This window comes from Erpetoichthys calabaricus, chromosome 5 (assembly GCF_900747795.2).
Source record: "Erpetoichthys calabaricus chromosome 5, fErpCal1.3, whole genome shotgun sequence".
Taxonomy (NCBI): Eukaryota; Metazoa; Chordata; class Cladistia; order Polypteriformes; family Polypteridae; genus Erpetoichthys; species Erpetoichthys calabaricus.
In genome coordinates this window covers 163,046,016-163,334,373 of record NC_041398.2, presented here as the reverse complement: position 1 = coordinate 163,334,373, position 288,358 = coordinate 163,046,016, and the positions used below count along the sequence as shown (strand labels likewise).

The following is a 288,358-nucleotide window of genomic DNA, read 5'->3' as shown; positions in this document are numbered from 1 at the left end:
ACTGGAGCACAAGTGAACATCCATCCATCCATTGTCCAACCCGCTGAATCCGAACACAGGGTCACGGGGGTCCGCTGGAGCCAATCCCAGCCAACACAGGGCACAAGGCAGGGAACCAATCCTGGGCAGGGTGCCAACCCACCGCAGGACACACACAAACACACCCAGCACACACTAGGGCCAATGTAGAATCGCCAGTCCACCTAACCTGCATGTCTTTGGACTGTGGGAGGAAACCGGAGCGCCCGGAGGAAACCCACACAGACACGGGGAGAACATGCAAACTCCACGCAGGGAGGACCCGGGAAGTGAACCCAGGTCCCCAGATCTCCCAACTGCGAGGCAGCCGCGCGCGCCACCGTGCCGCCACAAGTGAACATTATGCCGAAAAGGAATATAGAAAACTGCAGCCCAGACCATGTCTGCAAGAAACAGAAATAAAAATGACAGGATATTCAGGAGTGCAAATACCTGTTAAAGGGCAATGTGCAGCTTGTGTTATGTACAAAAACAAAAAATACTCACTGTCATTTGTGGTTGTGCCAAAAGACAATTTTAGGATTGTCTGCAAGTGAGAAAATGAACTTGATTGAAAGAGTGCTTACTATTAACATGGAGGGCAATACTGAATATGAAGCACTGCTCCAGGAATATACTGATCTATTTATAGGATTAGGTTGTCTTCCTGGGGAACACAAGATAATCACAGACAAAAGCATAACTCCTGTCATACACCCCTGCAGAAAGGTCTCATTTGCCCTGAAGGAGAAACTAGAAAAGGAACTAGACAGAATGGAGAGCTTGCAAGTAATCAAGAAAATTAACGAACCTACTGAATGGGTGAGCTCTCTGGTTATTGTAGAAAAGAAAGATGGAAAATTAAGAATATGTTTAGATCCTAGAGACCTGAATAGAGCTATCAAGAGGGAACATTTCAAACTTCCAACAAGAGAAGAAATTATGGCACAGTTTGCAAATGCAAAATATTTCAGTAAACTAGATGCGTCTTCAGGATTTTGGCAACTAAAATTGGACGAGTCTAGTTCTACATTATGCACATTTAATACTCCATTTGTCAGATATCAATTTCTAAGATTGCCTTTTGGCATAGCATCCATGCCAGAGGTCTATCACAAAACAATTTATATGGTTTTTGAACATTTAGAAGGAGTTGACACCTCTATGGATGACATAATTGTATGGGGATCTTCAAAGGAAGAGCATGATGAAAGGCTGAAGAAAGTGTTGGATGTTACAAGAACAGCAAATTTAAAGTTAAACCAAGGAAAATGTATGATAGGAGTTCAGGAACTAACATTTATAGGAGATATTCTTAGCAGTGAAGGAGTAAAACCTGATAAATCAAAAGTATCTGCTATTGAAAATATGCCAAGACCTCAGTGCAAGAAAGACATACAGAGATTTATGGGTACGGTGAATTATCTTGCAAAATTTATAACAAATTTCTGTCAAATATATTGGCACCTCTTAGACAACTGACAGAAAAACATGTGGAATGGACTTGGAACTATGAACAAGAGACTGCCTGGAATGAAGTCAAGAAGCTATTAATAAAAGTTCTGGTTTTAAAGTTCTATGATCCACATTGACCAATCAAAATTTCATCTGATGCCTCACAATCTGGATTAGGAGCTGTACTACTACAAAAGCATGATGAATCATGGCAGCCAGTAGCATATGCATCTAGATCTCTTACTGGAGCCGAGACTAGATATGCACAAATAGAGAAGGAACTATAGAGTATCACTTTCGCATGTGAACGCTTTCATCAGTTTGAAACTGGACAAGCTGTAATGGTAGAAACAGACCACAAACCATTGATTGCTTTATTTAAAAAAAACTCTTAATGACTGTCCACTTCGTATACAACGAATGATGATTAAGCTACAGAGATATACTCTGCAGGTAACATTCACTGCTAGCAGATGGATGTTCACAGCTGACACCCTGTCAAGAGCAGTAGATGAAAAGTATAGACATGAAGAAAAGATCTCAGAGGCAATAGAGGCATAGTGGATTTGGTGGTAACAGCAATGCCAGTGTCAGACAGCAAAACACAGCTTATTAGAACAGAGACAGCAAAAGATGAAGCAATGCAGACGCTGAAAGAAGTAATTATTCAAGGATGGCCAGAAAACAAGCATAACTGCAACCCACAAGTAAGTGATTACTGGAACTGTCGGGCAGAACTTACGGTTGTTGATGGGATTATCTATAAAGGTTGTAAAATTGTGATTCCAATATCATTAAAAAAGCAGATGCTACAAAAAAATCATGAAGGGCATCTAGGCATTGAAAAATACAAGAAAAGGGCATGAGAGGTAATGTATTGGCCCAAGATTAATCAATATGTAAGTAATGAAGAAAAGAATGATGTTCAGTATGTTTAAAATATAGACCTAGTAATCCTTCAGAGCCATTAACACCTCATCCTGCACCAGAAAGGCCATATGAAAAAGTTGATGTTGATTTGTTTATCTGTCTTGGCAGACCGGGGTGGTGGTCCCCATCTTTAAGAAGGGGACCGGAGGGTGTGTTCCAAATACAGAGGGATCACACTCCTCAGCCTCCCTAGAAAAGTCTATTCGGGGGGTTCTGGAGAGGAGGGTCCGTCGGATAGTCGAACCTTGGATTCAGGAGGAAACAGTGTGGTTTTTGTCCTGGTCGCGGAACAGTGGACCAGCTCTACACCCTTAGCAGAGTCCTGGAGGGTGCATGGGAGTTTGCCCCAACCAGTCTACATGTGTTTTGTGGACTTGGAAAAGGTGTTCAACTGTGCCCCTCAGGGAATCCTGTGGGGGGTGCTCTGGGAGTATGGGGTACCGGACCCCGTGATAAAGGCTGTTCCGGTCCCTGTACAACTGGTGTCAGAGCTTGGTCCGCATTGCCGGCAGTAAGTCAAACCCGTTTCCAGTGAGAGTTGGACTCCACCAGGGCTGCTCTTTGTCACCGATTCTGTTCATAACTTTTATGGACAGAATTTCTAGGCGCAGCCAGGGTGTTGAGGGGGTCCGGTTTGGTGGACACAGGATTGGGTCACTGCTTTTTGCAGATGATGTTGTCTTGTTTGCTTCATCAGGCCATGATCTTCAGCTCTCTCTGGATCAGTTTGCAGCTGAGTGTGAAGCGGCTGGGATGGGAATCAGCACCTCCAAATCCAAGACCATGGTCCTCAGCCAGAAAAGGGTGGAGTGCCGTCTCTGGGTTGGGAGCGAGATCCTGCCCCAAGTGGAGGAGTTCAAGTATCTCGGGGTCTTGTTCACGAGTGAGGGAAGAATGGAGCGTGAGATCGACAGGCGGATCGGTGCGGCGTTCGCAGTGATGCGGGCTCTGCATCGGTCTGTCGTGGTGAATAAGGAGCTGAGCCATAAGGCAAAGCTCTCAATTTACCAGTCAATCTACGTTCCTACCCTCACCTATGTTCATGAGCTATGGGTAGTGATCGAAAGAACGAGATCGCGAATACAAGCTGTTGAAATGAGTTTCCTCTGCAGTGTGTCTGGGCTCTCCCTTAAAGATAGGGTGAGAAGCTCAGTCATCCGGGAGGGGCTCAGAGTAGAGCCGCTGCTCCTCCGCATCGAGAGGAGTCAGATGAGGTGGCTCGGGCATCTGATCAGGATGCCTCCTGGACGCCTCCCTGGTGAGGTGTTCCGGGCACGTCCAACCGGGAGTAGGCCCCGGGGAAGACCCAGGACATGCTGGAGGGACTATGTCTCCCAGCTGGCCTGGGAACGCCTCGGGATTCTCCCGGAAGAGCTAGAAGAAGTGGCTGGGTAGAGGGAAGTCTGGGCATCTCTGCTCAAGCTGCTGCCCCCCACGACCTGACCTTGGATAAGCGGAAGAAGATGGATGGATGGTTGGATGGATAGATGTTTATCTGTCATGGGAGTTTCTGATGGTAACTGATTACTTTTCTGCATATCCTGAAGTGTGTGTATTGAATACTACAAACAGTGAAGCAGTAATAAAATGTCTAAAAGCATTTTTTCCAGATATGGATTGCCAAATGAAGTCTTTAGCGACAATGGACCACAATTTACAAGTGTTCAATTCAAGAACTTTGCAAAGGAATGGGACTTTGTACACAAAACATCAAGTACAAACTTTCCCCAATCTAATGGACTTGTAGAAAGGTCAATTCAAACTATCAAACATCTAATGAAGAAATCTAAAGAGAATGGAAGCGATTTTTACAAAAGCCTTCTAATATATCGGAGTACTCCCCTTGAACATGGAGCTTCCCCAGCACAGCTGCTCATGGGATGACGACTACAATCAAACCTTCCAATGAAGCAGAACCTGCTAAAATCTGGAATAGAAGATGAAGTACGAAAAGTGAAGGAAAACCAAAAAAAGAAAACAAAAAAATATGCTATGACAGAGGAACCAGAACTCTCCCAAAACTGGAAATACGAGAGGAGGTCAGAATAAAGGAGAATTCAGAAAAAACGTGGAATACAGTCCCATTTGTAGCATCAGATGTAGTATCGGATCCTGAAGGGAGATATGTGATGGTCATGGGCTACTTATTTAACTGTAAAATGAAATTGATACATGTTTATGCACCCAACGTCGATGATTAGGAATTCATGCAAAATCTATTTGCATCCATTCCCAATGTGAACACTCATAAAATTATAATGGCTGGGGACTTTAATTGTGTTTTAAATCCAATCTTAGATAGGACTCCTGCCACAGGGGGGGACGACATCTAACACTGCAAAGACAATTACACAGTTTGTAACCGACCACAACTTATCAGACCCCTGGAGGTTTCTAAACCCAAACTCAAGAACATATTCATTCTACTCACCAATGCATCATAGCTACTCAAGAATCGATTATTTCTTTATAGATAATAATTTCTTGCCTATGATTAAATCTTGTAAATACGACACAATTGTTATCTCCGGTCATGCACCTCTAGTTTTGGAGCTAAAATCATTATGCCCCCCACACTCACCTCGCAGATGGTGCCTTAACTCACTTCTATTAGCAGACGAGAACTGTACAGAATTTATATCCAAACAAATTAGCTTCTTCCTAGAGACAAACACACCCTCAGAGGTCTCTGCAGGAACACTCTGGGAAACTCTAAAGGCCTTCTTAAGAGGACAGATTATTTCATATCTTTCCCACAGAAATAAATTAGAAACCAAGAAAGTGTCACAGCTAAGAAGTGAAATTACTAGAATAGATGAAGAACAAACGAGGCGTCCAAGTGAGGCTCTTCATAGGAAAAGGCAGGCTCTGCATACAGAACTCAACATCTTGACAACTAAAGAAACTGAACAACTTATTTATAAATCAAGACATCATTACTACGAACATGGAGAGAAAGCTAATAAGCTTTTAGCTCAACAAATCCACAAGCAAGAAGTTCGCAATGCAATCCCAATAATCACCAACACTAATGGAGATGAAATCATTGACCATAAAAATATAATGCACACATTATAGACTACTATAAAACCTTATATTCTACTGAGTTTAAGGAAGACAACACACAATCTAATACATTTCTGGATACATTACAGATACCACAAATAGATACCTTTAGTGCTGAGGAACTGGATAAACCTCTGACCCTATTAGAATTACAAGATGCTATAAAGTCACTTCAAGGTGGGAAATCAGCAGGCCCTGATGGATACCCTATAGAATTTTATAAGAAATTCTCCACTCAGCTAGCTCCCCTCTTATTGGCAACATTTACAGAAGCTAGAGACAATCAAATTCTATCTCAAACTTTTCGTCAAGCATTAATCACCGTCTTTCCTAAACAAAATGAGGACTTGTTACAATGTGCATCATACAGACCAATTTCACTTCTGAATAATGATGTTAAGATGCTCTCAAAAATCATAGCTAGAAGGATGGAGAAAGTGCTGCCTTTGGTAATATCACAGGATCCAACTGGATTTATTAAAGGCCGACACTTATCTTCCAATCTTCGACGCCTGTTTAATGTAATATATTCACGAGCAAAGTCAAACACTCCAGAGATATTTTTATCATTGGATGCAGAAAAAGCATTTGATATGATTGAATGGAACTACCTTTTCACTGCATTGGAGAAATTTGGGTTTGGCCCGAATATTTGTGCAATTGGATCAAACTACTGTATACCAGTCCAGAAGCCTCAGTCTGTATTAACAACATTTGTTCAGACTACTTTAAACTAGAATGTGGCACCAGACAAGGATGCCCTTTGTCACCACTGCTGTTTGCAATCGCCATTGAACCACTGGTGGTCCACTGTCGAAATTCTTATCAGATAAAGGGGATTATCCGAGAAGGACTGGAACAGAAAATTTCTCTATATGCAGATGATATGGTTTTATATATATCAGACCCAGAAAATACTGTGCCTGCAGTTTTAACAGCACTTTCAGATTTTCAAAAGATTTCTGGTCTCAGAATTAATTTAAATAAAAGTATACTCTTTCCAGTGAATTCACAAGCATATAATATTAGATTGGACACCCTACCTTTTACCATAGCAGATCAGTTTAAATACGTAGGGGTAAATATCACAAGTGAACATAAAGCTCTTTATCAACAAAATTTCACCGTCTGTATGGAAAAAATTAAGCAAGACTTGCATAGATGGTAATCTCTTCATCTCACTCTAGCCGGAAGAATTAATGTTGTTAAGATGAATATCCTTCCTAAGCTTCTTTTTTTATTTCAAAACATCCCAATATATATCAATAAATCATTTATTAAGCAATTAGATTCAACCATAACCTCATTTATTTGGAACTCAAAACATTCACGTAATCGAAGAGCGACCCTACAAAGACCTCAGGCAGAAGGTGGTATGGCTCTACCTAATTTTCAGTTTTATTACTGGGCAGCAAACATACAAGCCATAAAAACCTGAACACAAATAAATGAACATACACAGGCCTGGTCTACAATAGAAGTAAAATTCTGCAGCACTTCTTTATATTCCCTGCTCTGCACTCCAATAAATACAAGTTATCGCAAATATACTAATAACCCAATTGTGCTTCACTCACTCAGAACATGGAACCAAATTAGAAAGCAATTTAAGATGGAAAATCTTCTATCTGTGGCACCCCTGCAAGAGAACCACCTCTTTCAACCCTCACAAACATATCCAGTTTTTAATACCTGGAAAAGATTTGGGATTAAATTGCTCAGAGATCTTTATATAGACAATATCTTTGCATCCTTTGAACAATTACATTCCAAATTTAACCTTCCAGCTACACATTTCTTTCATTATCTTCAAATTAGAAACTTTGTCAAACAGAACCTGCCGGATTTTCCTCATCTTGTACCCTCCACCATGCTGGAAAAAATACTGCTCAACTTCGAGGACTTAGACACATTTCTGCAATATATAAAATTTTATTAGAGTCCCTTCCTTTTAAAGATCCAAGAGGACAATGGGAAAAAGATCTCTTAATTAATAATATCAGAAAAGGAGTGGAAGTTAGCAATGCAGAGAATTCACGCGAGCTCCATATGCGCAAAGCATAGAATTATTCAACTCAAAATTATATACCGAGCTCATCTGTCTCGCTTAAAACTGTCCAAAATGTTTCCAGGGCAAGATCCAACCTGCAAACGCTACAACCAAGCTCCTGCCTCACTGGGTCACATGTTTTGGGCATGCACCAAATTAACATAATTTTGGACCAACATTTTTAAGTGCCTTTCAGACAGCCTTGGTGTCACAATCCCTCCTAACCCACTAATAGCTGTGTTTGGTGTTCTTCCAGATGGATTTGAAATGGATAAGGACAAGCAAACTGTGATTGCATTCACTACACTTTTGGCACGCAGACTGCTTTTGTTAAATTGGAAGAATCCTAACTCTCCTCTAATAAGTCAGTGGGAAACTGATGTTTTATATTATTTGAAATTGGAAAAAATCTGTACAGATTTTTTTCAAAACCTGGCAGGATTTAATCAATAATATTTTAGAATAAGAAGAAATAATTATTTCCGCATTTCTTTTCCTTCTCTATTTGTCTTTTTTTTTGCCCTATTAAACTCAATAATTTAGGCATGTTTACAAGCCTTAAGTATTACTCCTTTGGCCATGCTCTCCTTCTCAGGGGTGGGGTTTGATTTACTTTCAATCCTATTTTTTGTAAAATTGATCTATATGTACGGAATGATTACAATAAAATAAAAAAAAAAAAAGTGGTATCTGCAAGGAACAGTTAAGAAACAAATAGACCCCAGATCATATATTATTGAAATAAGCAATGGTACGGTGCTTAGAAGAAATCGACAAGATATTGTTACGGATAAAACATCACAAGAACATTCAAAAGAAAGCACTGAAACAGAAGTTTCGGGGGGGCCATTCGTCCCAATCACGCCCTTCTAGGTCTAACTGTCATTGCCCACGTGAGCATTGAAGTCTCCCAGCAGTACGAGGGAATCCCCAGAAGGTATGCCCTCTAGCACCCCCTCCAGGGACTCCAAAAAGGTAGGGTACTCCAGAATGATGTTCGGTGCATACGCACAAACAACAGTTAGGACCCGTCCCCCCACCTGAAGGCGGAGGGAGGCTACCCTCTCGTCCACTGGGGTAAACCCCAATGAACAGGCTCCAGGTTGGGGGGCAATAAGTATGCCCACACCTGCTTGGCGCCTCTCACCGGGGGCAACTCCAGAATGGTAGAGAGTCCAGCCCCTCTCAAGGAGATTGGTTCCAGAGTCCAAGCTGTGCGTCAAGGTGAGCCCAACTATATCTAGCCGGAACCTCTCAACCTCACGCACTAGCTCAGGCTCCTTCCCCTTCAGAGGTGACATTCCACGTCCCAAGAGCCAGCTTCTGTAGCCGAGGATCGGACCGCCAAGATCCCCGCCTTCGGCCATCACCCAACTCACACTGCACCCGACCTCCTTGGCCCCTCCCATAGGTGGTGAGCCCATGGGAAGATATTGTATTCTTATTATTTAAAAATATTGTATTCTTATTATTTAAAAATATTGTAATTCTTATTATTAAAAAAAAAGGGAAGATGTCAAGATAAGTAATTTTAAAACACTCCCTTATATTACAGTTTATGTTTACTTATGGTAAATTGGCGATACGCCCTAGAACTTTAAGGAAAGGGACTAGATATGTGGCTGACCTGTAAGTGAAGCACTTGATAATATAATTAGTAAAGTTTCCTTTAAATAAATCTTTCTGTGTTAAATTCAACTTTGTTGGAATCATATATCACAGAACACAAAGAATATGACACTGGCATTTCTAAAGTTCAGTTCTAGGTTCAAAAATGGCCAAAATGAAACAGCTTTCTGAAGATGTCAGTTTATTGTATTAATTGCAGAATGACAGGGTGCTAAGGTTTATATTTGTAATTTTCATTTAGCATACATTTCTGTGCTTATTATACCAATTTATCTATGTCTTTTTGTTGCTTTGTTGACCAGTTTCATGAGAGCAGACCTCTCGGTTTGTCTTGCTAATTCACTTGCTACTCACAGCTGTGCTCAATCCGCTGCTTCATACATTAAGACAGGGGTGTCAAACTCAATCACAAAAGAGGCCGAAATCTAAAACCCAGCCCTAAGTCGCTGGCCAAATTGTTTACTGAACAGTCATAAACTGACAATGTTAACCAGAAATATGAATTTCAAATGAGTGCAACAATCTTTTTCCTTAACAGGGCTGTCAAACCAACTCACATGATATTAAGCAAAACAGTAATATTGCCATGTACATAAAATGCTCACTGTTTTGTTTTCTGGCTAGATGTCTGACACCGTTTTCCCCGGGTCAATGAGTCAATGTCTGGTTTTATCTCTTGTGCTGTAGCAACCCGCAAAACAGCGTGGAGGTGGTCATCGGTGATGTGTGACCTGTGCTTGTTTTTGTTCAGATTGATTATTGAAAACATCTGTTCACAAAGATAGGTGCTCCCGAACATGGACAGAACACGGGCAGCATAAAGCCGGAGCTGTGACATTGAGTCAGGGGGCAGTAGAGGGTAGAAGTCCTCAATTGCAACATCCTGAAACTTTGATTTCAGGCCACTGTCAGTCTGTAGCTCAATTATCTCCATCTGAAGGTGATGGGGCACATTGTTGACATCAACTGTAAAAGGATTGGCAAAGATGTCAAAGCCTGAGTGTTGTGTTCTGAAGTAAGAGAAGCGCCGCTCAAATTCAGTTATTAACCGGCTAACTTTGGTAGCCAGCCGACTACAAGGAAAAGCACCAGAAACAGTGGCTGAGATACTCTGACAAACAGGAAAGTGGGCAAGATTGTCCTGTTCCAGTTGGGACTTCCATAGTTGAACTTTACGCTGGAATGCTGTGATCATGTCAGACATCTTCGTGATGACTTGTTTGCGTCCCTGCAGCTTCTGATTCAGTTGGGCAAGATGCTCACATATGTCACACATCATAGCAAAATCACATAGCCAGGCGGGATCTGATAGTTCAGGCAAGGGCTTTCCTTTACTTTCCATGAAAAGAGCGATTTGTTCTCTGAGCTCAAAAAATCTTTTGAGGACTGCGCTCCTGCTCAGCCATCTTACTTCTGTGTGGTATGGCATGTCTCCATGCTCTGCACCCACCTCCTGTAAAAACTGCTGGAACTGGCGATGATTCAGGCCACGTGCCCATATAAAGTTACTGTTTTAATGACTGTGATCATTATGTCATTCATTTCCAGAACTTTCCACACATAGCCTCTTGGTGGATAATGCAATGATAAGTAATCAGAGCTGTGTGGCAGTGACTTTTTTGCATTCTTTCCTTCATTAGTCCAACCAAGCCTTTCTTTTCTCCACACATTGCAGGTACGCCATCAGTAGTTAGCCCCACCAACTTTTCCCAGGGTAATTTATAATTATTTATGGATTACTCCACAGCCTCAAATATATCTCTACCAGTCGTCGTCCCATGCATGGCAGCTACATCCAAAAGTTCCTCAGTGACAGAGAGGTCGAACTTCGTGGCACGTATAAAGATGGCCAGCTGCGCTGTATCAGTGTTGTCGGTGCTTTCATCAACAGCAAGTGAAAAAGCGAGATAACTGCATGCCTGTTTGGCCAGCTGTGTTGATAGATTTCCTGAGAGTTCCCGAACTCTGTCTGCAATGGTGTTTCTTGACAAACTGACATATTGAAAACTCTGTATCTGGTCTGGGCATACCTGCTCACACACTTTTAGAATGCAGTGCTTCAAACAGGCACCCTCTGAAAAACACCTTGAAGTACGGGCAATTTCTTCAGCCACTATAAAGCTTGCTTTCACTGCAGCATCATTTTTCGCTGTAGCCTTTGTAAACATTTGCTGCTGCAATTGCAGTTTGCCTTTTAGTTCTTGCACAATTTTATGCTTTTCTTCCAGGGTATATTTGCCATACTTAACACCATGTTTGGTGTCAAAATGATGACGTACATTGTACTCTTTCATCACCGACACTGCCTCATAACACAATGTACACACTGGTTTGCCATCTCTAAGCACAAACATGTATTCAGTTCCCATTTGTCATTAAATTGTCTGCCTTCATTGTCAACTTTTCTTTTTTTGAACATTTTGGGATCAATATCGCCACTAATAAGATGTAGTTTATTGGCAATCTGCGGTAGAATGGAAAAGTAGAAAACTGCACTGGGATAGCTTGATTTGGCAGATGGAGTGAAGAAGGCGGAGTAATAAATGTTCACACAATGCCTGTTAATGCCAAGCGGGGTAATACAGATGGCAGATTCTGCTGTTAACGCCTGGCAGAGTAAAAAAAGATTCACACAATGCCCGTGAATGCCTGGCAGGGTACAGATGGCAGATTCTGCTACTAATAATCAATGCCTACAGTGTAGGTCCAGCAACTGGCAGCTTCTGCTGCTAATCTTATGCCTGCAGTGTATGCTGATTTAATGCCTGCAGTATGATCGGCAATGGAGATCAACAGACAATGGCAGCTTTTGCTCACAGATCGGCGCTACAAATGCACAAACAACTGGCAACTTCTGCTGTTAATTTAATGCCTGCAGTGTGTGTGTGTGCTGTGAGACAAATGGCAGCTTCTGCTCAGACCTGGAGTAGCTTGCGCTCGCATTACGGCCCACCTCCTACCACGGTCACAGGCCAGTCTCCTACCACGCTTACAAGCCCGCCTCCTACCTGACTTAAGCTGCGGGAGACGCTGGCGTGCATACGTGCCGACGTCTCCATGGAAACAATACATCCATCCATCCATCCATCCATTGTCTCCCGCTTATCCGAGGTCGGGTCGCGGGGGCAGCAGCTTGAGCAGAGATGCCCAGACTTCCCTCTCCCCGGCCACTTCTTCTAGCTCTTCCGGGAGAATCCCAAGGCGTTCCCAGGCCAGTAGAGAGACATAGTCCCTCCAGCGTGTCCTGGGTCTTCCCCGGGGCCTCCTCCCGGTTGGACGTGCCTGGAACACCTCACCAGGGAGGCGTCCAGGAGGCATCCTGATCAGATGCCCGAGCCACCTCATCTGACTCCTCTCGATGCGGAGGAGCAGCGGCTCTACTCTGAGCCCCTCCCGGATGACTGAGCTTCTCACCCTATCTTTAAGGGAAAGCCCAGACACCCTGCGGAGGAAACTCATTTCAGCCGCTTGTATTCGCGATCTCGTTCTTTCGGTCACTACCCATAGCTCATGACCATAGGTGAGGGTAGGAACATAGATCGACTGGTAAATTGAGAGCTTCGCCTTGCGGCTCAGCTCCTTTTCCACCACGACAGACCGATGCAACGCCCGCATTACTGCGGATGCCGCACCGATCCGCCTGTCGATCTCACGCTCCATTCTTCCCTCACTCGTGAACAAGACCCCGAGATACTTGAACTCCTCCACTTGGGGCAGGATCTCGCTACCAACCCTGAGAGGGCACTCCACCCTTTTCCGGTTGAGGACCATGGTCTCGGATTTGGAGGTGCTGATTCTCATCCCAGCCGCTTCACACTCGGCTGCGAACCGATCCAGAGAGAGCTGAAGATCATGGCCTGATGAAGCAAACAGGACAACATCATCTGCAAAAAGCAGTGACCCAATCCTGAACCCACCAAACCGGACCCCCTCAACACCCTGGCTGCGCCTAGAAATTCTGTCCATAAAAGTTATGAACAGAATCGGTGACAAAGGGCAGCCCTGGCGGAGTCCAACTCTCACTGGAAACGGGTTCGACTTACTGCCGGCAATGCGGACCAAGCTCTGGCACTGATCGTACAGGGACTGAACAGCCCTTATCAGGGGGGCCGGTACCCCATACTCTCGGAGTACCCCCCACAGGATTCCCTGAGGGACACGGTCGAATGCCTTTTCTAAGTCCACAAAACACATGTAGACTGGTTGGGCAAACTCCCATGCACCCTCCAGGACCCTGCTAAGGGTATAGAGCTGGTCCACTGTTCCGCGACCAGGACGAAAACCACACTGTTCCTCCTGAATCCGAGGCTCGACTATCCGACGGACCCTCCTCTCCAGGACCCCTGAATAGACTTTTCCAGGGAGGCTGAGGAGTGTGATCCCTCTGTAGTTGGAACACACCCTCCGATCCCCCTTCTTAAAGAGGGGGACCACCACCCCGGTCTGCCAATCCAGAGGCACTGTCCCTGATGTCCATGCGATGTTGCAGAGGCGTGTCAGCCAAGACAGTCCTACAACATCCAGAGCCTTGAGGAACTCCGGGCGTATCTCATCCACCCCCGGGGCCCTGCCACCAAGGAGTTTTTTGACCACCTCGGTGACCTCAGTCCCAGAGATGGGGGAGCCCACCTCTGAGTCCCCAGGCTCTGCTTCCTCATTGGAAGGCATGTTAATGGGATTGAGGAGGTCTTCGAAGTATTCCCCCCACCGACCCACAACGTCCCGAGTCGAGGTCAGCAGCGCACCATCCCCACCATATACAGTGTTGACACTGCACTGCTTCCCCTTCCTGAGACGCCGGATGGTGGACCAGAATCTCCTCGAAGCCGTCCGAAAGTCATTCTCCATGGCCTCCCCAAACTCCTCCCACGCCCGAGTTTTTGCCTCAGCAACCACCAAAGCCGCATTCCGCTTGGCCTGCCGGTACCTATCAGCTGCCTCCGGGGTCCCACAGGACAAAAGGGTCCTGTAGGACTCCTTCTTCAGCTTGACGGCATCCTTCACCGCCGGTGTCCACCAGCGGGTTCGGGGATTGCCGCCACGACAGGCACCGACCACCTTACGGCCACAGCTCCGGTCAGCTGCCTCAACAATAGAGGCACGGAACATGGCCCATTCGGACTCAATGTCCCCCACCTCCCTCGGGATGTGGTCGAAGTTCTGCCGGAGGTGGGAGTTGAAGCTACTTCTGACAGGGGGCTCTGCCAGACGTTCCCAGCAGACCTTCACAACACGTTTGGGCCTACCACGCCTGACCGGCATCCTCCCCCACCATCGAAGCCAACTCACCACCAGGTGGTGATCAGTTGACAGCTCCGCCCCTCTCTTCACCCGAGTGTCCAAGACATGTGGCCGCAAGTCCGACGACATGACCACAAAGTCGATCATCGAACTGAGGCCTAGGGTGTCCTGGTGCCAAGTGCACATATGAACACCCCTATGCTTGAACATGGTGTTCGTTATGGACAATCCGTGACGAGCACAGAAGTCCAATAACAAAACACCGCTCGGGTTCAGATCAGGGGGGCCATTCCTCCCAATCACGCCCTTCCAGGTCTCACTGTCATTGCCCACGTGAGCATTGAAGTCTCCCAGCAGAACGAGGGAGTCCCCAGAAGGTATGCCCTCTAGCACCCCCTCCAGGGACTCCAAAAAGGGTGGGTACTCCGAACTGCTGTTCGGTGCATACGCACAAACAACAGTTAGGACCCGTCCCCCCACCCGAAGGCGAAGGGAGGCTACCCTCTCGTCCACCGGGGTAAACCCCAATGTACAGGCTCCAAGTTGGGGGGCAATAAGTATACCCACACCTGCTCGGCGCCTCTCACCGGGGGCAACTCCAGAGTGGTAGAGAGTCCAGCCCCTCTCAAGGAGATTGGTTCCAGAGTCCAAGCTGTGCGTCGAGGTGAGCCCGACTATATCTAGCCGGAACCTCTCAACTTCGCGCACTAGCTCAGACTCCTTCCCCTTCAGAGAGGTGACATTCCACGTCCCAAGAGCCAGTTTCTGTAGCCGAGGATCGGACTGCCAAGGTTCCCGCCTTCGGCCACCACCCAACTCACACTGCACCCGACCTCCTTGGCCCCTCCCATAGGTGGTGAGCCCATGCGAAGGGGGACCCACGTTGCCTCTTCGGGCTGTGCCCGGCCGAGCCCCATGGGTGCAGGCCCGGCCACCAGGCGCTCGCCATCGAGCCCCACCTCCAGGCCTGGCTCCAGAGTGGGGCCCCGGTGACCCGCGTCCGGGCAAGGGAAAACAATACAGCGCTGCGCTTCTGCCCTACAGCGTTTGCCGGAGTAGCGATGCGCCCTCTGGTGGCGAAAATAGAAACAGCATGATTTTTTTTTGGCCACATTACAGCATGAATCCTGCGGACCACATTGCAAGGTCAGGCGGGCCGGATTTGGCCCGCGGGCCTTGTGTTTGACACATGTGAAGTAAATGGATACATACCACTGTGATAAATTGGCTTCCTGTGCCAAGTTTAACCATTCTAATAACCATGGTTGGTGGTGCCCATCTATGCCCAGTGAAAATATCAGTAAATTAAAACACTTATATAAACACAACTGAGGTAAATAATCTTATTAGTAAAACCACTTTTATTTTAACATATCTTAAAATTGAAATATTGGTGTTTATTGAGCTGATTTTATGTTGATCTTGTCAGTAATAACACATAACCACTACAATAACCTCTGTGGCATTTACATACAGGACAAAACAACAGCTGTGGATCAGAATGTGAAAAAAACCCATAAACAACAGCTATTAAAATCTACTGTAAGGGAAACGTGATATACACAAAAAAAAAAAAACCTCACGTGCAAACAAGGTTAATGGACGCGTAGACTCAACATCATTCACTATAATCTACAATGTAGAAAAATAAATTAACTTGTTTTCTTTAGGATTGATTTTAACCTGAGATAATGGGAAAAACAGAGCATGCGTCTGTTGGAACCTATGTTTCCAGCGCTCCCACAAATGCTCTTAAGTTTGTATGGACGAACATGGAAAACGTGTAGTCGGAAATGACATAATGGGGAACCCATCGTTATATGATCCCGTTTAAAAATTAGAATGTAAAAAATAGTTTGACTTCTTAATCAAACATTTTGAAAATGTAAATATGTATCAATTATAAAGTGAAACAGCAATTAAAACAAACGTGAATGTATGCAAAAAACTCTGTATAATAAAACAAACCACGGTACAAACACAATCTTGCAATATAAACTTACAAAAATACTGTGCACTTGCATATCTTAATCATTTTCATTTTAAAGCAAACCTACTTGCATAAAAGAAGAAAATTTGAGGGGAAGAAATGTGGGGTGGAACCACGAAACAGGTTGTACCACTAACCGCAAAAACATACCCTTCTTGTCAAGACTAACATGGACAGTATATTTAGCACGTTTTAGAAGTTCTTAGCGATTAAACAATGGTTACGGATAACATACATTATTAAACATTTACAGTACTATGTTACCATAAGTTTTGGGAAATGCACGTTAATTAACGATCGAGCTGAAGATTGCATTTACTTTTGCTGATGATGACGTATCAACATAGCATCGAGCTTTTGAAGCGCTGTCACATGATCCTGAGGCATGCACAATGCTAGTGCCCTGATGTCACCGGCATATCTGCAGTCAGAAGTCCTATTGGTCAGGCAATCTGCAGGTCTTCTTTGGCTCAACAGGTGATCCGACATGTGTTGCATTAGTGTGAATCTTGCGGTTCCCGTAGGTGGGACTCGGGCATGGAGCACAGTCAACGCAAAAAGAAAGACTTTTAAAAATAAATATGTAATACTTATATATAGGTTAAATACTTTTATGAGATATTATGAACGATTCACGTGGGATACCACGTTTCTTTGTATGGCGTCTTGTGTGGTAAATTGATGAGATTAAAAGTCAGCATACGTACTGTAAGAGTCCAAATTCTACCCGATGTCAATCATGTCTGAGTCTGACAGACGTTTCACGTTAGAGTTTACAAAGCCGACGTGGTCATCACAACAGTATATGAACAAGACCACTCATTAAACGTTTTTAGTATTCAGTGATTTTCAGATCTGTAGCTGATATGTATTGTTGATTTCCAAAATGCAAAAACGAGTAAATGTGTCTGCTGCATAACTGATTTCTACAGTCTTCAAAACAGAATCGGTGCCATCAACAGCGTCTTCTGCAATTTGTGGGAGCCTCGGGACTTTGCGTTAATCAGACAAAAATAAAAAGGCAAAGAAGTGACATGAAGATCACTCCACTACTGGCAGGAAAGAGCAGCTGGATAAGCACATCTGGACCCCTTCGTTTTCAACAGTTTCATTCAAGGCTTTACCGTCCTTCCTGCCATAAACAGAAATGAAGACACACATTTTCTCTACATACATGTTCAATATTAATAGTAATTGGCAATACAGTAATGAGAAAAAGCAAAAGATGGGAATATTCCTGGACATCAGGGTGAGGAGGTGTCATGTCTACCATTACTTGAGCTCCTCTGCCGCCTCGCAGTCTTCCAACCACACTGGCATGCATTACAGTAGGACCAAATGCAATGGAGATTGCCTACAATGTACACCTTCAGAAGTGGAATAAATTGACTGTATACTGAAGCATTCCATTGCCAAACATAAAAAAACAAAAAATAACATTTCAGATAAACAATCAGTTTTGTTAATTATAAAAAAAACTTACTACTATACTACTACTACTTAGCTACTATATGTGCTGTTACTTTTTTGTTTAGTCTCACCTAACGTTACATATCTACATGGGCAAAGAATATGGGTAATATGTTTAAAATAACTCAGATTAAGTTAAAATAAAACACTATCAAGATATATTAATAAATAATCTAAGAAGCATTGGCCTTTAGGTAATATCAAAAAATCTTGTGAGCTGTCATTTTGGACAGAACACATTGTTAATGGCACACAGTCTCTACCGAGATGATGTCAAGAAAAAAAAAAAGAAAAGCACAGTCCACACAAACTAATAGCTTCCTTGATATTAGATCTTATGATTAATTTAAATTAAGCCATTTTAAGAAGATGACAAGTATGCTACAGTCAGTTAAATAAATGCTCCCTTTAAAATGTTTGCATATTCGGCATATAAGACATGTCATCTCAGTGCTTTGAACTGTGTTCCACACTTCATTTCCATTTCCACTGCACATGTCAATTTGTGGCTTTGAACCACGCTGGGTGGAGGGGGTGGCATTGCCACTGTCCCTATCAGCTTACTGCTTCAAACTGTGCTTCACTTTCACAGCACATGTCAGCTTACTGCTTCAAACCATGCTGGGTGGAGGGAGCCCATTCCAATCGTGCATGTCAGCATTACTGCTTCAAACCGCGGTGGGTGGAGGTGGTGGTGTTTCCACTGTGCATATCAGCTTATGTATTCAAACCATGCTAGGAGGACATTTCCAATGCACATGTCAGCTCGGTGTTTCAAATCCTTATTCATTGAGTTTCGTTTGAAGTACATATGGCATAACTAGATTTCAAAAACTTGTGAGAATTGTCACTCACTCACTCACTCACTCACTCACTCACTCACTCACTCACTCACTCACTCACTCACTCACTCACTCACTCACTCACTCACTCACTCACTCACTCACCTTTTAATCTCCTTTCTTCCTTCTTTTCACTCTTTCCAATCGGCCTTTTCCTTTTGATTCAGCCCCCATTCTTATAAGGTTCTGTGGGAGCAGCGTCTCAATTGTGCACCGCAGGAAGCCGATGAAGTAATTGAAACAGACTGCACCTTCACGTGCAGATGCGTCTAGCCCCAATTACTTCACCAACTCCCCACAGCTACGTGAGCGCACACACCAACAGAAAATGAGCCGGCCAATTAATTATTTATTCATTAAAACTGGCCACTTTTTCTGAGCCGCTGATTGGCTATACCACATGTACATTCCGCCTGTCAGCGTGAGAGTTATATTTTTTAGACATCAGACACTGGAGGCTACTGACAAACCCTTCTCTTTGTTGTCACTCTGTAGTGGCAAAACATAAAAGAAATAAAAGTTTAAGAGACATATTGAACTTGATTATCAGTTTGTGTAACGTTAATACACATCGCCAGGAGAAGTCACTAGAGAGGTGAGTGTTAAGTGCATCAAATTTTCGACACGATTTCCAACACAATTGCTTCAAATGTTTTGGTGTTTCATGAGTATTCACTCCGGTCATTACTAACTTTTGCTGAAAAGCAAGGATTGACATCACATCCGAGTTGACTGCTCGAATTCCAGTAAAACATGTGGTTAACCAATATGGATGCGTCCAGGAAAGCCTTTGTTGTATTTGCTCTATCAGAAAATGAAGCAGTTGATAACAATGCATTACACAGTATTTTGTGTATGCAAACACCATAGCAGCATGTCCATACAGTACTGTGTGAGCAACTGATTTAATGAGACACAAATAGACAGAAGTGCTAATAAATAGTATAATACTACAGGTTTCACTTAAGTTCATGGTGTATGTTGCTATTTTAGATTAACATCATTAACTGAGGTTGGACAAACTTGGACTTGACTGACCGAAAGGCAGTACAAGACGGTGGCTTTGATTGATTAACTCTGAGTTCTGAAAAGAAAACTGGGTTTGCAAATTATATGTAGTTTTTGTACCAATGTGTACATTAACCATAAATAAATTTACATAGTATAACTTATTACTTGATTACAGAAGCAAAACAATTATTTTGTTAAGAAAAGAAGTTTGTCATCAGATTTCTAAGGTGTGTATTGACCCTGCTATTCTGACTGCTCATTAAAAAAATTTTATTAATTAATTTTAACGGGAGTCCTGAAAGAAAATGTCACAGACGATATTGGAAATTTAATACAGAACTTCTTAAAGGACACAAAATTTAAAGAAATGATTATCCAAAGTTATAACAAGTTATTGACTAAAACTTTTGTGAAATATTGGAAACTTAAGAAACTCAAAATTAGAAAACTAGCTATTAAAAGAAGTAAAGAATTATCTCTATATAAAAAGATAAAAGAAGGTAAGATTATTAAGGAAATGGCAGAAATTACCCACTCCCAATATATTAATAATAAAGAGAAGGAGAAAATGGTGCTGTTACAAATAGAATTGGACAAACTTTATGAAGATAAAGCTAAAGCAGCATTTATTAGATCAAGGGGAAAATGGATGGTACAAGGAGAAAAAATGCAAAATACCTTTATAAATTAGAAAAAAGGAACTTAGATATGAATTCATCGAATAGATTGCATATTAAAAGAAATATTACACTTAATGCTAAAGAAATTACTTCACATGTAACTCAGTTTTATCAAAAATTATACAGCACTTCACAATCTGAAACTAACAATGATGAATTGTATCTGTATCAAAGAAAGTGCAAGAAGCATAGATGTTGATAACAGATTTTGTGTGATAAAGAAATAACTACAGATGAGATCAAAATCAGTATCAATAAACTTAAAGATAATAAGTCCCCTGGTCCGAATAGAAAATTTTATAAATGTCTTCATGATGAGTTAGCAGAGTTTCTTCTGCTTGTATTGAATGAAGCCATTGAAGCAAATGAATTGCATCCTTCAATGAAGCAAGGATTAATATCACTTTGCAAAGTTGTAAAGTTATTTGCTATAATATTCACTAGGAGAATGAAAAATATCTTGATGAGATCGTTGATGAATCACAATCGGGTTTTATGAAGGGGAGACATATTTGTAATAATATTCATTTAATTTTGAATTTAATAGATAATAATGATTTTGTTAAGGATGAAACTTTTATTATTTTTAGATTTTTATAAAGCTTTTTATACAATTGAACACAAGTTCATTTTTAAAGTATTACTTTTTTTGGTTTTGGCTCATTCTTTCATTGAGCTGTTAAGACTTTATATAGTGGTTGCAATACTTTGATTAAACTCTGTAATGGAACATCACCAACATTTGATATTAAAAGAGGTATTAAGCAAGGTTGTCCACTTTCCCCACATTTGTTTATTTACTACTAATGCAAACAATGGCCTTTCATAATTAAAACTGATCATTTTCAAGGTATCAATCTATTTGAAAGAGAAATTTTTTAAAGAAATTAACAGGAGGTTGTAAAGGCAATTTAGAGAATATCATTTTATCTATGTCACGACTGACCCTTAATACTGGAAAAAATGAAATGTTGCAATTAAAAGACTGTAATATTGAATTTATATGTGGCATCCCAGTAAAACAAAAAGTAAAATATTTAGGAATTGGTATATGTAATGATCAATTAGAAAGAAGTAAGTTAAATTTTACCCCCATTATGGAAAAAACTTAAAAAAAAAACATATATGGTTGATGAAAGTCCTGTCCGTAACAGATTGTGTGCTTAATGTTTTAGATTTTAAAATGTTAAACACTGTTTTTAAAATTAATTGGATAAAAAACTTTCTAAAAAATACAGACAATATGTGGAATATCATCCCTAAATTTGTTTTTGAGATGGTGGGTGGACTTGAGTTTTTATTAAAATGTAATTTTGATGCTAATAGATTACTGGATAAATGATCAAATTTCCATAAATATGAACTTATATCTGCGGTGGGTTGGCACCCTGCCCGGGATTGGTTCCTGCCTTGTGCCCTGTGTTGGCTGGGATTGGCTCCAGCAGACCCCCGTGACCCTGTGTTCGGATTCAGCGGGTTGGAAAATGGATGGATGGATGGATGGATGAACTTATATCTTGGATACTTGCTTATAAGAATCATTTTCCCCAAATGTATATATTATTTGGAATAATAAAGTTATACGATTTAAAAATAATCTTTTTTCAAAGATGATCTGATAATAATATTATACTGGTGAGAAAATTACTAAAATGAGAATGATATTTTATTATCTGATGCAGAACTTTTCAAAACATTTCCGATTCCAGTGTGTTTGATGCAATCCCCAGAGGAGTTCTGACTTTGCTGAAGGGCACTTATGGAATAGATAAGTAGTTGACCAGTTAATTGACATCTAATATATTTTTGGGAAGTGTTAATATTTAATATAAGAAATGTAACAGAAATTATACAAAAAACACATGTCCAGTAATATATATTCAACCTGCAAAAACCTAATGGAACTCTAAATGTGTAAATATTAATTGGCAAAAAAGTTTGGATGATGTCAAGTGTGTCTTGTTTGACCAATAAAATTAAGAAAGTGTCAGGCACAATTATTCATAACATTTTCCCTGTTAAGCACATTTTATCCAGATTCATATTCAGCCTAGATGAGAATTGTATATTTTGTAATATGGATTCAGAAACTCTAGTGCATTTGTTAATCAATGTATTCAATCCAGAATGTTTTGGAAGGACCTTGAATATTTTACACAAATTTCTTTGAATTTTCAAATATCTTTCAAGGATTTTGATGTGTTCATTTTATTTTACATGACCAGATGTGGACAAGAGAATTATATTTATAATAAATGTATTATTGGTGATGGGGAATTACCACATTCATAAAATGAAACGGATGAAATCCACAACAAATATTAATGTTTAAAATATAATGGAATTTTATGTAAAAACGACTCAAACCATTAGAAAGCTAAAAGATCTGTTGATATGTTAAATTATGTTAGTGTTAATACCCGATTTTACAGATTTCGCATGGTCTTACATGTTATAAGTTATACTATATTTGTTATTGTTAATAACTTTATTGCATTTGTAATGAACATAAATAAAGCACTATTTAAAAAGACTTGATTGACCAGTCCCGAGTTTCCAAGTATGAAATAGAGACTTAAAGGGTCGTTCCTGTTGATTGCGCCGACTAGGAATCGGAAATGCTGACTTCCCACTTATGGAACGCAGCATCAAGTTAACGATGGTTTGGGGAAACACCCCACAACTTTTACGTCCCTCTCAGCCACAAAGCGACACAATTTTTATTAAACAGGTTAAGGGGTGTCATCCACATTTTGGCTAAGTTAATGGAGTACTTTAGTATACACTTGTACCTTGATATTGTGACGTGTCTTGCCATTGCATGGACTATAGGGAAGGGAAGCAGTGTTGGGGTGGAGTCTTGAGGGAACCCTGTTTGTAAGGGCTTGGGGCACCTCCCTAGAGAGAGATGAGTGACAGGGATATGGGTTAATTAATGGGGCGTGATAAAAAGGTGTGTGTGGCCGGAAGTTGGAGTTGGAGGGGAAAAACAGTATAAGGTGTAAGGAAGGGAAGTAACTGTTTGGAGAGTAAGAGAGGTAGATAGGACGAAAGTGATTAGTCTTTGTTATTTTGGAGGTGTCCCCGTGACCCAGACAACGGGCGGCTGTAGGGTACCGTTTATATCGCGGCTGATTGAATAAAAAGCCAGTCGGCATTTTGGAAGGCTTCCCCGGACAAGCGGCTCCTGAGTGTGTTATTCGACGGGACGTCACAATATTTTCCACGCAGCATCGCGACAACAGTGCTTAAGTTAACAGTGCTCGTGGGAAGTTCACGATAGCTCAGATCAAATTGGACGAGTCGGGCAGAAATGTTTAGCGTCTTCTTCGAGACAGCAAGCGTGGGTATGCCATTTTTCAAGTACCAAGTTCATTATATTAGTAATGACTATTTTTTTATGAGAAGAGGATGTAACCATAGTCATTAATTCGTGGTACTAATATCGACGCAACGTTGGTTCAAGAGCAGCAGGCTTAGTAATTCTTCATAGTTAACATGCAGCTGGTTTATCTATTTGTGATTTTAAATATATAGCGTAAAACAGAACCTTTTTTACCGTTACATTTAAACACGTAACAAGCACAAACTGTATATGTTTTCACAGCGTCCGCTGAAATGTACAAGAGCCCACGATTCGGGGCGGTAGCTTGAATGGGTTTTAGCGGCCTCTCTGGTCATGGCGCCCTTGGGCCAGTGTCTTCACGGCCTATGCCGAAAACCCGCCCTACCTTTACAATATATTTGATCGTCTTTCGGTTTGTTCAGTTGTTTTCCTCATCCAGGTAACCAATGTGTTTATCTCGACTATAAACTGGCCTCGTGTGGTGTATGTGCACAAGTTTACCTTCTGTCTCAGCCTCAGTTGGTTGTTGTCCTAGTGGCAAATGGTAATGGGATGACGCCGTTAAACTATCTGGTATTTATAATGGGTTTATACAACTGATGTATGATCTACTTATTTTTGATGTGTATTTTGTTAACACGTTTGAACACAGTATCAATTGGACTCTTCTATGTTTTACTTTACTTTGAGATAGTACTGCACTATGAAAGTATTATCACCATGCCATGCGAATTGAATTTGCCAGTACAGCAAGGCCCCAACATATGAACGAGTTCAGTTCCGACAGTGTGTTCTCAAGTCCCCCAAATTTAGCCTAGGCACCCAATCCTCAACTCATAAAAACACATGTACAGTTATTTGTACATGTTAAGAATTGTATTTTTTGTTATAGATTTCTGGTGCATTTTAACAACAAACTCAAGATTTTTGTTTTATTCCCATTGCTTTCCATCAGCTGATCTCGGTACAGTAGACTCGCTTACCGCTAACGAATGAGCCTACGTATGCAGACCTAGCATACCGCACTCTCCTCAACCCCTACTGAAAACATGTTATTTGAACTGTACGTACTGTACAAATACCTTTTTAAAAGTTGATATTTTTATTGTGAGATTTTTGAGACCCCGACAACCCCCAACCGCGCTGTGTACCGAAAACATGTTGACGCAGGCAGGTATTGCTCGTCCACCGCCGGTCCAACTGCAAGTTCTGAGAATCGCCGCGTAAGGCGTTTGTCGCCCGTTGGTTGATGCGGGGAACATTTAAAACCGGCCGCTGACTTAGCCGTGTGTTCACTTGCTATTTTTTCACTAGTGCATGAAGTCTGCCAACTCGTTTAATCTGAGAAGGGAGCGACTGCAGTATGACGACAGCTCCAGTTTGGGTAAATTTGAGATGACAATAAAACAATATTTTTTAATCTTTACTCAGCTTCATCTCTCATAGATATCTGACCGGGAAAAAAACTTACCCTCATCAATAATTTCCCAAAGCGTTTCAGGAAATTCCCTGGTTGCTACCGTAACTGCACTCGCCACTTACTTTTACGTTGTGAAAGTTCGTTCGAGCCCTGAACCAAAGAAATCGGGCATAGCTGGCCTTAAAAGATAAGCCCTTTTGATTATTAGTCGTGTTTCTTTTTCAAGTATTCATAGACTTTTAGTGAACTCTTGAATCAGCATTAAGCTGAGCAGCATTCAACACTGATTCTTATCCTACATTTACACAGAGCAGTTTCTCCATTCCCTCCATCATTTTTTCCACGCTTCTTTGATAGTATTGTCTACATAATCGGCACAGAAGACTTACTTCCATGACCATGATCTTGTTCTTTTTTCTTTAGAATCGTGCCGATGATTGAACGGTTTATGTTATACGAATGAGCGACGCCGGCCACCTCTGCGCCTCGCTCAGCTGTTATTTTCACTTTGTTTCCATCGTTATCGCCTGGCGCTTCTTAGCAATACCAGCTACATCACCGCCGCTTATACGCTTTATTCCGGACATATTGGGCTTGAAATAAAATGTATTAACTTAGCGATACAGCCAAAAGCATACCCACTTTTGGAGGATGCACGCACGTGACTGACAATGTAAGCAATAATATATTGGGGTTTGCGCACCACTTAGCGTCAGACATGCGAACTACCTTGCGTGCTGAAGCGAAACTTCGATTTAAGGTATAATTTGTTATTTCTCACTTAATTTTAATTTATTGGACATGCACGTTCCCATCTTTGAAAGTTCGTAACTTGAAGGTTCGGATGTAGGGGACTTACTGTACTGTATAAAGACATTAACAGACAAAAACAGGATATAAGAAAAATAAAATGCCCATAATAACAACGTAAATTCAATGCATATATAAATTTTATTTAATGAAATTATCCTTAACAGTTTTTTTCAGCTCTTTTGCTTTTAAAGAGTCTTAACTAACTTTTTCTTTATGAATTGCAGGTCAGTATTGTCAAACTGCTGAAACTGTAGTGCAAAGGTTATGTGGGATCGCTTGCAATGCAATGAAATGATGCAGTGCTGGCTATTAGGACAGCAGGTGGATTTCAAAAAAATATAAGGTGAGAAAAATACACATATTCTTTCTTTTCAGAAACCCTGCTGGAGTAAGTGCCAACCAAGTGAGAAACTCACACTGGTATAAAAAATAATACCTGTCACCCCCAAAATCACTTTAAGGCAGTGGTGAGAAGGGTATCCGTCAATAAGGGCGCGCACATAAAGGCGACCTTGAAAAGGGCGACCTCAATTGGGCACGGCGAATAAAAGCGCACATAAATAAAAGCGATCTTCAAAAGGGCGACCTCAATTGAGCGCCGAATAAAGGCGCGCACAAATAAAGGCGAGCTTCAAAAGGGTGACGTCAATTGGGCGCAGTGAATAAAGGCAAACGCAACAAAATTACAGAAAATTTATTAGATAAAGGCAATGATTGAACGTATAAAAAGATGAAAGCAAGAATATTAAAACATCCAATTAATTAATGCATGAATTTCTAACGAACTACTTCTAACGAACTATTTCTAAAGCTCTCTATATTTCGTTGTTTTCAAAATTACAGAAAATTCGATTAAGGCAATGACTGAACATATTTCGTTTTTTTCAGAATTACAGAAAATTAGATTAAGGCAATGACTGAATGTATAAAAAGGTGAAAGCAAGTTACACTTGAAGCTGTAGATTATGTGCAATGCCACGTAGATATTCGAGATGCGGTCTATTAGCATAATCAAGGACAATTAATTTAATTCGCTCCGAAGGTCATCCTTTTGAAGCGCTCCTTTATTTGCGCGCGCATTTATTCGGCGCTCAATTGAGGTCGTCCTTTTGAAGCTCGCCTTTATTCGGCGCTCAATTAAGATCGCCCTTTTGAAGATCGCTTTTATTTATGTGCGCTTTTATTCTCCACGCCCAATTGAGGTCGCCCTTTTGAAGGTCGCCTTTTTGTGCGCGCCCTTATTGAATAGAACCGGTGAGAAGTATTAGGCCTGAATGTCTGCAGGTTTTTGTTTCAACGTATTAATGCTAGTTTTGTTGCTGATTAAAATTTTTATGTTATCTGATAGATTGCTGTAGGTTCTTGCATTGTTTCAGAAATGAATAAAAATGTATGTTGTAGTTTAATCTGAGTACAATTTTCTAATTTAAATTTAATTTACTTGCTTGTTACAGTATTTTGAGTTCTTTTCTGTTTGTTTTTAATTCATCAGAAGACAATTAAGAAACTTAAAAACTTTCAAGTAGCACACATTAATATACACATTTCTTTATTAGGCAACGCTGTCAAGTACAAGGTATACTTACAAGTGATCCATAAACATCAATTGTTGGGTAGTATATCTTGATAATTTATGAGATCCATCCATCCTCTTCCACATATCCGAGGTTGGGTCGCGGGGGCAGCAGCTTTAGCAGAGATGCCCAGACTTCACTCTCCCCTTTATTTGTCAGATCGTTTTTCCAAATATGTCATTCATTCAATGCTGCCTAATATGTGGTTGCACCTAAGGTCAGTTTTGACACAATGTATGAATAAATCAATGTGGCACATGCTGTATTTCAATTGTGTAAAATGTCTTTATCAAGACGTACTGCCAGAAATACAGTATATACAATATCCATATTACTAACCGAGAATGCTAAACCGGATGATGGACGCAGGCACATCCGGCAATGGGCCGTAGCTGCAAAAAGACGTACTGTGCAGGCGCAAAAAGAGTCCGCGAGGGTCGGCTGAGGAGCCGAGAAAGGCGGATAGAAGAGGGCGAGAGAGGCGGATGAGGGGCCGCGAGAGGCGGACAAGACCACAGAAAAAAGGAGTGAGCACAGGAAAAATTGAGAAATGAGGCGCAAAGAGCACCGAAAAAAGGAAACGGCACATAAAAAAGTATTCAAACGCAAGCAAAGCACGAAACACATTGCACACGAAACTAGACCCAAAAAAAAAAAAAAAAAAAAAAGAGGCTCGCGCACAACAGCAAGGCACCCCCCCCTACAGGCACCGGACGGGACACACACCAAGAGGGGGATTCAACAAGCCCATGGAACACAAAAAAAAGAACACAAAACCACCCCACAGACCCTACAAGCAAGGGACGGGACACACACAAAGAGGGGGATTCAACAAGACACAGGAACACAAAAAGAAAGAAGACGCTCGCGCGACAACAATCCTCACCCCCCCTCCCCCCCCCCACACACACACATCCATAAGAAGTGACACCCAAAGCCACATATTCTAAAGTGAACATCAACACCTTCACACTAGACAGCATAGGTGTCAGCATTGGTGGATCTCCTTACAGTAAAGCACTATTAACCGTTCAACTGCAGAAAAAGAAACATTAATAGTGACTGCGATCCTTCTTATTACTTATCCATATTTCGCATGCTGAGAAAGAAACAAGTCATGAATACACGGTCACGGGTACAAAACGAAAAGGAAAGGATAACAGGAACAAACACACGAAAACGAAAGAAACAACAAAATAGACGGCTATGCAGCATGGGTGGATCTCATTACAATAAGACACTATTAACCGTTCAACCGCAGAAAAGGCTCCATATTAACAGTGAGTGCAATTCTCCTTATTACTTATCCATATTTCTAAAAGAAAAAATGTCTCGACTCCAAAAACGCAAAGCTCAACTAAAGCTTCTAACTAACGATGTACCTAAAAGTAAAAACTTTATGAAATGCATTAGATCCTACAATGGTTCATTTGCTTTTGCATATACCGGACTAAATATCAGGCCACCAAAAGGCAATGGCCCATACTACTTTCGCATATGTGCACAAATACTGCATCGCATTGGAACAGTGCACCCTAAAACAAATCAACAACGCAAATATGCACAAATCTACATCCTAGATCCACATGACGCAAACTATCAATCAAAGTGCTGCATCGCAACAGGCACGGATTCAAAACGAAACACCTCCCGTCTCAGACATACGTTAATGGCAGCAAAGGCTACAACGGGCTTCTCACACAGCACAGGCAAATCGATTACAGCTCCAAAACAACACGTCCCAAATACTACACATGCAACAACGCGCCTCTCAAACGGCACAAGAAAAACATACACCAGTAAAATTCATTCGGATTAATGAATGTCATTTGCAATCATTGTCATTCAGTTCACTTCCCTGAAGAAACAACTGGAAATACAAGTTATACATTTACATGTTGTTGTCAAAAGGGTCAAATTAGACTGCCTTCTTTACATTCATATACTGAATATCTACAGAGGCTTATAACTGACGATGTACCTGAAAGTGAAATCTTTATCAACTACATTAGATCCTACAAATCGGTATCCACTATGAACATTAACGGTGGCACTGCACGTGACATCCGTCTTGAAAAAATGTTGTTTATTGATGAATGTTCAATGGCATGAAGTCACTTACTCAACACCATTCATAAACTTCTACAAACGTTTATGAATAATAATATTCGATTTGAAGGAAAGGTACTTTTATGAGGAGGAGATTTTAGACAGTGATTAGCTATTCTTCCAGATGCCATGCACTCAGCTATTGTTCAGTGCACCTTAAAATACGCAGACAATTGGCATTACTTTCAAAACATACAGTTAGTAAAAAAGATACGATGTCCAGAACCAGATCATAACAATTGCTTATTACAACTGAGAGATGGTACACTCACCAATACAGATGGACTTCAGGCACATATTATTACAATTCCTCAAGCCTTTATCTGCGACAACTTAGTTACAGAGACATTTCGAACAGCAATCTCATTAGACCAAATGCCCCTTTTAACACAACGCACTATATTATGTCCAAAAAATATTAATATGGAAAACATTAATACCCAGGTCATTCCATTACTTCCTGGAGAGACACAACTCTTTCTAAGCTCTGACAAACTTGACTCTGATCACAACAATAACCATCTTAAATGACCTTACAAGTTCTGAGCTGGAATTACCTTTTACACTTAAACGGCGTGTACAAAGAAATTTTCAAATAAACCTTTACACTGTGCCACACACTTTATTGTTTGCTTTCTATTTGCATCATCTACACCGTCACACTATTCTATATCTCATTCATACATCACGCTCTTTGTCATTCCCAACACCAGGGGTTGGCGAGCGAAGCGAGCAGGGGGCGGAGCCCCCTAGTACAATATATAATACAGAGCCTGCCCGTAGCATTCACTGCCATTTCTACTTGTGCTGAATTTTAACTAGCAGAATATGAATGCAATTAATAGTATAAACAAAAATTTAGCTTTGTTGTTTGACTTCCTTTTCTTTGTTTTTCTGGATGTCCTCAGCTGTGCTTTCTAGCTTGTTTGAGGTAGGAGCATTGATTCTATACCTCCTGAGTACAGTAGTGATCCACTTTTAGAGAGCGTACCCCAACCATTATACCTGGGGCACGACTGCCAGCAATAGTGAGTGCTTAGGACATTAATTCAGCCATGTGCTACTGCTGGCTTTCTTTTGATAATACTGTATGTCTGAAATTGTAGATGAGCCTTAGTGATAACAACGTACACTACTTTTCAAAAGTTTGGGATCACTTGAAAATGTCTGTTTTTGATAGAAATTAATACCTTTTTTTATCTAGATTACATTAACTCTTTTAGGGCTTTTTTTTTTTGTTTGTTTCTTTTCTCCCAGGGCTGAATATTTTTCCAAAAACTAACTTTTTTAAAAAAAGAACAAAAAGCAATGGTTTAACATATTGAATCAACAAAAAATATTTACTTTTGACAAATGTTACTGTCTTGCATGTTGTATGAGCCTGCATATTATATGATTTCACATACTATGATTTCACATACATATCACATACATGTTACACAGCAAAGACCTGCAAAGTATGATATTGCTCAAAGCAGCCAATTGCATGCATTGCCACATTGCACTGCATACAATATGTGTTGCACTGGTGCTTCCTTTCCAATTGTCTGTTGCTGCACTTTCTCACATATATTAGTGTAAACTGTAGAGAGACAAGTCACCCGTTTGACATTGTGCCATGCCACTGCCACCAAGTTTTCCGCCTGCATGAAAAACGTATTGTCACCTCTTTTCATCTTCAGCCTGTCTGGCTTCAACTGTGAAACCATGTGTCTCCTGTTCACCCTCACTGTGCCACAAGCTCCAGTTCCCCTGCTCTGTAGCTCCATGAACAATTCTGGGCATGTGTAAAAATCGTCCATGTACACAACATGACCCAAATGTTCATAGCCCTGAAGCAGCTCTAGCACAACCTGACTTGTAATGGGACAGTTCTGTCTTTGAAAGAAATACTTTCATGTATATGTAATTACTTTTAGGCAGAAACCAGTCTTTGCTTCTGCCAGTACAAAATCCTTTATGCCATACTTTGTGGGCTTGTCTGGCATATATTGGCAGAAAAAAAGACGTCCCTTGTATTTTATTATAGATTCATGCACAGACAAATCACGGCCAGGCTCATAAAATTGTTTATATGTTGGTTCCACAATGTCAAGCAGGGGCTGAACTTTATACATGGGATTATAGCCTGGCTGACCCCTTGGGATTTTCTTCTGATTATCACAGAAGTGAATAAAACTTTGCAGCATCACGTACCTATCACATGGCACAAAGCCACCAGGGGACAAAGCACATTTGGACCAATGCTCTCTGAAGTTATATCACCAGTCTAGTCTCATCTCTATTTGTAATGCCACAAAGCCCTTTATCTCGTCTTTTGTTGTGGGTTTCCACTTTGAAAAATGAGAATGAGGTGCAAGCGCAGCCCGTGATTCAAAAAATTGCTCTGCATACCCGTTTGTCTCTTCTGATAGTAGCTGAAAAGCAGTATCAGGAGAAAGCAGCTTGAAGTAGTCCAGCGGAAGTGAAGTCCGTTAGCCTGTTTGGCTCCCATGGATCAAAGTCTGGGTATTCCTCCAACAGGAACCTTGCCGTAGGTGCATTGACTGTGTGAATGCGCTCAGCTAGTGTCCGATCAGCTGATGCCAGCTCCTCACTCTCTTGCTCAATCTCCTGATCACTGTGAACAAAATCAGAGTCCAACTCAGCGGTAATGCGCAAAACATTGTCTGCTGAGTATTTTCTTTTCAGCACTCACTTTGCTCCCTTGTGAGATGTTGATACCGTCTTGCCTTTGTTTACATTTGTTTATATTTCGTAACTCTCACACACGCAAGGATTAGATGCAAAGTCAATGAGTTTTAACATTCCTCCAAGCAGAGAGGAAATGCCTGTGATGTAACATTGAATTTTGTCGCCATTAACAGCTGGTGTTGCCCTCTACACCTGGATGTCGACTTTAGTCAACATGCGCCCTCAACCCCTCCTGTCGACAGAAGTCGACAACCGCCATAAAAGAGTTAAAATGGTTTAAAAATAATAGTCAAGTTGCATTTAGTATTTGTGACTAACATAACAGTTGCTATGTGAGGAAGAAAGGATGGCTCATCTAAGAGTCATTTTAGAGTAGCCTGTGGTGGTTGCTAAAAACTCTGTATCAAATTAAGGGCACTTTTGGAAGGAGGCCCACAGTGAATAATTTTGCTTAGTGCTAAAGGGTATCAAGGGCGGCATACTTGGTGTATTTGTTGTATATGATTATGTTATTGACGTATATGTCACCACTCACCATAGAATATACCAAAAGCCATGCTTAACACATGTAATTTCCTTATAGCCATCTCAGATTTCCCCATTTTGCAATTATCCGGCAACACTAATTACTCACCTGGGCTCGCTTCCTGGGTCCTCCCTGCGTGGAGTTTACATGTTCTCCCCGTGTCTGCATTGGTTTCCTCTGTGTGCTCCGGTTTCCTCCCACGGTCCAAAGACATGCAGGTTAGGTGCATTGGCTATCCTAAATTGTCCCTAGTGTGTGTGCTTGGTGTGTGGGTGTGTGTGTTTGGGTGTGTGTCTCCTGCGGTGGGCTAGCGCCCTGCCCGGAATTTGTTCCTGCTTTTCTTCCTGTGCTGGCTGGGATTAGCTTCAGCAGAGCCAATGTTAGGATATAGCGGGTTGAATAATAGATGGATGGATGGTAATGACTGACTGGCTGACTAATTACTCAGCAATTAGCTGGAGCCAATAAACTTAAATAGTAAAGCAATACACAGGTTCCTGAACATTTTAAGTTTTGACCACTCTCATCAGTTTCTTTCTACTTAGTATTACATTTTCTGTACTATTCCTATATTTGTCCACTGTTAAATATGTTCTATACTTGAACAACTATTGGCTCTTTTTTTTAAACTTGAGTTCTGTTTACCTGGTTCTATTTGCCATCCATTTGTTTCTCCATTTTGCTTCTGCATGTGTAATTATTGTATGTCCCTGCATCATTTTATAATAATTCTCATGTTCATAATTGCAGTTTTTATATCAAACAAATCCATCTTCAGCTTTGACTCACTGCTGCATTTTTTCATTATTGTACTCTCTCATGAACCACTTATTTGGTATTCTCAAATGTGTACAGAGAAATTTATCACTCAAGCCTTGTGTGTATATTCTGAGGCTCCTGCAGTATAAAGAGAAATTAAATATTTTGGTGCAGCTTTTGTGAGTATTCATATGTTAATGACAGGGCTTTTTATAAACACTGGAACAATGCAAAAGGTGATTTGAAAGGCAATATCAACATGATGTTTATTGATCCTACAAAAATAAAAATGCACTAATTTTCAAAGGTATTAATGATTTTCCGTCCATGTTAAATAGTGGATATGCTTTATAATATATTATCCATTTGAAGTTGAAAAATAAAGTTTTATCACTGAAAATGAGTATTAGATTGCACATATGATATTACTTTTGTGTCAATAGAAAGGCACACAAAGTTATTTATTCTTCAAACCTGTTTCTAATGCAGCATCAGTGGTAACAAACTTTGTCCTATTGTGCAGAAATTAACAATCCTTGGGCAGAGTACTAGTCTTCACATGCAACTCTCTCACACAGACAGTAGGTCAGCTGAGACATGCTAGTCAGTGTAAACTGCATGTCTTGAAGCTGCAGGAGTAAGAAATGTCACCTGTTGAAAACAACTTTAAATAAACATTGGGAAATGGATAATCTCCATACAGAGTATTCATGGCTGGAATTTGAACCTAAAGGCCTCTCGCTGTGTGACACCAGTGCTAGCCTTCTAGCACTGTGTACTTCGGCTATAATCAATCAGTCATGTTTATATTCTGATTCTTCTTTAGTTTGATCAGTAACCTCTTACGTGAAAGAAGCATTCTGAAGAAATCTGTTTGCCAACAAAAGACTCCCTGAGAAAAGTAGGAAGAAATTAAATGTCAGAGACCTTAACAATCCCACAAAGAATGTCAAATTTCAGAAATTTCTTTTAGTTTAACTTAAATAACTAATGTTTGCTAGTACAAGAGTTGAGCAGCAGTGTTGAGCACTGTCAGCCGCTGTTCGTTAGATTATGCACTGAGACCACTGACCTCACCTCACAGTAGCACTGAGACTGGTTTTATGAAAGTGAAACAGAAATTTGAGACTTCATTGACTTCAAGAGGAAAGCATTATTCATTTGTCAGTATGACACCACTTCACAACAGAAGTATGAAAAACACCAGTACCTTGAAACTAAGACAAAGAGGAGATCTACAAAACAAATAACAAATGGGTTGTGGAAAGCTTGGTGGATACAGAGTTTTACTGGCTGCCATGCCATTCAGAGGTTTTTTTTCAGATTACACAAACTGTTCTGAAGTGGCACCATTCTTCTTATTCTTCAAAATAAAACCCTTAAGAATAATGATCATGCCATCTTGCAACACAAAGACTCACTAAAGACTTTCCAGGCTAATGCCAGCTGACCTGCATGTTTCAAAAGATCAGGATCTGGAAAAATAAAAAATAGCACTAGTTTTTAAAAATGCCAACATTGTCCCATATTAAAAATGGTGACAATTTGTAGTATGGAAACTACTATTGCATTATCCTGATCTCTGTCGTTGGAAAATCCTTACTTATTTACTCCTCTAGTATGCCCGCTACCACTTGTAGAGGAAATCCATGTGTGGTTTCAGACCACTCTGAAGTACAACAGACATAATATTTGTAGGTGATTCCAGATAAAGTTTGGGAGAGCAGCATATAGCAAAAGCTATATGTGGTTTCCATTGCTTTGTCCTTTGATTTTATCACTTGGGAAGCCCCCTAGGAGACCTTTCCTAGACTCTGATGTCCCTTCATAATTGTCACTATCATGAGGTTGCTGCATGGCCAGATGACTGCAATTGTCCACTGCAAAGTAAAAGGACTACATTTTGCCATCCATTCAAACAGGGTTTAAGCAAGATTGTGTTATCACATAGACCCATTTCACCATTTACCTTCATGATATTTTGGTCTCTCTCTCTCGGTCTCTCTCTCTCTCTCGGTCTCTCTCTCTCTCTCGGTCTCTCTCTCTCTCGGTCTCTCTCTCTCTCTCTCGGTCTCTCTCTGTGTGGCATTGATGTTTCTTGGCAAGAATCCTAAGGCCAAGAAAAACATGACTAAGATGATAACAATGTATACTGCTTTTGGTCATATTTTGTAACTATAGACTATTCTAATCTGAAATCTAAAATAACCTGAAACTGTTCTCCAGCAATAAGAATAGTGGGGATTCTGTACTAAGATTTTTTTTGTCTAGGTAACTGTGGTAATAACAATTTCTAGAGAAGCAGTGAGAGATGCTTCCATATATCAGCAGAGGCCTGAAAGCAACCATTGAGGAGAAAGTTCAAAATTACATCACCTAGTCTTTCAGACATTGATCTTTAATATCTGTGACCTAAAGTTAACATGGTTGTTTATGTCAGTACTTCTTGTATGGTAATGAGATTGGAGTTACCTATCAGTTGCCTGAAAACTCTCAAAAAGATTCAAATACATTTATCTTTGGATGTTTCTTCATACGAACCAGGATGATTGCTGCAATAATTCCAGCATCTTTAATGTGTTAAATATGACCTACAAGTCCAACCAGTGCTCCTTTGTTGGGACTAATGCTTTCTACATTTTGAAATTAGACTAATTATTCACCTGGGGTTGTGTTTGTAACAACATACTTTTAAAGGATAATGTTGGTATTTTTCAAGTCAAAGTTATTTCTTCCCAATCATGGTATGGAATATGTTAGATTGCCACAAGAAATTGCATTCTAAAGTGAAGTATATTCATAAAGTTTAAAAAAAAAAAACTATTCAGCTGAGGCATTTTATAATGGAGCTTACAGTATGAGTACCTGTGTCTTATTATAAAGAAAAGCCTTAATACTTACTAAACACATCATTTTTTAATGCCAGAAATGTTATCAAGTATTTACCCACCTCTTCAAATTACATACATGGTACAAAACAGCATACCAATGTTTTAAGTAGTTTAAATAGCAAACATTTTTGTAAGATTAAGCCATTTTAAACAGAGTCCAGCTGTGCACTTCACTTAACCAAATACCCCAATCATGTCCGCAGCACCATTTCAGCCCCAGAGCATGAATTCACCTTGGAAACTCATCGCCAAGAGCCGTTATTGACATTATTGAATGTTGATGTCTAGATGTTAATTGCTGTCTCTGTTTTGTAGAGAACTAGACAATAACAACTGAAAAGGGCAAACATACGATTACTTATATTCTTTCACTGTAATTTTACTTTTTTCACAGTTGTAAAGATGTGCTTAGCAAGTTGCATCCTTCAGGACATGCAGTACTCCCTATTCTGTCGACTTCTTCTTACTCTTGCAATTCAGTATAAAATACATACAAATCCAATGGGATAGGGTGATGTTGTCTCCCTTGGATTATGGTATGTACTTATATACATACACCTTGAAGGACTGAGTGGAGTGGGGAGACAATGGCGCCGCACATAGTTGCAGCAGCTTGGTGCTCTCCCCTTCAGAGTTTTGTTTTGTGTGTGTTGATTTTAGTTTGTTCTACATCCTGTTGGGTGAACATATACTACAACCGAGATGATCTTCTTAAGATTGGAGTCTGCTGTGAGGGGAGTGTAATGGCGGAATTCATTCACTCACACAGCGTTCCGGTGGATATAGCCAGGACACCCGGCTCCCCGTGGATTACCATCCCCAGAGGCCGACGACGAAGGCGGCACAGAGAGAGGAAGTAGAAGTGAGGATGCAGGGCTGGCATGCTAGCTAGACTACAGAGACAGCCTCACAAACCTCTGCTTCCAAGCCTTTTCCTCGCTAACGCCAGATCTATTGTCAATATGATGGATGAACTGAGGCTTCAGGTTGCATCAGACCGCATGATCAAGGACAGTAGCTTGTTTGTGTTCACAGAAACCTGGCTCCATTCATGCATACCGGACTCGGCTATTGAGCTAACAGGCTATACATTGCAGTGCTACAACAGGACTAGAGACTTCGGTAAGAGCAGAGGAGGGTGTGTGTGTACATCAATAATAACTGGTGCACGGACGCAGTGATAGTGGATAGCCGTTGCTCCCCTGACTTGGAGTATATGACTGTGAAATGTAGACCTATCTATTTACCGTGGGAGTTCAATGTGGTAATGATCACCGCTGTTTACATACCACTAGCTGCTAATGCTAACTTGGCTATGAGACATTTATGCAGTAGCATTAGCAGCCAACAGAGCCGTTACCCTGATGCAGTGTTCATTATCGCAGGGGACTTTAATCACGTGGATTTAAAAGCATTGCTCCCCAAACTCCACCAGCGCGTAGAGTGTGTTACTAGAGAAGCCAACACACTGGACAAGGTCTACTCAAACATCAAGCTGGGCTACAGAGCTAAACAGCTTCCACACCTGGCCCAGTCTGACCACATGTCACTGCTGATGATTCCTGCATACACCCCTCTCCACAAATCTGCTCTTACCACCAAAAGATCCATCACAACCTGGCCTGATGACGCCTTTCTGTAGCTGCAGGACTGCTTCAACAGGACTAACTGGGACATTTTTGAAAGTCCAGACCTGGAACTCTACACCGATAGTGTATTGTGCTACATCAAAACCTGTATTGACACTGTCACAGTGGAGAAACATATCCGTGTCTATCCAAACCAGAAGCCCTGGATGGCAAGAGAGGTTCAGCGGCTGCTAAAGGAAAGGAACACTGCCTTTAGGTGTGGTGGCAAGGCTTTATACAGCATGACACAGTCCAACCTGAAGAGAGGCATCAGAAAGGCTAATAAGGACTACAGGAGAAGGGTTGAGGAGCACCTGGACAGTAATAACAGCAGGCAGGTTTGGCAGGGAGTCCAGCACTTCACCAACTACAGGACCAGTAATGGAGCTGCTGAAGGTGACGCCTCAATGGCAAAGGAGTTGAACCACTTCTTTGCTCGATTTGAGATGGAACTACCAGAGGCAGCTGTTACACATGCAGCAGTAACTCACAACAACATCACCCCCTCCCTTAGGGTGGAGGAATGTGAGGTGAGACGCTTGTTCCAGGCTGTCAATCCTAGGAAGGCAGCAGGTCCCGACGGCGTTCCTGGACATGTGTTGAGGAGTGGTGCAGAGCAGCTGGCTGGGGTCTTTACAAAGATCTTTAACCTGTCACTGTCCCAGGCCTCAGTTCCTCCCTGTCTGAAATCCTCCATCTTACTCCCTTTACCAAAAAAATCACCCATAACCTCCCTGAATGACTATCGGCCAGTAGCGCTCACCCCAGTGTTGATGAAGTGTTTTGTGAGACTGGTCCAGAGTCATATCATGTCCTTCATCCCTCCCACCTTTGATGCACACCAGTTTGCTTACAGGGCTAATAGGTTTACTGAGGATGCTGTTGCTGCTGCTCTCCATGCTACCCTGTCCCATCTGGAGCACCAGGGGAGCTACACACGTCTCCTCTTTATTGATTTTAGCTCTGCTTTTACCACCATCCTCCCTCACAGATTGGTGAGTAAGCTGCTAGCCCTGGGACTCCCGTATTCCACCTGTCTATGGATTAAAGACTTCCTGACAGACCGCACACAAAGTGCTCTATCGAGAGTATCTCGTGCTGCTGCCTCTGCATGTAGTTTTTCAGCTGCTCAAGATCGTAAAGACTGCCCAGCAGATCATCGGCTGTTCTTTACCCTCTCTGGATGAACTGCACAGCTCTTGCTGCCTCAGGAAAGCAGAAAACATCTTAAAAGACTCCTCACATGTTCCAGCTGTTGCCATCAGGCAAAAGATATAGAAGCATCAAAAAAAAAGACTAATAGACTGAATAACAGTTTCTATCCTGTTGCTATTAATTTCATTGTATTTGTTACAATAACAATAAAGATATTCTGATTCTGGAGGGAGTGTTCCTCTCTTGGTAGTGGAATTCTTGCAGTATTGCAGTGATCAGGGTTGTCCTCTTAGAGGTTAGACAAGAATGTGCTACTATATTCCGGTTTGCATGGCAGAAACAGGGAAGTGTCTGTACAGGGTACCACCTCACTTCAAGGTCTGGGTACAACACAAGCCAGGAGCAGCGCCATGCCTTAGTTTATATGCTTGCACAGCTCAGTAAAGAGAACACAGAGGAGATGGACATTGCAGTGCTTTTTAGTGGGCCGCTACTGGCACCTCTTTTAATTACTACTGTAAGTACAAGTGATGTTTCTTAGAATACTAGTACGTACAGTACATCAGCCACTTTTATAGGGGTTTCTTAGAATACTAGTACGTACATCGGCCACTTTTATAGGGGCATTCAACAAATATGTAATGTAAAAGTAATAATGGAAGTTGAGGAGGATCAAGATATGAACCAGTCTACCACTAGTAGTTTAGTTCCAATGGGACATTGACAATATTATCTCTTTTCGCCTGTTTTTTTTTTTTCAGTACAGTACTGAAAACATTCAGCTTATTGCACGGCCAATGTAAACGTGCAGCCTGTAAAAGTCAATGTTGTGTATAGTAAGTTAAAGTAAACCACCCTTAAGTGTATACTGCTTTTGATCTAAACCCTCCAAAACTTTGTGACAGTAAAAGATTACAGATCAAAGCGATACATTCAATTTTGACTGAAGCTACCTTTTTTAACAGGATGTGGTAAAGGGTGTAGGAGTAATGGGAATTTGGGATATAAATCTAATTACAAATTATTTGTTTGAATTCAGTAGTCCTAGGGTGTTTTACCATGTTAGCCATTATGAATGTAGTGAGAAGTCAAGCAAAATGACACCTTTTATTGGCTAACTAAAAAGATTACAATATGCAAGCTTTTGAGACAACTCAGGTCCCTTCTTCAGGCAAGATGTAAGATTTAACAATCTCTAACCAATGTCCATTGTCATAGGAAATTTCCCAGCTGAAGACCGGAAATACAGTTAGTACTAATAAAATTTCGTAATTTTGATAATGATGAACATTCTTTTGTATTATTTTAAGGAAATGACATCTCAGTCCACTTCAGAGTTACCCTCTACAGAGGAAAATGGAACTATATCAAGAGATTCATCTGCATCAAATGGTACTGCACATTTTTTGGTTAAGATGATTTTATGCATGCTACATTACTTACAAATGCATACTAAATTTTCATTTTTCCTTAATTTTAGAAAATGTGCGAGTACCTTTGGAAGACTATGTTCCCTTACCTATATATTCTGTTGAACCTGACCCATGGGCACTTCCAGAACTGCAGAATGCAGACGTTAAGTGGAAGGGTAAAGTAGTAATTTGATTCCATTTCACAATTAATCTGAAAGCATTTCTAATAATTTTTATTTGATTTTTTTTAGATATGGATACTAAAGGGAAGATTGTCTCTCTTCTATTTTCTTGGGGAAAAATACTTTTCTTACTTGGACTCCTGTACATTTTTATCTGTTCACTGGATGTCCTCAGTTCTGCTTTTCAGCTTGTAGGAGGTAAAACTATTTAATCTACCTATCACTGTTTGTATACATGTTGTGATTACATACACTTAAGTGTACTTAAAATTAATTATTTACTTTGAAAAAAAGTAGTTTAGTCTGTAAGCTTTTCTGTAGTGCACATAAAAACCAGTGCAGTGTATCAGCACAAACCACCACCAGATGACAGTGCATTGGACTATCCATAATAAGGTGACCACTAGAAAATTTAGAGATTGATGAAATCCAGAATACCAAGAGTACCTCGTATATCTGTTATCTGTATAAGAGATTTGTATGTTTGATTAGGACTGAATAGTTGCTTTTAGCCATATGTTGTAGTCTGCCAAAGACATTATGTAACTTGCCAGCTACACAACTGTGACAGCAGAGTGGTCTTTTCTGAATTTCTATTGTTATCCATGGGAAAGCCCAAAGAAACAAGACAATTGGAGAACTGGAAAATGATGTGACAGGCAATCACATTACTTAAAACATGTTATCATTGAAGAAACCATCAATTATTTTCTGTATCCGAGGATGCATAGCTAAGCAGTTTTGTAAGAAAATGATCCAAAATGCATAAGCAAATTTAGAGTGCACCCTATGTTTACTGGGATAGGTCGCAGTTCAACTCCTCCTGCTCACATATTTATAGGAGGTGGAATCAAAAATAAATCTAAACCCCATTCAGCTGTACTTGCAGGACCTGGAATAAGCAGCTTGAAAGCAGAAATGCTGAAGTAGTTCTGTGAAGAGTTGTTTGCAAAAAGTATGCCACAGTTCAGTGACTGGTATTACTAGCTAGCAAGTCCAATGAGAAAATTAATTTTTCTGCATGGGGCATTGGGTATTGCTTAACTTTCTACAGTAAATAAAGAAGTATCAAAACTTTTATAATTTATCAAGTCAGTGTACCTTTTTATGTAATATTAGGTGTGATGTCATTCAGAATGAAAATACACTGTCAAATGAATAGACAGGAGCCATAAAAATGTTTGGGGCAGCCTTCCCTATACTTGAAGCCCAGCTGCAAATTTGTGAATTTGAAAAGTACAGTAATACAGGTTCAAGTCCACAATTGAACTGCCTGGATGAGGCAAAGATGGCAGCTTTAAGGGATGGCAGAGGAAGTGACAGCAAGCAGAACTGGAAGTTGTCATCAGGATTGGAAATGATGCATTCAGAACCGGAAGTGGCGTCCTCGGGGTCATTACTGGAACTAACATCATCAAGGCCAGGTGGGATTTCCCGTAACTGGTGTGCAGTGAAAAGCGAGAAAGGATTAGTGCACCTCGCCACTCCCGGTCTGGTGTGGAATTACTCTCAATCGAGCCCTTTAGCTGCCTGCCATGCACACGTGTGTGACAAGGACTCCCTCAGCCCAGACCCATCGGGTCAGGTGTTCCTGACCGAGAGGTCATGTACCCGAGAAAGAGCATCAGCATTGGTGTGTAGGGATCCTTGACGATGAACAAGCGAAAACTTGTAAGGCTGCAGGTCAAGAAACCACCTGGGGCCTTATGCATAAGCGGTGCGTTCGCCCGTTTCCACGCTCAAATTGCGTTGTATAAAACCTAAACCTCGCACATTTTCATGCTAGCTCAAACCCTGGCGTACACAAGTTTTCTGCTCGGTTTTGCAAACTGGTGACACCCAGCATCAAAGCAGTGCTTTTGTTCCAGTGTGGTTTCCCTTTCTTTTTTAGATACACATCCCTGACGTGGCTTTATCAAATACACTGAAATTAACCGCATATTGTTTATTAGTTTAAGGCATCTGATTGTAATTAACCTGTAACAATATAATGGTCCACAGAATGGCCAAACTATTCCAAATGCCATAGCTGCTTTAGCGTTGTTCCTCTCAATGCACCACTCAGAGTATTTATATCACTGTATCTGAGTGTGGAATCACAGCCCTACAGCAGCTGATTGGAAAGAGAATTATTGGTATACAGCATCAAGCACACGCTACCTCAACTATGCACTCTATTGAACTGCTCTCATACGACAAACGCTTCAGAGCCTTTCTTGTATGGGCATCGCGGTTCAGAAACAGTTTCATCCCAAGAACTATAAACGCACTCAATCAGTCCAAGTGCTTCTTGTAGAACTCTTTGTACTTATTAGTACAATTACCTCACTGTAAACTTGCGATAGTTATAATATTGCACAACCTGAGCCACTTCATAAAGCACGCATTTACATATGATGACGATATCATTTTTAAGATGAAATGCAGCAAAATATGTTTATTATACAGATAAAATGTTAACATCATTTAAATAATCTATATTGTTAATAATTAAACATGTGAGGACACGGTGTCGTAGCGCTAGCTAGTTCAGTGATTGTTCCTGCCTCGCGCTGTATTTTTGCTGGAGCTGGCACGACATTGGAAGATAGATGGATAGAATAATTAACACTAGAATTACCAGAGTCTACGAAAAAACTCATAGATCTGGCCCACCTTAAAACCGTTCTCACCTCTCTTTTGTCTTCTAAATGTGCCAATTAAGACGAGCAGCAAGCAGCCGGCAATTCCATCCCCCACCATCGCAAAATGTTCACTAAGTTTTCCCAGCTCATGCCTTGTTTGATTATCTGGGAGTGACTGAACTGGAGTTTTAGAGTGGAAATAATAGATCGTTATTTGGAACACACGCATTTCATGTGTGTTCCGTTTCTACAGTAATCTGTGTAAACACATTGTTAAAACAGAAACTTTTTCATATTTTAGTAATTAATGTTACAAAATGTAGGCATAAACTATAGAATGTGTGAAGCCTGAACATCAAATAAACGCATCGTAGAGACCCGAGTTCAATTCCCCGCTGGGGATGAAGTGTTTTTTTTTTCTTTGTAGCCTCAAACGGACATAAAATTTATAAATTGGTATGTACTGTAAATAGTTAAGTTTAAAATGTCGACCGCGGTTATTTCTGTTGATTAATTCATGCTTTTTTACTTAGTCAGAACAGGAGCTTATTCAGCTTATTCAACTTCTGATCTGACCCTAAGTAACAGCGCCAGTATAAATCACACCCAATCTGACGCTGTTCGTTTTCAAATAATACTGCATTACTTAGACGATGTTTTCCGATTGGTACTATTCGCGTCATAAAACCGATTGGTACTATTCGCGTCATAAAATGATTTCTTCAAAACGTCACATATATTTGTTTTGAGATAATGAATAGAGCTGCAAATTACAGGTGCTTGTTCAGTGTAATAGGAACCATAGCACAGAGAGGTGTGTACACTGCAACAAGTACACATGTCATAAATGTAGGAAGGGTGCTCCTTGGGTGAGCTATAGCGCATCTTTATGTGAAAACAGCAGTGTCAGATGGGGAGTGTCTGATGATGCATATAGCGCTGAAGTTACTGCTCTTTACTATGCTTTCCTCTGCATGTCCTGGAATACAAAAGAAACAGCATACAGCAACATGTGGGGACTGGCAAGATTGGGGGGAAAAAAACACGCGGTCGTATGTATCGTGATACACTGTAGAGCTATAGCGTGTCTTTATGTGAAAACAGCAGTGTCAGATGGGGTAGGGAAGGATCCTGAAAACGACTGAGAGAATGAAAAGTGAATATAAAAAAAACAAAAACAAAGCTAACCTTTACAAATATCATAAATTACACCGGCTGTTACAGACTGAAATCAAATGTATCTTTATTCTAAAATAGTAAAAATAAGAGCAGTTCACTTCTCAAAAGGGAATCATTCAGGATCGAACTCGTGACCTTTTGATTCCCACTGAGCAACTGATACTGTTTTGCCACAGCGGCAGTCATAGTAAATGAGTGTCAATGTTGCACACTAAGGCGGCTTTTTTTTTTTGCAGTTATATTTTTGAATAAAAGCGCACTTGTTCTGTTATATTTGTACCTTTCGTGAAAGTATTTCTTTGATATTTGGACTTCAGGCTTCATACATTATATAGTTTATGCCTACATTTTGTCATTTACTGCTAGAATATGAAAAACGTTTCTGTTTTAAAAATGTGTTTACACAGATTACTGTAGAAATGGAACACACATGAAATGTGTGTGTTCCAAATAACGATCTATTATTTCCACTCTAAAACTTCACTTCACTCCCAGATAATCAATCAAGGCATGAGCTGGGAAAAGTTTGTGCACATTCTAAGTCGGTGGGGGGATGGAATAGTCGGCTGTTTGCAGCTTGTCTTTATCTTCACATTTAGAAGACAAAAGACGATGGCAGAGATGTGCGAACGGATTTAAGAAGCGATTTAAGGTGGGACGAATCTACGAGTTTTTTCGTAGGCTCTGGTAATTCTAGTGTTAAACATGTACTACGAAGGTATTTCAATGTTCCTTAAAAGTTTTGAAGAATTGGCATTATAAGCTTACAGATGGCTTAACATCTATTACAGAGCTGATTGTGTGGCGATTGGTTACTTGGAGAAAGAAAAGGAAGGACAGGAATTGGGGGTTGGTACGTTTGAAAGAGACAGTACTGCTGCAATAAATTGTTTAATTGAAAGTCACGCACGGCGCAGCAAGCATCTGGCAGGGAGGCAGGAACGATCTCTGGACAGGGCGCCAGCTCGTCACTATCACTGCGCCACTGTGCTTCCATGTTTAATAACATGCTTTAACTCCTATCATCATGAAAATGATATCAAGTATACATCTCGGTATTTTAATTATTCAGAGAGCTGTAATATCACGAATGTAATGGATTCTGTGTCCTGTCGGATGAAGAGAAAGCCTGTTTAAGAAGCACGTAGTGATTCACACACACAGAGCACATAGAAGAACATATACAAAACAAAGCATTTAACGTGCTATTTAGTTAAGATGGTTTTTGAGAAAATAGTAAATTAAACGATTTAAAGATGAAGTTTATGATGTTCTAGTTTAATGACAAAATAAACTACATGATTAAAGTGGAAATTTCGAGATTAAAGTTGACATGTCAAGCTTTTTTCTCACTGTGTCCCTATTTTTTTTCTTTTATCTGTACCCTAATAAGCTTTCATATGTCACTCAGACGGTGGGCTATGACTCGCCTTTTCACGGCGACTTTGATATCTGACAACTTCTTTTTTATTTCGGGCACTGTGCGACTTTGTGAACTTGAGCTTTCGAGTTTCTCCGACACTCTATGTCACTCGATCAACTTCCTTTTGTTGTTTATATCACTGTTTAAACCAAGAAATAGTGTGTTTTTCCTTGCCTCCACTTGGTATTCGCTGAAATTCTTCTATTTCCTCTGTGCTTTTGCTGAGCTTAAGAGCTATTTATATTGATTTGCATATTCAAAGAGACGTAATTCTGGGAGGAGTTTGGGGAGTGACAGCAGGCACGTGCACATGCATTACTTTTCACATTGACTGGGATTTATGGTGCGGAAGAACGTGGAAGTTGGCGAACGCACAGATTTATGCATCTGGATTTTTTTGTGCGTACAAATATTCCTACCTTTGTCCGTACGCCATGTTTTAGTGTGAATTCTACACATGGCGTTATGCATGAGGCCCCTGGTGATCCGCGGATTCAACTCCTTGTGCAGGGCCATCCACTGTAAAGGTGCGGGATCCATAACAAGGGTGAATTCATGGCCTGAGTAGTATTACCTCAGCTGTGTAATCGCCCATTTGATTGCCAAGGCCTCCCTCTCCACAACCGTATACCTTGTTTCCCGTTCCAGCAGTGTCCGGCTCAGGAACATGATGGGGTGTTCAACACCGTGGACGCTTTGGCCGAGCACAGCACCCAGGCCAGTGTCCAATGCATCCGTCTGGAGAATGAAAGGTAGAAAAAAGTTAGGAGCTTTGAAGACTGGTGCTTATGTAAGGGCCTGCTTTTAGTCATCAAATGCAGTGTCTGCCTTATCAGCTCATAAGACATTGTTCGGAGCCCTCTTCTTTGTCAAATCAGTCATGGGTGCCACTCTTTCAGAAAATTGGTGTACAAACTGGCAGTAGTATAGCTACTAGAAGTAACTAAAGCTTCACAGTACCCTGACCCACCATGTAGCCTAAATATTTGGCTTCGTTCAATCCAAAGTCTGGCCTCACCAAGTGTTCCTAATACTGCTTGGACCTGCTGTAGGTTTTCCTCCTATGTGCCGGAATAAAAGTAAATGACAATGCCATATAGGTATGCAGCACTGTTTGAGTTATGAGGTCAGAGCACTTTATCCACAAGGCGCTTGAAAGTCGCAGGAGCCCCATGTAACACAAGTGGGAGGACACAATACTGCCATTGACCGCTAGGGTTGGTAAATGCAATCTTAACCTTTGCAGAGTCTGTTAAAGGAACCTGCCAGTAACCCTTTGTCATGTCAAGCAAGGTCAAATATTTACACTGTCCTAGCCTCTTGAGGAGGTCATCCACTCGTGGCGTTGGATAGGCATCAAATTGGAAGTCATTGCAAAACCTCCAACTTCCGTCCGGCTTAGTGACCAAGACGATGGGACTGGCCCAGGGACTATGACTTTCCTCTATTACTCCTAGTTCCAGCATACGCTTGATCTCAAGCCCTATTTCATCTCTTTTTGCCTCAGGAAAGCGATATGGGCATTCTCAAACTATGACCCCGGATTCTGACACAATATTGTGTGCAATCAGGGAGATCCTTATAGGTGTTTCACTCACTCCCTCTGGGACTCATGTTCGTACCGAAGTTAAGGTCATTTTTGTGAGTAAAGAGTGAGCTGGGCTGACTGAAGGAGGGATCGGGATCCCTATCCTTGCACAGTTTCAAGTTTACATGATATACACACTCGGTCGACGATTGGGTTGTTTCACCAAGTAATCGAGAAGCCCTTTCCTCTCCTTAACTTCATAAGGGCCTTGCCAGTGGGCTAGCAATTTAGAATGTGAGGTAAGAATCAGGACCATGACTTGATCCCCTGGGCGGAACTCTGGGAGAGACGTGCCTCAATCGTAATATTGGGCATGTGCTGCTTGCGACTCTTCCATGCAACTTTTGAACAGGGCAGAATCTTTCCAAATCTATCTCATAATTGTGCAACATATTCTAATATATTTGTGGAGGGAAGAGCCTCTTCCTCCCATCCTTCCGTTAAAATATCCATTATGCCCTGGTTTTATCGTCCATACGGTAATTCAAAAGGTGATGTAGAACCCTCGTCATCATCTGAGTTCACCTGTGCTATAGCGCGTCTTTATGTGAAAACAGCAGTGTCACATCGAGGGGAACGTGAACGTGACTAGGAGAATAATACAGAATAAAAAAAAAAAACAAAGCTAACATTTAGAAGTAACATGAATTTACTCTGGCTGTTACAGACACAAATCAAATGTATGTTTTTATTCTAAAATAGTAAGAATAAGAGCAGGTCACTTCTCAAAACGTAGTTGTCCGGGCTCGAACTTGTGACCTTTTGATTACCTGTCAGCAGTCCTTAACACTGTGCCCCCAAAGCAGTCGTATTAAAGACGTGTCAATGTCACATCCTAACGTGGGTTCTTTTTATGCAGTTATATTCTTGAATTAAAGTGTACTTCTTTTGTTATATTTGTACCTTTTGTGAAAGTGATATTTGGACTTCAGGCTTCACACATTATACGCTTCATGTCTACATTTTGTCAATTATTACTGAAACATGAAAAATGTTTCTGTTTTAACGATGTTTCTACATAGATTGTTGTAGACATGGAACACACATGAAATGCATGTGTTCCAAACGACAATATAGTATTTACTGTATACAACTCTAAGCAACTGACACGCAGGTAAAACAGACTTGAGCTGAGAAAACTTTGTGTGGCGGTGGGGGATGTGATAGCAGGCTGCTTGCTGCTTGGGCTTATTGACACATTTACAAGACAAAAGATGCTGACAGAGAGGTGCAAAGGGATTTAAGGTGGGATGGATTTACTTCTTTTTTCATAGGCTTTGGTAATTCTAGTGTTAAACCCACTTTTACATTTAGAGCAGTCCCGCCCCAGAATCACCTGGAACGGAGGATTCAGAAGGACTGCTACAGTGATATTCTTCAGTGATCCTTTGTAACTGATGAAACTGGCAGCGGACCTGTACCAGCGGGTTTCTCCATGGATGCAGGTTAGATTGGTCTTAACTCTTAGCCACTGTTTCGGTAACACATATTGGCAAGCGACAATGGAAATGTTGCGGCTGGAGTTAAATAAGACTGTGGCTTTATATCCATTAACAGTTACCACTCCTGTATGTGGAATCGCCAGAGGGTTCGTAACAGCACAACATTCCTCCTTCCCCACCATCTGCATTCCCTGTTGTCACCAAACAGAAATCGCACCCACGAATCCGGGTACTTCGGTATTTGCTCTAAACAGTGATGGGGGTGGGGGGGGGGGGGGGGTCTGTTTTTTTAGGACATGCTCCGTCTGGGTTTGACTAAGGGACGGTTTTTCCCCTCCCAGCTGGCAAGGCCACTCTAATAGTCTCAACGAGCTTCATAAGCTCGACCATGTTGTAAACTCTTTGTCCCCAAACTGTGGTATAGCGGGTCCACAGCTCTCAGCAAAGGCCAGTTTTAAATAAATAATCTCCGCGCTCGCGGCTTAGCGAGGGAGCGTGGTTGTGTGTGGCCGACGAGGTTCCTGAGGAGTTCGTGGTGTGGGCGTTTCTCACCTAAGTGCACAGGTGAGAAACGGTCCACATCCATAATTGTTCCCAGAAGCTGCTGATTGCCTCGACTATCACGTTCCCCTTCATATATAGAAGCGCGAGCTGGCTAGAGGGAAAGGGACGGAAAGAGAAAGAGACGGAGGTTGCTGGAAGGAAGTAAGGAGAAAGCCGGTGTAACAGAGAGAGCACGAAGAAGATCGTGCGAACGAGTGAGAGCAGGCTCGAGTGCAGCTGGACTGTGGGCCCTAGCGAGGTGTTTAACACCTAGGGCAGTTGATTGTAGTCGCTCCCGCTGAGCATTTGGAGAAGAGCGGGAGTGACTAGCGAGGAAGGTGACTTGCCGTGGAAGACAGAGGGAGACGGGAGACTTGAGCAGGTAATCTGCAGCGTGGGAGTCCTGGCTATTGGAGAGAAGCTAAGTCCCGGTCTTGGGATGAAAGCGCGACCGAAGCTAGGATCGGGAGGCCTCCAGACCTGTTTGGAAGTGAAAGAAGGTCAGCTGCAGAGAGAGCGTCTCGCCTGCTGCAGGGCCCAAACTGGAGAAGCAGGTGAGATGCTAGTGTAAAAGAAGCACCGGGGTTGTAATTGTTTTAAAGGACTGCTTCCAGCGTTGTTTTAACCTCGTTTTTAAAGGATTGTGTTTTTTCTATTTTAACCTCCATGTGACACTTTCGTTTTATGGATTTATTTATTTATTGATGTTTTGGGAAGCACTGCACTTATTTGTGGACACTTTGTTTTCATTTTGTTGGATTTTAAGTAAAAGCACTTTTGCACTTTTGTACCATCCCCTTGCTATGTTGTTGCGTCACTGTCTAGCTCATCGGTAACATTACCGACGGTGTCGGGTTAAGGGCTCCTGGACAGAAGATGGAAGCATGGAGCCGAACCCGCATCGTCACACTGACTTGCTGGGCAAGATGTTGCAGAAGGCTATTTGTAAATAAGTAGCAGGCGACCTGCTCCACTGTCTGGAGGGAGTTATTCTCATCTGGCCTTAGCCAGTGTCCCACCTTAGCCCATATTGTGAAAGCTTGTGTGTGGGTTGGCCTCTTTTGGTCAGACTTCCACTGTCTTACTTTATTCACCTGCTGGTCTGGGGCACCCCCACTTTTATCCAAGGGCTCTGCCTTGATGGGGAGGCTGGCACTCTCCTTTGAGAGAGCACAGCAAGCCCCTTTTGCTTCACCCATCTGGACCAGCCCAATCCTGTTGACCCACTCCTCACTCTCCCCATACTATTTCCTTTGCCCGGTTAATTGTACTGGGTATGGAACTTTTACCTGCTCTTTCCGAATCTGGATGCCTTTCCTGCCTGAAAACTCATGTATGGTACTTTACCACCTGGATGTTAGAGGATGTTGGATTCTTCAGGTCCTGCTCCTGGTACTCCTTGGACCCATCCATCCTGCCAACTATGCCAGTGTCAAATGAATAGACAGGAGCCAAAATAAGGGTGCAAATTTCCACAATAGAACTGCCTGGATGAGGCAAAGATGGCGGCTTTAAGGGATGGCAGAGGAAATTACATCATCGGGGCCAGAAGTTGCATCATTGGGACCATGACTGGAAAGTGACGTCTTTGGGACCGGAAATGGCGTCCTCCGGATCAGAAGTTACATCCTCTGGGGTTGTTACAGGAAGTGATGTCATCAAGGCCATTCAGGATTTCCCGTAACTGGTCTGCAGTGAAAAGAGACAAAGGATTAGTGCACCTCGCCACCCCCTGGTCAAGCCCTTTAGCTGCCTCCCATGCACACTTGTGTGACAACATATTAAAACAGTTATGCAAATATTGTAATTCTAGGCTTTGCTGATTAATACTGAAGTGGGATTAGTTATCTATTGCTAGCTATTGCTGCAGATGGTATTTAACATAATGTAACACTTGGAGTTTAAGAAAAAGGTGGATATAGATAACAAAACTGATTAGATTTCTAACTGAACCAGACAGACAAACTGCCAATGCCTTCTATGCACTGAAAGTTCTAAGGAAAAAATCATTAATGAATTTTATGACATTCTGTATTACTGCACAATTTTATATTCATCCACTAGGTTTTTAATAATCTAATGTTATAGGTGTCATTATATTTTAGGTTTTGTGATTTGTTTCTAAAAGGTGAGGTTTAGTTGAAAGTGTACAGTGAAATTAAGTAAACAGTTTGATGTTTTCATTTGTTGGCAAAATAATCTAGTTAATTCTGACTTCTTCTATTAGGCCTTCTTTGTCTAGACTGAACATGTCAGAAATACATTAGTGCACAATGTATAGGTGATACATGGCTTAAGGACTTATGTATTGATTTCTAATTAGCAGGTCTTTTCTTTATATTCTAACCACTTCAAATAAGAAAGGATAATTACTGAATTCTTGTATACTATTGTATAAAAATGATGGCTGTGACAGCAAGTGGTATTGTATGATGATCACCATTGTCAGGCCCTACTTGTCAATTTTGTCTGTGTCACTCATACTCGCATGCTAATAGATTGAGGCATATAAACTACTATACTTTGAGGTGGGCACATGCTTCTTGAAAATAAGATTTTATTTCATGGTTTATTACTAAACAATATACAGCAACACTCCTGAAAAGAGTCCGTAAATGAAAAAAGGCTGAACATCAGACAAAAATTGCACTTAGCTAAACTTTTCATTCTGGTTTGATAGTAAACTGATTAGAAATCACAATATCAACATTGTCAAGCAAGAGTGCGTGGAACAACACAAGCAATTATTTTTTGTCTTTAGCTCTGGCTTTGAGTTTCTAGCTGTGTCCTGGTAGCTTGGTTTGGAGAAAAGATTCAAAGGCTTTATCTTGATATAGTCAATCATCAAAATTATACTTCCTTGTCATTAAATAACGCTAGGCAGGTATGGGACATCAGTTTTTATTCAGATGTGAGATTGAAGATGAAAATACTAATTGCATAACTGCACATTTCAGTAGTGTCATGCATTTCTTAGAAATTCCAATATGTTTATTTGTGGTATGATATTCATAAACTGCATGAGATGGAAAGGAAACAGACACACTTTAAATCCTTTATTTCTGTTTGTAACTCAAACAAAGATGGATTAACAAACTGAAAACAACCTTGACAAGGAAACATTGTACAGAAAAGTCTATGTAAATAATTACAATTTTAAATTGTGTGCTTCTATCTAGTGGTAGGCTGTTTCTGAACTTTGTCCTGTATTTGGTTTCCTGGCTGCAAATTGAGAGTAATGATAGTACTTGTTGTGCACAAAACCAAGTCCAAAACAGAAATGAGGGAAAAGGTGGAGGCTATTAAAGGGAAAGACAGGAAGTGAGATCAAAGGGGTTGGGCTCAGGAAGGTCTTCAGCCATAGGCTCAAGCCTGGACGTGACATCACAGGGGTAGGAGCTGGCATGGTCTTCTTCCATAGGCTCGGTCCCAGAAGTGACGTCAAGAGGGCCAGGAGGAATCTCCCATGAATGGTCTGCAGGAAAGGGAGAAAAAGAGTTAGTGCACTCTGCCACATCCCGGTATGATTCGGAACTGCCCTTACTCAAGCCCATTAGCTGCCTCCCATGCGCACGTGTGTGACAGTGTCTTTCAGTGTCTCTATGGTCTTTTTGTTCTTCAGCTCTGTCCTGTCTTTATGCGTACTTAATTTTTGACTTTGTCTTTTGACTGACCCTTGTGCTCTTTTATAACCACGTTTTTTTTCCTAGCCTGGAAATTTATTTCTGGTGTCTAGTTTTATGTGTTTTTATTTGCAGAACTGAAAGCATAAGTGTTAAATGTAAAGAACCCAGTAACTAGCTATCAGTACTGTAGCTACATAATCCTCGCAGGGTTTGCTGTGGATTTCCTTGACCATGGGTAGGAGCATGTTAGGAAAAAAATTGTAGATGTTACATGGACATAATTCAATTTTAAAAAATGCATTTGGAATAACTGGCAAATCTCACACATGGTATCCGAAGTATGTGCTCTAACATACCAATACATCAACTAGTTTTAGTATGTTGCACCATGTTTCCAGCCAGTCGTACAGGACAACACTACTTAGAGAACTAAAAAGTGTTATTTTTAAAAAATAGTGCAAATTAGACATGCAAACCATGAAAACTGACACTTTCACATCAGTTTCTAGAAGAAATCAGTGAACAGTCTTAATAGTTGTTTTTGTTATACTGGTATTTTTCCTTGAACATTTTTTAAAAAAACATGAGGTGAAAAATGTGAAATCATGTACAAATTTTAAAAAGTAAAAGTAAACTCAAGGGTATTCAGTGTGAAAGTAGTAATGAATGCAAATGTTTACAGTATGCATTTACTCCAACATGGGTCTGAAAATATTAAAAGTATGGGTTGGCCCATGAATGTTAAACTAATGTTTAGGTATATGCAGTATCTTTATTGTATTACATTTTTAATAGGTAAAACAGCTGGTGACATAATCAAGGATGACTCTGTCTTGAGGAATCCATTGGCTGGACTGATGATTGGAATTCTAGTAACAATAATGGTCCAAAGTTCAAGTACCTCGACTTCTATTGTAGTAAGCATGGTAGCCTCAGGACGTAAGTAGCAGTAACTTTTCAAAATAGAACAATAAATTTGTCAATCATTGTACAATATTGATCATTAACCCCTTACACCTTCTGAACCTCAGGTTTGAGAGTGGTCTATAGCACCTTCTTCATGTGTTTACAGTATGTTTTTTCAGTCACAATTATTAAACAGTATTTTTTTTATTTCATTTTGTTTTTACAATAAATATGCTTAATGAAAAAATGTTATGCTCATAAAATAAAGATGCAGTTTTAAAGAATGGCCAAATGCTTCATTTATACAAATATAATTATCTATTTTAAGAATTATTTGTTTTCATTAGTTACTGAAGGTGCTCGCTCATACCACTTAGAACAAAAAAAGTATGTGAATTCAGCATTCCTTTTCAAATATCACATGGTTACTCTTAAAATCTGAACATATTAACAGGGTGTAATGTGTTTAAGTTCATCAATCATATACAGTATTTTCTTGTGAGTTATGGAGACCCAAACATGGTATTCTATCTCTCTATCTCTCTCTCTCTCTCTCTCTCTCTATCTCTCTCTCTCTCTCTATATATATATATCATAGGAAAGAAACACTTTGATAGTGTAACCTTCATCATGTGTGTCTTTTCTTTTTGTTAGAGTCAGTGCTTTTTTCCTTTATGGTTGGATGAGGCATGTAGTGAGCCAATAAAAAATAAATATTGTTCTTTATGAAATCTAGAAAGTCTTAACAGATGCTGCTCATTTAGGTAATTTTCCTATTCTACCAATTAGACATAATGTTTCCAAAGTCAATCTAATTAGAAGCCATATTGTATGTTCAGTGTTTCAGCAGAATTTCCAGTTAAAATATGTTTAGATAGAGGTTTAACGTTTCTTGACAATTAAGGTATGTGTAATTACTGTATATTTTAAGATTGATATTAAATGTTTGCTTGGTGATATGTGGATCGGAAAATGTCGTCAAGTGCTAGATAAGCTCCCAAAAACTGTGGAACCCCCACCACCATTATCTTGGGGTATATCAGTCATACCACAATCTTTGAGTCATCTATTCAATACATAGAGTTGCGTGAAAAAGTAAGTGGACACCATAAAATGTTTTTTCTTTAACATATATGGACATATAAGGATATGATCTTCATTTAAACAGCGGGAAACTGAAAACACACAGCCCGATGTAAAGGCCAGAGGGCAGTCCCTCAGATGCAACAACAGTACATAAGATACATCAATATTTTAAATGGAAAATGATGCAATATATAATAATTGGTTCAAGTCAGTTTTTTCTTCTTAATTTGTCCAGTAGTTAGTCCCGTTTCTCTTTAGCTGTTCCTCTTTCAAAGTCCATTAAATGTCTTGGTATCGAGAGTGGCAGACTGCTGGAGCTCTTACCCTCCCGGGTTGCCTCGATCATGGAAGGACCAGGGGAGAGAGCTTATTCCGGACACCATCTCTCCCGGAACACTAGAGGGCAGCCCCCCTGGCTTGCAGCGGGGCCACGGGTTTGCAGTATGTAAGCTCAACCCTGCTGGGGCCCGTGGCCACCGCCAGGGAGTGCCTGGATGTTTCCTGAGCCCTATTTAGCAGCACTTCCGCCACACCCGGAAATGATGCCAAAAGAAGCTCATTGGACACCAACTGCCACTACTTGAGGAGTCAGGGTTAGGATGAAGCTTGCCAGGGGAGGAGTGGAGGTGGAGTGGAGGTGGAGAAAAGAAAGAAAGAGAAGTAAAAGGAATGTGCTTCTGTCTCGTGGACAGTGTGCTCTTGTGGGGAGTGTATTAGCACTTCCCAATCTATAAATAAAGGTGCTGCCTGCCTACATGATATTTCTGTTTCCTTCCATCATACTGTCTCATTAAATTAGAAGTGCATCTTCAATAATGTCAATGACTTCCTTTATTGCTTTGCCTGTATCTTTTTGGTTCAAATTGTCTATTAATTAAATGAACATTCCTCCTTGGTATAATTCTTTAAACAGCATGCTCCCTCTTCCTCGTCTGATTAAATTCTAGTTTGATGTCAGATTATTTTTGTCCAGACAAGGGGGCTCTGCCCCCTGCTCTCTGCGCTCACCAACCCCCGGGTTTGGTTAACCAGATATACAATTTAAAGAGATTGTTATTTTCATGGGAATTGTTACATATTCACCATTTTCACTTTTACTTTAAGACTTCAATTAAAATAATGTTTGGAATTAACTTTTCTTCAAGATCGCATTGAATTTTGATTCCGTGTTTGGATTTACATTGTGACAACGCAATGTATAACTGCCCTTGAGTGAATGTTGTTCCTTTCTCTCTAATAAATAAACTGACTTTTTCGAATGTTTGTCCCTGTGATTTGTTAATTGTCATAGCAAAAGCTATTCGGATAGAAAGTATTCACAGCGCATCACTTTTTCCACATTTTGTTATGTTACAACCTCATTCTAAAATGGATTAAATTCATTTTTTTCCTCAGAATCCTACACACAACACCCCATAATGACAACATGAAAAAAGTTTACTTGAGCTTTTTGCAAATTTATTAAAAAATAAAAAAACTGAGAAATCCCATGTACATAAGTATTCACAGCCTTTGCTCAATACTTTTGTCGATGCACCTTTGGCAGCAATTACAGCCTCAAGTCTTTTTGAATATGATGCCACAAGCTTGGCACACCTATCCTTGGCCAGTTTCGCCAATTCCTCTTTGCAGCACCTCTCAAGCTCCATCAGATTGGATGGGAAGCATCGGTGCACAGCCATTTTAAGATCTCTCCAGAGATGTTCAATCAGATTCAAGTCTGGGCTGTGGCTGTGCCACTCAAGGACATTCACAGAGTTGTCCTGAAGCCACTTCTTTGAAATCTTGGCTGTGTGCTTAGGGTCGTTGTCCTGCTGAAAGATGAACCGTCGCCCCAGTCTGAGGTCAAAAGCGCTCTGGAGCAGGTTTTCATCCAGGATGTCTCTGTACATTGCTGCAGTCATCTTTCCCTTTATCCTGACTAGTCTCCCAGTCCCTGCCACTGAAAAACATCCCCACAGCAGGATGCTGCCACCACCATGCTTCACTGTAGGGATGGTATTGGCCTGGTGATGAGCGGTGCCTGGTTTCCTCCAAACGTGACGCCTGGTATTCACACCAAAGAGTTCAATCTTTGTCTCATCAGCCCAGAGAATTTTCTTTCTCATGGTCTGAGAGTCCTTCAGGTGCCTTTTGGCAAACTCCAGGTGGGCTGCCATGTGCCTTTTACTTAGGAGTGGCTTCCGTCTGGCCACTCTACCATACAGGCCTGATTGGTGGATTGCTGCAGAGATGGTTGTCCTTCTGGAAGGTTCTTCTCTCTCCACAGAGGACCTCTGGAGCTCTGACAGAGTGACCATCGGGTTCTTGGTCACCTTCCTGACTAAGGCCCTTCTCCCCCGATCGCTCAGTTTAGATGGCCGGCCAGCTCTAGGAAGAGTCCTGGTGGTTTCGAACTTCCTCCACTTACGGATGATGGAGGCCACTGTGCTCATTGGGACCTTCAAAGCAGCAGAAATTTTTCTGTAACCTTCCCCAGATTTGTGCCTCGAGACAATCCTGTCTCGGAGGTCACAGACAATTCCTTTGACTTCATGTTTGGTTTGTGCTCTGACATGAACTGTCAACTGTGGGACCTTACAGTGGGGCAAAAAAGTATTTAGTCAGCAACCAATTGTGCAAGTTCTCCCACTTAAAAAAATGAGAGAGGCCTGTAATTTTCATCATTGGTATATCTCATCTATGAGAGACAAAATGAGAAAAAAAATCCAGAAAATCATATTGTCTGATTTTTGAAGAATTTATTTGCAAATTATGGTGGAAAAAAAGTATTTGGTCAATAACAAAAGTTCATCTCAATACTTTGTTATATACCCTTTGTTGGCAATGACAGAGGTCAAACGTTTTCTGTAAGTCTTCACAAGGTTTTCACACACTGTTGCTAGTATTTTGGCCCACTCCTCCATGCAGATCTCCTCTAGAGCAGTGATGTTTTGGGGCTGTCGCTGGGCAACACAGACTTTCAACTCCCTCCAAAGATTTTTATGGGGTTGAGATCTGGAGACTGGCTAGGCCACTCTAGGACCTTGAAATGCTTCTTACGAAGCCACTCTTTCGTTACCCGGGCGGTGTGTTTGGGATCATTGTCATGCTGAAAGACCCAGCCATGTTTCATCTTCAATGCCCTTGCTGATGGAAGGAGGTTTCCACTCAAAATCTGACGATACATGGCCCCATTCGTTCTTTCCTTTACACGGATCAGTCGTTCTGGTACCTTTGCAGATAAACAGCCCCAAAGCATGATGTTTCCACCCCCATGCTTTACAGTAGGTAAGATGTTCTTTGGATGCAACCAAACACGATGAGTAGAGTTTTTTTCATCTGACCATATGACATTCTCCCAATCCTCTTCTGGATCATCCAAATGCTCTCTAGCAAACTTCAGACGGGCCTGCACATGTACTGGCTTAAGCAGGGGGACACGTCTGGCACTGCAGGATTTGAGTCCCTGGCGGCGTAGTGTGTTACTGATGGTAGCCTTTGTTACTTTGGTCCCAGCTCTCTGCAGGTCATTCACTAGGTCCCCCTGTGTGGTTCTGGGATTTTTGCTCACCGTTCTTGTGATCATTTTGACCCCACGGGGTGAGATCTTGTGTGGAGCCCCAGATCGAGGGAGATTATCAGTGGTCTTATATGTCTTCCATTTTCTAATAATTGCTCCCACAGTTGATTTCTTCACACCAAGCTGCTTACCTGTTGTAGATTCAGTCTTCCCAGCCTGGTGCAGGTCTACAATATTTTTAGAATTATACCAAGGAGGAATGTTCATTTTTTTTAACACAAAGTACTTCATTTAAATTCCTATAATTTCTGTCTCCACCTGCTTCCCTTTTCTGTAGCCAGTCACTGCTGTGTAGAACTGTCTGCATAGTCTTGTGCAAGAGAAACTTTCTTTTTGTAGATTTAATATTTACTTAGTGATGCATGTTTTAAGTTGTAATATGTGAGCTGGTCTGATGAGGGAAGAAGATAACATAAGAATAACGAGGCAAATCTGCCTGATTTAAGAACTTTAGTAGTGGAACTCTACAAAAATGTGCTAGAGCATGGGAAATCAGAAACTGATGTCCAAAGATGCTTCTTGGTATTCTGAGGTTGGCTCACTTTTGTTATTCATAAATTCTGTTTTAAGATTTAATTAGTTGTAGTAACTTATAGTATATACATATTAATTTAATATTGTTTTAGAGCTGCTAGGTCTAAATTTTTAAAATGTTTTATACTAAATGTTCTGCCTTTCTGAAAGTTATTTTTGTGCAGTAAATTCGTGTACATTTCTTCTGTTAAAATTGCTAGTCTCACCTTTTTTTCTTTTTCACATTATTTGTTGCTCTGCAGTGATTAATGTCAGAGGAGCCATTCCAATAATAATGGGTTCAAATGTCGGAACCTCTGTCACCAGTACCATAGTTGCATTAGTACAGGCTGGTAACAGAAATGATCTCAGAAGGTAAGCTAAACAGCAGTGTCTTCTGCTCTGTCCATATCACTAATTAAATATGGTAATGCATGCATTCATTTAAATTGATTCTTTTTCCTTCATTTATGGGTGAGGTAAGCCCAGGATGAGCTATCTTGAGAAAACTCTTTTTAAAACATTATCAGAATGTGTGTTTGTTTTAATTTTTGTTTACTTTTTGCTTTAATGTTTACAAATTTTTTTTTTATATTCATAAAATTTTAGGGCTTTTGCTGGTGCAACTGTGCATGACATGTTCAACTGGCTTTCAGTTATTGTGCTTTTACCAGTTGAGCTTGCCACTGACTACATATATTACATTACAAAAATAATAGTGGACTCCCTTCATATTGAAAGTGGAAAAGATGCTCCTGATTTACTGAAAGTCATTACCAAACCTTTAACACAGGCTATTATCCAGGTAAGAAGGGACTTCCCTTTATTTTATCTATCCATCCATTTTCCAACCCGCTGAATCCAAACAGGGTCACGGGGGTCTGCTGGAGCCAATCCCAGCCAACACAGGGCACAAGGCAGGGAACCAATCCCAGGCAGGGTGCCAACCCACCACAGGACACACACAAACACACCCACACACCAAGTACACACTAGGGCCAATTTAGAATCGCCAATCCACTTAACCTGCATGTCTTTGGATTGTGGGAGGAAACCGGAGCGCCCGGAGGAAACCCACGCAGACACAGGGAGAACATGCAAACTCCACACAGGGAGGACCCGGGAAGCGAACCCAGGTCCCCAGGTCTCCCAACTGCGAGGCAGCAGCGCTACCCACTGCGCCACCGTGCCGCCCTTATTTTATCTAGAATTCTAGAATTCTTATTTTGTAAGTCTTAATTATTGTTGTTTATTTTAAAAATCAGATTAAGTTTGTGTGCTATTGATAAACCGTTGTTAGGGATTATGTAGTGAATTGCTTTTAATTTTTCAAATTTCTAGTGCTGTAGTTCCAAAAATTAATTTGTGAAAAACTTATTTTCATTGATCGTTACAGGTAGATATACACTACTGGTACCAGTAGTGTATTTGAAAAACAACGCTCTGTTTTTCTCTTTTGCTTTAATCAAAACACAGTACTTTTGAGCAAGTTTTCTTTTTCAATTTATTATTTAATTTAGTACCAGAATGAAATTAGAGGTCGGTAAATTTTTATTGTATTATACATTGTGATAGAACCAGGGGCATCAGTGAGCCCCAAACCCCAAAACATGAACATACAAAGAGTTCCAAGTTCAAGTAAAGGATAATTTATTCACCAATTCCTCCACAAAGTAACACAAGCACAAAGACATATTGTCTCTCTCCACAAAACATACCAAGTTCAAGTAAAGGATAATTTATTCACCAATTCCTCCACAAAGTAACACAAGCACAAAGACATATATTGTCTCTCTCCACAAAACATAATACATCTTCCCAACTCCTCTCACCACCACACTGCCGTTCACCAGTTGAGTGTTGCTCCATTTCTTCCCAGCTCCAACTCGCCTGGATAAGAGTCTGCAGTCCCTTTTATTAAGATTTATTAAGATTTTTGTCCAAAATGTTACTAATTTGGTGCACGCCCAGAACATGTGACTCATTAAGGCTGGAGGTAAATTGCAACATTCACAGGTTGAATCGTGCCCTGGAAACATTTTGCACAATTTTAGACAAAAAACATGCGTTCGGTAAAATAATTTAAGTTAAATGATTGAATGCTTTGTACATATGGATCTACAGTTTATTCTGTGCATGGCTGCCTTCCACTCCTTTTCTGAAATATTAAATGACAGATCCTTTTCCTCAATGTACTCTGGAGACTTTGAAAGAAAGGGACTGTAAATTATTTTTATACATTGTAGATATGCTATCTGAGTCTTCAGGACTGTTCAGTATTTCTTCTGGAATAGAACAAGGTGAGGAAAATCGGGCAGGTTCTGTTTAGCAAAGTTTCTAGCTTGGAAGTAGTGGAAGAATTGTGTTGATGAGAAGTTGAAATTTAAGCACAATTGTTTGTAGGATACAAAGACATTATCTATGTACATGTCTCATAAGTGTTTTAATTTTGGACATTTTTCAGACATTCTCTGTCTTAAAGGGATTTCTAAGGGCAATTTGATTATTAGTGTATTGACATTAATTTGTATTAACTGGGGCACAAAGCAGGGAACATAAATCCAAATTTGTGTAATGTGATGAATAGGTAGTCCCATTGAACCATATCAAATGCTTTTTCTGCATCTAAAGGTAATGAGGTCTTTGGAGTGTTAAAGTTAGAATATATTATATTAAATGAACGTCGAAGGTCAGAAGTTAAATCAATCTGGTTTGATCTTGTGATATTACAGAAGGAAGTGCTTTCTCAATCCTTCTGGCCAGAACTTTGGAGACTATATTAACATTGTTATTCAGGAGAGAGATTGGTCTGTATGATGCACATTGTAGTAAGTCCTTATTTATCTTAGGAAAGATGGTAATTGATGCTTGGGGAAAAGTTTGAGGTAGAATTTTGTTGTCTGTAGCATCTATAAATGTTGCTAATAATAGTGGAGCTAACTTATTTGAACATTTTTTATAAAATTCCACTGGTTACCCATCAGGACCAGCTGCTTTCCCACTCTGAAATGAGTTTACAACATCTAATAATTCTGAAAGTGTCAGAGGTTTGTCTCGTTCCACAGCGCTAAGAGTGTCTAGCTGTGGTACCTGTAATGAATGAAGAAACTCATTAGATTGTGTCTTATCTTCTGTAAACTGAGTAGAATATAAGGATTTATAGTACTCTCTAAATGTTTGAGTTGTATTTTTATGGTCAATAATTTTATATGTCTATATTGTTAATTGCTGTTATTTCATTACGGACTTCGTGCTTGTGGATTTGTTGGGCTAAGATCTTATTGGCCTTCACTGTGTGTTCATAATAATGATGTTGTGATTTATGGATAATCTGTTCTATTTCTTTATTTGTGAAGAGGTTAAATTGTGATTGCAAAATCTGTCTTTGCCTATAAAGTGCCTTATTTAGAGATCTGGGGGGTATTTTCCGTACGTCGCTTAAATCATCTGAGATCAGATGCATCATCTTGGATGAGTTAATGCCAGTGAAACTCATCCGAGATAAGTCGGTTTTTCAAGTGCAGCCGTGTAGTAGATTAGTCTAGCTGGATCTAATCATCCGAGATTAATGCGCGCACTGATTGAAAAGCCCATATATATTGAGTCTAGAAAACATGATCAGCAAGTCTTTGATAGGCTGCAACAAAATGACGAAAGAAAGGGCACATTTTTTTTCCCCACACAAGCGGAGCAAGACCTTTTATTCGAAGGACATGAAGAATTTCAAGATTTAATATGCACAAGGGGTAACACTGCAAAAGGAGCCCAAACCAGAAAAGAAGGCTGGCAAAAAGTGGCCAACAAATTAAACGCGTGTGCATTGTACTTACTGAAAGCAGCGTTTCATTTCCTATGTGTCAGATTAATTATTATTTAATATGTCATAATTCCAGATCAAACGTGAGCACAAGGAGAACACGAGAACAGGTTAAAGTGAAGTACAAGAATATACTTCAAACTGGTAAATATTGGTATATAACTATTTAAAGAATTGTTGACAGAAAGAATCATATATAATATAAAGAACATTAATTTTAAAGCTAATAAGAAGGCAGACAAGCAAAAAACAGGTGGAGGTCCACGCGGTCCAGACCTAACCCCTGCAGAAGAGTTGGCTCTCCAGCATAATGCCCATCGCTCTGTTTCTGAGGATATTCCAGGGGGAAGCTCCTCCTCAGAACCAACTGGTGGTCACTTCATTTCAGGTAAAGGATGGTCATTGCATATATTTGTCCTCAATGTGTGCCATAGGTAGGTTCCATATAGCCCTCTTTTTTTTTTTGGGCCAGTTGCAGGGAATGTCATATCCCTAGAACTTGTGTCTGACCAACGAGATATTGACGAAGGTCAAATATTTGATGAAGACACTGTGTCTGATTATTCATCAGGAGGAGAGGTACATTTTCCAAATAATGTTTGATCAAACTCCATTGTGATCAGTCACATTTGGAAACCCTGGGTAATAAGAATGTTAGGCTGATTGTGAGATTCTTTATGGAACTGTGGGTGTTTTACCTGTGTATTACCTACCTGCAATGGCATGAAACACCTCTTTTGTCTGCACATGCAGGTGTCCAGGAAACACTATGAAAACCTGAAGGAAACAGACTTTATGCATTGCCTGGCAAACTGCACTTTTAGATAGATTTTCCGCATCGCCTACAGTATATAAAACAGTGCCGCTTGCAAAAAACCTCAAAGCAATGCATACTGTCTGTGTGGTTGCGAGAGCCCGACTTCGCCGAGTTTCACTTCGAATATAAGGTCCTAATAAATTTTTGAGGTACAATATTCCCCCTCAGCTAAAGCGGAATCTTTCGAAAAGAATTTCCTCCGGGAGCAGTAAAGGATCTTGCCGATCGCGCAAGCCCCTCTATATGAAATTCTCTTCTTATAATTTGCATACCGATATCAATTGGTCACTCATTCATGAACAGTGAAGCCATGACTGAATGAATTCCACGCACGGACACTGATTAAATGTGTGAGCTAATCCTTGTTTACATCGAACAAATCTGCTCCTAGCAGGTTTGAGGATTAGGATGTATTGCTATGACAACACTTCCAGCAAGAGTTTCGAAAAACCGACAGATCCAGGATCACGCTAAATCGTCAACAGTTACATCTGGCTAAATGAGTAATCCACGTACAAAAAATACCCCCCTGCTCTATTCTAGAACTATTCTGGTAATTTCTCTGATTAACTCAAATGCCTTTCTGGTTTCCAATTTATTTGTGTGAGAAAGATATGAATGAATCTGACCTCTTAAAAATTCCTTCAGAGTTTTCCAGAGTGTACCTGCTGGGACCTCAGAAGATCCGTTTGTCTCAAGAAAATAATCCATTTGCTTGGATTTGAATTTGGTACAGAACCATCATCTAATGACGGTGTTAAGACGCTAGCTATGAGATGAGTGTGTAGGGAGCAGTAATTTAAGCTCCATTATCAGAGTGGCATGGTCAGAGATAACAATAGCATTGTACTTACAAGATTTGATAGTGGGCAAAAAATTATTGTCTATGAGGAATTAATTAGTTCTTGAATAATGAATATGTGCTGGTGAAAAGAAGGAGTATGCTCTTAGGTTTGGATTTAAAAATCTACATGGGTCTGATAAATTATGATCTATTGTAAATTTCTTTGTAGTATAAAGATTTTATTGCTGTTGTAGCTGAGGATCTATCCAGATCTGAATTTAAAACACAACTAGAAAAGCCATTATAATTTTGTGAGTGTTCATGTTAGGGATAGATGCAAATACATTTTGGAAGAAATCTGTATCATCCATGTGAGGTGCATAGATATTAATCAAAATCATTTTAGTTTTAGATAAATTGCTTGTCACCATGATATAGCACCCTTCAGAATCAGATATTGCATCTGACACTACAAATGGAATAGTTCTGTTTATTAAGATTTCCACACCCCTGTTTTTTTTTTGTATAAATGGAGTGAAAAATTTGGCCAGACTACTCTCTTTGCAACCGAAACTGGTCCCTGCTTAATAACTGAGCACCCTGTAAAAGTACTATCTTGGCATTTAGACTTGTTAAGTGTGAGAGTTCTTTCTTTCTCTTTAATTCATGATCGAGACCCTTCTCTTTAATTCATGATTGAGACATTCCAGCTCACAAAGTTCACTATTTGTCACGATTGACATTTTGTAGTCTTAAGTTAAGGTAGTACATTGTTTCATATGATAGCTTTGACATAGATTTCATATTATTGCCAATTGATACAGCTATGAGGCATATTGTTATGTTGGCACTAACAGTTAGTGGGGTTTAAGGGATACAAAGAAATAGCATTACTCTCTTTCTCTCCAACCCCACCCTCCCCCCACCATTGTGCCTCTGCAACTGGGGCAATCCACAGTTCATGAAGTCCTGACATGCCCGGAGATAGAGCATGTCTAGAGCCAAACAAACCCCTCCAGCAGTGGTATAGAGAAGGTAAAAAATTGAGATATCTTTTGAAAATACAGTCCAAATATAATAAACTAAGGATATGATCTTAAACAGTCAAAATATAATAAACACAAGGGTATGAGGTTTAATAAAAACAAAAAACACCGTAACATTGTAAGAACACTGTAAAAAGCTGGTTACTTAACTAAAATTTAGCAAAGAGTCAATAGCTGCTTTCCTTTTGGTAGCCAAAGCATGCATATAATTAATGGAAGAAATTTCAATATGATGAATGAAGCAGTTTACTTTTTGGTAACCAATTAGCCGATATGTAGCCATAAGCCAAGAGTAGTCAAAATGTGCACATAAGTAATGAAAGAAATATCAATATAATAATGCCAAGTTTTTCAGTTTTAATCAATTTGTATTATTCTGCCAGACATTTAGATTTACTGTACTTATAATTCTTTTTCATCTAAGATTGTGTATAGTGTAAAAAGGTGCTATATAGGCGCCCAACACAGATGGACACGGGAGGCATCATATAAAAATAAAGCAAACTTTTATTTTCTTCAGCTGGAGGGTACGTCTTCCCCGTAATCTCCCCAGCACAAACTGTAAAGACAAACACAACACACTCCTCTCTTCTGGCACCACCACTCCTCCCAGGCAACCATGTCCTCCTCCACCTGACTCTGACCACTGAGTGGTGGTTGCTGGCCCCTTTTATTGGGTACCCGGAAGTGCTCCAGGTGTTTGATTACCGACATCCAGCTGCACTTCCGGGTGTGGCGAAACTTATGCCTAGAATAGTCCAGCAGCTCCTGCTGTAGCACCCCCTTGCGACGCCTGCGGAACCCAACAAGGCTGCACAGAACTCCAACCCCCATGAAGTCCTGGGGGAGTCCGAGGCACTGCTGGGAGGCTGCCATCTAGCGTCCAGGGGGAGATACTGGGTTTCCCATCCTTGCTCCCCTGAAAGATATGCCACAGGGGCGTCCCGGCCGGACATGGGCCCTGGCCACCTGCCACATTAGGTAATGCAATTTAAGGGTGAGGATCCTGGGCTAAAAACATGTTGGCAAGGCAAAGTCACCACTAGGATAGCACAGGGCAGGGCAGACTCTTACAGACACACTCTGGGAGAGGGAAGCAGAAACATACTGGCAGCAGGAGAATTCCTGCAAATTCTAATGTGGAAACAGCTAGACCAAAAAGGGGGTGGTATGAAAAAAGTGCAAGAGAGAAAATGAGGCAGTAAAGCATGTTATAACATAGTTTGTTTTGGGTTGTATATTTCTGTTGGTCCAATGTTCTTATTCATTAATATCTTTTTATTTTTTAGCTGGATAAATCAGTTATCAGCGGAGTCGCCACTGGAGATCCTGTTACATTAAATAAAAGTTTCATTAAAATCTTTTGTAAAACAGTTACTAAAATGGTAAGGATTATATATCAATCTATGTAATGTGAGCAAAACTGGATCATACCAATCTTTCATATCAGTGATTTAAGGAGGCCTTGGACTTAAATTTGTATCACAGTGTAGAAGTATAAAATGAGTAATTTTAGTTTTAATATATTGTGACATGTCTTATGTATGTCATGTATGTAAGAAAATGAGTTCAGGCAACATTCTTGTTGACCTCAGTTGTGTCATGTAATGACAAAAAGTACAGCAGAAATCCTATAAAATTTGGGCTTCACTGGATGTGGTGCTGCTTTCACTTACAATATACTGTCTGTCTCTGTCTAAATAATGACACTAGTTCCAGTATATGTTTTGTCAATGTTCTACTCTATCTTGCATCAGCAAGATGTACAGATTATACAATGCCTATTTTTTTCTAAGCTATTTGCGGATAAGAAATTGTAAAAGCTATGTTTCTTTTTCAGATAGTCGTGGAAAGTGATTTTATAAAAAATGCTTGTAGAATAACAGCACAAAACAAAAATGAAGATTTGGGGATTGGCCCCATATATTGTTAGGCAGTGTACTCACAAAGGACTGAAACCGGTCTTGAGTGCAGTAAACAACGACAAAGACAAATAGTAAATGAAAAAACAGAGCATTTATATTAAGGCGTCAGGAAATGAGGTGAGGTCATCAGGTTGAGACGAAAGTGAGGTCATCAAGGCGGGACGGAAGTGAGGTCATCTGGAGGAAGGAAAGTTACTTAGTCTGTGGGAAGAAAGAGAGAAGACATTAGTACCCTTTACTAACCCTTTTCTCGGTGTTTTCACACCCTGAATTGGACCCTTTGGCTGTCCCCTAATCACACACGTGTGAGACACCCTTAACAAATTTGAAATATGTCATTTTAAATAACTTGCTTTATGTAAAATATTACAATAAAATAAAAATGAAGAACATAAATATAGAAAAGCTATATGCACATGGCTTCATTCAGTGTTAATTTATGCTGCCTGAAAGTTTTTTTTTTACATTTGAATCATTTTTTTATTTCTGGATTTTTTAAGTATTTTGACATTGTTGTTATTTTGTATAGCTTTTTTCCCACTTTTATTTTGAAGCTTGGCCATGTTGTTTATTGTATTATCCAGTTAATTTTTAGCCATGTGCCTTATGTTACAGTGCGTAACATTACTTTAAAAGATTTGGGCACAGTGTAACAGGTATCCTAGTTTCTGAATAACAACTTAAACATCTTAAATCTTTGTTTGGTGATTAGATAATTAGTGAAAGGACTTTAACTTGCTTTGAAATTCAACTTTGTTCCTTACAGTGCTGTTTGGTATTTATGTATGGTATCTCATTTATTGTTTCTACCCTTGCTCTGCCCCTCAAGTAACCTATGAATCCTTCTTATACATTTTTGCATTTCTTGGTCAGATGCTTACATTTTATTGTGTTACGTTTACAACTTAATTTCAACAAAATATCGGAAATGAAAAATGAGTGATCATGAAATGAAACCTGCTTTTTCTGAGGTAAAGCAGCTTCTGAAAGACCAGACGGTGATTAAGAAACAAGTTATTGATTTAACTGTGTCTTGCAAGAAACAAGTTATTGATTTAACTGTGTCTTGCGCATACTGGCTAAAGTTAACAGTTAGCCAAAAACTAGATCCTTCCCACTGTTAGTGTCACAAAACACTGTGAAATAATAATGAAGATTTAGTACTATTTATGTGGCATTTCTGGCTTCTTGGTGGAAGGAAAATTTTTAAATATCTGGACAGATAGATTGGGATGAATAAAAAGGTGCCAGGTACATGGAGAGCAACTACAAAAATAAAGCCAAGTTCTATGCTGCTCCTGCTTGACACAGTTGGTCAGTGCTCCGAAGATTGGAATTCTGAGTGCAATGATATTTTTTTATTATTTATTGCTAGTTTTGCTATTTGTTGTGTTTTGTTTATGGTTATTGCACCTCCTGCATCTTTTGTTGTTTGAGGTACAGTGGCTCAACTATTAGCACTGCTGCCTCACAGCTCAGGTCATATTTTTGGCCATGATAATCGCTCCAGCATAGCTGGAAGATGCTTTCCTAGTCCTCAACAACATTAAAATATCAATCCTGCTTCCCCATTGATTTTAATGCATTTTAATGAAGTTTGATGAAGTCCCCAAACATTTCTACAAGTTTGTTGAACTTACTTTGAAGCAAACTTCACTGAGTTTTCTCATGCTTTGTCATTATATATACCAATAAAAGACGGCAGCACGATATCTTCTTCTTTTGGCTGCTCCCATTAGGGGTTGCCACAGCAGGGGCATCATGTATAAACGGTGCGTACGCACAAAAATGTTGCGTATGTCCGTTTCAATGCTCACATTGCGATGTATAAAAACGAAACTTGGCGTAAAGCCACACACATTTTCATGCTAGCTCAGTCCCTAGCATATGCAAGTTCTCTGCTCGGTTTTGCAAACTGGCAGCACCCAGAGTCAAAGCAATGCTTATGTTCCAGTGTGGTTTCCCTTTGTTTTTTAGATCCACGTCCCTGACACGGCTTTATCAAATACACTGAAATTAACCGCATATTGTTTATTAGTTTAAGGCATCTGATTGTAATTATCCTGTAACAATTTAATGGTCCACGGAATGGCCAAACTATTCCAAATACCATAGCTGCTTTAACGTTGTTACTCTCGCTGCACCTTCTTCTTCTTCTTTCAGCTACTTCCGTTAGGGGTTGCCACAGCGGATCATCTTTTTCCATATTACTCGCACTGCACCGCTTGAAGTATTTATCCCACTGTATCTGAGTGTGGAATCACAGCTCTACAGCAGCTGATCGGAAAGAGAATTATCGGTATACAGCATCTAGCACACGCTGCCTCAGCCATCCTGCCTATTTGAACTGCTCTCATGCGACAAACACTTCAGAGCCTTTCATGCAAACACCTCGCGGTTCAGAAACAGTTTCATCCCAAGAATTATAAACGCAGTCAATCAGTCCATCAAGTGCTCCTTGTAGAATTGTTTGTACTTCTAAATATAATTACCTCACTGTAAACTTGTGATAGTTATAATATTGCACAACCTGAGCCACTTTAGCGCATATTTACATATGATGACGATATCATTTTAAGATGAAATGCAGCAAAATATGTTTCTTACATTATACACATAAAATGCTAACATCATTTAAATAATCTATATTGTTAATAATTACACATGTGAGGACGGTGTTGCAGCGCTAGCAAGGAGCTGACACCCCGTTCAGGGATCGTTCCTGCCTCACGCTGTATTCTTGCCACTGACACTGGAAGGATAGATGGATAGAATAATTAAACATGTACTACGAAGATATTTCAACATTCCTTAAAAGTTTTGAAGAATCTGCATTCTAATCTTATAGATGGCTTAACATCTATTACAGAGCTGATTGTGTGGCGATTGGTTACTTGGAGAAAGAAAAGGAAGGACAGGAACTGGGGGTTGTACGTTTGAAAGAGACAGTACTGCTGCAATAAATTATTTCATCAAAGGTCGTGCACGGCGCAGCAAGCATCTTGCAGGGGGGAAGGAACAATCTCTGGACAGGGTGCCAGCTCGTCACTATCACCGTGCCACCATGCTCCCATGTTTAATAACATGCTTTTACTCCTATCATCATGAAAATAATATCAAGTATACATCTCGGTATTTAAATTATTCAGAGAGCTGTAATATCACGAATGTAATGGATTCTGTGTCCTGTCAGAGGAAGAGAAAGCTCGTTTAAGAAGTGCTTAGTGATTGACACACACAGAGCACATAGAAGAACATAAACAAAACAAAGCATTTAACGTGCTACTTTAGTTACGATGGTGTCTGAGAAACTAGTAAATTAAACAATTTTAAGATGAAGTTTATGATGTTCTACATTAATGAAAAAATAAACGTGATTAAAGTGGAAATTTCAAGATTAAAGTGGAAATTTCGAGCTTTTTTCCCCTCTGTGTCCCTATTTTTTTTTCTTTTCTCTGGACCCTAACAAGCTTTTATATGACACTCAGATGGTGGGCTACGACTCGCCTTTTCACGGCGACTTTGATATCTGACAACTTCTTTTTTATTTCGGGCACTGTGCAACTTTGTGAACTTGAGCTTTCGAGTTTCTCCGACATTCTGTCACTCGATCAACTTCCTTTTGTTGTATATATCACTGTTTAAACCAAGAAATAGTATGTCTTTCTTTGCCTCCACTTGGTATTCACTGAAATTCTTCTATTTTCCCCCATGCTTTTTCCATTGTCTTTTTACAGAACGCTGAGCTTAAGGACTATTTATATTGATTTGCATATTCAAAGAGGTGTAATTCTGGAAGGAGTTGGGGAGTGGCAGCAGGCGTGTGCACGTGCGTTACTTTTCATGCTGACTGGGATTTATGGAGTTGAAGAAGGTGGAAGTTGGCGTACATACAGATTTATGCATCTGGATTTTTTTGTGCATACGCACATTTCCGCTTTTGTCCGTACGCCATGTCTTGCAGCACAATATAACAGGTGTTTAATTTTGTGGTTAAAATGTAAAAATCTCAGATCTTTGCTTGGTGATTAGATAATTTGAGAAAAATCTTTATCATAGTTAGGGCTTGCTTTGAATTTTTGACATCGTCTTTGCTGACGATTTTGACACTTAGTATCTCATTTTCAAGTTTTGACCTTTGCTCTGTCCCTTTACAATTCTACAGCTATTTTTTACTATACATGTTCCCACTTTCTGCTTAAAGTGTTAAGGACTATTTATATTGATTTGCATATTCAAAGAGGCGTAATTCTGGAAGGAGTTGGGGAGTGGCAGCAGGCGTGTGCACGTGCATTACTTTTCATGCTGACTGGGATTTATTTAGTTGAAGAAGGTGGAAGTTGGCGTACATACAGATTTATGCATCTGGATTTTTTTGTGCATACGCACATTTCCGCTTTTGTCCGTACGCCATGTCTTGCAGCACAATATAACAGGTGTTTAATTTTGTGGTTAAAATGTAAAAATCTCAGATCTTTGCTTGGTGATTAGATAATTTGAGAAAAATCTTTATCATAGTTAGGGCTTGCTTTGAATTTTTGACATCGTCTTTGCTGACGATTTTGACACTTAGTATCTCATTTTCAAGTTTTGACCTTTGCTCTGTCCCTTTACAATTCTACAGCTATTTTTTACTATACATGTTCCCACTTTCTGCTTAGTGTTTTTTATTTGTTTTTTCTTGGTAATATTAAACCTATCATAAAGGCATGAAATGAAAGGTAAGGTTTCTTTATGCATGTAATATCTTCCAAAGAGTTGATATTAATATAGTGTTTATTTTTTATTTAAATTACAGACTGTGTTGAATGTAACAGTTCCTGGCCCTGAAAACTGTACTAAAGGATTCTGCTGGACTGATGCCTATTTAACTTGGACATTGAAAAACCAATCACAAAAAATAGGTGTTGAAAAATGTGGGTAATTTTTCCATTCTTAAATGTGAGAGAAAATGAGTGGAAAATGTTTTAACCTTTTTACTTTCTTTGTGATCAAAGCTGCTCAAGCACATTTTGGCTTGTTATCTCCTTTCTCTTTTATTTAGTTTGTCCTAATAAAACTGTGTCATGCATTATCTTTTACTTTTAAGCCAATGTCAATTATATAATAAACACTTAAAAAAAGAAAATAAAACATTTAATAACAGAATACAACATAAATTACAAGATACACTTCTACAATGTATAGTACTGGTCAAATATGGCACATACTGTATATTCCATATACATGTATATTATCATTGTACTTAAAATATTTAATCATTATATTCCTAAAAAAGAGAAAATTCAGTATTGTAGTATTATTTAAATTATGGCTTTATTTATTTGAGATATACTATATCCTGAAAGTATAGAACACCATGCCAAGAGCACAAAGGGAACAATAAACACTTTTTTCCAAGAAATGGAAAAATTGATGTGTCATGTTCCTGTCATAAATTCATGGCGAGGAGACAAATAATAGGCCCTAATCAGGCAGGCCCCTAGACTGTAGAAAGCTCAAAGTCTGCAACTGGTGGACCTCGTACCCTGGCTCTCAGCAAGTCTGGAGGAGAGGCCGGAAGTGTGAGCTTGTTATATTCATGACTCAAAGCATAACCAATGGGTCCATTGTTAGTTCTGTCTGTGTATCATCCTAGTATCAACACCAATTGGCTGCTAAAGCCATTTGAGCAGAGTGTAGAATATCATATTGGGGAGGCTGAACATTGCACTGGGGATGCATGTGCAGGCAATGAAAAATACTACTACAGAAAGACTTGAATGATTTAAATCAGGAGATGAGAGATCAGGAGGTATATTCAGGTACTGTAAATGCCTTGAACTAAATCTGAGAGGAAACTTAGGAAAGACAGAAGATACAATAATATTAAGAGTGAAATACATAACAAAAATTGCAACATCGAGAATAAAATTGTCAGTATAATAAAAGTATTTGGAACTAAACTTGAGAATGTGAAGCATATGCTCACAACTTGAATTGAACAATTCAAACAAATGTTGATGGTTGCTGATAAACAATTGCTGTACAAACCAGACACAGAATAATTTTTAATAAATTTGTCACAGGCCAAGAAGGAAATATCATGTTTATTGCACTACTGAAAGCACTAGGGTCTGATAAACCAATGAAGTGTACAGCACAATTGTTTTCTAATATCCTGGATGATGCTTTATGGCTATATTCAACATACTGTTTACTGTCTTGTGCAAGTCTGTACTCTGTTAAAATGTAATAATAGCGATGAAAATGTCTTACTCATGTTTAATGCTTTTTATAATCCTGGAGAGCTAAAGCCTTTCTCCACAGGACTGCGTGCAAGGCAGTGATGTACAATATATTAATTCGTTAGAAGAGTAAATTAATACACCTTTGATTTATAGAAGTTGTTGTCAGGTGCCATTTTGCTTCAGGTGCTTCTAGATGTTGCAGGGATCCTGCTGACTTAACATGAGAACAAGTGTGGTAATTTAATTAATTTATTTTTATTCTATAGTTTCACTATTCTGAGGTCACACAAATTAAAAAGAACAGGTTTACTGGATTAGGTTGACTGACAACTCTACAACACCCAAATATGCATGGGTGTGTGTTTTAGCATGCCCTGCTGCAGCAATGTGCATCCCCCCAGGAGTGGTTCCTATATTGTACATAGTGCTGCTAAGATAGCCACTGGCACCTTGCAACCACAAAGTGTATAAAATAGATAAGAAAATAAATGCATTATTGAATTAATAAATAAATTAGCTGCTTAATGCGTTAGAGATCTGTGACCAAAGTTTAAAAGTACCTTTGTAGTGGCAAGCAGTAGATTAATCTAATTAATATTCAAAGAAAACTGTACCATATATACCCACGTGAAAATAAAACAATACGAGTGCAGGCTGAAATATTTCAGAGCCTCCAGTCTCATAATCGGTGTCTAAAGAGCACAACAAATTAAACAAAAGACAAAATTAATTGTGTAAAATATATACTGCAGGAGATATATGCTCCTTTGGTCTCCTAGAGTGCTCAGCCACTAAATGATTGTCACTTTTTTATGTCACCCTTCTTCAAGTGTGTACAATTGAGGTAAAGGTCCTACTCTGACTTATCAAACTTAGGCAAATCATAATCATAACCACTTTAAAGAAATGTAATGTGCAACATTTGTGTCATCAGTTGATTAAGTACATTATAAGTGAAGTGGACCTTTTCAGTAAATTAATCTTCCAAAGTTTTTTTTCTAAATTTGTGCTATTTTTTTATTTTTATTTTTGTTTTTAAAGTCTATTTTGTGTTCATAATAACACTTTGAAATCACTTTTAAGTTTTTTTTGTTTGTTATTTTTTTCCAGACTTACTGGTACGAGAAAACCCCCACTTATGATATATTGTTTGACTCATCTTGATGTTTAGTTATGCAAGATGTCCAGCTTTTTTTGGCCCTCTAGACCAGACAAAACCCTCATTTTGGACCATTTTTGTGTAGGAAATTTTGCTCTTGTGATAAAAAGTAAACCAATAGGTGCTTGCAGCAAAAATGATCAGAAGGACTTGAAGTTGTGCGTGTCACATCAACTGACTCCAGGGGTTCACATCTTAGTGGGATAGGAAGGGTCAAAGTTACTACTTCTTACAAAATATCAAAAAGGGAGATCATTAATATAGGCATGTGGGGTGTCACCGTATGCTATTTTTAGGTTGCAGATCACAAGTTTGATAATATTGGTTACTGGTGGGTATTAGCCTTCTATGAGCCCCTCCCTGAAGGTTAAAATGATGAATTTTAAACATAAACATGTGGTCTATTGTTTTAGATGATTATGAAAACGATAAATTTCTGGATTTTGATCCTTTACATATGTACTTCTACCACATAAATTAAATCATTAAATTTCTTATGAACACCCTGAATTTGGGTGGCTTGTACTGATTCAGGGTTTTTTTTATTGTTTTTGCAGGTAATCACATTTTCGTAAATACTGCATTGTCAGACATTTCTGTTGGAATTATCTTGCTTATCTTTTCAATTCTTCTGCTCTGCACCTGTCTAATTGTCATTGTCAAGGTCCTTCACTCCTTGGTGAAAGGGAAAGTTGCTGCTATCATCAAAAAGACCACTAATACTGGTAAGAAGCATGCTGTTTGTAACACCACTTGGCCTTTTAGCAGTGTAGAGGAAAGATTCTTAAACCATTTTATTAATCTTGGGTAAGACCTTTTTTCCTGGAAGGTTTTCATTATTATTGTCACCTTCATTGGGTGAGAAGTGGTTCATACTTTACAGTCATATCTCATATAAATATATATTTTCTATACTAGATGTCAATTCATAATATACATAACAGCTTTTATAGTGGAAACTACGGCTGTCTTGTAATCTTACATTTACTAATTTGGCTGACACTTTTATCCAGGGTGACTTGCAATATCTGAGAAATAATTGGTTACATTTCATTTGTTTTCGAGGTTGGAGTACAGGCAGGTGAGTGATTTGCTCATTGTTACACAGTGCCAATAGTAGGTTTTGAAGCCTACAACTGTACTTTGCCCTCATAGAGTTTTCAGCATGTAAATTCATATGTAACCTTGTAATTTCACACTAACACATGTAGATCTGCTAGAATCAGGCAGATCTTTTTCTGTTGCAGGCAAAAAACATTAAACAAGGGTTTACTTATACATTGTCATAAGCACATCAAAAGAGCCACAAAAAAAAAGGTTTGGGGCAACCACCCGCATATTATTCCTAGCTGCAAATGGATAATTAAGATACTAATTTATACAGATTGGAGTCACAACTGAACTGACTTGCTGGCACAATGATGGCAGCTTTAAGGGAGAGCATAGGAAATGACGTCATCATTGGGGACAAAACTGGAAGTGGTGTCATTGGGACTGGAAGTGACATCAGTAGGTGTGTAACCGGAAGTGATGTCATCGGGGCCAGGTGGAATTTCCCATAATTGCTCTGCAGAGAAGTGAGAAAAAGAGTTAGTTCACTCTGCCACCCCTTGGTCTGGCATGGAATTACTCTTATTCAGGCCCTTTAGCTGCCTCCCGTGCGCACATGTGTGACAAGCCCCCCATACTTGCCAAAACCCAAACCCCCTCTTCGGCCCAGATCAGTTGGATCGAGCGTTCCTGACCAAGAGGTCGTGAACCCGAGAAAGTGCATCGGTGTTGGCATGGAGAGAGCTTTGTTGATGAACAAGCGAAAAGGTCAGGAAACCACTTGGTGACCCACGGATTCAGCTCCTTGTGTAGGGCCATCCACTCGCAGCCCAAGAGGTAGTACCTCAGCCATTTTATTGCCAAGGCCTCCCTTTCCACCACCACATACCTGGTCTCTCATTCCAGCAGTTTCTGGCTTAGGAACATAACGGGGTGTTCAACACCATCGACGCTCTGGCTCAGCAAGGCACACAGGCCTGTGTTTGAAGCATCCATCTAGAGAATGAAAGGTAAAGAAACGTTAGGACTTTCAAGTCTGGTACTGACATAAGGGCCTGCTTCAACTCACCAAATGCAGCGTCTGTCTTGTCACATCTAGAGAATGAAAGGTAAAGAAACGTTAGGACTTTCAAGTCTGGTACTGACATAAGGGCCTGCTTCAACTCACCAAATGCAGCGTCTGTCTTGTCAGTCCATACCACATTGTTCGGAGCCCTCTTCTTTGTTAAATCAGTCAGGGGTGCTGCTCTCTCAGAAAATCAGGGTACAAACCAGAAGTAGTAACCTGATAAGCTGAGAAAGGCTTGGTCTTGCTGCTTGGTTTTCGGACAGGGCTATTTCAATATCTACTTTGAAGTGCTGTGGGATTATTCCAATGTCTGGCCTCACCAAGTGTCCATGACACTGCTCTGACCTGCTGTAGGTGTTCCTCCCACATGCTGGAATAGATGACCACGTCATCCAGGTAGGCAGCACTATATGAGTTATGAGGCCAGAGCACTTTATCCACCAAGCACTGGAAAGTTGCAGCAGTCCTGTGTAACCCAAATGGAAGGACACAATACTGCCAGTGACCGCTAGGGGTGCTAAATGCAGTCTTAACCTTTGCGGAGTCCGTTAAAGCAGGGGTCCCCAACCCCCGGTCCGCGGCCCACTACCGGGCCGCAGCCGTCTGACAGCCTGGCCGCGAGAGAACTGCCGGCAACGGAGACTCACTCAGACTTTTCAGAACGCTTGGCGGGCGGGGCTTTGCAGCGGCGCAGAGAGAGGAGAGAGACCGAGGTGAGAGTATTACAACAAAGTTATTTTTATGGTCCTGACAGAGTCTATAGAAATCGCGTTACTACGAAGTACATTCAGCAGATGCTTTCATTACAACGAAGTGACCTTGAAATGCTTGAACGAATCATCCACAGAGCAGTCAGATCTGTGGTCACAGCTCAGTTGCGATACCCAAACAGAAACATTGTAAAAAAAAAATCTGTTTCTTCGAACTTTCCTCGTACTGTTTTTTTTTTTTGCTGTTTTTGTTTTCTGTGGCTTTCAGTGATACCTTTTGCTTATTGCTTGTCAACATTTGAAAAACATCCATTGGAATTTAACTCATTGTCACCCTCCTATAGAAACGGCAGACATGAAAAAAAGATAGCCGTGTTAATGTTTGTGATGTGCAATCTGTTGGAATGGCAAATGCAAAGCATATGTCTTTGTTATATGCAAAAAAAGAAGAAAAATCTCGGGTTGAAAACGTATGCAAACTGCTTAATAACTTAATAATAATAAAAATTTTATGTAAATTGTGTATAAAACTGTCACCCCACCACTCCCCAAAACCGGTCCGTGGAAAAATTTGCATCTAATAAAGTGGTCCTTGCTGTCAAAAAGGTTGGGGACCACTGCGTAAAAGGAACCTGCCAGTACCCATTTGTCATGTCAAGAGTGGCCAAATATTTAGCCTGTCCTAGCCTCTCGAGGAGGTCATCCACTCTTGGCATTGGATAGGCATCAAACTGGGAGACTTGATTCAGTTGACGGAAGTCATTGCAAAACCTCCAACTTCCGTTAGGCTTAGTGACCAAGACAATGGGAGTAGAACCAGGGACTTCCCTTTGTTACTCCTAGTTTCAGCATACACTTGATCTCAAGCTCTATTTCATCTCTTTTTGCCTTGGGAAGGCAAACTGACCCAAGATGATGGGACTGGATCAGGGACTAGTTCTCAAACCATAACCCCGGTTTCTGTCACAATAATGTGCGCAATTAGAGTGGTCCTTCCAGTGTTTCACTCACTACCTCCGGGATAGAAAGGATAATTGCCTTCAGCTCCCACCTCTGTTTGGGACTTAAATCTGCACCGAAGTTAAGGTTATTCTTGTGAGCAAAGTGTGAGCGGGGCTGACCGGAGGAGGAGTCAGGATCCCTATCCTTCCACGGTTTCAGCACATTTATATGGTATATCCGCTTGCTCGCACGATGACTGGGTTGTTTCACCAAATAGTTAATGAGTCCTTTCCTCTCCTTAACTTCATATGGACCTTGCCAGTGGACTATTAACTTAGAATGGGAGGTAGGAACAAGGACCATGACCTGAGCTCCCTGGTAGAATTCCCAGAGAGACGTACCTTATAGATAGATAGATACTTTATTAATCCCAAGGGGAAATTCACATACTCCAGCAGCACCTTACTGATACAAAAAAAAAAAAAAAACAATGTTAAATTAAAGATTGATAATAATGCAGGTAAAAACAGACAATAACTTTATATAATGTTAACGTTTACCGCCCTGGGTGGAATTGAAGAATTGCATAGTTTTGGGGAGGAACGATTTTCTCAGTCTGTCAGTGGAGCAGGACAGTGACAGCAGTCTGTCGCTGAAACTGCTCCTCTGTCTAGAGATGACACTGTTTAGTGGATGCAGTGGATTTTCCATAATTGATAGGAGCCTGCTGAGCGCCTGTCGCTCTGCCACAGATGTCAAACTGTCTAGCTCCATGCCAACAATAGAGCCTGCCTTCCTCATCAGTTTGTCCAGACGTGAGGCATCCTTCTTCTTAATGCTGCCTCCCCAGCACACCACCGCATAGAAGAGGGCGCTTGCCACAACCGTCTGATAGAGCATTTGCAGCATCTTATTGCAGATGTTGAAGGACGCCAGCCTTCTAAGGAAGTATAGCCGGCTCTGTCCTTTCTTACACAGAGCATCAGTATTAGCAGTCCAGTCTAATTTATCATCCAGCTGCACTCCCAGGTATTTATAGGGAGTATAGGGTATTTATCTGCACACAGTCACCTCTGATGATCACGGGGTCCATGAGGGGTCTGGGCCTCCTAAAATCCACCACCAGCTCCTTGGTTTTGCTGGTGTTCAGGTGTAGGTGGTTTGAGTCGCACCATTTAACAAAGTCATTGATTAGGTCCCTATACTACTCCTCCTGCCCACTCCTGATGCAGCCCACGATAGCAGTGTCATCAGCGAACTTTTGCATGTGGCAGGACTCCGAGTTGTGTTGGAAGTCCGACGTATATAGGCTGAACAGGATTGGAGAAAGTACAGTCCCTTGTGGCGCTCCTGTGTTGCTGACCACAATGTCAGACGTGCAGTTCCCAAGATGCACATACTGAGGTGTGTCTTTAAGATAGTCCACGATCCATGCCACCAGGTATGAATCTACTCCCATCTCTGTCAGCTTGTCCCTAAGGAGCAGAGGTTGGATTGTGTTGAAGGCGCTAGAGAAGTCTAGAAACATAATTCTTACAGCACCACTGCCTCTGTCCAAGTGAGAGAGGGATCGATGTAGCATATAGATGATGGCATCCTCCGCTCCCACCTTCTCCTGATATGCGAACTGCAGAGGGTCGAGGGCGTGTTGAACCTGTGGCCTCAGGTGGTGAAGCAGCAGCCTCTCCATGGTCTTCATCACATGTGATGTCAGAGCAACAGGCCGAAAGTCATTCAGCTCACTAGGACGTGATACCTTTGGGACTGGGGTGATGCAAGATGTTTTCCAAAGCCTCGGGACTCTCCCCTGTTCCAGGCTCAGGTTGAAGAAGCGCTGTAGAGGACCCCCCAGCTCCGATGCACAGACCTTCAGCAGTCGTGGCGATACTCCATCTGGACCCGCTGCTTTGCTGGCACGAAGTCTCCTCAGCTCTCTGCTCACTTGCGCTGTTGTAATTATGGGTGGGGATGTCTCTTCTATGCTGGTATCAACAGAAGGATGTGTGGAGAGTGCAGTACTCCGAGGTGAGAGTGAGAGTGGGTTAGGGTGGTCAAACCTGTTAAAGAAGTTGTTCATTTGGTTTGCTCTCTTCACGTCTCTCTCGATGGTGGTACCCCGCTTCGAGCTGCAGCCAGTGATGATCTTCATCCCATCCCACACTTCCTTCATGCTGTTATTCTGCAACTTCTGCTCCAGCTTTCTCCTGCACTGCTCCTTCGCCGCCCTGAGCTGGACTCGGAGTTCCTTCTGCACGCGCTTGAGCTCATGCTGATCACCATCTTTAAAAGCCCTTTTCTTCTGGTTCAAAAGGCCCTTGATGTCACTTGTAATCCATGGCTTGTTGTTAGCATAGCAGCGTACAGTTCTTACTGGAACTACAATGTCCATACAGAAGTTGATGTAGTCAGTAGTGCAGTCAACAACTTCCTCAATGTTCTCACTATGTGATCCCTGCAGGATATCCCAGTCTGTAGTTCCAAAACATTCTCTCAGAGCATTCTCAGCCTCCGGGGTCCACTTCCTGAATGATCGTGTGGTTGCAGGTAGGACCCTCACTTTTGGTTTGTAGTGAGGCTGAAGCAGAACCAGGTTATGATCTGCTTTTCCAAGCGCAGGCAGCGGGGTGGCGCTGTATGCGTCTTTAATGTTTGCATACAGTAAATCAATAGTCTTATTTCCCCGGGTGTTACAGTCCACATACTGGGAGAAGGCAGGTAGTTTTGTCCAGCGTCACATGGTTAGTCTCCAGCGATTAGCACAAGCGCCTCAGGGTGCTGCGTTTGTAACTTAGCAACCTTGATCGTAATATTGGACCTGTGCTACTTGCGTCTCTTCCATGTAATTTTTAAGTAGGGGACGAATTTTTCCAAATCTATCGTAAATTATGCGACATATTCTAATATGTCTGTGGAATGGAGAGTCTCTTCTTCCCACTCTTCTTTTAAAATATCCAGGTTGTCATCTGTACAATAGTTCAAAAGGTGAGAACCCTGTAGAGGCTTGTGGGACTTCCTGATATGCAAAAAGGACAAGGGGGAGGAGCTGATCTCAGTTCCTTCCATCCTTGCTGACCACCTTGCAAAGCATTTGTTTGAGAGTCTGATTAAACCTCTCCACTAGACCATCAGTTTGAGGATGATACACCGCGGTCTTCAGGTGTTTTATTTTAAGTGACTTGGTCATTTCCCTGAACGTCTCCAAGTTGAAAGGCATCCCTTGGTCCATCAGGACTTCCTTTGGGATGCCTCTTTGGGATGCCGCTCACGCAAAGACCCCTACAAGTAGCATAATCCACAAGGACTAAAATAAATTTTGTGTCCTCTTGCAGAGGGTTCATGGGGTCCCACTAAGTCGACCCCAATCCTTTCAAATGGGACATCAACCAGGGGAATGTGAACGAGAGGAGCTCGGTCCCTCCTAGGAATTTGTCTCAATTGACACTCTGGGCAAAACATACAAAGCGACGAACCTCCTCATTAATTCCCGGCCAATAAAATCGAAGCTTAATCCACTGTTCCCTTTTAATGAATCCGGTGTCTCTCTAAACTGATATTGTAATATGGAGAGGGGGTCAGGATTGACCTCAAGGGGTGTGGTTTCCTCCCATTCGATTGTGGTGTTGGTTATTGACGTTTCTGCCCATGACAGCACAGGAATTGGCATGTCACTCTGAGTGGCCACATTGTCTCTCTCCACCAGCTGGTTACACTGCGTTGAGGCAACTTGAGACTGATTGTCTCAGTCTATAATTAGGCCCAAATTAGACAGGAATGGAAGGTGCCAAACCGCTTTTAATTTTAGACCAGTCCTGCCCCAATATGACCGGGAATGGTGGATTCAGAAGGACCGATACGGCTAATTTTTTTAGCAATCCTTTGCAATTGATGACACAGGTGGCAGACCCGTACCAGCAGGTTTCTCCGTGGATGCAGGTTAGACTAATCTTAATTTTTAGCCAGTGTTGTAGTAGTACATATCAGCAGGCAACAATGGAAATGTTCCTGCCGGAATTGAATAAGGCCTCGGTTTTAAATCCAATTATAATCACCACGCCTTTATGCGGAATCCCAGGGAATTCTGTTAGTGCACACCACCCTTCTATCCGCTTCCATCTGCCATTCCTCCTCGTCCCTAACTAGGTTGCACATGCATGGATTCAGGGACTTCGGTGCATGTTCCAGTTTGTAGCGGGGAGGCCATATTTTTGGGAGGTAATCCATCTGGGTTTGGCTAAAGGACCATTCTGCCCTCCCAGATTGTGAGGCCATCCTAGTCGTTGTTCGGTCAGCTGATCTCAGCCCATATTTTGAAATTTTTATCCCCAGACCGGCTGGGTGAAGTGTTCAGGAAGGTTAATTAATAGTATGTAGAAGGCAACCAGCTCCACTATTTGCCTACAAAGAGAAGCCTTGCTTGTGGGTTGGCTGCTCTGGGTCAAAACTCCACTGTTTTATTTTTCTCACTTGCTGGTTTGGGGCACCCCCACGTTTAGCCAAGGTCTCTGCCTTGTTGGGGAGGAGGGCACTCTCCTGCAAGAGAGCATAATAATCCCCGTTACCTACCCCCATCTGGACCAACCCAATCCTGATAGTCCCTCGTGCACACTCCCTGCGTTTTTTTAGTTCACCCAGTTATGTGTACTGGGAGCAGAGCCTGCACTGGGTCTTTCCAAACCACTGGACAAAACTCCCCACTCAGAAACTCATCCACAGTACTTTTCCCACCTGGATATATGGGAGTTCACCATCCTGGCGACTACGCCAGTTGTCATAAGCACGACAAAAGAGCCACCAAAAAAAGGTTTGGGGCAGCCACACATATTTTATTCCTGGCTGCAAATGGATAATTAAGGTACTGATTTGTGCAGATTGGAGTCCACAAATGAACTCATTTGCTGGCACAAAGATGGTGGCTTTAAGGGAGAGCGGAGGAAGTGATGGCATCATTGGGCCCAGGGCCAGATGTGACGGCATCATTGGGCCCAGGGCCAGATGTGACGTCATCAGTGGGGCAGGAACAGGAAGTAATGTTATCAGTGGGACAAGGCAGAATTTCACATAACTGGTCTGCAGAGAAGTGACAGAAAGAGTTAGTGCACTCCACCACCCCTTGGTCTAGCATGAATTACTCTCATTCAGGCCCTTTAGCTACCTCCCATGCAGCATTTACCGACATTTTCACACTTGCATTATGGACTGTACGTTAGTATGTTAGAAGTTACTGTAGTGTCATTTTTTTCTTTATGCTTTTCTTTTGCACTGTTTTGTGCTGTACAGAATCTTAGTATGCTGCAGTGAGTTATAGACTAAAGTTTCTAAATAACATTGAACACTATCTGTGAGTGCTTGTACTTATTTTGAAGAACCCATGTTTTATGTTATTCTTCTTTTTTTCTTTTAGTTATCTGCCATCTTATTTTTTTCTTTTAGTTATCTGCCATAAGGCAAGTCTTTTGATCACCAGTTCCTCCATTGTACTCTTTCTTCTGCCCTTCTTTTATTTCTTGGTATGATTTACCATCTTTCAGGTAATATAATATGTTATATATAATATGGCCTTCCTCTTGATTTCTCTCCCTTCAGTTTACCCTCCACTATTTTCAACAATCCATCTCCTATTACTACATGTCCCGTCCAGGTTGTTTGTTCTCACTGTTTCAAGCATGCTCCTTTCTTCACCAATCATTTTCAGCACTTTTTCACTAGTTAATTTATCCATCCAACTTTTTTCCATCCTTCTCCATAGCCACCATTCAGATGCTTCCAATTTATTTATATCCCCTTTCCTTTCTGTTTTTATTATTATTTTCATCAGTGTTCTACGTGTCTATTTGTTAGCAATTTACTTTTTTCACTGAAGGCTGTTTTTTCCCATTGCTTTACGTATTTTTTATTTCTTTTTCACTTCTCAAATATTTATGGCTTTCCACTTCTTCCAAGATGTGTGCTCTAATTTTTATTATTACTGGTTTTGTTGTTCTTTCCTTTGATAACACACAACACATTTGTTTTCTTTAGACAGATCTTAATTCCATTCATCTTACATATATAATCTAATTTGTTCATTAATTTTGTTAGTCCTTCTGCATTGCTTGATGTCATTGCTTTATCAGCTGCAAATCTTACTAATGTAATACATCTTGCACTTTCACGCACAGCTTGTTGTTTGTCTGTGCTTCTTTAATTATTCTCTTAACAGAGGAATCATTTCACCTAATGACTCTCCCAACAACTTAAGGATTCCCCACCCTGTTTATTAATCTGCAACAGCCACTTTGGGTTTAGAGGTATTTTTTTGCATTTTTAAAGGTAAAACCTGAATAAATGTAGCAAATAGGGTAAAAGATCATTCATCAGACCATCTTAAAGTTGCCATTGCTCATTGTGCTGCATCAGATTATGATACTTTGAGTGTTAGCCTTGGACACGAGCAGTTTCCAAAATGTGAGCTCTACCAAAGTTCTGTGATCTGTCCATCTGCCCCTGTTGGTGAACTCCCAACATTTGATCATTGTCTTTGTCAATGAAGTTTCCACATGTTTGGTGTATGCTGTCATTATTTTTGAGGCAGTTCCTCTTGATATATTGAGTGCTCTTTGTAGTTGTGAGCAGTGCACCTTAAATTTTGATACTGAGTTTCTGGCTTCTTTGGAACTTTATGAGACTCCCACATGAGTCTTTGATACCTCACATGTCAAGTGCTAATTTTCAGCCTGATTTTACACACAATGCTAATTGGCAGTCAAATTAGGGCGACTCACCTTTGTAGCTGCATTGTAACTGGGATCTAAGTACTTTAGATTTAAACTCCCTTTTAATGTTTTGATTATGTGGTTGTGTGCTCCTCCATATATTTGATACTGGACTTAAAATAACAAAGTCTGTTACATTGTACAGCTGAATTGACAAATGACCAAAAACTTAAGGCTATATCTTTCTCAAAAAAGAAGGGGACTCTTTAGAAACCAGTAGCAAGTAGTTAAAATAGGCAATTTTTTCCAAATTCCAAATACCTTTCCTAACATCTAAAAAAAACCTGTGAAAACCTGTTCATGAAAATTCCTTCCATATGGCACATGTATTTGAAAAAAAAGTATGTGAAGGTTAATATTGCCTGACAACTTTATATATATTTGTTTACTGGCTTGTCCATTTTATATCCCTTTGTCATACATAATGAAACATTTTATACCCAGGTGTATGCCAGTTGCCAATGGAAGACTTCAAAGTCTTAAAACATTATTATACATAAGGCAGATAATACTAGAAACACTGACCTTACTCTTCAGCTTCCTTTACTTTTCTTGCAACTTACTTTGTTAACAGCCTATTAAACCTACACCACACTTGCAAATTCAAATTAACTATTTAAAAATTAACACTAAAATTATGTCTGTCACATGCTTTGGTTGCAAATTTCATTTTTATCTTTTATCTACTTTTTCAAATGTACTGGGAAAAGCAGGTAGCAAGAAGCACACTTTTCAGAAATATAAATTCTTTATAGTGTTGGTAAAAGTCTGGCAGTAGATTTGACTATTTTTACAATATTAATTGCAAAATGAAAACAGTACTTAAGGTCTTAAACTCTTGGCAGTAACTTCCAAATGATTGTTAGGCTTGGAATTCTTTGGAAATATGGTGATTGCCGAGTTCTACTAAGTTAATCTGTTTTGATAAAATGTAGAGCGTTAAGCCTCAGTTACTCTTAAGACAGCATTCTGCTCCCACTCTACTGATGAAATAACATCGTACTGCAAAAAAATAATATATTTTTCTATGTGTTCTGCCACTGTATGGTAGCTCATCAATAATTATGAGTGGGGTGGAGACTTCAACAAAAAGCACAATGCTATTTAATGAAAAACTTTAAAGCCAGTTTTAGAACAAACTGAAAATTAATCAGTAGAATCAAGTGATTATGATTGACAATGTGAATTGTTCATCAGACATTGACACAGATAGTGAAACTGTTTCCTCAAGGTTCACATTGTGCACAGTAAGTGTGTGGCCAAAAGGCAAAATTTTTGTAATTAAGCAGAAGGACAAAAAAGACGTTGGCCCCCTTAAGCACTGTTTACAGTGCAGCAACTGTCAATGTTCAAGTCAGGGAAATGTGGAAGTCAGTAAGCCTTGCAACTGTAGTCTGTAATAACATTGACTATAGTACTCTCTCATGAGCAAGCGATAGAAAAACAGTATAAGAAAGTGTGTAAAGAAACAAGCTTCTACTGTTGTGATTGCAACATTGGGTTGTGCGTTAGTGATTGTTTCAAAACATGTTACATGAAAGATATGTATTAAATCTACATCAGTACAGCAGTGGACACTAGGCATACCTTTCCTGCTGCAGTTACGTTGACATTTTGGTATTTACATGTTTCTTTTAGGAATAATAACATTTTTTTTGGGATTCAACATAACGCTAAGGAGGTTAATGTAAATATAATAAACAAATCTTTTCCATTGTTTTAAATATTAAGATATTAAATATTCTCAAGCTACAAATTGCTTCCCACTTGTTACATTAACTTTGTTGGCAGCAGGTTTGAGAATTACTGGCAAGATGAAGAATATATATATAATAGGGGGGCCCCCCTGGCGCCTTTGGTGTCCAACCTCTAGTTGCAGCCAGAATATGTACAAAAGAAAAATTATTATTTATTGGAGTCAAAATCACAAAATTCTATAAATATGTAAAAGAAAAATTATTATTTAACTGAGTAAAAATCATGAAATGAGAATAAAATATTTACTGTCTTACCTATTGGAGTATTCCTGTTAAACTGAGGTCCACTATGCTCGATGAGTATTTATAAGAGACTAAATAAACGATCCATTCATTTCAACTGACAAAAACCACATCTTTCTTGATATTTTAGTTTATATTTCAAAAAGGGAATAACATCACATTAAAGTTCGATAAATTCTTAAAAAAATGATACCAAACATATATACAGTATGTGGGTTTTTAAAATAAGCCCAATTTAAAGCGTGACAAAAAACGTGACATAAAATCGTTGCACAAAATCGTGGCTCTTTTAGGCTTAGGATTTTATATATAGAGAGTAGATATATATGTTACGGCCAAAGCGGGAAATGTCCGGCCAAAGCGGGAAATGGCCAATGTCGCTGTAAATTGACCGACCAATGTCTGATGTTTTCCTCGATTTCGGGATTTGGCCAGCCAGTTTGCGAAATGGCATGGGGCGATCGGCCAAAGTCGGAAGGAAAAAGGCATGAGCAGCGATTTGTTGCGCACTTAGTAGTGCAATTGCGTTGAGTGTAGCCTTGGCGGCTCATGTTCAGAAAGCGGACACCACTTGGTTGTTTCACAATAATTAAGATCAGGTATATAAGTAGATTTCACATTTTAGCAATAAAATAGTGACTTAACATCAGGGACCTATTTTATTGACCTTAAGGTTAGTGTTTTGGGCGAGGGGAAGGCCATCTCAAGTGGCGTCCGCTTTGCTGAACAAGACCCGCCTTGAGCAGTTTCTCGTGCAGAATGGAAAACTCACTTCTGAATCTGCATCTGAAAATTTTTAAGCATCTTCGCACCTTGAGCGGACAGTCTTACATCAGCACATCGGATTTTGACCAGGGAGTTCTCGCCACTTTGCGAAATGGCTGGCCAAAGTAGCATATATGCCGGTCATTTCTAGTACTTCGGACTTTGGCCACACCTCGCAGCCAAAATGCGAAATGGCCGGTCAACTCGTGAACTGGCTGAACTTCGGGTTTTGGTCGTGACATATACACAGGTAAAATTCTGTTACAACGAATATCTTTACAATGAAATTTTCATTACCGCGAAGTATTTTTATGGTCCCGACAGTTTCCCCATATGACACAAGTCTATAGAAATCTCATTACATCTGAAAACCTCAACAACCAAAACCTCAAATCTCAACATTTGAAAAACACCCATTGGAATTTAACTCATTGTCACCCTCCTATAAAAGCGGCAAACACGAAAAAACGATAACAGTTCATATCAGAAAAAGAAACTTAAAATTTTTGCAGCTCTCGATTGAGGCAAAAAGAAAAAAAACGTTGCCAATGAATTCGGAATTTCGCCATTGACACTGTCAACTTTCTTGAAAGACCGAGCAAAAAAGAAGAAAAATTTTGGGTGCAACCGTATGCGAACTGCTGCATTTGAAGATGCCAAAAAAGCCGTTTTTATGTGGTTCAGTGATGCTCGTTCAAGAAACATTCCTATTAATGCGGCATTCATTCAAGAAAATGTGAGGTTTCTAAACTCTCTTGGGACCTCCTCCAACTGGACAACACACCGAAGAACTTGCCGAAGTGCGATCACTGCGTCTGTGGAAGACTGTTTATTTGTTGCCGGGGCCAACAGCAGGCTCACAGCGCTGGGGCGGCTCTTCACCTAAGCAAACAGAGAAGGTCTGGGTGATGCAGGGAACAGTATTACTTGGTCACTAACCTGGCCACGACCCTGCCTGACTGCTGTGTCTGAGTATAGGAGAGTGGGAGATCCCGCTACAATAAATAACCATGCTGTTCCTGTTTCAAGCTGAATAAAGCTGTTTTTGCTAAAGTACTGAGACTAAGCCTCGTGTTTTGGGGTGCAAGACATGGACTTATAGCGCGCCCACGATCTTTTAGGATTCTCTTCTGTGGCGCCTCACAGCAGCGTTGCGAGCCTGCTGTTGCCTTGCCATGGGAACGGACAAACAATCTTCCACAGATGCGGGAATTGCGCTTTGGGACACACTTTAGCATGACTTTCCCATTAGATGGGGGGGCGGGGGGATCCCAAAAGAGTTCAGAAACCTCACAATATGAAGAAGAAGAAAAGGATGATTCGGCTTCTGATTGATAACTGTGCTGCCCACAACAGGCTTCCGCATTTAGATAATGTTTGCGTTGAAATCCTCCCACCCAATTGCACAGCAGTGCTTCAGCCATTGGGTTTGGGCATCATTCACACCCTGAAAGTGTATTATCGTAAGGAAATGCGGAGAAAAATTCTTGTCAGCGTAACTTTTAGGCAGGAGAAGATTAAAATTAAATAGAAAGAAGCTATTGAAATGATTGCAAACGGCTGGACGCAAGTTAAAGAAAGCACTGTAGCAACGAATACAGAATCTCACTACAATGAAATTTTCATTACAACGAAATAGTTTTTAGGTCCCTGGCAGTTCGTTGTAACGGAATTTTACCTGTATATCTTGTCACAAAGAATCATACCAGACATCGTAAAGGTTTGGGGCATCCACTCGTATAATATATTCTGGCTGCAAATGTAATAAATTTTCACAGAGTTGTTCACAAGGCTGAGTCCAAAACAGAACTGATTACAAGATCAAAGATGGATGCTTTAAAGGCCCATATAGGAAGTGACGTCATCAAAGGGGTCGGAATCAGAAGTGATGTCGTCTGGACCGGAAGAGACATCATCAATGGGGCCAACACCAGAAGTGATGTCTTCTGGACCTGAAGTGACGTCAGCAAAGTGTCCAGCACCAGAAGTGATGTCTTCTGGACCGGAAGTGACGTCAGCAAAGTGCCCAGCACCAGAAGTGATGTCTTCTGAGGCGCCAGAACCTTGCAGGAATTCCCTGGAATTTTCTGTAGGGAACTGAGAAAGACAGTCAGCGCAGTCTACCGCCCCCTGGTCGGATGTTTTATTACAATTACTCAGGCCCTTTAGCTGCCTCCTACTCGCACGTGTATGATAATATATATATACTAGACATTAAGCCCGTTACAATAACGGGCGCTAGAACAGTAGTCCATAAACATTAGTAGGAACAGTCTATATTAAATGACAAGGGACCTTTTACCTCATTAAATTTTTTCCATAAAATGGCTGTAATCCATATTACTAAACGAGAATGGTAAACCAGATATGGACGCAGGGACCTGCCCGTGGACGCAAAAGACATAGTGCGCAAGTGCCACACAAAGCCCCCACCCCCCCAGAGTGAAACGGGAGAGACTACGCACGTGCGCAGGTGCCACACAAAGCCCCCCCCCCCCCCGCACCAGAGCAAAACGTGAGACACTACGAACCGTCAGAGTAGGAAACAAAGTAAAACGTCATAAAGAGGTTAAAGAACAGGGACAAACACATGGAGAGCAGGTTACAGAACAAAGCCCCCCCCCCCCAGAGTAAAATGAGAGAGACTACGAACCGTCTGACATGCCGCAAGCAGGATAAAGCGAGGTCAGAAATAAAAACACAGAGTAGGAAACAAATGAAAATTATTACTCAAAAAAGGGAAAATATATTCACCACGGACCAGGTGTCATTGAAACAAAAGCAGAATAAAGCGAGATCAGAAATGAAAGACAGAGTAGAAAGCAAAGTAAAACGTCATAAATAGGTTAAACGAGGGGGCCAAACACATGGACAGCATGGTTACAGATAATGAAGACCGGAATTCAAAAGCTTCAAAAACAAAAAACTCGACTGACCGAGATACAAACTGAAACGGGAAACACGGAGCTCCGTATTAACAGTGAGGGGCCCCAGAGTGACACGGGCGAACGCTCCGTATTAAACGTGCGTCATCCTCACACGTGGCTGTCCAGCAGGCACGGGTTCAAAACGCCGGGGGTAGGCGAGCGAGCGAAGCGAGCAGGGGGCGGAGCCCCCCTTGTTTTCTCTGACAGTAATACTGGCTTTGCTGTCCGTTATATGCGTTTAATTTTCTGTCACAACAGTGGGCAATCAGCAGATTCTCCCCAGCAACTAATGTAATGTGCGCGAAAATAAATCCACTTTTAAAAGTCATCATATTGTAATATCATGAAAATTCGTATATTTAGGAAAACCCCTTCAACGACTGACACTTTACCGGGCCAAGCTTCTTAATCGCAAATCTGACATCCTCAGAGTGAACACTTGCACAACAATGGGGAAGCTGGTCTCCGCGCCTCAGTACCCGATTGGATTTTTCATGTTTTATATATTAGGTCTTACCTCATTTACCGAAATCCGATTGGATCAGCCGCGCGATATTTTATAGGTCCCGCCCCTCTCTGTCTTGTGTGACGCGTCAGGCGGCCTTTGAAGCATCTGCTTTGAAAGCATCGCACCGTGCCCCGCGCATGCGCACTTCACCAGAAGACACACACACACGGACACTGGATGCACACAGGGGTTTTACTAGAGAGAATAGAATATAAACAGACCAAATAAGTAAGTTTTATTTAATACTCAAACATGGAAAAACTGTTGAGTTTTATTATAGAATGACATACATTCTTTTAGGTTCAGCATGGTTGGCACCATGGTTAGCCTCAAGTCTGGAGAAATCTAGGTTCAAACAAATGTCAAAGTGGTTGCTTGTATGTTTTCTCAATGTCTGCAACTCTCTTAAATTCCAAGATTTACATATTTGGTTATTTGGTGACTCCAGTTTTGTTTATTATGAGGGAGTGCAGGTGTGTGTGTGAGAGAGAGAAAGAGAGAGAGAGTGCATCATGATAGACTTGTCCACATTGTTGTTGAGATTAATTCTAACTCCCTGTAACTGCAACTCTGATTAAAAAAGATGAAAGAAATGAATGATTGAATGTTTTTAAATGAGTAATCTTTTTCCTTAAACATACAGTTAGGTCCATAAATATTTGGACAGAGACAATTTTTTTCTAATTTTGGTTCTGTACATTACCACAATGAATTTTAAATGAAACAACTCAGATGCAGTTGAAGTGCAGACTTTCAGCTTTAATTCAGTGGGGTGAACAAAACGATTGCATAAAAATGTGACGCAACTAAAGCATTTTTTTAACACAATCCCTTCATTTCAGGGGCTCAAAAGTAATTGGACAAATTAAATAACTGGAAATAAAATGTTCATTTCTAATACTTGGTTGATAACCCTTTGCTGGCAATGACAGCCTGAAGTCACCAGATGCTGGGTTTCCTCCTTTTTAATGCTGTGCCAGGCCTTTACTGCAGCGGCTTTCAGTTGCTGTTTGTTTGTGGGCCTTTCTGTCCGAAGTTTAGTCTTCAACAAGTGAAATGCATGCTCAATTGAGTTAAGATCAGGTGACTGACTTGGCCATTCAAGAATTTTCCACTTCTTTGCTTTAATAAACTCCCTGGGTTGCTTTGGCTGTATGTTTTGGGTCATTGTCCATCTGTATCATGAAATGCCGCCCAATCAATTTGACTGCATTTAGCTGGATTTGAGCTGACAGTATGTCTCTGAACACCTCAGAATTCATTCAGCTGCTTCTGTCCTGTGTCACATCATCAATAAACACTAGTGTCCAGTGCCACTGGCAGCCATGCACGCCCAAGCCATCACACTGCCTCCACTGTGTTTTACAGATGATGTGGTATGCTTTGGATAATGAGCTGTTCCACGCCTTCTCCATACTTTTTTCTTGCCATCATTCTGGTAGAGGTTGATCTTGGTTTCATCTGTCCAAAGAATGTTTTTCCAGAACTGTGCTGGCTTTTTTAGATGTTCTTTAGCAAAGTCCAATCTAGCCTTTCTATTCTTGAGGCTTATGAGTGGCTTGCACCTTGCAGTGCACCCTCTGCATTTACTTTCATGCAGCCTTCTCTTTATGGTAGACTTGGATATCAATATGCCTGCCCCCTGGAGAGTGTTGTTCACTTGGTTGGCTATTGTGAAGGGGGTTTCTCTTCACCATGGAAATGATTCTGCGATCATCCATCACTGTTGTCTTCCATGGACGTCCAGGTCTTTTTTGCGTTGCTGAGTTCACCAGTGCTTGCTTTCTTTCTCAGGATGTACCAAACTGTAGATTTTGCCACTCATAATATTGTAGCAATTTCTTGGATGGGTTTTTTCTGTTTTCGCAGCTTAAGGATGGCTTCTTTCATGTGCATAGAGAGCTCCTTTGACCGCATGTTGTCTGTTCATAGCAAAATCTTCCACATGCAAGCACCACACTTCAAATCAACTCTAGGCCTTTTATCTGCTTAATTGATAATGACATAATGACGGACTTGCCCACACCTGCCCATGAAATAGCCTTTGAGTCAATTGTCCAATTACTTTTCAACCCCTGAAATGAAGGGATTGTGTTAAAAAAATGCTTTAGTTGCCTCACATTTTTATGCAATCGTTTTGTTCACCCCACTGAATTAAAGCTGAAAGTCTGCACTTCAACTGCATCTAAGTTGTTTCATTTACAATTCATTGTGGTAATGTACAGAACCAAAATTAGAAAAAAGTTGTCTCTGTCCAAATATTTATGGACCTAACTGTACATTTCATAATTAATGGAATACATATTCAGGACATGGTGCAGCATCTTAATGTGGAGAAAACATTTTAATAATGTTGTAGAATATATTTGGTGGGTTTTTAAACAATTCACACTACACAAGAATTTCCCAGGTCTGCTCATGTACTACCCTTGTCAATTCAGTCCATACATGTTCTCTCACGATCAAGTCTGGAGAATGGGATTGTCAATGAACAATATTGATGCTGTTTTTAGTCAACCATTTCTATATCAATTCTAAGGGGTATTCAGAGTCATTGTATAACTAGCATAGTTTACAGTGGGTAATCACTTTTCTCACACCAAATATTCTGATTATGTGAGTGGCCAAATAGTACAGCTGCCTCTTTTGTTATTGTTTTCAGTATGGACTTTCTGTAGGCACTCTCCCCAAATAGCAGATTGGCTAGTTGGTGGTTGATTTGAAAGTTTGGTTACTTCTGTTGCTGGGTACAGAAATTACAGTTGTAAGAACTGGAAAAATTTGGCACCACCTGAGTTGTCCCGTGTATTGTTCAAAATGAAACAAAGAAAATCGAATCCTTTTAGGCATGCACATCCTGTTATGCAGGGAAACAAAACGAAACAAGATATTGAGGCTGGTTAGTCCATTAGTCAGGTCATTATGGCAATAGAGCTCTGTCCAGCAGGTTGCACTTGCTAGAAATGATGCCTCCTTCTGGGAGACTGTCCTTTTCTGGATGCTGAACTGGAAGGGGCGGGAGTCAGTTGCCCTCAATTTGGGGGTTTCTTGACACTGTGGGGAGAAAAGGAGATGGTACCATTAGCAATAACACCTCCTCTCATCCTGGCGGATTAATGCATACCTCGATAGAGCCTGTAAGGAGGTCCCCTAACACACATGCGTGACACCCCATATTACTGTCAGACTTTGCAATTCACCACATTTTTTCACTTGAGTCTTCTTTCCAGGAAGGTAATTTTTTAGCAGCAGTGACCTCCTTGATTATTCTTTTAATATGTTAAGTTGTGTGTATGTATATATTTTTATTTTGTTGTTTTTTTAACATGCATTACCTGCTTTGTGGGGATCAACAACTATTTGCTAGTCTTTTCCTCTTGGTTATACATGAAACAGGATATTCCAAAAGCATTCCCTTATACTGATGAGTTGTATTCATGTGTTCATTCATTCATTTCCTATACCTTTTTGTAATTTATATTGGACTTTCTTTAAATAGATAAGTAGTTAACACTGACACCAATGAGTATACTTCTACCATTTGAAAACACTTAAAATAAAAATTTGCACTTTACACACGCAGAAAATAAAATATAGCTCATTATGTCTTTCAGCTTCCCATTTGTGTGGAGTTTGCACTTTTATCGCTTTGTCTGCCTATGCTTTCCTATGACAGTCCCAAATATATACTTGGTAGGTTAATCAGTGATTCCAAGTTAGTGTCTGTGTGTTGGTGCTTTTTGATGGCCTGCAATGGACTGGTACTATTAGATTGCAGGGCTCTCCAAAATGCAAAAATAGGGCTTGGTTCAAAAACTAAGCCTCAGATTCATATGAGATGTAGAATCAAAGTAAGCTGTACACCAAACTCAAGGAGGCATTTTTAGCTTCTAAATCTCAAAAATCAGACAGGGAGAAGAGGGATAGTGTAAAATCTTTTCCCAGAATAACACAAAGGTCTTTAATATAAGTGTTAACAAAGAAAAAACAACAAAACAGAAAAAGGTGCTTTCAAAAAGGCAGGAATACAGAATGCTTCAGAAAGTAAGCAGTTCGAAAAGAACCAAAAGCCATGTCCAGAATCCTGAAAAGGTTTCTTAAATGATAGCAAGAAGTCCATAAACCAGAAAATCCAATAATCATGAAATCAAAAACGAGAACGACATGGACAAGAATAGTACATAGAAGCGAGTTCTGTAGGGCCAGTCTATAGCTTGCCAACCATTAAATAAAGCTGCAATGTCTGGGAGCCCTGCCTCCTTGTGCTCAGCATAAACAAAAAATGTAACAAAAGATACATATACCTAAATGACACAACAATAATAACATAGTATTTTGTACAATAAAATAGAACTGGTAATAAATACAATAATGCAAAGCAGAAGACAAAAATATATTATCAAAATGATATTTAAAAGGCAACAAAAAGACTATAAAAACAGAAAAGGACAGTGTACCCAGTGCTACTGTTTTAAGTTTTGGACGTCCACTACCTGGATTATATTTTTGAGGTTATTTTAATTTTTGTTAGATTTCAGCAAGGGTTCTTTTTTTTATTTGGAGCGTTTTTATATTAAATCTCTTATTATAAAGATCCCAACTTTACCTTTTTTCTGTTGTCATGGACACCAAGCATAGACTGAAATCCCTCTTGGGATGGTTCAAGGCTCCTTACCCAGCTTAACTGTAGGGCAGAGAGATACCATTCACAGGAACTATTTACTCCCTAATACAACAGGTGGCAGTCTCCCAGGACTGCGGTGCCTGCATGAATACCCGCAGGGCAGGCTGGGAACTGTCGTCCCATTAGACAGCCCTGTTAAATTTTATGGGTTCTGCCACCTCGGGGAGTCAGAGTTGGGTGTTATAGGACAAAGCTCATCTGAAGGAGAGGAAAGACAAAGGAAAGAAGATTGTAGTTGTGCTTGTGTGACCTTTGAGAAAAGACTGTGAGAGGTATTTATTAAAAAATAAAATCTTTATTTGAAGGTGGGAACTGTGTGTATGTTGGTGTGTGTTTGGGAGCTTGGTGATGCCCTTTACTGGTCACACTGTCTAACCAAGATTTGAATAAATGTGCATTTTGAGTAATTTTTAAACTTTGTGTGCTTAGGAACTCTCTAGTTCATAACAAGTTTTGGTCAAAGGTTCCAATACTTCTCGAGTCTACTGTACATTATGCATTGCACCTATAGCAAATGGCAGCTTCTGCATCATAAGTAACAACAGTATGTATGCATTGTACAAACGTGTAAAATCTGATCAACACTAATATTAAAACCACTGACAGATGACATAAATAACATTGATTATCTCGTTACAATGGCACCTGTCAAGGGGTGGAATATATTAGGCAGCAAGCAAACAGTCAGTTTATGAAGATAATGTGTTGGAAACAGGAATAATTGGCTAGCATAAGGATCTAAGGGACTTTGACAAGGGACAAATTGTGATGGCTAGACAGCTGGGTCACAGCATCTCTAAAATGGCAGGTCTTGTGGGGAGTACCCACCATTCAATGGTTAGTACCAACCAAAAGTGGTCAGAGGAAGAACATTGGTGAACCAGCAACAGGGTCGTAAGTGCCCTAGGCTCATTTATTCGTATCAGGAGTGAAGGCTAGCCCATCTTTTCCGTTCCCACAGAAGAGCCACTATAGCATACGTTGCTGAAAAAACTTAATGTTGGCCATGAAAGAAAGGTGTCAGAATTTACAGTACAAAACAGCTTACTGTGTATGGGTTTGTTTGGATGCAGACCAGTCAGAGTACCCATGCTGACCCCGTCTGCTGGCAAAAGTGCCTTCAATGGGCATGTGAACCTCAGCACTGGACCATGGATAGCACTGATGAATTACATTTTCTTTCAGATCATGCAGACAACCAGGTGAGTGTGCATCATTTACCTGGTGAAGGAATGGCAGCAGATGCACTATGAGAAAAAGCCAAGCTGACAGAGGCATTGTGATGCTCTAAGCAATGTTCTGCTGGGAAATCTACCTAAAGATTGTTGCAGATCACGTACACCCCTTCATGGCAACAGTATTTCCTGATGGCAGTGGACTATTTCAGAAGGATAATGCGCTCTGTCACACTACAAAAAATATTCAGAAATGGTTTGAGGTATATGACAAAAGTTCATAGTGTTGAGTTATCCTCCAAAATTCCCTGATCTGAATCTGATTGAGCATCTGTGTTGGGAAAACAAGTCCGATCCATGGAGGCCTCACTTCACAACTTACATGACTTAAAGAATCTGCTGCTAACATCTTGGTGCCAGTTGCAACAGGGCACCTTCAGAGGTCTTGGAGTCCATGCCTTGATGGATTGGAGCTGTTTTGGCAGCACAGCGGGCACCTACACAATATTGGGCAGGTGGTTTTCATGTTATGGTGGAGTGGTGGCTCTGAGGCTAGGGATATGTGATGGCAATTGGAAGGTTGCCAGTTCAAATCCTGTAAATGCTAAAAGTAACTACTCTGTTGAGCCCTTGAGCAAGGCCCTTTACCTGCAGTTGCTTCATCCTGGGTGTGATGTTAATCTGCATCCAGCCCTGCAAACAGGTCTTCCAACTTGCAGTGAAAACTTGGGGGTTGGTGGCAGGATTGGCACTCCAGCCATCATAAAAAACCTCACACTGTTCCATTGTGGTGCACAGGTGTCGCCTGCTGCACTCGGGTCGCAATCCAGGTGGTTCATCGTGTGATGGGTGTGGCAATGAACTATCAGTGCATGCTCCCAACCTCCCCTCTTTTTAATATTGTTGTTGATTGGTGTATATACTTTATAAGCACATATTCATTGATTTATACTGATGTTAAGTATTGTAAACAGCTTATATTTAATAACTTCTTTGAAGAACATTTATGATTTACCTCTTTAGAATACTGAATGGAATGTTCAGTTATTTTTGTACTTTTTATTGCAAAACATGTCCTAAATATTTAGGGGTATAACTATATTTAGTGGCATTTATTTAATGCTTTTAATTTATTTTGCAGATTTTCCATTTCCATTTGCATGGGTGACTGGATACATTGCCATTTTTGTTGGTGCAGGTCTGACTTTTATAGTTCAAAGCAGCTCTGTTTTTACATCTGCAATCACCCCACTAATTGGTACGTACTTTTTCTACGTAATACAAAAATAATGTATCAAGCCATTTTTTCATTATACAATAGTCTATAAATATTTGCAGAAAGAGAGAGAGAATTTGTACAGAGTATGTGAAATTATATTTCCTTTTAGGTATTGGTGTGTTAAGTATTGAAAGTGCATACCCACTTACTTTGGGCTCCAACATTGGTACAAACGACAACTGCTATTTCGCAGCACTCGCAAGTCCTGGAGGGACTCTTTCCAGTTCACTGCAGGTCAGCATGTATACAACGGAATTCTACGATCTAAAGCAATGTTAATTTTTTTTTTCATTTATATATATGTCTTCATGTATGTGTGTGGGGGAGATAATTATTTGATCCCCTGCTGAATTTGTAAGTTTGCTCACTTACAAAGAAATGAACAGTCTCTAATTTTTTTGGTAGTTTGATTTTGATGGAGAGAGACAGAATATCAACCAAAAATCCAGAAAAAACACATCTCTCTATTATAAAAAAAATCTTAGGAGGTAGACAAGACGTGATCTTCTTGGAAGACACCTTGACGTCCCGCGAGACAAGGCAATGAGACAAAAGGACAGCTGCTGTACAGGCTTTTAAATGATAGACGCGCAGTGCGACAAGCAGAACACGCAGCTCGCCAGAAGCAGCAAGACAGCAGCTGATCCGACCACATCTCCTTCGCATTTGTTCAGCCCCCCCCCCCACCCCCCCCCCCCCCCCCCCCATTCACAACGTGAGCAGTGTTATATGTGTTATATATTTAACCACACCCAGGGCCGTAAATAAAGGACAAAGAGTAGATGACAAAGTAGAACGTCGTAAAGAATTCAAAAATGTTGGCGCAGTACACATGCACAGTAGGTTACAGATAAATTCCAAAGTCTCATAAAAAGGATAGGAAAGATTGCATTAGCGCAAACGAACGGAAATTATTATTCTTCTTCTTTCGGCTGTTCCCGTTAGGGGTAATGGAACAGCGAAAAGAGATTGAATATATTGTTCGGATTTAAACTTTTAAGTCGGAAGACTTGTAGATAGTCTAATTTGTGTTGCCACCAAGAATTAAAAGATTACAAAAACGTAGTTGCGGCATGAAGTCCCATGAGACAGAGACTTTTAACATGAGATTCTTTCAAGTCACGCCTTACTTGCAACTATTTTCATACAAGACCATGGTCATCTAACTTCAGTCGTGTGAATGCTTTAGTTAGACACACTTCCTGCACACTCAGCTCTTATAAATTCTATCAGGACAATACTTTTATAAGTTCTAGATGACAAGTCAATGACAAAGGCGAAGAAGAAAGAGCATGGACAAATATCGAGAAAGTTGTTTTATTGATTAGAGAGAAACAAACGATATTCACTCAGAGGCAGTTATACATTGTGTTGTCACGATGCAAGTCCAAACACAGAATCAAAATTCAATGCGATCTTGAAAAAAGGTTCATTCCAAATATTGTTTTTACAAAAGTTTTAAAGTTTAAAGTGAAAATAATGCATTATGTAAACAATTCCCATGAAAATAACAATCTCTTTTAAATTGTATATCCGGTAAACCAAACCCGGGGTGGGCAAGTGAAGTGAGCAGGGGGCGGAGCCTCCTAGTTACATAAAAGTTATAAATTGATTTTTATGTCGATTGAGTGAAATAAGTATGTCATCCCCTACAACCCAGCCAGAATTCTTGCTCCCCACAGATTGGCTATGTGCCCATGTGGCACACAGATTACAATCAATCAATCGATTACAAATAATCCTGATCTCAAATCATTATGTGTGTAAAGCACACCTGTCCACAGAATCAATTTCTTCCATTCCAACCTCTCCACCACAAACACATTACATAAGAGTTATAAATTGATTTTCATGTCATTGAGTGAAATCAAGTATTTGATCCCCTACAACCCAGCCAGAATTCTGTCCCCCACAGATTGTAATCAATCAATCAATCAATTACAGATACTCCTGATCTCAACTCAAGACCAAAGAGCTGTCAAAGGACGTCAGGGATAAGATTGTAGACCTGCACAAGGCTGGGGTAGGCTACAAGACAATCAGCAAGTAGCATGGTGAGAAGGTGACAACTGTTGATGCGATTCTTCAGAAATGATGGTCATTTTATATTTCTATCATTTCCGAATAATCGCACCTACAGTTGTCACCTTCTCACCAAGCTTCTTGTTTATGGTCTTGTAGCCAATTCCAGCCTCATGCACATCTACAATCTTGTCCCTGACATCCTTTGACAGCTCTTTGGTCTTGAGTTGAGATCAGGAGTATCTGTAATTGATTGATTGATTTGATTACAATCTGTGGGGGACAGAATTCTGGGTGGGTTGTAGGGGATCAAATACTTGATTTCACTCAATGACATGAAAATCAATTTATAACTCTTATGTAATGAGTTTTTTTTCTGGATTTTTGGTTTATATTCTGTCTCCCTCCATTAAAATCAAACTACTATAAACATTAGTTTGTTCATTTCTTTGTAAGTGAACAAACTTACAAATTCAGCAGGGGATCAAATAATTATTTCCCCACTGTATACAGTGCCCTCTGTAATGTTTAGGACAAAATCACATTTTCCCCTGATTTATCCCTCTGCTCCACAGTTTTAAATTACAAATCAAACAATTCAGATATGATTAAATTGCATGTTTGCAGACTTCAATTTAAGGGTATTTGTATATATTTTGCTCACACCATATAGAAATGATGACACTTTTTATACAAACTCAACCCCCGTTTCTGGGCATCATAAGGTTTGGAACAATAGATGTCACAGGTATTTGTTGTTACTCAGGTGTGTTTCATTGCTTCATTAGTACACACATAAGATACCTGCACTTGCTTCTTCCCTTTTGAGTCTATAGTTGCCATTGTTCAACATGAGGACAAGATCTTTGCCAATGAAAGCCAAAGTAGCCATTATGAAGCTGAAAAACAAGAATAAAACCAATGAAGACATCAGTAAAACCTTAGGATTGCCTAAGTCTACTGTCTGGAATATCATTAAGAAAGAATGCAGTGCTGAGCTCAGTAATTACAAAGGAACTGGTAGGCCAAGGAAGACCTCCATTGCCAAAGACAGAAGAATCCTCACTATGGTAAAGAAAAAGCTCCAAATGCTTGTCCAACAGATCAGAAACAGTCTCCAGGAGGCAGATGTGTATGTGTCAAAGACTACAAACCGCAGAAGACTTAATGAACATAAATACAGAGGCCCCACTGCAAGATGCAAGCTTCTAGTTAGCCAGGAAAAACATCTAGTTAACCACAAGAACTGTTTGGGAGTAATAAAGTTTTATCTGATCTGTTCTAAACTTAAAAGAGCCTGCAGAATTCTCAAAGGTCTTGTGGATGGATGACAAAGATGAACTTGTATCAATGTTATGGCAATAGTAAAGTATGGAGATGTAAAGAAACTGCCCAAGATCCACATCATTCCACCATCTATTAAACATGGTGGCTTAAGCATGTATGGCTGCCACAGGTACTGGTAAGTTTCTCTTCATTGATGATGGAACTGCTGATGGCAGTTGCACAATGAATTCTGAGGTGTATGGAAATGCCTCCAAACTCATTGGACGGCGCATCATCCTACAACAACATAGTGATCCCAAATATACTGCTAAGCCAACAAAGGAATTTTTCAAAGCTCAAAAATGAAAAATTCTGTAATGCTCAAACCATACACCCAATATAAATCCAATTGAGCATGTCTTCCTTATGTTGGGGACAAGCCCTTGAAACAAGCAGGAGATGAAGATGGCAGAGCATCACCAGAGAAGATACTCTGCATCTGATTTGTGTGAATCACATATTTTAAGTGGTCATTGCATGCAAGGGACATACAACAAAGTACTAAATATGGATGCTTTAATATATATGCGATTGCTATGTCCCTAACATTTTAGTGCCTTGTAATGCGGGGACCATGTATAAAAAGTGCTGTGATTTCTACATGGTATAACTGAAATGTATGCAAATACATTTAAAGTATGTAATGTGCACTTTAATCACATATGAATTGTTTAATTTGTAATTTTAAACTGTGGAGCAGAGGAGATGAATCAAGGAAAAATGTCTTTGTCCCAAGCATTATGGAGGGCACTGTGTGAGCGTGTATGTATGTATGTATGTATGTATGTATATATATATATATATGGAAGAGAAGGTCTGTGATACGGTTTGCATATTTGCAGTTGGAGATCCACAAAGGGAGAAAAAACGAATCACATATCATAAAAAAGGTTTTATTCCTGAGCTTTCAACCCCTATCAGGGGTCTTCATCAGAGGATAATTCTTAGGCTTACAAGAATCAAGGGCAATATATAGCAACACATTCAGTATGGGGGGGGATGGGGGGGGGTGGGTGGTGGTGACGAAGACAGTGTGATCAAGGGGGGGGGGGGGGGGTTGTATAGTTTAATTAATGTGTATATGTCCTTCTTAAGTTGGCATATGCTGGGTTTATGTCCAAGTGTCTGTTGATGGCGTTTTCATCTGATAGCCAAGACTCAGCCAACTCTGGCGCTTTTTGTACTGGCCTTAAATTTTACTTTTACGTTGTCCCAGTTGAATGTGTGTCCTGTCGATTTAGTATGTGCATATATCAAAGATAGTGCGTCCTTTCTTCTGACGGCGTTGCGATGTTCCTGTACACGTGTTGAGATTTTTTTTGACGTTTGTCCTATGTATACAGCTGAGCAAGAATTGCATGGAATACTATAAACTGCGTTTCGTGTTTCAGCTGTCGATTTCTTGTTTTTAGCATTAAACAGGACCATGCGCAGATTGTTGGTGGGTTTATGTGCTATTCTGATGCCCCACTTGGTCAGGGTGCGTGCCGTGCCTTCTGACACATTATGGTGATACGGGAGTGAATGCCAGGTATGGTGGGGGTTCTGATTTACGTCGATTGTAAGCTGATTCCTTTGGCATCTGCTGTGTAGACTCCGATTAATGAATGATTTTGAGTATCCGTTCGAGGTGAAAAGTTGAAACAGATAGCGTCTCTCATTAATTTTTGTTTCCTTGGTATTACAATGCATGTGGACTCGTTTAAATAGGGTTTTCACGCAGCTCCGTTTATGAGATACCGGGTGGTTGCTGGCGTAGTGTAGGATCTTGTCTGCGTAGCATTGTTTGCGGTAAACACTTGTGGTCAGGGTGGCGTCACTATTTCTTTTGATGTAAATGTCCAGGAAGTTGATGTGTCGATTGTTTTCTTTTTCCATTGTGAACTGGATTGCAGGGAATATTGTGTTAATATGATTGAAGAACTCATTCAGCTGGTTCTTTCTTAATATGACGAATGTGTCGTCTACATAGCGTATCCAAATTTTGGGTGTAATCTGGGATAAAGCTATGTTTTCAAATCGTTGCATTACCAGTTCAGCTAGGAGTCCAGATAACGGTGATCCCATCGGCATGCCTTCTTTCTGTGTGTAATACTTGCCGTTGAAATGAAAGTGCATTTTTTGGCAAAGTGATATTAGGTGGACATTTACATCAAAAGAAATAGTGACGCCACCCTGACCACAAGTGTTTACCGCAAACAATGCTACGCAGACAAGATCCTACACTACGCCAGCAACCACCCGGTATCTCATAAACGGAGCTGCGTGAAAACCCTATTAAACGAGTCCACACGCATTGTAATACCAAGGAAACAAAAATTAATGAGAGACGCTATCTGTTTCAACTTTTCACCTCGAACGGATACTCAAAATCATTAATTAATCGGAGTCTACACACCAGACGCCAAATGAATCAGCATACAATCGACGTAAATCAGAACCCCCACCCCACCTGGCATTCACTCCCGTACCACCATAATGTGTCAGAAGGCACGGCACGCACCCTGACCAAGTGGGGCATCAAAATAGCACATAAACCCACCAACAATCTGCGCATGGTCCTGTTTAATGCTAAAAACAAGAAATCGACAGCTGAAACACGAAACGCAGTTTATAGTATTCCATGTAATTCTTGCTCAGCTGTATACATAGGACAAACGTCAAAAAAAATCTCAACACGTGTACAGGAACATTGCAACGCCGTCAGAAGAAAGGACACACTATCTTTGATATATGCACATACTAAATCGACAGGACACACATTCAACTGGGACAACGTAAAAGTAAAATTTAAGGCCAGTACAAAAAGCGCCAGAGAGTTGGCTGAGTCTTGGCTATCAGATGAAAACGCCATCAACAGACACTTGGACATAAACCCAGCATATGCCAACTTAAGAAGGACATATACACATTAATTAAACTATACAACCCCCCCTTGATCATACTGTCTTAGTTACCAAAGTCCCCCCCCCCCATACTGAATGTGTTGCTATATATTGCCTTTGATTCTTGTAAGTCTAAGCATTATCCTCTGATGAAGACCCCTGATAGGGGTTGAAAGCTCAGGAATAAAACCTTTTTTTATTATACGTGATTCGTTTTTTCTCCCTTTGTGGATCTCCAACTGTATATATATATATATACACACACACACACACACTACTGGTCAGAAGTTTTAGAACACCAGTTTTTCCAATTTTTCTTCAGATTTAATCAGTTAAAATGCAATGCCAGAGGTTTACATTTAAAGTTTAGCTTAGCAAAAACTTAAAAAAAGGAAATTTCTGAATTTTACAAATGGGTCTTCTTCATGGGAAAACTAATATGTTACAAAAAAACTAATATTTTACAAAGTACAGTTGCTCTGCAGCATTTAAAGTAAATTAAGCTTTGCAAGTTGAAGCAAACAATTTGAACAGGCGTCCCAGCTTGTGTTGATTATTTAAAAACCCTCTGTCTTAAAGCAGAGTGGGAACAGACTGTGTTACTACACCCTCTGAAGTACTACTTTGGACAGTATTCTAGTGATAATGGCAAGAAAATGGAAATTAACAAATGAAATGAGACAGAGCATTATTACCCTTAGAAGTCTAGGCCTTTCATTTAGAAAAACTGTAAAAAAAAAAAAATCAAAGTGTCAGTCAGCACATTGTCCTACACAATTGAAAGACAATAGGAAATTGGAAGAAACTCTAATAGGAAGAAATCTGGCAGACCCAAATTCACAACCCAATCAAAAGACAAGTTTCTGAGGGTCACCAGCTTGCGTGATAGGTGCCTCATGGCACAACAGCTTCAAGCATAGCTTAGCAGTGTTCGAAAAAAGCAAGTCCGAGTTTTTACAGTGACAAGGAGACTTTGCTGCAGATTTGACAGGGTGAGTGGCAGTAAGAAATCCATTCCTTAACTCTTTTTGAGTGCTGAATATTTATTCTAAAAAACAGTTTTCTGAAAAGCACACAAAGCAATAGTTTTACACAGAAATCAACATAAAACATTTGTTGCTGTGTGCTGTGGCCGCCAGTTCACCAGGAATGTGTGGCAGGCTGACTGCCAGGCTGTCTTCGCGTGGCGGGGGAGGCAGCGGCAGTCACAGTACATCACAGTCTGATTTGTACCTTTTGTCATTATAAGTGGTGGCCCTCCTAGGCGAACATTGCAGTAGGCGCATCAGCTGCACAAACCTGTTCACTACCACCAATCAGCTGAAGCTGGTACCTCACAATAATTTTTGATCACTTGTGTCAAAATCGGTGTCCAACAAGTCCAATTCAGAGATAATATGCAAAACATCCACTGAGTATTCTGGTTCATGTATTGCCTTTGATATCTTGCGAGATGTCAATACCATTTTTGCCATTTTGCCACTGTTTGCTCCTTGCTACTCACTTGAATGCATGGAATCTTAGTCAAACCAATGAAGCTACCTTTCCGAACAAAAACATAAGTGCAGGTTTTTCAGTTGATTTATCACTGTCAATCCCTCCTTTTGTCAAAAGTCAACATCTGCCCCGAAAGAGTTAAACAACAAAATAGGGCCTTAAAATACCGGCTCTGGACTACTACAGACTGGAAGAAAGTCTTATGGACAGATGATTCTAAATTTGAAGTCTTCGGTTCATCATGCAGGGTGTTTTTACACATTTGAGTTGGTGAAAGGATAGTTCCACATTGGGTGAAACCAACTGTTAAACATGAAGGAAGAAGTGTAAATAGTCTGGGTTTTTTTTTGCTGGAGGCAGAGTTTGTGACTAGCACATAGTGACTGGCATGCTGAATCAAAAGGGTTTCCACAGTTTGGCTGTTATATCAGCAAAAGGTGGCTACTTTAATGAATCAAAAATGTGATGATTCCTTGATTTATTTTTTATTGGCCATTGTTTATTTGTTGTATGCCTTGATTTCATGAAACATTAACACATTAAATTGTGTGCATCTTCATGAAATTAAATGAAAACACTGAGTTGTTGTAAAACTATTGACCAGTAGTGTACATTATATATATATATATATATATATATATATATATATATATATATATATATATATATATATATGTATTATATATATATATATATATATATATATATATATATATATGCACACACCTGTATATATAATTTTATTTTTTTCCAAATGTCTTATCCTTGTTGTAGTGACCTTGTACAATGTAACTGCAGTGAGTCTAGGCAACTGGAAAGATATTACTTCCTTTTCCATTTATCCTGACAAACTGTAAAGTGTCTGGGCTTTAATGAGGTGGAGTTTCCAATTTGTCTAAAACATACTGTTTATACTCATACTGTACCAAGTATGTTCTATATTATTATAGAAGGGTCACTTGTGGCAGCTGCCCTCATTCAGAATAACCTTCATGGGGGACAGAAGTAAACAAAGTGACACCTGTCTTAACAAAATAAAAACAGGAACGCACACCAGAAGGACACAAATCCTAAGTCAGATTGAACAGAAACAAAACCCACCTCCCCCACTAGGCCTAGTAATTTGCTAGATACCAATTAACACCACATCTCACCTCCTATCACATTTTCTCTCATTCTAGCAATCCTACTATTTCTAAAATAAACTGGAGTTGCTTTAAAGCTCCTGTTGGGGTTAAATCTACTGATGACCAGTTACTAATTGAGGCAAGCGACCATTTCATTTTTGCTAGAGGGACATCAGGCAAGAAATCCATCTAGCAGCTTCAGTTAATATCATTTACCCTTACTGGACTTGGTCTCTCTTGCAGCTGTGTCTCAGAGAGACAGTGCAGTCACAGTCCTTTCACTTAATCATCACACGCTTCCAGTTGACAGACTGTAGTCTGCTAGACTCCACCTTTATGTAAGTCTTCTAACCTGGAACCATGGTATCTCCTCTCAGTGAGGAGATGCATTAACCCCCTGTCCGTGACCTTGCACTCTCTTTAACGAGAGAGATATGTGCCTTGCTGTCTCTTGGGTCATTTATCCTCTAGCATCATGGAGGGAACATTACACATTCACACGTCACTCCTCATTTGTGCAGAGGCCCCTTTGTATTGAATTGCCAGGACATGCAGCACACATGCAGGGACTAACTGTACTTATGCAGCCCCTGCATTCACACAGTGGCAAAATCTCTTGTAACTACATGGAGTTTGTCATTTTATATTCCTTCATGTAGAAATATCTTAAAGTGAACATATTGAAATTTGGGATTATTATGTTAACTCAGTGATTAAAACTCCTTTTTTGTGTTTCCCAGATTGCTCTTTGCCACTTCCTTTTTAACTTGTCTGGAGTCCTCCTCTTCTATCCCATCCCCATCACTCGTCTACCCATACGTATGGCAAAATTCCTGGGTAATCAAACTGCAGCGTATAGATGGTTTGCTGTGGTCTACCTGATTTTATCCTTTGTTATACTGCCTTTAACTGTGTTTGGACTGTCGGTCGCAGGGTGGCAGTACCTGACTGGAATTGGCATCCCATTTATTATGTCTGTTATATCTATAATTGTCATTAACATTATGCAATCTAAATGTCCAAGATTCTTGCCTAACATACTTAAGTCATGGGACAATTTTCCTCTTTGGTTGCATTCCCTGAAACCCTGGGACAAGGCCATAACCTTGATGATGGACTTGTGCAAAAACAGGTTCTGTTGCAAATACTGCCACGATAAATACTGTAAACTAAGTGGCATCTCTGGAGTGAAGAAGAATTCGGTAATCCCCATTAATAGGCAAAATGCTTCCCAAGGAAACCTGAAAGAGGATATTGTGAAATTTAAATAAATTTTTTGAATAAACACAAATGTAGTTTATTGCTAATCATTCAAGACAAAGACTGACCTTTGTAGGATAAAGTAGACATTGCTAATTTTGCTAGGCTTTTAATGGCACACAAAACCTGTTAAGACACCAGATTGAACAGGGAAGCAGAAATCTAGCTGTAACCCCAACTTTGCATTCCTGAGTAAACACTAAAGTAAATGGATGAACAGAAGCTCTACCAAAATTTTGGTTAGCTGTTTAATTCATCTGAAAAAAAAGCTGTAAATCAGATTCTTCAATCAAAAAAGATTCCCAATTGGACATTGATTTTAGGGTTGTAACCACAAACTAAACCCTGGCTAGATTCAATAGGCAAAATAAGGCACCTATAATAAGCAGGCACTGGATCAACAACTGGACGTTACTTTGATTCATAACTGGACGTTACTTTGATTCAATCAACAAAGGGTGCACCTTCCTTCAAAACCTGTTGCATTCATTTCTTCTGTCTCTTTTGGGGAGTAGAAAGATGATGATCTGTTCACTTTGTGAGCTGAAAACTGACAATCCACTCCATTAAGGTTGAGAAGCCACCCATCTTAGATCTCCATAGAGCCTTGGAGCTGGACACCCCGAACAACCTCCGGGATCCACTCTGCCAAGCTCAGCTCTGTGACAGTGACTGAGCCCAGTCTGTGAAGACTAAGTATCCATTTCTTTAAGAAGGTAGTTTAAGCACCTACACTCTTGTGCCAGAAAGAGTAGGGTATTTTCTATGAAGATGCAGAGAACACAGCAAAGAGCCAAACAGCGAGCTTAAGAAGGCAGCATCATACCATATCATGGACAAAGGACTATGTAGCAAAAAATAATGTGCACTCCAACACAAGAAGTGTCCTCCACTTGATCCTGGAGCAACAACTCTACACACCTTAAGACACCATCCTGAAAGATTTGGTATCATAAAATTGTTTATCTGTGCCAAGATAAAGAAGAACTCTAAATAGCCAGTAAACAGCCAGCTTTTTCTGTTATATCTTTGTCTAGTCTGTCTTGAGCTCTATTTGTTAACATATATAGAGCTATCATATTTGTATAAATCTTGTGTTTATCAATAAATTGTATCATTCTGTTTCTTAAAACAAATATACTTAAGTAACCTTTATGTATAATGGCTGGAAACCCTTCCCACAGAGAAAGGTAAGTAAAATAAAAAATTAACTGATCGATTAACATCAGTCAATCTCAATTCTTTTTCTCAAATCCATACACCATTTCCTACATTTGCACCAATCAGCCACAATATTATAAGCTCCTGCCTAATAATGTGTAGGTTCCCCTTGTGCTGCTAAAAACTTGCCTGTCAAGACATGAACTCCATAGGACCTCTGAATGTGTCCTGTGGTATCTGGCATCATAACGTTAGTGGAAGATCTTTTTAGTCCTGTAAGTTGCGGGGGGGGGGGGGGGGGGGGGGAGAGAAACTATTGATCGGACTTAATTTTTCCAGCACACCCCATAGATGCTTGAACAGATTGAGATCTGTGGAATTTGGAGACCACGTTAACACCTTGAATCTTGGTCATGTTCCACAAACCATTCCTGAATAATTTTGCAGCGTGACAAGTCATATTATCCTGCTGAATCGGTCATTACCATCAGGGAATATGAATGCCGTGAAGGGGAGCACATGGATTGGAACAATCTTCATGTAGGTGGTACTTGTCAAATTAACATCTACATGAATGCCAGGACCCAAGGTTTTCTCAGCAGAACTTTGCCCACAGCATAACACTTCCCATAGTGTATCCTGCTACCATCTCTTCCCCAGGTAAACAATGCACATGCACCCAGCCATCCACTAGATTTGACAGAAAATTAGAACAGTCTAGATGAGAATAGGCCATTCAGCCCATCAAAGATCATCAGTCCTATCCATAAATTCATCTAAAAAAACGTCGTCTAGTTTTGAAAGTTCCTAAAGTGTTACTGTCTACAGTTTATTCCAAGTGTCTATGTAAAGAAAAACATACTAATGTTGGTGTGACATTTACCCTTAACAAGTTTCCAACTACTGTATGTTGCCATGTTCTTGAAGAACTCGTTTTAAAATAAGTCTCAATCCACTGTACTAATTCCCTTCATAGTTTTAAACACTTCAATCATGTAAACTCTTAATATTCTTTTGCTTAAACTGAAAAGATTTGGAACTTTTAATATTTCTTCATAATTTATCCCCTTTAGCCCTGGAATCAGCCTAGTTGCTCTTTTCTAAGTCATTTCTAGAGCTGCTATGTCCTTTTTGTAGCCTGGAGACCAAAACTGCACACATTACTCCAGATGAGGCCTCACCAGTACATTATAAAGCTTGAGCATAACCTCCTTGGACTTGCACTCCACACATCGTGCTATATAACCTAACATTCTGTTTGCCTTCTTAATGGCTTCTGAACACTGTCGGGAAGTGGATCTCATAATCCTTATGCTTCCGGTTGAGCGAACGCTGTCGGGACTGGTCGCTGCTCGCCAGTAACTTTTTAACTTTTTTTTTTTTACGGTTAATGATCTAATGGGCTCAGCAACTGTTTACATTTGGCAGACTTATTCTTTGAGTATTATTTTTCAGTTATTTATAGCTCAACTGGTGATTATATTGACACTTCAGTGTGGCTGTGTATCGGCTATTTTCAGCCTAATCCTGTTTTGAGACTTACCTGGCTTCTGTTCTCCAGATGTCCGAGTTGTTTGCGTTCTCGCCTACAATGTGGATTGGTAGGATATTTATTTTTTTCGAATTTCTTTGGTCCTTCCTTTCAGTCGCTATCCAACATGCGACGAGCCTGCTTCAGTACTCAGCTGTGGAGCTCCTCCGACAAGCTTCTACCTGTCTGAGCCTCTGCTGACTGCACTGTATCTCTACCTGGACATCGTATGGCTGACACCTCGAAAATAATAAACTCCATCTGGCCCAACTTGCGACATCCTCCAATTAACATATGCAGGGTTGCTGACCACAGTGTGTTAGTCAGCCTAGCTTGGTCGGCTAACAACGTTGCCAAATGTAATAACACCATTGTCAACTTCGGTTTGTTGAACATCCGCTCACTCACGAGCAAGGGGCATCTCATCCAGAATCTCCTCACTGATCGTGAGTTTGAGTTTCTGTCTAACCAAGACAAGGCAACAACCTCATGACTTTTCCCAACTTAACGAATCCACTCCCCCGTGGTTTGTTTACATCTGTCAACCCCATGGCTGTGGCTGGGGAAGAGGTCTCGCAATAATTGATCACAAGAAGTGGAAAGTCCTGCCATTGTCTCTCTTTTTAATCTATTGTGTGTCAATTGACTGGTCTTATTCCTACTAATATTGCAACTGTTAACCGCCTCCCTAAATCAAATAATGACTTTTCGAATAACTTTGCTGTTTTTCTTACACACCTATATAGTGTTTCATCAAACATAATACTTCTGGGGGATTTTAATATACATATGGATACTACCAATGTCCCTCTTACTAGAGACTTTACATCCTGCCTTGAGAGTTTTGGATTCCAGCAGCACACTGATGTTCCCACTCACTCTAAAGGATATATCTTGGATTTGATCTGCTGCTCTGAAGTTACCCCTCTTGATTGTACTGCAGATGAACTCCTCATTACTGATCATTTTTTTTTCTTTGATTCAGTGTTAAACTTGCTCTTTCCATTACTAGCCTTCCCTGTCTGATGTCTTTCCGTATTATTAATATCAACTTGAATTTTCTCACCTTTAGTATTGATTTCCTTATGTACATTCATAATTTGTCCACTTGTGAAGAACTGGTCTCGCACTATAACAGTGGACTCTATGGTATTCTTAACTCTCTCGCTTCATTAAAAACTAGATTTTTCTCTTTTTCTGCTCCCTGGCTCACGCCTGAACTTCGGCTTTTGAAAGCCAGAGGCCGGCAACTTGAATGGCTATATAAATGTAATGAATTATTATTATTTTTATATAAAAAAACTGGACTCTTTGTTCACAAAGAGATGTATAAAAAACATATTCTATTACAAGGACTGTATTGCTCAAACCAAATCTAACTGTTAATTATATTCACATAATTTCTTCTTCCAATAAAGTAACACCGAGTCATTGTTTTCACTGCTTAATAATGTTGCACAACCCCCGGATTCTCTGCCTTCTCACCTTTATTCAACTGATTTTTGCATTCCCTTATGTCCTTTTTTAATGAAAAAATCCAGAGGATGCACCTGTCTCTCGGTACAGATTCCTCCAGTACTTCATTTGAATTTCATCCACCTATTCACTCATTTTCCTCTTTTCAGCATCCTGCTTTCTCAGAAATCTCAGATCTCATCTATAAGTCTAAGCCATCCACATGTCAACTGGATCCCCTTCTCACAGTTCTGGTTAAAGCCTGCCTCCTTTCTTTGGTTCCTCATATTTCTGATATAATTCACTCCTCTCTCATCACTGGAACTGTTCCTTCAACTTTTAAAACTTCTGCAATAACGCCAGTGCTGAAAAAACCTGGTGCAGATCCAACTAATTTAAGTAATTTTCTTCCTATTTCTATCCATCCATCCATCCATTTTCCAACCCGCTGAATCCGAATACAGGGTCACGGGGGTCTGCTGGAGCCAATCCCAGCCAACACAGGGCACAAGGCAGGAACCAATCCTGGGCAGGGTGCCAACCCACCGCAGGACACATACCCACACACCAAGCACACACTAGGGCCAATTTAGAATCGCCAATCCACCTAACCAGCATGTCTTTGGACTGTGGGAGGAAACCGGAGCGCCCGGAGGAAACCCACGCAGACACGGGGAGAACATGCAAACTCCACGCAGGGAGGACCCGGGTAGTGAACCCAGGTCTCCCAACTGCGAGGCAGCAGCGCTACCCACTGTGCCACCGTGCCGCCCCTCCTATTTCTAATCTATCCTTTATTTCCAAAATTCTTGAAAAAATAGTGTCTTTTCAACTTCATTCTCATTTATCTCAAAATAATATGTATGAACAGTTCCAGTCTTGTTTTCTCCCCCTCCATAGTACAGAAACAGCACTTATCAAAATTACTAATGACCTCCTTATGGCAGCTAATTCTGGTTTAATCACTATTCATATCCTTGATATGAGTGCAGCCTTTGACACTATTTGTTACACTACTCTTCTCAATAGATTATCTTCATTATTTACCTTATTTAACTCCTTCCCCTTGGCAATATCTTTCGTAAATATAACATTAACTTCCACTGTTATGCTAATGACACTCAGCTCTACCTCACTAGCAAACCTACTTTTTCCTTTCCACCCTCCTCGCTTATTGACGGCATGGCAGAAATTAAATCCTGGTTTTCTTCAAACTTTAACTCAAATAGTGACAAAATTGAGGTTCTCCTCATTGGTACAAAATCAACATTATCCAAAACTGATCATTTTTCATTTGTTATGATAAGTCCTGTGTTTCCCCTTCCAGACAGGTTAAAAGTCTAGGTGTCATCCTTGATAGTATCAGTCCAACATCAATAACATCTCCCGGTCTGCATATTTCCACCTGCATAACATTAATCGTATTCGCCCCTCCTTCACTCCCAATACAACTGCTATCCTTGTTCATAGCCTTGTCACCTCTCGTTTGGATTATTACAATTCCCTTTTCATTGGTCTTTCTTGCAAATCTCTCTATATGCTTCAACTGGTCCAGAATTCAGCTGCCCGCATCATTACTAGAACCCTCTCTATTCATCATATCACTCCCGTCTTGCTGCAGCTTCGGTGGCTTCAGGTTTAGTTCCGTATTGACTTCAAAATTCTCCCGTTAACATTTAAGGCTATCCACAACTTTGCCCCTCCATATCTGTCCGACACAAAATGCACCTTGGATAGAAGGTTATATTATAAGATACATTTATGTATATGTAACTGTACATAGTATAGAATAAATGTTAAATATTAGTAAAATATAAAGTGCAAAAATTGCTGCTTGGCATCTTCTTTCACAAAATAATTTTTTTTAAATTTTCAAACGAGTAAATTCGGCAACTGCATTGTATTGTATTCGGGTGTATTATTTATTTGTCTGTATTAATAGTATTTATCTGGTTGAGCAATATTATGGTAATACTAATGAACAGCAATACTGAAAGTAGTTGACCCGTAATGAAAGTCAGAACTTTTTTTTTTAACGTACGTAAAAGTACCTGTACTAAGTGAGTAAATCTATAGACAACTTAATAGTACATTTACTGACTTGTGACAGTATTAGTAAGCATAGTCTGATAAAACATTAAAAGAGAATACAAATAAAAATGCAAAACGGAGTAACATTAGTTTGTGTAATTGAATGTTGAAAATGAATATCTGAATATTTATCGTGTGTGTGTTTTTTACTATTATTTCACTAACCTTTTGCTCTTAACTGGCAACAATAACTCAGCCTTTTGAAAGTCACATGACATTACTGCCAAGTTATCCAACCTCCGCTGACGATGAATCCACTGGGTGCATATTAATTTCCAGTGAGGACTAAATACAACTATTTTGACTTCTACCTAAATGACTGAAATTAGTATATTGTACATCCCACAAGACTCAGTAAAGTAAACATGATCGAGTTATTTTCAAAAGTGGAACATGAACAATACATGTAATATAAAGTAAATACATTTTTGTAAATGTAACAACCTGCCATTTCCCTTTTTTCAGTGTATTAAAATAGCTGAAAAGGCTAACGCAAGGACTAGCCTAGGTTGCTGGGGTCCCGAACTTTAATCAAAATACATTAATAAGAATTTCATATTTGGTTTTTGAATAAATATCCCTGCTGTTAGTCTTAACCCTTGTAACTTTTAACTCTTAAACAGAAAGTCATCTACCTACACGAGCCTCCCGCATATATTCATCCAGTGAACGGAGACTGGTGACGGAGGGCGGGTGTTCACGCTGCATTTGCGGTGACAGAGCAAGCTGAATACGGGCGTATAAAGCGTGTGATGAAGAAAGCAATTTACTGTATGAAAATAGTAACAGTTCTTCAGGAGCGGATAGTGACAGCATGATAAATTCTGGCCCAACTGTTAGTGAAGCATACCAAAGTGATTATTGTGCTTTGAATATGCTCTGCAACTTTCAAAGCTGCTGTTCACTGGACCTCCGGGGCTAAAGAAAGAAGTTTTAGATACAGAAAATCCCGTTCAGAATTTCAGTCTGTTCATAAATGACAACACATTAGCTATAATTCTGACGGATCCCACGATACAGTATGTACACAGCAATTAATTCAGCAGCACACATTCAGCCAGATTCCAGTCTTCGTGAGTCTGATGTCCGTTATGATGAGCTGCCGCATTTCTTTGTACTTCTTGTATGTAATTCAAATGCCTGAAGTCAAAATGTGCTGGTCAGCAAAACCTTTACAGCATGGACAGAAACAAGTGAGAAATGTTACAGTTTATTTCTCATGTGTCTGTGTTTTGTTGACAATAATTCACCTTCAACTTAGCAGGTTTTTTTTTAATAAAACAACATTGATCGAGAGACTAACAGTCAACATATAAGATCAGCATATTGTTGCTGACCAATCACTTGGTCGTTTAACAATGACCAATACAAACGTAAAATTTCTGAGTTGGCAATGTCTCTACTGAACTACAGGTAGGTGGGTGAAGAGAATCTGCCAACTGGTGAAAAACTAAACCAGCTAATGTGTTTTTGTATTTATTCTGTATTTATTAATTTATCTTTTTTTAGTTTTACATTTACAGCTCAAAATACCTGATATTGTGAAAAGAATCCAGTGCCATATATATATATATATTAAAATATTCGTCCCATTCTTCCTCTTGTGTTAGGGTCTGCACCGACCCGTTTTAAATTTTAAATGCATACAAGAATCAAATAAATTTGTTTATTGCATCAAGGCTTTTTGACTTTGTCAGGAACCTCTATTTCAACAAAATAAAGCAAAAAATATATATTTTTACTAAATTATAAAATGCTCTGGTTGAAATTATGACCTTTGTGTTGTTAGGGTCGGTTTCGACCCAGTTATGATAATACGATGATAAAGCAATAATTAGAGCCAAAACTGAAATCCTAAGTGCACTGTCAGCTGACACACTGACCACCAGCTCCTCTCCTAATCATGTGAGCGTTCTCATTTTGCGTGGCTTTCCAGTATACCTGCACAAAAACAAAACAAACAAAGACGGGCATGTCCAGACATGTGAGGTGAATTCACTCATTTGAGTGGCCATTTGACTTGCAGAGTGCACATTTACAATTTGCAGCATGCAAAAATGAGAAGAAGATTTACAGTGAGCCAAGTTCTGGATCATATTTTTGGTGAAAATGAAGGAGAGGACACGGAGCAGCATAGCGATTCAGATGAGCAGGTTTCTGAGGAGGAAGACAATGTGGAGTATCATCCAGAAGACACAGACACATCTGATGAGGAGGTCACTGGTACTGAAGCTGCTCCTGCTGAAAGATTCAAGTCCAAAAATGGTAAGATCTTTTGAAGCTCAGTACCCCATGATGTACATGGCAGGGCAGCTGCTGTAAATGTCATCAAAATGACCCCTGGAATCACAAGGTTTGCTCTGACCAGAGTCAGTGACATCAAAACATGTTTTGAGCTATTTATGCCATTGTCACTAAAAAGAATCATCATTACTATGACGAACCTTGAAGGAAAAAAGTCCATGGCGACATGTGGAAAGACATTGATGAGGAATACCTGGATGCTTTCATTGGTGTTCTTCTTCTTGCTGGAGTGTACAGATCCTGCAATGAGGCCACTGATAGTCTATGGGACGCATCAACAGGCAGAAATATTTTCCGGGCAACAATGTCACTTCAGACATTTCAAATGATATCAAGAGTCCTCAGATTTGACAATAGAGAGACCAGAGTGAGATCTGACAAGCTTGGTCCCATCAGGGATGTCTGGGAGAGATGGGTGCAGCTCCTTCCGCAGATGTTCAACCCAGGGCCAGAGGTGACAGTGGATGAACGTCTTGTCCCTTTTCGAGGAAAATGCCCCTTCCGGCAATACATACCTAGTAAGCCAGGGAAATACGGCATTAAAATCTGGGCAGCCTGTGACGCAAGAACCAGCTATGCCTGGAATCTACAGATTTACACAGGCAAAGCTGCAAGTGGCACCCCTGAGAAAAACCAAGGAAAACGTGTGGTTCTTGATATGACCACTGGACTGCAGGGTCACAATATCACTTGTGACAATTTTTTTACCAGTTATGACCTCGGACAAGAACTTCTCAAGAGGAAACTTACCATGGTGGGAACAGTGAAGAAAAATAAACCTGAGTTGCTTGCTGAAATCTTGCAGGTGAAGGGCAGGGCTCCACTTTCCTCAAAGTTTGCTTTTACAGACACCACCACTGTTGTCTCATATTGTCCAAAAAGAAACCGGAATGTGATACTCATGTCTACTCTTCACAAAGACGCAGCTGTATCATCAGGAAATGACAAAAAGCCGACAATTATCCACGACTATAACAAAAACAAAGGAGGAGTGGACAAGCTGACAGCTACATACACATGCCAGCGAATGACCAGAAGATGGCCGATGGTTGCGTTTTACAACATCCTTGATGTGTCTGCATATAATGCATTTGTGTTGTGGAGCCACATCCACCAAGGGTGGAACTCAACCAAAAAAAACAAGCGGAGACTGTTTCTTGAGGAGTTGGGAAATTCCCTTGTCAAGCCACACATTAGGCGAAGGGAACGGGGGCCCTGAGACCCAGACGCTGCAGCCTTTGTCAGACAGCTGCAGAGCTCACCCAGCACTCCATCCTCACCATCAGCAACACAGAGAGAATCTGCATCAGCATCCTCCTCAGCCAGCCCTGCCTCAAAACCAACCGAAACAGCCCCAACCCCAGTCAGGCCGCCTGATTCGAAAAGAAAGAGGTGTCATGTCTGCCCAAGCAGTAGGGACAGAAAGACAAATGTATTGTGTTTCAACTGCAAGAAATATCTCTGCAAAGAACACTCAAAAAGTGTCACTTTTTGCCACACATGCCTCTAAACACACACATACACAAGCATGTTCTTGCACACAGAGGTTTTTACTCTGATTTAGCTTTGTATTAGTTTTGGAACTTGTAATTGATTTCTATTTGTTTGATTTTCTTGATTGGTTTTTGTTTATTTGACCATGCAAATATATATTTTGTGTCATGACCTGATCTGCTTTTCATTTTTTTCAGTTTATATTAAAGTTCTATTGCTGAAAAAAATATTTTTTTGCCTTTTCTTGATGTAAATATCTATGGGTCGAAATTGACCCATAACACCATAGATGTCACTTTAGTTATTAATATTAAAATGAAAAAATAAATAAAACAAATTTATTTAAGAGATGTGTTCTATACCCCTCAGTATTAGTCAGGTAACACAAGAACCTTTTATTTATTAATATGATTCTCTTGAGGTTCATTTTACCATTTTTTTAAATTGAAATCAAGGGGTATACTGACAAAAAAAGGCCCAGAGGCCCACACCAAAAGTATTAAAACCAACATTTTCATGGATAAGGAAGCCTAACAAGGTAACCAAGAGAGGAGAAACAAATTGGATGATAGCTTATTGTTTTTAGTGTATTTTATAGCTGATTTAATACACGGGTCAAAACCGACCCGTTAACATAAGAGATGATAACAGAAAGCTAACACAAGAGGAAGGTTAAATCTTTTGCTCTTTCTCAAAATAGATAGTTGAAATATCGTACTCTTTTTGTTCTTAACATCAACCATGTCAAACATATTGCATATATATATTAGCAGTATTGATGCAATAGGCTGGCACTCTGTCCAGGGATTTTTCCTGCCTTGCATCCAAAGCTGCTGGGATAGACTCCAGGATTCCTGCTCTGGATAAGCAAGTTTAGAGAATATATATTGCTCCTAATCTCAGATGTTGTTTCTGTGGTTTTGTGGCTGTCCATACTCCTATTCCCTGCTCTTACTCAAGTCTCACTACCCCTAACCTTGACACCACATGCTTACTTTTCTTTGTTTCCCTCAGTACAGTTAGGTGGGGTCTGCACACTTATTCAAGCCTAAGAGCCCTGTTTTTCCTAAGCCCCCATGATTTTCATGATCACACCTATCAGAACACAGTAGAATCTGTTTTCTGATTTTTGATATGTTTTCAGGCCTGCAGGTGGCAAAATTCTATCTATAAATTGTTTGTGCCTGAGATGGAAACAGATATCACTATAGCTGGTAGAAAATAAAAAAGCCCAGTATGGAAGATTTTTGAATACAATATTGAAGGCATTAATTGTAAGCACAGTCTTGGAGCAGGATATGTTGTGTGCTGTAGGCATTTAGAGTAAAAAAAAACCTCAAACCTTAATATTCACCTAAATTTTATCACAAATTCTCCCATTCTGGGCAAGTAAAGGAAAAGATGAAATGTGCCAGCAGCACACATTTATTCAGCACAAAAAACATTGAAAATATTTTCAGAATTATAAAATTGTATAACATTTTTCATATTCAGTAACTGGTGTTGATTATGCTTGTTTTCATCAGACAAAAACAAAACCAGATGGTAAACCATGTAGTACAGTAAGCTTCCACTAATATTAAACTCATATCCAATCTCGTTAACAGTTCTGATTGTGACACAAAACTAAACTCCACTGTAGCTCTTTAACCAAACCATAATTACTAAAATATAAAAATAAAATAAAAATGTCTTTGTGAAATAAAAACTAAAACTAAAAATACACGATGAAGGAAAACTAAAACTAAACTGAATTTCCAAGTAAGATCAGAAATAAAATATAAATAAAACTAAGATAAAAAGGCAAAACTATAATAACCTTGGAGTAGTATTAAGTCAGGGTGCTTCTGTCAAAATGTCAAAGATGACTGATGACTTGATGGCCCCACCCTCTGTCCTCTGATTGGTGGATTCCAACCAGCCCCCTCCCTAACCCCACCCAGACCCCACCACCTGATTAGTGGGTTGAAATGATGAGCACCACCCCTGTCCTCTGATTGGTGGATTCCAACCTGACCCCGCCTTAATCCCACCCCTCCACCAGATTGGTCAGGGTTTGTGTCAAGAGCAGTTTGTTGGGTGTTGGTCCCACCCAGACCCCCCCTTAATCCCACCCCCAACCTTCTGATTGGTTCAGGGTTTGTGTCAAGAGCAGTTTGATGGGTGTTGATCCCACCTTAATCCACCCCACCCACCTGATTGGTTCAGGGCTTGTGCCAAGAGCAGATTGATGAATGTTGCCTTTGCATTGCCCCACCGGTCTCTCAACACCTGTTTGTTGGCTGGCACACCCCTCCCTGCCCCTTCTCCTGAGGCTATTTATATCAAAAGAATGACCTTGCCATGAACCCAAGGCCTGACTGGCATGTCCAGACATGAATTGCACAGGTGAAAAGAACACCCTCAAATAAGCTCCTCCCGTCTGAAAATTGGGTATAAAAAGCGGTTCATCGTTTTCAGCTCTAAAGACTCTGTGAAGAAATGGAATCTATTACCAATGCCCCAGTGCAGCGTCGGATCCACAGGCTCTATTTGAATGACCGTCTGAAAGGCGTTAAAAGACATTTGCTGCCTGAGTTTCTTCAAGCTGAAGCGGCAGACAAGGGCTGCACTAAGTCGTCCAAAACAGGTGATGAAAAGGAAAACTGTCTGCCGCCTTTAGTATTCAATGCAGGAATTTCTGAAAGCTGAGGCGGCAGTCGAGTACCAGACTAAGTTGTCTGAAACACTGACAGAATCAAGCAATGATGAAATGGAAACCCCGCCTTTATTCTAAGCCATGCCCCTCCCATTTTTCAATAAATACTCAGCCTGTTATCAACCGGTGCCAGACTGAAGACCCTGCAATTTCGAACTCATTAAAGCTTTTAAAGCTCTCCGCATATCAACTGCTACAGACTCTGAAATGACTGCTGTTGGCGTAACAACCTCAGTGGTCCCGCCTGAGGCTCCAAAGCCTGAATCTTACCAACTCTATAACTTGGACAGGGAGGTCGAGATCAACTGTATTCAGGACAGCCAAGAATCTGACCCGTTGTTTTTAAGTTTACGGCCTGATTACAATCTCTGGTTGAGCGCATTTGAGGCAGACAGTTTATTCCAGTCTCCAGGACCGACGATGCCTACCCCCGTCTCTGCTAATTGTGCTCAGACGGATACCTCTTACCTAGCTCCAGGACAGCCGTGGGTAACAGAGAAGTTCTACAGGAACTGATGTTGATCGGACTTTGAGGCAGATACAGATTGTCTTGATGGTGTGCTGCCTGAAACCTGGAAAAAGGCTCTGCAACTTGTTAAAGGGCTGTTGATGGCTCTGCTCGACATTATTGTCTACTGCGACCAGAAAAAAGACTGTCAAGGCTGCGAGATAGACCATCTCAGCCAGACAAGACATTCCTGCCTCAGTGAACCTGATAGCGCATACCGCGTAGGACGCTTTCAGAAGATTTTCCACAAGCCTTGGCTGAAACGACTGGCTGTGAAAGTTCTGGGGTATTATAACATTTTCCTACCTTTTCACAAAACAGATATGGTGATTGAAAAGTCTATTGATGAACTTGAAAATACCTACTCTATTCATGATGCTATAATGCAGTCATTTTATGAAATGGATCAACACTCCTACTCTGTAACCCTCCGTATTGTAAATGAGTTTTGTAAACATAACCTTGATCCTGAGGTGTGTAAGAACCCCTTGGGTGGATATGACCTTGAATATGCTGATGTGTCAGAAGTTGCTGGTAATTCTGAACGTGATGCCGTAAAAGTCTGAACAACTCAGACTGCTAATAAATGTTTTCTAAGTTGTGTCAGTGTCTGTTTTATCACCTGCAATGGAGAAGGTCTTGTAAATAACATATTATAACTCTGACAACGTTCAGTCTTTGGGGGGCAAAGAATCTTTGAAAAGAGCTCTCTTGCAATCAGTTCACAATATTAGGGATCAAGAGGTGTCCGAGTGGTTATCTGGGCAATACACCTACATGACACATAAACCAGCTAGAATCCATTTTAAAAGGAATAAGGTGTATGTTTCCAATATAGACGGACAATGGCAGATCAATCTTGCGGATATAACAAACCTGGCCGACTCTAACCAAGGTTACAAATAGTTATTGACTTGTGTAGATATTCTTTCAAAATATGCCTGGGTCAGGGTTTTGATAAACAAAACAGGTAAAGAAGTGACGAGGGCTTTTCGAGAAATTTTGGAGGAAGGTAGAATTCCTGTCAAACTTCAGACCGATAGCGGTAAAGAGTTTCTCAATCGGGAATTTCAAAGCTTGCTAAATAAACACGGGATAAAACATTTCACCACCACTAGTGAATTAAAGGCTTCGGTGGTTGAGAGATTCAACCGAAAGGGGGCCATCAAGTCATCAATCATCTTTGATTGACATTTTGACAGAAGCACCCTGACTTAATACTACTCCTTGGCTCCCACACATACATCCCAGATATTTTTTCATTTGATGTCCACCAAAGCTCAGTGCCATCTGTTGTGCTATGCTCTGATCTGATGACTGCTCTAAATTGGGACTAATATGTGTAATTTTTTGTAAATTTATTAAAAGTAAAACAATGTAAATATCACATTGATACAAGTATTCAGACCCTTTGCTATGACACTTGAAGTTTAACTCGGGTGCCTTCCAGTCTATTGGTCATCATGTTTCTACACCTTGTGTGAAGTCCTCGTGTAGTCAGTTCAGTTGACTGGATATGATTAAGAAAGGCACAAACATATCTATAGAAGGTTCCATGGCTGTCACTGTTTTTCAGAGTAAAAACCCAACCATGGGGTTGAAGGAATTGCCTGCCGAGCTTCAAAGCATGATCGTGTTGAATCAAAGATCTGGAGATGGCTACAGAAAAAAGTCTTGCAACTTTAATTATTTCCATAATTCTTACATTTCTTCATAATTCTTAATTGGAAGAAGTCTGGAACAACCACAACTTTGCCTAGTGCTGGCTGCCAGGCAAAACTTTGCTTTCATGGGAGACGGGCCTTGGTAAGAGAGGTGACCAAAACCCCAATGGCCACTTTTGCTGATCTCTAGAGAACCTATGCAGAGATGGAAGAAACTTCCAGAAGGGCAACTATCACTGCAACACTCCACAGATCTGGGATTTATGGCAGAGTGGTCAGGCAAGAGCATCTCCTCAGTTAAAACATGATAGCCCATTTGGAGTTTGCAAAAAAGCACCTAAAACACCCCCAAATTGTGAGAAACAAGATTCTTGGGAATGTTGAAACCAGTTGAGCTACTTGGCAGAAATCAGTCACTGCTTATCACCCATGCAACAGTGAAGCATGATGGTGGCTGTATCATGCTGTGGGGTTGTTTTTCAAGGGCAGGGACCGGCAGAATAGATACGGTTGAGGGAAATGTGAATGGAACAAAGTACAGAAATATCCTTAATAAAAATCTGCACCAGAGTGCTCTGGACCTCAGACTGGGCCAAAGGTCCACCTTCCAGCAGAATAATGGCACTAAACATAAAGCAAAGACGACAAATGAGTGGCTTAGGGACACATTTGTGAATGTTCTTGACTCATTCAGTCAGAACCCAGTCATGAACCCATTCAAGAGACCTGAAAATAGCTGTCCACTGACAGTCACCATTCAGTCTGACAGATCTTGAGAAGATCTACAGAGAAGGATAAAGGCAGGATTGCATCAGACAACCCCAAAGAAGAAATTGAAAAAGCAGATTTTTGATGTTAAGAATTTTAGAGTTTCTTGGTCTGATTTCATGTTATTCATACCCCTGTTCACAAGCACAGATAGTTTACTATAACAGGAAAAACTATGGACATACTGTCATGCAAGAAATGAGAGTGGGGTTGTTGGCAGAGCAGGTGATCTGTTAAAGTAGAACTTGATATGCAAAAGTGTGTTCTGCTTGATTTCCCCTCTGTAAACTACTATTACAAACATGCTGTATGTTTTAAATAAAACCTTAAAAGTTTTGGATGGCATACTGGCATACAGTTTCACTGTAGAGTTTACAGTACATGTTCACTGGTGTCTTTTTGGGTTTTCATAGAACATGATGGTTTCTACATTTCTCCCAAAGGTGAACATTTTAAGTTAACTGGCCAGTGTAACTGGACTATTTGTCAGTGACTGTAGTCATATACTGTATATAATATTCCCTGCGCTAGAATGCCATTTCAGCTAGCTGTAATTAATTTTGTGTGCTTGAAGCTACTAGGGTAACCCTTAATCTCCCCATGACCATGTAATAGAATAAGAGGATTCTGAAAATGACTATAACACTATGAAATATTATTTTAAACTGAAGAGTATAGCATAATGCTCTGAAACCTGTCTAATCCAATAAAGGGTCATGGGAGACCAATCACAGATTGTGACAGCCACCATTTCAAGTGAAAAAAAATGTTAAGGAACAAAGGAAGACAAAACAATAGATCATTTTAATTAAGTTATAATTATATAAATATGTATAATCTATGAGAACCGTACAAGAACATGATTCAAACACTCGGATTCAGCTGACAGCTACAAATTTTATTCATAAAAGGTGGTAAGCCAGGCTGACTACAAAAATTTAGCGAGCCTCTTTAACTAGATACTCAATATAAAATTGAATTAAGATTTTTTTTTCTACATACAATTTTTGTTCAGATGGGATTTTCAGAAGCAATGCAGGATTCAGGATTTGTCTGTTGAACTCAGGGACAGTCCTGCTCAAATCAAGATGTCAGGCAACCCTGGCATAAATCATAAATCATCCTAGACAGGATGCCTGAGATGGTGCAAGTTGATTCCATACCACTGGGTCCTTCTGTGAGCTTCTTGAACCCATCTTTAATGTAACCCGGGGATGAGCCTAGCAAATGAGGACACTCGCATAAAGCAAGGAGTAGTAAGGATAAGAATAAGTGCATCAATGCTTTTATTGGAACAATCCAAAAACAAAATGTGTTCAAAAGTGCATTGGTCAGAACTCTTCAATAAATAAATAATCCTTTAAAACCATGACAATCTGTGAGCTTAAAATCCAGTGTTTAAAACAAGAATAAAGCCATCATTGTCCCATCTGATGATCCCAGCGCGACTCCCACTTCATCTCCCTGGCTCACATATGGCACATTCACCTGGCAGAGACACCAGCAGCCACAGTCATCTTCAACCCGATGCCCATCTTGACTACCTCAAGCGGTGTCAGCCAGACCGCTCGGTGTTGGTTGTCCTCCCGTCATCCTTCTCACATTCCTGGCATACCTCAGATCCCTGGGGTAGGATGCCACCTCGATCACACCCACCACTGGAGCACCAATTATTTGCTCCTGTGTGGGGCCAATGACCATGCTGCCTTTCCCCCACTGACTGGCATGTTTTATCATCTGTTGCTCAATAAGGTATGGGTGTGAGAAGCCATCATTTAGGTGCCTGACATGTGTATGCGGCGTGGTTAGTCAGTTCCCCAATTAACAGTGGAGCGAAGCATACTCACATACATCCGGACCCAATTGGAGCTTGCACCTTCTCAGGGTGTGATTAATTATTTAGAATTGGCCACTAATTACTGAGCCACAGACCTGCTATTCAACAATGCTAGCAAAATCACATGACCTGCTCATGTACACACACACACACACAATTTCACAGCGCCAATGCAATCTAACCCTCCTCCTGAGGGGGGCTGTTTAGGATGTGCAAAAGAAGGAATAACATGGAGCAGTTCTGCTATGGGTTGGTTATCAGCCAGCTTGTAATTAAACTTAACATTGGTGTGTTTACTAAGGCCACTATGAGACTTTTGAGATTTTCAGCCATTTACATCCACTATATAAACCCTTACTTATGTTGGGAAGATATTACAGTATGACACTATTCATGACAGCACATTGTAAGCACTGGTCTTCAGGTGCCTCTAACCCATTGCTTGTAAGAATGTGTTTGGGAAGAGGATTTGTTGAATTTTAGCAGCTGGGTGTCCACATACTGACCAGAGGAGCTGGAATTCTTCAGTCCTTTTTCATTCCAGGAACTGTAAAAGGAATACTCCACCCAAAATGTTTAGTTTTATTATACAGTGGTGTGAAAAACTATTTGCCCCCTTCCTGATTTCTTATTCTTTTGCATGTTTGTCACACAAAATGTTTCTGATCATCAAACACATTTAACCATTAGTCAAATATAACACAAGTAAACACAAAATGCAGTTTGTAAATGGTGGTTTTTATTATTTAGGGAGAAAAAAAAATCCAAACCTACATGGCCCTGTGTGAAAAAGTAATTGTCCCCTGAACCTAATAACTGCTTGGGCCACCCTTAGCAGCAATAACTGTAATCAAGCGTTTGCGATAACTTGCAATGAGTCTTTTACAGCGCTCTGGAGGAATTTTGGCCCACTCATCTTTGCAAAATTGTTGTAATTCAGCTTTATTTGAGGGTTTTCTAGCATGAACCGCCTTTTTAAGGTCATGCCATAGCATCTCAATTGGATTCAGGTCAGGACTTTGACTAGGCCACTCCAAAGTCTTCATTTTGTTTTTCTTCAGCCATTCAGAGGTGGATTTGCTGGTGTGTTTTGGGTCATTGTCCTGTTGCAGCACCCAAGATCGCTTCAGCTTGAGTTGACGAACAGATGGCCGGACATTCTCCTTCAGGATTTTTTGGTAGACAGTAGAATTCATGGTTCCATCTATCACAGCAAGCCTTCCAGGTCCTGAAGCAGCAAAACAACCCCAGACCATCACACTACCACCATCATATTTTACTGTTGGTATGATGTTCTTTTTCTGAAATGCTGTGTTCCTTTTACGCCAGATGTAACGGGACATTTGCCTTCCAAAAAGTTCAACTTTTGTCTCATCAGTCCACAAGGTATTTTCCCAAAAGTCTTGGCAATCATTGAGATGTTTCTTAGCAAAATTGAGACGAGCCCTAATGTTCTTTTTGCTTAACAGTGGTTTGCGTCTTGGAAATCTGCCATGCAGGCCGTTTTTGCCCAGTCTCTTTCTTATGGTGGAGTCGTGAACACTGACCTTAATTGAGGCAAGTGAGGCCTGCAGTTCTTTAGACGTTGTCCTGGGGTCTTTTGTGACCTCTCGGATGAGTCGTCTCTGCGCTCTTGGGGTAATTTTGGTCGGCCGGCCACTCCTGGGAAGGTTCACCACTGTTCCATGTTTTTGCCATTTGTGGATAATGGCTCTCACTGTGGTTCGCTGGAGTCCCAAAGCTTTAGAAATGGCTTTATAACCTTTACCAGACTGATAGATCTCAATTACTTCTGTTCTCATTTGTTCCTGAATTTCTTTGGATCTTGGCATGATGTCTAGCTTTTGGTCTACTTCTCTGTGTCAGGCAGCTCCTATTTAAGTGATTTCTTGATTGAAACAGGTGTGGCAGTAATCAGGCCTGGGGGTGGCTACGGAAATTGAACTCAGGTGTGATACACCACAGTTAGGTTATTTTTTAACAAGGGGGCAATTACTTTTTCACACAGGGCCATGTAGGTTTGGATTTTTTTTCTCCCTAAATAATAAAAACCATCATTTAAAAACTGCATTTTGTGTTTACTTGTGTTATATTTGACTAATGGTTAAATGTGTTTGATGATCAGAAACATTTTGTGACAAACATGCAAAAGAATAAGAAATCAGGAAGGGGGCAAATAGTTTTTCACACCACTGTATGTTACTATTCCCCTGTAGTTTGTATTGGTGGCTGAGAAAAATGTTTAATCTTACGTTTTCATGCAGAATGACAGAAAAGAGTTTATGATATAATACAGCTCATTGGTGACCTGTTCTGTGCAACAGTAAACGATGTGAAAAATGCCCATGGGAAAAAAGAAAACAAATTTTCATGTAACTTGTGTTGCATAACTCACATGTCTTATCCATTTGTATGCTCAATGTCCAAAATGCATGCATTTTTTGCGATATTAATGTACATCCAGAAAACTCAGTATACAAGATAAACAGGAAAGACACATTCCCATAGTTCTGTACATTTGAATTGAAAACAAGACTCTTGACCAATGAATAAGGAAGTGAAGCAGATGCAAAAAACAAAGTGAAATGTGTGTGCATTCTGGACAATAATGTTGGGTGCTTGCCAAACCCTACCTAGCTTAACAGTTGAATTGATTGATTCATTCACTTATTTTCTGAACCCATTCACTGCAATGTAGGGTCATTGGGAGCTACCTCTGAGCCAACACTAGCTCTGCTGCCAGCCTCCTGTGGCATACATTCATGTACATACATACCGTCATAACAGGCCATTTTATAGTCAGCAATAAGTCAATCCAGCATGTCTTTGGTGTGTCTGACTAAATGATGGAACAAACACACAGATGCAGAACTCATTGGAGCCGGAATTTGTACACCGGCCTCTGAAGTTCTGATGTAGCACTGTTAATCACTGAACCACTCTGTCATACTTACTTGCTATATTTCATGACAGAATGCTGGAAGAATTATCTAAGAAAATGATGACAGGTATACACATAAGGTCACAGGGTGGCAACAGAAGATTAAGAGGAGACATGACTGAAGTGTTTAAAATTATGAAGGGAATTAGTACAGTTAATCAAGACTGGTATTTTAAAATGTGCTTATCAAGAACCTAGGGACACAGTTGGAAACTTGTTAGGGGTAAATTACACACAACCAGTCACTTTTTCTTTACACAGAGAACCACAGACACATGAAGTAAGCTACCAAGTAGTACTATAAACAGTAGAACTTTAGGGAGTTTTAAAAGTTGACTTGATGTTATTTTAGAAGAATTAAGTGAACAGGAACGATGAGCTTTGTTGGGATGAATGGCCTGTTCTTGTTTAGATTGTTCTAATGTTCCAATCGTTCTTGGTATTCCATATAAGTCCATTTACAGTATCTTAGTTTTTGATGTTATTTACCATGTGATTATGTATAGAAGTATGTAAAATATCATCCTAAATATTTTTCACATTTCACTGTATGCAGATCAGAATGGAAGTGGCACAGTTCAGTGTTGCTTACTTATGTGAACAAATGCCAGTAAGTCTCTGAATATGGCATAATAATGAATTTATACTTTGGAAATACAATATTTAGCAGTGCAGACCTATAAATAAGATTTTTAACAAGTATTATAAGCAAAAGGTTTTAAAGCACAAGTTACCAAGTAGCTTTGTAGAAGGCAGTAGGGCCTCAGGGACCTTCAAAACTAGAGTTATTTTGCAAGAATTAAGTGGATAAGGACTAGTGAGCTTTGTTGAGCTGAATGGCCTATTCTCATCTAGAATGTTCTAATAAGCATTCCACACAGCAAGCTTGACGGCATCATTAGTAAACTTTTAAAAAATACTGCAATGAAAAGCTGTTTTCATTGTGCTGGAGCATTTCATTGGTTGTAATCTCAAAAAGATTTCCCAAAATTCTTTTGGAATTTTTACTTTATAACTCTGGTACATTTCACCATGCCTCAATAATAATTCTTTTTTATGGACAACTCTAGAAGAGTGCACTTCCTGATGTCAGGATAGAATCACTGAGTTGGTCACTTTTCTCAACCTTATAAATTAGAAGTTCAAAAAGCATTATTGGTCCAGTCTTATGGGCAAAGAACTTTGAAAGACAGAAATCTCCAAATAACTAGTGGTTCTCTTATGTGTCTGCTTTCTTTTTATAGTAATATCTTATTGTAGACCTTAAAGGTGGACATAATCTGTTTTATTGATAAATTTAATCTTATTTGGCAATTATGTTTGATACATTGCAGTCAGAACACTTACCACAATCCTAAAGACATGCTTGTTTGGTTAGTTGCAGTGCCAATTGAGTGTGGGCGTCCCTGTCAATATTTTCCACCTATCAATCTATTCATAATTTTTTTCCACTATTGGCACAATAATAATAATAACCGCAGGGTTGCGGTTCACCTAGAGCCCATCCAAGAAAGCATCAGACACAAGGCAAGAACAACACCTGGACATGGCGCCAATCCATTACAGGGTGCACACACATAGGCCAGTTTAATCAGGTTGAAATGTAGGAAGGTCAGTACAGATGTACAGATGTTTTAACATAGGCAGAACGGTAGCGCTGAGCTGTCATTTGTGCCTCACAGCAGCAGGTTTTATAGGGAGTTTGCTTGTTCTGCCCTTGTACCTACAGATTGATTAGTATCAGTGAGTTTTCACTCAAAAAAACATTGTCCTCAGCCACTTTTCTTACCACATCCTCAGCAACAGCTACTCACCATGATTTAAAAAAAAACAATAAGCGTCTTGTGGTGCATCAAACTGCTGTATCTGTACCTTTTTTTTTTTTTTTTTAAATGATTTTACTGGAGAGTGCAATATGCAGGTGGCTTGGCAGTTTCATAAACCTAAGGCTACTATAAAATACTCAGTGAGGCAAAATCAATTCAGTTCAGATTTACTGCTATGTATACAAAGTTCAATGACACTCCTATGTGGTCTTTTCACCATGACACTGCCACTCGGTGTGCATCTCACTCTGGGGGTAGGGGACTCTGTTGTAGGGTGGGTCATAACTCCACCCACAATGGCTAGCGCAAGCAGAAAAATGAGTAAGAAACGTATCCTTACCTTTAGAAAATAGTAGCAAAAATCTGTAATAACAGTATTACTTACAGTTTATTTTTATTGTCACAAGCATGCTTCCGAATCATGGATGGGACATTCTCTTACAACCCCAAATATGTTGGGATGATATGGAAAATGCAAAAAAAAAAAAAAAAAAAGGCAGTGATTCTTAAATTTCATTTCAGACTGTATGAACCCAAAATATTTCACGATTTTTCTGGTCAGATTCATTTACTATGCATCCATTCATACACTACAGATCTGCAACACATTCCAATAGAAGTTGGGACAGAGACAAATTAAGGCCAATAATGAGGTAATATAATTAAATAATGATGTGATTTCAAACAGGTGATGTCATGATGTCAAGAGGTAATTATAATCATGATTTGGTACAAAAGCAATATCCATTATAGGCTGAGTCTTTGAGGAGCAAAGATGGGCAGAGGATCTCTAGCTTGTCAACAAATTCATGAGGAAATTATTGAAATGAATGTTTCTCAAAGAAAGATGGGAAAATGGGAAGGGATCTTCTCCCTCTACAGTGCATAATATCAATAAACAATTCAAGGACTCTGGAGGGATTTCAATGCCTAAAGGACAAAGGTGCAAGCCTAAGCTGAACACCCATGGCCTTCGATTCCTCTGACGGCACTGCATCAAGAACCATCACTCATGAACAGCTGATATAACCACATGGGCAAGGGATTACTTAGATGTGGAATAAGGGTACTGGACTGGCCTACCTGCAGTCCTGACCTGTCACAAATAGAGAATGTGTGCAGAATTTTGAAACGAAAAATTCAACACCGAAGACCCTGTACTGCTGTCCACCTTAAGACGTTTTAACAGGAAGAATGGGACAAAATAAAACCTGAAACACTTCTTCACTTGTTTTAAGGTTTTTCTTCACAATGGTACCTATTAACTCCTTTATGAAATGCAAGAATGAACTAGTTATTTTTACTTAATTTGTAAAAGATCCTTCACTTTAGAACATAACTTCATGTGGCAAACTAATATACAGTATACCACCAACTGTAAAGAAATAACTAAGTTGAAAAATACCAAACTTATGATTTAAGGCAAAAGAAGCCTGTTCCATTAGCAAAATAAATTGGTTACTAATTTAAATTGACTGAACCAAAACCTGCACCCACTGAGGCCCACCAAGGCTGGAGTTTGGCAACACCTATCCTGGAGGGAAAAACATTAAAACAGCACAAAGGCAGTGCCTGTCCTGAAATTTTAACCTACGATTCTAGACGTGTGAGGCAGAGTTTTGTGAAAGTCTTTTAGTACACCAATAGCCACCTGTCTGAATTCTGTCCAAATATTTTTACTGATTTTTAAAGCTAAACATGACCAATCTTAAATTAGTCTAATAAAACATTCCTGTGCCACAATTACAGTCAAGTTAGGTTAATGTTAGTCAAACAAAACTGCAAGGACTGATTTAAACCCATTGACTGAATGTCACTAATCTAAAATTGTGCATGTTGTCTGTGAGATCCTTTATAGGAACTTGATTTTGTAGCATAAAACAAATTGTTTACAAATGTGGTTATATCCAAATGAACATACTTAGATATTTCCATTGTCGAGTAGTTTGCAAACTGTTTTCTATTCAGGTATTGCCAAAACAAAAAATTACAGATGTTACCTTGAGAGCACAAATCTGTCCAACTCTTAATCACAAACTGCCATGGTGCCACTTCAAAGAAACCAAAGTAATAAATTTACGATCCAATAGACAAAGTCTACCTGACATGCTTGAATGACTGCCGCTCTGTGGCGAATACATCTGTGGTGCTCAGAAATTCTTTAAAAGGCTATCAGTAGTTTGCCTTTCAAATGAGCACATCAATGGAGGATAATAGCACCTCTTTTGCATTTCACTTTGCTCTGCAGAGGAACTTGATTTTGACCACTTGTGCTTCTAATCTCTTTCAGATGTAGCTATGTCTCGAAGTATATATATCTATGTGTTTCAATACCTTGGGATCTTACTTACAAATAAAGATGATTTGATTGATGTGAGCAAATTATTGATGTAGTGTCAGCATTTCTGCATAAGTATATATATCTATGTGTTTCAATACCTTGGGATCTTACTTACATATAAAGAAGATTTGATTGATGTGACCAAATTATTGATGTAGTGTCAGCATTTCTGCATATTTTGTGTGGGATGCTGATAAAGTGAAAACTGTCTGGCAAAGCTTTTGAGTTACTAGTCAATTTACATCTTTGTTTGCACTTTACTTACATGATGAAGACAATGTTGCTGCTACTCCATGAAAGCAAATGCAGAACATATAAATTTATTGGTTTACTCTTTACAGTGACAAATATCTGTACAGCATAAACTGTTTGTACCGAGTAAAAATGTCCATTGATTTACAGCATATATATTTGTATCGTTTTACCAAAGTCCATTGCTATGGACATTTTAATGACCAGAACAGAATTAGAAGTTGAATAATGACTGCTTTAGAGACCATCAGAAGTCTAAGGGTTAAGAAATAAAAAACATACATAAACATGTAACATTAACCAGCAACCTTTTTTTTTTTTTTTACAACAAATACATGATTGCTAGAATGTACATGCCGCTCAAACAAACCCCTAGAAGTGTACAGGACCATTCAGCTACCTGATGATGTCTTAACCATTGATTCACAGAATTTGCATGCTGAATACATCTTTGCTTCAGTAAATGAAACCAGTAGATTCTATAATCAGGCATGTGAACATGAGGGGCTGATGAATTGTCTTCTTGGCTTTCTCCATCTCTTTGATTATTTCGCTCTCTTTGCAATTCTGTATTTGTTCGACAAGCCACATATACAAAAACAAAAGCAAAATGTTACATTAAAACTCATAAACAAAGGCAATTGCAATTAGACAGCAGTAATGTGCTAGTGAGACAGTTCTGCTCGCCACAATACATAAAAAACAAAACATAACAGCTCTTGGGGCTGGCTAGACAGGAGCAATAAAGTATATCCCATGACTAAAGGACATGTCCTACTCTGAAAGGCTCATGGAATTAAACTTCTTAAGTCTTGTGTGGAGATCTAATCCTAGTCTTCAAAATTATAAAAGGCATCGCTTAAGTTGACCCAGCAGAATTCATTGTGCGTAAAGAATGAATCACATCCACAAGGGCACCCGTGCACAAATAAGAAGAACTGCATTCAAGATTGAATTCAGGAAGCACTTTCTTGCCAGGATCTGGAAAAAACTACTTGGTCAACGCCGTTAAAGTGGAAACCTTGTCAACTTTTAGTATAGTATGTTGAATAGATACTAAGAAAATGTCGGCCTTTGCAAACCAAACAAGACTGGACTAATTGGTCTTCCCTTATTTGGAAAATTTAAAATGTCTGCAATAGTACAAAGTGATATAGGGGATAGTTTCTGAAAATAATACTTTTTTGTGTTCATTGGAATTACTTATGAATGCTTTGAAATCACTTCAGAATTTTTTGTCTGGTGCCTCCTGACTCACCGGTATGAGAAAATCCCCACATATGATGTATTGCTTGACCTGTCTTGATGTCCAGTTCTGGAAGACATCAAGCTTTTTGGCATTCCTCCTATTTCTGGCCCTCATTTTTTAACCATATTTTGTGCAGGAAATCACACACTTAGGATAAAGTGTAAACCAATAGGTGTCTCCAACAAAGATGTTCAGAAGGGCTTGAAATTTTGCATGCCAGGTCAACCAACCTCAGGTATTCATCCCATATAATGGGATCCGAGGGATGAAAGTTGCTCCCTTTCAAAAATCTTCAAAAAGGGGAACAGGTAATATACAGTAGGTATGTGGAGTGTAGTTATATACCAACTCAAGGCTGCTGATCACAAAGAGGATAATATGTTTGATATTTGATTATTTACTGGTGGTTCTAGTCCTCTATGAACCACTCCCAGAAGGTTAAAAATGACAAAGTTCAAAAATAAGCATGTGGGGTATTCTTTTAGTGTATTGCAAGGTTAGTGATTATGAATATGATGTTATTTTTGATCACTCATTAGGGATCTAGGCCTCTTTGGACCTCTTATCAAACGCTGAAAAATTACAAATGTCTATTACAATTGAGAATATTTAGACTTTAAATATTTAAACTGAAGCACACTAAGAGCCAATTTTAGAAAGTTAAAGTTTTGAGTTAAAGTCATATTAATATGTTTGCTTAATTTGAGTAGAATGTAATTTCTTCCATGTCATAGACAATGGTATAGTTAGTAAGAGATAGAACCTTCTTATTATAACTGAGAAACAGTGCGATAATAGATTCAGTTGTGTTTAGAACAGGTCCCAATAAATTAGGGACTTAAAAGTCCCATTTTCTACTCAGAGATGGGTTCAGAAATGTTAAGCAAATAGAAACGATTTGAGATGTAACAAGATTTAAGCTTTGAACAGAACTTTTCTTAATAAGGATTTTTCTTTTTTTTGCTATTTTAATTTTCTTTTTTGTGTGAACTGTTTTACTTTGAAACTTAACTTTTAAAAACGAAGATATTTTGTCTGCGGAATCATTTCTGCGCGGCAGGCTTTTGTTGAATCCCATTTTTTGAGTTGAGCTGCTGAACTTTGGTAACTTTGGAAAAAATGCAGCTACAGCACACATTTTAATATTTCAAATATTTGCTGCAACTATTCTTGTTTATTACTTATTATGAATTAATTCATTACATTTTTTATGAACACCTAAAATTAGGACGACTTATGCTAATGCAGACTTTCTTCTTTGTCTCATCAATGTATATATTACACTACACTTAAAATATATTCTTAAAAGCACATACATAGTTTAAAATGAATAGAAGAATTTGTTCATAAATCAAAAAGCAGCATTTTTAAATTAGATTATAATAATTCATTTGTTAACTGATTAGGTAGATATAAAAACAAATTACATGGAGGACAATTCTGCTACAACTTTAACTATATCAAATCATTTAACATCTTTCTGACAAAGTAGCTCATGCACCGAAGTGTTGAACTTCAATGGAACAACACATTTTTATTGTTAGCAATTGCTGCATTAAGGATATTTTTATATAACTAAGTTTTCAAAACAGTGAAGCTCAGACTAAAATAAAAAAGGACAATACAAAACACAAAATCAGAATGAAGATTAATAAGTAAAGAACCAGAAACTAAAAGAGTACATTTCCTAGGCTTGACTCAGTGAGCAGTGGTTTTAAATGTCGCCACAGTGATGAGAACTACCTCTACACTCACTGCTTTTCGGTAAGCTAGACCACAGCAGCAAACAACTTCAGTGCTCAGACCCATCTCTGTATGACAGACGCTGTCACTTATATCACCCTCTTATGTACTTATTTTCTGTTATTTTCCAAAAAAACTCTCTCTGGACTAACCTACAATAAATGTTCTGTGTATGAATCTAAATTGTATATTTTTAAAGAACAGGAGCTGCATCTTTTGATTGATAAGAATATAATAATATAAAATTATTTTGTTGTTTATCCATGAATATGTCTCTTTCCTGTCAGGTTTATAGCACTTAAATATAGACTCCTACTTTCTTGCTCTGCGAGTCTTCTACAAAGTCTTACATAGTTTTGTTCACTTCAATACATAAAAGTATTTTAAAAAGAAAAATGTTAGCAAAATTACAAAAGTGCAGTGCTGTTAAGTAATTAATCTGTCTAGGGTGATTTGTCTTATGAAGACAGGGAATTACAGCACAAAAATTCTAACAAAGGTTTCTAAATTTTCATGCTTCACAGGCTGTGACTAGAGTGACACTGTTATTTATCAAAGAAGAGCAAGCATGAGTGGGCCCTACAACGGGATGGCACTCCATTTAGGGTTGATTGCTGCCTTGCAGCTCCAGCCTCCATGGCCCTGAAATAGTTATAGTGGGTAGAGAAAATGGATAGATGTACAATTAGATAATCAACAATGCAAAAAATAGACCAATTTCTGGAATGGGAGGTAAGTCTTTTTTTTCTTTTTCAGAAGTCTTATTGTAATTTTGCTGACCTTTGAATTCCTAGAGAGAGTGAATAAGTGTAAATTTTGAGTGAATGAAGGAAACTTTGCATTTATATTTTTAACAGGTAGTTCATTCCAAATACTTCTTCATAGTGAGTAATGCTTGAAACCAAGCCTGATTCCATAGTTATTACACTAGTGCACAGACATGAAGGGTAGTTCAAACAGATTTCTAAATTCCAAAGGTACTCATGTATTTTAAATTTATTAGCCTGTAAAACTGAACATGGGTGGTATGATGGCTCAGTAGTTGTTGGTACATCCGTAAAATTCCAGGACACTAGTCCTGAAAACTGATCTAGTCCCTGCCTGTGAGTAGTCTTCAGTTGTTTTCATCGTCATCAGTAATTCTGGTCTTTAGCTAATTTCCCAAACAATGTACAGATTAGACTGCCATGTGATTCTAAGGTGGCCTAGAAATGAATGATTGTGGGTGTGTGCATGAAAGTGCCCAGCAGTAGAAGGAAGCTCTGTTCAGGGTTGATTCCTACTTTGCATTTATTGTTCCTTATACAGAATGTAGCTGCCATTAATTGTGAGCTGTTTGAAAATAAATGGATGGATGGAAGAGTTTACCCGAGCTTACATAACCATACAGTATGACTTGGAAGGGATTTTCTAAAGATTTGAGCATTCTGACTAAAAATCTGGTTGAAGTTACTTGAATTCTTTGGTTTAAACAAGATGCATTCTTCATATTCAAAGCAAAAAAAAAAAAAATCATGTTTGTCCTAATAATTACATTAAATCAATATATCCTTTGTTGCATAATTGAATCATGCTTCCCTTGGATCCAAGGAGACACAGAGGATAACATGCTCACTTCATTGTGCTCAGAACCATCAGTGTAGGTGAGTTTGTACACAGGAGTGATTAAACAAGGATCCTACAGTGTTGCGAGTTCCTGCCTACATGGAAGACGAATGGCTTCTTTCTCAGCCTATTTGTTGTACAAAATATTTTTATCAGAAGACTGTGTCAGGTCGACATTTTGTCCCATTTCAGTAAAAGAAAGCTGTTGTTAAATCAGTTTTATTTTCAGCGTTACATTGTCATTGTTTTCTAGTTTGTTGTTTCATAATAGCCACCAACGGAAGGTTTGGGTAGAAGAGTTTTTCCAGTAATCAACATGGTCATCTTCAATAGTTAAGAAGTTCTTTCATAACCTTTTTGAACAGTTTCAATCTGGGTTTGCCCTAAACACAGCACAGAAACTGCCCTGGTCAAAATCACAAATGATCTTCTCAGGGCAGCTGACATGGGACTTGTATCAATTCTTGTGCTTCTTGACCTCAGCTCTGCATTTGACACCATATCGCATCAGATACTTTTGAAATGTCTAGCTAGTTTTGGAGTCTGTGGCCTTGTCCTCCAGTGGATTTCTTCCTACCTCACTGATAGGAAGCAATTTGTTCAAATAAAGGGCTTTCAATCTGAGAACGCAGTCGTTCCTGAGGGAGTTCCGCAAGGTTCTGTTTTGGGGCTGCTTCTTTTTCTCTTTTATATCTTCCCAATAGGTAATATCTTCTGGCACCATGGTATTAAGTTTCATTGTTACGCTGATGACACACAGCTATATCTATCCACTAAATCCACTTCTGTTTTCCCTCCAGATGCTCTTATGGCATGTCTCTAAGACATAAAGGCATGAATGACTCACAATTTTCTCCAACTAAACAGCAATAAAACTGAGGTGCTCCTCATTGGCTCTAAATCTACACTTGCTAAGGTTAGCCATTCCTTTATTTTAATTAACAATATTAACACAAATATCTCTTCCCAAGTTAAGAGCCTGGGCTCTTGGGTTCTTGACAGTACTCTCTCTTTTTCTTCCCATATAAGTAACATTTCTCAGACTGCCTTCTTCCATCTCCGAAACATTTCTAGACTTCGTCCTGTTCTTACGCAACACAGTACTGAAGTACTGGTTAATGTCCTAGTCACCTCACGTATAGATTACTGTAATGGTATTCTATCTGGCTTCCCACAAAAAACCTTATCCATCGCTTACAACTTCTTCAAAATTCTGATGCCAGGATAATAACCTGTTCTAAATCCACTGAACATATTACACCTATTCTCTCTCAACTTAACTGGCTCCCTGTTAACTACAGAATACAATACAAAATACTGCTCTTAACATTTAAAGCTCTCTACAACCTTGCTCCCCCCGACTTCACAGATCTCCTCCAGACTTGCACTCCCTCTCGCTCACTCAGATCCTCATCTGCAGCTCTACTTTCTGTACCACACATCAAACTCTGTTCTATGGGAACTCGAGCATTTTCTCATAGTGCTCCTCAACTCCGGAATTCTCTTCCCTCTCGTATACGTCAGCTGGATTCAATAACACAGTTTAAAACTGCCCTCAAAACTTAACTTTTCAAACTGGCATACCAATTGTGAATTCTACACTGTTACTGCCTGTTATCTTTGTTTGTTTGCTAATTATTGCATTGTGATTTATCATTCTGTTGTTTTTATTTTACTAATGTTGTTTAATTTTATTGTAAGGTGACCTTGAGTGCTAAGTAAGGCGCCTATTAAATAAAATATTATTATTATTATTACTACACTTGTGACCTTTATCGTTCAACTATCAAATTCCTGAAATGTTCTGAAAGCACCTTGTTATCAGGTTAACTTACTGTATGTTCCAGAAACTGTAGGTAAACGTTTCTGCAATGATGTAAATCACCACATTGCAACCAGGATTTGGCCAAGATAATGTCATGTGTATAAAAGTTTTGTCAAAGTAAAGGGAATGGACTGAATGTACTTGCCACCTATAGTATCCTTTCTGCCGGTTTATTCTCATTATTACCAGTGTATGGTCTTAGATTTACATTTTCACTAAAGATAATCAGTTTAAAATGTGTGTGCATTAAATTGAATAGAAATATTTGACATAATACAGGGAGATTCTAATGGGCGGGACCCCAAGCTATGATGTGTTACTCACATAATAATGAAACGACTGAAACAAAATACCTTGAAAGATGTGTAAATAACCCAGTCACATTTGGTGTTGAAAATGGTTGCCTTCTTCTTGCAAACACAGATTGGCGCTCCATATTGGCAAAGGTATCCACAAGCATTGTAGGGGTGATGGCAGCAATTTCCTGTTCAATGCTTCGTTGTAATTGTTCCACTGTACAAGGCTTGTTCTTGCATAATTCTTCTTTCAGCACTCCCGAAAGGAATAAAATCCGAAGGTGACAGGTCCAGGGAACGAGGTGGCCATAGTCCCTTTGAAATGACCCAATTGCCAAAAAACGATTCAATTTGTGCCATGCTGCGAGCTGACGTGTGACCCATATCTTGCTGGAAATAACCTTATCTGACCTCACAGTCATGCAGTTCATTCACAAATAAGTCAAAAAGAGTCGTACATTTTGTACATTTATCTAGGAATATTTATTTTGTTTGGATTGCTTCATTATTAAGACAGTAATACATCATAATACCCTGTATATGATGCTACTGAAAGTGCATACAATTATGACTTCTCACTTGAAAAAATCCATTAGGACCTTTCACAAGTTGCCTTGTTTAGCTTATTAGTAAAATACTGCAAAACAGTTAGCTATCATGTTTCAAAATACTTTTATGAAAGTGTAAGTGAAGAAGACAGTTTTATCTGAGTTCCACGAAGTGAATGCTTATTTAATTCTCATTTGTATTTAAAAGATTTTGAAAAAAAATCCGTATTTGGCACTGTTATATTTTGAAAGAAGGATGGAGAGATATACAGAATTTAATGTATATTTGGCCAAGTTTAATAATTGAAGCAACAGATGTGTAGGTAAAGTTAACTGTCAGAACATTGGTATGATTTTTTAAATGGTTAAGCTCTGCTGTGAAAACATTGTGAATTAAACAAAGAAACTTACGTGTAGGTGGTTCATAACTGAAATGTTGCACCAGAATAGTAATAAAAGATACCAAGCTAACAGTTCCAATGATGTATACCTGCAAAATATAAAAAAAATGAATGAAATGAATGAATGAAAGAATGAATACATTTGAAAAAAATATCCAAAATATATTTGGATATTTTAAGTTTTTAAAAATGTTACCAGAGGAATATGTAGATGGTTGTTGAGAATCCTTTTCCAAACAATCTGCAGTTGGACACGCAAGAAAGACATTGAACATGGGGACAACATCTCTTCAGGTTCATAGTTCATACACCTGAAATCATAAAAATATACAGAATATATTTGCTGTAATCATAAACTTTACTTTTTTGGAATTTACCAATTAGCAAGGCTCTCCGCCATGCCACTATTTAGTCTATTACTTTTCTTTGTCTTGAATGAGAAGCTCTGAATGAGCTAGGATCAGACTTATAACACAATACACTGAAGCTTTTAAATTTGATACGTGAAGAATGTCATCCCGCACAATACACATTTGCATAATAAGTATATTATGTATCTCTCTATATTTTTGTTGGGTTTTATTAATCTAATCACAGCACTTATTAAAATTTCTTTTTTTTTTTTTAAGATAACATATAATCTGTGACTTTCCCATAAAGATAGATAATTTAGGATTGGCAGTCTGTAAATATGACAACTTTTTTATCTATTGTGAAAACCATGAGATGTTTTCAATACCCCAGAATGCAGAAATTGCTGTGTATTAAACCATGCGTTATGCTTCAAGTGCCACATTATAACAACTGTTTACTACACGATGACTCTTTTTCTGGTGTGGTCCCTCAACTTAAATTATTGTAAATTCTTCTTAAAATGTGGACTTTTACTTGGTTTGAATCCTACCTGGCAGGGAGAAAATTCTTTGTTAGTTGTGGTAAATACAACTCAAGGACACATGACATCCAATATGGTGTTCCACAACGCTCTATCCTGGGTCTGCTGCTCTTCTCAATCTACATGCTTCCGTTAGGTCAGATTATCTCAGGGCACAACATGAGCTACCACAGCTATGCTGATGACACACAACTATATTTATCAATAGCACCTGATGACCCCAATTCTATTGATTCACTAACACAATGTCTGACTTGTATTTCAGAATGGATGAATAGTAACTTTCTCAAGCTAAATAAAGAGAAAACTGAAATCTTAGTGATTGGCGATAATGGATACAATAAGGCTATTAGAAATAAACTGGATATATTAGGATTAAGAGTCAAGACGGAGGTAAAAAGCTTAGGGGTAACTGTTGACTGTAATCTGAATTTTAAATCGCATATTAATCAGATCACTAGGACAGCATTTTTTCACTTAAGAAACATAGCAAAAGTTAGACCTCTTATATCATTGAAAGATGCTGAGAAATTAGTTCATGCATTTGTTTTCAGTCGACTAGATTACTGTAACGTAGTCCTCTCAGGAATACCCAAAAAAGACATAAATCATTTGCAACTAGTGCAGAATGCAGCTGCTAGAATCCTAACAAGGAAAAGAAAATCCAAGCACATTTCTTCAGTTTTGATGTCACTACACTGGTTACCTGTGCCATTCAGGATTGACTTTAAAATTCTGCTTATGGTTTATAAAGCCTTAAATAATCTTGCCCCATCTTATATATCAGAATGTCTGACATCTTATATTCCAAATTGGAATCTCAGATCCTCAAATGAATGTCTCCTTAGAATTCCGAGAGGAAAACTTAAAAGAAGTGGTGAGGCGGCCTTCTGCTGTTATGCACCTAAAATCTGGAATAGCCTACCAATAGGAATTCACCAGGCTAATACAGTGGAGCACTTCAAAAAACTGCTGAAAACACATTATTTTAACATGGCATTTTCATAATTTCATTGTAATTTAATCCTGATACTCTGTATATCCAATTCATTATAATAACTATCCATGGTAGCTCTAAAATCTGCACTAACCCCTATTCTCTCTTCTCTTTCTTTTTCCGGTGTCCTTTTTGGTGGTGGTGAAAGCACCATACTCAAAGCACCATGATGTTCCAACAGTGAAGAATTAAAAGCCAGAAGTCTGCATGTCCATGATCATCAAGTCCTTCCGTGAGAACCCTAGACACAAGAGGACTATTTCATTTATGTTAGGTAGAATGCCCAGAGAGGACTGGGCAGTCTCGTGGCCTGGAACCCCTGCAGATTTAATTTTTTTCTCCAGCTGTCTGGAGTTTTTTTTTTTGTTTTTTCTGTCCACTCTGGCCATCGGACCTTACTCTTTTTTTATGTTAACTAATATTGTCTTATTTTAATTTCTTATGTTGTTATATATTTTTTTTTTATTTACTGTTCTTATGTAAAGCACTTTGAGCTACTTTTTTGTATGAAAATGTGCTATATAAATAAATATTATTATTATTACCAGCCTTTCAAAGTATAACGTGTAGAGGGAGTTCCCCAGCATTAGCATTACACATAACACTCATCAGGTCACTATGATCAGATGTCACCACAGTCTGGGTCACCCAGTCTGGAAAGACACTATTAGAGTTTGGTCCAGGCTTAAGTGAGAATGGAAGACTTTCTCAAACAGTTGTAATTGGCATGATTAAAACAATGATCCAACTGTTTTTTTTTTCCTGCTGAGACAAGAAGTAGTGATGTGACAAGTACAGATTTCAAATAACCTTCTAGGAGATGCCCAACTTTCTTTTACAAGTACAATAAGCTTTACTAAACACACTGTCATGTTGCATTCTTTGTCTGGGTGTATGCCATATGGCAACTGGAAGGCAGTAGCCTAATAAGTATAGGTTTATATAGATTTTTTAATTTCTAAAGGAAAATGCTTAATGTTTTATAATCAGACTTGACCATAATGTTTCACCAATACAATGTTTTATTCTCTTACACATGAGCTAGTAATTCCCATTTTGATTATAGCATATTTTTTCTGGGTGGACAATGACTTTTCCTCATAAGGCACTCATGTACATAGACAATGACAATATGACACAACTCTAATATTATACGAGTATGAGGCAAGTATTATTTTGAAGTGCACTGTTTATAGCACCTTACAGCTACAGTATATTTTGGCTTACTAGAAAAATATATCTTCTGGAGCATTAATCAAGTGTGTAGAGTTCTGATCCATGGTTGTGATCTATGGATTCTTTTCATCAGCAGAAAATAATTAACATGGGTACCCCTTTTATAATTTCACATGTCAGCATTTTAATGATGCAAACCTTAAGCACTCATCCAAATCTTGCAAATGCATGTTTGATCAAAATGCTAGTTTCTCTTTTTAAAGATACCATGAATGAATTGAAAACATACTGTGAATTCCAGTCTTAAAACATGTTAAGTTCACTAACTTAAAATGTCAAGTCAGAGTGAATATGCATGTATATGTGTCCAGTGATGGACTTGCATCTATCCAGGTTTGTTTCCTGCCTTGAAACCAGTGTTGCAGAGGCTGCATGATCTCAAATCAGATTAAGCATTTGAGAAAATCTGTATTTGTTCATTAAGATCACAAACTTGGGACTAGACTGTGTCACAAGCTTGCATGATTAATTTCAGGACATGTTCCTTCTTAACTGCACCTACTATAACATGCTTTAACACAATATAACCTGCTCTAAATTCCAAATTAAAACTAACCTTCCTGTTTTTATTTTCCATGATTAAGTGCAATCCCTATTTTCAGCCTCAGCGATGCAGTAATGATTATTTAAATGCAAAGTTCACATAAGTGAGTAATGACATCCCATGGCACACAGCAGTTTAAAACAACCTTATGTCCTTTTGAAGAAGCACATGAGTACCTTAGTCAGTCCAAATCACATCCTAGAATTTAAACTACTGAGGTGCTGTATCACTGTTTTTATAATATTAATTTTCTGTTTTGTGGACTAAAGCAGCATTAGTTAAGTTTCTACCAACAACAATCAGTTTCATTGTGTTTCTGTGTACATTTTGGTAATAAATAAATAAACAGACTATACAGTACATTTTATTCCTGACACCTACAAAAAATTACTTCAGATTGTAAAACTGTATAATTTTGTATGATTTATGATGCAAACCAAAATTTACCTTTCATAAAGTTTCAGGATAAGAGAGATGTTACTCTGCCCTTTTTCTATGTTCAAATATTTCAAAGCCTTAGGAGGAATATGATGACCTTCTTCAAGCAGTTGGGCTAGATTAAAATATCCCTACAAATTTGAAAGAGTTTTAAAAGAAAAGACTTAAATAAATCACATTGCAAATGCGAATACAGCATATTATATTATGCAATTCATTACATGAACTAAACCATTAACAATTTCAGAGGACATGGATAAAATGATACTAACAGACAGAACGCAGAGTATTCTTTAAGATAAGTAAAACATTAAATTTAAATATAAGTATTTTGATGTATCTTATAAGTTTATTAATAATCTCAGACTACATGTGTGTAAGACTCATTCTGAATACTGATGCAATGAAGTAATCAATATCATTACTGACATCAAGTTAAATATTTGTCTATAATATTCACTGACTAAAGTGACAAATACATGTTAAATTAAAAACAACTTTCCATCATAACTTTAAAGTTCCAGTAGGGTAGAGGGTTGCAAAGACAAAATTCAAAGTAAACAGTTGTATGAAGGTATAGAAATCCACAGACAAAGGATCAATATCAATAATCTTATCATTCCTCACACTATGATCACAAGAGACAAAAAAATAAAACATAGCAGGCAGGATCTCCAATTAAGGTAGATTAAAACATAGAATATTATTGTTGTTATTGCATTATTCTAACCTTATAAGAAATAACATTTAAATATAACACTGTAGAAAATGACACATTTTGTATTAGAAAAAAATGCTAAAACGTAAACATCTTTATATTCATTAACTATTGTACATACTTGTGGATCTCTTCTTAGGGCAGCATTTATGTACATTGCCATTGAGAGATGAATATCTTTTGTTTGATTCTTATGTCCATAATAATAAAAGTCTCCCATTTTTAAAAAAGCTGTAAAGTAAAAATATTCCATGATTAGTTATATATTTCACATATTTTCAAGTAGTAACTTACTAAATGTGAATTGTATGTTATGTGTCATAGGAAACAGGACTGGCTACCAACCTAAAGTTGATGGTAAAAACTGAGCAACCGAGAAATTGTAGTACCTCCACTCACAATCTCCACTTGTAATGTTCATCAAATCCTATAAAAATACAATCTAGTCAGTTTGTAAAACATTTATTTTATCCTTTTCATGTTATTAAGGATGCAAAACAATGTATTAGAGAATCATTGTTTTGGTACAAAGCTTGTGCTTTAACACCTTTTACTTACAGTACTTTTTAAAAATCTTATTAATAGGTCTGCACAGCTAAATACTATATTTCCAAAACAGAAATTTATTATTATGCCATATTATGAATCTTACTGGCATTTGTTCACAAAGGTAAGCAACATTGAACTGTGCCACTTCTATTCCAGCTTCTGCAATCAAAAGATAGTTCAGGAGAGACTCTGACCTGCATAAATTGACATGTGAAAAATATTTAGGATGATATTTTCTACAGTTCTACACATTACCCTATAAATAAAATGCATTATTATTATTATCACATGGTGAATAGCATCAAAAACCAAGATACTGTAAATGGACTTTGAGTAAAGAGAACTAGTCTTACACCTTCTGGCCAATGCTATGAAGGCCAGCGTCTTTGCTGTTGAACTACCCCTCTACGGATTACATGCTATGGGAATATACCGAGTGTTGTTGAAGATATCTCTGAAGCTAAGGTATCTCTTTGGCTGATAAAACTTTAACTAAGGTCATGAATCAGTAGCATTTGGCACCAAAAATTACTTGCAATTCACAAATGATAAAAGTGGACAAACTAAAAAAATTAATCAATATTTTCTTCCATGATTTAATATAAATTGTTCAATATGGATTTTGTTTTATTAAGACTTACCAAGATCCCTCTAAGTAAGAATTTAATGCTTGTCTGGTAATGAACCCTAAATAGCCATTATCTTCAGATATCTGCTTAGTTAATCTGAAATTAAAAACCAAAGAAACACACAAAAATGAGAAAGCTCTATACATATTGGCAAAGGTAGATAATAGTTATAAACATTTTTTTCAAAAACTTCAAAATACTATTTGATAGGTGCTATCAATCCTTAGAGTGGCAGCAAAAAGAAAAATAAAGAAAGAAATGATCTGGAGAGGGAGTGACCAACACTATTTTCCTAGTAACCACACAACAAGTCCAGAGCACACCAACAGAAGCAGAATGATAAATGAAATAAAATTATTATTGTAAACAAATAAATCGGCTATTTACACCAACTGCACACTGCAGCACACATCCCACGCTGACGGAATACAATACAAGACACTCCACTGAAAAAACATGAATACACAGATAACAATTATGTTAAAGGATTAACTGAGTGAAAAAAGTTCCTTGAATGTCCATCCGCAGAAATACTGTTTTTTTTTCTTTTTAATATTTGTTATTGCAAGGGTTATACTGAGCCATACCTCAATACTGGGAAACCTCCTCACATAGGCATGTCAGGCCCTCTCCTATGTTCTCCATAAAAGTGTAAAATGATTGTCTATGTCATCTTGCCTTCCATGAATGAACCCAGGTTCACCGGACTCCTGCTGCAGGCAGCGAAGTTTTCCCTGTAATATCAACAACTTTCCTCTGCTGCTGTTTCTTGACTCTCTTCTGCCGTCTACTTTGCCATTGCACTTTCAACTATAGTCAGCCCCTAAACCCCCCCCACCCATTTAGATTTTATTGGCTCTCCGAGTCAGGTGCACATTTCCAGGTAATTCAAAGGTTCCTAATACTGTACCTATTCAGATTTTTTTTTTTTTTTAACTAATGATGAAAACGTACAACCCAACAATGACACCAGCATTACATTAAAGTTGTTACAACGTGATATGGCAATACCTTTTAAGCACCAGAGTGCAATTAAAGTGCTGAAATAAGAGGCAGGAGGTGAACATTGACACTATATAAACTTTTTAAATAAATCAGTGTGAGATAGCATAATAATTCAAAAAATTTAGACACAATAAATTCTTACTGGATGGCAAGCTGAGAATCCCTCTTTGCAGAGCTGAGTTTTCCTGTGGCATAGAAGAAAGAACATTCTATTGCTGCATCTACCTGGCCAGCAGAGGCAGCTATCAGGAAGTGCTGAAAAGCAGCAGTCTAGAAATAAAAATAACAAATATTTTACATATAATTATCAATTAAACATAAATGGTGTGCCAAATACAATTGTCATGGCCTGATTCTCTGTAATGCTGTTTTCTGCTGTTTGAGATTATGTTTCAGAAGTAAGTCCCTAGTTAGGCTTGAAGCTGACTTTTACTCATATTCTAGAACTCTTGTTTTGTTATACTACTTTGAGTTCTATTTCATTTCCAAACTTAGGTACTTACCAATCAGTGTGCCAACATTTCCTCTCACATGATTGTCACTTAACATTCATCCAACCCTTCAACTTTCTGTAAAATTGTGTTGTATAGCTATACTTTTACAAGTAAATGGATACAATTAACACTCAATAACCCTTTAGAACAAAGTAAAAACACATTTTGAGAAATATGTGGAAATTTATTAAAAATCAAAAAGGAAATCTCTCATTTATATAAGTATTTAAACCCTGCTACGCTCAGTAGCCACATTATTAGGTATATTGCTAAATTCAAGGTATATCTATATATTAGGTATACTGTTCATTAACTCCAATAGCTCCCAAATAAGTAAACATTTGGCAGCAACTCTGTATAGCATCAATATATGATCAAAACGTTTACTTATTGTTCAACCAAACAATAGAATGGGCAAGGCAGGCGAAGATGATATTCCTCTTGGTGCCACCTGTCCTAGCAGTATCAAGTGCACAATCTTGTACTTACACCACATCAATTTAGAGTCACTATTTAAACTAACATGACTAACCCTTCAGATGTAATAGGTCAACCCATACAGCCACAGGAGTAATGTATAACCTCCACTGAAACAGCGACTGGTTGGGATTTCAAAATCCTTTTGGTTATCTTGGCCTCCTTAGGATTATTTTGGGTTCAGAGGGAGCTCAAGTGTGTACCACAGTACACACACAGGACCCACTCCAATAATCAAAGTCATACTACTAGAGATGTAAGGTAGCACCACCAACACTCTATTACCATGACACCCTAGTTAAAATGCACACCAAAAAATAATATTATAAATGATCAGGTTCAAAACTTCTGTTAGTTGGAAGAAAGATTCAGGCACCAATGTTGAACAGCCATTTGTTTAAAAAAAGTTTTGAATTACACTTTTCGTGTTGCTAATTTCAAATTTTGGTGAAATTAATCTAAAGATGATTTATATGTAAAAGGGTTTTAAGAAAAGTATGTCATGAAGAACTGGCATGAAGTGACAGGAGTGGTGGAATGTAGTTTGACAAGTGAATAAAAAAAAAGAGGTGGTAAGTGGGGAAGAATCAAAAGGCTGTGTTTTGAGAGAATGGCAGTAATAAGATATACCCATGTGTACCTAAACTCAAGTCCTGCGGTGGGTTGGCACCCTGCCCAGGATTGGTTCCTGCCTTGTGCCCTGTGTTGGCTGGGATTGGCTCCAGCAGACCCCCGTGACCCTGTGTTCGGATTCAGCGGGTTGGAAAATGGATGGATGGATGGATGGACCTAAACTCAATGGGTGGAATTATGTTATGAATATTCATATATGAACATGAATATAAACATTAATATAATTTATCAATGTGATTTATAACAACAGCCAGCCAACTCCAAACCCTTAATGAACTGTCAGCACATTACTTACTGACATTCATCTGTATGTGCCTGTAAATGTGATAATTAACTATCCCACTGTTGTGAGCTGAACATCTGCATATAATCTAATTCAAACACTCATCATTTCAACCCTTTAATTCATTGACCCACTATAATCCAATCACAATAAAAAGGAAAATTTAAAGGACTATAAGTATGTTAGAGCAGCACTGTGTTCCTTACAATGGCCACAAATACAGCTATTGTATCTGTTAATATTTTAAACACAGAATCTTGAAAATATTTGATACTGTAGTGTAGAAGCTTATATTAAACATGAATACTGATGCTGTGAATAATGTATATCTTAGAAGGAATTAAAAGAGAAATGTCTTGACATGTAAATTTAATTTTGTGTAATAGTTTTAACAAGTCAACTGATAAAATATTAGAAATAACCCACAGTTAAAAAAAAAAAAGCCTCCACAAACATGGTTGTAGTGCACATTAGCCTTAAATCAAGTAAAGCAGATTTGGATAATGGATTGAATACTCTATACAGATGTTGGATAGTTAGTTTATTGCCCTATGTTCTTTTTTCCTGACTTTGCAATTTTAATTTGATAGTGCTATATATTTATTCTTCTCAACTAAGCTGTTATTTTTGTGACTATGAGTAAGTTAACCTAGTTAACTATGTGGCATAGTGCAATTGTTTAAGAAATCCAAAGTAATACAACTGAATGACTGTTATCTAGTGAGTCTTACTTCTCTCACTATATAGTTATTTGAAACACTAATAAAGGAAGCATTGTTTCATCCCCATATTTGCTCCACAACTAATTAATCAAAAAAGCAGATGAAGCTATCCTTCTGACAATTCACTAACAATGAATATTTTTACAGTTGATGTTAGTATTATATTTGTTGACTGAATCTCTACATTTAATAAGACTGCTCTCACTGAGGTGATTTTAAAACTTAAGAGGTCTGAGCTTGTTTAAGTATGTAAATGACTATTGGATTTCCCAACTCTCTGAAGAGAAGTGATGAAAAACCTTCTTCCGGCTTACCTCATTCTTTTCTGGATGACCTGGGTATTGTCCACTTTGATGAAACAATCCCAAATTATACCAAGCATCTTTATTTCCATTTTTGGCAGCTTTTTCAAAATATTTTGCAGCTGTCACTGTATCATTTTTAAACGCATGGTAATACCATCCTAGACCATTTACAGCTTGAGATAGCCCCTATGCAAACAAAACAAAGAATTCGAAATATACAATTATCAGACTGTGTTATTAAACAGCCAATTATCACAGCTTTCAAAATCCATCTCTCATCTATTTATTTTCTGAAGCCATTTATTTTATTAAATAATCAGCATTAGGTACAAGGCAAAAACCAGTGCTGTATGGACATGTTATTGTTTGGCACGTTCTTACATTAGAACAATTTTGATAAAAAAAGACCACTCAGCTCAACAACCTCACCAATAATATTCACCTAGATTCTCCCAATAACACTGAGTGGAGAATTGAAGCTCCCTAAAGTCCTACTTTCTAAAACATTGCTCGGTAATTTAAAATATATGTCAATGGCTTTTTGTGTGAAATTTGAAGAATGTGTAAAATCAATGCAAGCATTGAACGGGGCAGGACCTGAGCCCAGTTCCCATACGTTTATACCCTGCACCAGTATGCTGCACTAACTTTCAAAATGTGCATGAAAAACAAAAAAAAAATTAGCAAAAATACCTTTGAAGCTGCTTTCTTCATCAGTTTATATGCAAATGTAATATTCTTTTTCACTCCTTGTCCCTTAAAGCAAAATATTTTACATTATTAGTCCAGCCAGTGTTTTACTTCAACATATTACACAAAAGACACCAACAATAAACTACATCTACCCCAGGACATAACATTAACCAGTTATATTTTTAACTGGGTTTACTATGATGTGGACAGAGAAAAACTAATATATAATTTTTTTATCTTTAGAATCTATATAACATAATATAAAAAATGGAATGAGAGACTATATTGTCTCCCACTATAATATCAAAGTTATTTACACTTAATCTTACAAGAGTATGTTCAGGACATCGTGCAAGAGAAGGAGTCTATGCTCAATATTTGGGAAGCTAATAAGTAGTTTAAGAGAACATGACAGTTGATATATTCAATTGATCGCAATAAGAAATGTGTACAAATATGCATACCTTAAACAATACAATGGAGAAATCATACATTGACTGAGGATCTTCAATTTCCAGAGCACTTCTTGCATACCACTGTGCAGCAGCTGTTGCATTCTTTGTCACACCACTTTGCCCCCAAAAAAGCATTCTTGCCAAGGTATGCTAATCAGAAATAGAATTACAGCACAACTGAAGATATTCTTTGAGTTCTGGGTTGGATTCCATCAAAAACACAATCAATTTTTTTTCATTCTGATTTAAAATTTTACCCCAGCTCTTTAAGTAGTTATTGTTGGAAAAATCTGACGATATTAGTGTCAATCTCTGCAATAACCATGACAGTCCTTATTAAAGTCAGCTAAACATTTTCCACTATTCCGAAGTCCAACTAAATTTGATCTTCAGAAGTTATAATTTTAATACAAAAAGTTATATGCTTTTTAAGTTCAAATGTATTGACTAATGTACTACGATAAAATTCTTACTTACATGTCTTCCTCAGGCTTGTGACAATAACAGTAAATAGTACAATAACAACACAGAATGAATATAATACAGACAATAAACACAACATTATACATGAAATATTACATGTTTAAATAAATTTAATTTAAATTTAAATAAATTAAATTGTCCAGAAAAACTGTTTGGTAGTTTTTTGGCAGTTTTTTATATCTATATATACAGTATATATATATATATATACAGTATATATATATATATATATATATATATATATATATATATATACTGTATATACACTGATCAAAAAAAATTAAGGGAACATTTAATCACAAAATGAAATAGAGTGGAAAATCTTTTCCTAGTAAAGATGATGTAACAACCATCAATGGAAACCAAAATCACCAACCCACTGAGGGCTGGATTCAACATCATACCAAAAACCTCAAATCACTATCCAAATATATTTGATGTTATTGCTAGACTTAGGTCATTTTTTTGTTTTGCAATGACAGTACACTCAAAGAAAACAAAACCCAAAACTGAGAAACAACTTTAAACTAAAAATCTTTTATATTACCTGAGCACCTAAGTCCCCCCGTTGTGCTTGGTAATTTAGATACTGGAATTTGTCCTCATTCTCATTGGTTTGTTCCTTTAATGCTATATCATCTGTTAGTCTAATTGTTTCAACATAAGCCTATAGATATAAAAATAGAAATAAAAATAATTAAGCAAACTTTTTGAAAACAACTATTTAATTGTGCCATAAGAATAATAAATAAATAATACATTTTAAAAACTTCTAATAAAGGTACAAATGAAGACTACCAATGCATCATTTTAAATCCGAAGTAAATCTCCTCTCTTGTTTAACACTGTCAAACCAATGCAAGCTTACAATAGTTATTAAAACATCAAGAGTCACACTAAACAAGTTACAATAAAGGAAAAAAGCAAGGCTATTAAAAGGTAAAGGAAAAAGATAAACAGCTATTAATTATTATATACTGTAAACTTCTTTAGATTGTGACTTACTTTATGTTGCTATTGAATATGAAGCATATGGTTGTGACACAGTATGGATATTCTGTATAAATATGGTCATACCAACAATTTTCGCTTGTCAATTGACAATAATTTGTCATTAGCCTGTATGTACAAATTAACGTACTTGTGAAATAGCAAGGTGGGGGGGTGTGGGGGAACAGAAGCAAATGTATACACTAAATAGGAGGCAGCTTGGGCTAGAATCAAGCAAGAAAGAGAAAAACGATCTTATTAGACTGCTATGGAAATCTGTGTGATATATACAGTATACTTAAAAAAAATATAGTTTTACTTAAAACTATATTAGCAACCTGCCAAATTGTGATTCTGTCATGATTCTAAAATGAATGCTTTCTGTTATGTTTTAGCTAGGGATTAACTGTCTTATTTGTATGCTCTGCTTTATTAATCTTTTGGCTATTTTCGAATTACTTCTAATTTTTTTTCTTTTTTTTTACAATTTTTGTTGTGTTTACTTATTGTATATTATTTGGGTTCTATATCTTTCAATGTGCAGGCATTTTTTTTTGTCTTGTGGGTGGACTACCCTGAAGTCATTGCTGCTGGGATCTCTTTATGACTTCAAATTGAAGCAAGAAGGTAGAATTCATAACAGTTTATTGATTGTTTGATGCTCTAGAGCAGGCATGTCAAACTCATTACCATTGGTGGGCCGCTTCGACTGCCATACGTGTGTCAGCGGGCCGTACTGTAACAAATACTATTATACTATTATACAAAGTTACTGTAGCTTTCTTTCCAATACTGAAAACTTTAAAAAATGTAACACTTAAAGTTTAAAGAAAAGCAATTTATTTCCATGCAGTCTCCATACAACAGTGTAGAATTAGAGTCTTAACCTCTTAGCTAGGTCCTTATTATATTACTAAGCTCACCCGCCTTTTAAGGCGACCGACTTTTATCCTCAATTTGTGTGCGCTCCATGTGTACATCAGGCATGTAAGTGTAGGGAATGAGAACATCAAAGTGCCCATTCATAACATCTCCCGAAAACCTAAGTTTTTTTATCCCCTCGAGTGCCTGTCCAAACTTGGAGTGTAGGACTCCATAATAATATACTTGAAACTCATAGGGGAACGACTCTCCCGCTGCCATTAGCTCAGAAATGGTACCATAAGTTTGAGACTTTGACATTTCAGTGAGATACTGAAGCTCATTTGTATAAGAGATTCCTGACGGCATCATTGTAAATGGCTGAAACCTTGACCAATTACTTAAAACATGTCGTACGATGTCAGCCCGAATCTGTACCGCTAAAGACGGAGTTTCACGCACTAAATAAGCTATAGATGAGAATAAGCAAGCACCATCTCCCCTGATATTTACTACGCGGTGAGGCATTTGTACTCCATCAACATTAATTATTTCCAGAGACATAATTTTGTCTATTTTTTCAGCGCATCGCGCACAAAAGCAAGGGAACGATGGGAGCACCAGAACTCTGCTCACATCGCATCGCTTCGTACCGCAAGCCGCAAGTAGTAAGTCTGTGATAAGCGGAATACTGCTACGCTTTGCACTCACGGGACGGAAGGACAATCCCGACCGCTTTTATATAGTGTCTTGATGATTGATATTTATTATATTATATTCATTGCTTATATAGGAGCTTTACAGTGTGAGATTTATTTCTTTTGTCCCAACACTTGGCATCTCTTGTTAGTAACCAGTTCGTCAATATCAGGCTTGAAATCTTGTGCAGCTGCAACTTTTATGAGGGATGAAAGGTGCTCGACGGTAAGTCTTGAGCGATGTGGGGTTTTGGTAGCTTTCATTAACAAAAACAATTGCTCACAAAGGTAAGTGCTTCCGAACATTGACAGTACTCTCGATGCCAACTTACGGATCTGCACATACGAGGGTGGCAGGTAAGCATACAAGCCTGGCACACCAACTTCGTTGTATTTTGCCTTCAGAATAGAATTTGACTGCACTTCAATCAATTCCATTTGGATATTCTCAGGCGCATTCTCAACGTTGTAAGAGAACAGCGCAATGCCCTGTTTGTGTGAACTGAAATCACGAAAATGCTCACTGAATTCATTGCTCAGTAATTCAAGTTGGAAAACAAATCCTCCAAAAATCAAATTTTACTTTACTAAGTTTACTTCAAAGTTTATATTGTAAAATAAGCCGATATGCAAAAAGCCACCTGACCTACAATAATTTTACAAACTCAAAATCACAAACATATGTTAATAAACAACTCACCAACTTCTCGCGTCCACTTCAGATCTTCAGCTGTAGTCTGCACTAATTGTTCGTTACAATACTAGCACAAAATTACATGAAACTAGAGCAAAAAAACGTGAAAATATGCGGGCTATTACAACTCGTGATGGTCAGTTCTGCCCAGTGGCCAGTCTCAGCAGCCCAGTCAGTAGTGTAGCCTTAGCAGGGGCGGCTCTAGGCTCGTGGCGGCCCTGGGCAGAGAAAGAATCGGTGGCCCCTTCGCCTGGCAATGTCAATACGGTATCTTATCCACGGTGGATGGCCACATTCGTTGCGGACACTGCATAGCCGCCTTGTGCTCATGACACGCTTCTATATACACGTGTCCGTAACTTGAAAACCAAGTGGCGGCCAATGATATTCTCATTACGGCAAAACATTATAATACTACATATAGCTTACTGCTCCGACACTAGCGACATTTGTAAATACAGTGTACTAATTAACAAGAAAAAGAATGTTTTTCGGCCACATTGCCGTCAGCTGTGTCGTTATTTTCTCTTTCTGGTTTATATAACAAACACCATGTTCAAGCATAGGGGTGTTCATATGTGCACTTGGCACCAGGACACCCTAGGTCTCAGTTCGATGATCGACTTTGTGGTTGTGTCGTCGGACCTGCGGCCACATGTCTTGGACACTCAGGTGAAGAGAGGGGCGGAGCTGTCAACTGATCACCACCTGGTGGTGAGTTGGCTCCGATGGTGGGGGAGGATGCCGGTCAGGCCTGGTAGGCCCAAACGTGTTGTGAGGGACTGCTGTGAATGTCTGGCAGAGCCCCCTGTCAGAAGTAGCTTCAATTCCCACCTCTGGCAGAACTTCGACCATGTACCGAGGGAGGTGGGGGACATTGAGTCCGAATGGGCCATGTTCCGTGCCTCTATTGTTAAGGCGGCTGACCGGAGCTGTGGCCGTAAGGTAGTCAGTGCCCGTCGTGGCGGCAATCCCCGAACCCGTTGGTGGACACCGGCGGTGAGGGATGCCGTCAAGCTGAAGAAGGAGTCCTACCAGTCCCTTTTGTCCTGTGGGACTCTGGAGGCATCTGATAGGTACCAGCAGGCCAAGCGGAATGCGGCTTCGGTGGTTGCTGAGGCAAAAACTCTGGCATGGGAGGAGTTTGGGGAGGCCATGGAAAACGACTTTCGGACAGCTTCGAGGAGATTCTGGTCCACCATCCAGCGTCTCAGGAGGGGGAAGCAGTGCAGTGTCAACACTGTGTAGGGTGGGGATGGTGCGCTGCTGACCTCGACTCGGGACGTTGTGGGTCGGTGGGGGGAGTACTTCGAAGACCTCCTCAATCCCACTAACATGCCTTCCAATGAGGAAGCAGAGCCTGGGGACTCGGAGGTGGGCTCCCCCATCTCTGGGACTGAGGTCACCGAGGTGGTCAAAAAACTCCTTGGTGGCAGGGCCCCGGGGGTGGATGAGATACGCCCGGAGTTCCTCAAGGCTCTGGATGTTGTAGGGCTGTCTTGGTTGACACGTCTCTGCAACATCGCATGGACATCAGGGACAGTGCCTCTGGATTGGCAGACCGGGGTGGCGGTCCCCCTCTTTAAGAAGGGGGACCTGAGGGTGTGTTCCAACTACAGAGGGATCACACTCCTCAGCCTCCCTGGAAAAGTCTATTCGGGGGTTCTGGAGAGGAGGGTCCGTCGGATAATCGAACCTCGGATTCAGGAGGAACAGTGTGGTTTTCGTCCTGGTCGTGGAACAGTGGACCAGCTCTACACCCTTAGCAGGGTCCTGGAGGGTGCATGGGAGTTCGCCCAACCAGTCTACATGTGTTTTGTGGACTTGGAAAAGGCGTTCGACCGTGTCCCTCGGGGAATCCTGTGGGTGGTACTCCGAGAGTATGGGATACCGGACCCCCTGATAAGAGCTGTTCGGTCCCTGTACGATCGGTGTCAGAGCTTGGTCCGCATTGCCGGCAGTAAGTCGAACCCGTTTCCAGTGAGAGTTGGACTCCACCAGGGCTGCCCTTTGTCACCGATTCTGTTCAAAACTTTTATGGACAGAATTTGTAGGCGCAGCCAGGGTGTTGAGGGGGTCCGGTTTGGTGGACTCAGGATTGGATCTCTGCTTTTTGCAGATGATGTTGTCCTGTTTGCTTCATCAGGCCGTGATCTTCAGCTCTCTCTGGATCAGTTCGCAGCTGAGTGTGAAGCGGCTGGGATGGGAATCAGCACCTCCAAATCGAAGACCATGGTCCTCAGCCGGAAAAGGGTGGAGTGCCCTCTCAGGGTTGGGAGCGAGATCCTGCCCCAAGTGGAGGAGTTCAAGTATCTCAGGGTCTTGTTCACGAGTGAGGGAAGAATGGAGCGTGAGATCGACAGGCGGATCGGTGCAGCGTCCGCAGTGATGCGGGCTCTGCATCGGTCTGTCGTGGTGAAAAAGGAGCTGAGCCGTAAGGCAAAGTTCTCAATTTACCAGTCGATCTATGTTCCTACCCTCACCTATGGTCATGAGCTGTGGGTAGTGACTGAAAGAACGAGATCGCGAATACAAGCGGCTGAAATGAGTTTTCTCCGCAGGGTGTCTGGGCTCTCCCTTAAAGATAGGGTGAGAAGCTCAGTCATCCGGGAGGGGCTCAGAGTAGAGCTGCTGCTCCTCCGCATCGAGAGGAGTCAGATGAGGTGGCTCGGGCATCTGATCAGGATGCCTCCTGGACACCTCCCTGGTGAGGTGTTCTGGGCACGTCCAACTGGGAGGAGACCCCAGGGAAGACCCAGGACACGCTGGAGGGACTATGTCTCCCGGCTGGCCTGGGAACGCCTCGGGATTCTCCCGGAAGAGCTAGAAGAAGTGGCCGGGGAGAGGGAAGTCTGGGCATCTCTGCTCAAGCTGCTGCCCCCGCGACCCGACCTCGGATAAGCGGAAGAGGATGGATGGATGTTTTATATTCAATATATATTGGTGTGGCGGCCCCTGGGATTTGGCGGCACTGTGCAGGTGCACAGTTTGCACATGCCTAAGGCCATCCCTGCTGCAGCCTAGCACTTCAGTTGTGACGCTGCGGCTCATTAACTTTGGTCAAGCCTCGTGGCTATACTAGCAGATGACGTTTCTGGTACCGTAATGCCATGGGAAAACGCGCTTTTGTCAGAAGGCAGAAGTAAGAAAAGTCGATAAGTAACACTGAAGATGCAGAATGATTCAATCACAAACGATAGTAATCATTTTGTACAAGTTCAGTGCTAACTAGGATCTGTCATGCGGGCCGCACAGATTTCTGTAGCGGGCCGCGTGTTTGACATGCCTGTTCTAGAGTGCTTTAGTTAGTAATGATTTTCTGATTTTCTTGGATTTACGCTTGTCTTTTTATGAATTGTTTATTGGATTGTGTATTTGGACTTGGTTGCTCTGTATTGCATTTTTCCTTTTTTATTGTGCCTTGTGCTAACTGCTGAGTTTCCCTCGTTTTTATGCTACTCGACCAATTTCTGATACGTTTCACAAATTTGTTGAGCTTTTACCTTGTGTACCATGACCTTTTTAAATCTTTGCTGTAGCATTTGACTTTGTCTTTGAATTCTGTGTAAACACATTTATGCATCCAGTGATTCTTATTTTCAAATGTCACCTCCATTTCCTTGAACTTTCTATCATGATCTTTTATGTAAACATTTTCCAGATTAAAAAACAAAATGGCAGACTTACAAAAGAACAAACAGTAGCAATTTATGGATCATGGATTTCCTTCAGCGGCACGGTGGCGCAGTGGGTAGCGCTGCTGCCTCGCAGTTGGGAGATCTGGGGACCTGGGTTCGATTCCCGGGTCCTCCCTGCGTGGAGTTTGCATGTTCTCCCCGTGTCTGCGTGGGTTTCCTCCGGGCGCTCCGGTTTCCTCCCACAGTCCAAAGACATGCAGGTTAGGTGGATTGGTGATTCTAAATTGGCCCTAGTGTGTGCTTGGTGTGTGGGTGTGTTTGTGTGTGTCCTGCGGTGGGTTGGCACCCTGCCCGGGATTGTTTCCTGCCTTGTGCCCTGTGTTGGCTGGGATTGGCTCCAGCAGACCCCCGTGACCCTGTGTTCGGATTCAGCGGGTTGGAAAATGGATGGATGGATGGATTTCCTTCAAAAAATAAACTTTTTTTTCTATTCCATACATAAACCTTTGTTCCAACTTCATTATAACAATACCTCTGCTATAATAATTTCTTTTTTCATTCTGCAGCAGTGACTGTAGTACTACCGGCACACATTTTTATTTTTAAATTTTAACAAAAAATGTCTGATTATTTTATATACTTTTGCCAAACAGGATGTGACAAATGCCATAAACTTACAGGAATTATGTCATAAAATGATAAATTATCAAAGGGGCATACTGCATTATCTAAGGACCTATGCTGTGTAATAAGGAAGACAAGCTAAGTGGTAGTGGCCTGCCCCTTTAATTGAGACATAAGGCTAGAAGGGAGGTCTAACAGAACAAAACACAATCAATGTCTTGTTAAGGAGTTACCTGTAATTCCCTTAAATGTGACTCCAAGAATGGGATATAATGTTACTTTATCTTCAATATCTAAAGGAGCTTCATGTTGAGAAATGGCCTAAGGCAAATTAGGGCAAGCATTTCACTAGTGTTAGGAGATTACGGACGAATTTAGAGAGAAAGAAATGGAAGCAACTATTAGGGTCATTTGGCCAGTCACCTCAATAGCTTAGAAAAGCCTAGTAGGTAGGACACATGTATTATTTTACATTTTCTTTTTTTATTCTCTATATTCATTCAACTTTATTATCACTGTAATTCACTGTAATAAATCTTTTATTTGTGGTTCTTTGTTGTAACTTTAGGTTAAGAGATGGCTCAAGAACATCCTCTTATCTTCCACATTGGCATATAACCAAAAATGTAGGTGCTGTTTCAGTATCAGAGCTTTCTGTTCTAACATTTTTAAGCTTCTGCTACTTTCCTAATGCTATGCGTAGTAGTGTTACCATCTTGTAAGTGCATAAAATCTTCATCTGTGTAAACTACCACCTACTGACTTCTGTGCACTTTCTGCAATTTTATAACTTTGTAAATATTCATACAAATAAAGTATCCTTATTTCATTTTATCACATCAATCATCCCTGCACTATAAATTTGAGGATTTAATGGAAATTGTAGCATTTGTTCATATTTTTAGGGGAAAACTGAGGGCAAAAGAAAGAGGCTTATTTGCCCTATTTGGGGAAAGACAAAAGTCACACAGACAGAGTTAGTTTCAATACGGAGTAAATAACAAAATCAAATTTCAATTTAAGTCATGATTAATTAACCAGGCAGACAATCAGAAAGAAAGGAAAAAAAAACCAGACCAGAACTTGAATTGGGAAGATGATAAAATAAGTTGTGAAATTACAAGAAGTCTTTACTTCAAAAAACAAAAATCAGATACTAAACAATCTGGTAGCTCATCTTATATAAAATGGCTGCCATTAAAATACGAGCCATACTATGTACATAAACAAACCGGTCAGGCAACACCGTAACATACAAAATGGCACATGTCTCCAATAAAGTGAAATAAACAAAACAAACAAACAAACAAAACAAAACAATAAAATAACATACAAGAGAAAATGACCTTTTTCTTGATAAATACGTAGCAGGTGTTGTAACAATTCTAACAAATATTTGCAGGGTCATTCTTGTTCAGGCTTTTCTGTATTATCATTGTGTTTCATATTGTTATTACTTCATTGTGTTATTTTTGTATTTTCCGGCACTACATTGGTCTTTATCTTGCTAGCAAGGTTTCTTGTTGCTAGATTTGTGCTTGGATATTGTTGTGATGTCATCACTCATATGTTAATAAATGTGGCAGTGCACTACACATGTTATTCAATTTTTTGAATAAAAAAAGTACAAATGGTATCTTCTGTTTTAATTAGACAGGAAAGACATTCCAGTTTCAATTCAGTCTTGCAAACATTTTTGTCACTTTGAATCTTTGTTCATGTTCAAATTGTAGCAATAGTCACACTGTGCATGATATGTATCATCTATACTAATAAAAGGCAAAGCCCTCACTGACTCACTCATCACTAATTCTCCAACTTCCCGTGTAGGTAGAAGGCTGAAATTTGGCAGGCTCATTCCTTACAGCTTACTTACAAAAGTTAAGCAGGTTTCATTTCGAAATTCTACGCGTAATGGTCATACCGGTTGACAACGTCCGCCATGTTAAACTTTCGTATTTATGGCCCCATCTTCATGAAATTTGGTAGGCGGCTTCCCTGCGCTAACCGAAACCCATGTACGTACTTATTTCAGAAGCTGTGAGAAAACATTAAAAAGGAGGCGTGTCAGACGTCGTACATTTTCTGATGCAGCTAGATGGAAACAACTTTGTGACGCTGCCACCAAATACTCGCAGAAAAATCCACAAGTTCATAGACACGCTGTCGCTAAATACTCGCAGACAAATCCACAAGTTCATAGAGACGCTGTCGCTAAATACTCGCAGGCAAATCCACAAGTTAATAGAGCTTCTGTTTCTAGGTACGATCCCAATAATGAAAAGCAGCTCATACGAAAACAACAAAACACTACACATTGGATCCATGGATGTTGACTGTGAGTATTGTCAAGCTCTTAGGTAGAAATGTGAGTCTCCTGGTTTGTGCTGTAATGGTGGTAAAGTCTCTCTCACTCCTTTACGTAAGCTTCCTGACCTTCTTGAGGGCCTGTTAAATGGCGAACATCCTCAAAGTGAGCATTTCTTGAACAACAGTCGAAAGTGCAACAGCGCATTTCAAATGACATCATTTGGTGCTAACCAAATCGTTGAGGGAAATTTTATGCCTTCATTTAAAGTCCAGGGACAAGTGTATCACTTGATTGGCAGTCATTTACCAATGCAGACTGAGGAACACAAATTTTTGCAACTTTATTTCGTCCAGGACGGTGAAAAGGAAGCACAAATGCGGAGTGCTAATGTTTCTGGAGTTAACACGCCCCTGGTGCGGCAATTACAAAAAATGCTGCATGATTGTAACACTTACATCCAAGACTTCCACTCCGCAATCGATAGTATTTCAGATGAAGGCAAAGATTTCAAAGTTGTCATTCATACCGACAAAACTATTAAATGCACACAAATGCAGATTTAATACACCTACAGTACGTCAAGTTGGTGTTGTCATCGTTGGGCAAACGTTCGAGAATAGGGATATTGTCTTGAAAAGCACAGACAATAAACTGCAACACCTTAAGGAAACCTACAGATCCTATGATGCACTTCAATGTCCCCTCATGTTCTGCTATGGTGAAGACGGCTATTCTGTGTCTATACCTCAAGTTCATGCTGCCAGTAAGTTACCTATGAAGAAAACCGTCTCTGCAGCAAACTTCTATTCATACCGGCTTATGATCAGAGAACATCATGATAATACTATCCTTTTCTTCCAAACTTTATTAAATCAGTTTTTAGTTGATACGTACGCAAAAACTGAATCCAAAAGACTAAATTATATCAGACTAAATCAGAAGAAACTACGAGCTGAAAATTACGTCCACTTGAAAGATGCTATTGACAAAAACTACACTAATTTAAGGGAACTTGGTCAAGCTGTGATATTACCATCGTTGTTCACTGGAGGACCTCACTATATGCACGAGTGTACACAAGACGCAATGACATACATACATCGTTATGGCCGCCCTGACTTATTCATCACATTTACTTGCAATCCTAAATGGACTGACATCACTGAAGTTCTCCTTCCACGTCAAAAACCTCACGATCACCACAACCTTATCAGTCGTGTATTTTATCTCAAAATTCGCAAAATGATGGACTTGCACACGAAGAGTAACATTTTCGGCTGTACAAATTGCTACATGTACACCATAGAGTGGCAAAAGCGAGGTATTCCCCATGCACACATTCTGTTGTGGCTAAAGGATAAGGATTCAGCCAGCTGTCATCGATCAAGTGATCCGTGCGGAAATTCCTGATCCACAGACTGACCCTGCCCTCCACAAAATAGTAAAATCCACCATGATTCACGGCCCATGTGGACCTCATAATATCAACTCACCCTGCATGATGAACGGAATATGCAGAAAGAAGTACCCGCGTCCCTTCATCTCAGAAACTCAGACCGGAGAAGATGGTTACCCTCAGTACCACCGGCGCGCACCAGCTAATGGAGGACATACAATTAACATCAATGGAGTAGATATCGACAACAGATGGGTGGTCCCTTATAGTCCTATGCTGTCCCGCTTCTTCAATGCTCACATCAATGCTGAATTTTGCAATTCAGTAAAATCGATCAAATACATCTGCAAGTATGTTAACAAGGGAAGTGACCAGGCAGTATTTACAATACAAAATCAAAATGACGAAGTATCTCGATATGAAGCTGGGCGTTACATTAGTAGCTCTGAAGCAGCCTGGCGCATTTTCTGTTTTCCCATTCATGAACATTACCATCCGGTCATTCATCTTGCTGTGCATCTTGAAAACGGACAAAGAATTTATTTCACAGAAGGCAATGTTGCCGATAAAGTACACAATCCACCACAGACGACCCTTTTAGTGTTCTTTGACCTTTGCAACCACGATGATTTTGCAAAACAACTTCATTATAATGAAATTCCATCATATTATGTGTGGGCAAACAACATGTTTTGTTGAAGGAAACAGGGGAACACTGTACCAGGACATTCGGGAGTGAAAAAAGCTAATGTGCTGGGACGGGTCTACACTGTGCACCCGAATAACTCTGAATGCTACCATCTTCAACTGCTGCTCAACAAAATCACAGGTCCCACGTCTTTCAAATCTCTCAGAACAGTTGATGGTGTCCTACATCCAACCTATAAGTCGGCCTGCAGGGCACTTGGTTTTTTACACAACGATATCAACTGGGACGAGACTCTACAGGAAGCTGTTCTATCTCGGTCACCTCAAAAGATCCGTGAACTCTTTGCTGTCATGCTGGTGTTCTGCCAAATGGAAAACCCCTTAAACCTATGGGAAAAACATAAAGACAGCATAGCAGATGATGTTAGGAGACAGAAAGAAAGACATATACGAACAGAAGTCCACCAGTGGTTACATTTGATCTATAACAAGTGTCTACAGTTGCTTGAAAACTACGTGATTGCTATTGGAGGTCAATCTCTTGATCATTACGGTTTGCCTTCACCTTTCAGAGAACTTGCAGAAGTTACGTCAAATCTCGAGTACTTGAAAGAGACATCTTACAACACCTCGCAATTGGCCAATATAGTCACAAATAACGAGCTGTTGCTAAATAGTGACCAAAAGACAGTTTATGAGCAAGTCATGAGGAGCGCTGTCTCGGCCACTGGCACAGTGTTTTTCCTTGATGCTCCAGGAGGAACTGGTAAGACATTCCTCATAAACCTTCTCCTTGCGAAAATCTGAGCAGAAGGTAACATTGCCATAGCTGTGGCTTCTTCTGGCATTGTTGCAACTCTTCTTGAGGGTGGCAGAACTGCTCATTTAGCTTTCAAGCTGCCTCTGAACCTCAGCCATACTGAATCTCCCATGTGTAACATATCAAACCAGAGCAACATGGCTGAAGTGCTGTGACATTGTCAGCTTATTGTCTGGGATGAATGCACTATGGCACACAGAGGAGGTGTTGAGGCTTTAGACAGGACCCTCCAAGACATCCGAAAGACCAACAAACTTATGGGAGGCTTGACAGTGTTCCTGGCTGGAGACTTCTGGTAAACCCTACCAGTCGTGCCCAGAGGAACACGTGCTGATGAAGTTAAAGCATGTCTGAAGTCTTCATACCTCTGGCCACAAATCAATGTTGTTACCTTAAGAATAAACATGAGGATTCATTTGCGACAAAAAAGCTGGGGAGTTCTCTGCTCTTCTGATGAGTATAGGTGATGGCACCTTCATTCAAGAAAACTGTAAAATAAATATTCCTACAAATCTGTCTCCTCGAGAATACCTTACAAAGCCTTCTTCAAAATGTTTACCTCAATCTACGAAATCTCCACGAAAACGACGTGTCATGGTTGAGGGAGAGAGCTATCCTGACACCAAGAAATGACATGACTACGACTATAAACCACATTTTACTTCAAGAACTACCTTCACAACCGAAAACATATCAGTCTGTGGATTCAGTTGTAGAAGTGGAAGACGCGGTTCACTATCCGATAGAGTTTCTCCACACTCTAAATCCTCTAGGCACTCCTGAGCATAATCTAATTTTGAAGGTTGTGGTACCAATAATGTTACTGAAAAACTTACAGCCACCGAAACTTTGTAACGGCACGAGACTTCAGGTCACGTGTCTGCAAAAGAACCTAATTGAGGCAACTGTTTTTACTGGCAGTGGCTCAGGGGAGAGAGTTTTTATTCCTCGCATCCCCGTTATACCCTTTGATCTCCAATTTCAATTCAAACGCCTCCAATTTTCAGTAAGGCACTGCTTCGCAATGACAATTAATAAGTCTCAGGGACAGACCCTACAAAAGGTTGGCATTGATTTGAGGCAAGATTGCTTTTCACATGGCCAACTGTACGTTGCATGCTCAAGAGTGAGCTCAGCGCACAGCTTGGTCATATTACAACCGGAGGGCCGAACTGACAACGTGGTATACAAAGAGATCCTTAACAAATAATCATTTGTATATTTTCCCTCAGTTTAAAAAGGTTTACTTTTCTTCTTAATAAAAATTTTAAGGCAGTACTTCGCCACTGCGAAGCGCGGGTATTTTGCTAGTCTATGATAATATCTTAATTGTTGTTTTAATGATGTGCGAGCTGAAATTATTGAGTGTGTCATTCACTTTGCAAAAAACAATCAAAAACACTGTTCTTTGTGTTATTTTATGTTATCAGTGTGAGCCTCTCCCAGTATTTATTGTGTTAACTGTGAAAGGAGATATTCTATCGGCAGAGTTTCAGCACTCGTATGTTTTCTGTTTTAATATTTCAGGCTGTTAATAATAAACATTAACAGATAAAAGAATTCAGGGTGGTTTCATTATCCCTTTCTGGTGGTTTGCATGAAGCAGCACATCGTGAGTCACAACACAGAAGCTTCGGAGGTTAAACAAATTCGAAGCCAGAGTCCACTAGTACAGCTTGGGTGGTAAACACCGATTATAATGGGATAACTTTAAGTCACATGCGATCGCATTCACTTTCTTTCTTCCCTCATGCTGCTTGATCACCTTCATTTTTGTGTTAAGATCAATTGCGTTTTTTCCTGTAGTTGTACGGCAGATGCAACTGAATGCAGTCAAAACCACTGTAGGTAATAAACTATGATCAAGATGAATATGTCACGACAAAAGGAGCTGGTATGGTGAAAACTGTTCCTTAATTTAAGTTAAATTGATCTAGTACGGCGCTCATTCTAACAAATTGCGTAATTTGTTGGATTATTTTTACCTTCATAAGAAGCATATGCCTATCTGGCATGTTTTATTTCACAAGCCGTTTTGGCTGGGAGTCTTTGATTCCAAACCACTTTTTTTCTTTCATTATTAAAACACTCACACAGATCCCCACCTTCTCACCCCGCTCCATTCTTCTCCTATGGCTGCAGAAGTTGGAGCAGGTGATGAAACAAGGTAGGGAGTAAAAATAAAAAAAAATGTCCATTAGCAGCTATTTCAAAAAAACACATGAATTCAGAGATGGCAAGTCTCCGCACACTGCCATTGAAAAAGACATCAAGAGCAACTTGATGATACCTGAGGTGGACAGTGATATAAATCCACTTGAGTGTTGGAAAACACAAAACGTACATTTCCACAAACTGGGGAAACTTGCAAAAAAGCTCCTGTGCATCCCTGCATCAAACAGCCCTTTTGAGAGGGCTTTTAGCACTGAAGGAAATGTTGTAACATTTAACCATGCTTCTATGAAGCCAGATGTTTTGAATAGACTGGTGTTTCTGTCACACAACTTGAAGTTTCCTCAGTAGAATTTTATAATTGTCTAATTTTTCTGATATCTTAGTGAAATATTGGGCAGAACTTGAAGTTAGAAATTTGTTTTAAAATGTTCTTTCTGTGCTGTATTTGACAGAATTTTATATTTTTATAATATAGTGCAGTATGTTACAGTAGATTTTTGTTCTTGCTTGTATACTGCACAATTCACCTTACAGCAGAGCAGTTTATGTTTATCCGACTGTAATGTTCAGACCCTGTAGTTCATTTATAATTAGTATTTTATTTCCTTTGGATTCATACCTTGTTTATATTAAGGGAACATATCAGTTTAAAATGCTCTCATTGTAATAGCTTTTGTAGGTCTTGTGTGTAAATCCTGTAGGCCACTTTGAAATGGTTTATTCAAATTTGCACTGTCTGATCTGAGTAATACTTTGACTGGTGATTTTAATGTTTTTGTGTTATTTTACTTCAGTTTTAAATAAATAAATAAGACCTGTTTTTCCTTAAATGTTGTTTCCAATAATCTCATTAGTAATATCCTATTAACAAGACCAAGCTAGATCAAAAAGACTTTAACAAACATTTTTAAAGGATGCAAAATATTGTCTAATTATCGAAACATCAAAGTCCCAGAAAATACCGAGATAAAATTTTATGCCAATATCACACCCCTAAGTCACATTACAATTCTCTGATTTCTTATTTCAGTATTGTCAAACAACTGCCCCACCCAATTAACTCTTAAAGGCTATTTTTCCCCTGGTCCCGTCTATAACTTTGCTTAGTCCTTTTCTCTGCCTAGCTACAAAAGCATTCTGCTTGACCTGTTAACTGCCTTATCATTTAAGCCTGAACTGTGTGGTGGAATACATTCAATCTCTATTGATAAATAGAGTGAAGAGTCCCCAGAAGAAACAAGTTCCATAAAAAATGCAAACTGAATGGAATAATTTGTGTTTTATACTTCTGATTATTTATTTGTTCCAAGTAGGATTTTTTTTTTACTGTCCGATTGCCATTCTCATGTCTTTAGAATCTGACCCTTTCTTTCGCCTGACCATTTCTCTTCAACTACAGTTGAATATCTGCCACTTGCTTTCCTTCTAAATATTTATTATCTCTAAGAAAAATCAGAACTGGTCACATCAATAATAATAACTGCTTTTCACTATGTAACAAAATTGTTGGTGTTTAGCACTACTGCCTCACACATAAACTCATTTGTTTCCCTTTGTGTTTGCAAATATATTTCTGATTTTCCTTTTAATTCAAGTTATGAAATTGCAGCTAAACACTTCCATAGACAGTATATGTCACATTAAAAACACACTTCAGAAAAGAATACTAAATATACATAAATAAACTTCTCATTAAATACTGTATAATATTGTAAACCACAAGAACTATATATTTTAGGAAGAAAATGAACCTTTACATTTTTAGATGGAAGTCTTACCTGTGTTTTTTCTACTGTCCACTTATCCAAAGCAGTTTGATGGCCAATATTACTATAGTAGCTGTAGGATAGGTCATAATCTTGGGGATATCCGTCAAACCCGAAAATATGTTTATAACCAAGATGCAATAAACTCAGTTTGTCATCACCCTGAGCACCAACCAAACCGTAAAGATGTCCCTATATATGTAAAATAAATTATAGGATATAAATGGAATTACTAATTAACAGAAATATATTATCACAAACTGTACATACCCATGAGTATAAGTAAATATGTAGAAGGTACGTCAAGCCAGAGTCTATCATTAGCCCAAGCTTTGTGAAGTATAATATTACATGCTTTAAAATGTAACACTATAATTCATTCTCTCAAATATTCCTAAGATTCATTACAGGAATGTGAGAAGGCAGCAATACCAGCAGCATCAGCAGTCCAACACAGAATACTCTCCATTATCACTCAAAATGTGTATGTTCTTAATTGCTTACAAGAACACTTTCGGAATGTGAGAAGAAACTGGAGCACCTCACAGACAGTAACTAGATCAAGAATCAAACCTAATTGATCTTACTAAAACATATTATGATTACAAAAGGTGCTGTCTCACATTCGTTCTACACTATGTATTATATATGTTTAAGAGATCACTGTGACTGGTAGTTAGTATACATAAAATCTTGAAAAATCATTTTAAAATTACCTGTTGGAAATCTGTTGGCACTCCCAAACCAGTTTCATAAATGACTGACAAATAGTAAGATGCATCATGACAACCACAAAAGCTGGAAACCTTCAAAGACTGAATTAGGGTGTTTACTAACTTGAGACCTCCTGGGCTCTTCAGTTTTTTGTCAGCCATTTCATGAAGCTTCTTTCCAAATTCTTTTATAATATCAGAATTCCAAGGTCCTTTGAAGAGAAAATGAAAGATAAAGATTTTTATTTCATGCACTCATCACATAAATGAATACAATTATGTCAAACTGTTTTAAACCAAATATGTACCTTAAAAAAAATTTACTGGTATTTTGTATGCTACAATACGTGTGTATGAATTGCTTCACACACTAAACTATTTGATAAATTTTGCTTATATACAGATATCACTCTGGGAAAAACAAATTTGCTTTTTAAAATCTGTCACTATCAATATCTGAAAATCATTGTGTTAAACACAGATGGATATACACATTGGTAAGATATTAATTAGGGAAAAAATAAACAATCACATTAACAATTAATTAATCACAAGCTTTATCTCTAGATTAGAGAAAGCAAAAGTTATGTTTAACCTTTCAAACACTAACATGTTTTTGCTAACCTTATAAGCTAAAAACATTATTAATATGTTAGTTAAATAATACCTGAATATAAGTCATTTTCTATAATAACAAGAAGATCTAAAGCTTCTTTGTATTTTGTTTGTATTTCCCATGTCCAAAGAAGTTTGTCACACCTAAGAAGTTCGCCATACTTGTTTTTTAAAAAGTAATAGGATGAGTCACAGGTACCTGAGGAAAGATTAAAACATGCTAACTCTGAACTTTAGAACAATGAAATAAAAAATAATTAGAAAAGGAGCAACAGCTGTTACTCATCAAACACACTCTGCCAAGTAAAATTTAAACAGTAAAACCGGTTTATGAGTATGATAGCTACAAAGACAGGAGTTAAAATGACTCTTACTTTTTGCCCTGAGTTTGCACAATCTTCTGTATCCATATATATATTTTTTCAGATAGTTCAATTTACTCAGTATCGTAAATCTTGACATAGAGTGTGAAACCTTCTAAAGTATAATGTATTTAGTATTGTGGTCACAAGCATATATAACTTTATTTGAAATGTTAACCCATTCTTGAAATTTAAAGTCAGTAAGGTAGGTTTGGCCCAAACATTTGTGCATGGATCAAACTACTGTATACCAATCCAGAAGCTTCAGTTGGTATTAACAACATTTGTTCAGACTACTTTAAACTAGAAAACTAGAACATGGTACCAGGCAAGGATGCCCCTTGTCACCATTGCTATTTACAATCGCCATTGAACCACTGGCGGTTCACTGTCGAAATGCTTATCAGATAAAGGGGATTATCAGAGAAGGACTGGAACAGCAAATTTCTCTATATGCAGATGATATGGTACTGTATATATCAGACCCACAAAATACTGTGCCTGAAGTCTTAACAGCACTTACAGAATTTCAAAAGATCTCTCGTCTCAGAATTAATTTGAATAAAAGTGTACTCTTTCCAGTGAATTCTCAAGCATATAATATTAGATTGGACACCCTACCTTTTATCATTGCAGATCAGTTTAAATACCTAGGGGTAAATATCACAAGTAAACACAAAGCTCTTTATCAACAAAATTTCGCCGTCTGTATGGAAAATATTAAGCAAGACTTGAATAGATGGTCAACCCTTCATCTCACTCTAGCTGGAAGAATTAACGTTGTTAAGATGAATATTCTTCTTAAGCTACTTTTTTATTTCAAAACATTCCAATATACAGTACATCAATAAATAATTGTTTAAGCAATTAGATTCAACAATGACCTTATTTTATTTGGAACTCAAAACATCCACATATCCAAAGAACGACCCTACAAAGACCTAAGGCAGAAGGTGGCATGGCTCAACCCAATTTTAGTTTTATTACTGGGCAGCAAACATACAAGCTATAAAAACCTGGACACAAATAGATAAACATACACAGGCTTGGTCCGCAATAGAAGTAAAATCCTGCAGTACTTCTTTATATTCCCTGCTTTGTGCCCCAATTAATGCAAGTTATCGCCAATATACTAATAACCCAATTGTGCTTCACTCACTCAGGACATGGAACCAATGTAGAAAGCATTTTAAGATGGAGAATCTTTTATCTGTGGCACCCCTACAAGAGAACCACCTCTTTCAATCCTCGCGAATATATGCAGTTTTTAATATCTGGAAAAGATTTGGGATTAAATTGCTTAGAGATCTTTATATAGACAACATCTTTGCATCCTATGAACAGTTACATTTCAAATTTAACTTTCCAGCTACACATTTCTTTCACTATCTTCAAATTAGGAACTTTGTTAAACAGAACCTGCCGGATTTTCCTCATCTTGCACCCTTCTCCATGCCGGAAAAAATATTGCTCAATTTCGAGGACTTAAACACCATCTCTGCAACATATAAAATTAATTTACAGTCCCTCCCTTTCAAAGATCCAAGAGGACAATGGAAAAATGATCTCTTAATCAATATATCAGAAAAGGAGTGGAAAGTAGCAATACAGAGAATTCACTCAACCTCCATATGCGCAAAGTATACAATTATTCAATTCAAAATTGTATATCGAGCACATCTGTCTCGCTTAAAACTGTCCAAAATGTTTCCAGGGCAAGATCCAACCTGCAAACGCTGCAATCAAGTCCCAGCCTCACTGGGTCACATGTTTTGAGCCTGCACCAAATTAACATCATTTTGGAAAAAAATTTTAAGTGCCTCTCAGACAGCCTTTGTGTCACAATCCCTCCTAACCCATTAACAGTTGTGTTTGGTGTTCTTCCAGATGGGTTTAAAGTGGAGAAGGACAAACAAACTGTGACTGCATTCACTACACTTTTGGCATGCAGACTTGTTTTGCTAAACTGGAAGAATCCTAATTTTCCTCTTTTAAGTCAGTGGGAAACCGATGTTTTATACTATTTGAAATTGGAAACAAATTAAATTCTCAGTTAGAGGATCTGTACAGAACTTTTTCAAAACCTGGCAAGACCTATTCAATAATATTTAGAATAAGCTCTTAAAGCACCGAGTAAGCAATTCTCTCTGCATTTTTTTCCTCTTCTCTATTGCCCTATTAAACTAATCAATTTAGGTATGTCTACAAGCTTTAAGGTTTTACCCCATTGGCCATGCTCTCTTTCTCAGGGGTGGGTGTCAATCTGTTTTCAATTCTATTTTTTGTAAAAACTGATCTATTTGTATGGAATGATTAAAATTAATAAAATTAAAAAAAAAAATAGAGTCAGTAAGGTAAATTTTCCTCGCTTAGGCTACAATTCAGAAAAAGAATACAGGTAATATAAAAATATAAAAACACAAGAAATTTGACATGAGAGGAGACGATTAAGTCCATCAAGCTTATTTGTTTAGCTAATAGCAAAGATGTCCCAATATCTCATCCAGACACCTTTTAAAGGTTGTCATAGTTTCACCTTCCACTACATGACTGGGTACTTGTTTGCAGGTTTCCAGTACTCTCTGCATAAAGTGGCTTCAGTTTTAAATGTGCTTCCCTCTAATTTCCACTGGTACTGTCAAGTAGGCTAGGGATCTGCACTGGCAATCGGAAGGTTGCCGGTTCGAATCCCGTAAATGCCAAAAAGGGACTCTGCTCTGTTGGGCCCTTGAGCAAGGCCCTTAACCTGCAATTGCCGAGCGCTTTGAGTTGTGAGAAAAGTGCTATATAAATGCAAAGAATTATTATTATTATTAAGTACATGATTCACCATTTAGTTGAAAGAATTCTCCTGGATCTACTTTATTGCTACACTTGAGAATTTTGAAGACTTGGATTAGGTTCCCACACAGCCTAAAAACTAAACAGGTTTAATTCTCTGAGCCTGTCACAGTAGGACATGTCCTTAAATCTTAGAATAAACCTGGTGGCTCTCCTTTGTATATCTTAAGATTCAGTCTCACAATGTAAAATGACAACACTTTTTTTTTTAAACATTCTAAACTAACTAAAATGAGAGTAAACTAAAAATAACTGAAAAAGACAAATGATATATTATATATGGTTGCTCTATACTCACAAAATATACATGTTGATAATTAGGAATTGAAATTTGTGAGCAATTTAAGGATGTTTCTTGCCAAGGCACTTAAAAGGCATAGAGCCATTCTCTATGGAAAGTCGGCAACATTTTGGTTATATGGCAGCAGTCCTTATCTCTGCACCATCCAAGAATACCTATTAGCTTTCTGTCGATTGACATTTGAGCTTAGGTTTGTAACTCATTGACAAAAACATGCAAATTGATTTTTTTTTTTTTTAAACTTTGGTTATATTTTTGAATAAAAGCGTATGTGTTTATTTGATATTTGGACTACAGTCTTCACACATTATACACTTCACGTCATTATTAGTATAACAAGGAAAACGTTTCTGCTTTAGGTATGTGTTCAGCATTTCTTGCCTCGCATTTCCTTTCATCCTACACATACCCAGATCTTTGTAGACACGGAACACGCATGAAATGCATGTATTCCAAATAACGATATACTGTATTATTTACCCTATACAACTCCAGGCACCTCACACACATATAATGAGCCTTGGCTTGAGCTGGGAGAACTTTTTGCCTGAGTTAAGCTCCGTCAAGGTTGGAATAGGATAGCAGGCTGCTTGCTACTTGTGCTGATTGACACATTTACAAAACAAAAGACATCGATGGAGAGGTGCGAAAGAATTTAAGATGGGCTGGGATTACAAGTTTTTTCCTAGGCTTCAGCGATTCTACTGTTAAGGAATAGCTGAATGAAAATTAATTACTAAACCAGTTACCATCTAAGCAAAAGTCAGTACAGAGTATGTCAAATTAGAGCAGTAAATATATGATCTAATTTAACATTCTGTACTAAAATATATATAATATACTCTGTATATATACAGTACATACACACATTTATATAGGTGTACTTTTATTTAGAATTTTACTTACGCTGATCATTCAGAAATCTACTTTCTTTAAGCACATTTAAAAACGTAAGCGTTGATGCTTTTACACGTTCACGTTCCTGGTAATAAAGATCAATCCTTTCCATTAGACTACCAGAAGCAACTGTCTCAAAATTCTAGACAAAGAAGAGAGAAGAAGAGTTTCAGACCAATGCACAAGGATAAAGAGAGTTATGTATACCATTAGCTGTAAATCTGGTAAGCTTTTAAAAATTAATCAAACTTGATCCTGGCCCAGGAAGTTCCACTAGGGTCTTATTACAAGCAGACACTTCTTTGTGAAGAGATTTAGAATATGTTTTGATTTTCCAAAAATGATTCCAAATGACATATAATCATTACAATATTTCATATAGTTAGTAACAACTTATGACTATCACCTAAAAACCTGACAGATGGTACCAAAATTTGTCGGTTTTTATGTAACAAACTCTGCTGGGAAATAAACTTGGGAAGAAAAGGACAGGCTACAGAATAGATTAAATAACATAATATGAATATAGAAGTGGTCAAAATAATAAACCTACCATGCTGGATGGCTTGGAATTAAGGCGATAATATTTGGTAGGACCAAAAAATCCTTCTATACTTTGCATGTACTTGCTTCCTCCAAGTACAAGATATCCAGAAGTGTCATTAAAGTGAATATTTTCTTGGAACCTGAAAACATAAAAATTAATAGACTGTAATACTAGTGTACATATAAAACTAATGTGGTAAAATTTACACAAGCTGATTTCAAAAATAATCTTTACACAAGACTTCAGGCTCTTTCCAGATTGTATTATCATATTTTTATTGGGTTATTTAGAGAGAACTGCTGCTTCTACATAAATTTAAAATGCGTCAACTTCTAAGATGCAAGTTTTATATGTGCATATTCATGGGCTCCACCATGGCACAATTGTTAAAGCTTCTGCCTCATAAACACACATACCTGGAGTCAAATCTTGCAACTAGCCATTATCTGTGTGGAGCTGCATATTCTCACCAAGCTTTTCTTCCACATTCCAAGAGACCTATGTATTAGGTCATTTGGATATCAGGCAATTCCACAAAGAGCTTGTGTGAATTTGTGCACGAAGGGACCTTCGACATACTGAGGACATGGTCATGGTTGTTTTCTACCATGTTTCCAGGACAGGTTTAGTTCCTGAATTGGATTAAGTTTGTTTAAGAATGTTATGTAAGGATTGTATTAATATACTGTCCTAAACATTATAGAGGGCACTAAGATACATTTTTCCTTGATTTACTCCTCTGCTCCACAGTCTACAATTACAAATTAAACAATTCTGACTTGATTAAAGTGCACATTGCATACATTTTGGCCACACCATGTAGAAATTACAATAATATTTATACATGGTCCCCCCATTTCAGGGTACCACAAGTGTTTGTGATTACTCAGGTGTATTTCGTTGTTTCATTAGTGCAGGCATAAGATACCTAGGCTTGCTTCTACCCTTGGACTCTTAGTTGCCATTGTTCAACATAAGGAAAACAGTTGTACCAAAGAAATTGAAAAAAGCCATTATGAGGCTGTAAAACAAGAATGAAACCATTAGAGACATTGAGAAAACCTTAGAATTATCTACCTCAAATGTCTGGAATATCATTAAGAAGAAAGAATGCACTGGTGAGCTAAGTAATCATTAAGGGACTGGTAGGCCAAGAAAGATGATGACAGAAGAATCCTCATTATGGTAAAGAAAAAGCCCCAAATGCCTGTCTGACAGGAGAGTAAATGTGTATGTATCAGAGAAATCCGTAGAAGACTTCAAAATGCAAACCACTAGTTTGCCACAAAAACAGGATGGCCAGGTTATAGTTTGTGAAAAAGTACTTAAAAGAGCCTGCAGAATTCTTCAAAAGGTTTTGTGGACAGACAAGACAAAGATTAACCTGTTTCAGAGTGATGGCAAGGGCAAAGTGTGGAGACAAAAAGGAACTGCCCAAGGTCCAAAGCCTACCACCTCATCTGTTAAACATGGTGGTGGCTGGGTTATGGTTTAAGCATGTATGGATGCCACAGGTACTGGCACACTTATCTTTATTGTGATGTAAATGCTGACAGTTAAAAAATGTAAAATTCCTGAATGTCCAAGCCAGTCTGATTTAAATCTAATTGAGCATGCCTTTTATATGCTGAAGAGAAACCTCAACTGGACAAGCCCCCTAAACAAGCAAGATCTGAAAACAGCTGGATTAAACGCTTGGCAGAGCATTACCAGATAAGATACTGAGCACCTGTTGATTTCTAAGAATTACAGTCTTCAAGCAGTCATTGCATGCAAGGGATACGCAACAAGCACCAAATTATGACTGCCTTAATATACCTAACACTGCTATGTCCCATTATCCTGAGACCTCGCGGGATCCCCGCTAAGTTGCTGGATGTCATGGACAGCCAGTACACTGATACTGTGAGTACTGTGCAGAGTGGAGGCAGAACCTCTGTGTTTTTCCCAGTTGATTCTGGGGTTCGTCAGGGTTGTGTTGTTGCTTCTACCCTGTTCAGTCCTTGCATGGTCTGGGTGTTGGGCAGGGTTATGGGGTCCAGCATCTGTTGTTGAAGAAAGATTCACTGTTCTTGACTTTGCCGATGATGCTGTGATCTTGGCGGAGTCAATGGAGGATCTGTTTGGGGCTCTCGAGAGACAGAGTAAAGAGTCCGAGTGTCTGGGCTTGCGAGTGTCCTGGATAAAAAACAAGATCCAGGCCTTTAATGACCTCTTGGATATAGCCATCAGCAGTGTGTCTGTTTGCGGAGAGAGTGTTGACTCTTCCTATGAAGTCAGTAGACAAATTGGGAGAGCATATGGGGGTCATAAGGTTGCTAGCTACTGTTATCTTTGCAACCGGATGAAGGTCCAAGTCTTTAGAGTCCTGGTGCTTCCTGTTTTGCCATATGGTTGCGAGACATGAATGCTATCCAAGTGACCTGAGACGAAGACCAGGCTCCTTTGGTACTGTGTCTCTTCAGAGAATCCTTCGGTACTGTTGGTTTGACTTTGTGTTGAACGAGTGGTTGCTCATGGCATCCCAAATGAGGCATATTACCTGCATTGTGAGGGAGCATCAGTTATGGCACTACGACCATGTGGCGCAATTCTCAGAGGGTAATCCAGCTCACAGGATCCTCATTGTTGAGGAATGTGAGCAGCTGCACCAGGCCAAGGGGACACCCACATAATACTTGGCTGTGGCTGACTGATGGTCATTTCAGGAGGGGGGACTGGACCACGTGGCTGCCTGGAGGGCCTCCAACCAGAATCCCAAGCTGTTTCGTTGTATGGCAAGTGCAGCAACGCGCTGTACCAGTGTATGCTTCCCGAGCTAACCTGACCTGCTTTTTCCAAAAAATGATGGTGCCCCAAAATGGGGAGACCATGTATAAAAAGTGCTTTAACTTAAATGTATGTAAATACCCTTAAATGAAAGCCTACAATGTGCACTTTAATCACATCTGAATCGTTTGATTTGTAATTTTAAACTGTGGAGTTGAGGGGTAAACCAATGAAAAATGTGTCTTTGTCCCAAACATTATTGAGGGCTCTGTGCATATTGCCATTTTTATGGTCAAATTAAACACAAATTCTAGTCAAATTAAATAGGATTTATTTGGAACAAGGCAGAGAGTAGTCAATTTGTTACACAAATTTCTTTTTGGGATCGAAACAGAAACCAAAATGATAACTAAAAACCACTGTCAAAACTAAACAAGACCTCTGAACCACAAAGATCTTCCTAAAAGTTTTTTTTTTTCTTTAATAGCTTGAGCATTAATTACTTTCTAGTCTTCTCTAAAGTTTTTCAAATTATAAATGCTTTCATATTGTGAGCGACTATCCAATATTATTAATGGATATATAATGGGTCACATACTTAGAAACTATACATCATCATGGTGACCAAACACACTCACAATTGCTGTGTCCATGAAAAAACATTAAAAACAAAATAAAAATATTTTTCAGAAAATGAAATAAAATTAAACAAAATTGGATCTTAAGAATTTCTAACAAAAATTAACTGTTCCTCCATTGTAATAAATAATATATAACAAAAAATTATATTGAGTATATGCTTTCTTTTGCATACATTTTATTGAAATTAATTAATATATTAAAATTATATATACAGTATCTGTTAACATTAAATTATTAAAACCTGAGCATTTTATTTGTGTTCTGTCAGGGTGATTGTTTAGTCTAAAATGCCATGGTGCTAGACTGTATATAGCAAGGTATTGATAGCATATTTTAAATAGTTTTACATCTCTAAATGATGAAAAAGAAAGTGACTGGAACTTGTTAAAACGATTGTGAGTAAAATGTAATTATTAATATAATTTTACTCAAATGAAATACAGCATTTACTTGTGTTTATGTATGGTTTTCTTTGCTTACTCTTGTTTTCCTCTCACATCTCAAAACTATGGGTTAGGCTTATTAGCAACTACAGATGGGCCCAGTTTGTGTAAGTGTGTCTGAATATGCAAGACTTTCCCTTGTAATGGACTGGCCCATGGCTGGTTCCTACCGTGAGCTGGATAAACTTGGTGTTGACAGTTAAATTGATTTTATCCAAAGACAAATTTAAACAGTTCTTACCAATACTACTGACATGGTTTATGAAGAGACATAACTAATGGCATTATGATATGCCTCTATAAATGGATAATTAATTCAGGCAAGTGCAACATTTAGTATGTTTATTATGTATTAGCATGTCTAATGAACAAATCTATAAATACAATATAAATGACATAAATTGCTAATATTAAATTCAATGTAATGTGAAAGTTGATTGTGTTAATACAGTATTGTGTCTTTATTAATATGCTGAAAAATATTTTAAGAATAGCAGAAAAAGTAGAAGTAGTTCAGTGATAGTCTTTTCTGCCTGAAATTGCTGTTGTAATACAGTCTAGTTTGTAGTTTTATAGGTGATGACATCATTCATTAAACATTTTTTATAAAAGTAAGTGCAGGTGGTGATCCTTCCTTGAAAATTCAGATTTCTCCCATTTTTGCTTTATTTTTACATGAACACTTCTTTTGATTTATGTTCTAAAATAGTACATTTTCCTTTGTTACCTTACTAAATTTTATAAATGAACTAACTTACTGGTATATGAAAATATGATCTGTTGTTTCCTTCATATTTTTCCATGATGAAACTGTTAATGTTGCCTGCAAAATGTAAATAAATAACAAGCAAATCAACTGGTTTAGTTTAAACTTTAAAATCTAACAAAGCCAATGATAAACTTTAAATCTCTTTACAAAATGCTTGCAATTTAGAAACAATTAGGTTTATAATTTTTGTCTTACTGGAACTATTTTTACGATATATATAAATCTGAAGTGAGAGTGGGATTACAATCAGGATTTGGTATTAAGCCCATTATTATACTATAGATGGCATTAACCAAGAAAAGAAAGACCACCCTCCATAGTTAATGCTTTTGGCAGATAGTTTTGACCAACAAGAAAGTTGAAGGGAGCAGCTGGAAATGAAATTAGAGCAATGAAGGTAGGCTCTAATGGGACATGGGTTGAAGATACTGTAAGTAGATCAGAAACTCCATATACTTTTTGCAAATATAGCAGAAAGGATAAGAATGGAAAAGTTTAGAAGTGCACATGAGAAGAGGCTGAGACCTTCTAGTTGTTAGAATAAATGTTCAAAAGAACAGAGGCAGAAATTGAGAAGAGAATCTGAGTAGGATGAAAAAATTGGAGAAAGTGTAGTGGAATAGTCTATAACAAAACACAGGGTACAAGTAAGCCCGCGATTCGCTAGCGAATCGGAAATCCAAGAATGGCAATCAGTTTCTGTTCCGTCCAATATTTGGATGGATGACATATCATGGAGGGTGGGTGTGTCTGGGGAAATGTCATTTAATTAAATAAGCATATCTGTACTAAAGCGGTTTCATTTTGTGGAGACGTGATTACGTTGCCTTTGCTGACACCGACTGCTGGCAGAGTGGAGCACAGCAAGTTTAGTTTACAGGTTGTGGTGTTCGTGTGCCAGCCACTGAGTCGGGGAAGCCGCTGGGTTTGAGTCTGTGACCGTTATGTGATCTATATTACTGGCACAGTGGATTAGAGCAAGTGTAGTGAACAGGTTGTGTTGTTTGGGCGCCACCTACTGACTCTGGGAAGCCGTTGCGTTTGACTCTGGGGCGTGCGCCACGGCGCAATATGTGCCTCAGTGGGAAGCCGCTGCGTGATGAAATATCATGGAGGGTATATGCGGTGGTGTGGGCGGTCGCGTCCAGGTGGCTGTACAACCTGGCGTGCACGCTTTACCTCAGGTTTAGTTCACAGGTCGTAGGCATGGTAAAGTTTCCATTTAATTCAATAACCCTATTTGAACTAAAGCGGTTTCTCTGTGTGGGCGCCTTCGTTCATTGTTTGTATCCATACGGGCTCGTTTACAGGTCGTAGCCATACGGGCTCGTGTTTGTATTACTAATCGTTGAGCTCCCTCCATTTGGATACGTGCCTCCTTTGCCTGTGCTGTGTCAAAAGCGCGTTGTGGGCGCGCTCGTTCATTGTGTTTATCCATACGGGCTTGTTTTGTATTTCCGTTAGTTGAGCTCTTTCATTGTGGAGCCGTGATGTCTTTGCTTCTGGTGTGTGAGAAGCGCGTTGTGGAAGCCGCCTGGCATAGTGGAGTAGAGCAAGTATGGCCGCCACCTACTGACTCTGGGAAGCTGCTGCGTTTGACTCTGGGGCGCCGTGCCTGTGGTTTAGTAATATAGATAGATAAAAGAAAAAATATGCAAGGCGGTAGTGAGACCTGCAATATTGAATAGAACAGAAATATAAGGAAAAACTAGAAAGATGAGACATGAGTCAACACTTCAGGGGGCTGAACACCTACAAAAAAAGTGGTAGTTTTTGCAGAATTAATTCTTTTTAGACTGCAAAAAATGTTTAGAACCAAGACAATTGCCAGTATTTATCATAAACCAATACAAGAGTATACAGTATTTCGATATTATATAGTTCCTTGAATTAAAAAAAGTGATATTGTTTATGCCACTTAATTTCCAATTACTACTCCATATGTACATTATATAACTTCAATTAGGTATTATACTGTATGTCTTTGAATATGACATTTTACCTTGTAAAATGCAGGACAGAATATACACTATAAGGCCAAAAGTATGTGGACACCTGGTTATCACACCTATATGAAACTTCTTGGAAATCCCATTCCGAAACCATACAAATTAATATGGAGTTTCTCCCCCTACCCCACCAAATGACTAAAACAACCCCCACTCTTCTGGGAAGGCTTTCCACAAGAGTTTGAGAATTTGTGAATTCAGGTACTGATATTGGATGAGAAGACCGGGCTCTCATTTGATATTCCAATTCATCTCATAGGTGTTCACTAGGGTTGAGGTAAGGGCTTTGTGCAGGGCACTAAAGTTCTTTCACACCAAACTTTGGAAACCATGTCTTTATGGGCCTGGCTTTGTGCACAGTTCTACATCCTGGAACAGAAAAGGGTATTTCTCAAACTATTTCCACAAAGTTGGAAGAACGGGCTCCTGTCAATCACGGAGAATCCACTGCATCCACTAAACAGTGTCATCTCCAGACAGAGGAGCAGCTTTAGCAGCAGACTGCTGTCAATGTCCTGCTCCACTGACAGACTGAGGAGATCGTTCCTCCCCAACACTATGCGACTCTTCAATTCCACCCATTATACAAAGTTATTGTCGGCTTTACCTGCATTTTTATGACTCTTTAATATTGTTTTTATCAGTACGCTGCTGCTGGAGTATGTGAAGTTCCCCTTGGGATTAATAAAGTATCTATCTATCTATAGTCCACAATTTTCTAAAATGTCTTTTTATGCTGTAGCATTGATAGTTCCCTTCACTGAAACCACTGGGCCTAACCCAAACTCTGATAAACAGTCCCATACCATTACCTCTCCTCCACCAAACATTATAGTAGACACTCTGCAGTGCTGAAGGTAGTGTTCTCCTGTCATTTGCCAAACCCGGGTTCATCCATCAGATGGCCAGATAGTGAAGTGTGATTCCTCACTTAAAACAACACATTTCCACTGCTCCACAGTCTAATTACGTTGTGCTTTACACCATTCCATTCGACACTTAGCATTGTGCATAGTGATCTGAGGCTTGTGTGCAGCTACCCGGTCATGGAATCCCATTTCAAAAAGCTCCCAGTACACAATTTTTTTTACTGATGTTGCTTTGAGAGGCAGTATGGAACACTGTTGTGAGTGATGCAATACTGGATAGGTTATTTGTACATGTTATTTTCTTCAGAACTCGGCTGTTCCATTCAGTGAGTTTGCATCTACCATTCTGGGGCTGCTCCTAGTCGCTTCCGGTTCACAATAATAGCACTTACTGTTGACTGGGTAGATTGATCAGAGCCGAAAATTGTGATAGAGGTGGCATCCAATGACAGTGCTACATTTAAAGTCACAAGCTCTTCAGTATGACCCATTCTACTACCAATGTTTGTCAAAGGAGACTGCGTGGCTGTGCACTTGACTTTATACATCTGCTAAAAATGGGTGTGGCTGAGCCACCTGAACAAATAACTTGGTGGGGTGTCCACATACTTATGGCCATATAGTGTAGCATGTATAAGGAAGGTTTTCAAATAATTAGACTTATAGACCCAGAACAAAAAAAAATCCTTGAAGTAATTTTCTGAAATTACTACAGTATCATGTAACAGTTGTTGCTTTTTTAGACACAAATTATTTCTGTCATCAAGTACAATTTAAAACATTTTTAAACATATTAAAATTGTCCAACCCATTTGAACATATTGTTATTGGATAAACAGCTGGGATCATACGGTTTAAAAAAAAGCTTTGGGCTTAAACAAATTCTGTAGAGACAATTGTAAAAAATGGCTTTCATTTTTTTTTTTGTTTTATAAAGGAAACAGTAGGGTGTTGTACCGTGTTAGAGGCAGCACGGTAGCGCAGTGGGTAGTGCTGCTGCCTCGTAGTAAGGAGACCTGGGTTCGCTTCCCGGGTCCTCCCTGCGTGGAGTTTGCATGTTCTCCTTGTGTCTGCGTGGGTTTCCTCTGGGTGCTCCGGTTTCCTCCCACCGTCCAATGACATGCAGGTTAGTTGCATTGGCGATCCTAAATTGTCTCCAATGTGTGCTTGGTGTGTGTGTGCCCTGTGGTGGGCTGGCGCCCTGCCCGGGGATTTGTTCCTGCCTTTGTGCCCGGTGTTGGCTGGGATTGGCTCCAGCAGACCCCCATGACCCTGTGTTAGGATATAGCGGGTTGGATAATGACTGACTGACTGTACTGTGTTAGCCATTGTGGATGCAATGAGAAGTCAAGCCAAATTACACCTTTTATTGGCTAACTGAATTGATTACAATATGCAAACTTTTGAGGCAACTGAGGTCCCTTCTTCATTACAACCTGCCTGAAATGAAACAACTTCACACATATACTAAGCTACAGTTTTTTTTATCCACAAATACTTGATTTTAGGCTAAGTTAAGCTTCATTGTCCCACCATGATTTACATCACTAAAGCACCTAAATGCTGTAAAAGGTTTATAAGAGCATGGTTTTTGGGTCATTTGATCCTCTGGGTCTAAAGGTGAAATCACTGAAATTATTTTGACTTTTTTGAGGATGTACCAAATAGTCCCTAATTTATGATGCTCTAATTCAAACATGTTCATTGAAGTAAATGGCATATTTTACCAAGTTTTATATTATTATCATAAGCTGTTTACAAATAAATGTTTAATGTTTTCAAAATGTCCCATATGGGCAAGACAAGTACATATCTAAGATATTTCTGCTGTGTTGTGCCCATTCCATGTTTCATGTTTGATATCCATCCACCCAGCCTGTTTTATATATAAGGGAAGATTGACAGACAAGTTGAAACAGTCTTATAGAATGGTATACTGATGTGTTTTCATATAACTGTAAAATGTTACTATTACTACAATTAGATGTTATTACTGAAACATTCAGTACATGAACATTCATGTCTGACACTGTCCAGAAATTAGGTCTTTAAGTGGTACCATGGACAATATCAAATAAATTTTTATCATCCAAATGCACAATCCAAGCAAGCACTGCAATAATATCTCAAACTTGAAATATAAATTCCATTTAAATTATTAGATTTAAATTTGAATGTTTTGTTATGGTATTTTAATAATTTAAAGCAAAATAACCTTTGTTCCATCAAAAGAAAGATCAAGGCGGTACCATATTCTCAAAGAAAGTCTTGGAGAACTCTTAAAAGCTCCATCATTGCCTGAAGCATGATGAACCTGGACTATTAAATCACCTAGAAAACAGGAAAGAAACTTATGATCTTCCATTTGAATTTAGGTGCAAAATTAAAACAATACGTTTTAAATTTAAGAGCTGACTACTTGTTTATCATTGGTATACATTATATTTAAAATTAAAAGAAAAAAGACTAACTAAAGGATAATACTAATTTTATATCTTGCTCACATAATAACTAGAAAACAAGCAAGTCTAAAGAGGTGTTCATATAACACAGACAAGAAAAAACCTACAATTAGATAAAAGTGTAAAGTTACTATAGGTCTGATGCTATAAATAAACAACATATTCACAATATAAAACAGTATATAAACTGAAAAGTAAAAATTTTCTGATGAAAAAACAAGAATGTAGGCAATATGGTGCTTACCTGATTCATTTACTGATAACATAGGGGTGTCATATAAATTGTTTAAATTTATGAAATGAACAATTCCACAAAGCTTTTGTTTACATTCATTCAGTAAGTAAATCCAAATGGAGTAAGTAAACCTAAAAAAAAGAAAGCACACAATAATATATTTTACAGAATTTCACCTAACATCAGACTCTCTGTATTTAAGCACAATAGGAGGGTAAAAAGGGAATTTTCTGATATACGAGTTTAATGCAAAATTAAATACTAAAACAATTGCAGTTACCCTGATATTACTTGGATACTGCCTTTCTTCATTTCAGAAGGGAATTGTAATTTTTAGGCTAGGTTTACATTTGTTTGTGTTTAAACCACCATGAACTAGACAGGCTCCTGTTATAATTATTTGGATAAACAACCCATTAGGAATTTAAAATGTAACTACTCTGAGAAATGTTATCAATTTATTTTAATGTGGCACCAATATTTGGGTTTTCCATTCAAGAGCAAATTATAATTAGCAATCCCTGCCATAAAAAAACTGTCAAAAACAATGCCCAAAGTGCAAAAAAATAAAGCTAAAGCTTTTTCTATTGATTTAGCTAAGGACAAATACTTGTATTCATTTTTTAACATGGTTATTCAAATACAGGGTAAAGGTGTCTGAATCATGTTTCACCAGAATCAGAAACCAGTTAAGAAACAAACCTGGACAGGATGAAGTCTATCACAAGGCGCTCTCATAAACACACTAACACTCACTTACACTAGAACATTTTAGAATCACTAGGCAGTGTGACTACATGTCTTTGGAATGTGGCAGGAAAACGAGTTCTCTAGAAAAGCCAATTAATAAGTTAAGGTGGCTGCAAACAGATGTGTCACACACAGAACAGAGGCAATGATCTCAACAATACAAATTTTATCCTGGCTGTTGAATGGTCAGCTTTGTCCTTGCAGATATTTTAGAAGTCATACGAGTCTGCCAATCCTGTCTACATGATCTTTGTGGGACTTGAAAAAACTTAAGACTACATATCCTGTAATATATTATTATGGAGTTCTGGAATCGTTGCAACAGGCAATTCAGTTCCTGTTTTTGAAGAGCCAAAGTTATGTTTGAATACTTGCTTTTAAAAAAGTTCAATGAACTCACAGGACTCCACCAATGGTACATCTAGCCTTGTCTCCTATTTGTAATTTTCATGGACAGTGCATCAAGGCACATCTAAGGTTTAGAGAGTATTGAGTTTGAAAAACTTAAGATTATATTTTTTTTGTTATTGTGTTTATGGCCTCATTAGACTGTGATTTCTGATTTGAACTAGAGCCATTTGCAGCTGATTGTGATATAGCTAGAATATAAATTAGCACCTCCTGTATCTCTGAACTTCACAGAAAGCAGATGTGACATAGACATCTAATACAATAATATAAACAATATAAAAAAATCTATGTAGATGGCCCAAGTGAAAAAAAAGCACTTGTGGAGCCCCCGATATTTTAACACAAAAAATGCAATTGCCACTAAATTAACCAGAGATGTAAAAATTCAGCTGAGAAACTTCTGTTTTTTCACAACATAACATTGTTCTTCTTTAACTGTCCAAAAGAATGTATAGGGAATATAATCTATTGATATTTTTCTTAAATTTAACTTTTTCTTACTGGAGAAGCATTGGATGGATGGATGGATAGATAGAGATTTTTATGATTAAATAAAAGTTTATTGCCTACTCCTGTTGATTTCCCTGTTGCTCTATCTTGCTATTTGGGGTAAAGAGAAAAGATGTCTTCTAAGATAGATAGATAGATAGATAGATAGATAAAGGAATGCGGTCTCCTAAGAAAAAAGGGTGCGCTGCCCTTTCTTATATTGTTTCTCTGTATTTAAAGACCAATCTAACTTGACATTGATGTGGACCCCAAAGTACTTGTAGAAGTGCACCACCACTACATCCACTCCCAGACTGGTGACCGGAGATAGAGGTTCTTTGCTGAGGCGAAAGTCAATAACTAGTTACTTGGTTTTGCTGATATAAAGTTGCAGGAAATTCGTTCCCCACCTGACTCCTATACTCTGTCTCATTCCCCTTATCAATACATCCCACAACTGTACAGCCACTTGAGAATTTCTGTAAGTGTCATGACCTAGTATTATATTTATAGTCTGAGGTGTGCAGAGTGAAGAGAAAAGGAGACAGCACCTTGTGGTGGTCCAGTGTTGTTCACATCCATATCTAAGACACAGTCCTTAGCCTCACAAACTGTGGTTTGCCAGACAGATAGTTCATTATCCAGGGCACCACAGGCTAATCCACCTGCATATCTCTGACCTTAACTCTAACAAGGATAGCTGGATGGCACTGAAGACACGAGAGAAATCAAAAAACCTCCAAGATGTGACATCATGGGCCTTAGTCATATGATTTCAGCAATCATTTTACTTTTTGATTTATTTCAAAATTCTTTCATTTAAAAGCAAAACACAAAAGAGCAAAATCTGATATCCTTAGAAAATTAACATTCAGTCCCCACTTGGAAAAGACAGCAATGCAAATAGAGAGCCTCATGTAAAATAGTTTTTGTATATAATCAAATAGGAAGTGGAATAAAAAAGCTACACTCGGGAACTGGCAAGTTTACTTTAGAATTACATTGATGGGTTTCTTCTAAGTTCTGAAAACATTTGAACAGATCCTCATAAACAGAATTTAAATTTTTTATAATATGAGATAATACAGTACATCTCTTTCTCACCGAGTAATAGAAGGTTGTTGGGATTCATCAATGTGAGGAAAATAAGTCTTTGTGCAATTACTGTTATATATTAAATTAAATTAAAATGTTGCTAAGGTGTTAGAAGTGATAAATACTAGTTTTTGCCCAAGTTGTCTAATTGTAGGCCACTCCCAAAAAAATGTGGCCTAGTGTGCAGGCACTTTGACACTGCTCACAGGTTGGATATTTCCCCGAGTACATTTTAGACAATTTTAAAAGAAATGTATGTGATCAATAAAAAAAAAATCTTACTTGAATTATGGGATGCTTGGTGCATATTAAACTAGGATTTATTTTATAAATTGGATAATTCCATTACTTTCCTGATTTTTCATCCAGACTAGTATAAGGGACAGATACAGATGAAAGGTGTGGGAGGCTGGATAGGTTGCTTTAAACAACTGAACAGTACACAGGTGCTTTTCACATTTTTATGCAGAGGCACCTAAAAATTCTAAGACAGAACAAGAGAAAGGAAATATTAACAGATGCACCTTTATTAGGACAGGTAAAACCTCAGTAGGCAAGTCAAAACAGAAAAAAGCAAAGGATGCAACATCACAGAGTAGCAGATATTCAGCATTTAAAGTACTGAATAGAAGTAAACAAGTGATCAATTGACTTGTTGGATTATCTGTTAAACCCATATTGGAACAGACTCTGGGGATTTCCTATGTGAAGGCAGGAAAACTTTAGCAAAAAGGCTATCTAAACTGTTAAGGGTCTGCTCTTAGGAGCTGAGATGTAAGGAGGAGAGATCTAAAAGGATAAGTATTTGAATCAACAGCAGAATATCACCAGAAAGAACAAAGGATAAGAAGTAGGATACCTAAGTCCACAGGGAAAAACCTGTGAGAAAAGTTCCTGGGACAAAGAGGAATAGGTTTACAACCCATCAGAATGTGACTATGGGGGTAGGAGAGAAAGAGAGCAAGCTATTTCTGATCTATCCTTTTCATCCCCACAATTGTAAGTACCAACACAACAATAGGCTTCATAGCCATAACTCCTGGCAATACTGGAAATTAAGGTTAAACCTATCATATGCAATAATGTACAACCTTAATTTAAAATTCTAAAATGACAACAAAAGCTCAGAAGTAATGTCTCTGTGACCAAACAGTAAACTTTGTGAGCTGGAATGTCAAAGGTCTTAATCACGAATTAAAAAAGAAGAAAGTATTCTATCACCTAATAGGTCTAAATGGCAAGATAGTATTTTTACAGGAGACTCACTTAATCAGCAAGGATCTGTTACAGTTGAGACTGGACTGGCCAAATATTCCACTCCAGCTACACAAAGAAAACTAAAACGCATGGGAATCTTAATTCACAGAACAATTTCATTTGCAGTATCAGGTGTAATATCTGATCCTAAAGGGTGATATGTGATGGTGATAGGTAGTTTATTTAATTGTAAAGTGATTTTGAAAAATGTCTACGCACCAAATGTGGATGAGAGAGACTTTATCCAAAATGTATTGGCATAGATTCCTAACTTGAACACTCACAAAATTACAATGGCCAGAGACTAATGGTGTTTTAAATCCAGACCTGCATAGGTCTTCAGCTACAGGGGCGACATCTAACACTGCAAAAATAATCACACAGTTTTAAAGTGATCATAACTTATCAGACCCATGGAGATTTCAAAGTCAACACTTAAGAGCATATTCCTTCTTCTCACCAGCACATCATTGTTACTCAAGAATTGATTTTTTTCTTTATAGAGAACAATTTCTTGCCCACAATCAAATCTTGTAAATACGACGCTATATTGTTATCTCCAACCATGCTCTCTGTTCATGGAGCTCACATTACTATGCCCCACATACTCATCTCGCAGCTGGCATCTTAACCTCGTGTTATTATCTGACAAGAACTGTACAGAATTTATATCCAAGCAAATTGATTTTTTTTTTTTTTTTTTAAGAGACAAAAAGGTTTCTGTAGGAATACTCTGGGAAACTCTCAAGGCATTTTTAAGAGGACAGATTATCTCTTATCTCTCCCACAAAAATAAATTGGAAACCAAGAAGGCCTCAGAGTTAATCAATGAAATTACCAGAATAGATCAAGAACATGCAAGGTCTCCAAATGTGGCACTTTTGAGGAAGCGGCAGGCATTGCAATCAGAACTCAACCTTTTGACAACAAAAGAAACAGAAGAACTAATTTTAAAATCACAACATCATTACTATGCACACGGAGAGAAGGCTAATAAGATCTTAGCTCAACAAATCCACAAGCAGGATGTTTGCAATGCACCAACAGAGACAGAGATACAATCATTGGCCATAAAAATATAATGCACACATTTAGAGACTACTACAAGTCCTTATATTCTACTCAGTTTAAAGAATACAAGGCACAATCTAATGCATTTTTTAATACATTACAGATACCACAGCTAGATACTCTCACTGCAGAGGAATTGGATAAATCTCTGACACTATCAGAATTACTTAACACTATAAACTCAGTTCAGAGTGGGAAAGCAACAGGTCCTGATGGCTACCCTGCTGGATTTTATAAAAAAAATTTCAATCAAGTTAGCTTCCTTTTTATTAGCAACATTAGCAAGCTAGGGACAATAAAATTCTACCTCAAACTTTTCGCCAAGCATCAATTAACCATTTTTCCTAAGAAAAATAAGGACTTATTACAATGTGCATCATACAGACAAATTTCACTTCTGAATAATGATGTTAAGATACTCTCCAAAGTCCTAGCTAGAAGGATTGAGAAAGTGCTTCCTTCAGTAATATCACAAGGCCAACCCGGATTTATTAAAGGTAGACATTTGGCTACCAATTTTCGATTCCTATTTAATATAATATTTTTACCCATAAAGTCTAACATTCCAGAGATCTCATTATCTTTGGAGGCAGAAAAAGCATTTGATATGGTTGAGTGGGATTACCTATTCACCACTTTGCATAAATTTGGGTTTGGCCCTAACATATGTGCATGGATCAAACTACTGTATACCAGTCCAGAAGCTTCAGTTTGTATTAACAGCACTATCTCAGACTACGTCAAAGTAGAATGCAGTACTAGACAAGGATGACCCTTATCACTACTGCTATTTGCAATAAACCATTGAGCCAGTGGCTGTTTACTTTCAAAATGCATCAGCGATAAAAGGGATTTTCAGAGAAGGACTTGAACAGAATATATCATTATATGCAGACGATATGGTACTGTACATATCAGACCCACAAAATTCAGTGCCTGCAGCCCTAACTGTACTAGTAGAATTTCCAAAGATATCTGGTCTTAATTTGAACAAAAGTATACTTTTTCCAGTGAATTCTCTAGCAAACAACAATAAATTGGACACATTCCCTTTAATCATTGCATATCAGTTTAAATATCATGGGGTAAACATCACAAGTAAATATAAAGATCTTTTTCAACAAAATTTTCATGTTTGCATGGACAAAATTAAACAAGATATGCATAGATGGTCTACCTTCCATCTTTCTTTAGCAAGAAGAATTAACACTATCAAGATGAATATCCTTCCTAAGCTTCTGTTTCTATTTCAAAACATCCCCATATATATTAACAAATCATTTTTTAAGAAATTAGATTAAATCATAACCTCATTTATTTGGAATTTGAAATATCCACGCATCCAAAGGGCGACTCTACAATGACCAAAATCAGAAGGTGGCATGGCTCTACATAATTTTCAGTTTTATTACTGGGCAGCAACATACAAGCTACAAAAACCTGGACACTGACACAAATAGATGAACACATACTAGCTTGGTATGCAATAGAAATGAAATCCTGCAGTACCTCTTTATATTCCTTGCTTTGTAAACCAGTAAATACAAGATATCTTCAATATACTAACAACCCAATTGTCCTTCATTCACTCAGAATATGGAACCAATGTAGGAAGCACTTCATGTTAGAGAATATTTCATCTGTGGCACATGATAACCACCTTTTCCACACTGTTGAAATTACACAGTTTTTAATGTTTGGAAAATGTATGGGATTAAATCATTTAGAGATTTGTATATAAATAATGTCTTTGCATTCTATGAACAATTACATTGTAAGTTAATTTCCCATCAATACATTTTTCCAATATCTCCAAATTAGAAAGTTTGCTAAACAAAATCTGCCCAAGACTCAAGACAGCATTTCTATAATATATAAAAGCATTTTAAAGTCCCTTTCTTTTAAAGATCCCAAAGTACAGTGGGAAAAGGATCTCTTACTCAATATTTCAGAAAAGGACTGGGAGGCAGCCATGTACAGAATTCACTCTAGCTCCGTATGCGCAAAGCATTCAATTATTCAACTTAAAATTTTTTATCAAGCAGATCTATTGCGATTAAAATTTTCCAAAATGTTTCCAGGGCAAGATCCAACCTGCAATCGTTGCAATCAAGCTCCAGCTTCACTAGGCCACATGTTTTGGGCGAGCACCAAATTAACATCTTTCTGGACAAAAACTTTTAAATGCCTCTCCTCTTTTAGAGGATCTGTTCAAAACTTTTTAAAACCAGGCAGGATCTAATCAATAATATTTTAGAATAAGCACTTATATTGGGCAGAAAGACTCCTTTCCCTCTAAAGGTTTTACTCTGGCTGTTGGCCTTTCTCTCTTTCTCATGGGATGTGGTATAGAATGTATGAAGCCTGTCATTGCGTTTGTTGACAACTAGGATTTTGGGAACAAAGGGATTTATAGGCTGAATGAAGCTATACAGTATAGAGGGTAGAGGCTTCTGAAAGGATTCATTTAGAATGGAAGACAGAATAATAAAAGGAGTCTAGATGATGAGTAGGCAAAGCATAAGACAGACAAAGACTTTGCATGTTCTTAACAATAACCAAATTTGTAATGAAAAAAATAAAAAGGGACTAAAGGAAGAGCAAAATGAGACTGAAAAGACAGTGTCTTCAAGTGCACTAATACCTGCCTAGGAGGATAAACAAATGACCAGCCACAGATGTTAATAGCGTTACCATGAAAATGAAAGTGTTAATATGCTATTTTGCAACTGAACCAATATGTCTCTCCATATGATTCCAAATACTAAGGGCATAAGAAATAACAGGAGCAAGGCAAAGCATATATGACTTGAGCAAAAATAACCAATAAGAAGTGGAAAAATTGGAATATTCAATATGTGCACTTCACCTGAAAGTTAATAAAAAGATCCTTTTTAGTCAGATTAGTATGGTCAGCAAAAGTTTGTTTTCTTTATATTTTTCTTGATAACCTCCCTTTTTTCTAACTAATGATTTGTTACATGTCAGAAAGTATAATGCTAACAGGAAATATACAAAAAAATTAAAATTACTGCACAACAAGCACAGTTTTCCATGTAGTCCTAAGACTGGATGATGAACAATCACAATATAAAAAAAAAAAGTGTTGACCAAGAGTCATATCAAGCTGCAAATATCCTGAGAACAGCAGTACTGATTTTAATAATTGATACTACTAAATATCCCTTTATAACTTCCTGTGTAAATAATGCAGGGACAATGTAAAGAAAAGTAACTTGTAAAAAGTGTAACAAAACAAAACACATGCAAAATTTAAAAATTTACTCTCTGTCACTGTAGTGGTAGGGTGTTGTACTGGGTGAGCCATTGTGGATGCAATTAGAAGTCAAGCAAAATGATACTTTAATTAAAATAAAAACACATCTTGTCTTGACACACTTCCTGTAGCCTTTATTGAACAACTCATATTTTACCAAGAGTTTAATATTCCTGCCATCTGATAAACTTAATTCTGACTATGACTTGCCATACAGCTATTATGATGTATCCTTAGCCAATACCTACTAGCTTGTAATTTTTACTTTGAAATGGTATTACACTGAGAACATTTAACAAAACCAGTTAAAGGTCCAGTATAACATGAACAATATTGGTACACACTTTATTAGTTGCTCTGCTCTGATTTTTCTCAAATGGCAGGGAGTGGTTTTTCATATGTACAAACTTGTGGACATAATAATTTCCATCTTTCAAAGAAAAAGTAGTGCTATATTTCATTCACCCCAACCTGAAAAGAACGCCTTAAGAAATTCTTATCTAGATCATTTATATATTAATAAGAGCGATGATCCCTCCGGAATGTCATTTTTAACATCACCTGATTCTGAAAAAGTTACCCTCACCATAATCCTGTGTTTGAGTCAATTTTGTACCCACCTACACACCACACCTTCAATTTCTGTTTTTTTATTTGATCACTAGCCTTTAATGTAGTAACTTATCAAGCCTTCTGAAAATCAAGATAACAGTATCATATGCACCTGTCTTACTGTATCTTTTAGTTGCTTTGCCACAATATTCTGAACCCGTGCAGACTATTTGCTAATACATCTGTTCTTGACATGTGCTGCTTGATCTTCTCCTTAACAATTGCTTCCACTAATTTACTTGTCATGCATGTTAAGCTTACTTGTCTATAGTTACTTGAAACAGCCTGATCACCCCTTTTATACAATGGGATAATTTTGCTAGCTTCCAGTTTTTAGGACTTTCCACATTGTTAAAAGATTTCTGAAAAATGTTAAAATGACGTATTCCTTTGTGTTTTGTTTTGATAAACAGAAAGATAAACTATACTGTAAAGTACATAGTCAACTTTATGAATGAGTTACCTTGGAGCATGAACTGCTTGCACTCTGATTTTCTCTAAGTCTCTGTTAATGAAAGGATAAAACTTTTTTATAATTCCATATTTCTGGCCAGTCGATGCATGTGGAAACTTCAAAATCTCTACTGTACCTGAAAAAAAGAAACAAAATGTATTTACAAATCTATATTCATATGTATAATTGACATTTCACAAGACACATAAATAGTGACCTACTATACATCCACTTGTCAAATTATTTTGAACCCTAAATTTAGTGTTGCTAAAGTTAGGGCCCTATAATAGTAGCATTGGGTGCAGGGCAGGAACAAAACCTAAACAAGGTGCCACTGCCATACTGTGTACTAATAATTGTTAAAAATTAATTTCAATTCTACATATTACATTTCACCTCTGCTTTTGAATGAAAGAAGGAAATAGAGGTACCACCACAGGAATTTCCAATTTAGTTTTCCAGAGTTTAATGACTTGGCAGAGTTTAAGGCTTTGGTGGGGATTGCCATTTTAACAGATGCACGATATTACTAAAATAAATCTTCAATAAAGGGTTCTTTTTGCCTAGCTTCAGATTTAACTTGAGAGTTATCACGTCAGCTTGTACATTTTGTATACAGCATTTTCCTCTTTTATGTGTCAGATAGCTGATCCTGTTGCCAAAACAGGCCCTTAAGCAATCGGTCTGAGCAACTGAAACAACTGCAAAGTTGTATGCTTGTGTCTGCATGTCCATGTTACTGCTCCTTATGGAAGACTGTCCTGCCACTACAAACAGGTGTGCAGTAATCTGAGCAAACCTCAAGCACATATCACATACACACACACACCTCATGACAAAATATTTAATAATTTGCAGAAGTAATGAAGCAACAAAAGAAATATGCTATTTCTTTCCATCAACCCAATCCATTTTCTAAACCCACTTATCCAGGCAAGATGGAGCCTAATCCAACAAACATCAGGCACGAGGCAGTAACAGTACCTGGAAGGGGCACCAGTCCATTACAGGGTCAACACACACACAAGGGCTAATTTAGCATCAGCAGTCCATCTACTTTGCATGTCTTTCAAAACACTGAATATTATGCCATGCAGGAAGTTTCTAACTTGTTTAAGAAAGTGTTTAAGCATACATAGACAAACCCCCCCAAAATAGTTTTCTGTCATTTCAATATTGTTGACAGAACTTCTGTACTTCTTAATAATTTCATAGTTTTAAATGTGCTAATGTAAGAGAGATTTAGGTTATATTGTAATTTAGGGGCTATAATGTTAATATGTATCAGTACAGTTGTGATTATTGCTATTATTTTTTTATGGATCTGAAACCCCCATACCCCTCCCTACTTCAAAGGCTCAAATGTCAAAGTCCACCCAGGCTAAAGAAGGCCTAAATGATGATATTCATTTTGACATTCTATGACCCAAAAAGGTAAGCTGAATTGTCAACTGGTGTGAGCAACTATTGGTTAAGAGGAATTTTACAATAATATCATGGTGATGGCAAAAAATGGATAGCATACCATTCAAAGACACTTTCCAAATATGACAATAGTAATGTACTGTATATAAAGAAACAGTGCTCAGAGGGAGTATGTGACGATGTACTCTCTTTGTTCTTTTATGCTTTGTAAGGCTAACAAATGAATTACCTTAGCCCAGTTCTTTGCAATTTTTTTTCTGTGGCAACTACCAAGGACTTCTAAAATTCTACTCAACATCCCAAACATGGTTCTTGAACTTGCAACCATATAATTTTACTGACAGTCATCGACTGGGCTCTGCACACATTAATGTGGATGTCCTGTTGCGGCTGTCTGAGCCTGGTTTGGAAACTCACTTAATTCACAAAGATGTGAATAAAGCTGAGGGAGGGGGTGTGAACAGGCTGAACGCACCCCCAAGGAGATGTGGTCGCTCCTCCGAAACCCCCTCTTAAACAGTGATTCATAGGGGACACAAATAGTTTTTTACCTCAACTTTGCTAGATCACCTGCAGGCTTGTTGCTGCTGCCGTGCCACCTGATTTGCATCTCGAGCGGCACTTCAAACATTTTTAAAGCCTTTACTGCAGCTGTCCTTTTTGTCTCACTGCCTGGTCTCTCTTCTCCCACAGACACCCTCCGCTCCTGTTTGGGCTCCCGAGATCTCCTGAGTGTATCTGTACAACTTTCTGACCCAGAGAGAGAGAGAGAGATAGGTATACAGTGATCCCTCGCTATATCGCGCTTCGCGGCTTCACTCCATCGCAGATTTTATATGTAAGCATATTTAAATATATATCGCGGATTTTTTGATGGTTCGCGGATTTCTGAGGACAATGGGTCTTTTAATTTCTGGTACATGCTTCCTCAGTTGGGTTTGCCCAGTTGATTTCATACAAGGGACGCCTATTGGCAGATGGCTGAGAAGCTAGATTGCTTACTTTTCTCTCTCTCTCTTGCGCTGACTTTCTCTGATCCTGACGTATGGGGATTGAGCAGGGGGGCTGTTTCGCACACCTAGACGATACGGACGCTTGTCTAAAAATGCTGAAAGATTATCTTCACGTTGCTATCTTTTGTGCAGCTGCTCCTGAAACGACATGCTGCACAGTGCTTCGCATACTTAAAAGCTCGAAGGGCACGTATTGATTTTTGACTGAAAAACAAACTCTGTCTCTCTCTCTCTATCTCTCTCTCTCCCCTGCTCCTGACGGAGGGGGGTGTGAGCTGCCGCCTTCAACAGCTTTGTGCCGCGGTGCTCCGCATACTTAAAAGCCAAACAGCCCTATTGATTTGTTTGCTAGAGATTGTTTTCTCTATCTATGTGACATTCTGTGCTCCTGACACGCACTCCTTTGAAGAGGAAGATATGTTTGCATTCTTTTAATTGTGAGACGGAACTGTCATCTCTGTCTTGTCATGGAGCACAGTTTAAACTTTTGAAAAAGAGACAAATGTTTGTTTGCAGTGTTTGAATAACGTTCCTGTCTCTCTACAACCTCCTGTGTTTCTGCGCAAATCTGTGACCCAAGCATGACAATATAAAAATAACCATATAAACATATGGTTTCTACTTCGCGGATTTTCTTATTTCGCGGGTGGCTCTGGAACGCAACCCCCGCGATGGAGGAGGGATTACTGTAAACGTTGACTGGATCATTCACTCACTTACACAACTGACCACTTGGTTAGTTACATACTTCTTCTGATACACTCGATTAACTGATGGCAGTATAACTGAGGCCCACTGTCTTATAAAATTTCCTGGACCAAGTCAGATAACACAGCTATTTTACTGTCACTTTGAAACAACAGTGTTTTTTCAGTAAACAGAACAGTAACAGAAAACTGTGTATTGAAGCACATCAATGGTGAATGAGTTTAATGTTTCAAATTTAGCTTGAGAGAGGTCCTTTCAACTTGTATATTTTGAATACTGTATTTTCTTCTTTTATGTATCCAACAGCCTCTTCTGTTGGCAAAAAGATCCTCAAGTAGTCAGCACAAGCAACTGAAATGACAGTGCATAGGTTACAGTATGTGGCTTACTCCTGAATGTGTTGTCCTATACAAACAGTGGCATAGCTCTGAGCAAATCTCCATAACCTGTCACACACACCCCATTAGAAAATATTTAATAAACAAAAACAATATATCTGTCTTCTTAAAGAAGCAAATAAAAATTGTTAAATACTCCAACTTTCAAAACACATTCCCCAAAAGCATCTGAATTATAAGCCTTTCGTACATTAAGTGCTTATTTTGTCACATTTACAGTAAGAAAATAAACTGAAAAAGCAAAGTTTTATACCATTTGAACATCATTAATGGAACTTGTTTAGTTTTTCATAACTTCAAAGTTTTAATTTTGTTAATGTGATATTTACTTTATATTGTAACTTTCTATTATGAACAAATATGATGTATTACTTGGGATATGATGTAAATATGTATGGTTATGACTGAAAAATGCAATTTTTTTTATAGTTTGTCTGGTCCCCAACCTGGTCAAAAGGTCAAGCTCCAGCCAGAAGTGCTGACACTAAATGAACCATGTCTAGTAGCAACATCATATACACACTTTCAGACTCAGTGCACATATTCAAATGCACCATAACAATGTAGGATGTCAATAACAATGGAAACTTGAAATGGCATTGGTGGTGTTTTCACTGAAGAAAACCTTTATTGTTGTAAAAAATAAAAACAAAAGTAAACATTGATTATTCCTTATCCACTGGGAAGACTAAAATATGAAGGGATGGTTTTGTCTATTTATTGTCTGTTTATTAAGACTAATAGTTGGAGGACAAAGAGATATATTAAGAAACAATTACAATGGCCCTAACCCAATCGGCTCAAAGAGGTAATGAGAACTGTGAGAAGAAAATTAGCTAAATGAGTGAATGGTTAAGCATAAATTAAGTGATATATATCCAACATTATGAGGTAAAAAAATGCATGTATTGTAAACTACATTTTAAAATCATACATAATTAGCAAACAAAAAAAAACAAGTTTTGACTGTTTTAAACTGAGCCTGGGTCAGTCCTGATTATCAGTAATTTACCAACAAACCCATAGTCCTCAATTCACTTAATATTTGGTCTCCCTGTACAGCATGCAGTAAGGCAAGTACTATATACTGTATGTGTTTGGTTGTAATAACCACATATTCCAGACTTCTTTAACCTATTCAATATTAATCTTATGAAAGTTAATAGGTGCCCAGTCTTTTAAAGATCTTCATATAGACAAAGCTTGTGTGCCTCTTGAGCTACTATTTTACAAGTATCATCTCCCAGTAATACATTATTTTTTTCAAATAAAGCAACTTTTATTCCTGATGTGATACTGATTAATTTTGATGAAGACATGGGTAGCATTTCTAGATTTTATCAGTTAAAGTCAAGGAATTTACCCCTTGATAATCACAGGAGATGTATGACATGAAAAGGATCTTTTGGGTCGAATTTCAGATTTGGAATACAGTACATAAAATTCAGCCCTTCATAAAATACACTTCTCTTCAATTTGTGAAGAACATTATATATTCCAGCTAAAATGGTACATTGACCATTAATATGTCATTTAACATATCTAAACTATATCCAGGACACCATTCAAACCATGAATACTGTCAACAGGTCCCTGCCTCACTAAATTATTTATTCTGGTAATGCTCTACAGCAAGGGATATTATAGAGATTTAACCTGGAGTAAAACTGTTGCAGAGCAAATACTCTTTCGGACAAGTTGGTCACCCCATCCCCCCATATTGCATATACACAAACACACAGTTTTACAAACACTCTCCCTCATGCACTCCTAGACAATCACCCACTTATTTAAAATTACACAAATCCTATATCAGATGTATTTGTAACAGATTAAAACTATGCAAAGTAAGGAATCATTAAGCATATGTTGCTTTGAATTTATTCTGATGTAGTCATCATTCCAAGTGACCAAGCTTAATCATTTAAATTCATATTGTTTTCTCACAAAAATTCAAATCGGTTTCTCCTGAAACCAATTTTTTTCATGAATATCCAAAACGGTTGCACCCAATCACATTTACTGATTAGCCAATGTTCACATTTCAATTTAACTATCAAAACAAGTTATCTAGCAAATATGTATTTGACAAAATGTCTTAACTGTCACTTGGAATAGTCATTTCAATGAAGAATGGACTGAAAAGTATGTCTTTATATTGCAATCATTTTGAAATGCTTAATGAGTCTGTCAAACGCAAATGTACTGCCTGATATTTTCATGGAGTAAAATTCAGAGTGGAACAACAGTCACATGCAGGTGAGAAGTTCTTATGAGGGTGTCTGAGCACCTGCTCCTTTTGCTCTAAGTGCTGATTTTGAGACTTGCTTTTGAAATGGATACCTACCACTTGCTCCACTTACAGGTGTAAACTTCAGGGGTGGGATTTCATTTTGGGGGTTGGCGGATATGACCCCATTGTAATAACAATTGAGGGGCATTTTATTGGCTTGGTGGGATTTCAGCACAGCATTAATAAAGAATGATATGATCATCCTGGACTAATGATCGCACCATATGAATGTGCTAAACATATTCACTGGCATTTTCTGTGTAGTACTGAAAGATATAATACTGCTTAAAACTGAGGCTAAAAATAAAAATTCACATCTTGTAATATCAGTGCCACATGAATTAGTGAAAACAAAGATTATTCAGGATATTTTTGTTTACACAAAATTAAAGCTGTTTTTGCAGCAACACATTTTTCAGATCAGTTTATCAGAAAATCATTTTATTAGGTTTGAGCCTTCTACTGCTATGTTACTTATGTTTTCATCAATTTTAGGAAGTAAACAATAAGTGAATAATAATACTTACTGAAGGGTAATAATTAATGGAGAAGTATATTAAATCAAAGTTCAAATGCCACAAGCTCCTGTTGTTTAATGTTAAAATCTCTCCCACCTATTTTTGTATTTACAAACTTAAAGCTCCTTCTGTATCAATTGAAGATTCATTTATTATTTCAAAATTCCAGTAAAACATTTTTGTGCTGTTTTCAAACAGCTATACATTAGTGTTCAGACTTTTAAGCCTGCTTATTAAAACAAAATTAGCAACTGAACTGGACTTTCAGTAATTATTAATAACTGGAGACATTATCCATTTTGTTTCTGTACCAGTCAAATATGTGTCGTATATGCTTTTACTACATATGTTACATTTTAATTGAGATACAAATAACATTACTTTGGCTTGAAAAACCCAATAAATGACAAAACGTTTGTGTTTCCCTGTTTTTTGCAGCAATCAAATATGCTGTGTCTGCAGCCATGCTATGTGTCTCTGCAATTATTCACTTCTGATAAAGCATTTTATTTGTTATCAGTTTTCTGTACGTGTTTGAAAGCATTATGAGCTGAGCGACATGAATGTCTGGCCAATTGGATATTTTGAAACACTAACTAAATAAATTTTATTTTCGAATGAATGTTATGGAGCAGCACATTTTGTCACTTTTGTAGACTAGCCATAGGTACAGATATTCCAGTAAGAAAATGGATGGATGTTAGACAGCCCCCCTGCCTTATCTGGGAAATGTATAGTGCTCAATTAAAAAGCAATAAATTCTTCTATTAGTTGTCAGTCAGTCATCATCCAACCCGCTATATCCTAACACAGGGTCATCCACCCTACACAACTGAATTGCAGGTTACGTTCCCAGTTTAGAATTCCCAAACAACATAACATACTGTACATGTCTTTGAGATTTGACAGGAAAGTGGAGCAAAGTCAAAGAGGACATGCAAATAATTTGTGAACATTTTGTGACTAGACCTGGTATTATCAAAAATATACTTGGTCTTGCATACAGTATGTTGTAGAAGTGACCTAGTAGATTGCTGGGAAGGTAATCCATTAAAAGTGATATACAAGTGCTGGTCATAAAATTAGAATATCATGACAAAGTCGATTTATTTCAGTAATTCCATTCAAAAAGTGAAACTTGTATATTAGATTCATTCATTACACACAGACTGATGTATTTCAAATGTTTATTTCTTTTAATGTTGAGGATTATAACTGACAACTAATGAAAGTCCCAAATTCAGTATCTCGGAAAATTAGAATATCAATTAAGACCAATGCAAAAAAAGGATTTTTAGAAATGTTGGCCAACTGAAAGGTATAAACATGAAAAGTATGAGCACATACAGCACTCAATATTTAGTTGGGGCTCCTTTGGCCTGGATTACTGCAGCAATTCGGCGTGGCATGGAGTCGATCAGTCTGTGGCACTGCTCAGGTGTTATGAGAGCCAATGTTGCTCTGATAGTGGCCTTCAGCTCTTCTGAACTGTTGGGCCAGGCGTATTGCATCTTCCTCTTCACAATAACCCATAGATTTTCTATGGGGTTAAGGTCAGGCGAGTTTGCTGGCCAATCAAGAACAGGGATACCATGGTCCTTAAACCAGGTACTGGTAGCTTTGGCACTGTGTGCAGGTGCCAGGTCCTGTTGGAAAATGAAATCTGCATCTCCATAAAGTTCGTCAGCAGCAGGAAGCATGAAGTGCTCTAAAACTTCCTGGTAAACGGCTGCGTTGACCTTGGACCTCAGAAAACACAATGGACCAACACCAGCAGATGACATGGCACCCCAAACCATCACTGACTGTGGAAACTTAACACTGGACCTCACGCAACATGAATTCTGTGCCTCTCCTCTCTTCCTCCAGACTCTGGGACCTTGATTTCCAAAGGAAATGCAAAATTTACTTTCATCAGAGAACATAACTTTGGACCACTCAGCAGCAGTCCAGTCCTTTTTGTCTTTAGCCCAGGCGAGACGCTTCTGATGCTGTCTCTTGTTCAAGAGTGGCTTGACACAAGGAATGCAACACCTGAAACCCATGTCTTGCATACAGTACGTCTGTGCGTGGTGGTTCTTGAAGCACTGACTCCAGCTGCAGTCCACTCTTTGTGAATCTCCCCCACATTTTTGAATTGGTTTTGTTCCACAATCCTCTCCAGGGTGCGGTTATCCCTATTGCTTGTACACTTTTTTCTACCACATCTTGTCCTTCCCTTCGCCTCTCTATTAATGTGCTTGGACACAGAGCTCTGTGAACAGCCAGCCTCTTTAGCAATGACCTTTTGTGTCTTGCCCTCCTTGTGCAAGGTGTCAATGGTCGTCTTTTGGACAACTGTCAAGTCAGCAGTCTTCCCCATGATTGTGTAGCCTACAGAACTAGACTGAGAGACCATTTAAAGGCTTTTGCAGGTGTTTTGAGTTAATTAGCTAATTAGAGTGTGGCACCAGGTGTCTTCAATATTGAACCTTTTCACAATATTCTAATTTTCCGAGATACTGAATTTGGGACTTTCATTAGTTGTCAGTTATAATCATCAACATTAAAAGAAATAAACATTTGAAATACATCAGTCTGTGTGTAATGAATGAATCTAATATACAAGTTTCACTTTTTGAATGGAATTACTGAAATAAATCAACTTTGTCATGATATTCTAATTTTATGACCAGCACCTGTATAGAGAAAATTCCATCCATCCATTATCCAACCCACTATATCCTAACTACAGGGTCACGAGGGTCTGCTGGAGCCAATCTCAGCCAACACAGAGCGTAAGGCAGGAACAAGACCTGGGCAGGGCACCAGCCCACCACAGTCTTCTATTAGTTGTTACTCACTGATTCAAATCTTGCATGGTAGTTAAAAAGACTATAACACACAGCTGATCAGTCACGTCATCATGCTTTCAAAGCAAAAATAAATCACATATCTTTATTGTGACCATTTTATAGATTCTACATAATTTTAATTTCACTGCAAAAATGTGTTACAGAGGGACAAATTAGGACCAGAGAAAACTTGCATGTGGGCTAAATCTGGATCACAGGCCATTAATTGGTGGTCCTGTTACTACACTCAGCCGATTTTTGTTTAGTTTAAACATATCCCTTAGACAGCCTTTCATGTTATATTACCCATCACAACTTAAAAGCAATATCTGGACTAATATTAGATAACAGTATGTAAAGAAAAGTCAATTTGGTATTTTATACTATATTGCTTATATGAATACTTTTAATGCATAATTGGAAGCATCCTAATCCAACTCTCATAACTAAATGGGAAAGTGATGTGTTATACTGTATTAAACTGGAAAAAAAAATTCTAAAAAAAAAAAATGGCTCAAGAAAAAAAAATTCTCACTCTGAACAACAGATTTTTTTTTAGAATATGACAAGAACTCTTGTAAAATAGCTTGCTGGATATCTTCTTGATCTTCTCTGCTACTTCAATATATATAATTAACCACACTGGGGTGAGAGATGCACACATATAATTTATGGCTGCCATAAACTATGAATGATTCTCCACTCTCATATTCTACACAAAATACATTGTTTAAGTTTGAAAGTCTTACATCAAAATGAAGCAATACTTTTGTTCTAATTCACACTAATTACATCTATTACATTTTTCTATATAGGGCGGTGCAGTGGGTAGCGCTGCTGCCTCGCAGTTAGGAGACCTGGGTTCACTTCCTGGGTCCTCCCTGCGTGGAGTTTGCATGTTCACCCCAGGTTAGGTGCATTGGTGATTCTAAATTGTTCCTAGTGTGTGCTTGGTGTGTGTGTGTGCGTGCACCCTGCCTGGGGTTTGTTTCCTGCCTTGTGCCCTGTGTTGGCTGGGATTGGCTCCAACAGACCCCCGTGACCCTGTAGTCAGGATATAGCGGGTTGGATAATGCATGGATGGACATTTCTAAATATATCACTTTTAATGGATTACCTTCCCAACAATCTACTAGGTCACTTCTACAACATGTATGCAAGACCAAGTATATTTTTGATAATACCAGGCCTAGTCTCAAACTATTCACAAATTATCTGCATGTCCTCTTTGACTTTGCTCCAATTTCCTGCCAAATCTCAAAGACATGTACAGTATGTTATGTAGTTTGGGAATTCTAAATTGGGAATGTAACCTGCAATGCAATTGTGTAGGGTGGATTCCTGCCTTGTACTCAACTGGCCTCCATGACCTTGCAGTGAATGAAGTGTATATAGATTATTTGAGACACTGCAAATCTATTCAAATTCTTTTGATAAAGCACTTCCCTTTGGTCAGGCGTATGACACTATAAAATGTATAAATATTAAGATTAAAAAATGCAATAAATACAAATAATATACAGAGCTTTTCCAATATTTACAATTTTAAAAGCATATTCAGGCTTTATAAATTATACTGTTTTTTTGCAAAATCTACCAGATTAATAATCGAGGATTTAAAAATGTAGGTCAGCTGGTTTAATATTAAAAACATTATATAAGCTATGCCTGTCCCTGAAGTGCTTAAAATATTTTCATTGACAGAATAGCTAGATACACTTAGTTAAAAAATAAAACTGCAAACAGCTGAAGCTGCCATTATTTTCTAGGACTGGAACTTCCCACTCCAGTTCAAAGTTATAAATAAAACAAAGAATAAGGTAAAAATAAATGGAAAATGCATAATTTTTATATGAAATTTAACTTTTTAGGATGATTAACATTTGCTTAGGATCACTGCAGAATCTCAAAATGTGCAGCTGAATTGCCTTTTTTTGATCAGTGCCAGTAAGCCAAAAAAATATCATGCACACCCTTAACATGCCCTAACAATTACTTGAATTTTTTTCTAATGGCAGAACTAAGTTAAGGTCACAAGAGCTTGCCTCACCCCTGATTCTAAAGCAATCAACATGGGCACCTGCGTATTTAAGTATGTGTTTGAACTCCACAGTGCTGAAGAAGAAAATAAAAATGCTACAACTTGAAATCAAGGAAAAACAGAAGCACTAAACAGTAAAATCTGCTAGTACAAAGTACAAGAAAAATGAATGTGCAAAAGCACAGGCTCAGATGGAAAAAGCAATCTTAGAAATAATTAAGAAAGTTAAAGTCAAAAAGAGTTTGTCTTTACTAATAAAGATCACAAGAGCTAATGATCATACTGTGCTTCCAGGTCAGCTTATAAAGTGCACTTAAAATGGCCACCAAGAACATATGACTCACCACATGATCATGTCAACTGTAACTGGCGATAAGATTCATGACATCAAGAAACAAAACAAAAATAACTAATAAAAGGGCACAAAAAGGGCCAAAAATAGTATCAAATGACTGAAGCATATGTCAGAAGAAGTCAGCTTGGTCAGCCGTATTCTCATTCACTTACATACTCAAAACAAGGACCACATCACTAAGTGCTGTCCTTTCACTATTCCTTCATTGTAAGTTAATTAGGAGTAATACATACAACATGAGCTTACCTACCAGTCTCTGAAAGGCATTGAGGAATTTTGTTTTCTTTTAATCTCCACTGCCACTCAGTATACCATCCAAGGCAGCCTTTTTGCTCTCCTGAAGGGCGCTGGAAAGGAGGTAGCGTGTTTAGAATTGAATAGGTCCTGGCCACAGCATTCTCATATGCAGCTCTGTAGCTACTGCTATGATTAAATGTATGTTTGCGAACAATCCATGCTCTTAACATTACATTGTGTGCTATGATAGAGTGTCTATTAAAAAAGTCAGCTCTGTAAATGATAATGCGAGGGAACTTCAACATTACTTCCAGAGACCTCCTGAGGCTTAAGTGTTTTTCATTCTGCCACAACCTCACGTAAATGTACTTTCCTGTTCTTAGTTCTGAGGAAGCTATAACCTCCACACCAATGACACATGGCTGTGAGCACAAATATTTAACTGTGAGATTATAGTTATCAATGACATTTTCAGGGCTATTTTCAAACTGAATAAAATCTTCCTTATTAAAATTTTGGTCCCTCCTCTCCGTAACATGTGTTGTATGTACAGAACTTATGCAGAACACTGGATAAGGCACCTGCAATATAAAAGAGAGATAAATATAAAAGTTAATAAAATGGGTAAAATATGATTTAAAAATTCACTTTATTGATAAATAATTATAATCTGGTCATTCCCTGTCTGCTTAATCCTTTTTTGATTTTTCAGGAAGATGTGATCTTATCCCAGTACCAATACAGAAAAAGCAAAAACAAACACTAGATCAGAATGGTGCTGTTGGAAATTGATTTTAATATTCAATAACAATGTTAAAAACAAAAAAAGAATAAGTAAATAAACTGCAGATATCTTACTTGACCAACACATAAAATTACAAGAGATTACAGAATAGCTTTATCCATACATATAAAGTGTTTAATTTAAAAGTCATTAATTTCTTCCTTAAAACAATATATCATTGACAGGATAAAAACTGAAAAGTAAGAATTAAAAAAAAAAAAACATAAAATAAAGGCCTGAGTTTGTATGATACTGGCTGAATAAAGAGACTACAACAAATAGTTAAACAGCCTGAAAAAATGTACCATTGTGAGAGACAGCCACTGCACAGTCAGCTATTCTAAATTATAAAAGTTTTAAAAATGTAGTGTTAATAGTGAGCAGTGAAAATGGACTTCCAAAAAATGTTTTAGTCAAACTGATGTTACAAAAGAATAAAAAATGTAGTTGTTGTGCCTTAAAAATGTGAATTTTATCATTGTCACTGTCAAAATGCTCTACATGGACGACCAGCATTAGGAAGGTATTTTTATGCAAGCCATTGCCATCCATCCATCTTCAAATCAGCCTAATTCAGTTCACAGTTGCAAAAAGACCTAACCTATGACAGTAACATTGGGTGGATAGAGAAACTAATTCATCACAGGACACGATTTCATTTCCACACCCACACCAGGCGAACTTAGAATTACTGATCAACCTAACATGGATGTTTTTGGGTATATGACTAAGAGAAAAATTATTATAACAGATAGAATATCTGTAATTTCAATCTAGTTTCAGTTGAAAGCACTGTTAGTGCAGGACATTTAATTTGTCCAATCTAATGCCAACTACAGAGAGCTCTCGTTTTTCCTTTTTACTGATGAAGTACAACAATGATTATGCCATTTAAATTCATGAGTACTGGTGTTTAAGCAAAATAGAAACTGTAACCGCTAAGGGCACTACTGAGCCCCAAACAACAGACACAGCAATACCCAACACAATTCCAGGTTCAAATTAATGCTTTTTATTCATAAAAATACCTTTTCATAAGAACACCAACACAAATATACCATTCACAAGCCTCCTCCTACCTCCAAGACAGCGTTGCCCACTGCCACCCCGACTCTGACTCAATTCGAGTGGGGCAGCAAGCTTTCTTTTAAAGTTGACATAGGAGCTGCTTCCGGACTCCTGTCCATGTCATCTGAAGCAGTTCCGGGTCATGTGGAAACCAGGGCAATCCTCCCCCAGCAGCGCCCTTTGCCAGTCCACAAAGACCCCAACAGGGCTGCATCTCCAGACTCCAACTCCCTTGCACCCTGCGGGTTAAACTGGTTCAGCCTTGAGGAACACTGCGACCGGCCTTGTATGTGAAGGACATGGTCCTGGTGTGCCAGTTCGCCTGGTCTTTCAAATATTTTTTATTAAAACACCTTTTCATAAAAACACCAGCACAAATACACCATTCACAATCCTCCTTCCTTCTCTAAGAGAGTGTTGCCCACTGCCTCGCACCTCTGCCTCAATTCAAGTGAGGCAGCAGGCTTTCTTTTAAAACTGACCCGGGAACTGCTTCTGGCCTCATCCTCCGAAGCCATTCTGGGTCATGTTTAAACTAGGGCAGTTATCCCCAGGCAGCTCCCTCTGCCAGGGCTGTGTCTCAGGACTCCAATTTCCATGCCACCCTGCAGGTGTCTTAAACTGATATAGCCTTCAGGAACACTGCCATCTACCTTGTCGAGGAATAGCCTGTGCCTAGTAAGATTGTTTACTTGTAGCTATGACATCATTAATTCTGGTACAGGATTATAACCCCTAAAAATTGTTTCATCCCAATCTGCACAGCCCACATTTTAAAATCAAATTAGTACGCATAATAATTCATTCAACCCATAATGTGCCATTTGAACATTACTTAGTGCATCACTACCTCTTACCAAAGTATTCATTTAATTTAATCATATTCTAAATTCTAAATAAATATCCTTCACTTCTTCCTGTGTTGCACCTCTGTTCTCACAATTATTTTTTCTAATTTTCTTACTTTTCCAAAAAACGCAGAGGAATGCCAACATTGACATGCTTTCTTTCAAAACTAAATTTAAAAAAATTATTCTACTACTTCATTCAGACTTATTAGTATAAGAGGTAGAACAAAAACAGTATAATCCATCGATTACAAATGAAGAGCTTCTAAGGTAATTCCTGTCTTTCATTATCATTAAGCATTACATTAAAATAAGATAGCCTGGCCTGGCTTATTTCTGCATGGAGTTTTAATTTGTGCCTGTACTGGCTTTTCACCTCTCAGATCTCAAAGACAAGCAGAGCAGATCAGCTGATGAGCCTAAATTGATCAGGTATGTGAGCGTAGGTGGGCATGTGAATGTGCTCTGCAATGGACTGGCACCCTCATTGAGGCTTAGTTTGTGCCTTGCATTTCAATGAATTCACTGTCTTAATCTTCTTTATTTATTTATCTGGTTTGTACAATGCTATATACTGTATACGCTGCCGTTCTTTATTATATTCTGTAAGTGCCTTGCGCATGGGAAAGGCGCTATATAAATAAAATGTATTATTATTACTATTAATGCTACTGGGATGAACTCTGCCTCATCTTGACCCTAAACTGATTTAAGGGGTGTAGTAAAAGAAGAGATGAACAGCAAAGCAACTAAATCCAACACTAAAAATAAAGACACAACCATCAAAAGGCTACAGACAACAATGCCAAATTATTTTATGATATATTCAAATTAATCTGGATAATTCATATATGGACCAGCATGGTAGCGCAGTAGTTAACACTGCTGATTGGCAGATCCAGTGTTCTGGCTTCAAATTCTAGTTATCTGTATACAGAATGCATGTTCACCCTGTGTCTTTTCTAGTTTTTATCCCACATCCCAAATAACTAACTTGTCGTGACTGGTGGTTCTAGGTTGTAGCCATGTGGGTCCTCCAATGAAATGGCACCCTCTCCAGTTAATTTCCTACTTTATGCAGAATATTTCTGGGATAGGCTCAGCCCTCCACATCCGAGGTTTGGGCCACATGGACTAAATAATTTTATGTTATTTTACATAATGTAAAGTATTTTTACATTCACTTTAAAGTATAGTTATCTTGTCCTGCAATGAAGAACTACATTTCTGGATGTATACTGCATGGGCTAAACAACTGGCAGTCTCTGGGTCACACGTTGAGAAACGGAGATTTGTGCTTTAAGTATTACTGCGTGGTAATTTTTGTGCGTCCGTGTGTCGACCTGCAAACTAATCTTGTAATGTAGCCGCCAGAGAAAAGGTAGGCCTAAGAGGAGGGTTATGGATGTGGTGAGAGACGACATGCAGGTAACATGGGTGTGACAGAGCAAGGTGCAGAGGACAGGAAGATATGGAGAATGATGATCCACTGTGGTGATCCCTAATGGGAGCAGCCAAAAGACGAAGAAGACTGAAAAACTTTTCTTAAAGTTCAGTTCCCTATCCATAACGACGCCGTCTTCTCACTTCCAAACACCTGCGTATTTGAGAGTTAAGCCTGATAATGTTCCCCCGTCGTGTATTCGCGTTTTATTGTTAAGCACTACCGTATATACTAGGTACTACTGCTGTATTGTAAATATAGAATCCATTACAAGTCACTTACCAACGATAAAACGGCTATACAGTGAATTAAGCACTTGGGGTTAAACAGCCGCCGCGCCCCCTCAGCTACACTCGGTGGACTTTTCGAAGCGTCCATACTTGAAAAATGGAGTAAGGACGCCGAGACGGACGAGCCTTCTGGCTGAGCACTGCCGATCACCTGCTTGTCTTGCGCTTCATCCTTGTTCGCCTAAAGTTAACCAGGAAGGTCAAATCGGAGGCACCTATTGTAGTATAAAAAAAGATTGTTTGAATTTAGTAGCCCACCAAACCCCACCCCTTTGTAAACATGAAGAGCTATCGGTAGGTACCTGATGGAGCGACTCGGATATCGCAACTGAAATGACAGCCACTCCTCACCTAACTTAACAAACCTGCTCTGCTGAAGGAACTTATTGGTATTCGAGGCATGGCTTACGTGCGTTTCCTGCTTAATACTTTAGAATATAATTTTAGTCAAATTTGGTTTTGTTTAGCACACATCACAAAAAAAAAAGCAAAGTGGCAAATTTCAGTCTGAAGTGCGGATTAATTAAAAATAAAAAATTTATATAACTTCATATTAAAATATATAATTAATTTTACATAATAAAAAATAAAATAGAAGTTTAAAGTTTGGTCCTAATAAGCGCCCGTTTCTAAATCTCATTTGATAGTCTTGACCACAACAGTTAGTTTCTTCCTTACTTAACTGAAAACATTTTTCCATGTTCATTGGCTCTCTGATCTTGTGTCTTGTATTTCCGAATCGGTGAAAACAGAAATCTTAGTGATTGGCAAAAATAGATTTGGTTGAGGGTATTAGAAATAAACAATCACTTAAGCATAAAAGTCAAGTTGGAGATAAAGAATTTAGAGGTAACTATTAACTCTGACTTAAATTTTAAATCACATATTAATCTAGGATTGCCAGATGTCCCTTATATACGGGACATGTCCCATATTTGATCATTTTGTTCCCTGTCCCGTACTGACCTTTCAGGGACACCCAAATGTCCCGTATTTAGTTCATTTTCAAATTTTGTAATAAAAATATATTTTTACTACCTTCTTACAGTACTTAGTTGTAACCATCCATCCATCCATCCATTTTCCAACCTGCTGAATCCGAACACAGGGTCATGGGGGTCTGCTGGAGCCAATCCCAGCCAACACAGGGCGCAAGGCAGGAACCAATCCTGGGAAGGGTGCCAACCCACTGCAGGACACACCCACACACCAAGGCCAATTTAGAATCGCCAATCCACCTAACCTGCATGTCTTTCGACTGTGGGAGGAAACCGAAGCGCCCAGAGGAAACCCATGTAGACACGGGGAGAACATGCAAACTCCACGCAGGGAAGACCCAGGTCTCCTTACTGCGAGGCAGCAGCACTACCACTGCGCTTAGTTGTAACTTTATAAGTAATTATACTTTCTTTTCTCAGATTCTCTTTATGAAAATAACCCAAATATAACGAGAAAACTAGTGTTTACTGCCTGTTTGCAACTTGTTCAGTTGCTATGGTTGGCTGAGGACAGCAACACTATTACTGTTTTGCTCTCCAGCCTCGCTGCATTGCAGTTCTGTATCAGCATTGCAACATATAGTGTCAACAAAGTGTGTTGTTACTACTTAACATGGCAAACTTTTTTTCTAACTTAAAAACTAATCCATCCACCCATCCCAAGATGCCAAAACGTAAGTGTGAATATTCCAGCGAATGGACATTTATCAAACAAGGCAGAAGATGTTTTGAAGCAAACTGTGGTGTATGTAATTGCACTTTCAGTAAATAATTTTTAAATGGTTTTACTTTTGTTTTCCTCGTAATGGGCGGAGTGGTGGCTCTGAGGCTAGGGATCTGCAGTGGCGATCGGAAGGTTGCTGGTTTGAATCCTGTAATCGCCAAAAGTGACTCTACTTCGTTGGGCCCTTGAGCAACCTGCAGTTGCTCCGTCCTGGGTATGACGTTAATCTGCATCCAGTCCTGCAAGTTGGCCCTCCAACCTGCAGGGGAAACCTGGGGGTTGGTGGCAGGATTGGCACTCCAGCCACCATAAAAATCCTCACACTGTTCCATTCCATCTGAACTAGTATGGTGCTGAGGTGTCACCCGTTGCATGGCTGCATTCAGGTCCTAATCTGGGATCCTGAGGTGGTTTGTCATGGTGTGGGTGCTGCAATGTATCATCGTGTGCTCCTAACCTTTCCTGATAACCCATTAAAATCCTTGCTTTATGTTTTTAACTTATGTCTCTACTTTTGTATAATACAGTATATTGATCTCGGTGTGTAGGGGGCACGTATAAATTTATATATATATAGTAATATAGAGAGTGATTTTAAGAGTGTCCCGTATTTCTAATTTTCTAATCTGGCAACCTTATATTAATCAGATTTCTAGGACTGCATATTTTTACTTAAGGAATATAGCTAAAGTTAGACCTCTTATAACTTTAAAAGACGCTGAAAAATTTGTTCACGCTTTTGTTTTCAGTCTGCTAGATTACTGTAATGCACTCCTAACAGGACTGCCTATGAAAGACATCAATTGGTTACAGTTAGTGCAGAATGCAGCAGCAAGAACATTAACTAGAAAAAGAAAATTCTGAGCACATTTCACTAGTTTTAGCATTGTTACATTGGTTACCTGTGTCATTTAGGTAACACAAATAGCAATTCCAGTAAGGCACACTAAGTTTGTAAAATTCTTTCGCCTTATCAATCAGGGGTATTAATTGTTGCTTGATGTGGAAGAATGAATTTAAATAATTTTAGCACAAGGTTCCAACACAGCAACAAGATCAAAAACTGAAGTGATCAGGATACTTTTTGAATCCTCTGTACTGTATATAATGTTATTACAAACCTGTATCTCAAAGAGTTACTTGTCAGAAAATGCTAAGGCTTTTACAGGGTTATGCATGTACAAGTTTATTAGGGTCATTATTTTTACATGTACTGAATACAGTGATAGTACCATGAAACCTCTGTCTTCCTTATCTAGAAAATCTCTCAACATGTTTTAATAAGATATAAATCTATGTCCTGTACTTTAATAGTTCTGAAACCCGTGGCTTAAAAGCCCTTTTTACAATTCCAAGGTCCTTAATGCTCCATATACAGTATTAAGGTTGATGATGCACCCTCTGTTGCAAAAACTAATGCAATGCACTTTACATATATTCCAAAAAAAGATACAAACCCATCTTGGATGGGTAGCACAGTAAGAAAATTTTATATATATATATATATATATATATATATATATATTTATTGTCACAAACTCCACAAAGAGCCATAGCAAGGTTTGGGGCAGCCACCCATATATTTGGTTTCCTGGCTGCAAATTGTAAGTAAATAATAGCATTGATGTGCACAAAACCAAGTCCAAAACAGAACAGAGGGAATAAGGAAAATGTGTAGGCTTTTAAAGGTAAAGACAGGAAGTGAAGTCAGAGGGGTCGGCTCAGAAGAGTCTTCAGCCATAGGCTCGAGCCCGGACGTGACATCAAAGGGGCCGGAGCCGACAAGGTCTTCCTCCATAGGCTCGATCCTGGAAGTGACATCAACAGGGCCAGGTGGAATCTCCCATGGATGATCTGCAGGAAAGTGAGAAAAAGAATCAGTGCACTCTGCCACATCCCAGTTTGACTCAGAATTGCCCTTACTCAAGCCCTTTAGCTGCCTTCCATGCACACGTGTGTGACTATGTATATTATAGATATATATATATAGATATATATTGTGATAGTTAGAGGTCTCCGTGACCCCTTGAACCCTCAGACTAGACGTCAGACACCAGGTAAAAGTCCAAATATAATATTTATTATTATAAATAAGTGCACAAAGCACCCTCCTCTCCACAATACTCAATAACAAACCACAATAATCAATAATCAATCCTCCACACTCCCAGACACTTTGCCACCCTTCCTCCCAGCTCAGCTCAACGTCAAGTCCTTTTATAGTCCTGATCCGGAAGTGTTTCGCCCTCTCTGTCCACGTGACTAGGAACACTTCCGGGTCATATAAAAACTCTTCTTTACCCCGGAGGCACGTCGTTTCTTCCTGTCATGTGATCATGACGCACCTCCGGGTTATAGGGCACATAAGAGTCCGACAACCTCCCTACAGCGACTCCTGGAGGCCCCCATGGTATCCAGCAGGGCTGTACATATAAACTACAGAGTCCATGATGCCCTGCTGGAATTCGGGGCACGTTCATGCTGTCGGGAGAGCTCCTCCTGGCGGCCTGGGGGTGAGGGCCGGAGTAGAAAGCCGGCAATCCTTCACAATATATATATATATATATATATATATATATATATATATATATATATATATATATATATATATATATATATATGTTTTGGAAACAGGAAATAATGTAAGGACCTGAGCAACTTTGGCAAGGTCCAAATTGTGATGACTAGACAACTGGCTTAGAGCATCTTGAGTTCCCAGTATGCAGTGGTTAGTACCTACCAATAGTGATCCAAAGATGGACAACTGGTAAACTGTAAAAACTTAATGCTGGCCATGAGACAAAGGTGTTCAAACAGTGCATTGCAGCTTGCAGTGAATGGGGCTGTGTAGCCGCAGACTTGTCAGGGTGCCCGTGCTAAACCCTGTCTATTGCCAAAAGTGCCTACAATGGGTAGATGAACATCAGAACTGGACCATAGAGTAATTGAAAGAAGGTGGCCTGGTCTGATGAATTATGCTTACTTTTCAGATTATGTCAGCAGCCGAGTGTGTGTGTGTCATTTACCTGGGGAAGGGATGGTGAATCTAGCTGAGAGAGTATGCTCCCTTGGGATATATGTTCATTAGAGAAACATAAAGGTCTGGGGCAAATTCAAGGACAACCCTGTATAACTGAAAATAAACGTGAGTTCTAAACATGATCAAAAAAGGCAAAAGGTGACTGCTCCAAGATGGTGACTCTTCTGGTTAAGTACAGGTCAGGCAAGAAGAGGTGGGTCCAGGGGGATGGATACCAGAACTGATTTCAGAGGTGGTAGGGCTGTCAAGCATCCGGTCTGTAAAGGGGTGTAGAGAAGAACATATAGTAAACTGCATCAACTTGTGGATCAGCGAGGAATTACCACCACCAGTGCCTTTAAGCCAGGACTATTCAATTACAATATCATTTGGGCCAGATTTTCAAGACATTTATCTATGCCAGACATTTTCAGCAGCCGGTAAGCCGCAGACAATGACACATTTTAAATCAACACAAATGAATGTATTTGAAAACAAGTAATGTTTATTCATTGTTTCCCTTTTACATTTGGTCACATCTGACACAGACACATCAAAAACATATACAAAAAAACAACAAAAAAAGCTATAACTGAACAGAATCTGAGGTAGTAACAAAACTTTTTTTTCCTATTTTGAAATAAAAAAATAAATATATTGCTCACAATTGACCCAGGCGCATCTCGAAGTATATAAGATCAAAATAGTGCACTGTATTAGCAATAACATTTGCTTCCCTTTTGAAAAATGAGATCCTTCCCCAATTTAAATGGGTGGTCATGACAGGCAAGGTGTTATTTTTTTTTCATAGAACTTAAACTATTTCATTCACACGGTTTTAATCAATCATATGACACAGGTTAAATTTGAGTTCCACAACAACACCTTTCCTGTTGAAATTGTTTCCCTGCCCCACAGAAAAAAAAACCTGAGTAAATGTTTAAGAGAAAGGCAAAACGTATGGCGTGAAATTGGATTGGCACATTTATTTTAATGATTTGTCTTTAAAATGTCTTTGTACAGAGTTCCTAGGTGTCAAATAATTAATTATTAATTACTAGCCGACGCCCACGGCGGTGTAAGAATAGGAATGAAAAACGGTGAGAAAGGAATTCAGAAATCAAGAAGAAATAAATACTTCTTGAAATACAGAGTTGTGAATAGGTGTTTTGGTGGAGAAAACAGATAATGAGTTGAAAGATCTAACCCTAGAAAAAGCCACGTACAACTGACCGTGGCTGAAGACTGGTTGTTGTAGATTAACGCAAATCTTTGCAAACGTTTGTCCTTGGGACTTGTTGATAGTCAAGGAGAAGGTGAGTCTGAGTGGGAATTGTGTGCGTTTAAATTTAAAAGGGAGATTGGTGTTGGAAGGAAGGAGAGAGATTCTGGGAATGAAGATTGTTTCCGAATTTTGGATAGCGATCAGTTTGCACTCAATAATATTTGTATGTATTCGGTAAACGATGAGTCTTGCTCCATTGCAAAGACCTTTTGATGGCATAATATTTCGGAGGAGAATAACTAGAGTTCCCACCTTCAGATGAAGGATATGGGGAGGCATGCCAGTTTGTGTGAGGGTGTGTAAAAACTCCTGTGAGTACATTAGTTGATTATTAGGATCGTCACTGACTACTGTATCTACACTCTTGAAGGTCACTTTTTCACCCTGTATAAGATCAAGAACTTTGTTGTTAATATGTAGAGAATCGTCGTTTGTGACGTTCAGTATTGGTCTTGTAGCTTTTACTTTCGAAAGCTCTCATATTTTTTGTGAGTTTTAGAACTTTCATTTCGTTCCACAGCCTGTGTTTGTTGATGGAAGAGGCAACGGTGAGGGCTCAAGAACTGCAGAAGATAACAGGCAGTATTTGGCTGAAATTCGGATACTGTTGTTCATTTTATAACAAAGGCTTAGGAAACAACCATCGCAGTATAACGAAAATAGGAAGGAGCAAAACAAATAGCAAGGAGCGAAACCAATGCCAATGGTCGACAGAGTACCTTCCTGTAGCAGGCTACGGAAAAGACTCCCAGGCGCACACATGGCTGAAGTGAAAGGTCACGCGGTCAGGCTAGATATAGGGCGGTGACTTGACATCAATGGGATCATGAGAGATGAGCGGGGAACGTGGTAGTCCGAAGGAGGAATAGGAATCGAGAAAAGCGGCGTGGGGGCGTATGGAAGGCCTCAGGCAGCGTGGAGAAGGGTTTGGAAGAGCAGGAATAGGAATCGAGAAATGGCGTGTCGGCTATGTTTGGGCGGGACCGATTTTGAAGAGAAGCCGCAGGCAGCGTGGGGAAGGATTTCGAAGAGGACGAATAGGAATCGAGAAATGCCATGTCGGCTGCGTGTGGGGGAGACTGGTTTTGAAGAGGAGCCACAGGCAGCGTGGGGAAGGGTTTGGAAGAGGACAAATAGCAATCGAGAAATGCCGTGTCAGCTGTGTGTGGGGGGGACCGCTTTTGAAGAGGAAGCAGGACAAACCAGAAGAGAAATATATATAATTTTCTTTTTTGATGAGCTCCCATTGAAGAATTTATTGGTAACAGAACATATAGTGCACATGCCAAAACGACTGACACAGTGACATTTTTGATACTATTTTAACAAAGTTTGCTTTTCGCTGCCAATCACCGAGCAGCCCAGTAAAACAACAACAATACACCTTGAGCTTTAAAAGATAGACTTCATCATCACATCGCTGTGCGTGACAAAACAGAGGGCAGGCGACTGCTCGTACATCTTTACCGACAGACAAGCTGGCATTTTGTATGGAGTATGAGGTATATCAAAAGAGAAACAATATGCAAAGATGTGCAAACAGCATTTTGTATGGAATATGAGCTATACCAAAAGAGAAACAGTATGCAAAGATGTGCAAACACGTGGAGATCGGTAACAATCACACTTTAGTGTGCCGCACCAAATCAGAAGGCACAACTGAATTCCACAGGGCACAGATATATTCATAACAGGGGACCTATATGATGGGCAGATGAATTTAAAATGTTTTGCATGCCTACCTTTTGTTTTGATGACTGGTTGCATCATATTCAGCCCTTCGTTCATTATTCTGGCACAAGCGTAACCAGCCTCTCGTCGAAATTCATGGCTGTCCCATCAGCAGCACCATGTACTTAGAATATATTCAACTCTCCTGCGTAAACCAGGCTTTTATGAGGGGCCAAACAGGCCAAAAATCATATATTTTTGTACAAAAACTATTGGTTTACATGTGAACACTATTGGTTTATGAATAATTACTATTGGTTTGCGTGCATACTTAATTGGTTTGAGTGTGAAGAAAACTGGTTTCATTCATATGAACTATATTAGTTTGTGTCCATATATTATTGGTTTGTGCGTGAACTATATCCGTTTGTATATGCATAGCGCTGGTTTGATATATATTGATATATATTGATTTGCGTGTGTATATTACTGGTTCCAGCACATTTGTTATTGGTTTGTGAGTGAACTGCATTGGTTTACGCTCGCATGTTATCGGTTTGTGTATGAGTTATATTGGTTTGTGTTGTGTGCCAGTCTAACGATGGATTTGTGTATGCACTATATTGGTTTCATGCACATCTTATACTGGTTTCATGTGGGTAACATATAGGTTTTGCGCTTTTGGTGGTATGTGTGTACCATGTTGGTTTCTCGTATGAAACATACTGGTTATGCGAGCACACTCTATCACAACTTTTTGTATGAACTATAGTGGTTCTGCGTGTGAACTATATTGGTTGTTCATGTGATCTTCAGCAGAAATGGGAGGGGCAAAAAACAGGAACTCAGGGACCGGTCGAGTCATAGAGCGTGTAGAGAAGCTGACAGGAGACGGATCTGGGTGTAAACAGCACAATATTTTTTTCCGCAATATTGGTTTGCAAAAGGACTTGGTGGTAATTATTACTATTTAAGAGAATCTGCCATTGAGCCTTTAATGAACACAAGGCTGAAGTTAAGTATTTGGTCATCTTTTTATTCGCTTCCAGCTACATGCTCGCTTGCAACTTGCGACTGTACTTTTTCACACAGCTTTTACAAAAAAATTCTACATTTACGACTGGCGCCTTTATCCAGCATAACATTTTGTTACTACTGTTTACATTTCTTATGCCCAGCGATTCTGCACCGTGCCGCCTAGACAGGTGAAGTGACATGCTCATGGTCACACAGTGTCGCTATCAGGACTTGAACCAACAAATGCAGAGTGTAGAGGACAAAGCCCTAACCACAATGCTGCAATGCTTGCACATCTACAACGTGTATATTATTTGACATAATATAGAATGTCCAGGACAGATTCCTTTCTTAAAGTTGAGTTTAACATTTTCAACACGTTCAAGTCCTAAATCTGGAATATTTATTCTTTCAAATAATGTATCCATATGCCGATTAATGTACACGCTGTAGAATATTTTGCTTTGCTCTTAACATTGAAGAAGAAGATGGTTTGTGAATAAGCAGCTGACTGCAAGCATATGTGTAGCTACAAGTGAATAAAATGCCAGCTGAATGCATACCTAACTTACTGTAAGTCCTGTGATCATTTCAGATGTTAAAAATAATCACCACCAAGCCCTTCCACAAACATTGTGGCATACAAAAGTATTCAGTCCCCTTGAAAGTAATAATTTTCTGCAAGACAAAAGATTTATACATATATTTATTCATTCAGTATTTTATGTGACAAAACATTTCCAAAGTCGAAATAAACCATTTTCTGTAGACATTTAACTGAAGAAGAAAAACTCCAAAGTTAATGTTTGCATAGTGTAATAAAAGACACAGAAATGCATAAAGGTTTGGGGTTTCCGGCCCCGTATACTGTACAGATTTTCAAAAACAAAACAATAAACATGGTCACTGCTATGACTTGAGGTCATTACAAGAACAACATTGCATGACATGGAGGGAACTTATATCTGGAGGGACCAGAAACTGATGACTGGAATGCTGGGAGGAAACAGAGGTGTTGTATGGGAGTCGTGACGTCATCAAGATGAGACCAGAGGAAGGGATGGAATGCGGAAGTGGCAGCGTGTGGTTTAGTGAGTCCGGGGACGTTTATGGTGGTGTTGTTTCTGTCTTTCTGCAGGAACAAAAGAAAGAAAGGTTAGTACCCGCCTTGATCCCCTGGCACGATATGGTACACTGCTTGTTGGCTCTTTTCGCGGCTCCCCATGCGCGCGTGCGCGACAATAGGCATTTAAACCTCTGTGCTTTGGAAGCGCCATCTTTACACCTGTTATGCTGTATAAAATCTGTACATTTTGGTTTAATTTTCCATTATACTTAGTTCGAGACAAGACAACAGATGAACTACATTTAATACAAATAAATGCAGGTTTTCTTCCCTTACACCTCACTTTTAAAACAGCTGTTCCAACATAGAAAGGAAGACATGCTGGTGGCTCAATTACTTTATAGCCTGGGAAAGATGGACATGAAGCAACATCAAAAAAACTTTATTATCTGGGAAAGAGTTTGAGCAAAATTAATCAATTATATTGACAGCCAACCAATCAGATGCATTTGTTGTGAAACCATGGCATGACATTTCATAATAAATATGCCTCATTTTGAAAGCAATGTAAGAGAAGAAGAAAGTAGAGGAGAAGAAAGTAAAGAAGAAGAAGAAGAGGTGCTGCAAGGTTTATAAGGCTGAGAGTGAGGAGCTCCATTCGATAGTTGGGACAGTACTAAAAGAAGGTATTCTTGGCTGATAAATGGCCTATAGTCAAGAGTGCTGAGTCTTTGTATGTTTAAATGTATTCTTGTAGACCAAGAGTAATATTTAGGTCTGAGATATCATTAAAACATCTATGTTGTTTGTGCCGATAATAAGTAAGTCTCTTGAGGTGCTGAGTGACAGGCTGTGTTATTCCAAAAGCACTTGTGTGGTTTAAAGTGCTAGAGGTTAATCAGCGTGTGTGTGTCATTCATGGGGCACTGTTGTGGTTAGGGTCTGTGTGTATGCGTATATCTATGTATGTGTGTGTTCATCTTAAAATGCAACAGTAGACCTACCTGATAACGAAATTGACGAGAACACTTACCCTTAGAAAAAACAGGTAAAGGGTACATAGAGGGAAACACTACGATAATACAACACCAATGACAAATTAATTACAAAAGTGACAGTCATTTAACAGTCATAATTAAATATGATGAGGTGCTACTTGTGAGTCCTTTCAATTTCTCTGGATATAAACAGCCCCCATTGTAAGGGCCGTAATCTTTGGTGGACAGTCACTGCAAAAATGAAAACAAAGGAGCATTCTACTGATGTGAGAAACAAAGTTACAAAGGAGCATTCTACTGATGTGAGAAACAAAGTTATTGAAATGCACAAAGCAGGGAATGGTTATAAAAATATCAAAAGAGTTTGAATGTCCCATTGTGCACTGTTGGATTCATCATCAGAAAGTGGAAGGTTCATCAAAGTACATAGACTCTGACTAGAAAAGGCTGTCCCTCAAAACTCAACATCAGAGTGAGACATCGACTGGTGAGAGAGGCGACTAGAAATCCAACCGTCACTCTCAGACGTCTGCAATGCTCTTTGGCTGCAACTGGAGTGAAGGTGCAGGGGTCCACAATTTCAAAAGCTTTCCATAAAACAGGCCTCTATGGGAGGACAGCATGAAAGGAGCCATTCCTTAAGAAAGTCCACATAAAAGAACATATAGTGTTTGCCACAAAGCATGAGAAAGACCCAGTTAAAATGTGGGAGAAGGTTTTATGGTCAGATGAGACTAAAATAGAAGTTTTTGGTCAGAATTAAGAGGCATGTAAAGCGTAACACTAACATTGCCCAGACCTCAAGAAACAACATTCCTACAGTGGAATATGGTGGTGGCAGTGTCATGCTATGGGGATGGTTTTCATGTGCTGGGACTGAGAATCTTGTCACAGTTGAAGGGAGAATGGATGGACACAAATACTGCATAATTTTGCAAGAGAACTTGTTTCAGTCTGTTATGAAAGCTCGGGAGAAGATTAATCTTTCAACATGATAATGACCCCAAGCATTAGGGCAATGTGACACTGGGATAGCTCAAAAACAGAAAGGTGAATGTTTTAGGGTGGCCAAGTCAAAGCCCTGAGCTTAACCCTGTTGAGAATCTGTGGCACTATTTGAAAACTGCTGTTCAGAGGTGCCATCTCACAAACATAGAGAGTCTCTAGAAATCCTGCCAAGAAGAATGGGGCAGAATCACTCCAGAACAATGTGCAGAACTGGGGCATACTTAACATACCCCAAAAGAACGAAGGCTGTTACAGCAGCAAAAGGGTTATTGACAAAGTATGAATGTGTTGGGCTTGAATACTTAATGCAAACACCAACTTTGGAGTTTTTCTTCTTCAGTTAAATATCTACTGAAAATTGTTTATTTAGACTTTGGAAATGTATTGTTACAGCACAAGAGTTAACATTAAAAAGACTGAATGAATAAACGTGGAAAAATCTTTTGTCATACAGAAAATTAGGATGACTTTTATAGTGATTGAATACTTTTGCATGTCACCGTATGTTCATGAAAGGGCTTGGTGGTTATTATTTTAACAGTATTTTCCCTTAATTCTGAAATGATCACAGGGCTGAAGTTAAGTGCACATTCTGCTGGCTTTTTATTCACTCCTAGCTACATCCAGTATATCTTTGCAGTCAGCTACTTATTCGCACATCTTTTGCACACCAGCTTCTTATTCTATTTTAACAGCATGCAAAATATTGTACAGCATGTACATCAATCAGCATCATTACAAACTGATCCATTATTTGAAAAAATAAATATTCCACATTTTGGTTCTGCACAGGTCAAAAATGTTAAATACAACTTTAATTTAACAAAGGAATCTGTCTTGTCACAAAACTGAAAATTACGATGGCCCAGCGTGATTTAACACTTTACAGTGCCCATTAAATATCACAGTAAATCCTATTTATCAGATATTGGAGTGGAATTAAATTGACTGCCAAACCACAGGATACACTTGCTCTTCTTTAACAGCCTGCCTGGGTTATCTCCACTTGTCTCTCCTCATCTCTGTTTTGCCTTCTTCCTGTTAGTTTGCTTACATGGTAGTAATGCTTTTCTCCCTGTTAGCTGGCTTGCATGGTTTAGATGTTTCAGCTGTATTTATTCATGGCTTCATTTACCTGTCTGAAGTAAGGTGGAATAAAGCTCACAAATCACAGTGGCCCACTTCAACCCTTTGGCTCCAGATGGCAGCAGGATGCATTAAAGAAAGAAAACAAGCAGACAGAGGCAGTGAGATGCTCAGAACAATGTTCTGCTGGGTAACCATAGGTCCTGGAATTCATGCAGATGTTACTTTGAAACGTACCACCTACCTAAAGATTGATACAGAACATGTACACCCCTTCATGGCAATGGTAGTTCCTAAAGGCAGTGGCCTGTTTCAGCAGGATAATATACACTACCACACTACAAAAAATGTTCAGTAATGTTTTGAGGAACATAACAAAGAGTTCAAGGAGTAGACTTGGCCTCCAAATTCCTTAGATCCATGGAAGCCTCACCTTGCAACACGTAGGACTTGTGGATTCCATGCCTCAGCAGATCTCAGCTGTTTATACAGTACAAAGGGGACTTACACAATATTAGGCAGGTGGCTTTAATGTTGTAGCTATCAGTATGTGTAGCATACTGAGCAGGGTCATAGGGCACAAGGTTGAAATATTATATATATATACTGTATATATGTATGTGTGTGTATGACATTATTGCATAATAAGGATCAGTGCAATCATTTCTTGATTTTGCAAAAACAAGACAATTTAAGGTAAACCGTACAAAGCACCCATAGTCCAAATAACTTTATACACTAAACATATAAGTGCGATAAATATAATTTTTTTAATAGTCTGATTATTTCACTCACGCCTGGACAAACTGGTGAGGAAGGCAGGCTCTATTGTTGGCATGGAGCTGGACAGTTTAACATCTGTGGCAGAGCGAAGGGCGCTCAGCAGGCTCCTATCAATTATGGAGAATCCACTGCATCCACTAAATAGTATCCTCTCCAGACAGAAGAGCAGCTTCAGCGACAGACTGCTGTCACTGTCCTGCTCCACTTACAGATTGAGGACATCGTTCCTCCCCCAAACTATGCGACTCTTCAATTCCACCCGGATGGGGTAAACGTTAACATTTAACATTATACAAAGTTATTGTCCGTTTTTCACCTGCATTATTATCATTCTTTAATTTAATATTATTTATTGTATCATTATGCTGCTGCTGGAGAATGTGAATTTCCCATTGGGATTAATAAAGTATCTATCTAATATCTAGGATACTTTTGGGTTAAAAATGTGCGAATATATACAGTAAATAAAACAAGTATGCCTAAAGACAGAAACGAACGAAGTTTCAGAATAAAAAGTAAGCAAATAAGTAAAGAACAATGTAAAACATAAAATTGACGGAAGAAATGTATGACGCAGCGAGAATCATTGAAGGCGTCTGTCAATTCTTGGTAGAGATACAGGCTGTGATTGGCTCACACGTTCATTGAGGCTGTTGTCGCTTTATATTATACGTCAGTGATAACGTATACTTACATTATAGTTAAGTGCTGGGGAAGGCATGGCTGATTGAAGTCAAGTAAACCAAATGACAAAATTCTGCAATACTGAGGGTTGTTCAGTGAAGCTACTGAATCAGACAGCTGCGGAGGTCTGCCACTAGACTCATATTGGAACTGAAGTAAGTATGTGCGAGAACACAGGTGTGTCAGCGTCTGGGCATGCGTATTTAACTATGCGCGCATAATATGACGTCATTTCAGGGTCACTGCATGTCTTCGCCAGCGTCTTTCCTCAAGATGTCAGTGTCTAGCGTTTCACGGATTTAAGAAACGTCCCTATTGAATTTAGAGAAAAGTTGCGACGTGAGATACAAAAATGTCTAAGAACCTGAGAATTGCTCTGATATTTGGTGGCTTTGTGACAGCAGTGGGAGTGACATTGTATCCATTATATTTTTATCCGCTCACACATGTAGACGAATATAGTAAGTGTACTGTTTTTATAGCCAGGATGTTTAACACAGTTAAAAACTATTCCGTTATTAAAGCTTTAATGTTAAAAGTGTGCCGAGCTGTTGAAATTTGGTCTCTTAGAAGTAGTTGAAGTGTTTTAGTATCATATTGCGGTCATAGTTCTGCATGTCTATGTATGACACTTTGTTTCATTACATTAAATAAAGCTTGTTTAAATAGTTTCACAAACTCTACAAGTTTACCAAAATATATCGTACTAATATTGTGAGGCTTCGGTAATACATATAAGGTGACCTCTATAAAGTGTTTTTTTCTTTGTTTTTTTTAAATAAGCTGTAACAAAGTGATCCCGCCAGTCTGCTCCAGTCTAATGATTATCCTAGTTACATTTGGCACAATATAGGAGAAAAGTCTTGGAGAGATACCAGTTCATTTGAGGGCTTGCATACGCAGTCCTACCCCAAATCAATTATGCTGACTTGAACATTCGGCGGATTCTAGGAATGGCAGAATTATGTAATACAACTACATTGAAAAAAGGAAAAATAACAATAAATATGAAATGGGTAAAACATGCTATTCAGAGAATATTAAATGAAAGCTGAATGCATGTATTTATTCAGATTTTTGTATTCGGACATGCTATTCAGAGAATGTTAAATGAAAGCTGAATGCATGTATTTATTCAGATTTTTGTATTCAGTGTCTACTGTTAGGTCCGTTTTTACAGGACTTTAGTTCATGGCAGACCATTTCCAGTTTTGTGAGATATTTTGCTGTTAAATCTGGCCATGCTTATTGTTTTGAAATAATATTTGTTTTACTGAATTTGAGGTCCAAAAGTACTCTATAAGTTTGATAGTGTATAGTTGATCAGTTGTACGTACTGTGATTTGATCATAAGGCATCATTTTCTTTCTGAAATTTATTTACATGTCCTTTTTCTCAACATGGTCTTACCATTATATATGGTGCAGTCCATTGCAGGTGAAAACCGTACAATGACAACTGTAGATTTGTTAACATTTTATAAATTGTACGGCTTTCATGGGATCAGTGCCACAGTATGAGATTCATTTTATGGCTGGGAAGGGTATTTTTAAAGAATTTCATTTTAATCCAGTCATGCTTAATGGCTCCCAAAATTAGCTGTTTTGAGGAACAGATATGAGTTTGTTACTTATTGATTTTTTTATTTTTTTTTTTTGCCTACCAGAAGTGAACTGACACTTTTAGTCTAAGTAAAGTCTTTATTAATATTTGACATTGGCTGGAAGGGTTTCTTTCAAAATTACCGTATATGGGCATATCCATTCTCAAGCTTCTGTGTTTTCTTGAAACCTGCCCTAAGCTTGGCAATTGCCCATATCTGAGGAGATCTAAAAACTGGCTTTGTAACATCAGACGACAATCTGTGCTTACTGTGAGTCCACAAGGACAGAATATTAAAAAGTGACATTTAAAAAAAAAAATAATAAGTTTTAAATTTGGTTCTTACAGTTAGCATAACGTTCTCATATCCTTAGATTTATAGGGCATTTCTTATATATTTTAATGACAAGTATATTAGGATTGTTAACAAAGCATGTATATCAGTTCTAGTTAAATTAAAAAAAACCTAATTTTAAATTTACTTAAATATTCTTTATTTTATTTGCATGAATAGAAGAAATGCAGAAATTGAATAGAGCTGGATTTAAACAGGAGGATGTTCAGCCAACAGGTCAGTAATTCCTGATATCACCAAATCTACTCATGTGCTGGTAAAATATACATTATATTTTATCTTCTCACCTTTTTCTGTTGAAATGAAAAAAGATAAGTTATTAAATAGGTTACTATTAAATACATTTTGAGAAGAAGAATGAAGTCAAAGTTCCTGTTTTATTCACAGAAAAGTAAATGGGATTTAAAATGTAAAAATTAACATGAGGCTAAGGGGTGCTGTATAATGTCCTTATAATTGCTACACATATGCTTTAACCATATTTTATTCCTTTATTAAATTTAAGTGATCATAAAAAATGAAACTAACTACTAACTCAGTAATGTTCAGTGGCCTTGTGAAAACAAACATTGTTAGTTTTGAGATGCAGGTACTTATTTTTAAAGAGTACTCATCTGGAATTTACAACAGGTGAAGTACAAGGGATTTATGGTTGAATACCTATACTTTTTCCCTACTGAAACTGGTTGGTTGGGTTGCAAACATGTTATGCAACAAGATGATGAGTAGTGAGGTTTTTGTAATGCACTTGGCATGCAGAATGTTCCTCCCCATGGATCAAGTGCAGACAGGTGAGCCAGTTCAGTAGGTGACCATGCAGGTGTAAGCCATTTTAGTGCCTTTGCTATGTATTGGTAATGGTGACAGTTTTTATCTTGTACTAGCAGAAATACCCAGCATTGTCATATAAAGGATGCCGGCAGTCACCTCCAGTTGCTCTCTGGTGGCCGTTCCAAATGTCATCACCCCCCCCCATCCTACCCAGAAGAGGAGTGGAGTGGAGTGGGGTGGGGTGGGGCTGGGGTTAGAGTTGATTTCATCCTACAGTATTTTTAGTCGACCAATGAGAAATACTGTATGTGTACCAAGTTTCATGAAAATTGCTCCAGACGTTCAGAAGTGATGCTGGAACATGCATACATACACACATTGACTTTTATTTAGATATACATATCTAATATATATATAGATAAGATTATGACCTTTATAATTCAGATGGTGAAGTCTTCTGCAATACTTTAATGGTGAAGTTTGGGTGTAATTTTAGCAAGTTTTTAATTTTTTTTTAAATTGTATTAATAAATTTGCTAATATTTCTATTTGTAGTTAATTCTCTTGTGCTGACCTATTATTGCCAGTTGCCGAGTGCACCATCCATATTGTTCATTTTGTTATTCCCAGTTTGTGTGCATTGGCTTTGTTGTTTTTTTTATCACCCTGGTTGCTTTATTTTACAGTTTTTCATTGGCTGTTTTTGGCCTTGATGTTGGTTAAAGCCTACTAATTCCAAAGACATAAAACAGGAATGACAAAGGGTAAACACAATATTTCAGATTTACAGATCTTTTATGTGTGCCTCTCAGAACAACTGGAAAGTGTCCTATACAAATAGCTGTCAGCCAGTCACTCAGTACTTATACCCATCTGTAATGGGAAGATTAAAATTAAATAGAGGTATTACTGTACTTTAAGCCTGCAACACTTGTAATATGATGAAATACATAGAAATAAAATGTAAAATTGCCCAACTTAGCCTCATGTACATTTTTAACCTTAAATCCAAATCAAAGGCTTCCTCTGTTTTTCAGATTTCTAATGATTGTACTTATAGAATTTGAAACTATTGACAGGCTACAAAATCACATATAAATTACAGTGCCATTAAACAATATGGGTGTAATAAGTTTTAGTTGTCATGTCAATCCATGTAAATTCTTTAAAATATTTTAATTTACCCTTTATATTCAGGCTTTATATCATCTTTTGCAATTGCAAACAATCTTTAAAAACACAAAACGGATAATGTTGTAATATTTACTAGGGCTGTGTTATTAAAAAGTTAAGAGGTTGTCATGCCACCATAGTCCTATATTAAGTATGATATAAATAAAGGTCAGTGTTTTCCAAATTTCTTCAGACCGAGAGGACCACTGTGCCATGGTCAAAGACACAGAGGTCCACCAACAGCCAACACTCTTGATTCTTAGCCAGAATTCAGTGTTATAATCACATTTATTAAAGTCAGTGGTATGATAGTGCAGTCATTAGCACTGATGCCTAAAACATCCAGAGTTTAAAATTTGTGCCCAGTTTGTATTTTTGTGGCATTGTTTTTTTCCCTCATTTTCCAGGTACTCCAGTTTTTGTCATAATGGTACAAAATTGGTGACTCTTCTTTGAACTGGATATTGATGTGTCCTACCATCTGCCCAGGGTTAGTTCCCTCCTGTCAGATAATACTGATAGGATTGTTTGTAGCACTAAATTAGATGATGTGTAGTTAGCATATTTTCCCAGTCTCTGTGAAAGATTTCCTTTTACATAACAAATATGTGCATTAGAAAAGTTTATACAATAACCGGCCATTCAGACCAACAACGCTCCCCAGTCCTATCCACTTAATTTTTCTAAAAAAAAAAAAAAAATCAACTGTAGTTTTGAAAATCCCTAATGTCCTACTGCCTACTACAATGTTTGGTAGCTTATCCCTAATGAAAATCTTCCTAATGTTTGTGCGAAACAGTCTGTAGTTCTCTGTGTAAAGAAATCCTTCCTGATGTTTGCTTGAAATTTTCCCTTACGTTTCCAACTGTGTTCTTGATGAACACATTTTAAAATAACTGTCTTGATCCACTGTACTGTTCCCTTCATTAATTTTAAACACTTCATTCATGTCACCTCTTAATCTTCTTTTGCTTCAACTAAAAAAACTTCGCTCTTTTAATCTTTCTTCATAATTCATCCCTGTAGCCCAGGAATCAGCCTAGTCGCTTTTCTCTGGACTTCTCTAGCGCAGCTGTGTCCTTTTTGTAGCCTGGAGACCAAAACTGTACATAGTACTTCAGGTGATGCCTTAACATTGTTTTATAAAATATGAGCATAACTTCCTTGGACTTGTACTCTACGTATCGTTCTATATAACCTAACATTCAAGAGATACAGAGCAATGAAAACCAGGACAAACCGTCTTAAAAACAGCTTTTATCCAAAAGCAATCATGGCCCTGAACTCAGAATAAAACTGTTCCATATCATTCTCCCAATATGCAATGTAGACCTTAAGTCAACAAGTGCAATTTGTATATTTTGTAAAGTACTTTTATTACTATTCTGATAGCCTTTTTAATGGCTTCTAAACACTGTCTGGAAGCTGATAATGTTGAGTCCACAACGACCCTTAAATCCTTCTCATAAAGTGTACTTTCGGTTTTTACATCTCCCATTGTGTATTCAAACATAACAACATTTTTACTTTCTACATGTAATACTTTACATTTATTGACATTACTTTTCATCTGCCACAAATCTGCCCAAGCCTGTATGCTGTCCAAGTCCCTCTGTAATGATTCAACGGATTCCAGATTAGCTGCCAAACTACCTATCTTGGTATCATCTGCAAACTTAACCAGCTTGTTACTTATAGTAATATTTCTATCCAAATAATTTTATATATTGTTCAAAAAAATTAAAGGAACACTTTTTAATCAGAGTATAGCATCAAGTCATTGAAACTACTGGGATATTGATCTGGTCAGTTAAGTTGCAGAGGGGGTTGTTAATCAGTTTCAGGTGCTTTGGTGTTAATGAAATTAACAGGTGCACTTAACAGGGCAACAATGAGATGACCCCCAAAACAGGAATGGTTTAATAGGTGGAGGCCACTGACATTTTTCCCTCAATCTTTCGACTGTTTTTTCACTAGTTTTGCATATGGCTACGGTCAGTGTCACTACTGGTAGGATGAGGCGATACCCGGCCCTACAAAGGTTGCACAGGTAGTCCAACTTCTATAAGATGACACATCAATATGTGCCATTGCCAGAAGGTTCGCTGTGTCTCCCAGCACAGTCTGAGGCATGGAGGGGAGTCCAGGAGACAGGCAGTTACTCTAGGAGAGCTGGACAGGGCCATAGATGGTCCTTAACCCATCAGCAGGACCAGTATCTACTCCTTTGGGCAAGGAGGAACAGGATGAGCACTGCTAGAGCCCTACAAAATGACCTCCAGCAGGCCACTGGTGTGAATGTCTCTGACCAAACAATTGGAAACAGACTTCATGAGGGTGGACTGAGGGCCCGACATCCTCTAGTGGGCCCTGTGCTCACTGCCTGGTACTGTGGAGCTCGATTGGCATTTGCCGTAGAATATGAGAATTGGCAGGTCCACCACTGGGACCCTGTGCTTTTCACAGATGAGAGCAGGTTCACCCTGAGCACGTGACAGACGTGAAAGGGTCCGGAGAAGCTGTGGAGAACATTATGCTGCTTGCAACATCGTTCAGCATGACTGGTTTGGTGGTGGGTCACTGATGGTCTGGGGAGGCGTATTCATGGAGAGACGCACAGACCTCTACAGGCTAGACAACGGCACCTTGACTGCCATTAAGTATTGGGATGAAATCTTTGGGCCCATTGTCAGACCCTATGCTGGTGCAGTGGGTCCTGGGTTCCTCCTCGTGCACGACAATACCCAGCCTCATGTTGTGAGAGTATGTAGGCAGTTCCTGGAGGATGAAGGAGTTGATACCACTGACTGGCCCCCACACTCGCCTGACCTAAATCCAATAGAACACCAATGAAATTTCAGCAAAATGGATTAACTTACCGCATCATTTTTACACTTCAATTTTTTTTCTTTGAATTCAGCCCTCTATAAGTCGATAATTTTCATTTGCATCAAAACAATGTGGCATCCAGCATGATTTTTTTTCCCCATTGAGATCTGATGTGTTTTCAAAGTTTTATTTATTTATTTATTTTTTGAGCATTTCATATTAAAAATGTCACTGCAAATGGGTCTTCCAAATAAACAATGACACCAAGCATACCTTCAAAGTTGTGGCAAAATGTCTTAAGGACAACAAGGTTAAGGTATTGGAATGATCATCACAAAGCCCTGACCTCAGTCCGATTGAAAATTTGTAGGCAGAACTGAAAAAGGATGTGCGAGCAATAAGGTCTACAAACCTGTCCCAGTTACACCAGTTCTGTCTGGAGAAATGGGCCAAAATTCCAGCAACTTCTTGTAAAATGCTTGTGGAAGGCCACCCAAAACGTTTCTTAAAACTCCTGCTGTTGTGCTCCACTATTTGCAAGGTAATCCCAGTTAATATTTGTGTAGTTAAAGTCTCCCATGGCTATAATATCCCCCTGTAAACTTGCCTTTTTAATATTACTAACATATATGCTTTGAAATTGCTGTCTGCATTGCAGCTGAAGAGGACTTGTGTTTAAATTCTGTTTGACATAAACAGTAACCCCACCTCATTTTCTGTTCTCTCTATCCTTCCTAAAACGTGTATCCCTCTATGTTACACTCATCCCTCCATCCATCCATCCATCCATTGTCTCCCGCTTATCCGAGGTCGGGTCGCGGGGGCAGCAGCTTGAGCAGAGATGCCCAGACTTCCCTCTCCCCGGCCACTTCTTCTAGCTCTTCCGGGAGAATCCCAAGGCGTTCCCAGGCCAGTCGAGAGACATAGTCCCTCCAGCGTGTCCTGGGTCTTCCCCGGGGCCTCCTCCCGGTTGGACGTGCCCGGAACACCTCACCAGGGAGGCGTCCAGGAGGCATCCTGATCAGATGCCCGAGCCACCTCATCTGACTCCTCTCGATGCGGAGGAGCAGCGGCTCTACTCTGAGCCCCTCCCGGATGACTGAGCTTCTCACCCTATCTTTAAGGGAAAGCCCAGACACCCTGCGGAAGAAACTCATTTCAGCCGCTTGTATTCGCGATCTCGTTCTTTCGGTCACTACCCATAGCTCATGACCATAGGTGAGGGTAGGAACATAGATCGACTGGTAAATTGAGAGCTTCGCCTTGCGGCTCAGCTCCTTTTTCACCACGACAGACCGATGCAATGCCCGCATTACTGCGGATGCCGCACCGATCCGCCTGTCGATCTCACGCTCCATTCTTCCCTCACTCGTGAACAAGACCCCGAGATACTTGAACTCCTCCACTTGGGGCAGGATCTCGCTACCAACCCTGAGAGGGCACTCCACCCTTTTCCGGCTGAGGACCATGGTCTCGGATTTGGAGGTGCTGATTCTCATCCCAGCCGCTTCACACTTGGCTGCGAACCGATCCAGAGAGAGCTGAAGATCACGGCCTGATGAAGCAAACAGGACAACATCATCTGCAAAAAGCAGTGACCCAATCCTGAGCCCACCAAACCGGACCCCCTCAACACCCTGGCTGCGCCTAGAAATTCTGTCCATAAAAGTTATGAACAGAATCGGTGACAAAGGGCAGCCCTGGCGGAGTCCAACTCTCACTGGAAACGGGTTCGACTTACTGCCGGCAATGCGGACCAAGCTCTGGCACCGATCGTACAGGGACTGAACAGCCCTTATCAGGGGGGCCGGTACCCCATACTCTCGGAGTACCCCCCACAGGATTCCCCGAGGGACACGGTCGAATGCCTTTTCTAAGTCCACAAAACACATGTAGACTGGTTGGGCAAACTCCCATGCCCCCTCCAGGACCCTGCTAAGGGTATAGAGCTGGTCCACTGTTCCGCGACCAGGACGAAAACCACACTGTTCCTCCTGAATCCGAGGCTCGACTATCTGACGGACCTCCTCTCCAGGACCCCTGAATAGACTTTTCCAGGGAGGCTGAGGAGTGTGATCCCTCTGTAGTTGGAACACACCCTCCGATCCCCCTTCTTAAAGAGGGGGACCACCACCCCGGTCTGCCAATCCAGAGGCACTGTCCCTGATGTCCATGCGATGTTGCAGAGGCGTGTCAGCCAAGACAGTCCTACAACATCCAGAGCCTTGAGGAACTCCGGGCGTATCTCATCCACCCCCGGGGCCCTGCCACCAAGGAGTTTTTTGACCACCTCAGTGACCTCAGTCCCAGAGATGGGGGAGCCCACCTCTGAGTCCCCAGGCTCTGCTTCCTCATTGGAAGGCATGTTAATGGGATTGAGGAGGTCTTCGAAGTATTCCCCCCACCGACCCACAACGTCCCGAGTCGAGGTCAGCAGCGCACCATCCCCACCATATACAGTGTTGACACTGCACTGCTTCCCCTTCCTGAGACGCCGGATGGTGGACCAGAATCTCCTCGAAGCCGTCCGAAAGTCATTCTCCATGGCCTCCCCAAACTCCTCCCACGCCCGAGTTTTTGCCTCAGCAACCACCAAAGCCGCATTCCGCTTGGCCTGCCGGTACCTATCAGCTGCCTCCGGGGTCCCACAGGACAAAAGGGTCCTGTAGGACTCCTTCTTCAGCTTGACGGCATCCTTCACCGCCGGTGTCCACCAGCGGGTTCGGGAATTGCCGCCACGACAGGCACCGACCACCTTACGGCCACAGCTCCGGTCAGCTGCCTCAACAATAGAGGCACGGAACATGGCCCATTCGGACTCAATGTCCCCCACCTCCCTCGGGATGTGGTCGAAGTTCTGCCGGAGGTGGGAATTGAAGCTACTTCTGACAGGGGGCTCTGCCAGACGTTCCCAGCAGACCCTCACAACACGTTTGGGCCTACCACGCCTGACCGGCATCCTCCCCCACCATCGAAGCCAACTCACCACCAGGTGGTGATCAGTTGACAGCTCCGCCCCTCTCTTCACCCGAGTGTCCAAGACATGTGGCCGCAAGTCCGACGACACGACCACAAAGTCGATCATCGAACTGAGGCCTAGGGTGTCCTGGTGCCAAGTGCACATATGAACACCCCTATGCTTGAACATGGTGTTCGTTATGGACAATCCGTGACGAGCACAGAAGTCCAATAACAAAACACCGCTCGGGTTCAGATCAGGGGGGCCATTCCTCCCAATCACGCCCTTCCAGGTCTCACTGTCATTGCCCACGTGAGCATTGAAGTCTCCCAGCAGAACGAAGGAGTCCCCAGAAGGTATGCCCTCTAGCACCCCCTCCAGGGACTCCAAAAAGGGTGGGTACTCCGAACTGCTGTTCGGTGCATACGCACAAACAACAGTTAGGACCCGTCCCCCCACCCGAAGGCGAAGGGAGGCTACCCTCTCGTCCACCGGGGTAAACCCCAATGTACAGGCTCCAAGTTGGGGGGCAATAAGTATACCCACACCTGCTCGGCGCCTCTCACCGGGGGCAACTCCAGAGTGGTAGAGAGTCCAGCCCCTCTCAAGGAGATTGGTTCCAGAGTCCAAGCTGTGCGTCGAGGTGAGTCCGACTATATCTAGCCGGAACCTCTCAACTTCGCGCACTAGCTCAGGCTCCTTCCCCTTCAGAGAGGTGACATTCCACGTCCCAAGAGCCAGTTTCTGTAGCCGAGGATCGGTCCCCGCCTTCGGCCACCACCCAACTCACACTGCACCCGACCTCCTTGGCCCCTCCCATAGGTGGTGAGCCCATCCCTATCTCATCCCTATCTTTGTTATTTAGCCAGGATTCCATTAATTGCTATAATATCATAATTGTTCTCCTCTACATACAAGTCCTCACTTATTTTATTTTTGATACTTCTAGCATTAAGGCAAGGTATTTTTAGTGTTACTCATTTTACTTTTACATTTAAAAGTTGGATTAGAATTTACATTTCTGTGCATTTTTATTTTTACACAATTGTTTGTTCCTCCATGTACCATTCTAAACCTTGTCAATGTCAATTTATTTATATAGCACATTTAAAACAACACAGGAATGCTGTGGCCAAAGTGCTTTACAATAATAGAATAAAAGAAAAACATACAATTAACATAAATAACATAAATAGAAATAAAATAAATTAACATAAATAAAATAAATAATAAATAGAAGTAATGTTACATAATCACAATCAGGAAACCATCAGTATTACTGAAGGTCACGGAATGCAAGTGAATAGAAATGAGTCTTTAATCTTGTTTTGAACAGTTAGATTGTAGACGACTCCTTTATGTAATGAGGTAAAGAGTTCCACAGGCGAGGAGCAGTAGCTGGAAAACCCTGTCCCCCTTAGTTTTATACTTGGTACGAAGGACAACAAGAGACAACTGACAAGAAGATCTAAGCACTCTAGATGGCTGGTGTAAAGTACACAATTTGGATAAATAGGCAGGAGCAAGCCCATGTAAAGATTTAAAAACTAGCAACAAGATTTTAAAATCAATTTGAAAACTGACAGGCAGCCAGTGTAAAGAAGCTACTATTGGAGAAACAGAATCATACTTTCTTGCCCCAACCAGAAAGCGAGCGACAGCATTCTGGACCATCTGTAACCTGCGTATCCAGGATTTGCTAATCCCAGAATACAGTGAGTTGCAGTAATCAAGGCGAGAAAAGATAAAAGCATGAGTAGCTTTCTCAAGATCCCTAGAAGATAAAAAAAGGCTTGATCTTACCTAATGGACGAAGCTAGAAAAAGCAACTCTTGACTACAGAATTAATCTGTTTCTCAAAAGAGAGGTTACTGTCAAAGATAACCTCAAAATTGCAGCCAGAGAGAGAGCCGAGAAGTCCAAGACCAATTTGGGCCTTAGCTGATGGACCCCCTATAAGCACCTCCGTTTTATTTTGATTCAGATCAAGAAAATTATTAGCCATCCAGGATCTTAGTTCAGAAAGACAGTTGTGCAGTTGATTTATTGCAGAGTTGTAGACGGGAATATAAACCTGTGTATAATCATCATAGCAGTGAAAAGAAATGTTAAATTTCCTAAAAATAGCTCACAATAGGGTGAAGGTACAGTGGAACTTCGGTTCACGACCATAATTCGTTCCAAAACTCTGGTCGTAAACCGATTTGGTCGTGAACCGAAGCAATTTCCTCCATAGGATTGTATATAAATACAATTAATCCGTTCCAGACCGTATGAACTTTTTGGAAATATTTTTTTTTAAGATTTTTAAGCACAAATATAGTTAATTACACCATAGAATGCACAGTGTAATAGTAAACTAATGTAAAAACATTGAATAACACTGACACAAACACCCAGGCTCCCTGCTCAGCTGCACGCGCAGGCTCTCTCTCTCAGCAGTACGTGAGCCCTCTCTCTCGCTCTCTCTCTCAGCAGTACGTGAGCCCTCTCTCTCGCTCTCTCTCTCAGCAGTACGTGAGCTCGCTCTCTCTCTCAGCAGTACGTGAGCTCGCTCTCTCTCTCAGCAGTACGTGAGCTCGCTCTCTCTCTCAGCAGTACGTGAGCTCGCTCTCTCTCTCTCTCTCTCTCTCTCTCTCTTTCTCTCTCTCTCTCTCTCTCTCTCTCTCTCTCAGCAGTACGTGAGCCTTTCTCTCTCAGCAGCACGAGTCCCCTCTCTCTCTGTAACATTGCAGCAGTTCGTGCTATATATAGCCTTACAACCCGATCGCTGTATAAACACTTTTTTTTTAAATGAGTTTTAAGCACAGGGGGGAAAAAAAAGGAAAATTTGAACAAATCCGAACTTTATTTAAAAGCCAGCCAAGAAAGTAACATAGCAGGAGTTCACGCTAATAGCATTACAACCCGATCGCTGTATAAACACTCTTTTTAAATGAGTTTTAAGCACAGGGAAAAAAATGAACATTTGAAAAAAGAGAAAAGTAACATTGCAACACTTTCTTCTCACCACTCTTCACTTGCTTAGAAGCCATGGTTAACTGCAAAAGCACACGAAATACTGTAGAGCACAAAGAGTTAACAGGTAATGCACGCACGTCTGACTGAGAACAATGAACAGGGAGAGGCTGAACACGTGCTTAAATACAGTAATCAGCGCATACGAACTGGAAGGGAAATGAAATAGAGCACAAAGAGTTTACAGTGAAAGAACGTATGTCTGACTGAGAACATTGCAACACGTGCGTAAATCATCGGCACGCACAAACCGAAAGGGAAACTGGCTTGTTCATATACCGAGTGTGTGATCGTGAACCGAGGCAAAAGTTTGGTGAACTTTTTGGTAGTAAACCGAGTTGTACGTGTACCGAGACGTTCGTGAACCGAGGTTCCACTGTATATAGAGAATAAAATAAGACCCAAAACAGATCCCTGTGGAACACCACATTTAAGAGGAGCAGTAGACGAAAAAGAGGAATTTAAAGTCACTGAAAAGTGTCTACCAGTTAGATATGACCTGAATCAGTTAAGAGCAGCCCTTTAAGCCCAACAAGATGTTTAAGCCGCAACAGCAATATCTCTTGGTCAGTAGTGTCAAATGCAGCGGACAGGTCAAGGAGGACAAGGACTACAGCGCCACCAGAGTCAGTAATAACAACAACAACAACATTTATTTATATAGCACATTTTCATACAAAAAGTAGCTCAAAGTGCTTTACATAATGAAGAAAAGAAGAATAAAAGACAAATAAGAAATTAAAATAAGACAACCTTAGTTAACATAAAAAGGAGTAAGGTCCGATGGCCAGGGTGGACAGAAAAAACAAAAAAAAACTCCAGAAGGCTGGAGAAAAAAAATAAAATCTGTAGGGGTTCCAGGCCACGAGACCGCCCAGTCCCCTTTGGGCATTCTACCTAACATAAATGAAATAGTCCTCTTTGTAGTTAGGGTTCTCACGAAGTCACTTGATGCTGATGGTTATACAGACTTCTGGCTTTTAATCCATCCATCATTGTTGGAACATCATGGTGCTTTGGGTAGATGGTGGTGGCACAAGCCACCACCAATAGGACACCGGAAAAGGAAACAGAAGAGAGAGTAGGGGTTAGTACAAATTTTGAATGAATAGTTATTATAATGAATTGGATATATAGAGTGTCAGGATTAAATTACAGTGAAGTTATGAGAAGGCCATGTTAAAGTAATGTGTTTTCAGTAGTTTTTTAAAGTGCTCCACTGTATTAGCCTGGCGAATTCCTACTGGCAGGCTATTCCAGATTTTAGGTGCATAACAGCAGAAGGCCGCCTCACCACTTCTTTTAAGTTTTGCTCTTGGAATTCTAAGGAGACACTCAGTTGAGGATCTGAGGTTGCGATTTGGAATATAAGGTGTCAGACATTCCGATATATAAGACGGGGCGAGATTATTTAAAGCTTTATAAACCATAAGCAGAATTTTAAAGTCAATTCTGAATGACACAGGTAACCAGTGTAGTGACATCAAAACTGGAGAAATGTGTTCGGATTTTCTTTTCCTGGTAAGGATTCTAGCAGCTGCATTCTGCACTAATTGCAAACGATTGATGTCTTTTTTGGGTAGTCCTGAGAGGAGTGCATTACAGTAATCTAGCCGACTAAAGACAAACGCATGAACTAATTTCTCTGCATCTTTCGATGATATAAGAGGTCTAACTTTTGCTATGTTCCTTAGGTGAAAAAATGCTGTCCTAGTGATCTTATTAATATGCGATTTAAAATTCAGATTACAATCAACGGTTACCCCTAAGCTTTTTACCTCCGATTTGACTTTTAATCCTAATGCATCCAGTTTATTTCTAATAGCCTCATTGTATCCATTATTGCCAATCACTAAGATTTCGGTTTTTTCTTTATTTAATTTGAGAAAGTTACTATTCATCCATTCTGAGATACAGGTTAGACATTGTGTTAGCGAATCAAGAGATTTGGGGTCATCAGGTGCTATTGATAAATACAGCTGTGTGTCATCAGCATAGCTGTAGTAGCTCACGTTATGTCCCGAGATAATCTGACCTAATGGAAGCATGTAGATTGAGAAGAGCAGCGGACCCAGGATAGAGCCTTGTGGAACACCATATAGAATATCATGTGTCTTTGAGTTATAATTACCACAACTAACAAAGAATTTTCTCCCTGCCAGGTAGGATTCAAACCAATTTAAGACACTGCCAGAGAGGCCCACCCATTGACTAAGGCGATTCTTAAGAATATTATGATCAATGGTGTCAAATGCGGCACTCAGATCTAAGAGGATGAGAACAGATAAATGGCCTCTGTCTGCATTTATCCGCAAGTCATTTACTACTTTAACGAGTGCAGTTTCTGTGCTGTGATTTGTTCTAAAACCTGACTGAAATTTATCAAGAATAGCATGTTTATTAGGTGCTCATTTAACTGCATAATGACTGCCTTCTCTAGAATTTTACTTAAGAAAGGCAGGTTAGAGATGGGTCTATAATTTTCAAGAGCAGAGGGGTCGAGATTATTTTTCTTAAGTAGGGGTTTAACTACCGCAGTCTTAAGACAGTGTGGGAAGACCCCCGTATCTAATGACGAATTTATAGACCCCCGTATCTAATGACGAATTTACTATGTCAAGAACATTATCACTAAGCACACCCGATACTTCTTTGAAAAAATTTGTTGGTATTGGGTCAAGGGCACAGGTGGATGGTTTCATTTGAGAAATTATTTTATGTAAATCAGGTAAATCTATCCTAGTGAAAGACTCTAATTTATTTATTATGGAGTACTGGGGTTTCGGAGGATCCTTAGTGTTGGGGAGATATACTATGTTATTTCTAATATCATTAATTTTTTGATTGAAAAATACAGCGATAGCCTCACAGGTTTTACTGGAAGTACTTAGGAGGCATTCCTTTGAGTTACCTGGGTTTAATAGATGATCAATTGTCGAAAATAAGACTCTGGGATTACTAGCATTGTTATTTATAATCTTAGAGAAATAGCAGCGCCTCTCAAGACGGACTGTGTTATTGTATTCTGTTATTTTAACTTTTAATATCTCATAGTCAATAGTTAGTTTAGTCTTCCTCCATTTACGCTCAGCTCTACGGCATGTTCTCTTTAAATCAGACACTCTTTGGGTCTTCCAAGGTATAACAATGCTAGAAGATTTTTTAACTGTCTTTTCAGGTGCAACTATGTCAACAGCAGCCCTCACTTTAGTATTAAATCTTTCCACCTTACTATTTACATTCTCCTCGCTATTATAGTTGGCACTATAAACGGACTGATTGGTTAGAATAGAGATGTTATTGAATACTTTAAGGAGGGTCATCTCAACACCATGATAACCCTAAAGCCAGATTGGTAGATCTCAAATAAATTATTGGAGTTAAGGTGATCAACCAATTGATTATAAATAATTCTAATATTTTAGCCAGAAATGGCAATTGGGAAATAGGGCCCATACCTAAGTTTAAACAATCCTTGACTAACCTACTCATGTGCCTGCCCAACACATTGGTGCCCCTCCAGTTCAGATGTAACCTGCTGTGGCAGAACAGGTCCCATCTGTTCCTAAAGGAGTCCCAATGCCCCATAAACCTATACCCTTCTACCCTACACCAAGATTTGGGCCATGTGTCAAGCCTCGTAATCTCCTCAGTCTTACCTAGACTGGTGTGTGGCACTGGTAGAACTTCAGAGAATAATAATAATACATTTTATTTATATAGCGCCTTTCCCATGCTCAAGGCACTTAGAGAATATAATAAAGAATGGCAGCATATACAGTATATAGCATTGTACAAACCAGATAAATAAAGAAGATTAAGACAGTGAATTCTGAAAAAAAAATAAACACAGCATAAATGATGGTCTAGCACACACACATACAGGTTACATTAGCATCTTGACAGAGAAGTAAACTGAGAGAAGGGTAATAAAGTCAAGTAGAGCTAAAAGCCATCCTGAACAGATGAGTTTTGAGTTGTTTTTTAAAACAATTCATGGAGTCAGCTGATCTAATCCATTTCGGTAGGTCATTCCAGGGTCTGGGCGCTATACAGCTGAAGGCCCTGTCACCCATGGAGTGTAGATTAGTGTGGGGTACAACAAGATTGACAGAATCAGAGGCAATCACATAGTGATGGAGTAGGTCACTGATGTAGTTTGGCGCGAGGTTATTTAAGGCTTTGTAGGTTATTAATAGGATTTTATATTCGATTCTGTAAGACACAGGGAGCCAGTGAAGACGGAGCAGGATGGGTATGATGTGCTCGCTGCTGCTGGTTCGAGTAAGGACTCATGCAGCTGTGTTTTGAATAAGCTGGAGCTGTGATATAAGATTAGAAGGGGCACCTGCCAGTAGGGAATTACAATAATCGATGCAGGATGTGATAAAAGCATGGACAAGTTTCTCAGCATTAGAGAAGGAGAGGAAGGAGCGAACACGGAATATGTTACGGAGGTGAAAGTAAGAAAGTTTCTTAATGTGATTTATGTGGGCAGAATAAGAGAGGGAGGAATCAAAAATGACACCAAGATTTTTTACAGTAGAGGCAGGTCTGATGAGATCACCGCCAAGATAGATTGGGAAGGAGCTCATTTTATTAAGTTGCATTTTAGTCCCAATTTGCAGGAGTTCAGTTTTATTGCAATTTAATTTTAAAGAGTTCTGCTCCATCCAGGTTTTAATTTCACTAAGGCAGGTTGTGAGCTGAGAAAGCTCTGATGAAGTTCCACTTTTAACATTGACGTAGAGTTGAGTATCATCTGCATAAAAATGATAACCCAGTCCATAGCTACCGATAATATGGCCAAGGGGAAGCATGTAAATACAGAAAAGCAGAGGACCGAGGACAGAGCCCTGAGGAACTCCTTGTGTGACTGGCACTGAGCTGGATCTGTTGTTGCCAAGACTAACAAACTCTTGCCTATCAGTCAGATAGGACTTGAACCACTGGAGGGCAGTGCCAGAGATACCCAGCATGTTCTCCATTCTGGACAGTAGGATGTTGTTTTAGTTTGGGAAAATGGTTCAAAGGTTTTAACAGAAAATAAGCAGGCAGGAATCAGAGAGGAAAGGTCCAATACTTCAATTGTTTACTTGTTCAAATATAATATCAGTTACATACAATATAATAGCAATATACATGCAGATATAGGAATTGTACTATTGACTTACAGTAATACAATCGGTCCCTCGCTCAGCGCAAAATCAGCAACCTTGTCTGTCGTGCTCTGTTATTAATTCGTTTTAAAACACAAAACACATAGCAATTGAATATAGTCATTAAAGCAATAATAATAATAATAAGCAGCACCAAAGGGTGTCCGTGTGCAACAACAGGTAAAACGTGATATCTACACAAGGTTATCATAGTGGTAACATTATATTGAAACCAATACCCATTACATTGTATCATTACACCTAGTATTTTCAGGTTTAACCGTTAACCATAAGCTACTGCTAATGTTCCATATATCTTGCCATATTTGCATATTATTTTTCTGTACCTGTGCTTGTAATATGTTAAAAGTGCATACAGTCCAGTTCATGAAAGTTGAGACATTTAGCCATCGAGTGTCATTGCTAGCCGTGATTATCCAATCTGAAGCGCGTTGTTCCCAGTTTACTGTTTGCTGATGAGAGACCATGGACTGAGGTAACCACCTAGCCATTTGGTCTGCCACTTTGTGAGTATGTCGTCCCACATTCTCAAGCTTGTTTGCAGTTATTTCATTATCTACGGTGTTTAAAGTTCCTAGGGTGGTGCCAACCCCTCCTAAGAAAGTGTCATACCATGCCCGTTTAGCACGCTTACACTGTGGCAACAGTGGAAACGTCACTTGCCATGTAACCTTAGTCCTTTTTGCTGTCATAGAAACAAGTTTACATGTGTCAATTATTGGTTCTACATGTGACTGTCTCGTTATGGGGGTTCTGGCCCACACAGCTATAGCAAGCATTGGTATAGTCCTGTTAATGATATCGGTTGCATTAATCCAGCCAATGGGTCCAGTCTTATTAGAGGTATATTCGCCTGATGATGCATTGACCTCGCACTGTACTTTGGAGCCGTTCCAGGGCCCCATACACCAAGTTAGTTTCGACGTCCAGGTAATATTTACAGTGGTGTGAAAAACTATTTGCCCCCTTCCTGATTTCTTATTCTTTTGCATGTTTGTCACACAAAATGTTTCTGATCATCAAACACATTTAACCATTAGTCAAATATAACACAAGTAAACACAAAATGCAGTTTGTAAATGGTGGTTTTTTATTATTTAGGGAGAAAAAAAAATCCAAACCTACATGGCCCTGTGTGAAAAAGGAATTGCCCCCTGAACCTAATAACTGGTTGGGCCACCCTTAGCAGCAATAACTGCAATCAAGCGTTTGCGATAACTTGCAATGAGTCTTTTACAGCGCTCTGGAGGAATTTTGGCCCCACTCATCTTTGCAAAATTGTTGTAATTCAGCTTTATTTGAGGGTTTTCTAGCATGAACCGCCTTTTTAAGGTCATGCCATAGCATCTCAATTGGATTCAGGTCAGGACTTTGACTAGGCCACTCCAAAGTCTTCATTTTGTTTTTCTTCAGCCATTCAGAGGTGGATTTGCTGGTGTGTTTTGGGTCATTGTCCTGTTGCAGCACCCAAGATCGCTTCAGCTTGAGTTGACGAACAGATGGCCGGACATTCTCCTTCAGGATTTTTTGGTAGACAGTAGAATTCATGGTTCCATCTATCACAGCAAGCCTTCCAGGTCCTGAAGCAGCAAAACAACCCCAGACCATCACACTACCACCACCATATTTTACTGTTGGTATGATGTTCTTTTTCTGAAATGCTGTGTTCCCTTTTACGCCAGATGTAACGGGACATTTGCCTTCCAAAAAGTTCAACTTTTGACTCCTCAGTCCACAAGGTATTTTCCCAAAAGTCTTGGCAATCATTGAGATGTTTCTTAGCAAAATTGAGACGAGCCCTAATGTTCTTTTTGCTTAACAGTGGTTTGCGTCTTGGAAATCTGCCATGCAGGCCGTTTTTGCCCAGTCTCTTTCTTATGGTGGAGTCGTGAACACTGACCTTAATTGAGGCAAGTGAGGCCTGCAGTTCTTTAGACATTGTCCTGTGGTCTTTTGTGACCTCTCGGATGAGTCGTCTCTGTGCTCTTGGGGTAATTTTGGTCGGCCGGCCACTCCTGGGAAGGTTCACCACTGTTCCATGTTTTTGCCATTTGTGGATAATGGCTCTCACTGTGGTTCGCTGGAGTCCCAAAGCTTTAGAAATGGCTTTATAACCTTTACCAGATTGATAGATCTCAATTACTTCTGTTCTCATTTGTTCCTGAATTTCTTTGGATCTTGGCATGATGTCTAGCTTTTGAGGTGCTTTTGGTCTACTTCTCTGTGTCAGGCAGCTCCTATTTAAGTGATTTCTTGATTGAAACAGGTGTGGCAGTAATCAGGCCTGGGGGTGGCTACGGAAATTGAACTCAGGTGTGATACACCACAGTTAGGTTATTTTTTAACAAGGGGGCAATTACTTTTTCACACAGGGCCATGTAGGTTTGGATTTTTTTTTCTCCCTAAATAATAAAAACCATCATTTAAAACTGCATTTTGTGTTTACTTGTGTTATATTTGACTAATGGTTAAATGTGTTTGATGATCAGAAACATTTTGTGTGACAAACATGCAAAAGAATAAGAAATCAGGAAGGGGGCAAATAGTTTTTCACACCACTGTAAGTTTTCAGAACACTCAGTCAGATACTTCTGTGGTTTTACCCCCGGCACCTTCAAGTTCGAGGAGTAGATGGTGCACCCGTCACCAGTCGTAATGTTGAGGACATTGCAAGACTGATTCTCCGGACACGTGGTGTTCTCCTGACGTCTGGGCTTAGTGGAATTGTTCCACCTCCATCGGACCTAAGTCGTCTCCGTTGCCTCGCCTCCTAAAGTAGTGGCTTCTATCCTATTCAGGACGCCCCCAATTCTGTAAAAGAAGAACACAGCATGTTGCACCCACTCCTCTCCTCCTCCTGAAACAGAATTTATGATTACGATACTACCTATTTACATTGTGTTAATTCTAAAAAAAAAAAAAAAAAAATTTTAACTTACACTTTAGCTTTACCCTTAACAATTTCGTGCTGCATGTTCTAATTCTTCAACGGGATATAAAGTCCTTCCTTTTTCCCTTTTCCTTTGCCCTTGGCTTTCTTTCCTCCTTTCTTGTGTTTACTCTTGCGCCGGTTTTTCCCCCTATCTTAACATTACCCTGTGCATCAGTAAAAAGTCTGCGACGTGTCACGGGTTTAGCCTGTAAAGGCAGAGGATCAATTACCGACCCTGCATCGGGTCCGTCATCATCCTCATAATCATCATCCCAAATGTTACCGTCCCATTTTTCAGGATCCCACTCATGGACATTAACTGCGGCTACAAACGCTTTGATCTTCGCAACATCTGGTCTGCGCTTCTTTTTCGCATTCACCTTGGCTATGTAAAAGGCTGCCTTTTCTGCCATCCCCTCGGCTCTCTGTACCCGTGGCAATAATACAGCTACCTGGGATTCGGCCATTGAGGCCCGCCCTAACGCATCCGCCAAGTCCATTTGCATTTTCTTAATCTCCCTTTCTTTTTCGTCTATCAGACTGTCCAGATTTTTAACCGCAGTTAGCAAAACCCACCCTCGCGCCTGCAAGCCCATTATGGGTTCCTTTGCAGACACCTGACATTTCTTAAGCGCGGCTAGTACATTCACTGGTATTGGGGGATCCAAGCTCTGCCAATATTGTACTAATCCCCCCCCCCACATCTCAATTCGCTGGCGCAGTCTTCCCATACCGTTTCTTCCCAGCCTGGGAGAGGTAAAGGAGCTGCGCCAGGGTTTTTATCCTTTTTCTTAAACATCTCTGATTTCCTTTGCCTCACTTAATAATTCAATATTTTACCAGATTCCCCAAAATCCTGCCGACTACGCCAAAATGTTTTAGTTTGGGAAAATGGTTCAAAGGTTTTAACAGAAAATAAGCAGGCAGGAATCAGAGAGGAAAGGTCCAATACTTCAATTGTTTACTTGTTCAAATATAATAGATAGATAGATAGATATCAGTTACATACAATATAATAGCAATATACATGCAGATATATGAATTATACTATTGACTTACAGTAATATAGATATATATATGAATTATACTATTGACTTACAGTAATATCAAATATATGAATTATACTATTGACTTACAGTAATATCAAATATATGAATTATACTATTGACCTACAGTAATATCAAAAGACCCAGAGCCATCATCCTAGACCAGTAGACTGAGGGAGCCTGCGTGTCAGTCTCGTCAGAGGATCAACTCGTGAGCCTGGTCCAATACTGGGCGGTGTGCACGTTCCCCACGGTTGAGCTTCCGAAGAAACTGAGGGCGGAACCTTCCCTTATATACTAATTGAGTGTCCTTGCCCAAAATGGCTTACGTGTAAGCAGTGTATACAGAAGTGATCAGTTTCAGCACACACCCTTCCACGGGACGCGATGTTGTTTTTCTTCTACTTGGCCCTCACTGAGACGGGTGCCTAGTATCAGAAGACACACAATAACAAGCGTTGCTTGCAATGAAGCCCCTCGAAGTGAAAAACAAGTACATAGCCTTGACTGTATTCCCATAACATTCTGAAACTCTTTATGAGAAACAAGTTTTTGCACATTCTTTCGCTATCATCCCAGACATTCCAATCTTTGTAGCTGGTTTTGCACTGAAGCGACCACCACCCTTTTACTCCTTTATTTCATCCCTTCTCCTGTTACAGAGAAAACCTTTTTTATTACAGATGTCATGTCTGACAGTGTCAAATGCTGCACTGAGGTCTAACAGAATTAATATGCTGGTTTGTCCAGAGTCTGCTGCCATAAGCAAATCATTGGTTACCCGTAGCAGAGCAGTTTCACAGCTGTGCCGCGCCCTGAAACCAGACTGAAAGGGTTCCATCAAATTATTAGAGGTTAGGTAATTGGTGAGTTGGGAAGCTACAACACGCTCAAGAACTTTTGACAAGAAAGGTAAGTGGGAAATAGGCCGGAAATTGTTAAGATTGTCAGTATCAAGACCAGACTTTTTTAACATTGGGGTTACAGAAGCGATTTTAAAAGTGAGCGGCAAAGAGCCAATGTCAAGGGATGAGTTTATTATTGTTGTAACAGTCGGGATTATGGCAGGGATGAGTTTATTATTGTTGTAACAGTCGGGATTATGGCAGGGATGAGTTTATTATTGTTGTAACAGTCGGGATTATGGCAGGGATGAGTTTATTATTGTTGTAACAGTCGGGATTATGGCAGGGATGAGTTTATTATTGTTGTAACAGTCGGGATTATGGCATGAAGGAAGGATTTAAGTAGTGTGATGGGGATGGGGTCCAGTACACAAGTAGTCAGCCTCATCTTACAAAGCAGGTTATTAACAAACACAGATGTAACTGATGAGAACTTAGAGAAGGAGCTGGATGGAGTGGGAAAACAGGGAGAGATATAAACAGATGATATATTTATGTTAGTTGAATTATTTAGATCTTTAATTTTGTTACGGAAAAAGTGGAGGAATTCCTCACAGACTTCAGTAGAAGAGGTAGTTGGGCCAGATGTGGGTTCGAGTAGTTTATTAACTACAGAGAACAAAACCCTTGGGTTATCATGGCCACTTTCTATTATTCTGCCGTAATGGGTGTTCTTGGCAGAAGTTAGTGCTTCTCTGTAAACTGTGCACGGTGAGGCCAGTCTAACGTGACATTCTCTCAAGGTGTCGGCCAGCTACTTTCATAGATCGCAAATTGAGTTATACCAAGGAGCTGAACGCTTAAAGGAAACCTCCTTATGTTTTAAAAGAGCTGTTTTATCTAATGCTGAATGAAGGGCTGAGTTATAGTGGTCAACAAGTCTATCTAGTGTTGGTGGAATAGGTGAAGACAGTAAAAGATCAGAAATGGATCCAGAAAGGATAGAGGGACAGATATTTTTAAGGTTTTTGTAAGAGATTTGTCGTTTACAGGTAAGAGGAGGGAAAGGCAGTGAAACAGTGAAAAATACTGCTTTATGTTCAGAGAGTCCCAAATCAGTGCTGTAAATGTTGGCAACAGATAGTCCAGAAGTGCAGATCAGGTCCAATATATGACCACGAGAGTGGGTGGGAAAATCAACACGTTGTGTTGAGTCAAAACAGTCCAGTAAGGACAGGAATTCATTTCTCAGTTTAGATGTAGTAATGTCAATATGGATGTTGAAATCACCAAGAAGGATAATTCTCTGAGAGTAAGAGCTTAGGTGGGTCAAAAGTTCAGTCGGATCAGATAAGAAGGATGCATTGTATTTTGGGGGACGATAAAGAACAATGAGTGAGACAGGACCTGATTTCGTTATTAGTTTAAGAGCCAGGCACTCAAAAGACAATGGACAGTCAATTGGGATGCGTTTAATGTTTAAGTCTGCTCTGACTATTACTGCAAGAGAAGGCTACCTTGGTCATTTCTGCTCCTTACCCTGACACCTAACTCTTTATAGTTAGAGCTCACATACTACCCTAATGGCCCCACTCTGGCCAAGACCGTATCCACCCTTCCAGGGCGGTCTACCACCTGTCCACCCGTAAGGCAACACACCATCTGAAGCAAAACTGCGTTTCATACCCCCTAATGACTGAGTCCCCAGTTATCACTACTTCTGTCTATCTGGGAACTGTTTTTGAGGTGACCTGTTGGGAATTCTCATGCCTGCCTACCACCTCAGAATCTTCAGAGATACTGTCCAGCTCCTTGAGGACCTGAAAATGATTTGACACTTCCAATTCTGGGGTTGATGCCCCCGGACAGTGTGTATCCTTTACCTTGCACCTTGTGACTATGACCCACCTACCTCTGTTTGGGTGGTCTGGAATCCCCTCCTCTGCCTTCTTAGGGGTGCATACTATCTCTCAAAGGACACCTGAGCCAGGTTCACCAATTCTCAACTACAACACAGGCCAGCCAACACCTCCTTCAATTCGGTGACTCTGAGCTCGATGTTCTGCATCAGCTGCCATCTCCTGCAGTTGTAGCCCTCATAGAAGACTGCCTCTTTCAAGCCATCATCTAAAAAGTCATACATCCAACAGGACTTACATTGCACCGGCCTCATTGTTTAAATTTGAGTTAGGATTACTAAAACTGACGTAAATTTTTATGTCTTTTTTATTATTAAAGTTAAATGGTTTAACTTAAATGGTAAAACTAAAAAATGAAGCCAAAGAAATTAACACTAGAATTACCAGAGCCTACGAAAAAACTCGTATATCCGGCCCACCTTAAATCGCTTCTTAAATCTGTTCACACCTCTCCGCCAGCATCCTTTGTCCTCTAAATGTGCTGATAAAAGACAAGCTGCCAGCAGCCGGCTATTCCATCCCCCCACCGACTTAGAACGTGAGCGAAGTTTTCCCAGCTCACGCATTGATTGTTTACCTGGGAGTGAAGTGGAGTTTTACAGTGGAAATAACAGATCATTATTCTAAAGTAATCTGTGTAAACACATTGTTAAAACAGAAACTTTTTCATATTTTAGTAATAAATGTTACAAAATGTAGTAGGCATAAACTATAGAATATATAAAGCCCGAGTTCCAAAGATCAAATAAACACTTTCACAAAAGCTTCAAGAATGATTCAACAGCTTCTGTGGCGTAGCGCGTTAAGATTTGCCTCTTAGCGCAGAGCAGCTTTTCCTTGCCTCACAGACCTGAGTTCGATTCCCCGCTGGGGATGAAGTGTTGCTTTTTTTTTTCTTTTCTTTTAAACCTCAAACGGACATAAAATTTATACATTGGTATGCACTGTCAGTTACTGAGATCGTTATATTTTCATGTGGGATGCTCCTTTTCAAATATTTTTTTAACAATTGAGACTGCAATTAACAGGAACTACTGTCCTTATAACTTATTTTTAAGATCCATAACACACAGACAGACAGAGCACTGCGTAATAGAGAGACAGACAGGCAGAGAAGTCACTAGATATATAAATAAACAGGGAAGCCACGTGTACTGAAAGAAAAAAAGAACAACATGTGCGTTGTCCCTGACTCTCTAAGTAAGATCGGGGGAGGGGTGATGTTAGAGTGCCTGAGCTTATTCAGTGCAGCTGGGACAACGCACATGTTGTTCTTTTTTTCTTTCAGTACACGTGGCTTCCCTGTTTGTTTATATATCTAGTGACTTCTCTGCCTGTCTGTCTCTCTATTACACAGTGCTCTGTTTGTCTGTGTGTTATGGATCTTAAAAATAAGTTATAAGGACAGTTGTTCCTGTTAATTGCAGTCTCAATTGTTAAAAAAATATTTGAAAAGGAACATCCCACATGAAAATATAACGATCTCAGTAACTGACAGTGCATACCAATGTATAAATTTTATGTCCGTTTGAGGTTTAAAAGAAAAGAAAAAAAAAAGCAACACTTCATCCCCAGCGGGGAATCGAACTCAGGTCTGTGAGGCAAGGAAAAGCTGCTCTGTGCTAAGAGGCAAATCTTAACGCGCTACGCCACAGAAGCTGTTGAATCATTCTTGAAGCTTTTGTGAAAGTGTTTATTTGATCTTTGGAACTCGGGCTTTATATATTCTATAGTTTATGCCTACTACATTTTGTAACATTTATTACTAAAATATGAAAAAGTTTCTGTTTTAACAATGTGTTTACACAGATTACTTTAGAATAATGATCTGTTATTTCCACTGTAAAACTCCACTTCACTCCCAGGTAAACAATCAATGCGTGAGCTGGGAAAACTTCGCTCACGTTCTAAGTCGGTGGGGGGATGGAATAGCCGGCTGCTGGCAGCTTGTCTTTTTATCAGCACATTTAGAGGACAAAGGATGCTGGCGGAGAGGTGTGAACGGATTTAAGAAGCGATTTAAGGTGGGCCGGATATACGAGTTTTTTCGTAGGCTCTGGTAATTCTAGTGTTAAGGAACTGCTAGTTATTTTACATCTTCAGGCCCCATAAGCTCTTGTAGTATTCTCCCACTCAACTACCTGCTGTTTCTTTTCTTTCTATGAGGTTATGATAATAGTAGATTTTATTTATATAGCACCTTTCCCATGCTCAAGGCTTTACTTTTGTAACTTTTCTGTCTGCTATCTTAACTTTGCGCTCCTTTTATTCGTTACTTAAAAGCTGTTCCCTCACACCGTTTGTACTCCTTCATATTAATGACTAGCAAAATACCCACACTTCGCAGCGGAGAAGTAGTGTGTTAAAGAGGTTATGTAAACATATATATATATATACATATACATACATACATATATATATACATATCTACATATACACATATATACATACATAGTGTGTTGTAACACGGGCTGTGATTGTTACATGGGAGGGAGATGACAAATCACAGCTTCCCACTTTCTAATCGGGCCTGTGATTGGTGCTTTGACTGATGCCCAGATCCCACAGTATCTCCCCTTAGGAGAGGCGTTAGGCAAGTGTAATTGAATAGCTGTGCTGCAAGTTTAGCTTTACACCTGTTTTTAAGGCTTTTGACTGAAAGGGGCTTTCATGAAAAAAGTTAGGGCTTTGCTACAGGATACACCCTCCACAAGTTAAGGAAGTAAAAATAAAGGTATATATTTCTGTTTTATTTAAACCTTTTAAGTTTGTATGCGGGCGGTATGGTGGCGCAGTGAAAGGTGCCAGTTAGGAGACCCGGGTTCGCTTCCCTGCGTGGAGTTTGAATGTTCTCCCCGTGTCTGTCTGGGTTTCCTCCGGGTACTCCGATTTCCTCCCACAGTCCAAAGACATGCAGGTTAGGTGCATTGGCGATTCTAAATTGTCCCTGGTGTGTGGGTGTGTGCGCCCTGCGGTGGGCTGGCACCTTGCCCGGGGTTTGTTTCCTGCCTTGTGCCCTGTGTTGGCAGGGATTGGCTCCTGTATTTAGGATATAGCGGGTTGGATAATGGATGGATGGACATTTGTATGCATAGCCCCATTTGCCCGTTTTCGTTTTTTTTTTTTCTTTCTTCAGTAATATTTCAGCAAACCCGGAGCTTGTCAGTTCAAATCCTGGTACTGACACCACTGTGTGACCCTGAGGAAGTCACTTCACCTGCCTGTGCTGCAAAAAACAAAAGTAATGTAACAAATTGTACCTCAGATGTTGCAAGTTGCTGGAATAAAGGCATAAGTCAAATAGATAAATATGTATTATACACATAGGAACTATTCATTTATTTTCAGTTAAGTCATCTGCAGCAAACCTTTATAAATAAGGGTTTCTCCTTTTTAGATAGTGCAAACTGTTTGTTCTTCATTGAGGTTTTCTCTTGGAGAGCTTTTTTCATTTCATTGAAAATTAAAGCAGCAGCTGCCAAAATATGTAGCTTTCTTATTAATTTTTCAACATTGTGTAAAATAACTTTATAAAGTAACATAAAAGGTTTAAATACTGGTTATCCTTTTACACTAAAATATTACTAAAGAGATACAAAAAAAGTAAAATGCATATGTTGTTTTTCTTTAAGGAGATTAAATATTACTGAAGAAAGAAAAAAAAAAAAACTAAAACAGCCAAATGGGGCTATGCATACGAACTTAAAAGGTTTAAATAAAACAGAAATATATACCTTTATTTTTACTTCCTTAACTTGTGGAGGGTGTATCCTGTAGCAAAGCCCTAACTTTTTTCGTGAAAACCCATTTCAGTCAATAAGTCTTAAAAACAGGTGTAAAGATATTGACAATAAGCTACGCAAACCCACCAAGACATGGAATCATTTAAATCAAAGCGCGAGTTGAAAAACACCATCCCATACTATTAGTTAACGATTAACACATTTCTATATGTATTGTAAGCATACAACTGATAATATGTTGCGCTTATTTATCTGGTGTACCGACATTTTTGCGCGTTTAACGGCTGAAATCCAACGTGGTTTGTGCCCTTCAGAATGAAAACAGTTCGCATTTACCTTTTTAATAAAAGGCGAGCTTTTAAGCCTGAGAAATCACCCCGTAAATGCACACGTTTAATTGCACATGTGTTAATATGTATGCTTACACACTGTTTCTTCTTCATTGAGGTTTTCTCTAGTATGTAGATCGGGGTAATTACATTCATGGCATTCATAGTCTGAATCACAATCTGATTGTATGGGTGGTTACCTACCAGGTAACGCTTATGGTTGGCCACCAAGTCAGCTAACATCAGCCACGGTGCCTTCAGTTGTGAGAAGCAGATCATAGAATGGTTGAAAATAGTTTACTGTCAAATAATGCAAAGAGTACGCGACACGTGTTTTGCCCTAATTCTTGTCTCATCAGGCGTAAGGCAAGTGTAATTGAATAGCGGCGTGTCATTGAGTAGCGGCACTGCAAGTTTAGTTTCTTTTCAATAAAGTCAGGTGTTAGGCAAGTGTCATAGAATAGCGGTGGCGCTGCAAGTTTAGTTTCTTTTCAATAAAGTCAGGCGTTAGGCAAGTGTCATTGAATAGCGGCGCATCATTGAAGAGCGGCGCTGCAAGTTTAGTTTCTTTTCAATAAAGTCAGACGTTAGGTAAGTGTCATTGAATAGCGGTGCTGCAAGTTTAGTTTCTTTTCAATAAAGTCAGGCGTTAGGCAAGTGTCATTGAATAGCGGCGCGTGATTGAATAGCGGCGCTGCAAGATTAGTTTCTTTTCAATAAAGTCAGGCGTTAGGCAAGTGTCATTGAATAGCGGCGCGTGATTGAATAGCGGCGCTGCAAGATTAGTTTCTTTTCAATAAAGTCAGGCGTTAGGCAAGTGTCATTGAATAGTGGCACTGCAAGTTTAGTTTCTTTTCAATAAAGTCAGGCGATAGGCAAGTGTCATTGAATAGCGGCGGCGCTGCAAGTTTAGTTTCTTTTCAATAAAGTCAGGCGTGCTTGGCAGCGGCGAAGTTCTGCTTTTAAATTTTTATTAAGAAGAAAAGAAAACCTTTTTAAACTGAGGGAAAATATACCAATAACAATTTGTTAAGGATCTGTTTTTTTGTGAAGCTGCCTTTACACAGCCTGTCCGCTGTTTTATAAATGAACGCCATATAAGGCCGTCCTTTCTCCTTCATAGTCAGTTCACGTGATTATGTGTGAGGCATGATGACGCAATACGCAACCCCTCCTCCCACGGCCAACGAGCTGCCGTCCATTAATGTATATGGACAAAAAAGAGGTTCCAGTTATGACCGTTACGCTTTGAATTTTGAAATGAAACCTGCCTAACTTTTGTAAGTAAGCTGTAAGGAATGAGCCTGCCAAATTTCAGCCTTCCACCTACACGGGAAGTTGGAGAATTAGTGATGAGTGAGTCAGTCAGTCAGTCAATGAGTCAGTGAGGGCTTTGCCTTTTATTAATTAGTATAGATCACTACCGCTGTTGCCCGCTTAACCGCTCTACTTTCCTAACTGCTAAGAACTGTTTAATTTAGAAAGACTTGCTTTGTGACTATCTGCTGTTTCTTACAGTCTTGTCTGCTCCTACAGCTGCATGTGCCTAATCGGCGTCTTAATAAGGGCCACCTCCCTATGTACCACTGAGCCTTTCTCTTTACCTCTTTGAAGTCAGTCGCTGCCTTTCTTTTTTTTTTCACGCTAAGAAATCATTGTTTGTTGCTTATAACTACAGTGGTAGTGGTCGATTCACGAACGTCTCGGTACACGTACAAATCGGTTTATGACCAAAAAGTTTGCCAAACTTTTGCCTCGGTTCACGACCACACACTCGGTATACGAACAAGCCAGTTTCCCTTTAGTTTGTACATGTTCATTCTCTCCCTGTGCATTTCCTGTGCAGCGAGAGAGCGTGACACACACACACATGACACACAGGCAGCGAGAGAGAGAGAGACGCACACACACACAGGCAGTGCGAGAGAGAGACGCGCGCACACACAGGCAGCGCGAGAGAGAGGTGGGCGCATAAGGTAGGAAGGCAGTTAAAGAATGCACTGGGCTTGATTTTGTTTTCACTTCTGTTTACAGCGATCTGTTCATAGCGTGCATTGTTGCAATGTTACTTTTCTTGGTGGTTTATTAAATTACTGATTTTTTCAAATGTTCATTTTTTCTCTGTGCTTAAAACTCATTAAAAAAAAGTGTTTTTAGCCAGCGGTTGGTAGCGCTATAGCGTAAACTATTGCAGTGTTAGTTTTATCTGTTGTTCAAGGTTTTTTCAGTGTTATTCAATGTTTTTACATTTAGTTTACTATTACGCTGTGCATTCTATGGTTTTATTAACTATATTTGTGCTTAAAAACTTAAAAAAAATATATATTTACATACAGTTCGTATGGTCTGGAACGGATTAATTGTATTTACATACAATCCTATGGGGGGAAATTGCTTCGGTTCACAACCAAATTGGTTTACGACCAGAGTTTTGGAACGAATTATGGTCGTGAACCGAGGTTCCACTGTATTTGTTGCTACTACACTGCTTATTTACTTAAAGAGATGCATGTGTTATCTACTGCTTCTTACTGCCCTGCCTTGCCAATGCTAGTCTGAATACAAGACTAGCCCCCCCAAACACCAAGCTGCTTTTGCTCCTTTGCTGGTGAAAAAGAAAAGCAAAAAACCCTTCTAAAGGGAAAAAAGCTTTTAAAATTCCTACACAGCTTCTTAGTGGCAACCAAAACACAAGCTTTTTGGAGTAAAATGTTTTCTGTAGTGTGAGAGTTAGTTAAAAATACAACTCTTAGCCGCTTCTCCCTCATTTGCAAAGATGACTTCAGCACGTCTCCACAACCCTTAGTACGTCTCTTCATGATGTTAATTATCAGTTCTAAATATGGCACCTTTTCCTAGTCTTATACTCATTGGTAATAATTAAAAAACAAAAAACAAAACAAAAAAACTCTTGGCCTGGCCTCCCCAGTAATCCCAAATTACATTTGGCAGGTTTGAAAATACAGGTACTCGTTGACTTACGACCGCGATTGGTTCCGACTGACTGGTTGTAAGTTGACCTGGATGTAAGTCGGCCTATGTTAAATTAAGGTAAGAATATTAGACTGGTTAATGATATTGTAATCATCTTAAAGTAATATTTTATCAACATTTTCTTACTTTCTAAGACAAACACAGCATACTACAGTACAATTTGTTTAATATGTGGAAAACGTACAAAATAAGAAATACTTTACTGTACATTTAATTCCTGGCACCACTGGTGCTTGGCTGCGGGTTGTCGATATCGCCTTCATCAGGGTGATGGGAGGAGTTGCTCTTTTCATAAACATAGTGAGCTTCGTCTGAATTGTTTGTGTTTTTTTTCTCTTCATAAATTTCGCAATAAGGGCGAAATGTGTCGCGTGCCATCCGTTCAATCCTCGCAAATCGTTCAAAATTTGGGTCCATTTTTTCAAAATGAGCGAGGAGTTTATTCAGTAGAGATAAACCTTCTGACAATCCCTTTGTGGTGAACATTCGTTGTGGCACCTCCTCCTCTTCGTCTTTCTCCAATTCTCTTGTTTCTTCTTCCGCCACTCTTCTTCCAATTCTTTCAGCTCTTCATTCGTAAGTTCACCTGATTCCCGGTCTAGCAACTCCTCGACATCTTCCATTTCACATTCCAATGAAAGGTCTTTTGATAGTTTCACTATTTCTTCACGAATTTAAATCCAGCAAAAGTATTCACATAACGCTTAACACACTTCTTCCATACGCCATTCATACACTTTTCCGTCACAGAGTCCCACGCGGTAGCAAGATTCTTTATACACTTAAGAATATTATATTTTTTCCAAAAGTTGCATAGTGATAGTTCCGGGTCGGCATCAATTGCAGCTATGGCTTGGGCAAAGGTGGTTCTGAGATAGTTTGCCTTTAATGTAGCAATCACACCTTGGTACTTTCGGTTGAATAAGTGGAGTAGTGTTTGGGGGCAAAAAAAACACTTTCACATTGGGATAGAGGTCAGCTAAGTGACATGGATGTCCAGGCGCATTATCGAGCAACAGTAAAATTTTAAAGGGAATTCCTCTCTCCAAACAGTATTCACGCACTTGATGAATGAAACAATACTGAACCAATCCTCAAATAAAGCCTGGTTCATCCAGGCATTACGGTTTGACCTATAATAAATTGGCAAAGTATGCTTGTTCACATTCTTAAATGCACGTGGATTTTCAGAATGATAAATTAAGAAGGGCTTCAGCTTGAACCCCGCGATATTCCCGCCAAGCAGCAGTCTATCCTTTGTGTGCTTTAAATCCTGGCATGCTTTTGGCTTCTTTGTGGATGTAAGTGCGTCCTGGCATCTGCTTCCAATATAACCCTGTTTCATCCACATTAAAATTCTGCTCTGCGAGATAACCCTCAGCCTTGATTATTTCGTTTAAACTATCGACAAAATTACTATCTCCTTCCTCATCTGCAATTGCTGCTTCTCCAGTCACTCGAACATTATGCAACTGGAATCTTTTCTTAAACCTCTTAAACCAACCAGTACTTGCCACAAATTCTTCACTGTAGTCTTCTCCGGCACATTCCTTTAAAGTCGCAAACAGGCTTCTAGCCTTCGACTGTACTGTAAAGAGGCTTAACGGCGTCCGCTTTTGAATCTGATCTTCCATCCAAATGTTTAACAATTTCTCCATTTCATGGATGGGCCCAGTACGTTGCTTTGTAATCACTGTTGATCGCAAAGGTGCAGAACCTTTCACAGCTTCACGAATTCTATTTTTCTGCTTTTAAAATAGTCGACACAGTAGAGTGTGATAACTTCATATCACATGCGATCGCATTCACTTTCTTTCCTCCTTCATACTGTTTTATCATCATCATTTTTGGTGTCTAGATCAATGGCCTTTCTTTCCTTTTTGGCAGGCTGAGGAGTGCACAGAGACAATTTCCTCTTGGTAGACATGTTAGGGTTATATTATTATCGAAAACTGCCAAAACAACAAGACACAAACACACGTGGGGCAACTTCTGCATATATTTTTACTGCTGCGTAGCGAGACTTGTGAGTGCGGGAAACTGGCGCTGCCAACAGCTGGCGGGGGAAACTGTCGAACGCGTCGTAAAGTCGAACAATCGTAACTTGCATAGGTCGTACGTCGACGAGTACCTGTATTACATTTATGTTAACAATATTGACATTATATTGACATTCCAAAGACTCCGATTGCAGCCAGTGATCAATAAGTCATTGACCTCGAAGATAGAAAGAGAGTAAGCTTCTGCTACAGGCAAACAGGAGGAAAGTTGGGAATAATCACAATAGAACTACAGTTGACCATTTGCATGAAAGTTGGGCACAGTGTTCTGCAATTATTTTTGAGAAATTCCCCATGATCTAAAGTCTGGAGGATTGGCTGCTGGCAGATAGTAATAAGCAAACCTAAACTGAAAGGCTGATATTAAAATATCATTAGCCATAAGTGTACGTTGTGTGCGCCTGTGAACGTTACTGCTGCATAAGCATTGTACTATTTATACTTGTGTGTGTACTTTACGTAAATCTGGAGGATTCCACCAGGTGGCAGTATGAGATATCATCATGGTGAGAACAGGTTCGACATCGCTGTGTTGTAATTTGCCTGAAACACCCATTAAATTCTGAGGACACCTTGCCACAATATCTCTGAAAAGGATGGATGTTTAACGATTAAATCTATTAATCCAGGGATGCACCCATTCCAGCTAGCATTGGGCACGAGGCAGAAACAATACCTGAACGGGGCATCAGCTCATCGCAAGGTGAATACAAGCACTCACATACACTAGTGTCATTTTAGCATCACCAAATCCCCAAACTATCATGTCTTTGGAAGGAAACTGGAGCACACTGTGGAAACCCACCAGGAAAACATGCAAACTCCAGGCAGGGACCACCAGGGATGTAACTCCCTGCAAGTCAGCAGTGCAACTAAGGATGTGACTTCCTGCAAGGCAGCAGCGCTACCAAGGACGCGACTCCCTGCAAGGCAGCAGCTCTACCACTCTGCCACCGTGCCGCCCCCACGTGTAATTATCGTGTTTCCCCGAAAATAAGACTGGAGTCTTATTAATTTTTGCACTAGGGCTTATTTTCAGGGGATATCTTATATTTATTCATGTACAACAATATTCTTCTGGAATATCGTCATAACTCTCCACATTCAAACCCTGAATTCCAGCCTGAATTTCTTGCTACCCCAGCCACTTTTAGAATCCTACAAGATAGATGTGCATGTTGATGTTTGATGAATGGTTCGATGTGGTGAAGCAAAATGCTGACATACAAATGCATTTGTGGTGCTTTTATATTCAAGTGTATACACAATATATTTTAAAAGTCTCACATACCATCTTTTGTGCCGTCTTTTTTTTTTTTTTTTTTTGCACCTTGTACTATCAGAATGTACGGCGGCATATTTGAGCCACAGAGAAAAAAAAATAAGGACATAATGAAAATGTCTATTTTGTGATTAAAGTGGAAAATTTCGGCTTTAAACTCGAAATGTCCACATTAACCTCATTTTATCATTAAAGTAGACTGTTGTAAACGTCATCTTAAAACCGACCCAGTTGTTAATCGCTACTTGCTTCTGGTTTTTCCTCCTGACCTGACAGCAGCGGCAAGCAGCAATAGATCGCCACACAGAACACATTAAATTTATGATATTCCAGCTCTCTGCACATTTAGAATTCATAAATTTATACTTGATATCACTTTCATGATGAAATGCATTAAAATATGTATGTTACATTTTACAGATAAATTGTTAACTTTGTTTAAATAATAATAAATACTGTTAATAGTTACACATATGGGGGTGGCAAAGTGATAGCACTGCTGTCTCGTAGGGAGTCATGTCCCTTGTGATCCCTGCCTGGAGTTTGCTTGTTTTCCTGATGGGTTTCCACAGTGTGCTCAGTTTTCCATCCGGAGACATGAAGGTTTGGGGATTTGGTGAAGCTAAAATGACGCTGGTGTATGTGAGTGCTTGTATTCACCTTGCGATAAGCTGATGCCCCATCCAGGGATTTTTTCTGTCTTGTGCCGATGCTGCTGGAATGGGCGCATCCCCTAATTGATGGATGTAATCGTTAAACATCCTTTTCAGAGATATTGTGGCAAGGTGTCCTCAGAATTTAATGGATGTTTCGGGCACACGCATCGCGTGGCACTAGTGCTGGGCAGTATACCGGTTCATACCAAAAAACGTTTTTTATTTTTTTTATGATAAGGATTTTTCTTATACACCAACACCGATTTAAATTGCCTAAACGACATTCGGAACATGGCGCAGCGGGAAACTGTTCAAGTGGGGACCTTTTTCGCTGCTACACGACTAAACACAGATTTGTTGCACAGGGGCTCTTTTTCACTGCTACTCCACTAAATAGGTAGTGGTAGTGTAGGTATTGCGCGGAAAATGGAAAGAGAACATTCCGAAACTGAAGCTGACGATAAAGTTGAACATAATGACACAAAAGAACTTTTGCTGAAAAAAAGGAATCACATCCGTTTCCTGGAGATACTTTGGTTTTAAAAGGTCGGATGTGGACCATTATGTTCAAATGTGTAAATACTGTTTCTATACTACTGGATAATACTGCAAGCCAAGTTGTACTTGTTTTATTTGTTTTCAATACAGTGTAATTTACCTGGGTACTGTATAATAGTGTGATGACATGTTGACTTTATTCTCGACATTTCCACTTTAATGTCGACGCTTATGATGAGAATAAAGTCGACATGTTGACTTTATTCTCAAAATTTGTCATTAAAGTAGAACATCGTAAACTAAACTTCATCATAAAATGAATATTTAATTTACTAGATTTTTCTCAAACCCCGTCATAAGTTATATAGCACATTAAATGCTTTGTGTTAAGTGTTCCCCGAGCTTCTTAAACTGACTTCCTCTTGCACTAAGAGGAGGCGCCGGCAGCGATGGCCACGCACAATACATTCACTTCATGATATTTCTGCTCTCTGAACATTTAGAATGCTAAGATAAATACTTGATATAATTTTCATGGTGAAATGCATTAAAGCATGCATTAATCATGTGGGGGCACGGCGGCGTGGAGGTTGCACTGCTGCCTCACAGCAAGGGTGTCTCGGACCCTGCCTTGCATTTGCATGTTTTTCTGGTGGGTTTACTCGGCATGCTTCAGTTTCCTTTCAAAGTCATGTAGGATGTGGGGTTTTGTTATGCTATATTGACCCTGGTAGTGTATATTTTGCTCGTATTCACCCTGCGATGTACTGGCGACTCATTCAGGGATGGACGCAACCCTGAATGGATGGCATAATTAAACATGTATAACGAAGATATTTTTAAAGTTCTGAACACTCCATGGGCTAAGTTTATAACTAGTTTTAATTTCACAAAGACGTTTATCGTGTGGTGATTGGTTATGTGGAGAAAGAAAAAGGAAGGATAGGAACTGGGGGTTTTGGTACGTCAGATAGAGACAGCACGCGTGCAATAAAGAAAGCCCGCTCAGATGAACATGCATTGAATTCTGTGTTCGTGTCTTCGACCACCAGATCACAAACCCAACATTTACACAATATTTAAGTTAAACCTGTGCGATACCCATTCATACATCCAGTTTTTTTGGAGCTTCGTCACACCTGCCATAAAGTTCTCTACACTGAACATACACCTGGGGACCCTTTACTGCGAGGGAGCAGCACTACCGCCACACTACCGTACATGTTTAATACCTGCTTTAATGCATTTCATCATGAAAATGATATCAAGTATTTATCTTAGCATTGTAAATTTTCAGAAAGCAAGAATATAATGAAGTGAATGGATTCTGTGTGGTGATCGCTGTCTCATCTTAGTGCGGAGGAAGTCGGTTTAAGAAGCGTAGTGATTAACAACTGGGTCGGGGAACACTTAACACAAAGCATTTAATGTGCTGCATTAACTTATGACGGGGTTTGACAAAATCTAGTAAATTAAACATTGATTTTAGGAAGAAGTTTAGGTTACGACATTCTGCTTTAATTATGAAGTAAACTATGAGAATAAAGTGGAAATGTCGACTTTAATTTCGACAGAAAACGGCGAGAATAAAGTGGAAATGTCGACTTTATTCTCGACATATAGTTTGTTTTTTTTCTTCCCTGTGTCCGTATTTTTTTTTCTTCACCATGGCCCTAATATGATTCCGTAGGGCTATACCACAAATAGCATTATAAATGCAAGTTGCAGTTTTATTATTTATGCATATAGCTTAGCTTGAAGCAAGGTCCATATTAATGCAGTTTGCCTAAATGATGGTTTAGTTGGTAAAGATGTCATCACCAAGTTGCACTTGTTTTATTTTATTTTAATTTGGTGAATACTGTGTAATGCACCTGGGCTTGAAGCCTTGAAGTAATAGAGCAACTATCAGTAATAATACTATTATTTATTTTATTGTTATTATTTATTAGTTTAAATATTATGCAGTTTAATGATGGTGAAGTTGTTTAAAAAGTCACTTTAACGTGTCAGTGGACAGAGATTGTTAACATTAACAGAAAGTGTAGTTGGTTTACAAAAAATATTTACTATTTATTCCTTTTCTAAGACATGTTCAGTGCAATACAATTTTTGACAAGCACTTCTGGATATTTTACTAAGTCTAAATGCCTATTTGGATGGTTGAAAATATGCTGTCAAAATTATAGTTTAAGTTTTTGCAAAATTTGTTCAATAAAAAGGTTCTATATTTTGACTGCATCTGTCATGCAACGTGATTCCTTCTCTTCATTAGTGCCACCCCCTTGAAAAGTATCACTTTATGGGGCCATGCAAACCTGTATTAATACTTGTGTGCACATTAAAATGTTTTTTTTTGTACAATGTACAGTGCTCTTGACAGTGGAATAGGTTATTCTTAGCCAGTAATTGCAGTGGAAAATGTGGTTAACTTCCACTCATGCATGGGGAAAAAAATACCGTCAAATACCGTGAAACCGGGATAATTTAGAAAAATACCGTGATATAGAATTTTGGTCATACTGCCCACCCCTACGTGGTGCCTTACTTTTCAGCTGATGATCTTGACGAGGGCTTATTTTTGGGGTAGGGCTTATATTACCGAGCAGCCTGAAAATCATGCTAGGGCTTATTTTCGGAGTAGGTCTTATTTTTGGGGAAATGTTGTATTAACAGAATTCATTCATTAAATGAAGTTTAATGTTTTGTCTGTAAAATGTAGCATACATACATACTTTTATGCATTTTATCATCAAAGTGATATCAAGTATAAACTGAAGGATTCTAAATGTGCAGGGAGCTGGAATATCTTAAATTTAATGTGTTCTATGTGGTGATCTATTGCTGCTTAGTGCTGCAGTCAGTTCAGGAGGAAGCCCCATAAGTACGTAGTGATTAACAACTGGGTCAGTTTTAAAATGAAGTTTATAACGGTCCACTTTAATGATAAAATAAACTACAAGGTTAAAATGGACAATGCAAGATTAAAGCTGAAATTTCACAATTAATCACAAAGTAGACCTTTTCACTGTGTCCGTAATTTTTTTCTCAGTGGCTCAAATATGCTGCCATACATTCTGATGCTGCAGCATCGCGTTAATTTATGAGGATGTGCTCAGAGGACAAGTCAAATGAATGCTGGGAACGTGTAGCAGCCACGCGTTCTGAGCGTGAAGTATAAACCTGCCCTAAAATGTAATTAAGACTGGAACTGGGGATAGACCAACCAAATGAGAGCAATCTCTACTGGTAAATAGCATTATTGGAGAAGAAACATCCATCCATCCATTTTCCAACCAGCTGAATCCAAACACAGGGTCACGGGGGTCTGCTGGAGCCAATCCCAGCCAACATAGGGCACAAGGCAGGAACCAATCCCGGGCAGGGTGCCAACCCACCGCAGGGAAAAGAAACAGCTATTGTAATTTACAGAGCTGAGCGGTGCATTTGTATTTGTTATGAGGTTTACTCTGTGACCATAGTTAGTGCAGAGTTTAATATGGAGTTTGGAGGCTGGGTACCAGATGTTTGGGGGGGGGGGGGGGCATTAAATATAACTGAAACGCAAAGGCTTAGTGGTCAATTCCATGTTCTATCCAATGTTGTCCATTTTGGTGCTCCTTGCAGTGTTTAATAGCAATGTAAGTGCAACAAAAAGTATTTACAGTACACCCCCAAAATTCACGGGCGTTACGTTCCTAGAGCACCCACGAATTGTGAAAAACCACGACTTTAGGATGTGGTTAAAAAATGCCTTTTAAGTGCCAATTTTTATAGTTTAAACCCTAAATACAGTATGCCCCCAAAACACTTTAATTTCATTGCAAACTCGGCTTAATACATTAATACATTACCTAAAAAATTACCTTAATACATTACCTAAAAACAGAATGTAAAGGTAAACCCGTCTACTGTACAGTTCTGTACTGCTGTGTCTACTGCGGTGCTAGAATGTAAAATACCGATGTTACCACTATACGTACTGTAATTCATGCAAGCACGTTTTCTTTGGTATGCTGTGCCGTTTTCTTTGTTATAAGTAGAGTAAATACATAATAATTTCATTTAATTAACTCTTTTAGGGCTAATTTTTTTTTTTTTGTTTCTTTTCTCCCAGGGCTGAATATTTTTCCAAAAACTAACTTTTTTAAAAAAAAAAGAACACAAAGCAATTGAAATCAACAAAAAATATTTACTTTTGACAAATGTTACTGTCTTGCATGTTGTATGAGCCTGCATACTCTATGATTTCACATACATATCACATACATTTTACACAGCAAAGTCCTGCAAAGCCTGATCTTGCTCAAAGCAGCCAATTTCAGTCATTGCCACATTGCACTGCTTACAATATGTGTTGCTTTGGTGCCTACTTTTCAATTGTCTGTTGCTGCACTTTCTCACATATATTGTTAGTGTGTACTGTAGAGAGACAAGTCACCCATTTGCCATCATGCCATGCCACTGCCACCAAGTTTTCTGGATAAAACTTTGCAGCATCACGTACCCATCATCACGCTGCATAACCTGTCCAAAGCCACCAGGGGACAAAGCACGTTTGGACCAATGCTCTCTGAAATTATATCACCAGTTCTGTCCCATCTCTATTTGTAATGCCACAGCGTGCTTCATCTCGTCTTTTGTTGTGGGTTTCCACTTTGAAAAAAGAGAATTCGATGCAAGCGCAGCCCGCAATTCAAAAAATTTCTCTGCCTACCTGTTTGTCTCGTCTGACAGTAGCTGAAAAGCAGCATCAGGAGAGAACAGCCTGAAGTAGTTCAGCAGCTGGTGATCTGTCGTGTCCAACAGCAAGCCATGCCGTCTTGTGAAGTCCGGTAGCCCACGGATCAATGTCTGTGTATTCCTCCCACGCGAACCTTGCCGTAGATGCATCGGCTGCGCGAATGCGTTCAGCTGCCAGCGCATCAGCTGGCGCGGCATCGGCTGGTGACCGATCAGCTGATGCTGGCTTCTCACTCTGTTGTTCGATCTCCTGATCACTGTTAATAAAATCCGATTCTGAAAAATCAGAGTCCGACTCCGCGATAATGCGCAAAACATTGTCTGCTGAGTGTTTTCTTTTCTGCACTCGCTTCGCTCCCTTGTGACATGTCGATGCCATCTTGCCATTGTTTACATTTCGCAACTCATGCACATGCAAGGATTAGTTGCCGAGTCAACGAGTCTAGCATTCCTCCAAGCACAGAGGGAATGCCTGCGACGTGACAGTGAGTTTTGTCGCCATTAACAGCTGATTGTCGCCCTCTATCCTTGGATGTCGACTTTTGTCGAAATTCGCCCTCAACCCCTCCTGTCGACAAAAGTCGACATCCCCCCTAAAAGAGCTACAATACAGTAAAATGTACGGGTACTCACCAATGATGAATGATTTTGATGATGATAATAATGATGAAGTAGCTGTGCAGTACGATGTCGAGGATTTAAAATTCCTCGGGTGGCGCTTTTTCTTCAGGCGCTTCAGGAGGAGTCGTATCTTTGAACGGGTCTTCTTCTGGTGGGGTTTCGTGCTGGCTTTTCTTTATAGGTTTCAGGAACATTGTGATGGGAAGTTGCTACATTGTTTCCTGTAGCAAACTGCTGGTACAATTTCCGTGCTTTCTCACGGATGATGTTACTGTCCAAGGGGATGTTCTTCCTGCAGTCTGTGATCCACAGTACAAAGACAGATTCCATCCTGACGATATTTTTATTTCTTACGGTCGTTACCTTTTTGGCACTATCACAGAAACGTACAGATACGGTACTCCAGATTGCTGCTTCATTCTTCTTTATGTAGCGTGCGGTGCTTTCATTAATGCCATAGTGGCACGCTACTGCAGCATAACTTTTTAGTTCCCAGAGCAAATCCAGTAGTTCAACCTTCTCCTGGAGTGTTTTAAACTTCTTCTGGCGCTTAGGCTCAATGCCAGCAGCCTTAGAAGGTGCAGCGTGATTCGGCGACATCTTGTGTGTTTAAGAATAACAAAATTAATACAATAACAAAATGGAAAACACAAGGACACTCAGCTGGAGTCGCATCACAGGGCAGCAGTCAATCAGCAGCAAGGAGAAATCAATAATGCTCTCGGATCGGCTACTTTCACCATCCCAAACCGCGTTTCCTATAGCGGTGGTAAACCCACTCACCTGGAGACGCGTCTCAGGGCAGCAATCAATCAGTAGCAAAAAGAAATGAATAACGCTCTTGGATTGGCTACTTTCACCATCCCAATCCGCATTTCCCTCAACGGTTGCTTCCTGTTCTCTCTACAGCACAGTATTGCCACGAAAAAAGCCATAAAAAATTGTGGAGGATATTTGCGCTTTCCGCTAACAATTAATAGTTAGATTCTAAGGAAAAATCCATGAACGACTGAGTCCGCGAACCCTGAACCGCGACTTCTCGGGGGTCTACTGTATAGAAATAAAACAAAAGATTTATTTGCCTTTATCCCTGTGATAAATTCAATTCAATAATTCTCATTGAACAAGGCATGTTTAGCAAGCAAGGGTTTTATATGAGCAAAAAGTAGGCATGGTTAAGTGAGTATTTTAATGTCATTACTAGTGCTGGGCGGTATACCGGTTCATACCGAAAACCGTTTTTTATTTTTTTTTTATGATATGGATTTTTGTTATACCGCAACACCAGTTTAAATTGCCTAAACGACGTTTCGAACGTGGCGCAGCAGGAAACTGTTCAAGTGGGGACCTTTTTCACTGCTACACCGCTAAACACAGATTTGTTGCACTAGGGCTCTTTTTCACTGCTACACCACCAAATAGTGGGCGGTAGCATAGGTATGCCGCGCGGTGAAAATGGACAGAGCCGAAAAAAAGCAGTCACGTCTGTCGCCTGGAGATGCTTTAGTTTTAAAAGGTCAGATGTGTAAATACTGTTTCTATACTACTGGATAATACTGCAAGCCAAGTTGTACTTGTTTTATATACAGTGTAATGTACCTGGGTACTGTGTAATAGTGTGACGACATTTTGACTTTATTCTTGACATTTCCACTTTAATCTTGACGCTTATGACGAGAATAAAGTCGACATGTTGACTTTATTCTCGTAATTTGTCATTAAAGTAGAACATCATAAACAAAACTTCATCATAAAATGAATATTTAATTTACTAGATTTTCTCAAATCCCGTCATAAGTTATATAGCACATTAAATGCTTTATGTTAAGTGATTCGTTCAGAGATGGGCGCAACTCTGAATGGATGGCATAATTAAACATGTATAACGAAGATATTTTTAAAGTTCTGAACACTCCATGGGCTAAGTTTATAACTAGTTTTAATTTCACAAAGACGTTTATCGTGTGGTGATTGGTTATGTGGTGAAAGAAAAAGGAAGGATAGGAACTGGGGTTTTGGTAGCCTACGTCAGATAGATACAGCATACATGCAATAAAGATAGCCCGCTCAGAAGAACATGCATTGAATTCTGTGTTCGTGTCTCCGACCAGCAAATCACAAACCCAACATTTACACAATATTTAAGTTAAACCTGTGCGATAGCTATTCATACATCCAGTTTTTTGGAGCCTCGTCACACCTGCCATAAAGTTCTCTACACTGAACATACACCTGGGGACCCCTTACTGCGAGGGAGCAGCACTACCGCCTCACTACCATGCATGTTTAATACCTGCTTTAATGCATTTCATCATGAAAATGATATCAAGTATTTATCTTAGCATTCTAAATTTTCAGAAAGCAGGAATATCATGAAGTGAATGGATTCTGTATGGTGATCGCTGTCTTCTCTTAGTGCGGAGGAAGTTGGTTTAAGAAGCGTAGTGATTAACCACTGGGTTGGGGAACGTAACACAAAGCATTTAATGTGCTGCATTAATTTATGACGGGGTAAATTAAGTAATTGATTAAACATTGATTCTAGGAAGAAGTTTAGTTTACGACATTCTACTTTAATTATGAAGTAAACTATGAGAATAAAGTGGAAATGTTGACTTTAATCTCGACATATAGTTTGTTTTTTTCTTCCCAGTATAGCTTAGCTTGAAGCAAGGTCCATATTAATGCAGTTTGCCTAAATGATGGTTCATTTGGTAAAGATGTCATCACCAAGTTGCACTTGTTGTATTTTATTTTAATTTGGTGAATACTGTGTAATGCACCTGTAGTGCAACTATCAGTAATAATACTCTTATTTATTTTATTGTTATTATTTCTTAGTTTAAATATTATGCAGTTTAATGATGATAAAGTTGTTTAAAAAGTCACTTTAACGTGTCAGTGGACAGAGATTGTTAACATTAACAGAAAGTGTAGTTGGTTTACAAAAAATATTTGCTATTTATTCCTTTTCTAAGACATATTCGGTGCAATACAATTTTTGACAAGCACTTCTGGATATTTTACTAAGTCTAAATGCCTCTTTGTATGGTTGAAAATATGTTGTCAAAATTATAGTTTGTTTTTGCAAAATTTGTTCAGTAAAAAGGTTCTATATTTTGACTGCATCTGTCATGCAATGTGATACCTTCTCCATTAGTGCCACCTCCTTGAAAACTATCACTTTATGGGGCAATGCAAACCTGTATTAATACTTGTGTGCACATTAAAATGTATTTTTTTTGTACAATGTACAATACTATTGACAGTGGAATAGGTTATTCTTAGCCAGTAATTGCAGTGGAAAATGTGGTTAACATCCACTCATGCATGGGGAAAAAAAATACCGTCGAATACCGTGAAACCGGGATAATTTAGAAAAATACCGTGATATACAATTTTGGTCATACCGCCCACCCCTAGTCATTACTTTGCTTTTAGAAAACATCTTGCATACTTAAGGATGACACAGGTGGACCACACTTTGAGAATTAATGTTTTAGATAATTTCATATCTTAGAATTGTTCAATTTTTTAATGCTAGTAGCTTCTTGAAGTAGGTCAGTATTTGTTGTGCTTGTAATTTATTTGTAGCGGTCTAAATTTTTGCCCTTTTTTTTCAGGTCTAAAAGTTTGGTCAGATCCCTTCAAGTCAAAGTGAAGTGACCATTAAATTTACACACAGCAAAATGGGGAAAAAAAAAGTATTTTGCCAAGACTATCATGTCAAGGTACTAGTTAAACAAATGTAAACTTCCATTGTCAGTTTGTCTGCATTTTCTTTCAATGTATGTGAACATAATATTTGCTGGCTGTTTGGAACAAAATTATGGTTATCTACTAGTATGCATGATCTAATATGAGATGTAAAAGCATTTTTCTCAAATTAAATTAAAAAAGCTTTTTTTCTAGTTTTCACTACATAAAATGTGTGTTTTTGTCAAACTTTTCTGGGAAATGTAATGAGATTATAAACATTCTGTACATTTTAAACTTGATCAAAATTAAATGAATGATAGATGTTATAAATACCACACAATTCTGAGCCAACATTTGTCCTGATTATCCGAAATGATATTACAGACTTAATCTGGGATTTTAATTAATTTAGTTTATTTTTGTTTAGTGGGGAGCAGACTGAAGTTTTATAATTCAGCTTACAGTATCTCCTTGGCTATAAAAAAGTAGTTTTAGCATTTAAATAGTTGGGAACCTTTATTGAGGATAAAACTAAGAAGAGTATACCAAAACTAACTAACACAGAGCATTTACTGTTTTTTTATATCTGCTGAGATGTCTAGAATTTCTTTTACCAGGTGTGTGAAAATAGAAAATGACAGTACTAATGATCTAAAAATGATTGCATCTGCTTATGTTAAAAATTTTTTAGATAACTATGCTTTTGATTATAACTCTGCGGAGAGAATCCATTTTTGCTTTGTACTTAAAAAAAACTGGTAGGAGCTTCTTTACAGTAAAATGTGGAATTTGTTTTACAGTTTTTAAAAGGTTTTTGGTAAAATAATATAAACGTTCTGGTACAAAATAAAGTCTGACATCAAGTGCATGGATGTAAAAATAAGCTATCAAAAAATATATCAGAAACCTAAGTCACATTCTCACATTGTGCCTATGCCAGTGGCAGGCAGTGTTTTCATAAATTTTGAAGTAATAATAATGCTTGACTTAATAACATAACAATTGTGCTAGGAACATTGCATGCATGCATAAAAGTAACAAGCCTATTTGTGATTCCTTTTAGAAAGAAGGTAGGTCATTCACTAGTTATCATACATTAGTTGATTAGTTAAGAAGAGGTGTCAAGACAATATAAACTGAAAGGGCCCATGTGACTGATAGGCACAATCAAATGTATTGAACATACAGTACGTTGTGACATGGTATTAACATAACTGGTAATTGTTTTAAAGTGGCCTAATCAACACTGAAGCTGTTAACTAAATATACATTGGGTAAAGAAGAAAAAAGAATTCCAGTAACTTCAGTACTTGCTGGATTAAATGACAGTTAAAGTCAAGCCAATTTACATTGGATATAAACTTATTTACAGTAATCCCTCGCTATATCGCGCTTCGCCTTTCGCGGCTTCACTCTATCGCGGATTTTATATGTAAGCATATTTAAATATATATCGCGGATTTTTTGCTGGTTCGTGGATTTCTGCGGACAATGGGTCTTTTAATTTCTGGTACATGCTTCCTCAGTTGGTTTGCCCAGTTGATTTCATACAAGGGACGCTATTGGCAGATGGCTGAGAAGCTACCCAACTTACTTTTCTCTCTCTCCTGCACTGACTTTCTCTGATCCTGACGTAGGGGGATTGAGCAGGGGGGCTGTTCGCACACCTAGACGATACGGACGCTCGTCTAAAAATGCTGAAGGATTATCTTCACGTTGCTACCTTCTGTGCAGCTGCTTCCTGAAGCGACATGCTGCACGGTGCTTCACATACTTAAAAGCTCGAAGGGCACGTATTGATTTTCGATTTTGGTTTTTTTTTTGTCTCTCTCTCTCTCTCTCTCTTTCTCTCTTTCTCTGCTCCTGACGGAGGGGGTGTGAGCTGCCGCCTTCAACAGCTTTGTGCCGCGGTGCTTCGCATACTTAAAAGCCAAACAGCCCTATTGATTTGTTTGCTTTCCTCTGTCTTTATGACAGTCTCTCTCTCTGACGCGCACTCCTTTGAAGAGGAAGATATGTTTGCATTCTTTTAATTGTGAGACGGAACTGTCATCTCTGTCTTGTCATGGAGCACAGTTTAAACTTTTGAAAAAGAGACAAATGTTTGTTTGCAGTGTTTGAATTACGTTCCTGTCTCTCTACAACCTCCTGTGTTTCTGCGCAAATCTGTGACCCAAACATGACAATATAAAAATAACCATATAAACATATGGTTTCTATTTCGCGGATTTTCTTATTTCGCGGGTGGCTCTGGAACGCAACCCCCGCGATGGAGGAGGGATTACTGTACACAAAAAATCACTTTGAAATTGTAACCAATAATTATATAAGGAGGAAGTAGTGCAGTGGTTAGCACAACTGCCTAACAGCTTCAGGGGCTTAACATATTTGCTGTTCTTGTCACACGCTTCCTACAGGAGTAGGTAGCCTGCTAGTAGTTCGGGATCGACCAGGACTGGAAGTTGACACCGGCAGAGTCCAAAACAAAATATTACAGCAGAATGGATGTTTATTACAACAGTCTCTTGGAAAGAAAAATTCTAGTGCAGAAATATATGCAGTGCACTCACACACACATAAAATTAGAAAGGGGGAAAATATATATATAAATAATTTGAAGGAAAAAAAAAAACAACTGCCCAAAGGCAGTTTCCCCTGTCTGGGGGGGAAAAAACTGCCTGAACACTATTTTAAAAATAAGGCTGTGAAGTAGTCTTAAAAAATTCAGCTTCTCAAACCTAGAGAAATGTTACCCTACACTGAAGCAGCCAGATGCTGAGCCACTCTCTCACTATCGATGGCTCAACACCACCTCTCTATCTCTAAATCAGTTAACCAACCCCTAGCGGACAATGTCTCAGACCTTATAAAGCTGATGCCATTTCTCTCTCGGACTACGCTAGTGCTGGACAAAACTAACTGTATTCCCTTAAAGGGGAAAATGACCTAATTGACTCACAAACAAACTAAACCTAATCCCACCCAATAGAAACAATAACACCAAAACTAATATCACTTTTATACATCTGTGCTCATATAATACAAAGTCAAAAAAAAAAAAAAGTTAAACCAACATAAACTCAGTACCTTTAAAAGACCTTCCAACTCCTGGCACTCTTTTTCCTGCTTCATGAACATGGCACATGCGCCCGACCAAAGTGCCATGTTTAAGATGGTAACTGGACTGGCGCACACTCCTTTATTTGAAAGGAGATGGCCGGAGAACAAGGAGCTATGGTAACTCCCTCCCTTCAGGTGCCGACAACTGACATTAAGTCCTCTTATTTAAATGCGTTCATTCTCAGCTTTTCCCTGTTACAATGACTGTGCTGTTTAGATACTTTGTTGTGCTGCTGTGCACTCAGTCATGCTGGTTTCAGCTACATGTTTCTATGGGGACGAGTCTCCACGTCACCCACCCCCCACTGAAACTCTCTATGTCCTTGACACGAGATATATAATCAGCCACTTGGTTCTGGCCCCCAGGAATGTACTTAACCTCAAACTTGTATGGTTGTAATGACAAATCCCACCTGGTGATCATCCTAGCATTGGAATCTCTCATCCACACCAACCATTGCTATGCACAATGGTCCAATTCAATGACAAATGGGTGTCCTAAAAGGTAGTACTTTAGTGAGTCTAGTGCCCACTTAATAGCTAAAGCTTCTTTCTCCACAGTGGTGTACTTTATTTCCCGAGGGAATAACTTACAGCTGATATAAACAATTGGGTGTCTATCCTTGCCCTTCCCCTGTAACAAGACAGCACCCAGACCTCCTCCTGAGGCATCTGTTTGTAGATGAAAAGGTAAAAGTTATAATCAGGACATTTGAAAACGGTATCTTCGCATATGGCATTTTCAAACTTTCAAAAGCCTTCTCACATTTATCAGTCCAACGAACTTTATTTAGTTTTCCCTTGTTGAGAAGGTTAGTCAGAGGAATGGCCAGTTCTGAAAACTGCGGAATGAACAGCCTATATATGGCAATTAGACCTAGGAAAGACCGAACCTCTTCTTCGCCGATCCTGGATAGCGGCGACTTTATCCACTTGTGGCTTAATTTCTCCATCACCTATGTTGTACCCTAGGTACTGTATTTCTGTACAGCACACATTTTCTGGGATTCCCCACTAGACCTGCTTGTGTGAGCCTATTAACACTATAATCCAAGCTTACAAAAAAACTCATAATCCCGGGCCACCTTAAATTTCTTCACACCTCACCATCAGCGTCTTTTTGTTTTGCAAACATGTTGATCAGCACAAGCAGCAAGTAGCCTGCTATCCCATCCCCACCACCGCCACTGCTCAACTCTGGCAAAAAGTTCTCCCAGCTCAAGTCTTGTTTATCTGGGTGTGTGGTGCCTGGAGTTGTATACGGTAAACAATATGTCGGTATTTGGAACACATGCATTTCATGTGTGTTCCGTATCTACAACAATCTATGTAAATGTAGGATGACATAGAAATGTGAGAAGTGTTCAACACATACCTAAAATAGAAACTTTTTTCATGTTATAGTACTGACAAAATTTTGACATGAAGTGTATAATGTGTGAAGACTTAAGTCTAAATACCAAATAAAACACTTTAACAAAAGGTACATGTATAACAAAACAAGTGTGCTTTTATTCAAAAATATAACCAAAGAAATATAAATCGGGTTAGGGTACAACACTGACATGACCACTTGGGTGGTGCAGTGGTAAGAACTGCTGACTCATAATCAAGAGATTGCTGGTTCGATTCTGGGTGCTTCCCAGAATTACCGTTTTTGAGTAGTGAGCTGCTCTTATTGTTACTATTGTACAATAAAAACATACATTTGATTTGAGTCTGTAACTGCCAGTGTAAAATTGTGGTACTTGTAAAGGTTACAAGTTACAAGGTTTTTTATTCAGTTTTATCCTCTGTCATGTCCATGTCGCGCCCCCCCCAATCTGACACTGCTGTTTTCAAATAAAGACGTGCTATAACAGAGGTGAACTTAGATGAGGATTATACATCGGAGAAAGTGAACAGAATTTTTGGCCATTCTTACAGGAGAGCATTTGTGAGGTCAGGCACTGATGTTGGATGAGAAGGTCCACTCTAATTTATCCCAAAGGTGTTCTATCGGGTCAAGTTCCTCCACACTAAACTCGCTCATCCATTTCTTTATAGACCTTGCTTTGTGCACTGGTGTGCAGTCATGTTGGAACATGATCACACCATAATCCCCACCACCAAATTTTACATTTTGCACCATGCAGTCAGACAAGTACCGTTCTCCTGGACAAGTCTGGGTTTGGCGGTTGCCATCAGATTGCCAGACAGCGAAGCATGATTCATCACTCCAGAGGACATGTCTCCACTGCTCTAGAGTCCAGTGGCAGTGTGCTTTACACCACTGCATCCGCCACTTTGCATTGCACTTGATGATGTAAGGCTGAGATGCAGCTCCTCGGCAATGGAAATCCATTCCATGAAGCTCTCTACACACTGTTCTTGAGCTAATCTGGAGGCCACATGAAGTTCTGCAGAAAGTTGGCGACCTCTGCACGCTGTGCACCTCAGCATGCGCTGTCCCCTGCTCTGTGATTGTACGTGGCTGAGTTGCTGTTGTTCCCAATTGCTTCCAGTTGAGCATGAAATATTTAGTAGCGAGGACATTTCACAAATGGACTTATTGCGCAGGTAGCATCCTATCACGGTTGAATTCACTTTCAGAAATGTTTGTAGAAGTAGTCTGCATGCCTAGGTGCTTGAATTTATAGACCTATGGCCATGGAAGTGATTGGAACACCTGAATTCAATGATTTGGAGGGGTGTCCAAATACTTTTGGTAGTATAATGTATCTGCAAGATGACACACATGATCATTCCAAGAATTACTATATATAACAATGTCATCTATATAAGTCTAATGTGGTTAGAAATTTTGCAGGACCAGGATTTTCAAACAGTTCATCTACCCTAGGCATGGGATAAGGATCAAAAGATGAAATTGCATTCAGTTTCAAATAGTCCATGCAAAACCTGATCTGCCCATCCTTTTTGGGCACAAGTACAATGGGACTACACCACTCATTTGTTGACTGTTCAACAATTCTAAGTTGGATCATGGTTTGCTATTCCTCCTGAAGGGTTTTTTGCAACCGCGCTGTAACCTTGCAGCATGTCTGTCGGATAGGACCTGGGGCCTCATGTATAACGCCGTGCATAAAATTCACACTATAACATGGCGTACGGATAAAAGCGGAAATGTGCTTTATGCACAAAAAATCCAGATGCATAAATCTGTGCGTACGCCAACTTCCACGTTCTTCCGCTACATAAATCCTGGTCAGCGTGAAAAGTAATGCATGTGCACGCACCTGCTGTCCCGCCCCAACTCCTTCCAGAATTACGCCTCTTTGAATATGCAAATCAATATAAATAGCCCTTAAGCTCAGCCTTCTGTGAAAAGACAATGGTAAATGCATGGGGGAAAATAGAAGAATTTCAGCGAATACCAAGTGGAGGCAAGGAAAAACGTACTATTTGTTAGTTTAAACAGTGATATAATCAACAAAAGGAAGTTGATCGAGTGACATAACATGTCGGAGAAACTCGAAAGCTCAAGTTCACAAAGTCGCACAGTGCCTGAAATAAAAAAGACGTCATATATCAAAGTCACCGTGAAAAGGCGGGTCGGGTCGTAGCCCACCGTCTGAGTGTCATATGAAAGCTTATTAGGATACAGAGAAAAAAAAAAGGCACACAGTGGGGGGAAAAAAAAAGCACAAAATGTCAACTTTAATCTCAAAATTTCCACTTTAATCATGTAGTTTATTTTGTCATTAAAGTAGAACATCATAAACTTAATCTTAAAATCGTTTAATATTCAGTTTCTCAAATCCCATCGTAACTAAAGTAGCACATTAAATGCTTTGTTTTGTATTTTGATCTTCTATGTGCTCTATGTGTGTGAATCACTACGTGCTTCTGGACTTTCTCTGCCTCTGACAGAATGTAGAATCCATTACATTTGTAATATTACAGCTCTTTGAATAATTAAAATACTGAGATGTATATGTGATATCATTTTCATGATGATAGAAGTTAAAGCATGTTGTTAAACATGGGAGCACGGTGGCGCAGTGATTGTTCATGTCTCACGCAAGATGCTTGCTGCGTCATGTGCGACCTTTGATGAAATACTTTATTGTAGCAGTACTATATCTTTCAAACGTACTAACCTCCAACTTCTGTCCTTACGTTTCTTCCTCCAAATACCCAATCGCCACACAATCAGCTATGTAATAGACGTTAAGCCATCTGTAAGCTTAGAACGCCGATTCTTCAAAACTTAAGGAACACTGAAATATCTTCGTAGTACATGTTTAATTATTCTATCCATCTATCCTTCCAGTGTCGCGTCAGCACCAGCAAGAATACAGCACGAGGCAGGAACAGTCCCTGAACTTACTAGTGCTGCGGCACCATGTCCTCACGTGTTTAATTATTAACAATATAGATTATTTAAATGATGTTAAAGTTTTATCTGTATAATATAAACATATTTTTCTGCATTTCCTCTTAAAAATGATATCGTCATCATATGTAAATATGCGCTGTATAAAGTGGTGCAGGTTGTTCAATATTATAACTGCATCGCAAGTTTACAGTGAGGTAATTGTACTTATAAGCACAAACAGTTCTACATGGAGCACTTGATGGACTGATTGAGTGCATTTATAGTTCTTGGGATGAACCTGTTTCTGAACCGCGAGGGTCCGTACAGGAAAGGCTTTGAAGCATTTTCCATGGAAGAGCAGTTCAAATAGGCAGCATGGCTGAGGCAGCGTGTGCTTGATGCTGTATACCGATTAATTCTCTGCTGTAGATATGTGATTCCCCACTCAGATACAGTGATATAAATACTCTGAGTGGTGCAGAGAGAGTAATATGGAAAAAGATGATCCGCTGTGGCAACCCCTAACGGGAGCAGCTGAAAGAAGAAAAAGAATGTGCAGTGAGAGTAACAACACTAAAGCAGCTATGCTATTTGGAATACTTTAGCTATTCCCTGGAACATTATATTGTTATAGGTTAATTACAATCAGATGAATTAAACTAATAAACAATATGCAGTTAGTTTCAGTGTATATGATAAAGCCACATCAGGGATGTGGATCTAAAAAAGAAAGGGTAACCACACAGGAACAGTAGCACTGCTTTGACGTTGGGTGCCGCCAGTCTGCAAAACAAGCGGGGGAACTTGCGTACACCAGGGTTGGAGCTAACCGTGGAAATGTGCGTGGCTTTACGCCAAGTTTAGGTTTTATAAATCACAATTTGCATGTGGAAACGTTCGTACGTAACATTTTTGTGCATACATACTGTTTATACATGAGGCCCCTGGAGAGGTAAGTAAAATATTGTGTTCAATCAAGGTAGTCCTACCAGGTATCTTACCAAACAACCTCTGCAGTACAGTGTGCTTTACTTCAGCTTATCGTTCTGGAGGGTGATGATCTAGCTCTGGAAGGCAGCCTTGCGAGGTTTTTCACTGGCAAAAACTGTTCGGGTAGCTCCTCTTCATCATGCTACCTGTGGATGAAAAGCTGAATCACAGTATTAGACTTCTCATTCCATTCTTTTAACACAGGGGTTCGCAAACTCTGTCCTTGGGACCCACTGTGGATGCAGGTTTTTGTTCTAACCAGATTCATAATCAGTGAAAGCACCTGATATAACACTGATCTCATTTAATTAGCTGGTATTTTTTTCTCTTATTCTACATTCAGAAAAGCACAGCAGCATGAATTTTTACATTTATAAGATATTTAGAATATTTGTGCTTTTGCTGTAGATTTAAATGCTTAACTCTTTCATTGATTTCATTATATTTTGCCCTTTCTCTGTGCAGTTTTCCCCATTTGTTGTATCTTATTAATGGCAATTAAAACGAGCGGAGCAGACACCCATGCAAACACTGAATAATAAAAGGCTGCAACTACTTAAGCGTTGGACCTACTAATTAGTAAGTAATGGATTAATTAAATAATTAGAAGACCTGTAAAAGCAGAATTAAAATCAAGATGTAAATATTGTTAAAGAAAAAAAAAAACACATTATTCCCCATACAACTGCTTGGTACATTTTTTTTTTTTTTTATTAAAAAAAACAAACTTAGTTTTCTAATTTCTATATTGTTCCCAACACACAGAACTTGGGAAACAACAGTTCACTTAATGAGCCCAGGAGTCCAATTAAAAAAACAGAAGCTGGTTGGAACAAAAACCTGTACTCACAGTGGGTCCCCCAGGGCCGAGTCTTTGATGACGAGGTCTGTCAGGCATGAAAACCTCATAGCTCACTGGACCCTTTTGTGCTACTGTTTCATAAGGACTCTTAACACTTAGCTAGCAGACTGTTGTTGGAATTAGGTAATAACAAAACTTTTTGTCCAGGTTGGAAGGATTGGCTACGAGAAGTTTGGTCATACCATCATTTTTGCTTTTGTTGGGCAAACTGAGACATCGCTGTAAGCTTGTCTCTCATTTTAATTACGTAGCTTAAGATGTTCATCTGCTCCCTAGAGTTTCTGTTCTCTAATGCCTCCTTTAATACAGCCAATGGCCCACGCACATTACGTCCATAAACCAGCTCAAAGGGTGAGAATCTTGTAGATGTGTGAGTAACTTCTTTTAAGCAAATAGCAGGTAAGGATGCTATTGGTCCCAGTCAGCTCCCGTTTCAGATACAAACTTCCTCAACATTTGTTTCATTGAAGCGCTCCACCAGTCCCTCAGTTTGTGGGTGGCATGGTGTGGTTCTCAATCCCTCTATACCTAATAGCCTGTAAACCTGCTTAATGAACCCTGCAGTTAGGTTAGCCCCCTGATCTGTTATCATTTCCCTGGGAATGCTTACTCGAGAAAACAGTTACAAATGGGCATTCGCTACCTATGTGGATGTAACCTTCTTTAATGGAAATGCTTTGGAATATCTAGTAGCATAGTCACAAACAACCAGAATATACTTGTGCCCATTCCTATTCCGGAGCAGAGGACCTACAATGTCCATGGCCATTCTGCTAAAAGGTTCCTCTATTACAGGCAGTGGTATCAAAGGTGCCTGGTCTCCATTCTTTACAGGACCTACTAACTGACATTCTGGGACAGCTCTTGCAATGATTAGTTACATCCTTGGACCAACCTGGCCATAAAAATGTTTAGCAACTTGGTCTGCTGTTTTTGTTTGACCCAAGTGACTGGCCCAGGGGATATCATGTTCTAGCTGGAAGACCCTATCCCTATACATCAAAGGTAGCACTTACTGTTTGCCTTGGTCATCCTGGTGATGCAATATTTCCTGGACTAATGCAAAAACTTACCCAGTTTCAGATTTATGATTCTTTTTCTGCTCTATCAAAGCAGGATTGCAGACTGGGATCACCACACTGCAAAGTCCCTATATCCCCTCAATTGAAAGATGGGCTATTTTTGAGCTTCAGAGACAGTAGCAATGCTGTGTTCCATATTCGGGGTCCCCAACACTCTTGCCTGTTTTCTTTACCTACGGGTCTTACGGCCAGTACACTCAACCCTCCGAGGCAAATGGCAGTGTGTCCCAGGCCTGCTGCTCACTTTTAACTGCAGCAGCTGCTTGATCTCCGATTACAATCCAGATTTCCTTCACCAGGCTGTGTTGTAACTTTCCATCCAAATCCAGCACGTCCATCCCAATAGGAAAGGATAAGGCATTTCTTCAACAACCCCAACGGGCGTTGCATACATCTGATCTCCTAGCTTGATACCCAACTTCACCAGAGGGTAAGAGACTTCATTGCCATGGACACACCTCAGAACCACGCTCCTAGCTGTCAGCAATATCTTTTCATCAACCACATCCCTTCTCACAAGGGTTTGGGTAGTCCCAGTATCTAGAATTTCTTTCTGGAACGACTGGACATTTTGAAATTTACTACCTTTCCTGAGTCAATATAGTTGTCTTCCTTGGCAAGGGGCATGTATGCCCCTTCTGGCCACACCCATAACAAATTATGCATGCTAAGCCACTTCCCCTCCTGACAGTAGAGGAAAGAGAACCACAACCTGCCCCAACCTTTGGTGTACCTGTAAGGTCAAGAGGAGGTGATGGTGATGGCTTCAGATCTTTTGGTCTCCATCGCCGCGAGCAGTCACGAAGACCGGCTGCCCATCCTGTGGCCTGGTGTGATGACTGTGGACTGTGTTTGAGAATCCAAGTCTTCATCTCCGGTTCCAGGACCTGTTAAAAATTGTTCTAACACAGTAAAGTCTATTATTTGTTCCTTGCTGTTCAGTTGGGGGTTTAACCATCGGTTGCATAGATTTTTTTTTTTTTTTTTTTTTATTAAAAACGATTTTGTAGCTCTAATAAAGTTTCACTCCCTTTCCACTGAGCAGTTCGAAATGCTAATCTATAACTCTTAAGACTTATTTCAAACTTGCTCAATTATAGCCGGTTTGAGCAAGTCATAGTTCAACGACTTGGCCGGGTCTATAGCGACAAAAGCTGCCGTGGCTTTACCCGAAAGTAAAGGTACCAGTCAAATTGCCCACTCATTCTTGGGCCAGGAAAAGACTACAGTAATCCCTCGCTATAATCGCGCTTCGCCTTTTGCGGCTTCACTCTATCGCGGATTTTATATGTAAGCATATTTAAATATATATCGCGGATTTTTTGCTGGTTCGGCGGATTTCTGCGGACAATGGGTCTTTTAATTTCTGGTACATGCTTCCTCAGTTGGTTTGCCCAGTTGAATTTCATACAAGGGACGCTATTGGCAGCTGGCTGAGAAGCTACCCCAACTTACTTTTCTCTCTCTCTCTCTTGCGCTGACATTCTCTGATCCTGAAGTAGGGGGATTGAGCAGGGGGGCTGTTCGCACACCTAGACGATACGGACGCTCGTCTAAAACTGCTGAAAGATTATCTTCACATTGCTCCCTTCTGTGCAGCTGCTTCGTGAAGCGACATGCTGCATGGTGCTTCGCGTACTTAAAAGCTCGAAGGGCACGTATTGATTTTTGATTGTTTTGTTTTTCTCTGTCTCTCTCTCTCTCTCTCTCTCTCTTTCTCTGCTCCTGACAGAGGGGGTGTGAGCTGCCCGCCTTCAACAGCTTTGTGCCGCGGTGCTTCGCATACTTAAAAGCCAAACAGCCCTATTGATTTGTTTGCTTTTCTCTCTCTTTCTGACATTCTCTGCTCCTGACGCGCACTCCTTTGAAAAGGAAGATATGTTTGCATTCTTTTAATTGTGAGGCGGAACTGTCATCTCTGTCTTGTCACGGAGCACGTTTAAACTTTTGAAAAAGAGACAAATGTTTGTTTGCAGTGTTTGAATAAAGTTCCTGTCTCTCTACAACTTCCTGTGTTTCTGTGCAAATCTGTGACCCAATCATGACAATATAAAAATAACCATGTAAACATATGGTTCTACTTCGCGGATTTTCACCTTTCGCGGGGGGTTCTGGAACGCAACCCCCGCGATGGAGGAGGGATTACTGTAGTGCCATTCTTTCAAATGTTGCCAGGAACCATTCTATGTCCTCCTCTTCACTCTAAGTGTGAAGCTTCTGGCTATCTACCCACCTTAACCCACCTTCAGCAGTCCCAGTTGGATTGGCCTCCAATCTCCCTGTAACAGACAGCTGAAAGACAACCTGCACCTTGTACTGCTGTGTGTGCCTCCTCACGTCCACGTTGTATCTCTGCCTGTAGTAAACTGATGCTGCCCAGCTTTCCTTTTTGTTCCTGTTGCTTCTCCTTGTGCTCCTGCACTGACAGGAATTGTTGAAACATCCTCTCCAATGCCTTCATCTCGGATGTAGTAGATCCAGCTGTATCAGGGGATAGTAATTGAGCTCCTGCACCTTCATCTGATCAGGAGACTGTTGTCACTGCCTTTTTAGGTGCCATCTCTGCCAGGTACCCGAGTCGATCCCACCGCTGCTACCAAAATGTCACACACTGCCTACAGGAGTAGGTAGCCTGCAAGTAGTTCAGGATTGACCAGGACCGGGAGTTGACACCGGCAGAATCAAAACAAAATATTACAGCAGAAAGGATGTTTATCACAACAGTCTCTTGGAAAGAAAAATTCCGGTGCAGGAATATATACAGTGCACTCACACACACAAATTAGAAAGAGAAAAAAAAAAAACAAAATACCCAAAAATGGCTTCCCCAAAGGCAATTTCCCCTGTCTGGGGAAAAAAAAATGCCTGAACACTAGTTTTAAAAAAAAAAAAAAAAAAAAAAAAAGTTCTGAAATAGTCTTAAATAATTCAGCTCCTCAAACCTAGAGAAGTATCAAGAGACTGAACTGACAAAAAGGAGTCTGAAACAGCCACACGCTGAGTCACTCTCTCACTATTGATAGCTCATCAACACCTTTCTATCCCCAAGTCAATTAACTCTTTTAGGGCGGATGTCGACTTTTGTCGACAGGAGGGGTTGAAGGCGAATGTCGACATAAGTCGACATCCTGGGATAAAGGGCGACAATCAGCTGTTAATGGCGACAAATCTCACTGTCACGTCACAGGCATTCCCTCTGTGCTTGGAGGAATGCTAGACTCGTTGACTCGGCAAATAAACATTACGTGTGCGTGAGTTGCGAAATGTAAACAAAGGCAAGATGGCACCGACATGTGAAAAGGCAGCGAAGCAAGTGCAGAAAGAAAACACTTGGCAGACGTTGTTTTGCGCATTACCGTGGAGTCGGACTCTTGATTTTTCAGAATCGGACTTTAGTGGCAGTGATCAGGAGATCGAGCAAGAGAGTTAGAAGCAGGTATCAGCTGATCAGACACTAGCCGATGCGCGCAAGCGGATCTGCTGCCAGTTGAGTGCCTTCACGCAGCTGATGCATCTACGGCAAGGTTCGCATGGGATAAATACACATACATTGAACCGTTGAGAGCCGATCTGGCTACCGGAGTTTACAAGACGGCATGGCTTGCTTTTGGACACGACAGATCACCAGCTGCTGTACTTCAGCTGCTCTCTCCTGATGCTGCTTTTCAGCTACTGTCAGACGAGACAAACAGGTAGGCAGAGATTTTTTTTGAATCGCGGGGCTGCGTTTGCATCGCATTCTCGTTTTTCAAAGTGGAAACCCACAACGAAAGACGAGATGAAGCGCGCTGTGGCATTACAAACAGAGATGGGACAGAACTGGTGATATAACTTCAGGGAGCATTGGTCCAAACGTGTTTTGTCCCCTGGTGGCTTAGGTACGTGCTGCTGCAAAGTTTTATTCACTTCTGTAATAAACAGAAGCAAATCCCATGGGGTGAGCCAGGCTATAATGCCATACATAAAGTTCATAAAGTTTCAGAAGATGAAAAGAGGTGACAATACGGTTTTTCATGCAGGCAGAAAACTTGGTGGCAGTGGCATGGCACGATGGCAAATGGGTGACTTGTCTCTCTACAGTACACACTAACAATATATGTTAGAAAATGCAGCAACAGACAATTGAAAAATAGGCATCAAAAACAACACATATTGTAAGGAGTGAAATGTGGCAATGACTGAAATTGGCTGCTTTGAGCGAGATCAGACTTTGCTGTGTAAAATGTATGTGATATGTATGTAAAATCATAGAGTATGCAGGCTCATACAACATGCAAGACAGTAACATTTGTCAAAAGGAAATATTTTTTGTTGATTTGATATGTTAAACAATTGCTTTTGTGTTCTTTTTTAAAAAATGTTAGTTTTTGGAAAAATATTCAGCCCTGGGAGAAAAGAAACAAAAAAAAAATTAGCCCTAAAAGAGTTAACCAACGCCTAGCGGATGATGTCTCAGACCTTATAAAGCCGATGCCATTTCTCTCACGGACTACACTGCTGCTCGACGAAACTAACTGTATTCCCTTAAAGGGGTAATTTAACCTAATTGACTCACAACCAAACTAAACCTAACCCCGCCCAATAGAAATAATAACACCAAAACTAATATGTCAGTTTTGAACAGTTGTGCTAACATAATAAAAACTCAAATAAACTTTAAACCAACATAAACTCAGTGCTTTTAAAAGACCTTCCCCCACCTGGCTGTGTCTTTCCAGCTTCATGAGCACGGTGTGTGCGCCCAACCTGAGCGTCACGTTTAAAATGGCAATTGGACTGGCTCACGTGTCTCTATTTGAAAGGAGACGGCCAGAGAACAAGGAGCTGCGGTAACCCCCTCCGTTCGTGTGGCCGACGACTGACAGTAAGTACTCTTATTTAAATGCCTTCATTCTCATCTTTTCCCTATTTACAATGTCTGTGCTGTTTAAATACATCGTTGAGCTGCGATACGCTCAGAGTCGTGTCGGTTTCAACTGCATGTTTATATGGGGACTCGTCTCCGTGTCACTTTTTTTATTATTAATATACACGTGACATTATTAAATGTTCTTTTTTGACAGGGACAACGATTTCAGTTTGCATAATCCCCTGACATGTATCTGACTACAACAGATGATTAGTAGAGTTGTTCCCAGAATGCCAAAACAGACAGGTCCTGTAAAAATGGTACCGTGTGTCTGTTTATGCGTGCGGCTGCAACCTTAGCAATTGTTTTGTCTTGTTGAAAAAATGTTCAGCAATTTTATGTGTTGAATCCACGTCTGTTGAGTGCTTCTATGAACAAGCAGCCCACGTTTAATCTGTGGAGCGGTGACATATCCCTTCTTAGATAATTGAATGGTAAGAAACTGGGTGATTTATTTCTTAAATAATTCATAGTCTAGTTAAAATGTATTTTGACTTGTCAAACTGTAGATTTTTAAAAATGTATCCTGTCCAAGATTTTGCAAGTTTGCTTGTTTATTGACTGTAGTCATCACCCATGTAGATTACAGTATAGAGGGGAAAGAAAGCTTTCAACAATATTTACTTGATCTGCTTGATGTAGTCTGGTTACATACTACAGTCTTCATCTTCTTTATAGTGAATAATATACCAGGATTTACATGTAATTATTATATTATCACTAATTCAGTATACAACATATAATTGAATAAGATAGTGGGTAATTTTGGAGGACTGAACAGTTTATTATTCAGTTTTTCTCTTTGTAAATTATGATTACACAGAAAATGCCCTCCGCATTTTTGAACATTTCTGTCAGATACAATATAATTAAAATACAACATGATTATGAGTACAGCTTTGCAAAAATCTAAATATCAACCTCTCATATTCAGTCATCAGAATTTTTAGGCTTATGTTTGCTTGAATTTTGCTTCAGTTCTTTTGTTAGCAGAGTATAAAAGAAAAAGGTATGAATTGAAACAAGAATAGTGGCATAGAGAACAAAAAAAGTGCTTGTTTATCAAACTTGATTTTCTTGTTTGCTTAAGTTTTGTAAAGACAACCATATTTATAGCAACTCATTTCTGATTCTCTCAATTAAAAATTCACATCTCTCGTTGGTCACATTTATTTTAAATGTTCAATTTTTGTAAAATCTTAAACTTTCCCAGTTTTGACACGTCTGGCCTCTTTGCTGCATGTATACACATTATTGTATTACCCAAGGGCCTTTTATAAGTCTTGTAAAAAATTCCACAGATATCCATAGAAACAAATGAGTATCACACTAATTAAATATACATTGATGAGAGCAGTAATTGTTGAATGCTAACTTTCTACCAAATATCTTGATTTTGATTATTCTACAAATCATCATTTGGAAGGCTTATTTTTGACTTTAAACAGTTTACTACTTGAACAAACCATAGGTTTACTACT

General features: G+C 39.3%; 3 protein-coding genes and 1 long non-coding RNA gene across 5 annotated transcripts; 2 read left to right on the top strand and 2 right to left on the bottom strand.

Moving 5' to 3' along the window:
* The first annotated feature begins 26,184 nt into the window (after positions 1 to 26,184).
* On the top strand, positions 26,185 to 109,523 carry LOC114652817 (sodium-dependent phosphate transport protein 2B-like). Its single transcript, XM_051927649.1, has 13 exons — positions 26,185 to 26,304; positions 40,608 to 40,689; positions 40,778 to 40,885; positions 40,961 to 41,089; positions 54,112 to 54,255; positions 59,647 to 59,758; positions 59,993 to 60,188; positions 67,137 to 67,232; positions 72,571 to 72,688; positions 75,719 to 75,886; positions 98,885 to 99,001; positions 99,132 to 99,256; positions 108,620 to 109,523. Exons 2-13 carry the CDS (start codon positions 40,611 to 40,613, stop codon positions 109,148 to 109,150), a joined length of 1,923 nt encoding a protein of 640 aa, XP_051783609.1. The 5' UTR covers positions 26,185 to 26,304; positions 40,608 to 40,610; the 3' UTR covers positions 109,151 to 109,523.
* A 24,472-nt stretch (positions 109,524 to 133,995) lies between these two features.
* Positions 133,996 to 212,357, bottom strand: LOC114652019 (protein sel-1 homolog 3). Of its 2 annotated transcripts, XM_028802167.2 has the most exons (25): positions 212,303 to 212,357; positions 211,993 to 212,215; positions 207,580 to 208,147; positions 195,754 to 195,880; positions 186,338 to 186,459; positions 185,847 to 185,962; positions 180,743 to 180,807; positions 176,137 to 176,269; positions 175,593 to 175,725; positions 171,235 to 171,381; positions 170,571 to 170,779; positions 169,867 to 170,046; positions 153,781 to 153,900; positions 152,760 to 152,900; positions 152,296 to 152,358; positions 151,612 to 151,788; positions 148,831 to 148,958; positions 147,696 to 147,779; positions 147,158 to 147,248; positions 146,851 to 146,932; positions 146,627 to 146,736; positions 145,797 to 145,918; positions 141,874 to 141,988; positions 141,688 to 141,766; positions 133,996 to 134,577 (listed from the first exon to the last, which is right to left on the bottom strand). In XM_028802167.2, the coding sequence occupies exons 2-25, from the start codon at positions 212,086 to 212,088 to the stop codon at positions 134,333 to 134,335; spliced, it is 3,453 nt and encodes a 1,150-aa protein (XP_028658000.1). In that variant the 5' UTR covers positions 212,089 to 212,215; positions 212,303 to 212,357; the 3' UTR covers positions 133,996 to 134,332. The 2 variants fall into 2 exon arrangements, with proteins under 2 accessions (XP_028658000.1, XP_051783600.1); XM_051927640.1 differs by lacking the exon at positions 212,303 to 212,357 and having other exon boundaries at positions 211,993 to 212,243.
* A 4,479-nt stretch (positions 212,358 to 216,836) lies between these two features.
* LOC127527803 (uncharacterized) lies at positions 216,837 to 226,502 on the bottom strand. Its single transcript, XR_007934943.1, has 2 exons — positions 226,350 to 226,502; positions 216,837 to 217,019 (listed from the first exon to the last, which is right to left on the bottom strand). It is a non-coding gene; the product is annotated as an uncharacterized LOC127527803 (long non-coding RNA).
* A 65-nt stretch (positions 226,503 to 226,567) lies between these two features.
* smim20 (small integral membrane protein 20) lies at positions 226,568 to 271,805 on the top strand. Its single transcript, XM_028802166.2, has 3 exons — positions 226,568 to 226,800; positions 228,456 to 228,512; positions 271,518 to 271,805. The coding sequence occupies exons 1-3, from the start codon at positions 226,692 to 226,694 to the stop codon at positions 271,553 to 271,555; spliced, it is 204 nt and encodes a 67-aa protein (XP_028657999.1). The 5' UTR covers positions 226,568 to 226,691; the 3' UTR covers positions 271,556 to 271,805.
* The last annotated feature ends 16,553 nt before the right edge of the window (positions 271,806 to 288,358 follow it).

Coding starts and splice junctions, on each gene's coding strand:
- smim20 (XM_028802166.2), top strand. CDS start 226,692: ATGTCTAAGAACCTGAGAATTGCTCTGATATTTGGTGGCTTTGTGACA. Junction 226,801..228,455: donor CACACATGTAGACGAATATA/GTAAGTGTACTG, acceptor TTGCATGAATAG/AAGAAATGCAGAAATTGAAT. Junction 228,513..271,517: donor GGAGGATGTTCAGCCAACAG/GTCAGTAATTCC, acceptor CTTTTTTTTCAG/GTCTAAAAGTTTGGTCAGAT.
- LOC114652019 (XM_028802167.2), bottom strand. CDS start 212,088: ATGGACGCTTCGAAAAGTCCACCGAGTGTAGCTGAGGGGGCGCGGCGG. Junction 186,460..195,753: donor CAAGCAGTTCATGCTCCAAG/GTAACTCATTCA, acceptor TCTTTTTTTTAG/GTTTACTTACTCCATTTGGA. Junction 171,382..175,592: donor TAGATTTCTGAATGATCAGC/GTAAGTAAAATT, acceptor ATCTTTCCTCAG/GTACCTGTGACTCATCCTAT.
- LOC114652817 (XM_051927649.1), top strand. CDS start 40,611: ATGACATCTCAGTCCACTTCAGAGTTACCCTCTACAGAGGAAAATGGA. Junction 40,690..40,777: donor AGATTCATCTGCATCAAATG/GTACTGCACATT, acceptor CCTTAATTTTAG/AAAATGTGCGAGTACCTTTG. Junction 54,256..59,646: donor AAGCATGGTAGCCTCAGGAC/GTAAGTAGCAGT, acceptor GTTGCTCTGCAG/TGATTAATGTCAGAGGAGCC.